Genomic DNA, 274,466 nt, shown 5'->3' on the forward strand with positions numbered 1-274,466 from the left:
AGCCCCGGTTACAGCGAGGATTTGGAGAGCCTGTCCCGGCAAGTGGGAAATCCTACGTGGTGTGTCCACCCATAGGTGAGGCTTCCAAAGTCGCTGTGAGCGGGTCCAGCCTTATATACCAAAAATCAGTAAGCCAGAATAGCTGGCACCTTTGTTTTGAGCGGAAATATCTGGTTTCAATCTCACATTAGATTCCCCCAGAGCCTGGCCAGGGCTTAAGGGAGAAGCTAAGGGAGTTCCTCTGCTTATCTAATTGGATTAGGCGCAAGATCTCTCATCAGGCCACAGTGCCAGACAACGGTCTCCACGACCCTGTTATTTTATCCACACACAAAGAAAGATAAAGATACATTCAAGATAGCTACATCTTCTATGCATATTTCACTAATGATTACATACTGAGTTAGCAGCTTCGGCTCAGGGCCTGTTGTTCAGGCTTCAATACTTCCACCTTTTACATCAGAATAGGTGGTTTGTTATAACTTAGTATAATACCTATTAGGACAATGGTTATCAGTTATAAAATATACAGGATTCATCTATAGGTCAACTCTGGCTTGGGCCGGTTGTCCAAGCCTTAGCACTTCACACTGGCACAGTTCATTCCTGAAGGACTGTATCCCATGGAAAGGACCCACAATGGAGCAGTTTGTGAAGAACTGCAGCCTGTGAGTGGGACCCCATGCTGGAGCAGGGGAAGAGCGTGAGGAGTATGCTGGGTTTGTGTGTGTGGTGGGGATTTTTGATAGTGGGGGAAGGGGCTACAGTGATGGCCCCCTGTGAGAGGCTTCTTGAAGCTCCCCCGGCTCCAAGTCAGACCCGCCTCTCTGCCAAGGCTGAGCCAATTAGCGATGGTGGCTGCACCTCTGAGATAACATATTTAAGAAGGGGAACCTGAGAGGAGGAGTTGGAGTTGTGAGGAGGAGCTGCAAGGAGGACATCTGTGTGAACACTTAGGTCAGTGGAAGAAAGGAGGAGGAAGTGGGGCAGCGGGCGCTGGTGCAGAGATCCTCCTGCACCCTGTGGTGGGATGGCAGGTTGCCATCCTGACACCCATGGAGGTTGCTGGTGGAGCAGATATCCGCCTGCAGCCTGTGGAGGACACCATGCCAGAGCAGGTGGCTATGCCCAAAAAAGGCCATGACTGTGGGAAGAAGCTCCCACTGTTGTAGTTTGGCACTGGGACGACTGCAACACATGGGAGGGACCCATGCTGGAGCAGCTCAGAAACAGCTGTGGCCCGTGGGAGGGACTCACATCAGAGAAAGTTCTTGGAGGACTGTCTCCCATGGGAAGGACACCATGCTGGAGCAGGGGAAGAATGCAAGGAGTCCTCCCCCTGAGGAGGAAGGAGCAGCGGGATTGACTGCAACCCCCCATCCCCTGCCCCCCTGTGTCGTTCAGGGGAAGGAGGTAGAGAAATTGGGAGCAAAGCTGAGCCTGTGAAGAAGGGAGGGGTGACGGGAAGGTGTTTTTAAGATGTGGTAATGCTTCTCACTGTCCTACTCTGTCTGTTAAGTGGTGGTGTTGTTAGTGTCTGAATTAAATTGATGTTCTTCTTCCCCTAATGACTCTGTCTTTTGTCCATGATGGTAACAGGTGAGTCAGCTCTCTCTGTCCTTATCTTCATTCCTGAGCCTTTTGCTTTATTTCCTCCTTCCCGTTCTTGAGGAGGAAGGGGTGAGTGAGCAGCTTCGTGGTGCTCAGTTGCCCTCTGGGCTCAAACCACAACAAGGAGGAAGGAGTGGCAGAGACGAAGTGTTATGGACTGACCGCAACCCCCATTACCTCAGTATCTGTGTGTCCTCTGGTGAGGCACTGAGCACCTGTAATATACCTTCACTATAATACCTTCACTAGCCTGCCCTCTAAGGAGAAAATACTTATATACTTTGGAAGGGTGTGGTGTCTGTGCACATGTTGGGCTGCGTGTGAGTATTTATGAAGGCCAGGATGCTTTGACTTACACCTTAAGATGTTTCTGTTGAGGAGCTGCATCTCTTGTCAGAAGACCTTAAAAACAATAAATTCCAATGGACCAAAACCCATGAGGTAAAATGAATATATTTGATAAACTCAATAAATTAGACACCTGCATGCATTTTTTAATGCAACATCATAAAAGAGGTCTTACAAAACAACAAAACCCTACTTTGAATATTTGCCAAGAGACAAAATAATTTTTATAAAGTTTATAAATAAATTTATAAAATGACTAAGCTGTCAGCCAATACAAAAACAAAATACCAGGAATATGTTTTACCAAGAGACATGACTAAAACAAATGAATTAATTATTAGAATAAAACACTTTTCTTCTGAACCCTGCAGTTCAACTGCAACATTGTCTTCACAAAAAGTTCATGATTATGTAAAATGGGGGACAAACAGAAGATGCTATTTTAAATAATAAAGATTGTTTAAGAAGTGACATACTATAAGATATATTTTTCATCTAAAAGGAGTGCATTACTTCACAATTATTGCTCAATAGTTAATGTGCTGCTCTGATAGCATGGCATTATAAAGAAGAACTAATTCAAAGGCAATCAGGAGTATTAGATGAAATTTTTGCTTTGGGGACTTTTATTACTTGGAAGTTATTTTTTATGATAATTTAAACCTGATAGCTTACACTTAAAGCTATGTGGTGTTTTGTTCCAGAAGGTGCTGGTCCATTATGATCCCAGTAAGAAAGACAGTCAAAGTCTGTAAGGTATCATGTAAAATTTATTATAGCTAACATGGTAAGGAGACAACAGTATAGATAATCTTATGTCCCTTTAGATGGTGGGAACCTCAGGTGGTGTAGCATCGAATGGGTCTCTGAACCACACACAGTACACTGGGCAGACCCTGTCCATAAAAGAGATTCTCCCATTTCAGTCTTTCATGCTATTATAGGATTTTCTCACAAGGGAACAGCTCTATTCATCATTTCTACAATCAAACAGAAAAGATACTCACGTGAGAACTTCTTGATGCACTGTTAGATAAAGGCAAGGACATGCAGGTGGTGTAATCACCCATACCAACTGGGAGCTGCCTTCAGGCTCCTCTGTTACAATGAGCTGGCTAAGTTTATACTGCAGCCAAGAAATTGGTGCAGCACAATACAGCCTGAAGGCCAGGCTGTGTGTGCAGCATAATGCAGTACAGCACAGGCTTGGGCCTACTCAGGTTACTTGTTATGGGGATCAGCCTGGACAGCTGATCCAAATTCAACAAAGGGATATTCTATACCATATGATGTCACACTCAGCATTAAAAACTGGGGGGGGGGGGGGGAGGTATTTGGGAGGAGAGGTAGCTATTGCCTGGAGATTGGCTGGGCATCAGTCTACTTGTGGGAGGTGATGAATGATTGGTTTTGCATCACTTTTCACTGTATTTTTCCCCCTTCTTTCCTTCACTTACTGAACTCTCTTTATCGTGACCCATGTGTTTTCTTGCTTTTGCTCTTCTTATTCTCTTCCTCATCCTGCCGGGGGGTGGGAGTGAGCGAGCAACTGGGTGATGCTAACCAGGGTTAACCCACCACAATATTGAATTTGGTAAAGCTTCATGTTCTCAAGACAGTTGGTCTTACAGCTCAGAACAGCCTCATGCATTCAAGGTATCCCAGGGGTGTGCAAACATTTTTAACCCTGCTAACTCCTCGCTATTGTAGCTAAGATATAAAGGAAGAATGCAGTGTCCCAGCTTTGTCTTGCACTTCAGTCCCAGGGAGAGGCAAAGGTTAAGAATGAGGAAAATGAGGCAAACAGCCCTTTGTGGCCCAGAGAAAGACATGCTATTCTATGGGGGCCATGTTCCCTTACATAAATGGGAGAAAGCCATATGAATGAGATCATTTTGACTTCCTTTGCTCACATGCTAATTTGGACTTTCTTTCATTTAGTTAAAGCAAGTCAGCCATGCAGCAAGGTTCAGCCCTGCATTGTGAAATATTTCTGACGCCCTGGTGGTGGGGGAAACAGATTTCTCAGGTCTGAAGTACATGAAGGGTTTTTTCTTGCTCCACAATAAGTGCATAATGGCCTGGTGTCTGCAGAGCCCACATTTGTGCTGCTGTTTATTTGGGGTGGGGTGGGGTGTGTTTACTCCTTGGATTACTTTGCTCTCAAATTCTTTTACAGTTTGCTCACTGAATTATGTTCACTACAAAGAACTGAATCCAGTTTCTTCTGTTCCCACACTAATTGTCAATTCAAACTAAAATGAAAGGGTCAAATTGAGAGGCAAAGTAAACAGTGGTGCAAATTTCTCATTAGCAAATCAATGCAAATGAGCGAAATTCAGTGTCACTGAAGCAAAGTCAGCCCTGCTTTAAGTGAGAACAACTGCCATTAATTTATGTGGGAATAGTGTCTTTTTACTCTGTATCCATTGATCCATTGAGCCAAATCACCCTTATACCCTTGACACCACTGTGAATTTAAATTAATTATTAATTATGACTGCATCTCTGGCACTGTGAATGTAAATCTGTAGAATTCACTTGTTGAGAGGGGAATGGAGCTGAAGTAGCAAAAGAAAAGAGTCAGAACAACAAAATAAATTGGCCACCTTAACATTTTTATCATCTTCTTGAACCTTGCTGTTGGTTCCAGCTTCTACCTTCTCAAAATGTATGCTGCATTAACAGATGCTTACACTCAATGGACTTGATCAACTGCAGACTAGGAGATGGGAGATGAAGTTCCTGAAGGGAGGTTGCCATGCATGCAAAGAAAATCCCATCCCTGCTCCTCCAAAGCCTGCCCTTGGCTGGCACTGCCCCCAGACTAAGTGATGCTGAAGGGAGGAGGAAAGTGGCAGGAGCTCTCTGGACTGTAGTCTAAATATATGTTGAAAGGCAGTAGGTTAACTTACACATATTAAAATCCTTTTAAATAAATGAGAAACTCTGATAAAATTAGGAGAATCCAACCCTCCCCCCAAACCTGTAAGATTTCTTTCAACCAACTAAAAAGTTGCACCACAATTCTCCATCAGCATATGCTGTCTGCTCTCCTTCCCAGGAGCTCACAGCCACCTCTGACACAAGGACGTGTAGTCTGTAACTCATTGCACTGATAAGAGTGGTGCGATTTATTTCTTCTGGCATAAGAAGGGAAATATGCCACAGATGTTGGCTGGCACTGGGGTGTACTCTGAACCAGTGCTCAACAGCAACTCGCCACTTCTACATCCACAGTCTTTGCATCTTTTAATGAGACTCCTTAATCCTCACTGGTTTATTTAAAAAATGGCCTTTAATCAGGCTTCTGCAATTATGGACAATTAACTAATTACTTTAATTGTGCCTTTTGAAAATCTAACATGAAATTTAGCTGTTTGTTATTATCTCTGAAATAGATAGAAGCAGCAGATGAAGAGGCAGATGAAATATTCTATAAGCATCTGGGAGAAGTCTCACAATTGCTAGTCCTTGTTCTCATGGGGGGGGACTTCAACTTACCAGATATCTGCTGGAAATACAATACAGCGGAGAGGAAACAGTCTAGGAGGTTCCTGGAGTATGTAGAAGATAACTTCCTGACACAGCTGGTGAGGGAGCCAACTGGGAAGGCACCCTGCTGGATCTGTTGTTTGTGAACAGAGAAGGACTTGTGGGTGATGTGATAGCTGGAGGCCACCTTGGGCATAGTGATCATGAAATGATGGAGTTCTCGATTCTCGGAGAAGTAAGGAGGGAGGTTAGCAGAACCGCTATCTTGGACTTCCAGAGGGCACACTTTGGCCTGCAGGAGACTGGTTGATAGAGTCCCTTGGGAGGCAGTTCTGAAGGGCAAAGGAGTCCGGGAAGGCTGGACATTCTTTAAGAAGGAAATCTTAAAGGCGCAGGAGCAGGCTGTCCCTATGTGCCGAAAGATGAGCTGGTGCAGAAGACTGGCCTGGCTGAACAAGAGAGCTTTGGCTGGAACTCAGGGAAAAAAAAAAATAGAGTTTATGACCTTTTGGGGAAGGGGCAGGCAATGCAGGAAGACTACAAAGTTGTTGTGAGGTTATGCAGGGAGAAAATTAGAAGGGCCAAAGCCCAACTAGAACTTAATCTGGCTACTGCCATAAAAGACAATAGAAAAAGTTTCTATAACTACATTAGCAACAAAAGGAGGGCTAAGGAGAATCTTCATCCTTTATTGGCTGCAGGGGGAAGCACAGTGACAAAGGATGAGGAAAAGGCTGAGGTACTTAATGCCTTCTTTGCCTCAGTCTTTAATAGTAAGACCAGTTGTTCTCGGGGTACCCAGCCCCCTGAGGTGGAAGACGGGGACAGGGAGCAGAATGAAGCCCCCATAATCCAAGGGGAAATGGTTAGCAACCTGCTACACCACTTAGACACATACAAGTCTATGGGGCCAGATGGGATCCACCCAAAGGTGCTGATGGAGCTGGGAGAAATGCTCACCAAGCCACTTTCCATCATTTTTCAGCAGTCCTGGCTAACTCAGGGGGTCCCAGTTGACTGGAGGTTAGCAAATGTGACACCCATCTACAAGAAGGGCCAGAAGGAGGATCCGAGGAACTACAGGCTTGTCAGCCTGACCTTGGTGGAAGGTTATGGAGCAGCTCATCTTGAGTGCCATCACATGGCATGTACAGGGCAACCAGGTGATCAGGCCCAGTCAGCATGGTTTTATGAAAGGCAGGTCCTGCTTGACAAACCTGATCTCCTTCTATGACAAGGTGACCCGCTTAGTGGATGAGGGAAAGACTGTGGGTGTTTTTTACCTGGACTTTAGTAAAGCCTTTGACACTGTTTCCCACAGCATTCTCCTGGAGAAACTGGCTGCTCATGGCTTGGATTGACGTATTCTTTGCTGGATAAAAAACTGGCTGGATGGCCGAGCCCAAAGAGTGGTGGTGAATGGAGTTAAATCCAGTTGGCAGCTGGTCACAAGTGGTGTTCCCCAGGGCTCAGTATTGGAGCCAGTTTTGTTTAATATCTTTATCAGTGATCTGGATGAGGGGATTTAGTGCACCCTCAGTAAGTTTGCAGATGACACCAAGTTGGGTGTGAGTGCTGATCTGCTTGAGGGCAGAAAGAGTCTACAGAGGGATCTGGACAGGCTGGATCGATGGGCCAAGGCCAATTGTATGAGATTCAACAAGGCTAAGTGCCGGGTCCTGCACTTGGGTCACAACAACCCCATGCAACGCTACAGGCTTGGGGAAGAGTTCAAAGCTGCGTCAGAGGAGGTTTAGACTGGATGTTAGGAAGCATTTCTTTACCAAGAGGGTGGTCAAACACTGGAACAGGCTTCCTAGGGAGGTGGTTGATGCCCCATGCCTTTCAGTGTTCAAGAGGCATTTGGACAATGCCCTTAATAAGATGCTTTAACTTTTAGTCAGCCCTGAATTGGTCAGGAAGTTGGACTAGATGACCGTTGTAGGTCCCTTCCAACTGAAAATATTCTATTCTATTCTATTCTATTCTATTCTATTCTATTCTATTCTATTCTATTCTATTCTATTCTATTCTATTCTATTCTAATTTCTCATTATGCTACTCTGATTTGATTGGCAATAAATTAAATTAATTTCCCCAAGTTGAGTCTGTTTTGCCCATGACGATAATAATTGCTGAGTGATCTCCCTGTCCTTATCTCAACCCATGAGCCTTTTGTCATATTTTTCACTCCCCTGTCCAGTTGAGGATGGGGAGTGATAGAGAGGCTTGGTGGGCACCTGTCGGGGGAGGCAGCGGGTCTGCCTCTAGTCTAACTGAAGAAGAATTTAACCTTGACGAGATTCCAGTGTATCCATGAGAGACCAGAAAGTCCCGAGAAGTGCCATGGAAACAAGATTAGAGAACTAAGATAAGAAGAACTGTCCTGACGATTCAGGAGAGAAACTATCACCCAATCGTGAACTGTTAGTTACTAAAGTAAACCAATCCTGTATGAACACCTACTTTGAAGAAGGTTATAAAAAGGCTTATTAGAACAATAAAGGGGCTTTTGCAGCCATTTTGGTCATTTTACACAATCTGATGTTTGTCGTGTCCGTCTCTACTGCGACAAATGGTGACCCCGACGTGATTAGACCGACGTGATTAGACCGACGTGATAAGAGCGACGTGATTAGAGCGACGTGATTAGAGTGAAGTGATTAGAGCGACGTGATTAGAGCGAAGTGATCATTTAAAGGAGAAGTATAACGGCGGCGGGAAGAGCCGCGGAGACGGAGCCCGGTGTAGCTGAGAGCAGAGGGAATCTGCTTGGTCTGGACCTGAACTTCGACACCTAAAAAGGTGAGCCACCGGGAACGGGACTGTAATTATGGGGCAGTCATTAACAAAGGAAGAGGAGACAATTTTGTCTACCTGGAAAGTCCTATTAAAAAGAAAGGGGGTTAAGACCTCAGAACAAAGCCTGAAAAAGATTTTGCTATGGAGTAAGATGCAAGGCTTTGAAGCCACAACAGTTACTGCATTCAGTGTGAGTGCATGGCAAGCAGTAGGATTGAAACTATTGGATGAGGTCTCTAAAGGACAAAAAGAGGCATGTGAGTTGGCAACCACATGGCGCTTATTGAGTGAAACCTTAAAGGAATGGAAGATAGAGCGTGAGGCCTCTGATGGGAAACTAACAGACATTCGACCTGAAGACAATGACGGGGAGGACTGTGGCAAAGGGACAAATGCAGGGGATACCTCAGCCTCAGGAATAGCAGGCAGGAAACCCCTCACGGGCAAAAGCAGATCGCGCCCTCGCCCACCTCCTCCTCCTCCATTAAATATTTTGCGGGGCGATGAGGGCGGTGCAGCGGCAGCCCCTAGCGGCGCAGCAGCAGAAGGGCTGATTCCATCAGCCCCCCCGCCCCCGAGGAGGAAAATAGGGCGGGTAACACAGAGCCAGAGAGCGAGAGCGAAAATGAAAGTGAGGGAGAAGAAGCTTTAACCACGGCTTTACAAACTCTACATATCACAGATAAACCCATGGTGAAGAAAGCCCAGCCATGGATGATAGGGGGAATATAAACCATTGTAGTCAGAGAACATAAGAAGAAAAGAACTTGCGCAAAGACAAGGGGTCTCCACATTGAGAAACACCAAGTGTCAATAAAGTTGCTAGGTTACTATCTCTCGGGTCTGAGCAGAGACTTCCTCTAGCCCTTGAAGAGACATAGGTAAGAGATAAATCCCCCCGAATTCTGGTACAAGCTGACCCAGGGGTTCAGATAAGGAGCAGAGAACAACTGAGACTGCGCAGAAGGACAAGGTGAAAAGTTCATTGGTGAGGAAGATGAGGTACTTCATCAACGAGACCCCCGCCCAGGAATTTACGACCACTGCCCAGGACCTGAGGAGCCCAGGACGCATGTGCAGGAGGGAGGAACCTAATTACCATACGAAGCGGGGATAGATCATAAATATGTATAGGCGCTTCATAAATAAACAATACTTTGTACCATATAAGCAGGTCAAAGGCTACGGGAGGGCACGCACGCCTGTGGTGGAGCGATCCCCCGTGCGCCCAGCGCTGAATAAACATACCTGCTTTACAACTACAAAGTTGTAGAGTTTTTTTTCCGCAAGTCAATGGACTCTCCCTCCATCCACAGTAACTGTAATTCCAAGGTCCCCTGATCGATTTTGGGAGGGAGTTAGAAAGTATGCTGCTGAGGCTGGCAACTGGGATCTGGTCGAACGCCTCAGCCCGTACTCTCCAACCCCAGCCTGTCCACAGTCTGTGGATGCAGCAAAGGAGGCTCATGGTGCATTCCCTGTTTATAAAGCTGTTGCAGGCACAAACGAGCACGATGAGCACAATCCGATCAGTTGGAAGGTGGTGCAGGATTTGCAGAATAAAACACAGAAATTTGGAATCAATTCTCCTGAGGTGATGCAACTTATTCGAATAATCAGCACAGATTTGCTGTGTCCATATGACGTTACACATCTCGCACAAGTGTTGTTTCAGCCGGTGCAATTACAAGTGTTTCAATCTACTTGGAGGCAGATGGCACGTGCAGCCGTGCAGAATAATTTACGACTACCACAGGATGACCCCAGACTAGACATTAGAGAGGATACTTTGCTTAGTGAAGGACCATTTAGTAATCCTCAACTACAAGCCATTTGACCCCCTATTATATTGGAACAGTCTCAACAGGTGGGACTCACCGCTTTGAGAAAGACAATGGAATTGCAAGGTCTAAGTGCCCTATTGGTTAGAAGATCTAGTAGCACTTTGAATGGATTAATTGTGCATGTAGGAATTATTGATGCTGATTTTACTGGACAAATTTGTGCTATGATTTCTACTCCTTATCCACCTGTAACAATCCCAAAAGACACTCGCATTGCTCAACTTGTACCTTTTTTGAGTTGTGTTCCAAAAGCAGAACAGTGCCTCCATGGGGATAACAGCTTTGGATCGACCGGGGCGCTGATGGCTTTTTAGTCACAACCCATTGAGACACATCGTCCGTCCATGAAGTGCATCATCTACAATCAAGACAGTTCTCCTCCTTCTACTTCAATCTGTGAACTTCTGGATACTGGAGCGGACGTAACTATTATGTATCATATTAATTGGCCAATTAATTGTCCCACGGTGGCGGCAGACACAGGGGTAGTGGGGCTGGGAGGATCCGCGCGAGCAAGGACGGCAGCCACAGCAATTCTGATCACCAATCCTGAGGGCCAACAAGCAGTCATTAAACCATATGTGACAGCAGCTCCCCTCAATCTATGGGGGAGAGATTGCTTGTTACAATGGGGGGTGAAGATTACTATGGATTTTTAACAGGGACCACTGTGCTGCAGGGTGTTAGACAACCCATGCTTGTGTTAACCTGGTTAACAAATAGCCCTGTGTGGGTGGATCAGTGGCCCCTACCAACGGAGAAATTAAAGGCCCTGCAGGAATTGGTGGCAGAACAGCTAGCTGCTGGACACATTGAACCCTCTCAGAGCCCATGGAATACTCCAGTGTTTGTGATAAAAAAGAAATCAGGAAAATGGTGATTTTTACATGACCTGCGGCAGATCAATGCTGTCATGGCCACGATGGGGGCTCTACAACCAGGCATGCCTTCACCAGCCATGATCCCTAAAGATTGGGAAATCATTGTCATGGATCTCAAGGATTGTTTTTTTACAATACCATTAGCCTCTCAAGACAGAGAAAAATTTGCATTCTCTGTGCCTTCTGTCAATCATGCAGAACCCGCAAAAAGATATCAATGGAGAGTTCTGTCGCAGGGCATGAAACATTCACCAACAATTTGTCAATGGTTTGTGGCACAAGCTTTGTCACCTGTAAGGGAAAGATTCCCTACCAGCTATTGTTACCATTACATGGATGACATCCTGTTAACATCAAACAACAAGGAGCAGTTGAATGACATGGAGAATTTAGCCAGAGATTCGTTACAACAATATGGATTAGTTATTGCCCCTGAAAAGGTGCAGAAAGTAGAACCCTGGAAATATCTAGGAATGACAGTTACAGGTAAGCAGGTGATGCCTCAACCTGTGAAACTTAACCTTGAAGTTAAAACTCTTAATGATGTACAGAAATTAATGGGATCCCTGAATTGGATTAGGCCCTATCTCGGACTGACCAATTCACAACTGCAACCTTTATTGGAATTATTAAAAAATTCCAATGATCCAACAGAACCCAGAATATTAACTGAGGAAGCATTAAAGGTAATTCACATGGTGGAACGATCTATACACGAGAAATTTGTTTCTCGAATAGATCTGTCTCAATTGGTGCAACTCTTTGTACTAATTGACAAAACTGTACCATTTGGTGCTTTGGTGCAGTGGAATTCTGAGTGGGATGACCCACTGCACATTCTAGAATGGATGTTTCTGTCATTCCGACCACGAAAAACTGCTCCTGGACTGTTTGAGCTTATTGCTGATGTAATCATAAAAGCCAGAAAACGATGTACAGAACTAACAGGATGTGACCCAGCTACGATTGTTTTACCTGTTCAAAACTGGTATTTTGAATGGTGCTTGGCAAATAATTATGAACTACAGACAGCCATGGCGAGTTTTCAGGGACAGGTGTCATATCACCTGCCGTCACACCCGCTACTGAAATTTGCTCGAGAAATACCATTTGGTCAAAAAAATTTAAGCCGCCCAGAACCAGTGAACGGCCTTACTGTTTTTACAGATGGCTCAGGAAAAACAGGTAAAGCAGCAGTAGTATGGTATGAAAACAACAATTGGAACAACAAAGTAGTATATCAAAATGGTTCTCCACAAGTAGTAGAACTACGTGCAATGGCTGTTGTTTTTTCTATTTTTTCCACTCCTGTAAATATTGTAACTGACTCAGCGTATGTAGCTAACTTAGTTTCTAGACTAGACAAAGTGGTTTTGACCATGTCAGACAATCAATTATTATTTGATGTACTTTTAGAACTCTGGAAAAGTATTCAACTACGGACAGAACCTTATTTTATCATGCACATCCGTAGTCATACTACTTTACCAGGATTTTATACAGAAGGTAATGCCAGAGCGGGTGCTCTTGTTTCTGCTATGACTCTGAATACTGTTCCTAACATAAAGCAACAAGCTGTATTATCACATCAATTTTTTCACCAAGGATATCGAGCTTTACGACGGCAGTTCAGCTTGTCTCATGCTGAAGCTCATTCCATTGTAGCTGCCTGCCCTGACTGCCAAGGAACTCACACACCAGTGTATTTTGGTACTAACCCCAGAGGTATGCAGGCTCTACAGATTTGGCAAACTGATGTTACTCACATAAATGGATTTGGCCGACAGAAGTATGTTCATGTTTCCATTGATACTTATTCTCATGCCTTAGTAGCAACAGCACATAATGGAGAAACAGGAAAAGATGTAATTCGACATTTCCAAAAGGCTTTTTCTATGCTTGGGGTGCCACGCCAAATAAAAACGGACAATGGCCCAGCATATGTTTCACAGAAAGTTCAAACATTTTTCAATTTGTGGGGTGTTACTCATGTTACAGGAATTCCCCATTCCCCAACAGGACAAGCAATTGTTGAGCGTACACATAGTACGTTGAAGCAGCAGCTTCAAAAACAAAAAGGGAGAATGATTGGGGAACCACCACAGGCATGTTTAGATAAAGCAGTTTATGTTCTTAACTTTCTCCATTATGGGGATAATTCTTCTCTACCTCCTCTTTTTCAGCATTTCTCTTCTCTTTTTTCAAAACAAGATTTGCAAAAAGACATCAAAGTGCATGTTAGAGATCTAATTACTGGCCAGTGGAGTGGACCATGTGAATTATTAACCTGGGGCAGGGGTTATGCTTGTGTCTCTACAGATGCCGGCCCTCGCTGGGTTCCTGCTCGGTGTGTTCGGCCTGTGCTGGAACCTGCATCAGGGTGAAGGATGGGTAGTTCCACAACCCAAGCAGAATGTCTGGGTAACTTTGGCAAATATGACACATCAAGAAGCCTTGTGCCTTTCTACTGCGAACCCGGAAAATCCATTCTCCACCTGTTTGGTGGGAGTGCCAGTAGACACATGGCCAATCCCACAAACCCTTCAGGTTTTCTCTCCTTGCAACTCTCCAAAAAATTGCACAGATAATTGGGATGGTGTATATAGTTACCTTCCACAGGTTACGCAAGAACCCCAAGAACTAGAGTTGCTAGGCTCTGTTATAATGGATGCTTGTGTGTTTTTTAATTACTCCTATAACACCACACGAAGAGGGCAAAATGTGAATGCAACTAATGCTGCTTATTATAATTCAACCGCTTGGTGCAATTATACTTCGACTAACATCTCACGATCTTTTGCTGTTCCTCTTGCATTACCTCCTGGTGTGTTTTTAATCTGTGGAGATCGTGCCTGGGGAGGCGATCCATCTAAACTGAATGGAGGCCTGTGTAGCCTCGGACGCCTCACGTTATTAACACCAAATGTGTCAATGATTCTGAATATGACTCGAAAACATAAGCGAGTCTCAAGGACTGTTCATCAGTTTGAAAGTTCTTGTCAAGATAATGTTGAATTCTGGAATCCAGGCCAGATCATAACGGCCTCCATATTGGCACCAGGAGTTGGTGTTGCAAATGCCTTAAGGACTTTGAATAAGTTGGGATGTTGGCTTAGCAAACAGACTAACGCTACTTCTTTAGCTTTGAGTGGCCTTTTAACTGATGTTGATAGTGTTAGACATGCTACTTTACAGAACAGGGCTGCAATTGACTTTTTGCTTTTAGCACAAGGACATGGATGTGAAGATTTTGATGGAATGTGTTGCATGAATTTGTCTGACCACTCAGAATCTATTTTCAAAAGCATACAGCAGCTAAAGGATGGTGTCAAGCGTTTAACAGAAGAGGATGGATTAGATTGGTTAACAAGGATGTTTAAAGGTTGGGGACTTTCTGGATGGTTGATATCTCTGGTCAAAACTGTGGGGGTCATGATCTTGGTAATTGTGACTGTGCCTTTAATGTTGCCTTGTCTTGTCAGTCTTCTGCAAAGGGCCCTGCAGAAGACTGCTTCTGCAATATTTCTAGCACAAATACAAAAAGGGGGGATTGTCGGGGGAGGCAGCGGGTCTGCCTCTAGTCTAACTGAAGAAGAATTTAACCTTGACGAGATTCCAGTGTATCCATGAGAGACCAGAAAGTCCCGAGAAGTGCCATGGAAACAAGATTAGAGAACTAAGATAAGAAGAACTGTCCTGACGATTCAGGAGAGAAACTATCACCCAATCGTGAACTGTTAGTTACTAAAGTAAACCAATCCTGTATGAACACCTACTTTGAAGAAGGTTATAAAAAGGCTTGTTAGAACAATAAAGGGGCTTTTGCAGCCATTTTGGTCATTTTACACAATCTGATGTTTGTCGTGTCCGTCTCTACTGCGACAGGCACCTGGCAGCCAGCCAAAGTCAACCCAGCACAAATTTATAGTATACAGAGCTCCTCTATAAAAGCATTAAAGATTTAAGAACCACTAATATCACAGAAGGTTATTAGGGGTCTTTTTGAGATTACCGAAGTCCATGGAAAGAACTCCAGTTCTATTTTCTGGCTTGGGTCCCACATCACCACCCAGGAGAGGACAGTATTGCAGGTCCAGTAGGGGAGTCATGGGATCTCTGTAGGTGCATGCTATTAACTGAGTACCAGGGAGCACTTCTGAGGATATGGACTAGTAGCTGTGTGGTACCTTCAGATTCTGTTATCTACATCTATGACACATCTCTCAAAGCGGGCCACAGGAAAGCAAGTTGAAACAGACCCCAAGAAAGTACAAAACCAACTTTTTACTTTATTCCGATTGCCAAATTATTTAAGGCAGGTATAAAGATGAAAGTATTCAATATACATTTTACATAAAATAAGCTAGATTATAGCATAAAAAAAGTAACCAGGCAGTTAAAAGTCTCTCTTCTAAGACTGTATAATTGTAAACATCAAAAAAAAAGACTGCAGGACTACTCAAATAAGAGAGCTTCGGATCTGCAGGCTATTGGGTTATTTACTATTCAAAATTATAAAAAAAGACATTTCATTATTCACAGATGTGTATTATTTCATTTTAAATTCATATATTATGTACAACACAGTTTTTGTGGTACTGGCAACCCCATGGCTTCCAAATGTATATCTTTCACAATATACAACTACAATAAAACAGTGAATACAGTAACATTTTACACTGATGCATCTTAATAGGAGCCACCAAATATATATCTACATTGTACCAAAGTGTCATCACAGTTAGCTTTTCTGAGAGCTTGTGGGAAATACCAGAAGGATATGCAAGGTTCAGGCACACTGCTACATAACATTATTTATTTACAATTAGAAAGCAAGAGAAAAAAAAATAAAAATAGAAGAACAGGAAGGAAACACAAAGCAGTCTTTCATGGTTGACACTTTCTAAACATGACAAATACATTTCTCCTTTACTGTGTGGTTCGCAACTTAGCAGCAGACCCTGTGTGTGAGCCTGGTTACCGATACAAAATAGTAAAGAATATATATATTATATATGTCTAAACAAACAGAAATCTAATTACAGCAACATTTGTTATTCTGTGATAAAATCTGAAATTTACAGAAGTGAAATGACTGGTTTTTACCTGCCATTAAGGCATTTCAAATTAGCACCATGGAACTGATGTCTGTAATAAAGCACTTCCTCATGTGATCCAGTCACATGACAATGTACATTTCCAAACTCATCATCTAACAATGCTAACAAATAACATGTTGGGATTTATCTTCTGAGTTCTGAAACTCTACCATGCATCAGGTCTTTCAGAGCTAGAGACCTTTTTCATTCAAATAATTCAAGCTAAGAGTCTTACAACGGTGACTTGTTTTCAGAGTCAACGTTCAGAAAGACACCAATAATCATGGAACTTTATAGTGCTATCTAATACATTAAACACTCTGAGACTTAACATGGACGTGATGAAAGACACCCTACTGTTAAGGGTGTTTTGTTATTTTTCACTTAAAATGGGATGATTATTATAAAGAAGAGTCTCTTTCCTGTTGGAAGTTGAAGAGTAATTTCAATTGAAAACCTAGTAAATAACTGAGAGGCAAATGCATGGGATTTGTATGTAACTTAAAAATAATGTAACCTCCCTAGCAAACCCTTCTGGAAATAAAATCAGCAGACCAGAAAGATTTTCAGATTGAATAAAAGCATACATTTACCTGGCAGTAGATAGATGAAACTGAATGTGAAGTTTAAATTACTTTTGAAAACAATTTGGTTCTTAATTATATTTCATAACCAATTGTTTTATCTTAATAATAACAATACCTAAAACATAGCCTATAGAAAAATCTCAGAAGACAGACTGTTTGTTCCCTCTTAATGATTTGTATTACAATTAAAGGACACAATTCAAGTACAAAATGTCATCTTAAAGAGAATAAAACTACAATTAACCCAAAGTCCAGCCAACCTATTTTCCTGCCTTAAAAACTGTGTCTTACAAGGTAATATATACCTTCAGGTTATAAAATCTATTATTTCCTTTCTCCTCTCTGTATTAACATGTATAATTCAAGTTTTACTGGATATTTACCTTCTTTGTGCAGGAAACATACCAGAGGCAGATGCCTGAGCAGCCACCTGCTGAGTGGCAACAAGGGCAGCAGTGGTCAGTCCTGAAGGAAAGAAGAAACAAAAGAATGTGGATATACTTCTGGTTTTAATGGATTTTTGTGTTCAGAGAAATGGTAGGAAGAATCTCTAATGCAAACAAATAAAAACCCCCTACCTTCAGAAAATGGCTTTTAATACTACACAAACAGCACGTTTCAGGCAATAGTATTAAGACAGTCTGCCCAGCATGACCAATATGACTTCATATAGTATACTGACTTCTCCTTGATAGGTATTTTACAAGAATATACAGAATTCCAACTTACTGTATTCCTTTCCAAGTGTTGCACTGCATGATGCTAAATGGTTTGTATAAATTTCTGAATAGGAAGCTCAGTAGAAATAATAAGTACCAGGAAATAACAAGAATCAACAACAGAAACATTGCATGCTAGCTGCTCAGAATACAGTACTTTGATAAAAAACTTATCATTTCTACAGTTTTCCTACTGAACAAGCATAATGCATTCCGTAAGTCATGTGGAATCACTGAATCAAACTGAGAAATTTCAAGACTTTCACACAGGAAAAATAACCATGAAGGGACTGAGTGAGCATAATGAATTTATGTCATTTTAGCTACCAATTGTGATAGCATGTACTTTTATGTATGGGAGAAAATCTTCTTTTAATTCATCTAGAATCCAGGGTTAGAGAAAAACAGTCAAAGACTGGTATAAAACCTAGGGTGAATTAATCATGTCTTACTGTGCTGCTTTTTCCCTGACTGCAACTTTGTGCACTGCATTTGCCAAAATACAAAAAGAATTCTCTTTCAGATGCTCCAACTGTAATGAACTCAAGCCCTTGTGACTGCAATGCCTTGTACATAAAATAAGTTCAGTATAAAAATCTTTTGTCTTTGCTACACTTCTTTCATTGCTTATACAACTCTAATTATATAAAAAAGGGGTGGTTTGGTTTGTTTTTTTGCCACCTTTCAGGCAGTTAATGTCAGTTTGCAGTAGGATTCAAAACATTCACATGAACAACAGCCTAACTGGTAAATCTTTAATAATGCTCTGACAACCAGTTTTGGAAATATAACAGGGAGGATCTCTATTCAAAACATTTCATGTACATATGACTTGCAATGTCAAGGTAACAACTTCACAAGGCAAGCTAATCTCACCATTGGAAACCTTCTGCTCACCTTGAAATGGGTCATATTGTCCAGGTATAAGCGGGTAACCCATTCCAACATGTGTGTGATGGTGTGTATGGAGATGCCTCTGGCTAAAAGGAGAATGATGGTCTCGTTCCCTCTCTGCTTCCCGTTCATGCTCAGCTGTGGTTTTTTCCACAGGCTGACAATAAAAAGGTGAAAGAAAACTGATGTGAGAATTTTAAAAGGGAGGAAAACACACCAAAAAAATCCACTTACTAATATTACCCTGCAACGAGCTTTCAAATTCAAATAATGAAGCTGATTTCTTCTGATGAAGAAATCTCTCCACTGGAGATTTGCACTTGATCTTAGCCTAAATGCTGGTGTATCTGGTTAATGGAAGATTTTCAAGGCAGAGAGATTTTGAGGTGACACACTGCAGCATGAAGCCATCATACTGACTACTAGTTTTGGGTTCTCTTCAGCCTGGCTGACTTTCAAATGACTGAACAACCTCTCTATCTGAGCTGTTAAGAGTTGATGTAAATTAGTTCTCAGCCTTCTTTAATACACTCTGGGGATCAAACTTGCCTGAGCAGCAAGGAAAAAAATTATTTTAAAAATAGAATAAAGTCAGTGACTTGCTCACAATTAAAACTAGAACCAACCTATCTGAAAGTAGAACAATAGCATTTGCTCCAACATGGAGATTTCAGAAATTTCCATGGAAATCTTCAGAAACAAATACTTTTCAGAAACAGAGATAATCTGCTTTTCAGAAGATATGGATGGCTTCATGGCAAATATACTGAGGGGATATTACCAAATCCCACAGCCCAACTTTTTATTTCATTATCTGTTTACAAACAGGAGCTTCCTGTTTAAGTGCAACAAACTCTGCACCAATGGGTATTTCTGAATATAGGTTTGTGATGGTTTAGCCCCTGCCGGGGTCTGAGACCACGCGGCCGCTGCCCCTCCCCCACAAAGTGAGTGAAATACAAAGCCCCGAGACTGAAATAAGGAAAGGTTTAATACAACAGTGCAATAGCAACACAACCAACAACAACAATAACAATAACAGTAATAGTGATAGCAATGAACAGAGCAAAATAGCTACCAAATACAGCAGTGAGAGGAGCAGATGTACAAAACCACGAGTGCACCGCGCTCCCGCGCCAGGAAATGTGACCTGCCAGGATGTGAGTCCGCATGGTATCTGAATAACCCGGCTAGAGCTCCCCCCCACTGCTGGGGAAACTTAACCCTATCCTGGTTAAACCAGGACAAGGTTTCTATATGAATCCATTCAAGTTAAGAAGACTGAGCACAGAACTCTGTTTTATGTGTCACTTCCAATTTATGCCAAGAAAGCATCCTGACTTCAAATTACTTTTATTTTAAGCAGCAGTATAAAGAAGCATCATGCATTCATAGCTTGATGCCAGACTATGTGTGCTTCTTAAAACTATGTTCTCTACCCCTCCCCAAATGTACTGCTCTTTGGTAACAACAGATGAAGCCTTACAATGGGGCACTTGCTGTGATATTGGTTGGCATGCTGCTGGAGCAAATCCAGTTCTTTGGACTCAGTGGTTGATTTCATATTGATGCTCGAACTGGTATTGACTTTCTCTGCCTCTTCTCTCCCTGACATCTTCCCATAAACAGGATAATGAAATCCTGCAGTGAGATAGGTCCCTGCAGGTAAACAATAGATGCCACATCAAGTTAATGTTTTTACAGTTTGGTTATATCAAGGTAGAAGGAGGGGATGTCAGGACAGAGGGCAACATCAAAAAAGGATCATGTGATTATCAAATTGTATCTATTCTTTTCACCTAATTTGCTCTGGTGAATGAAGGCTATAGAGGGCTGAGCTCATAGCCATTTCAGACATTTATGGGTTCTCTTTAAGTGAAAGGAATAATAGTTATAATGGTTGTGACAGTAAGTGCTTGGAATATAGAATAAACTATCTGTCAGTCTAACAGCAATAGCAGACTCTTAAGGGTCTGTAGCTGGGAACTCTGACAGTTTATAAAAGGAACATCCTGTATTAAATGAGTTTTGTCTACAGAACTTTTCCTAGCACAAGCACAAGCAAAACAAAGCTGATAACAGAAATACTAAAATGCAGGTTTATTGCACTTTGAGCATGTAAATCTTTACTACTGTGCAAGACAAGTTTCAGAATACATACCAGGATAGCTGTGCATTAGGACAGGAGATACTGCATGATAGGCTGGATGGTTGGGATCGTACATCTGTGGATAAGGATAAGCATGCAAGTACTGGATATATGACTGATGCTGACTCATTGGTGAGGAAACTGCCACTCTAGCACATCGAGAGTCCTTCCAATTTACAGGAGTCTTTTGATCATCATTTTTTATCTTGCTCTCATCCACTGATTGAGAATCAGAACACTTGACCTCTTTAGGCTCCTCTTTAATGCTTGCTAATGAGACAGGAAGGTTGGGCAGGGAATGTTCCTTGTTAGGTGTTTTTCTAGGGCTGTCTTTTAACTTTTTCTCATGATCAGGTTCTGATTTTTGCTGATCAAGGTATTTGGTCTGATAATGATGCCATGTTCGTGAATCTGGGTCCTAATATGGAGCAGAAAAAAAAAATTTCTCAACTTCAATGCTGAAGTAAGATTCTTATTGTTATTTCCAATATTTCAGTTAATGTACTTTTAATAGCCATTTTAATAACATATCTGCATTATATAGTGGAGAGGTTTGCTTGTTACACAGTGACTTGAGCTTCAAGTCAAACCAATATTCCCATGAAAGAGTAAGAGACTATTATGAATATTTAATTCAATTGCTTCATCTTATATCCTCCTTCATGCCTTTAACTAGCTTAATCATGAAATACATATGCATTGTATCAAAGTTCTGAGACCATACTATACTTAAAACATTTTAATTAAAACCCACAGAGAGATTTTCCCACTAGGGAGCAAAAAATATCTGTCAACCACAAAATTAAAGCTGCCTAATGATATGTCTGAGTACTTAGATTACCTGGAACAATGATCCTGAAAAGTTGATCTAGCTGGAAAGATGCTTATGCTGCCTCTGATATTACAAACACTCATGAATCGGTGGAAGTCAGACATTTAGGCAGACTCCTTCAGCTGACAGTCACTCTTATTTTAAGTTTGTAAAATTACACACAGAGAAGTATTTACAGGATCAGGACCACAAGGTTAAAAGGACATGTACAGGATATCACAAATACATTTTTCAATAATATATTATGTAGAGTTGTTTGTAAGTATGTTCTAGAAGTAAGTAGGTGAGTTCTTTGCAAGGCTACATCAAATCAGTACTGAACAATAACAGAAAACTTTTCTTTTAAATACAAGGTATGCAAGAGCTAACTATAAACATTGTGTCTAACAGGTATACATTCACAGCACATGCAACAGAAACATAAGCACAGACCTAGATTCTTGGATGGTCTGGTTCCAATACTCATTTGAATCAGCAGAAATCTTCTCCTTCTCATGCCCATACCATCTCATTTTCTTTACAGCTCCCTAAATCCTATTCACCTGATCCCACAGTATCTTGAAAGGCAACCCATTAGGGAGAAATCTGGGATGTACCATACACCAGAACATGAAAGCATTCAACACTGAGACTCTGGTTCAGAGCATAGAGACAGTAATATTGCCTCAAATTAAGGAAATCTGACATCTAGTAAGGTCAGCATGAGCCACTAGATGAAATTTTGGTTCTATTGAAGTCAAAGGCAAAACTATTACTGACTTCAATGGAGAGATGATTTCATCCATTGTATCAGTGTCCTGGTGTTTAACCAGTGTTTAGGTGTTTAACCCCAAACCATGACAATAGGTCTGTAGGGGTTTGGGGTTGGTTGAGGGGAACTTAACTATTTCAAAAACATCACCTTGAGTTAAGATAAAGAGCTGAGCTTCAAGACAACTCTTCAAAGAATCAGCTTTAGTAAATGCCAACTGTCATTTAACACACAAAAAACCGAAACACTCCAAACTGTGTTTCAAATCTACTTTGTCCTCTCACAAGGAAAGCTGCTTATTTTGCTCAAAATTTCTCATTTCTGAACTTCGCAAATTGCTTGGAATTTACATTTAAAAGAGAAATCTAATTATATTTTATTCTTGCATGCAATTTAAAATAGTCTATTCATATTTTAAGCCTGGATTCTGTCACCACCTTGCTAGTTTTTTTCTTTTCAAACAGCTCAACTGAAAGGCCTATTGGTCTATTCACAGATAACAATACTATCCAGCATGGAAAAAAGCATGGCAGAGATTGGCTGGCTGCAAAGGTAAAAGAACATGGCAAAATCAGAGACAAAATCTCACATGATTTAATTATAAGTCAAGACACATTTGTTCTCTTTCCTGTGATCTCACCTGTTTAAATCTTGTGGTCGGGTCTACTCCTGTTTGTTTCATGGAGTCCATGACAGTTTTCATCTCCACAGCCTCCTTTATGAACTGGTGGTTTTCCATTTGTTTGGCTTTGAAACTGTCAGACTGAAGCTGCTGCTGGTGATTGGAAAGGATCTGTGATTTACTCATCTCCTCACCTTTGTTAGCGACTGATGACCCTATTTTAGTGTTATTTTTGCTTGACTCTGGAGTTGAAGGGGCCTTCGAAATAATAGCAGATGGGTTATTTTCCTGCTTATTATCACAGTTGCCAATTTCCTTCATGGGGGGTTCATTTTTCCCTTCACAGTCTCTCCCAGATTGTGCCATATTCTGTTCTGCTAGTCCCTGGTCCTCATAGTATTTTTCATACTGCTGTCTGTAAGCAGAGTTAGAGACCGTTAAGGACTTCTGGTTCATATGGAGTCCATAAGCATACTGTGCATAAAAAAGTGACTGGGCAAGTGCAGGGTGTCTTTGTGTTATTACTGATTGATGTTGTAGCTGCAAATTAGTGGAATTGGTTTCATTTTTCTTGGAATCTGACAATTCTACCTTCTCTTTCTTTTCAGCCTCTTCCTCAGCCTCTTTTTTGATCTTCAGTCCCTGTGGGGTACTGCTGTTCCCAGCTGCTGGGGCACTGACCCATCCTGAGTGCATGTAACTTGGAGAATAATGAAGTCTGTAGCCATGGTAATAAGGAGAATGGGACTCTTTTGCTTGAGCCAATTGTGTTGTGGTTGAAGAATGTTCTTTTACAACACTGTCCTTATGACGGATAATATCCGAAGGAGAGCTGGCCTTTGAATTCATGCCCTCTGATCTGCTGTCAGAGCTACCATGATCAGCTGCATCAGAAATATCTGAGTAAGAAGGGCTGTTGGTTTTAGTGGCTGCAGTAGCTGCACCACTTTGTGTTAACACATGCAGTAGCACAACTGAAGATTGTCCATTCACCAAAGTGCTGCATTCCATCCTGGAGGCACTTCCTATAGAAGGGCTGGGTGCATTGTCTGTGAATGTGTAAACCTTATCAGCTTCAGCCTTAATATTTGCCATTCTGCTCTCTTGAGACTCTGACAGTCCATTAGTTAGCACTTCATTTTTATTGAGATGGTCCTTTAAAAAATGTCCAGAGAAATCTTTCCCAGACCCTTTTGAATCCTCCAGCTTTCCCAGCCTAGAATCCATTTTAGGGCTTCCAGTCTCTTTGCTTTCTTTGTCTTTTAGCTTTCTCTTCTCCTTTTTCTTTCTGTCTTTGAGTGATGTGAGAGCTGGGTTTACAGTGCTTGGCTTTCCCATAATTGTGGGCTTTGGTTGAATAGGTTTTAGCAGAGGGCTCTTTGGTGTAGCCTGAACAACAGTAGTTGCTAGAGAGGGAAGTCCCGTTATTATCCCTGTAGTGGTGGTTGTAAAGGCTGCAGTAGGTATAGCTATTAATTGGGGAGGAGTCTGTGATGGTGCTGGGGCAATGGGCCTGTCCATTTTCAGTTTGGAAAGTTTTTTATCCACTTTGCAATGATTAGCTTCTTTGCCTTTGTTTTTATCACCCAAAATTTTCTTGTCTGTCAACCCTTCAGCCTCCAATTTGGGCATTTCAGTTTGCAAATTGCCATCTGCTACCAAACAATTGTCCAGTGTGGATGCCATATTAGAAATTACCAGAAGGCTGGTCAATTCACTGTTCAGACCCTTCTTTTTGCCAGAATTCTTGCCACTTTTGGAACTGATAACTGAACTGGGGCCATTGCTGGTCAGCTCCATTTTTCCTTTGAGGGTCCCTGGGGTAGTGATGGAGGAAAGAGACGTTGTTGCTTTTAGTGGATCAAAGCTTGACAAATTTGTGCTTGGCTCACTGCATTCAAGTGCCACATTACTCAATGCTTCCTCAGAGTCTGAAATTTTGTCTTCACTGTCAGGCTCAAACTCCAGCTTGTTTTCTGGATCTAAATGTGCATGAGCCTGGTGATATCGGAGTCCATTAATGTGCTTGTACTTTTTGTTGCAGTTGGGGTGAGGACAATCAATCAACGCTGGAGAAGAGCAACCCTGGTTCAAAAAAGTAGCCTCGAATTTTCCCTGTGGGGTGGTGGGAGTGCTTATAGAGTTAGTATGAGCATGTTTACCAGTTTTATTGTCCTCTGAACTGGAGTTCAACTCTAACTCGATTGAAGGATTTTTTTTCCTCTTGTTTGTGGATGAGGGGTTGGCTTTGACATCCACAGCACAGTTTGTTGGTGTCCTGCACCCACTTGCATTAAGGCTGCCCCTCCTTCCCTTCCCATTGGCACCACCTCGATTCTTATTCTGAAGTCCTCTAAACTCTACAAAACTTGCATCATTACCAGGTACAGCTGCAGTGGACCTTGCCCGCTTTCCTCTGCCCTGGCCTCCTCGCATTTCCAGGTCACTTGCTGGTGATTCACAAAACCTATATAAACAATAGCAGATGTCATCAGCAGGAGCCATGAACTGAATAAATATCAAAACAACACTGCTTCCTGTAACATAACCTTCAGCCATGTTAAAGGAAGGTTGTCCTTCTTCCAAATGAGAATGGAATGTCATTAAAAAAAGACAAAAATGGAAAAGAAATGTCTAACTAGAACACAGAGAAAAAATTTCCAAACTTATAAAAATGTATTTTTAAATTAATTCCCCTTTGAATTAATTCCCCACATATTTCCCCTTTTCTCTCAAATAAAAATTTTCACCCTAATGTCCCCACTTTTCAGTGTGGAACAGAGAATTATTCATTCACTGGTGCATGTTTTCAATTATATCCAGTTGTTTTTTATTAATATCTGTATAGTCTCTTGACAGAGATTGGAGAGAAAATACAGCAGAGAAAAAACAGACCCAGAATGATTGCCTACCTGGGAGGGGCCCAATCATGCTTTGTGCAGTCCAGCAGTGTTCCCACATAACTCTTGTTCCTCCATGTAACATTTACTACTAGGACACCTGCCAGTAGGAGAAAAACAATTATTACAGTGTGTTGGGTTTGTGTGTGTGGTGGGGTTTTGGTAGTGGGGGAGGGAGCTACAGAAGCGGCTCCTGTGAGAAGCTTCTTGAAGCTCCCCAGCTCCAAGTCAGACCTGCCTCTGGCCAAGGCCGAGCTATTTAGCGACGGTGGCTGCACCTCTGTGATAACATATTTAAGAAGGGGAACCTGAGAGAAGGAGGAGTTGTGAGGGAGAGAAATACCTATGAAAACACTGTGGTCAGTGGAAGAAAGGAGGAGGAGGTAGGGAGGTGCACCCGAGCAGAGATTGCCCTGCAGCCCATGGTGAGAGGGCAGACTGTGCCCTTGCAGCCTGTGGAGGTCCACGTTGGAGCAGATGCCCACCTGCAGCCTGTGGAAGACCCCTCACTAGAGCAGGTGGCTGTGCTCGAAGAAGGCCATGACTCTGAGGGAAGCCCGAGCTGGAGCAGTTCGTCACTGGGAGGACTGCAACCCACAGGAGGGACACATGCTGGAGCAGTTCGGGAAGAGCTGCAGCCCATAGGAAGGACTCACGTTGGAGGAAGTTCTTGGAGGACTGTCTCCCATGAGAGGGACACTGTGCTGGAGCAGGAGAAGAATGTGAGGAGTCCTCCCCCTGAGGGGGAAGGAGCATCAGAAACAATGGGTGATGAACTGACCGCAACCCCCATCCCCTGACCCTCTGCACTGCTGAGGAGGAGGAGGTAGAGAAATTGGGAGCAAAGCTGAGACGGAGAAGAAGGGAGGGGTGGGGGGAAGGTGTTTTTAAGATGTAGTTATACTTCTCACTGTTCTACTCTGTCTGTGAAGTGTTGGTGGTGGTGGTGTTCAAATTAAATTGATGCTCTTTTTCTTCCCCAATGAAGTCTGTCTTTTGCCCATGACCATAATGGGTGAATCATCCCTCCCTGTCCTTGTCTTGAAAACACCGTGCCCCTCCCCCCCCAAGCCTTTTGTTTTATTTTCTCCTCCCCATCCCTGAGGGGGAAGGACTGAGTGAGTGACTGCATGGTGCTCAATTGCCCACTGGGCTTAAACCATGACACACAGTGAGAACAAGAACTGGGGTGGGTTTTTTTTGTCTTGTTCTTCTTTTTCGTTTGTTTTTCTTCACCACAGAGTGAGAACTTTATTCTCATTTCTTTTCAAAAGTTGTGGTCTATATTCTTCCTCTTTTCTGGTTTCAGTGACCTCGAGTTAAAACCTGCAGGAAAGAGAATGAACAAGAAAGAACAGGAGTGCATGTGGAAATGTGTGTGGGTGTAAGAGAGAATGTGTGCCTGTGTGACTGAGAGTGTGTGTAATCAAGATACAGCTGACGGAAGGAAATGGTATTTCATAGAATCATAGAACAGTTTGGGTTGGAAGGGACCTTTAAAGGTCATCTACTCCAACCCCCACTGCAATGAGCAGGGACATCTTCAACTAGATCAGATTGCTGAGACCCCCGTCCAACCTGACCTTGAATGTTTCCAGGGATGGGGCATCTACCACCTCTCTGGGTGACCTGTTCCAGTGTTTCACCACCCCCGTCGTAAATAATTTCTTCCTTATATCTAGTCTGACTCTACTCTCTTTTAGTTTAAAACCATTACCCCTTGTCCTATCACAACAGGCCATACTAAAAAGTCTGTCCCCATCTTTCTTATAAGCCCCCTTTAAGTATTGATATGCTGCAATAAGGTCTCCCTGGAGCCTTCTCTTCTCCAGGTTGAACAACCCCAACTCTCTCAGCCTTTCCTCAGAGAAGAGGTGTTCCAGCCTTCTGATCATTTTTGTGGCCCTCCTCTGGACCCACTCCAACAGTTCTGTGTCTTTCTTGTACTGAGGACTCCAGAGCTAGATGCAGACCTCCAAGTGGAGTCTCACAAGAGCATAGTAGAGGGGCAGAAACACCTCCCTCAACCTTCTGCCACACTTCTTTTGAAGTCTAAATTTCTTAATTTAATTTGGTTTATCATTCCATTTGAAAATTACAGAACTATTCACAATTACAATATTTCTGAAATTAGTAATATACTCCACAGTCCTCAGTGTCAAATATCTATAAATAAAGCATCAAGAATAAGAAATCATCTTCTGTATAGTTTAGAAGTTACTACCCATGCTACTCCTTATTATGAAGGAGTAGACACAGTAACTGGTGAACATATGCTCAGGGATTGCCAAACATAATCTAATACAAGAAAACAGGGTCATGTTACCTAGAAGTTTTATAATTCAATCCACCTACACTAGTCAGTAACTTTTCTGACGAAATCCATTATTAGCCAAGACAGGATTATACACAAAAGCTGCCTTATAAGGCAAGATGCACACAGGATATTACCCAGTGCCCACCACTGTCTGTGGAAATCACTCCTTTAACATCAAGGGGAGTTACATCAGCCTGTTAAGAGCAAGAAAAGATTCTGTATTTGGGTATTTCACGCTGTATGTACCATTATGAGCTTTTTTCTTTACTCATCACATTCATAACCATAATGCAGAGAAGCTAGATGCGTGGCAAAAAGTAACCCAACAATAGTTAGGAAAAACTAACTCATGCCTAGATGAGCATAAAAACATTTTACATGAATAGCCCTGATAGACAGATGTAATGTAATAAACTTGTATGGTTGGTTAACCTTGGCTGGCTGCCAGGTACCCACCCAGCTGCTCTCTTGCTCCCCTTCCTCAGCAGAACAGGGTGAGAAAATAAGAGAAAAAAGCTTGTGGGTCAAGATAAAGACAGGGAGATCATTTACCAATTACCATCACCAGCAGAACAGGCTCCACTTGAGGAAGAAGATTAATTTATTGCCAATTAATAACAGAGTAGCATGGTGAGAAACAAAGACAAAATAAAAAATACCTTCCCCCCCACCCCCTACTCTTCTTCCCAGACTCAACTTCACTTCTTCATTTCCAACTCTACCTCCACCACTGAACAGCACAACAGGATGGGGAATGGGGGTTACAGTCAGTTCACAACACTTCATCTCTGCCACTCCTTCTTCCTCACACTTTTTCCCCTGCTCCAGCATAGGGTCCCTCCCATGGGATAAAGTTCTTCATAAACTGCTCCAGCATGGGTCCTTTTCCATGAGATACAGTCCATCAGGAGCGGACTGCTCCATCACGGGTCCTCCACAAGCTGTAGTTCCTTCCAGAGAACTTGCTCCTGTGTGGGCCCCTCTCCACAGGCCGCAGCTTCTTTCAGGTCATATCCACCTGCTCCATTTTGGTGTCCTCCATGGGCTGCAGTGTGGATATCTGCTCCACCGTGGTCCTCCATGGGCTGCAGGAGGACAACCTACTTCACCATGGGGTCCTCCATGGGCTACAGGGGAATCTCTGCTCTGGTGCCTGGAGCACCTCCTCTCCCTCCTTCTTCACTGACCTTGGTGTCTGCAGAGTTGTTTCATATATTCTTACTCCTCTCTCCCAGCTGCTGTTGCGCAACAGTTTTCCCCCCTTCTTAAATATGTTATCACAGAGGTGCTACCAACATTGCTGATTGGCTCAGCTTTGGCCAGCGGTGGGCCTGTTTCAGAACTGGCTGGAACTGGCTGTGTCTGGCATGGGGTCAGGTCTCTTCTCACAGAGGCCACCCTTGCAGCCCTCCCCTCACCCCCAAACCTTGCCATGGAAACCCAATACAAAACTGTACCAAATAAGTGTGACAATTTGTACTTGGATTTTATTATGGGGTGAAAGGGTCATGTCACAAAAGTGATTTGTAATAAAATCACATTCAGAAATCTCACAGAAAGAAGCATTTTGTGGATGTATCTACTTTCTCTCCTCCGCCTTCCTTCTTTTCAGTGACTGAATAACAAAGAACAGCACTAAAATGTAATTAGCTATTTACTATTAATTAAATTTAGAGAATAAGGTATGTCATCAAAATTTGGCAAGGAAGATATCTAAATTATTTCCTAATTGCTTTGAAGACAAAAATAAAGCTAATTTACAGTGCTTCTGTATAAGTTAACATTAAGTTCCTTCTTAATTGCATCTATGCTGCAAACAATATAAGACACTGGTTATGACATTAACAAGACTGAAATTATAAATACCCTGTCTAATGTCCATCCTTGGGCCCTCAACTGTATAATATCGTTCTTCTGTAGGTCTCATACCTCGAAGTGCAGAGTAACACTGAGAAAGTTCACAAGACTTGTATTCACTACTTAAAAAAAAAAAAAAGCCATGTTCTTTTAACATTGAATAACACATGCAGATGTGCTATTTTGATGTAAAAACACTGCAGTGACAAGGCATCTTTAGCACCATGCCACCAGAATACTGTGCATACTACACACTCTTGCAGATATTCTTTCATGTAAATAAGAAAAGACCAAAGGAATTAGTCTCATTTGAAAAATAAGGACATGTGTTTAGGAATCAAGTTATCACATTAGTAGCTTAATGGCAGGCCCCAATTTTTGAAAATGTTGGCTTCAGAAAAAAAAAGATGTTCAAAGTCTAATATAAGTAGACATTACTCAATTACTTAGACTGGAAAGCCTGACAATGTTTATAGCATAGGCTGCTTTGGTGTTCAGATCACAGCAACTGCTACAAAAATCTATTTTAGTTCAAGGTGATTATTTTCTCAGAGAACTCAAAAGACCACTTAGCTGAGAAAATGTGTATGGCTTCATTTTTGTAAAAGGAGCTGTTCTCTCTATTCTTAGCAGATAATCTGGCCCGGACTATCTGCAAAATTCTGGTGAAAGCAGGTATGCACAAAGTCTTTCCTAACATTTCTCTAACTGATTTGTGAAAGATTATCCAGATGATTTTCCAACACAAGGAATCATTTTATTGTTTTTCAGTTATTAAAAACTACTATTTAAATATAAGTGTAGTCCTACTTGCTCAAAATTCCCATTTGGATAATAGTTGTCCCTACTACCTTTATTATGCTGAGTATTATTTTAGATAACTTCTGCTGATGCTAAAGGAAGACCTACCAAATTATACTGTGTTTTGTAGTAATTTTTAAAGATTACTTTAAAAAAGTTTAATATGAAAAATTCTTGTAGCAATACTCCTGTGGTACAGCAAGTCTTCAAAGTTCAGATGCAATTCTCAATATTGAGAAGACATCCTATGATGTAACTTGACGTAACTATTGGGTGTACGTGGAAAGGTTTTGAAGGGGGGGGGGGTACTGCAGGGATAGCCTCTGTGAGAAGAGGTGCATTGGGTCTGGCTGGTATGGAGTTAATTTTCTTCATAGCAGCCTGTATAGTGCCGTGTTTTAGTTTTGTGGCTAAAACAGTGTTGATAACACACCAGTGTTTTGACTATTGCTGAGCAGTGCTTTCATAGCATGAAGGCTTTGTCTTTTTCCTATTCTGCCCCCTGCAGCAAGTAGGTTGGGGATGGGCAAGAATCCAGGAGGGAACACAGCCAGGACTGCTGACCTCAACTGACCAAAGGGATATTCCATACCATATGATGTCATGCTCAGCAATAGAAGCTGAAGGGAGGGTTATTTTGGAGGAAGGTAGCTATTGCTCGGAGACTGGCTGAGCATCAGTCTACTTGTGGTAGATGGTGAGTTGCCTTTGCATCACTTGTTTTGTTGGGTATTTTTCTTTCTTCTTCCTCTTTCCTTCACTTATTAAACTATCCTTATCTTGAGCCATGATTTTTCTTGCTTTTGCTCTTCCTATTCTTTTCTCTGTCCCACTGCAGGGAGCAGGGGGGGAGTGAGTTAGTGGCTGTGTGGTGCTTACCTGTCAGCCAGGGTTAACCCACAACGGTTCCAGACAGCTTGGCAACAGATGCACTGCAGGCCAAAGTTTAACCAATCAGTGAAGTTGGTGGAACCTCCGTGAAAACATATTTAAGAAAGGACAAAACTCTGCACAAGCAGAGGAGTAAGGAATTCCCCTGTAGCCCATGGAAGAGTCCATGCTGGAATGGATTTTCCTGACAGGAATTGCAGCCTGTGCTGGAGAAGGTTTATCCTGAAGGACTGCAGTCCATGGAGAGGACTGATGCTGGAGCAGGGGAAAAGTGTGAGGAGGAAGGAGCAACAGAGAAAAACTATTATGTAACCCTCCATCTTTCATTCGCGCTGTGCCACTTGGGGAGGTGTGTAGAAGAGTCAGGAGTTAAGGAGTGAAGTTGAGCCTGGGAAGGTGTTGTTTTAATCTTTTTGTCATTGTTTCTCACTAGTCAAATCTATTTTAATTGTCAATAAATTAAATTAATTTTCCCTAAGTAGAGCCTGTTTTGGCCATGACAGTAACTGATAAGCAATGTCCCTGTCTTTATCTCAACCCATGAGCTTTTTCATCCTATTTTCTCCCCCTTTCCTGTTGAGGAGGGGGAGTGAGCTGTTGGATGGGCATTTGGCTGATAGCCAAGGTTAACCCACCACAATAACATTACAGTAAAATCAATTCTTCACATCTTTATGATTGATGAATCCACAAATTCAATTGGAAACCAACCTCAATTTGTCTTTTGTTCCAGTCTTAGTAAGTACAAACAATACAAGCATGCCTAAGAAAACCCAAATCATGTCATATCCTTCATCTGTGAATACAGGATGAAAATCCATCTGAAGCTCTTTTATTGCCATCAGTTTAGTAAGAGCAGAATAACTCACTTGCCTCACAACATGCACCATATGGTTGTCAATCCCAGATCCACATATACATCTGGAATCCATCCATTTTGTTTTAAAGCCCTACTGCTGGACTGAATGTTTGAAGAGTTGGTTTAACCTCACCCTGAAGTCAAACCATCTAGAGCACAGATTTACAATTAATTATCCTGGACACTGAACTTTATCTGAACAAATACCTTACAGCAATGAAGCTGAGAAGACTAGACAGTGTTAAGGAAAAGAAGCATAATGAAATACTGTTTCTACAGTCATAAACCTTTGAGACACTGAGTTGTGGTGTTAATATACTACTTTATGAAAGCACAGTAAGCTTAAAGGTTACAGGGCTGAAAGACTAAAAACTGCTAGTTTAGGTACAGTTGCCCTGCTGGTGGCTAAAGCAGGTTGGCATTACTCAAGCCACATAAATTGTAGCCTCTTCAATAGCATAATAACAAAATTCATATCCATGTGATTTTGAGAGAATTTTGAGTAACACAAACCTAAATTAGATGAGTACTTTATCCAGAAGTCATGCCCTTTCTTTCCCCTTTAATTATGAAATCATCTGTACAAGATATTTAAAGTATCAACCACCACCTTAGCTTGAAAAAGCTGTGTTACATCTTTAATAAGATGCAAGCATAACATACATTCCCTGGACTCACATTACATACTTTCATTTACATTCAGAAAATAAACAGCAATTGCATAGTCTTGAAGCCATGGAGTTGGGCCATCAAGAAGACAACCTTTCATCCATAATAATAATAAAAATAATTCTTAATCTAAAGGTTTCTTCCACAGCATATAGAAGAATAAGCATTGAAATAACTGAAGAAGACTTTTTTCCCCATGACTCCATGTGCTTAATACACAAAAGAACACACAGCCACTTCCATCATTGTCACATCCCCCACAGCATTTGTTCTGAAGCCTGATGAGCTGTATTGACTTGGGAAAATCATTGAGCCTCTTGGAAAACCAGACTCTAGCTTATTCACCGCCATCTATTTCTTTCTTATTGTTCTGGTTTGAGTGAGTGGTGGGGTTTTTTTTTTGGTAGCAGGGGAGGGGGCTACATCAGTGGCCCCCTGTGAGAAGCTTCTCAAAGATCTCCCAGCTCCAAGTTGGACCTGCCTTTTCACCAAGGCTGGGCCAATTAGCTGCACCTCTGTGATAACGTATTTAAGAAGGGGAACCTGGGAGGAGTTGTGGGAGTTGTGAGAAGTTGTGAGGAGAACATCTGTGTGAGCACTGAGGTCAGTGGAAAAAAGGAGGAGAAAGAGGGGAGGTGCGCCGGAACAGAGACTCCCCTGCATCCCATGGTGAGACAGCAGGGCTGCCCCCCTCTGCCACCCATGGAGGTCTACAGTGGAACAGATACAGATTTTGTGGCCTGTTGGGGTCCTGTGCTGAACCAGGCAACTGTGCCTGAAGAAGGCCAGGACCCTATGGGAAGAAGGTCCCCCTGTTGTAGTTTGGTGCTGGGAGGATTGTAACATGCGGGGGTGACCCACGTGCCCGTGGGAGTGACTCATGTTGGAGAGAGTTTGTGAAGGACTGTCTCCTGTGAGAAGGGAACCGCGCTGGAACAGGGAAAGAATGCCAGAAGTTGTGCCCCCCCCCCCTCAAGGTGGAAGAAGCAGCAGGACTGACCGCACCCCCCATTCCCTACCCCCTATGCTACTGTGGTGGAGGAGGTAGAGATATTTGGAGCAAAGCTGAGCCCGGAAAGAAGGGAGGGATGGGAGAAAGTGTTTTCAAGATGTGATAATGCTTCTCACGGTCCTACTCTGTCTGTTAAGTAGTGTTGTTGTTAGTGTCTGTATTAAATTTATGGGTTTTTTTCTTCCCCTAACGAGTCTGTCTTTTGCCTGTGCCGTAATGGATGAGGGCATCCCTCCCTGTCCTTATCTCAATTTCCTGGGCCTTTTGTTTTATTTCCTCCTTCCCAGCAGTGGGGGGGAAGGGGGGAGTGAGCAGCTGCGTGGTGCTCAGTTACCCTCTGAGCTCAAATCACAACACTCATGTAGACAGTTGGTCAATATTCAGTTGACTGGTCAGATAAAAGCAGCTCTGGTTTCTTTTCTTTCTCCTACCTCCCTAGTAACATTATCCTTTTCCAGCTTTAGTATAAAATAAAACACCACATTAGGAAGTCTTGTTGCTAGGGGTGATATGAAATGGTAATGCTTCTTGACAAAGCAATGACCTAAATTATGAAGTTAGGTTAGCTCTGGAAGATGAGGCAGCATCTATCAAAGAGCTTATGTCCCTTATCAGTTACAATAATAATGGCACTATAATGTTTCCAGTGTATATTACTTTTAAAGATAATTTTTAGTCTGCCTAAAAATAAGCAGTAAGCAAAATCTAAATGCAAATGGAAAGCTGAAAAAAACCCTTCATAAATGGTCCTAATTAAATACAAGGATAAGTTCTAAACTCATTAAAAGAGCAATCAAAAACTCACAGAAAACTGGGCAATGCCCCCGGAAACTACACAGGATTGGGTCCCACGTGGCTTGTAGGTTTATCCACAACTGAATAGTTCTACTAAAATATGAGCTACTTAGAATGGTGATTTCCAAAACTATGAAGCCACAGTGACCAACAGTTTTCTCCTGTCAGATTTATATCAAGATTATTAGAGCTTGGCAGGACAAGGAATTTTTTTTGATAAATTGCTGTTATCCCTCTTGAATGTCAGACCACATTTGCAATGTTTATAGGAAAAAATGCAATTAATGTTACTGTAAACTAACCACGTTTCTAACCTCCAGAGTAAAACTAAAGTTTTATTTTTATACAAAGCTTAGCTTTTCTTGGGCCACAGTAACTGAACCACTCCATTGTTCTACTAATGCTTGAGGATAAAACTATAGTCTTACTCTATTTCAGCTGACACTAAAAAATGTAAGTTGAAAATCATTTAACATCTGTGTGTTCTGAAGAAAACCAAAACTGTTTCAGAAATAAAATATTTTGTTTCTAGCAGATTTTTTTCTCTTTAACTTAATCATAACTGCGATTCATATACCCTGACACTAAAAAATGTCACAGAGCCTCAATTTTAGAAGAAAAAAATGCTCTTCTGTAATCCCCTAAATTTCCCACTCACATCTCAAGTATTATTTTAGTCCCTACATTGCTGCTTAGTGGAATACATGGCCACTCTTCTGCCTTCTACTAGAATGAAAGAAAAAACCCACAACCCACTGCTTTTTTCTTGTACTCCTAGGACCATATGTCACTTGAGATAAGCAACAGAACACAGGGCTTTTCAGATCATTTGTCAGACTTGCTTCCTGAAGTTTATATTAATTACAGGATCTCTTCAGCTAGTTATTTCTTTCCCAAACTCTTTCATCCTTAAAAAACAAGTAAACAGAAAAGCAAAACAAGACTGGAGAGTAAAAAAAGCACTATTGTTTAAATATAAGAAGTAAGACCAAAAAGGGAAAACCAAAACCATTTTTTCTCACTCTGACAAGCATTCAGGAGTTCATTTAATAATTATCTCCCTCCTTCCTATTCTTCATCTCAGACACCAGACCATAGTACTGTTTTCATCAGCAGACTTGAGAAACAGCTGCAGAAATAGGGAAGCTGGTATATATTTGTTTGTGTGTGTGTGCATACGTGTGCGAGTGTATATATCTAAAAAAAAAAAACCCTTAAAGAGCTTATACTTTTTTGTTTTTCTTCTTAAGGTCAATATTAGCACATCTCAATAGAAACTTGTATCCCAGCTCTGTACTCTGCTACTGTAGGAACAATTCACTGGGAGAGTAAAAAACAAACAACAGATGACAAAAGAAACCCCTATAAACTTTCAAGCATCTTTGGTGATTAGCCCTCCAGTGCTCTACATCATGATAAAGAGCTGCCAGGTGCAAACAGAGGCACAATTATTTATTGAACAGTAGAGCAGCTAATGAAACATAAAGGAATGGGAGAAGGAAGAAATTAAATTTGTGGAAAAGAAAGCAGCATAGATAAAGAAAAAAATCCCAAGCCAAACCATGAAAATGCTTCTAAATCTGTAGACTGCAGATATTGGAATGCCTTAGAGCCAGGCAGACAATTCTGCTAAATCTCAAAAAGCTGCTGCTGATCCATGTACCTCATTGAGACCGAGAAGCAGAGCTTTTTATAAATTAGGATGCTTTCTTTAAAATTAAAGCATTTATTTGCTTTTGTGCAAGAAAATATCAGTACTAAGATAGTAAAGGGCATTTTCAATTACACAGTTTCATCTACATATTTGTACATACTTCACAATTGGACTGGAACTGGTGAGAGATTCAGGGAGCTTTCTGGAAAGGTGATGGTTGAGGGAACAGCAGTTTCTTTCTGCTAAATCCCCTGATACATCAGCTTTCCCTCTCAGCTGTCATTCAGTCCAACATGGCTTTTCATACAAAACCAGAGATAAAGTGCAGACTAAAAGCTTGTTTCAAATGAAAGATTTCCCTTCCTCCCTGGTTTTCAGCTTACAATATTTGGACCCTGAAGAATGAAAAGAACTCATAATTTGTAGCCCATCAAATAATGCGTTTTCAGATCAAGTTCCTCTTATTTAGATGGACACCTGAATAAATAGAGTAGTAAGAGAGGCACTATGAAGCACTTCTGAATAGCATAATAAAAATTAAAATATAGCAGGTCTTTCAATTTATTTATGCAGCTACAGTGGATGAAACAGAGTACTTAATAACACAAGTTTTTACCCTTATGAATAGCCTATTATTTCCTTCCTTAAAAATAATAGCAATTCATGCAACATCATATTTCTTGTCCCTACAGGCTAAAATCAATCATCTTAGATTTTAGTGGGGTTAAGTAGAGAATGAACATCATAACAGGTGGCTGAGAAAAACTGGCAAAGCAGTGTGAGAAGGTATGCAATGCACTGCAGCACTCTGAACTATACTTGCAGTGTAGGTAAAAAGAGGATTCCTGCTTACAGCACTGTCAATTAACTGTCACTCACAGGCATTGCGTTCAGGTTCAGGGGTTTTTTTAAGCAAAATAAAATAAAATCAAGATGGAATGCTATTCTTCTCAACTTTCAAAGCTGAGAAATAATGCTGCTATATTTAACCTAAATGCTTTATTTCATGGGTGTTCTGTAGAATGAATATTTGATGAAGGAATATCTGATTTACAAAAAATGAGAGTGATTTTGCTGAGCTTTCCAAAATCAACACACATTTTATTTGAACAAAACAAGAGGCTGCTGAAGCACATTTGTCTCTCCGCTGAGGTATATGCGCTAAATACAGCCCATAATCTACAGGAGCTACAGTTAGACTCACCCACAGTTCCTTGCAATTTAATGAACAGTAATATCCAAAAAATCTCTTACCAGTTGCCTGACAGCAGCTATTCTTAGACTCTGGGCCCCAAATCAAAATTTGTCATTGCTTAAGTAAACTTTTGTACAGGTTTTGGCTGGGATAGAGTTAATCTTCATAGCTTACATGGTGCTATGTTTTGGATTTGTGATGAAAAATTGTTGATAACACAGGGATGTTTTAGTTACTGCTGAGCAGTGCTTACACAGCATCAAGGCTTTTTCTGCTTCTCACTCTGCCCCACCAGCAAGTAGGCTGGAGGTGCACAAGAAGTTGGGAGGGGACACAGCTGAGACAGCTGAACCCAACTGACCAAAAGAATATCCCATACAATATGTCATTGTGCTCGGCAATAGAAGCTGGGGGGAGAAGAAGGATGGGGGGGAATATTCGGAGTTATGGCATTTTGTCTTCCCAAGTAACCGTTACATGTGATGGAGCCCTGCTTTCCTGGAGATGGCTGAACATCTACCTGCTGATGGGAAGTCGTGAATGAATTCTTTATTTTGCTTTGCTTGTGGACGTGGCTTTTGCTTTCCCTATTAAACTGTCTTTATATCAACCTAAAAGTTTTCTTACTTTTACCCTTATGATTCTCTCCCCCATCCCAATGTGTGGGGCGTGAGAGAGTGGCTGTGTGGTGCTTAGCTGCCTACAAGGGTTAAACCACAACAGTCCTTTTTGGTGCCCAATGTGGGGATTGAAGGGTTCGAGATTGGAGTTTGATAGACTGATATTATAGCTGTTATAGCTGTTTATCTATTAATTTTCAGGCTCCTATGCTTGCTGTGGGGCTTGCTTGCCTTAGTGTATATTAGAGTCTAGTGCTCATCAGTAGCTGCTTTTTGCTTTTCTGCTTGCTGTACTGCTTATCATCTTACTGTGCTCTGCCTGGGAATGTTTTGCTAACAGCAATGGCGATGCGCCTGGGCTGGCAGATGGCCAGGGCATCACTGTTGTTCCTGTGCTGCTGTACTGGACAGGCTGGAACTCCGGTGTGAAGTTGAATCAAAGGGACTGTGACCTGTGAATAAGTCCACGCCAGAGCAGTAACACCTCGAAGGGTCTGTGGCCATGGATAAGTCCACAACACAGCAGTACACCCTTGAAGGGACTGTGGCCATTGGTAAGTCCACACTGGAGCAGGTACACCCCTGAAAGGATTGTGGCCCATGGAGAGGGCCACTCTGAAACAGGCACACCTCAAAGCAACTGTGGTTGTGGATAAGTCCGTGCTGCAGTAGGTATACCCCTGAAGAGACTGTGGTTCATAGATAAGGCTCCACACTGGAGCAGGTACATCCCTGAAGGGATGGTGACCCAAGTCCACTCTGGAGCAGGGGCAAAGGAAGGAGTTCATTGCAATGTTAAACCCTATGGCCAAAAGGGACCAGAGGTGGAGACTGTAATGGATATACCTTTAAATTTTTGTAACTCATGATGTAATAGATAAAGGCAATAAAGAAAACAGGACTTTTATAACACAAAGATTTCAGTATATTTTGTAGCACTCTGATAAATCAGAAATCCCATGCAACATCAACTATCTCCAAGTAAGTAAATTTGATATTAAACATTACAATCTCCACATGTAGAATATCTAAAAGAACCTGGTTTGAGTATTGGACTCTGAGAATGACAAAAGGCAAATCTCCAAAAGTACTGATAAGCTTGTAAAACTGGGATGTGGAAGTAAAACATCCCTAAACCAAAAGATTGCAGGTGATTCTGTCTGTAGCTAGCCCTCAAGTGTCCAGAAATGTTTCCATGCAAAATGACAGCTGAATTTGCCTCAAATACTTTAAAGTCTCACAGATCAATACACACTGTTTTAGAAATCTTAAAGCAGAATCCTTTTTGTCTTTGATATGTCTTTTTTTAGGGGTTAGATATATCTGTAGCAGGTGCACCCGCCCAATGAAAATAGGGCTTCTTGGTTGCTGAAATGTAGCAGATATTGACTTTGTTCTCAGGGCTTCATGGTAGTTGGGGCCTTTGGCCAATAGGAGCCGCTATTGACTACAGATTAGATTTGGCCTGGGTATAAATGGAGTCCCCTGGGGGAGCCATTCTGAGCTTGTCCCTTGGAGCAGCACGCTGCGGTTGAGGACTCTCCCCTTGGGTTGGGATGCCACCCAAGGAAACTCCTTGAGGTTGCTTGGATCGGGAAGCTGCCCTCAGAAGTTTCTCGAGGTTGAGAGCCCTCACTTGTTAGTTGAGTGATAGAGCATTTTGGGTTGTCATTAAACCCTAGGAAGTTGTTCTGTTCTTCTCTCACGAACATTTGAACCTGTAATTGAATAGTTGTGGAGGGCTAGATAATTGTGTTGACAATAAATCTTTAATTTTTGGTGGTTGTTTGTTTATTTTGAGAGCCTCCGTAACAATATCCAACTCAAGTACATTAGGGAATTGCCTAAAAAGAACACTTTTGTCTACAGACATCCACAAATAAGAGGGTCTACCTGACAGGCCACTGTCAGAATTTTGACATCTAGGTGATTCCACAGAGTCTTTCAAGCTATTGCAACAGGATCCCAAACAAGAATAGTTTAGGATTCTGCAACAGAAAAAGAAAATGTTGTTCTCAAAAGCATCTCTGAAGATTGCCAGACACTAACAAACATTCAGGAAATCTTTACTGTCTGAATGAGAATCATTCTTAGTAGTAATTAGGACATCTAACTGGATAAATTTAGGGGCCCTGGAAGTCACTACAGAATGCTTCCAAAGAGACCTGAGCCAATTTTCCCCAAGGGGGAAGGGGGCAAAACACCAGCCCATCTGAAGTGCATGTATACCAATGCACACAGCATGGGTAACAAACAGGAGGAGCTTGAAGCCATGATGAAACAGGAAAATTATGACGTAGTGGCTATAACAGAAACATGGTGGGATGTCTCCCATGACTGGAATGCACCAATTGATGGCTACAAGCTCTTTAGGAGGGATAGACAAGGAAGGAGAAGTGGTGGCATGGCACTGTATGTCAGGGACTGTTATGACTGCTTTGAGTACAAGTATAGTGAAGACAGGGTGGAGTGTCTTTGCGTTAGAATCAGGAGGAAGGCCAACAGGGCAGAAGTTGTAGTGGGAGTCTACTATAGGCCACCCAACCAGGACAGAGAGGTGGATGAAATATTCTATAGGCATTTAGGTGAAATCTCACGATCGCTTTCCCTTGTTCTTGTGGGAGACTTGAACTTCCCAGACATCTGCTGGAAATACAGCACATCAGAGCGGGACCAGTCCCAGAGATTCCTGGAATGTGTGGGAGATAACTTCCTGACACAGCTGGTGAGTGAACCAACCAGAGAAGGTGCCCTGCTGGATCTCCTCTTTGTGAACAGAGAAGGACTGGTGGATGATGTGGCGGTTGGAGGCCAACTAGGGTACAGCGATCATGAAATAATAGTTCTCTATTCTTACAGAGGCCAGGAGAGGGGGCAGCAGAACTGCCATCCTAGACTTCAAAAGGGCTGACTTTGTCTTGTTTGGGCACTTGCTTGACAGGATCCCTTGGGAGACAGTCTTGAAGGGTATAGGGGTTCAGGAAGGCTGGGCACTCTTTAAGAAGGAAGTCTTAATGGCTCAGGAGTGTTATAAATTGAGACCACAATGGACTATAATTCAATCTTTATTAATTATAGCAAGTAGAATATGAGCAAAGACAGCGCTGGACGGCAGGGGAGTCTGCGCTCCGCCAACTGCCGTGCTGAGTAGTTCAAATAGTCCCCTTTTTATACATCTTTACTTCCGTGCTCGTGAGGTAGTGGAGGTACTCCGCGCATGCTTCAGTTGTTGTTAGGGGGGTCGTTTCCTGCCTCCTGGTATTTGTTGAGGCTGAAGTAAGAAGTCTTCCCTCTTTGTCTCATAGTTGATCTTTTACTCATATATCCTTATATGGGCCGTCTTGTCCTGTTTCTTGTCGCTTCCTGGAAATCTGGTAGTTATCTTGCATGAGCAGTATCGGGTTAAGTTTGTGTGAGTGATTACAGTTATCTTATCTCACACAGGCGGCGTCCAGTGGTTGTTTGCATGAGTGGTTTCTGTCGTCTAATTTTACATTGAGCTTAACATAAATCTTAATAAACAATACCTTAGTCCACAGTTTCTCACAATCCTCCCTTTTTCTTTTTATCCTATTGTTTATTAGGAGCTACTTTCATCTTCATTCTTGTAAACAATTTCTTTTTCACAATTTCGACATTTATTATAGCACTCACAATAATGATTTTCGCGTGGCATAATACATTCACAATAATTTTCATCTTCATTATTAGATACACTTTCATATTCTACTCTCGAGGTTAAAATAAGCAATTTAGCTGTGTCAAACCGTTCTTTAATAAAATGAAAAATATAGCGTAATATACAAGGCCCAAATATAAGTCCCAGGATCAACATAATAAGCGGTCCTGCTAAAGCCGACAACAAAGTGGTTAGCCAAGGTGAAACATTAAACCAGTTTTCATACCATGACCTGCCCGCTTCACGATCCTTTCTACGTTGGTCTAACCTTTTCCGAAGTTCGGACATGGAGTCTTGGACGACTCCCGTATGGTCAGCAAAAGAACCACATTCTTCACTGAGAGCTACACATAACCCTCCTTCCTTCAAAAATAATAGGTCTAATCCTCTTCTATTTTGTAGTACTACTTCTGATAAAAACTTTACTGAAGTGGCTAAATTTTGGATAGATTGTTCTATTTTCGCTAAATCCTCATCTACAGCCATTTGCAAACCTTGTAATTCCTGACCTTGTACTAGAGAGGCTTGCATTAGATTCCATAAAGGGTCTTTGGATTCTAACAACTTTAAATCCCTAGATAAGGAGAATTCAGTCATGGTACCATTAGCTGTTTTCAAAAAGGAGTCTGGGGAAGGGGTTGCGATGTTCACGGGGACAACCTTTTTTTTTTTTTTTTTTTTTTTTTTTTTTTTTTTTTTTTTAGAGAAAGTGGGTGGATTCAGGACCGGATTTGGTCCTACTGGTAAAGGATCGTGGGGTATCCTTTCTTTTATTATTTTGAAAAAGCTTCCTCTATCTGCTCCAGGTTCCCAATATCTAATTCCCCAGGTACGGCCAATTAACCATGTGTCATCTTCTGGTTGTTTAACTTCAATTTCTATTCTGTCGCATTCTGATGGAGATGATTTCACCCCCCTTACGGATCCCCAGACCCCGGAGCCGTCAGATCCATGTTGTGGTGGAATGCAACCTGGAGGTCCCCAAGTGATACTTATATATTTGTCTCCTTTTGTTGGCCAGTCTGAGGCTATTGTCTCGCAACCCCAATAACCGCAATAAAAATGGCCTGGATAGTTGCAATAACTCTTTCCAGGATTGGAAGCTGGACACACATAGAAGGCTTTGGAGTTGGCTTCCGTCGCCTCCCAGCCTCTCTGGATATCGACCGGAATCATTGAGACTAATTGGACAGTAAAATTCCAATTTCCCGGAGAGGTCTGGTTTTGTATTAGTCTAGATTCCTGTAAGTTATATAGTTTCCAGAGCATTGGTTCATGGGGGTTTCCATTTGCTTGGGTTATTATCAATAACAAAACTAGCGGTACACCAGAAAAAAAAGGTGTCTGTCAATTTTGCCAATTTAAGTATATTTTTATCATCCCTGGGGAAGTTTGGCCATTGTTGCTTTTGTGTCCCATTGTTCTGATTCTTTTCTCCACAGTTTGTTCCTCCTCTGCCTCGCCCGTCGACTCGGTTGCTTCGAGCCACGGGGTGTACCATCTTCTCGGCAGCAAGGGAATTCTTCAGGAGAACAGCTGTTTTGGGCTTTCTGCCTGTTTATATATAGGCTTCCCACTTTACAGCTTTAACTAATGGGATGAGGCAAGGCACAGTTGGTACTTCCCTTCTTACACTTTATAGCCAAGATTTCAGTTACAAAGGGGATTGGTTCATTGGAATAGTAACAATAATATTGAGGGTTTATTCCTTTGGTAAAAATTTCCCACCACTCATGGGATTCTTAAATAATTTCTTGTTTAGACTCTAATTGCTTTGATTTTCACTCAGTGAGAGTTCTTTGGATTTTCCAACACTGTGTGCAAACCCCTATTGAAGGGTATCCACATTCACAGTGAGTCCACCATTTGTCCTGGCATACCATACACTTGGAACAAGCAAACAGATAACAATTGCGGTTCAAATTATTACACTTAATTCGTATATCTAGAGTGTTTATATCAACATATTTTCTATATTCAATATTGTGTGGTTGCATGAGTTTAACAATTTCCTTTAGTACATTTTGTATGCTTCCATATATAATATACGAAGAGAGAAATAATTATTGCAAATATAAACAACAATACACACTTTATACCAAAAGGTAATGCGACAAAATGATCAAGCAAAGTTTTTATCATTACTTTATCTTTTCAGGGTTATCTTGGTGTCACCTGGAGTACTGATTACTTTCCAGTGGGGTCTTGTCACTGGGCCTTTAACGCGACTGGCATGAGTCCATCCACGCTCAGCAGTCCGGACAGCTGTTTCTGTTGTAAGCAAAACAAGATAAGGTCCCTCCCAATTGGGTTTTAGGGTTTCTTCTTTCCATGTTTTAACTAATATCCAGTCCCCCGGTTTGAAAGTGTGAATTTTTAAGTCCAATGGAGGTCGTTGCACAATCAGCCCATGTTCCCAAAGTTTGTTACGATGCTCTGCTAATTGTGAAACATATTCATTAATTACACGATCTCGAATTAAAACATTTGTTTGTGGACTTTCAATTCTATAGGACATTCCATATACCATCTCAAACGCTGATATTCCTATATCTGCTCGGGGTCTGGTTCTGAGTATTAATAGTGCCATGGGTAGGCACTTGATCCATGATAGCTTGGTTTCTATCATTAATTTAGTCAAAATAGTTTTGATTTCTCCATTCATCCTTTCAACTTTTCCCGAACTTTGTGGATGCCATGGCGTATGGTATTCCCACTTAATTCCCAAGTTTTCTGCTAGATCTCTAACAATTTTTGACACAAAATGTGTTCCTCTGTCTGAGTCGATTACATCAGGTACTCCATATCTAGGTATAATGTGTTCAAGTAATACCTTAGTAACCTGGTTAGCAGTTGCCTTGGAGGTAGGAAAAGCCTCAACATAATGTGTTAAATGATCCACCATTACTAATAAATGTTTGTAACGCCCTACTCTGGGTAGTTCAGTAAAATCCACTTGTATGTGTGAGAAAGGTCTGTATGCTGGGGAACGTCCTCCAAGAGGTTTTTGTCTCGTGTTGTTTCGATTAACCTTTTGACAGGTCTCGCAGGCTGCTGTGACTGTCTTTGCTATATTATATACGCCTATACAGGCAAACTGTTGATTGAAATGATCAACTAATGCCTGGGTTCCCCAGTGGGTTTTACTGTGTATTTTTGAAAATATTTCGAGTGCTATGCCCTTCGGCAAGACTTCTCTCCCATCTGGTAATACGTACTTACTATCCCGTTCCTTAGCTCCCATTTGTTCTAGTTTTTCCTTTTCTGCAGACTCAAAACTCAAATTTTTACTAACAGGTACTGGTTGTATAGTCAAAATCGTATTATAATTGCCTGCCACTCGTTTTGCTTCTATATCAGCTGCGTTATTTCCCCTGACTTGATAATTTGTACCTCGCTGGTGTCCCTTTATATGTACAACTGCTATTTTATTCGGCACTTTCAATGCCCCCAGAACTTGCCGAATTAATTCCGGGTGTATCAATTCTTTTCCTTGTGAGTTAATAAATCCGCTTTCCTCCCATATTTTTCCAAAGGTATGTACCATTCCAAACGCATAGCGTGAGTCTGTATATATAGTTCCATCCTTTCCCTTCAGTGACACTAATGCTTTCCACAATGCATACAGCTCACAGGCTTGAGCTGACCAGCTGGCACTCAGGGGGCCTGATTCTATTGTCTTAAATTCTCCTTTTTCCAACTTAACGATGTCATATCCGGACAATCGTTTACCTTCCACTATCCGTGATGACCCATCTATAAATAATACTTCTCCACATTGTAGTTCAACAATTAAATCCCGTCCCAACAGATTAAATTCTGCTTCAGGGACGAGCAAGAGTTCACCCATTCCAAATTTATTTTCAGTTTCGAATATCACATTTTTGATTTTGCTTACTTTAAAGGGTTCTCCTTTTGCCCCTATTACTTGTACTTTTTCAGAGGAAGTTTTACATCCCTCAGGTATTTGCCTAATAGTCGATTTCTCAGCCCCTGTGTCTACTAAAAAGGTGAACTCTTGTTTATGGGGACCTATTTTTAACTTTATCAAGGGCTCATGATGACTCCGGTCCCCTAAAATATAGAGCCCCTGACTCTCCTATTCTGCTTTCAATATTTCCTCATCTCTGATCCTTTCTCTGCAATTCTTCTTTATGTGTCCCTTCTTTCCACAGTAAAAACAACATCTCTGTTCCTTCTTTGCTACTGCGTTCTCTTGTTTTATTCCAGCAGATCTGTGTTCACCAGTCCGCCCGTTGCGATCCTCTCTGACAGCTGCTACCATCATTTTTACTTGTCGCTTGCTGCTCTCTTCTTCCCGCCTTACGTAGACTTTCTGAGCTTCCCTCAATAATTCATCCAACCCTCTATTTTGCCAGTCTTCTAGCTTTTCAATCTTTTTTTTTTTTTTTTTTTTTTTTTTTTTTTTCCTGATATCTTCCCATGATTTTGCTACAAACTGAGTTTTTAGGAGCGCTTGCCCTAAAGGGTCGTCTGGATTTACCCCAGAGTACAGTTGAAGGACTTTCCTCAGTCGTTCCAGCCACTCAGTAGGGCTCTCATCTTTCTTTTGCATTTCATTAAATGCTTTATTGATATTCTGGCCACGGGGTACTGCTTCTCTAATCCCCTGAATTACTATAGTTCTCAGATCTTGCATATGAGTTCTATGCACTGGATCCTGATTATCCCAGTTAGGTCTTTGGAGTGGCCATTTGATATCTGCTTGGGGTCCCTGGGCATGCTGAACATCCCACAGTCTCATTCCTGCTCGTCTAATCATATCTCTTTCCTCGGTAGTAAATAATTGACCAAGGATAGATTGCATCTCATCCCAAGTATAAAGGTTTGGTCCCAAAAATTGATCTAATCTTTCTGCCACTCCAAGTGGGTCCTCAATCAAGTTTTCCCATCTCGGTTCTTTTAAAATCTCGTAGGTCAGCCGAGTTTAGGGGTACAGAAATATATCCAATCATAGGCTGAGGTCCCCCCATGGGCATTTCCCTTAGAGGATACATCTGAGCTGCCCCTTTTTGACTTCTAGTCATGCGTCTAGGAGGAGGGGAAGACCCTTGTTCCGACTCCAGTGGGGGAGTGGGAGCTCTGGGGACCTCGGGAGGGGCTACGGGAGCAGGAGGAGGAATGTAAGGAGGGGGGGTTAGAAGGGTTTCGTCTAACTCTTCCTGCTTTTTCTTTTGTTTAGTTTTTACTTCATTCAGTGGGTAAAGTTTAGCTCCCGGTCTTTTTATCCATACTTCCGCATACTGACTCTCCTCTGGGTTAAGGGTTTTTTTTTTTTTTTTATTATTGACCCAGAGGTTTAATTGCTGTCTTACCCAATCTTCTTCTGACCCATAGACTGGCCAAAAGGTATTTTTAGAAATCTTCTTCCCTCCCCATATCTTAGTACAGTATTCTATCATTTTCTGCTTATCTTTCCCTAGGGTTCCAGGGAAATACCTCCAATTGTCTAAGACATATGCCAAAGGGGTATTCTTAGGTACAGTGTGTACCCTTCCCATGGGAGTCGAAGGCTTGCTGCCCTTCGCCCCCATCTTCTGGAATATCCACAAACATACACTCACTCACTCCCCTTGTTCCTGGCCCAATCCCTCGCGGGAGATGGGAAACGCAGTACTTAAGAGTCCACACTCGCTTGGTTCAGTATATCGAACCTCTCATTCGTTATATTCCAGGAAACCCAGTCCCGCCCGAACGGCAAACCTGCGAGCAAATTCGCAATATACTTACGCGTCCTGCGTCTTCGTCCGGACTCCCGTGCACAGAATTTTTATGGGATCTTACCGGTTTTCTCCTTTGCTCACTATTCTAGAATTTAGGTTCGTCGGTAAGGTTGAGGTAGGCTGTCAGTCGCGGGGCCGCGGATTGCCGCGGGGCGCCTCCCCGGAGGACAGAAGCCCACCGTTCCTTATCCGAGTCACGGCACCAGGAATTGTTATAAATTGAGACCACAATGGACTATAATTCAATCTTTATTAATTATAGCAAGTAGAATATGAGCAAAGACAGCGCTGGACGGCAGGGGAGTCTGCGCTCCGCCAACTGCCGTGCTGAGTAGTTCAAATAGTCCCCTTTTTATACATCTTTACTTCCGTGCTCATGAGGTAGTGGAGGTACTCCGCGCATGCTTCAGTTGTTGTTAGGGGGGTCGTTTCCTGCCTCCTGGTATTTGTTGAGGCTGAAGTAAGAAGTCTTCCCTCTTTGTCTCATAGTTGATCTTTTACTCATATATCCTTATATGGGCCGTCTTGTCCTGTTTCTTGTCGCTTCCTGGAAATCTGGTAGTTATCTTGCATGAGCAGTATCGGGTTAAGTTTGTGTGAGTGATTACAGTTATCTTATCTCACACAGGCGGCGTCCAGTGGTTGTTTGCATGAGTGGTTTCTGTCGTCTAATTTTACATTGAGCTTAACATAAATCTTAATAAACAATACCTTAGTCCACAGTTTCTCACAGGAGCAGGCAGTCCCCAGGTGCTGTAAGAGAAGCTGGCAACAGAGAAGACCACCCTGGCTAAACAGGGAGCTTTGGCTGCAACTCAGGGAGAAAAGGAGAGTTTACCGCTTTTGGAAGAAGGGGCTAGCCACTCAATGAGTACAAAGATGCTGTGAGGCTATGCAGGGTGGAAATCAGGAGGCCTAAAGCCCATCTGGAAATTAATCTGGCTTCAACAATCAAGGACAACAAGAAATGTTTCTATAAGTATGTCAATAGCAAAAGAAAGACCAGAGAGAGCCTCCATCCCCTGCTAGACGCAGGAGGAAGCATGGTAACAAGTGATGAGGAGAAGGCTGAGGTGCTTAATGCCTTCTTTGCCTCAGTCTTTAATAACAAGACTAGTTGTACTGAGGGAATCCAGCCTCCTCAGCCAGAAGACAGAGACTGGGAGAACGACCCCCCCACAATCCAGGAGGAGATAGTCAGTGACCTACTGCATCACATAGACACACACAAGTCTATGGGACCGGATGGGATACATCTGAGGGTGCTGAAGGAGCTGGCTGGGGTGCTCGCCAAGCTGCTTTCCATCATTTACCAGCAGTCCTGGCTGACCGGGGAGGTCCCGACAGATTGGAAATTGGCCAATGTGACGCCCATCTATAAGAAGGGTCGGAAGGATGATCCAGGAAATTACAGGCCTGTCAGCTTGACTTCGGTACCCGGGAAGCTGATGGAGCAGCTCATCCAGAGTACCATCTTACAACACATGCAGGACAACCAGGGGATCAAGCCCAGTCAGCATGGGTTTATGAAAGGCAGGTCATGCTTGACAAACCTGATCTCCTTCTACGACATGGCGACCTGCTTATTGGATGAGGGAAAGGCTGTGGATGTAGTTTACCTTGACTTCAGTAAGGCCTTTGACACTGTTTCCCACAGCATTCTCCTGGCAAAACTGGCTGCTCGAGGCTTAGATGATCGCATGCTTTGCTGGGTAAAAAACTGGCTGGATGGCCGGGCCCAAAGAGTTGTGGTGAACGGAGTTAAATCCAGCTGGCGGCCGGTCACGAGTGGTGTCCCCCAGGGCTCGGTTTTGGGGCCACTCCTGTTTAACATCTTTATTGATGATCTAGACCAGGGGATCGAGTGCACCCTCAGTAAGTTTACAGACGACACCAAGTTGGGTGGGAGTGTTGATCTGCTCGAGGGTAGGGAGGCTCTGCAGAGAGACCTGGACAGGCTGGAGCGATGGGCTAAGGCCAACTGTAGGAGTTTCAATAAGGCCAAATGCTGGGTGCTGCACTTTGGCCACAACAACCCCCAGCAGCGCTACAGGCTTGGGGAGGAGTGGCTGGAGAGCTGCCAGTCAGAGAGAGACCTGGGGGTGTTGATTGACAGCCGGCTGAACATGAGCCAGCAGAAATAGCGTGGCCAGCAGGGACAGGGAAGTGATCTTACCCCTGTACTCAGCACTGGTGAGGTCGCACCTCGATTGCTGCGTTCAGTTTTGGGCCCCTCACTACAAAAAGGACATTGAATTACTCGAGCGTGTCCAGAGAAGGGCAACGAAGCTGTTGAAGGGTCTGGAGCACATGTCGTACGAGGAGCGGCTGAGGGAACTGGGGTTGTTTAGTCTGGAGAAGAGGAGGCTGAGGGGAGACCTCATCGCCCTCTACAACTACCTGAAAGGAGGTTGCAGAGAACTGGGGATGAGCCTCTTTAACCAAGTAACAAGCGATAGGACAAGAGGTAATGGCCTCAAGTTGCGCCAGGGAAGGTTTAGACTAGATATTAGGAAGCATTTCTTTACAGAACGGGTTGTTAGGTGTTGGAATGGGCTGCCCAGGGAGGTGGTGGAGTCCCCATCCCTGGAGGTGTTTAAGAGTCAGGTTGACATGGTGCTTGGGGATATGGTGTAGTTGGGATCTGTCAGTGTTAGGTTAATGGTTGGACTAGATGATCTTCAAGGTCTTTTCCAACCTAGATGATTCTGTGATTCTGTGAATTTTGGTCTATTTTAAAATATTTCAGATATTCACTATAGCTGTGGCAGACATAAGGGATGAATTTACATATAGGAAAAACTGCCTTAAACATATTTTTATGACTATACCACCTCATCAGTCTTGTCTATATGATGACACAACCATAAGTTAGGTTGTTATTAGCTGAAGATCTATTTTCTTCAAGGGCTTCTCAATGGGAAATTAATAAATTATCTACATAAAATACTGTGCTTGGTTAGCCCCACAGTATTTGGGAAGACAAATACTATACCCATGAATATCCTCACTTCCTCCTCCTTTCCCTTAACTTTTATTGCCAAGCACAATGTCATACGGTATGGAATATCCCTTTGGTCAGTTGCAGTCAGCTGTTCTGGCTGTGTCCCCTCCCAGCTTCTTGCCCACCCACAGCCTAATGGCGTTTGAGTGGTGGGGCAGGTTGGAAAGACAACCTTGATGCTGTACAAGCACTGTTCAGCAATAGCTAAAACACTGGTGTGTTATCAACACTGTTTTAGTCACAAATGCAAAGAAAGCACAGCACCATATGGGCTGCTATGAAGAAAATTAACTCCATCCCAGCCAGAGCCAGTACACATGGTCACAAAGCACAAACCAATTTGTGAACCTCAGATCTCATCTGGCTTGATAAAAAAAAAAAAAATTCATCATGTAAATCTAAATCAATTAATGTACTTTCACTGCATTATTCAGTAGTGGGCATTGTGCAAAAGAGATTGTTAAAACACAGATTATGCAACTTTTCAGTATTATGGTATCTTTTCTAACCTATGCTGTCATTGAACTTCTTCAGAAAAGATTTGAGTCTAAACAGAGCTGAGGACAAAATGGAAACTAATTCAATCCTGTGTCTAGGAACATAATGCTATTTACTAGTATATTTTCACCAAAGTGTATTTTTTGCATAAATGCATTGTGGCCAATCTGGACTTTCTGTCATAAACACCTTAGATCAGCAGTTAATTATTACTCATCTTTCTTTTTTTTTTTTTCAAGGAAAGGGGTTTGGAAATTTGCAGAGGAGTTAAATATAAAGGACCAAAGAAGAAAAAGTGTTGCACTGCTTTATTTGCACTGCTTAGAACAGAAACGTCTTGTGAGATCTTCTAAAATAAAAGTTCAGTAAAAAGTGAGTGCTGAAGCCATTGAGTAAGCCTTTTTTCAAAAAGGCAGCTTTCAATGAATCAGTTTTAAATGTGCGGCCTCTGCACACACACACACACACACACCCCCCTCGATTTAGTCTTCTGTAAAAACTTTCCCTGCCAATCCTTTCTCTTAGGAAATTTGGTAACCATAGTTTCTGTATATTGCTGAGCCTTGATATGTAGAGCTGTACTCTACCTGCTATTAATCTGCTGATAGCAGTTTTTCTGTTGCAATTTATGAGAAATGCCACTTGAATGCAGAAATTATCGTACACACATTTTCCCAGCTGGATACATCCATGAACAGAAAGCAAAGACATGAATGCACGTGCACCATAGGTTTAGGGGAGGAAAGAGACTGCAGGAAAAAAGGATGAATGTTAGATGTGCTGTTGGGTAGTCTAAAGTCAGTAGAAAATGAATACATGAATGTGAAGATCCCTCTAACATTATGTACTGGGTCTGGCTGAGCCGGAATTGGTTTTCCCCTGTCGCAGCCCTCATGGTGCTGTGTTTTATGTTGGGAGCTGGCAGGGTGTTGATAGCACACTGGTGGTGTGGCTACTGCTGAGTAGTGCTTACACAGCACCAAGGCTCTTTCTGACATTTCCCCCCCACAGTGGGACGGGGTGGGCAAGATCTTGGGAGGGGACACAACCAGGACAGCTGACCCGAACTGACCAAAGGGATATTCCAGACCATATGACGTCTGCTCAGTATAAAGCTGGGAGAAAGGAGGAAGGGGGTGGGGTCACCCTTGGTCCTCCGAGGCAACCACTACGCGTGTTGGAGCCCTGCTTCCTGAGAAGGCCCGACATCGCCTGTTCATGGGAAGTAGAGAATAAATCTGTTTTCTTTTTTTTTGCTTCTGCGTGCGGACCTTTGCTTCGCTTTGCTTATATTAAAACTGCTGTTGTTTTACCCACAAAGGTTGGGTTTTTTTCCTATCTTATTTTCTTTCCCCTCTTTGCCCTGTTGAGAAAAAAAGGGGAAGGGGGGGGGAAGTGATAGAGCAACTTGGTGGGTACCTGGCATTTAGCCAAGGTCAAACCACCACACATTATTAGAAACCAGTGGAGATTATTAATGCATTTATTTTCCAATAGGAAGATCCCTCTGTAGATTCCTCAGATGCCTCTTTCCCTTCCACACAGAAATTGAATTGTTGCCTTTTGAGAATCATAACATTCTTCTGTTTGTTTCTCTGACTCAGTCCTGCAGGCTTTTGCTTAAAGTTTAGCACAAAGACATTTTAATCCTGAATACAGCTTAGCCATTTTTCATGGTAGTTATATCTGAGGGTCTTTAGCTTTGTTTCTTTTGTTTTTCAGTAGAATGAGAACCAAGTCACCAAACACAGGAAATGTAATCACATCTCAACTTGCTCTTCAAAGCTCTTCAAGATCAGATTGCTTATTTCAACAATAGCAATATACTTGCTGACAAAAGTATTTCAGCCTTTCCTGGATAACAAGGAGAGCAGTTTTCATGTTTCGTCATCACACAGGCAGATGAAGATAATGGACCTTACAAGAGAGAGTAACTGAAGTCCAATTCAGCAAGGAGTGAATGGGAATTAAAGCAAAAAGTCTGCTCTGTCTTCTAAAAACACCATGGAACCATAACTTTTTCTATACCAGAAAACATTTAGAATTACAGTAGAAAGTATTCATCAAAGATTACTATTTAAACACTGACTCCCTAGAGGAGATCAGAGTTTTGTGGCCTTTTCTCTCCACAGTACTGTATTGAACCAAAACTTTTAAGGCAAATCATTTAACAAGTTCCATAGTTTATACCTACTTCACAGACCACGCTATATGGAAATGAAACAAAGAGCTTCACTCAACAGTCAGAATTGAGTATAACCATTAAGCAGGTATTCTTTTTCACAGTGCTGGGCAGCACTGGGGATCGCTCCACCAGGAGTGCCAGTGCCTCACCTACTAACAAAACACTCTGACTAATATACACAAAAAGCATACATATGCATTAGATTTCTTAGAAAAGGCAGTCTTATGCTAATTGGTTCTCAGAATTCATTTACATAGTCTGAGCATGCCTAGTAAAAATAGAGTGAGGGTCTTCTCCCCTCCTTAGGGGTCCACACAGCCTTTCTCACACTGTCCGTTAGTGAACTTTAGGTTTCTCATGTCCATATATGGTCATAGAGTTACCTCATCCGTCCTTCAGCTCCTGTTTGTTCCAGCTTTCAGTCACTTATCTTGTGCTGGCGTCTTCTTAGACACTTGTTTTTTAGGTTCCTGCTATTAGGGATGTGCTCAGGGAGTTTTTCAGACTGTCCAAGGTCTGTCTTATCTTTACTAGGCAAGGAGTTAAAGGTTTCAAAACATCTTACAAGTGGGTAATGACTACAGAGGGTAGTTAGGAAAAACTATAAATGAAATTATATACATTGCAGTAAAATACAGGAAAAATACAGGAAAAAATAAAAGCTAGTGAAACATAAGTGATGTCTAACGTTAAAACTAAATGTCTTATTTTACAGGTACATTAGCAATTTCAAGTATACTTGTAGCAGCTTCCCTTCATTTCCCCCCTTTTCTTTTCTCTAAGCAAATTCTTTTGCTAACAGAATTTTAATCACTTCTTGAGCTTTATTAGTTCGACAGGGAAATGCTTCAGGTCAACTGGAATAGGTATCTGTTAATACTAACAGATATCTATACCCCCCTTTTCTAGGCAATTCTGAGAAGTCTATTTGCCAGCTTTGACGTGGAACACATCCTTTGCTAATATTTCCAAACTTTACTCGGTGCTCTACTTTTGGGTTATTTTTCAAACATGTCTCACATCTGTTAACCACATTTCTCACAGTTTGAAACAAGCTTCAGGCTATTATTTGCTTAGAGAGAGAATTATACAGAGCTTCTGTTCCCCAATGAGTTTTGTCATGTTCAGTTTTTACCAATGTCCACAATATTCTAAAGGGAACTATTACTCGATTGTCTTCTACTGTTGCCCAATTTGATGAATCAATCTTAGCTTTTAAGTCCTTGATTAGCTTTTTATCTTTTTCATCATATTTTACTGTTTCAGGTAACGATAAAGATTTTTCAGGAATCAAACTTAATACCTCACCTTGTTCTGCTGCTTGCCTCGCCTCATAATCAGCCAATTTGTTACCCACCTCCTTGTCAGTGTTACCTTTCTGATGTCCTCTACAATGCATGATGGCCACAGCTGTTGGAAGTCAGATTGCTTCCAAAAATCGCAATATCATATCTGCATGTTTAATACTTTTTCCTTGTGTAGTTAAAAGTCCTCATTCTTTCCAGATCGCTCCATGAGCATGCACTACACCAAAGGCATACTTTGAATCTGTATATATATGTACACGTAGTCCTTTAGCAAGCTCTAGTGCTCTCGTTAAGGCCTCTGTGCTAATGTACCTTTTGGGAGGGGGTTTTGCTTCTATTACCTGATCTGTTGTTGTCACCGCATACCCAGCCCTTCGGACTCCATTTTTCACAAAACTGCTTCCATCCGTATACCAGGTATGGTTGGCTTCTTCCAACGGTTCTTCGTTCAGGTCAGGTCTACTCATGTAGATGTTTTCAATTGTTTCTATGCAGTCATGTATAATGGGGTCTGTTTCCTGTTTATCACTTAGAAAAGAGGCAGGGTTAACTATTGTAGATGTAATAATTTCCACATCGTCCTGCTCCATTAGGACTGCCTGATATTTTAAAAATCTAGATGGTGATAACCAATGTCCACCTTTTTTTTCCAAAACAGAAGTTACTGCATGGGAAGTGTGAACAATCATCTTCTGCCCCAAGGTAAACTTGAGAGCCTCTTGAATGATTATGACAACAGCCGCCACTGCCCGGAGGCATCCTGGCCATCCTTTGCTGACTTCATCCAATTGTTTGGAAAAATATGCTACTGCTCACTTGTAGGGTCCCAATCTTTGGGCTAAATTTCCCAGGGCCACTTCTTGTTTTTCATAGGCAAACAAACAAAAAACTTTACTCACATCTGGCAAGCCCAAAGCAGGGGCTCTCATCAGTTCTAATTTTAACTCTTTAAATGCTCTTTTGGCCTCGTCAGTCCAGATTAATTGCTTCTGATTACCTTTTAGTAGTTCATATAAAGGTTTTACTACCAGTCCATAATTATAAATCCATAGACGGCACCAACCTGTCATTCCTAGAAAAGTTCGAAGTCCCTTTACCGTAGTTGGCTCTGGAGTCCTACAGATGGCCTCTTTCCTTTCATTTCCAAGCTGTTGTTGTCCTTTGGAGGTCAGGAATCCCAAATAGACCACTTCTTTTTCAGGATTTGAGCTTTCTGTAATGACACTCGATAACCACTTAGTCCAAGAAAGTTCAGTAAGCTCACAGTCCATTCTTTACATTCTTCTCTCATCTCTGTAGCTATCAAGATATCATCTATATATTGCAAAAGGATGCCATTACCTGGAGGTCTTTCTTAAAGTTCTACTTCTCTTGCCAATTGGTTTCCAAAAATTGTAGGGCTATTTTTAAATCCCTGGGGTAACACTGTCCAAGTGAGCTGAGTTTTACGCCCCGAATTGGGGTTTTCCCATTCAAAGGCAAACAGATAGTGGCTTTCAGGGACCAAGGTGAGGCAAAAGAATGCATCTTTTAAATCCAATATTGTAAACCATTCATATATTTCTTTTAGGCTAGTTAATAAGGTGTATGGATTTGCTACTACCGGGTATAGATCTTCCACAATTCTGTTAACTGCCCTTAAGTCTTGTACTATTCTATATTTCCCATCCGGCTTCTTTATTGGTAAAATTGGGGTATTAAATTCTGATTCACATTCTATCAGTAACCCAAATTTTAAGAATCTTTCAATTATTTTTTTTTTTTTTTTATACCTCTCCGATCTTCCAATCTTAAAGGATTGTGGAGGTTTGAACTCAGCCGGTAGCCAGACGTCACGTGGCTGGCCGTTCACCTCCCCCTCCCCCCTCTGGTAAAATAGGGGAGGGACAAAAAGAGAATTTGTGGGTTGAATAAAAAGAAAGAATTTACTAAATATAACAAGAGAACAACAGTAACAATAGTGAGTTCAAAAAGAAAACAGGTAAAATGCAGCAGTGGCTTACTGAGTGCGACGACCACCCCCCCACAGCAACAACACGGCCCGATGAGCAGACGGCGTGCATGCAAACCCCCAGCGAAAAGCCAAGAGAGAGAGAGAGAGCCCGTCCACGTGGGCATGACATCACATGGTATGAAATACTCCAATGAAAGTTAACTCCATCCTGGTCGAAACCAGGACAGTCTCCACCCCTTATTCCATAACATTGACGATATGCTCAGGTTCCAAATACATCTTAAGGAATCACCACCCCCTTTTTTTTTTCAGGTCTCACAGATATCATTCCCTTAGTCTATGGGCCATCCTTCCACAATGTTTGCTGAGTTCATTTAGTCCATAACTTCGGGTTCCATCTGTTATGACAGTCTATAAGGCTGAGGAATGAGGCAGATTTGGCTCAGTCGGTGGAGCAGGAGGCTTTGGATGTGGCACGGGGATGTAGCAAGGCACTAATTGCAATAAGAGGGTTATTTGACAGTTTGGTTCATTGGCTATTCTCACCTAAAATCAAATCTCCCTGAGGCACACATCGGACCTCTCCATCCTTCTGTATTACCCACCAAGGGCACCCAGGTCCTTGGGCAAAAGTAATCCCACGCATGGGTTTACCTTTACCCAATGCAGGAGTAACCCAGACGGCCTTCCCCAACATATACCTAATGCGCACTACGGGGGCTATATCGCCATCCACGTTATGTAGGAGATATTGACTAACCAGGTGGCCTTTGCTAAATGCACGTCCCAGTGTTTGAAAGTTCCACCTCCCATTGCTCTCAGTGCAGTTTTCAGCAATCCATTGTATCGCTCAATTTTTCCAGAGGCTGGTGCATGGTAAGGAATGTGATATATCCATTCAATGCCATGTTCTTTGGCCCAGGCGTCTATGAGGTTGTTTCGGAAATGTGTCCCATTATCTGACTCAATCCTTTCTGGCGTGCCATGCCGCCATAAGACTTTCTCCTCAAAGCCTAAAATGGTGTTCCACGCAGTGGCATGGGGCACGGCATGAGTTTCCAACCAACCAGTGGCTGCTTCCACCATTGTAAGCACATAGTGTTTGTCTTGCCGAGTTTGTGGGAGCGTGATATAATCAATCTGCCAGGCCTCCCCGTATTTATATTTTGACCATCGTCCTCCATACCAAATGGGCTTTAACAGTTTGGCTTGCTTGATCATAGCACATGTCTCACATTCATGGATTACCTGTGCAATAACATCCATGGTGAAGTCCACCGCTCAGTCACGAGCCCATCTATATGTTGCATCTCTTCCCTAATGGCCTGAGGAGTCATGGGCCCAGCGAGCCATAAATTGTTCACCCTTATGTTGCCAGTCCAGATCTACTTGAGTCACCTTAATCTTAGCAGCCTGATCCACCTGTTGGTTGTTCTGATGTTCTTCAGTGGCCCAGCTCTTGGGTACATGAGCATCTACATGACGTACTTTCACAACCAGATTCTCTGCCCGAGCAGCAATATCTTGCCATAATTCAGCAGCCCAGATGGGTTTGCCTCTGCGCTGCCAGTTGCTCCGTTTCCACTGCTGTAACCACCCCCACAGCGCATTTGCCACCATCCATGAGTCAGTATAGAGGTAGAGCACTGGCCACTTTTCTCGCTCAGCGATATCCAAGGCCAGCTGGATGGCTTTCACCTCTGCGAACTGACTCGATTCACCTTCTCCTTCAGCAGCTTCAGTAACCCGTCATGTGGGGCTCCATACAGCTGCTTTCCACCTTTGATGCTTTCCCACAATGTGACAGGACCTGTCGGTAAACAGGGCGTATCGATTCTCATTATCCAGTAGTTTATTATATGGTGGGGCCTCTTTAGCACATGCTACCTCTTCCTCTGGCGCCGTTCCAAAATCTCTGCCTTCTGGCCAATTTGTGATCACTTTCAATATTCCCGTATGGCTGGGGCTCCCTATTCGAGCCCATTGTGTGATTTTTGCGACCCATTTACTCCACGTGGCATCAGTTGCATGGTGTGTAGAAGGGACACTCCCTTTGAACATCCAGCCCAGCACTGGCAGTCGGGGAGCCAGGAGGAGCTGTGCTTCAGTCCCAATCACCTCTGAAGCAGCTCAGACCCCTTCATATGCTGCCAGTATCTCCTTTTCAGTTGGAGTATAGCGGTCCTCGGATCCTCTGTATCCTCAACTCCAAAACCCCAGAGGTCGACCCCAACTCTCCCCTGATGCTCTCTGACAAAGACTCCAGGTAGGGCCATTCTTCCCAGCTGCAGTGTAGAGCACATTTTTAACATCTTGCCCTGTCCGAACTGGCCCGAGGACTACTGCATGAACTATTTCCTGTTTAATTTGTTCAAAAGCCTGTCGCTGCTCCGGGCCCCATACAAAATCATTCTTTTTCTGAGTCACTTGAAAGAGAGGGCTGACAATCTGACTGTAATTTGGAATGTGCAGTCTCCAGAAACCCACAACACCCAAGAAAGCTTGTGTTTCCTTTCTGTTAGTTGGTGGGGACATAGCTGTTATTTTATTAATCACCTCCATTGGAATCTGACGACGTCCATCTTGCCATTTTACTCCTAAAAACTGGATCTCTTGTGCAGGTCCCTTGACTTTACTATGCTTTATGGCAAAACCGGCTCTCAGAAGGATTTGGATTATTTTCTCCCCTTTCTCAAAAACTTCTTCTGCTGTATTAACCCATATAATGATGTCATCAACGTATTGTAACTGTTCTGGGGCTTCACCCTGTTCCAGTGCAGTCTGGATCAGTCCATGGCAAATGGTGGGGCCGTGTTTCCACCCCTGGGGCAGTCGATTCCAGGTGTATTGGACACCCCTCCAGGTAAAAGCAAACTGCGGCCTGCATTCTGTTGCCAGAGGGATGGAGAAAAATGCATTGGCAATATCAGTCATGGCGTACCACTTGGCTGCCTTTGACTCTAGCTCATATTGCAGTTCCAACATGTCTGGCACGGCAGCACTCAGCGGTGGCATGACTTCATTCAGTCCACAATAGTCTACTGTCAATCTCCACTCTCCATTAGACTTTTGCGCTGGCCATATGGGGCTGTTAAAGGGTGGGTGAGTCTTGCTGATGACTCCTTGGATCTCTAGCTGACAAATCAGTTTATGGATAGGGATTACAGCATCTCGATTGGTGCGGTATTGCTGTCGGTGCACTGTTGTAGTGGCAGTTGGCACCCGTTGTTCTTCAACCCTCAGCAATCCAACAACAGAAGGATCCTCTGAGAGACCAGACAACACAGACAGCTGTTTAATTCCTTCTGTTTTCAAGGCAGCTATACCAAAAGCCCACCAATACCCTCTTGGGTCCTTAAAATACCCTCTTCTGAGATAATCTATACCAAGAATACATGGAGCGTCTGGGCCAGTCACAATGGGGTGTTTTTCCCACTCTTTTCCACTTAGGCTCACCTCGGCCTCCAACAGAGTCAACTGTTGAGACCCCCCTGTCACTCCTGAAATACAAATGGGTTCTGCTCCTTTAAAATTTGATGGCATTAGGGTGCATTGAGCAGCAGTGTCCACTAAGGCCTTATACTGCTGGGGGTCAGATGTGCCAGGCCATCAAATCCACACAGTCCAGTAAACTCGGTTGTCCCTGTCCTCCGCCTGGCTAGAAGCAGGACCCCTCTAATATTGATCATAATACTCGCTAACAACAAATGGGTTAGTGTGGTGTGCACGGGTTTCAGCCTCATCTTGATCACTCACTTCTTGTGAATACAAGTCAGGAGTTCTTCTCATAGGATCATGAGCAAAGTCGACCTTTCTGCTCCATTTGGGCACTTGATTACTGGAAACCGGAGCAGCATTTCTTCTGAAAGGACCACGTTCTGTACTTGTTCTTCCTTCCAGCTCACATACCAGCTTTTCTAGGAGGTAGGTAGGTTTTCCATCCCATTTCTTCATGTCTTCTCCATAGTCACGCAGGCAATGCCACAGCTTCCCCCGTGGTGTGTACCGGTTCTCTCGAGTAGAGAAACGATCGCTCCTAATAGCCTAGATTCTGGTCCGTGCAGGTGGGGAGTAGGACATGTTCTCCTTAAGTTGCTGGACATCTTGAGATAATTTGTTCACAGCCGCGATGATGGGGGAAGAGACACTTTCTTCATATTGTCATAGTCGGCGAACCAGTTCATCCACTGTTGGTCCCTCTTCGTCTGTCCAGTCCATTAGTGCTAATGCACTGGCATATGATGAGGGTGTGCTCCGTACAAAAGTCCTCCACATGGGCCGGGTGCATTGGACTTCATCTGGATCTGTGGGTAGCTGTGCATTATCTGGGTCATAGTAAACTGTCTCCCGCATGGCTAGCTCCCTCAGGTATTGAATGCCTCTCTCCATGGTGGTCCACTTACTTGGTCGACATGTCAAGTCATCCTTGAAGGGATACCTCTCCCTCACACTTGACAGAAGTCGCTTCCAGAGACGAAGATTTTGTGTCTCCTTTCCAATGGCTTTGTCAATGCCCCCTTCCCTAGACAGGGATCCCAGCTGCCTCACCTCCCTGCCCTCTAGTTCCACGCTACTGGCCCCACTATCCCAGCACTGCAGCAGCCAGGTAACAAGTTGCTCAGCTGGATGGCGGCTGTAATCTTTTCTTATGTCTCGCAACTCACTTAAGGACAATGATTGGGTGACTATCACTGGCTCTGCCTCCTCCTGTTCTCATGATGGGCCTGGTTCATCATCACCCTGTACACTGCGAGGGGATTTTCTTGTGTATTTCTTCTTCTGTATGGGAGCAACTGACACTGTCGTGAGTTGGTTCTCTGGTTCACCTGCAGCGCCTGTCCTCGGGGTTGTAGTGGCTGCAGTTTCTGTTACTTGGTTAATCTTAAATAGTAGCTTAACCATAAACAAAACCTGAACCACATTCAGGAACACACTAGCTCCTAACAGCACGGTAACCATGTTTATGTTAACATTCCAAAGATATTTGAACTCCCCAAATTTCTCAAACACAACTGTAAATAGCCCCAGGACCGATGACTGCACGCTATCATAGATGAGCATCGCATAGTACAACAGAAACAAAACCTTAACCCACCTCTCATGGAAGGTGAGCAACAGCATGGGAAACACGTATTGCACATGAGGTGATAAGATCTTAAGGAGCCAAGCAATCCACATTTTACCCGTTTTGTTGTTATCTCAAACAAAAAGAAAAGCCTCGGTGCCCCACGTTGGGCGCCAAAAACTGTGGAGGTTTGAACTCAGTTGGCAGCCAGGCACCACACCACGTGGCCGGCCATTCACCTCCCCCTCCCCCCTCTGGTAAAATAGGGGAGGGACAAAAAGAAGAGAATTCGTGGGTTGAATAAAAAGAAAGAATTTACTAAATATAACAAGAGAACAACAGTAACAATAGTGAGTTCAAAAAGAAAACAGGTAAAATGCAGCAGTGGCTTACCGAGCGCGACAACCGCCCCCCCACAGCAACAACACAGCCTGACAACTTAAAATTTCAATTAGTCGATCATCTTTTACTCTGAGTTTTATTTTACCCTTTTCATATATTATCTGTGCCTCTAATTGCTCTAATAAGTCCTGTCCCAATAAGGATTTCAGAGATTTTGGTAAATAAAGGAATTTGTGAATTCCCATTTGTTTTCCAATTTTAAATTCAATTGGCTATAAAAAGAAAGCCTTCTTTTGCTGGCCGGTAGCTCCTATTACAGTTACAAAATCGTGACCTACAGGTATTAGTTCCTGATTTAATACAGAATATGAGGCACCCGTATCTATAAGAAATTCTCTCTCTTCATTCTGATTCCCTAGCTTCAACGTAACCAGTGGATCCACTAGGGTAGATTCCCCAGGTCCCCGTAATTCGATTTCAGCAATCACTTCAGGCTTTACTTTTCTCAGTTTCAGACATTCCTTTTTCCAATACCCGCCTCCTCCACAATAAGCACACTGATCTGGTCTCAGTGTTGTTTGGAAACTTCGAGTTCCCACAGGAGGTCCTCCTTTACCTCTGCCTCCAGGGAGTCTCTGAGGTCCCGCACTTCGTTCTAATGCTGCAATTGTTGCCGTGGATATTGTTCTATTTAATTTTCTCCTATCACTGTTTTCCCTATTTCTGTATACCCTCCAGGCTTCTTCAATGAACTTCTCCAAATCCCGCACTTCAGGCTCTTTTAGTCTCTGGAGTTTTCTCCTAATATCTTCCGATGATTGGCCCAAAACCAACGATACCAATTGTTGCTGCCCTACATCACATGAGGGGTCTAAGGTGGCATATTTACGCATTGCCAATCGTAATTTGTCTAAGAATTCCGTGGGGGTTTCAGTTTGCCCCTGCTTCACAGTATAAAGTGCTGACCAATTTATAGCCTTTGGGATTGCATTCTCCAATCCAAATTTTATCCAATCTTGATATCGCTTTAATATGCGATACTCCATATTATCATTTGGATCCCAATTCGGGTCAGTCAGGGGAACATGCTGATCAACTCCCCCTGCCAGCGTTCCAGCTGTAATCTGAGCCTGCACATGTGTTCAGGCAGTTTTTAAAACCAGCTGTTTCTCAGTTTCAGTCATTGCATCTAAACAACATCGCTTCAACTTTCCCTGTTCCCTCTTTTTATCCTTTTCTAATGCCAAAACAAGGGGATCCTGAGGGGTCAAATTTATACCACACTCTTTTTGCCACACAGGATGATTTCTTAAGGTGAAAAACATATCAGCATATACCACCTCATCCCATTTATCATTTCTTCTGAGGAACAGCATCAATTGCAATGAAGTATTATAATTTAAAGTTCCATTACTGGGCCATTTTTCCTCATTATCCAATTTATATAACGGCCACCACTGGTTAAAATACTTGATTAAAGTTTTCTTATTTACATTCCCTCCCGGTGGACTACCAATATCTTTCCAGTATTCTAGGACACATCCTCACGGGCTCTTTTTCAGAACTCCCCCACTCTGCTGACCGCCCATTATACCACACAGCTGGGGTTATTTTATAATGGTGAGAACTATCACAAATTTTTTATACTAACAATAATATTATTTAAAATCACGATTCACTCCTCTCCTCTCACTTTGTCCTTCTCCGGCTGTTTTCCTCGCGGAATAACAGAACCACGGATCCAGACTCCGCACTCGCTTCGTGCGTAATTGCACGTCTCACTCACTCATTCATACATACATACAGATTTTCAACAATATCTCATCATTTATATTACCAATATTGCAAGATCCAGAAGCACAAAACCAAAATTGCGAGATCCAAGAGTACAATGTCCAATGACGGAACCAGAAAACACTCAAATGAACATCAAAATGTTCCCAAATGAACACCAAAGTGTTCCCAAATGTACACCGAAGCATACCCAAATGTATACCAGGTATACGCTGTTCCACGTAAGATCTCGTCTTACAATTTATGAACAGCTTCCTAATGGCCAGGCCCCAAACAAAATTTAAAGAATACCCTTATTCAGATGGTCCTTGTCTGTTCCCACACTGATCCAATTGAGACGAGGAGTCCCTCCGGGAAAATCCTGGGGGTGCCCAAGGGAATCCTGTTCTCAATGGGTCCTGCAGCCGAGCAGAGAGGGTCCCATCTGGGGTGCCAACTGAAACAAAGAGCTTCACTCAACAGTCAGAATTGAGTATAACTGTTAAGCAGGTATTCTTTTTCGCAGTGCTGGGCAGCACTGGGGATCGCTCCACCACAAGTGCTGCACTTACTAACAAAACTCTCTGACTAATATACACAAAAAGCATACATATGCATTAGATTTCTTAGAAAAGGCAGTCTTATGCTAATGGGTTCTTAGAATTCATTTACATAGTCAGCATGCGTAGTAAAAACAGATTTTTCTTTAGGTTCCTGCTATTAGGGATGTGCTCAGGGAGTTTTTCAGACTGTCCAAGGTCTGTCTTATCTTCACTAGGCAAGGAGTTAAAGGTTTGAAAACATCTTACAAGTGGGTAATGGCTACAGAGGGTAGTTAGGAAAAAGTATAAATGAAATTATATACATTACAGTAAAATACAGGAAAAATACAGGAAAAAATAAAAGCTAGTAAAATATAAGTGATGTCTAACGTTAAAACTAAATGTCTTATTTTACAGGTACATTAGCAATTTCAAGTATACTTGTAGCAGCTTCCCTTCAGAAACATTCAGCTGTCAGTGAGGAACTACTGTAGATGTAAAAGTCACCAGAAAAGAAGGGTCAAATTATTACAACAGTAAAATAATTTCTTATGGAATGCATTGCTCAAATAGCATATGTGCCTTCTCAAAAGTTATCAATTCTTGACACACGTAACTGGCTTCGAAATTTGCAGTTAATTTTTGTCATTCCTCAAATCACCTCTTCCATTAGAAACACAGAATTGAAAATAACAAGGATAGAGGCAATCACTAAATAACAACATGCGATTCTTTGAAGGAAAGACCTTTTGATCTCCAAGATTCAAATGCTCAACAATGAAAAATTGAGTTCTTTCAATTTCCAGGTGTAAGGGAAAGAATGTTGTTTTCGCATAATAAGCCTGATGGGAAGGGCAGGAGCGATTCACCAAAGCAATCAACAAGAGCAATTCACAACCATTGAAATCCCTGGCCTAGGGCTAGAAGGCAAGTGGTCTTTTTGTCAACTGTGATGACCCAGTACTTGGAACTGGCTTTAGATGGATGCAGATACCGAAAGACTTGGGGAACCTGAATTTCGAACTTTTCCATCTTAGTAGGCTTGCGTGATGAGCTCATGCATATTAACTTCTCCGCCCTGGAGAAAGCCAAGGTTCATTTCCATGAACATGCGACGTATGAACACATACATGAAGGGGCGTATCGGTAGGCGGTTCGGGAAGTCTGTACACCCTGTAGTACTCAGCCAATGAGGAATCAGGGGAGGGAACTGGCGGTTGGGAGAAAGGGATATAAACCATTGCATGATGGCTGGTAGGCGCGTCCACTTGATGGGGGCGCCCGGTCTTGCAAGAACGTAATAAAGAGTGCTTCACACCGCATCCTGTCTGAGCTATGGGTAACTGGCAACTGAGCATTTCTCACAATTTGGGGGCTCGTCCGGGATCGAAGTCGTCGCCTGGGAGTCTCCGCTGTTGAGGGCGAGGAGGCGCGCCCTGTTGATTTCAACGGTCTCGCGAATCATCGACGGTGACTCCACGGGGACCGACTGAGATCCTGAGACTGATAATATAGACGGGCCTTGTGAACCACCGGGGGAAAAAGGAAAAAAAAAAAATAAGAGGAACTTTGGAAAGCGCTGTTAGACCAGGCAACTCTGTGCACAGACCAAGGTAAGAAAATTGGACTGTTAAGTACTGCCTTGGTGGTCTGGGAGATTCTGGTGGGTGGGAGCGAGTGAGCCGTACGTCAGTACGGGCTGAGGGCGGAGTCCGAAGTGGCGGCTCTGCTGTGCCGCGATGAAAACGACCAGAAGTCTCGGGAAAAAAAAAAAATGGGGAACAAAAAGACTAAGCTTAGCGGGAATTCAGGGAAGGTCCCTGAAAACATTCCCCCGTACAGTCCATTGGGGAGAATGTTGTTATGATGAAGGAACGTTCCGAATACAAGGGGAAGGACAAAAAGAAAATGACACATTATTGTGTTTTTGTGTGGACAAAGGAGCCCATTCTGGGACGTAAGGCTTTTTGGCCAAAATATGGGTCAACTAAGAACTGGTTATGTCAAGAGTTCAAAGACCCCTTTTTCACAAGAGGAGTCTGACTACACCTCCTGTTGGGTCCAACAAAGGACTGAACACCTTTTTACCTTAAAGGTAGAACAGGAGGAACGGGAAGAAACTGGGGATGAAAAGCCTCCAGAAGCTATCGTTGTGGGAGGCTGGGGCATTTTGAGAGAGAATGCCCAGAGTTAAAGTAATTCCAATCATGAACTTTGAAGACAGAATAGAGGAGTCAGGGGTTCTTTAGCTATAAATCCCACCAAGAGCCCTTGATAAATTGGAGGGTGGGACCCCGGGAGTGATACCGGGGCAAGCAAGACTTCTTTAATTATATTCCCTTGGGGTTGGAGCTATCGGACCAATGGGCGTCGGTGGCCGGCATAAAAGGGGAAGGGTTTACGGCTTCCGTATTTAAAAAAAAAAAAAAAAAAAAAAAAAAAAAGGGGACAGTTGTGTGACAACTTGTTATATGTCCCAAAGGCAGGCAGTAATCTGCTGGGCCGGGATTTGGTGATACGACTAGGATTACAAATCCACACTTATAAGGAATGTGTATGACTATTACTATGAATACTCTGACAGAGAAAGATGAGGTAGATATAAACCCCATCGTGTGAGTCGAAGAGGGTAATAGGGGAGGACTAAAAAGCCCCCCTTAAAAAAAAAAAAAAAAAAAAAAAATTATTTATTTGCCTTTGAATGGGAAGACGCCCAGACAGGGCGCAAACAACAGTTGAGGTGGACTGTTCTACCTCAAGGATTTACAGAATCCCCTAATTTATTTGGGCAGATATTGGAACAAACTGTGGAACAATTTAAGCCACCTGAAGGGGTCATGTTACTACAGTATGTGGATGACATTTTACTCTCAGGGGAGGAGCGGTCTGAGGTAAAAATAGCCACTGATGGACTCCTTAATTTTCTGGGAAAACAAGGGTTAAGGGTCTCAAAGACCAAACTCCAGTATATAGAAAATGAAGTTAAGTATTTGGGCCATTTAATTACAGAAGGGAGATAAAAAAATAAATCCCGAAGGGATTCAAGGGATAATTACCGCTCCCTGGAACTACGAAAGAATTAAGAAAGTTTTGGGGATTGACTGGGTATTGCCGCCTATGGATTGAGGCCTATGCACAGAAAACAAAGGGGTTGTATCTTAAACTCCTGGATGAGGAACCAAAACCTAGTGGTCCTTCCCCTCCACCAGCAGCCGAACCCGTAATCGAGAAAAGCAGAAACAATTAGAAAATAGTGGGGCAGAGGTTTGGGAAGGCGTTGGCGGCGGCGGGCGGCCCCTAGGACCGTGGCACGACCCCACGTCAGGACGCGGCCCCCCCGCGGTGCCGCAGGGAGGGGGCCCGGCCGCGGCTGCGCCCCCGCGGGGGCTGCGCCGAGCGCTGCGGTCTGAGCGCGCTGCTGGAGGAGCCCGGCCGGGGAATAAAGCGGCCAGCGAGAAAAGGAAAAAAAAAAAAAAAAAAAAAAATTACAAATGTATTCGGGAGTAGACCCTGCATGCATCCCCGGTGGGGGAGGCTTTATTAAAAACTTAATTCGTGACCAAATTATGCGGAGATATTAGAAAGAAGTTAGAAAAATTCGATGATTGGCAAGAGCAGGGTCTACGGGAATTGTTAAGAGAAGCGCAGGAGGTGCGTGTTAGAAGAGATGAAAATAGGTTTCAGAAACTAAAAGAAACACTGGCTGAGCCTCCAGTGTTAAGTTTGTTGGATGTTAAAAAGCCTTTTCAATTATTTATAACTACCTCAAATCAAACTGCTTATGGGGTTCTGCCCCAAGATTGGGCTGGAAGTAAGAGACCAGTTGGATATTTTTCAAAATTATTAGATCCCTTAAGCAGGGGCTGGCCAACATACTTACAGTCTTTAGTGGCAGCAGCCTTACTGATTGAAGAGGCACGAAAGGTGACTTTTGGAGCGATTATCACAGTGTTTTCCCCTCATGATGTGCGTGGGGTACTGCAGCAAAAGGCTGAGAAATGGCTCACTGATAGTCGACTATTGAAATATGAAATATCTTAATGGAAGCACCAGAATTAGAACTGAGAGTAACCGGTGCTCAAAACCCTGTTCAGTTTTTATATGGAGATCCTAGGGGTGAATTAAGTCACAATTGCATTGAAGTAATAGAATTACAAACAAAGATAAGACCTGATCTAGAACAAACTGAATTGAATTCAAAGGTTGTTTATATGTAATGAAACAAGAAGTAGATTATGGGAAAAAGATATATAACCCTCAGGAGTTAACCGAAATTCAAAAATTGGGGACCACTGTGGTGAATGGGAAGTGGATCCTTCTAGACAATAGGGATACAAGGAGAATTGCAGAGGACTCTGCAAACCAGACCAGAATTGAAACAAAACTTTTGGGTGATGGGTACAGTGTAAAAGAGATTAATGAAAACCAGTTAAGTATTTGAGCCACAAACAATAAGAAAGATCTTGATAGCTGTTCAGTGCATACCATTAATGGCACATCATGGATAAAAAGCAGGCACTCTGATCTTTTACCTGGTGACACAAATGTTAATGAATATGACCCTAAAATCAATATGTTTGAGAAAACTGAACGTATGTCATGTATTTCTACCAGCAAAACAATTTCTGCAATGAATGAAAGGATCCAAATAGATTTCACAGAACTACCGAAAGTTAGGAGATGCAAATATTTACTGGTAATAGTAGATCAATTAACTCACTGGATAGAAGCTTTTCCTACCACCAGAGCGACTGCCCAGTCAGTAGCTAAAATAATATTGGAACAAATTATACCATGATTTGGAATTGTAAAAGTATTTGATTCGGATCAGGGTACTCATTTTACATCAAAAATTATAAAGTTAAATACAGAAGATCTGGGCATCACTTGGGAATATCACACTCCATGGCATCCACAAAGTTATAGACGGGTAGAGCGAATGAATCAAACCTTGAAACAAGTTACCTAAATTAATGATAGAAACCAAATTCTCATGGATTAAATGCTCACCCTTAGCCTTACTTCATATTAGGACTATGCCAAATTCAGAGACAGGCCCCTCACCTTTTGAAATGTTATATGGGATGCCATATTCCCAAGGTATGCCTTTAGGGCATCCATTAATAGAAGACATGAGGATTCAACAATATATTAAAACTATTGAGAAAAACCTAAAAAAATTAAGAATAAAAAGAATGTTAGCCCAGACAACTCCTTTAGGATTTGCAGTACACAAAATACAACCTGGAGATAAAGTAATGATCAAAACTTGGAAGGAGGAAAGCTTATCTCCTAGATGGGAAGGACCATTCCTGGTATTATTGACTATGGAGACAGCTGTAAGAACTGCTGAAAAAGGATGGACTCATATTTCCAGGGTAAAAGGACCAGTTACAGGTGAACCCAATTAGAAGATCGAGTCAGCACCTGGAGATCTGAAGCTTCGAATACGATGGAGCTAAAATAAGACTGGACTTATTAAAACAGACCGAGTGACACCAATAGTAGTGAGATCCTGAATCGTCTGCATGAACCCTGTGTGTATGTACATATGTTAAAAAGTTGTAATACCTATGATTTTTGGTTTTAGACTGTTTTGCATAAAAACATAAATCAGGTGAACAAAGGAATTAGGAAAAAAAAAAGTAAAAGGGAGCGAGGGAAAAGCTGAGGATAAGTCCAAGTGAGGGCAAGACCGGGTTGGCCTCCATTTTTGCTGTTAAGAAGACACGAACCCGACCATTGGCAGCAACCCAATGGGCCCAGGGGTAAACAGAAAAATGTGCCATACCGGACCTCACTATGGTAGCTGGCTTTTTCTCCTCACTGTGTATGTTAGCCTCATGATAGCTAAAAGGAGTCAAAATGCTACCAACTCATATGACCCCTTTGAAAATAATGAGTTTGCTTTATTAACAAAGACTATAAGTAAAACCTTCAATTTAAGTCACTGCTGGGTTTGTGGGGGACCTTTGGGATTATCAAGCTGGCCGTGGGTCTCTATACCACCTCCCCATCACAGATAGCAAACGTGGAATGGTTGGAATGGCAATTTATGGTCCTGGTTACCTGGAACACCGTGGGTAAAACAGCTTTTATTTTATCTGTTGTGTACATTTGCTACCCTAATGTTTATACCATGTATGATTCCATGTTTTATTAAATTGATTCATTTAGTCATTCAAGGGATAAACGCAAACACGAATCAATTTAATAAAATGCGAGGGATTGTGAAGAATGTGGTGATTCATGTTAAAAATATAGTAACTTTAATGTGAGGAGCAGGTATGCTGCTGGTATTTTGCCATGTACATAAGTTAAAGGAGATTTACTGTGGTTTTGTTTTTAAAATGGTTCGGAGTTCTTTTTCTGTAAACACAGACTCCTATGGACTGCTATTGCGCAATGGAAAAGTACTGGAGGGACCCCTGTCAGAAGCCCCCAGCAACACCAGAAAGCCCAGGAAAGTTCGAGAGACTCTACTGCGCACGTGCGGACTGGGGAAGAACAAGGATGTCAAGATACCACCTACTTTCTCCACTGTCTCTGTAGGATGCTACATAATCCCTTGTGTCCGAGGATTGGTCCAGTGAAACCGCCTTGTCAAACAGATGCCTCTGGAACCACCCCCCCCCTATCTTGGCAAGATGCTGTTACTAGAGGACGAGGGAGATGAGGATGCAAGAGATGACTTGTCATCAGAGAAAAGATGTAAAATCATGTTGTCAACACTCAAAATGTTCATAGAACAATACTCTTAAGAATATGCGAAAAGCAACAAGAGTATAAATAAAAACGGGGGAATTGTAAGGGAAAGAATGTTGTTTTCGCATAATAAGCCTGATGGGAAGGGCAGGAGCGATTCACCAAAGCAATCAACAAGAGCAATTCACAACCATTGAAATCCCTGGCCTAGGGCTAGAAGGCAAGTGGTCTTTTTGTCAACTGTGATGACCCAGTACTTGGAACTGGCTTTAGATGGATGCAGATACCGAAAGACTTGGGGCACCTGAATTTCGAACTTTTCCATCTTAGTAGGCTTGCGTGATGAGCTCATGCATATTAACTTCTCCGCCCTGGAGAAAGCCAAGGTTCATTTCCATGAACATGCGACGTATGAACACATACATGAAGGGGCGTATCGGTAGGCGGTTCGGGAAGTCTGTACACCCTGTAGTACTCAGCCAATGAGGAATCAGGGGAGGGAACTGGCGGTTGGGAGAAAGGGATATAAACCATTGCATGATGGCTGGTAGGCGCGTCCACTTGATGGGGGCGCCCGGTCTTGCAAGAACGTAATAAAGAGTGCTTCACACCGCATCCTGTCTGAGCTATGGGTAACTGGCAACTGAGCGTTTCTCACACAGGGAAAAAGCTGCAAAAAAAGAACTATGACCCAGTCTATCAGTTGTGCTTAAATCCCTATCATTTTTTACTGTTGTTTAACAGTAGCTCTCTTGGTGAGTAATTAGTGGTAATGTCATTATCAATACCATGGTTATTAAATGCTTAAATAACTCTTCCTACAATTCATTCTGGTTGAATGAGTAGAAAAGAATGAATGAGAGAAACACCAAGGGTGAAATAAAAGTTGTATTTTTTGCCTTTCTCCTGGTGAAATGTCAAATTTCAGATCTCCAAATTCTGATCAAATCATGCTTAGTTGTTAATACAGTTTTTGTAAATTTGAATGCCTCATTTTATTTGAAAGTCTAATAGTGTGATGTCAAATGGCATTAAAAATCTCATTTGTGGCAGAATTACAGACATTGTTCGTTTTGAGGGGCAGAGTCAAACAATAAAACTGTACTGAGCTGCATTTCCAACTTCTGTCATTTTTTAATCCTTTCTCAGGAAAGCTGTGAAGGAATGATGCTTTTGAAAATTGCTTTAACCTTTGATAGCCTATGGAGTTTGCCGATTCCTAATTGACACAACATAGGGTCTGCTAAAACATTTGTTTTACAAGTGCACATTTCACAGGAATCCCGATGATTAATTTCCTCAAGACTTACAGGCATACACTTCCAAAAAGGGAAAAATAAAATGTATATAAAAATCAAAATTCACAGAATGATGGCAGCCAGACAGCAACAGGGCTGCTCTCCCATCTGTTTGGCCTGTTAACTATCAGAAAATAAAAGCAACTAGCTTTTTCTGCAACTAATTCTCAGGAGAACTCCTTAAAAAACAAATTCTATGATACAACTTTAATAATGCAGAATGCCTTATGATGATCAGTAAACCTCCTAACATGGCACAATGTAGACAAAACAGCTCAGCAATGGTTATCAAGAAAAGGACAGTTCCTTCCCCCAGTGTTAAAAAGGTGCTGTGCCAAGATGCTATTGCTGATCAGGAAACACATCCCTCTTGATATGCAAACTTCTAGCAAACTGAGTCCTCAGCCAAATCTTGATGCAGTGTGTGATGCTATCTCCTCCTGTATGTCTGCCCCAACCCTCTGCTTGAGGTTAAAGCCCTTAGAGCAGGGATGGTAGAAACAAATGTGTGCCAGATCCTTAGTCACCTCCATTCACAACATTAATGTAACATGAAACTGTTGTTGGCTTATGCTGGTTTATGAACTTACTGTCACTGGCATACACCATCTTTGCTGTTGCCTCTGATATAGTGGGAGGTAACCTATATAGATCAACAGGATGAGCAGCTGGGGTTGAGAACACCTTATGGTGGGTTAACCTTGCCCAGCTGCCAGACACCCACCCAGCTGCTCTCTCATTCCCCCTCCTCAACAGGAGAGGGGGAGAAAATAAGAGGAAAAAGCTAATGGGTCAAGATAAAGACAGGGAGATTGCTTACCAGTTATTGTCCTGTCCAAAATAGAATCAATGTGGGAAAAATTAATGTAATTTATTGCCAATTAAAATAGATTTGGAAGGTGAGAAACAAAGACAAACTAAAACAACAACTTCCCCACACTCCTAGTGGGAACACCACTAGTGACTGGCTGACAGCCAGATGTTACCCCATTTACTACAACTCTTTGAGCCCGACCCTTCAGCCAATTGTTCACCCAATGTATTATGGACTTGTCTAGCTGTGTGCTGGACATTTTATCCAGAAGGATACTGTGAGACACAGTATCAAAAGCTTAAAGATAACAGGAACAAGGATGGGACAAATTAAAACAAACCAGCTCAAGACACAACACAGCTGCACAACACCTCCTAAACAGACCTTTGTGAGCATGTGTGAGCACTGAGGTCAACCAGCAGACACGGTGAGGAAGACTGTCAACGACCCCCAGGGACCCCTCAAGACCACCACCCAGCAAGAAAGCACATGCGTAATTAGAATGCAGATATTGTAATTAGTTCCAGGAAACCTAATGCATATGTAACTCACTTCTCAGAAAAGTTATGAATATGTATGATTTCACTGTATATTAGCTGCTGCTTATAGATCTTGGGCGCGCTCACTTTTTGTGAAGATACTCGTGTGTGCGCCCAGTGCTGCAATAAAGAATGCCTGCTTTCTAAAACTCCAAAACAAGTCTTAGAGATTTCCTCTGCCAGCTTTTATGCTAACAGAATATGTTATCACAGAGGTGCTACCATCACTAATTGGCTCAGCTTTGGCCAGTGGCATGTTTATCTTGAAGCAAGTCCATCTTGGAGCCGGCTGGAACTGGCTCCATTTGACATGGGGGCAGCTTCTGGTGTCTTCTCACAGAAGCCACCCTTGCAGCCAATCCCACTACCAAATGTGGTGGTGCAATTTCCCCCTCCCCCCCCCCCCCACTCCTAGGCCACAGACCAACCTGAGGAGATAAGTATTGCTGATGGCAGTAAACAAAGCGTTAAGACGCCCCTTTGACAAGCCTGGCTGGGCCCTCCTTATCACTTAGGAATGGTTATAACAGCCCATCACCTCCTAATGACTTGGGACAACAATAACAGAATTGCACACCCATCAAGTTCTTTCACAACTGGTGGAAGACACCAGAACACCTCATTGTCCCAGCCAGGCCAGAGTGATAAGTATCTTACAGAAATCTGGGAGCCTATAAACAGCGGCCCCAAGTGAGACCCTTTGAGCTCTCCTGGACCACAGCGGGCCTGTGACCAGCATCTCCCCTGAGTTGGGACCCCTCTCAGGCATTAACTCCTTGAGGTACTGTCCGCTGATAGAGCTGATGGAAGGCCAGGGCGAGTTGAGGAATGCCAATGCATTGTGAGTATTTACTCTAAACTCAAGAAGAGGGAAATTTTAACTTTGAGCTAGCTTCTCTTTCATCCACTCTCTCTCTGCTTACCGATGTGTTTAGGTATACACAGTTATTTTCATGAGTGTGGGGACATATATATTTTACTGGATACAAATACTTTTGTCTGTCTGTGTGTTGGTACATTTTGTATTTGTGAATGTGCATGTATATGTGTGTAAGGGAAAGAATGTTGTTTTCGCATAATAAGCCTGATGGGAAGGGCAGGAGCGATTCACCAAAGCAATCAACAAGAGCAATTCACAACCATTGAAATCCCTGGCCTAGGGCTAGAAGGCAAGTGGTCTTTTTGTCAACTGTGATGACCCAGTACTTGGAACTGGCTTTAGATGGATGCAGATACCGAAAGACTTGGGGCACCTGAATTTCGAACTTTTCCATCTTAGTAGGCTTGCGTGATGAGCTCATGCATATTAACTTCTCCGCCCTGGAGAAAGCCAAGGTTCATTTCCATGAACATGCGACGTATGAACACATACATGAAGGGGCGTATCGGTAGGCGGTTCGGGAAGTCTGTACACCCTGTAGTACTCAGCCAATGAGGAATCAGGGGAGGGAACTGGCGGTTGGGAGAAAGGGATATAAACCATTGCATGATGGCTGGTAGGCGCGTCCACTTGATGGGGGCGCCCGGTCTTGCAAGAACGTAATAAAGAGTGCTTCACACCGCATCCTGTCTGAGCTATGGATAATTGGCAACTGAGCGTTTCTCACATGTGTATAGATTTAAGGTACCATATAGTAAGTTAGTGTGAATCTTGTCATCTTCAAATCTGTAGTTAAGTCAGTATTTCAATCATAACATATTTTACTGAATTATTTTGTAAATCTTTAAATTGGTTAATGATTAAGTGCTTCTAGTCATTAATAAATCTTGATTTGCTGCTGAATCATTACCATGTTAATACTTTCGTCTGTGACACCAAAACTTTGCCATGTAAACCCAATACACCATAAAATATATCAAGATGAAACTACTGCCATACTGGCTCGGACCAAGCAGTCCACCTAGTCCAGTGCAAGAAACACTGTAAGAGACAGTTACACGACAATGTCAAAATTTATATCCCTAAACAAGCACATACACTGATCAGATAAGGTAAGGCATATTGGTGAGGTGAACAAAAAGGCCCCTTGCACCCAACAAACTTCATTGTACCTACTACCGAGTTTCTCCTGTAGTCTGAATCCCGTAACACTAATATCAAACTTTTCTCAGATACTCTGTGTACATCCAAAAATACAATCTCCCAAACTCCTTTTGTAAAGTACGTAGAGTCTCCATAAGACCACAACACAGGTTTTTATGCAAGCCCGTGACTTCCTATTGTGAGATATAATCCTTTTCTCTTTTGGAACAAGTTTCTATGTGACAAGTACTAGATGTCAGATTCTAAAGGCCTTAGATAATACGAGACAGTTGAGGTCTATAAAGAATTCCCTACCTCAGGCTTCCTTAAGTCCATTAATTTGCTGGATCCGCTATCACAGGCAGTAGAAAGAATAATGCTTAACATTTCAAAAAATAAAAAATGCATGTGCCTAGGCTTTTTCCGAACAGACTATATTTTGCTACTATCTGATGTTCATACAGGTCAGCAGATGACTTGTATGACAGTAGAACAAAGCTGAATTTCAGGTGTTCTCTTAATGCAGCTGGCCAAAAAAGCTATCTCCTCCATGAACCACTTCTCTCTAACATGGACGTAAGGAAGATTCAGTTTTGAACAATGAACTTCAGTGCTTTTCTCCCATAAAAATATCCACTGTCTTTACAGTACCATGCTGAATATGGGTAAGAATATCAGACCACTGCTTCCTGTATTCAGCAAGTTAACATTCTACATCACTCATAAAGGAGGGAATCTAAATGCACCAAGTCTGAAAACTTATCTGGATATTACCTCTCTCTATAAACCTTGCCTGAACTTAAGATGACAGCATTTGTTCAAATTTCTATGTATTAATGTATGGTTCTGTATTGGGTCTATGTGGCAAGGTTTTGGTAGCAAGAGGGGGCTGCAGGGCTGGCCTTTGTGAGAAGAGACCAGGAGCTGCCCCATGCTGGACACAGCCACTTCCAGCAGGCTCCAAAACAGAAGCACTGCAGGTCAAAGCAACGTGACAGGCAGAGGAGGAGCAGGGGGGAAAAGAGCGAGAAATAGCAGTGTGAAAACCGAGGTCAGAGAAGGAGGTGGCGGAGGAGGTGCTCCAGGCACCAGAGCAGGTATTCCCCTGCAGCCTGTGGAAGAGACCACGGTGGAGCAGATATTCACCTGCAGCTCATGGAGGACCCCATGCCAGAACAATTGAACATTTCTTGAAGGTATTGTGGCCTGTGGAGAGTCCACACTGGAGCAGATTTTTTTCCTGAAGGACTGCAGTCCGTGGGAAGGACCTATGCTGGAGCAGGGAAAAAGTGCGAGGAGGAAGGAGTGGCAGAGAAGAACTGTTATGAACTGACCATAACCCCCCATTCCCCATCCCCACCAGTGCTGCTCAGGTAGGGGGATAGAGGAGTTGGTAATGAAGGAGTGAAGTTGAGCCTGGAAAAAGAGGGGTGGGAGAAGGTTTTGTTTTAATTTTTGTCTTTGTTTCTCACTGCCAAAATCTATTTTAATTGGCAATAAATGAAATTAATTTTCCCCAAGTCAAGTCTGTTTTGCCTGTAATGGTAACTGGTAAGTAATCTCCCTGTCTTTACCTTAACCCACGAACTCTTCCATCTTATTTTCTCTCCTTGTCCTGTTGAGGGGGAGTGAGTGAGCAACTGGGTGAGCATTTGGATGCTGGCCATGACTAATCCACCACAGATTCTTTGAGAAAACATATTAGGGAAGCAAAAACATTTTTCTCTAATGTCAGCAATTGTTTACTTATGCGTTTGACAGTGCTTTTACATTACAACTTTCATTGTTTCATCATGCCTTTGTATTTGTGAAAGTAGGAAAATGTGGTTGTCAAACCACAAGTCAAACTACTTCCGATTCTTCTAATTCTACACACACATATACACCCTTATACACATATGTACAAACACATATATAACTAAAGAGATTTAAACCAGATTGCATTCTTTTAAAATATTTTTTGCAAAACTAACACCACATAGTAAGGCAGGGAGGAATCAACCTCAGCTCTGTGCAATAGGTATGTTTTCAAAACAATGTCTATGCATATTAAATGCAAATCTGGCAGGTGGGGAATCCTATCTATAACAAGTATCATCATGCCTCTGTAAATTACGTTTTTTCCTTCCTATTTGAAATTTCTGCAGTGTCACAACTGATGATAGTATGCATTTGGAAGACCCTAGTGCTGATCCCATCAGATTTCTGAGACATAATATAAAAAAATTACAGCAAAATTCAAATTCCTAGTTCTTACATTTGACAACCAGTCTCAAGTTTTAAAATCAACAAGCTAATGTTGACAAGAGAAATCTTAAAAAAATACAATTAATTTCTGTATTATTTATTACCAAATGACAACAGTAAGTTGTACCCAAACTGCACAAAGAGGAAGAATGTCAGTGCAGCAATGTGAGAACCTGAAGGCTGCGAGATGACAGCTTGTTCTGTACACAAAGACAGCAAAGTGACAGATGGCTGTCTCCTACAAAGTTTTCAAGCAAACAAGACATCATCAGAACAAGTGCTTCTCACAACTAAAGGCTGACTCTAGTAGTAGATGCAGTACCAAAACCAGGACATGACCCAGGAAAGCCATGTGTGAGAAACAAACCAAAAAAACTAAGTTTTAAGCAATTTAGAAATTTGGTTGGTGGTTCTGATATAGGTATATTAAGAAAGTTAAGCATAACTGTAAAATAGTTAGCTATAGTAAACTTAAATTGTACTTTAAACTAAAATTCCTTTAAGCTGTAAAAGCAAGGCATCTCTGAGCTGTAAAAGCAAGGCATTTCTGAATTGTAAAACAAGGACAAAGGACTGGGGCCTCTGACACCTGGAGATGGAGGAGATCTGCATACCCGGAGATGGAGGACACCTGCACCCCTGCAGACAAGGGGCACCTGTGATTTGCAACCCAAAGGATGACTCCCCATTCAAGGATATGCATCACACATCAAACCGAGAACCAAGGAAGATGGCACCGCTCAAGGATGCGCATCATATCACCTTTCGATAAGATGGAGGAAAGCATGACAATGTTGATACATTTATGGCCTACGGAAGAGACTGTTGATACAGAAATTCCAGGACTAATTACACATCATTATGAATACGTATGTTTGTATTGTAAGACCTTGTGAATATGTATGAGCTACCTGCATTTAAGTCGGGGTTTCACTGGCTTAAGGTGTGCATGTTTGGTGGAGAGATCCCCCATGCACCCAGCGCTGAAATAAAGAATGCCTGCTTTCTAACACTCTGACTTCTGAGTTTTAGAGAGTTCTTCTCCGACCGACTTTTACGGTATCAGTTCCCCCTATTTCTAGGTCATTTTTATTTCCTCCAGGCAGTAAGAAACAATTACTTCTCTCTTCAGAACTGTTTTCCTAGAAGATACTTAGACCATTTAGCAAGTACCCAATTCTAGATTAACATTATTTCTCAATATAGAAATACAGACTTTTAGCAGTTGTTTCCCAAAGAAAACACAGAGTTTCAGAAGAAACAACCAACCAAAAAACCCCACTCCAATAACACTACCAAGCTGCTTTATGTGATGGGCTTTTACTGTGACTGAATGGTATCAACACACATTAGCTGCCAACTTTCAGGTTGACTTGTCCATAACTATTTCTCATTCTACTACTACAAAGTAGCCTCAATTAATTCCTAAAATATTATTTTTTTCTACAGCCATTAACATTATTTTGGACACACACCAAGTCATAGTCAAATAAGGATGTTATGCAGAAGACAATGCTTACAGCATACATATGTAGAAATTAAACACTACACAACTGAGTAGGGCAACTGAGAAATGCCCACGTGATAACCAGCATTCACAAGTATATTAGTAAAATCACAGACATGGTTAGTTACAAAGCCCTGTGAAAAAATGTGACAGACTTCAGATGTCAGCTCTACACATCTTAAGATTGAAACACTTTGAGAAAAATGGTGATTTATTAAATCTGATAATCAAATCAACTGAATAGATTGGAGTGGGATAAATCAAAAGAGCTGTAGTAACAATGCTCTCTGATTAGTCATAATTTTCTCTGAAAACCTATGCTTTTCTTCCCCTTTGGAGTGATTATCTTAAAAACATGAATAATAAAACCAAACATCATCCTTCTTGTGACCTTGAAAAACAAATCACAGAATCACAGAATCATCTAGGTTGGAAAGGACCTTGAAGATCATCTAGTCCAACCATTAACCTAGCACTGACAGTTCTCAACTACACCATATCCCCAAGCACCATGTCAACCTGCCTCTTGAACACCTCCAGGGATGGGGACTCCACCACCTCCCTGGGCAGCCCATTCCAACGCCTAACAACCCGTTCTGTAAAGAAATGCTTCCTAATATCTAGTCTAAACCTTCCCTGGCGCAACTTGAGGCCATTACCTCTTGTCCTATCGCTTGTTACTTGGTTAAAGAGGCTCATCCCCAGTTCTCTGCAACCTCCTTTCAGACAGCTGTAGAGGGCGATGAGGTCTCCCCTCAGCCTCCTCTTCTCCAGACTAAAAAACCCCAGCTCCCTCAGCCAATCCTCGTACGACATGTCCTCCAGACCCTTCACCAGCTTCGTTGCCCTTTTCTGGACACGCTCGAGTAATTCAATGTCCTTTTTGTAGTGAGGGGCCCAAAACTGAACACAGGAATCGAGGTGCGACCTCACCAGTGCCGAGTACAGGGGTAAGATCCCTTCCCTGTCCCTGCTGGCCACGCTATTTCTGATGCAAGCCAGGATGCCATTGGCCTTCTTGGCCACCTGGGCACACTGCTGGCTCATGTTCAGCCGGCTGTCAATCAACACCCCCAGGTCCCTCTCTGACTGGCAGCTCTCCAGCCACTCCTCCCCAAGCCTGTAGCGCTGCTGGGGGTTGTTGTGGCCCAAGTGCAGCACCCGCCATTTGCCCTTATTGAAACTCCTACAGTTGGCCTTAGCCCATCGCTCCAGCCTGTCCAGGTCTCTCTGCAGAGCCTCCCTACCCTCGAGCAGATCAACACTCCCACCCAACTTGGTGTCGTCTGTAAACTTACTGAGGGTGCACTCGATCCCCTGGTCTAGATCATCAATAAAGATGTTAAACAGGAGTGGCCCCAAAACCGAGCCCTGGGGGACACCACTCGTGACCGGCCACCAGCTGGATTTAACTCCGTTCACCACAACTCTTTGGGCCCGGCCATCCAGCCAGTTTTTTACCCAGCAAAGCGTGTGCCCATCCAAGCCACGAGCAGCCAGTTTTGCCAGGAGAATGCTGTGGGAAACGGTGTCAAAGGCCTTGCTGAAGTCAAGGTAAACAACATCCACAGCCTTTCCCTCATCCAATAAGCAGGTCGCCCTGTCGTAGAAGGAGATCAGATTTGTCAAGCAGGACCTGCCTTTCATAAACCCATGCTGACTGAAATGCAACAGAATGTGAATTATTTAAAATTCCTAAAACAAAACCAGATATTTCAGCTACTGAAAACCTTCAAAACATGAATTCCCAAATATACACCTTCTCTTCTAGAACATGTATTAGATTGAATAACAAGTTCTAAATAAAATATCTGATTTCATCTTCCTCTACTCAGTGTAGTCTTCTCATTATAACTGTGATCATCACATCCTTCCTGTATTTGCATTCACATTGCTAGTTACTGCAGCATATGAAGACTGCTTAGCATACACATTTGGTTCATAGATCCTATATGCATAGGGTGTGCAGACATCCTACAAGCTTGTTCTAATCACCTCACAGCTCCTCTCACAGAATTGATAAATCAGGTCATACAAAATAATTCAAATGTCTCAAAACATGAGCCAAGGCCAGAAATTTTCAAACCTTAGCTTAGAATTGTTTTACCTTAAAAAGACATCACATATATAGACAGCTAGACAGCTTGATGTCAGTTTGCATGTGTGCTTTATTAGGCTTTAGAAAGCAGTGAAGGGGTTGGATATGAATGAAACATACAGGTATCATGAAAGAAACTCATTTCAGTTGGACATTATGAACAACAGGATGATTTTAAATCTCACCAATTACAATTATTTCTGAGTATTCTGGATGTACACCAATTTAGCAAAGGTCATGTTCTGGCCTAATTAAAGTCAAAATCACAACTGGAGAAAATGAATATCTGATAATGATGCTGCTGTTAAAGATAAATAAAAGACCCATCTGCACCCTGCTTTCTAAAATTTGGCAGACGTGTCACAAACTGTTCACAAACAAGAAACCGTTTGTAAAGAGGATGCCTCAAACAACTCGAGTGGGATGCCCTGTGGGGGAGAAGTGGAGTGAGCTCTACGGAGGTGGGGCAGTGGGCCGTTTCTCTTCCCCTCCCTCCTGTTGTTGCCCAGAGACAGAACTTGCCGAACTGTGCAGGTACAAGCCAGAGAAACTGAGAACCTTCAGGAACAACCTATTGTGCATGCGTAAGAAAGACTATATAAAGGCAACACCCCACGTGTGTCCTATGGACCAAGCTTGCTATTCTACGACAATGTGGGATCCAAGAGTGGTGATTCCCCTTTTCCTATCCCCTCCTCCTCTCTTTTCTCTTTCCTCTTTTTGCTCTCTCTCTCTTATATATATTCATGCGTATAAGTTTTGTATGAATTGCGATCAGTTGATCGTTAATGGGTTATTAGGAAAATACTCTCATTGCCCAAGTGCCTTTATTCGTTCCCTGGACAGTTATCAGTTGATTGTTGCCAAATTGTCTCCATACACTCACTAAAGTGGTCAATTAATAAAGTTACTGTAAGCCAAAACATCTTGCTAACATTTTTTTTTTGTCTTGCTTTTTCATCTTGCTAACATTTTTTTTCTGAGAATAAAGTAGGTCAGTGTCAATATAGGTTCTGGAATGTGCAGACACAGCTGAAGGTTGGTGCTTTCATGGAAAAGAAAGGGGTTTGAAAATAAGACAGTAATAAATAAGACAGTCGGGGCCTATTCTTGAAGATAACAAGAACAAGGATGGGACAAATTAAAACAAACCAGTTCCTCAAGATACACTGAAGTGTCTCTATACCAATGCACTGTGGTGGTGCAATTCTTACCCCTCCCCCCCCCGCCCCTCTTTGTTGGGCTGCTTGGTGCTAGGTGCGATTCCACCCACATCCCCCGAGCTATACACCAGTCTGTGGAGATAAGGACTGACAATGTTAAGGAGCCTGGCTCCTGCCCCTCCCGATTGCTCGGAAATGGTTAAAATGGCCCATCAACTCCTAAGGGCCTGGCACACCTGTGCCTGGGATGTGGTCAAATGGGAACAATAACAGAGTCGCACATTAATCAAATTCTTTTGTAACTGCTGGAAGGCACCAGAAGGTATTTGACAAAAGTCAATTATCTTGGACCCTATAAATGGCGACCACAAGGGAGACCCTTTGAGCTCTCCTGGATCGCAGCGGGCCTGTGACCAGCACCTCCCCTGAGCTGGGACGCCTCTCAGGTACCAAACCCTTAAGGTGTCGTCTGCTCCAGACGGAAGGCCAGGGTGAAGTCCCCCGCTCGAGTCTCAATTATCGCCCGTTGAGGAATGCCAAGGCATTGGGAGTATTTGCTCTAAACTCGAGAGGGAAATTTTCTTTGAGCTAGCTTCTCTTTACTGGGGTGTGTGTGTGTGTGTGTGTGTGGGTAGGTACATACCCTTGTTTCTGTGTGTGTATGTCTGTTCTGTGTTCATTCTACTGAATCCAAACACCTTTGTTTCTGTATGTTTGTCCATTTTGTTATGTGCATGCATGTGTATATATGTATATATATAGGTACCGTTAAGTAAGTTAGTGTGAATCTTGTCATTCTAGAATCTGAATAAGTCGCTTTTCTTTCTTTTAGTATCTCTGAATTATTTTATAATAATAAATTGCTATTAGTTATTAATAAACCTAGATTTCTTACTAAATACTACCGTGTCAATACTTTCATCTGCGACAAATTGGCGTAGTCGGCAGGATGACAAGCAAAATCACCAAATACTTACAAAAACACGGTATCCAACCAAATCCCACCTTCCCAGAGGATTGGGCTTATAATAATTGGCACAACTGAGAAGAGGTAGAAAAACAGTTAACTATTGCTAGAGGTGCAACTAAATTTGGAAAAAATAAAGGTATGATTTGTAAAATGTTGGGAGTGTGCCTGGAAGCTGCCTGTCATGAACGAGAGAAAGTTCATTGTAAAATACAAAATTTACAAGATGAGATTACAGGGCACAAATCCACCAATCTGCTGTTATCGATTAAAATAGAGCAGCTGCAACAGCAACTTAAGGAATCCCAATTGAAACAACAAAAACTGGGGGAACGTGTTGAAATGATGCTAATGCAGTCTCCGAACCCCCCTGATATTGTTCAAATCAGAAAATTAATTGTGTCCCCTGAAGACTGGGATGGTAACATTTGGAGTGATACACATAATGACGACTCAGACGAAAATAATTATTTGCAGCCGCCTGAGTCTCCCCCTCTTGCAGTCAGACCAATTATTAAAACAGAGGAAACAACAGGACCTCGGGGTGGTGTGAGAAGTCGCATCAGCAAAACAACCCCTTTTGATCCAATTCAAATAGCCCATTTACAAGATCGTTACGGCCGTAAGCCTGGAGAGACTGAAACTGAATACCTATGGAGAGTGTCTCTAAACGGGGGAGATAGAATTTTACTAGATGGCAATGAAGCCGGTGGATATTGGGGTCCTGGTGTCTTTTTGGATGCTGGTCCCAACCCCCCGAATGACCCCCACTCACTAACAAGCAGAGTGGCATATTGGGCTGGTGGCATTGATGCCTTAGAGAGAGGAGAACCTCTGTTAATACCTATCAAATCTCTAAATGACCTCAAAGCTGCCTGTATTCAAGCCATGCATCAGCGTAAACCTACTGATGTTCCTCTTTCGGCACCTGTAGCTCCTGCTATACTTAAAGTACTGATAAAAGGAGCCCCTGCCATGCTCAAACCTTTTCTCATTGCAAAACGGGATGAGATCCAGAGAGACTTAAATTATAATGAATTGGTAAATCTAACACAAACTGTTGGAAATAGTGGGGAAGAAGAATTAGAACCAAGAGTATTACCCACTTGGGCAACTTTAGTACATGAAACTGTAAATCATGCCCGAGAAATGGGATGGGATGAAATTCCCAATGAAACAAAAAATATAGGTCGCACTGTTAGGCAAATTAAACAATTGCATCAAAATAATTCTCAGGAACAAAAACCCTCTGACCGACAATCTAGGGGTCAGGAGTGGAGAAATGAACTGTGGAAGCAAGCATTGTCACTAGGAATTCCTAGAGCCGCGATTCAGAGACAGCCTACCGGCGTCATTCTGAGTCTGATTCAGGCATCTCAAAAGGGTATCGCTTCAAATGCTCCGACCCCCCCCCTCCCCCCTTCGCCAGCTCCCAGAGAAAAAAAAGATAACCCTTTCCTCCCTCAAGAGGATCAATTGCAAAGCACAGGATCAAAAAACTGATAAGGTCTGGACGGCAACTGGGCCTGCCAGTCCGGCAAGTAGAAGCTTATCAGTGGATAAATGAGAACGGCCCTTACATTTTAATTCCAGTTGGTCCTCAACAACAATTAATAAAATTTTTGATTGATACTGGTGCACAAATTTCAATAATTACACAGCGAGATGCCAATAAGCTAGGCATACGACCTGGCCGGCAAAAGGTTAAAATTACCGGAGTCACAGGAATTAGCACTGTGTGCCAGACAGCAAAAGTTAATTTACTGCTCCCTGGCAAAAACGTGTAACATCTCTTCGCTTTGCGATCAAGGAGCATTATGAAAATATCCTGGGTTTTGACGCATTGAACGGCCGGACCTGGCGTTTGCCAGATGGCAGTCTGTGGTCTTTTGGTTCAATTGCCAACCCCAGCCCTAATAAAAATCAACAAACTGCCACAGTGCGTGTACTCCGTGCAGCTCCAGCACTTCCCGAATCAAAAATTACTGATGTCCCACAGTATCCAATTTCTGCTACAGCACGAACTGGAATTTCTGAAGTAATTGCGGACTTAGAAAAACAACAGATTATTTCCCGAACTCACTCCCCATACAATTCTCCTGTCTGGCCAGTCCGCAAACCAGACGGGAGGTGGCGTTTAACAGTCGATTATCGGCGTTTAAATGCCAGTACAGCCCCATTGACAGCGGCAGTCCCCAACATTGCAGCTTTAACTGCTACACTGCAAGCCGCTGCACATCCTTGGATGGCAGTGCTAGATGTAAAAGACATGTTTTTCATGGTCCCTTTAAGGGAAAAAGATAAAGAAAAATTCGCATTTACATGGGAAGGTATCCAATATACCTTTAACAGACTCCCACAGGGATATAAACACTCACCCACAATTGCCCATGCTGCACTTGCTGAACTTTTACAGACAGTTTCACTCCCTGCAGAAGTAAAACTGTATCAGTATATAGATGATATTCTAATTGGAGGACCCTCTCCTGACAAGGTGGGAGAAGTGGCAGCAACAGTTTGGCAAACATTGCATGAAGCAAAAATTGAAATTCCACCTGAAAAATGTCAGGGACCAAGTAAAGAAGTGAAATTCCTGGGCACTTGGTGGATTGCTGGAAGTGCAGTGTAATAAAACATATATGGTATTTGTTATTCAAATCTCAAGGGGAAAAAGAAGTTGTAGTCAGGATGTTGTGGCCGAGCAGTTTTGTAATTCTCTTATGTAAATAAGAAATAAGATATATGTATATAGTTTCTATTGTTAAAATCAGTTGTTAGAAGGGAGCTAAAATGGCCCCCATCTTCAAGCCACTACAAAAACACTTGTGCTGAGTCATCCCCCCTTCTGTGACGGAAACCTGAGACAAGCCCGCCGAAACCTGAGAAAAGCCCGCGAAAACCTGAGAAAAGCCCGGGAAAACTTGTTTACAACTTTGCAGACCCCTCAGGGTACGCCCATCATGAATATGGATGAAGCCTACACTAGAAAGGGACTCGGTTCTGCCGGGTCAGGTGTGTGTCCTGGTAGAGCAGAGACTCCCGGCACACCCAGCGCTGTTTTGCTCACTCGCCGCTTGCTAATAAAATTTTATTCATCACTAAAAATTGAGAAGTGGTTATTTCCCACTAAATTACAATTAATCAATAACATGCAGCAATCCCACCAGATACTCTAAATAAAATAGAACAATCAGAAATGCCCCAATCTAGAAAAGAATTACAACAGCTAATGGGCACTTTAGGATATTGGAGAAAACATGTACCTGGATTCTCCATCATTGCCCGCCCACTTTATTCACTTTTACGAAAAGGAAAATCGTGGAGATGGGATTCAGAACATGAAGAAGCAATTAAAACTCCAATACTGGAATTAAAAACCTATCAATCCCTAGGACCTGTTCATCCTCGTGACCCTATTATAGCAGAATGGGGTTTTGCAGAACATGGTACTTATTGCAACTTATTTCAAATCGGCCCTGATGGGCCAAAGAGACCTTTACTGTTTAGCTCAACTGCATTTAAAGAGACTGAACAAAGATACTCAGAGTGGGAAAAGGGTCTCTTGTCTCTAGTCCGTGCAGTTAAACAAGTTGAGAAAATACGTCAAGAACAAGCTGTTCAGACCAGAGGTCCCTTTAATTTATTAGACACAATCCTAAAAGGGACTGCTCCCCCAGAGGGAATTGCACAAAAACCTACAATTAGGAAATGGTATGCCTATCTAGTGGGTGTGGCGGATGAAATGCAATTAAGTGAAGGACACACAAAAGTTTCTAAATTACAAATGCCTATCAATACTGACCCCCTAGCATTACAACAACCATTCAAACCTTCACCAATTTTAGATGCACCTCCCTTCACTGAAGATTCACCAACCGAGGGTGTCTGGTTTTCTGATGCCTCGGCAAAAAGAGTGGATGGTAAATGGCAATATAAAGCTGTTGCATTAGAAATCAAAACAGGCAAACAAGTTATTGAAGAGGGTGAAGGCAGTGCTCAAGTAGGAGAGTTAAGAGCAGTTGTTTTGGCAGCACAAAATGAAGCAAAAGCCATTTATGTAGACTCTTATGCTGTCTGGGCAGGTGCCACACAGTGGCTTTGTCAATGGGAAGCCCTAAACTGGGAGATAAATAAATCACCAATCTGGAGAACTGAAGACTGGCAATTACTATTAACCATGGCCAGAAAAACTCCATTCCAAATAGGATGGGTAAAAGCTCATGCTAATGACCATAAACCAGCTACAAATTGGAACCAAAGGGTGGATGAATTGACAAAAATTAGGAAAATAGACATTGAAGATTCCTCAGACCCCACATGGTATCGACTAGGAGAATGGTTACATCAAAAATTAGGCCACACAGGTCGAGAAGCACTTTACTTCTCAGCCCAAAGCCGGGGATGGCCCCTCAGTAGGAAAACATGTGAAACCATCCTCACTGAGTGCCCCCAGTGTAAATTAAAATTGCAGATGGACCATCCTGCCAAAGCACCACCTTTACACATTAAAGAGGGGAAAACTTTGTGGTCTACTTGGCAAATTGATTACATTGGTCCTTTAAAATCCTCTGCTGGGTACAAATATATTTTAACAGGTGTAGAAATAATATCTGGACTCCTTACAGCTACCAAGTGCCAAAAGGCTAATGCACAGAATACTATCCGAGGCCTTTCCTCATGGCTCTCAATTTTACCTGTCCCTGATTCTATCCCGAGTGACAATGGCTCACACTTTACTAGTAAAGAAGTACAGGAATGGGCAAAGCAAAAAGAAATAAAGTGGGTATTTCACACACCTTATTACCCACAATCTAATGGTATAGTTGAACGAGCCAATGGACTGCTGAAAAAATATCTTAAACCACATGAAGGACAATGGGACAGACGTCTTTCTGAAATTTTACAGCAGTTAAATAATCAGTATGGTCCCTATGGAAGTCCAATTACTCGAGCCTTCTTAACACTTTCTTCAGAAACAAACCTAAATAATGAGCACACCTGGTCCTCAATGAAAGCAGGACAGCCTGTGATGGCAAAAATACCATCTGTAGGAACAATACCAGTAATCCTGGTCAAGCCACGAGGATTTCTAGCATGGGATGCTATTGATAATAATGGAATAAAACATAAAATCAGTACTAGATGGATTTATCCAGCATCCTAAGGGGTAACCTGTTCAGCGTCCCCCCCCCCCCCCCCCCCCCGAGACCGTTCTCTTTTCTTTCTTTTTCAGAAATAACCGACTCCACCAACGACACTGTGGAAGCAGACACCATACCCAGCAAGTGCACCAGTAGCACTGTGGGAACAACCCTCATCTTCAATATGAGACTCTCTGCAGCATTATGCCTACCCTTTCTCTCCCTCACCATCATACCTCGATTGCTACAACGGTGTCTATACGCCTCTTCTTCTCTCTTTCCTCTCATGAGACTAAAGGCACTTACAATGGCTCACACATCAAATCCTTGGGATCTTGCATTACTGAGATACACTGGAAGCATCAAAAGACTACAAGAAAAGGCAGGTCTAATTGGTCAACTTTCCTCACTACACAGAAGGTGATAGGATTATTGCATTTGTCCTCACCATACGCAATGCCTCAGTGTACAACATATACCCAATCCTTGCATTAGGACTAAATCACAATGGAAACATACTCTGTCCCTCAGAACATAAAGTATGGGCCCACCAGAAGGAGGGGAAATGGCAAACAATTGATGTAAATGCATGTACTGTGCGAGAACAACGAGGCTTCATTTGTGAAGGAAATACTCTTGAGGCTCAAGACATTTGTCTTGATACTGAACAAAACATTTGTCACTTTGAGATCCACCCAAACGAAACCCCTGAAAGCGTAGTCATATATGTTGGAAAAGGATGTGTTTGCATGCGAACATGATGTGATTCCTTATTAATAGATGGTACTGTCCATACGACTCCTCCAACATCCTGACTTAATCGACCTCCTGCAACAAGCACAGAAAACTGGACAAAAGACTCTTATCACGGTCCAACATGATATAGAAGAAATACATCAAGTGTTAACAAGAGTCAAAAGGGATGGAGAGCATCGATGGTGGGAAAGCTTATCTGGATGGTCACCAACTGCAACAGGACTGTTCAATTCCATGTTCCACCCGGTCATGATTTTCTTAATTCTAATTTTAATATGTTTACTGCTCATAATTGTATTGTATATTAAGGTTTGGAGGATGGTTAAACAGATTACTCAGTTACAGAAGTATCCCTGTGTGTACACTATCCCAAAACAGGGATTAGTGTGTACACTATCCCAAAACTTTTTTTTTTTTTTTGAAGCTAATCAAACACAAAATTTCCTTCAACTGTAATTGGATTATGGCATCCTCTGTTTATAGGCATAGAGGCAAGAGGCAACCACACTGCCACTCTATGGACAAGATAAATTGACTTTAGTCACAGGGTGGATTGTGGTGGTGCAATTCTTACCCCTCCCCCCCCCGCCCCTCTTTGTTGGGCTGCTTGGTGCTAGGTGCGATTCCACCCACATCCCCCGAGCTATACACCAGTCTGTGGAGATAAGGACTGACAATGTTAAGGAGCCTGGCTCCTGCCCCTCCCGATTGCTCGGAAATGGTTAAAATGGCCCATCAACTCCTAAGGGCCTGGCACACCTGTGCCTGGGATGTGGTCAAATGGGAACAATAACAGAGTCGCACATTAATCAAATTCTTGTGTAACTGCTGGAAGGCACCAGAAGGCATTTGACAAAAGTCAATTATCTTGGACCCTATAAATGGCGACCACAAGGGAGACCCTTTGAGCTCTCCTGGATCGCAGCGGGCCTGTGACCAGCATCTCCCCTGAGCTGGGACGCCTCTCAGGTACCAAACCCTTCAGGTGTCGTCTGCTCCAGACGGAAGGCCAGGGCAAAGTCCACCTGCTCGAGTCTCAATTATCGCCCGTTGAGGAATGCCAAGGCATTGGGAGTATTTGCTCTAAACTCGAGAGGGAAATTTTCTTTGAGCTAGCTTCTCTTTACTGGGGTGTGTGTGTGTGTGTGCGGGGGTACGTACCCTTGTTTCTGTGTGTGTATGTCCGTTCTGTGTTCATTCTACTGAATCCAAACACCTTTGTTTCTGTATGTTTGTCTGTTTTGTTATGTGCATGCATGTATATATATAGGTACCGTTAAGTAAGTTAGTGTGAATCTTGTCATTTTAGAATCTGAATAAGTCGCTTTTCTTTCTTTTAGTATCTCTGAATTATTTTATAATAATAAATGGCTGTTAGTTATTAATAAACCTAGATTTCTTACTAAATACTACCATGTCAATACTTTCATCCGCGACATGCACGCAGAATGGGAAACAAACAGGAAGAGCTGGTAGCTACTGCCCAGATGGAAACTATGACCTGATTTCTATCATTTGGTGGAATGAATCACAGGATTGGAGTGCTGTGATTGACAGCTATAAACTATTCAGAAGGGACAGGCAAGGAAGGAGAGGTGGGGGAGTTGTTTTCTGTGACAAAACCAGGATTGATTGCCCAGAGCTATCTTTGAAAAACAGTGGTGTGCTGTGGAATCGCTGGAAAACAACGGACATATTATGAGCGATCCAGACCAAGGGGCCTCACTGTAATAACAGGCTGCAGCTGTGTTCAAGGACATATGCAAGGCCGAGATAGATTTAGAAACTACATTCCTGGACAAAAGATAAAGAAGTTGGACTGTCGAAAACAGGATGCCTACCTGGGGGAAGAGCAGCGCATGGACACCACACCGGGACCAATCATAGAGGGCAAAGGGGCGTGTGAACAAGTAGCTTTAGCCTATTAGCAATAAGATAGCGGCGCGTGAAGTTTGAGATAGAGTATAAATTGCTGTGTAGCCTTTAATAAAGTGGCATCAACTTGATCACATTGGTCGTATAAGTTGAGTCCGGAACTTCCGCGTTGGCAACTGGCGCCCGACCTGCAAGAGCCTCATCGAAGATACGCGGGACTCAAGCCCTGGGGAATCGGGACCCTCCCGTCGGTGCTCGCCCGAGCAAGAGAAGACGGCCCAGAGGGGACAGTATCAGCCGTAGCAGGCGCTGCCCCGGCGCCTGGGAAGACGCGCGCGCAATCGTCGGGAATCTCGCCCTGATCAGGTGAGCGGCTGGGGAGGAGATGGGGTCCGCGCTGGGTAAAGAAGAAGCGGCAGTGGTTAAGCTCCTCCAACACATACTCTCTGAGAGAGGATTATCTTATCAGGGGAACCTGAGGAGGGTGCTGTTGTGGGCTCGGCAGCACGGACTAATCCCCTCAGTGAGCGCAGCCTTTGAAGCAGCTACTTGGGAAAAGATCGGCGCGGCACTGTGGGACGACATTAGCTCAGGCTCTAAAGACAGTGGGAAACTCTCCACCGTGTGGAGATTGGTCCTAGACACTCTGACAGAACTGAAAGCAGAACGGCAGACCCCCGCCTCCGCTTTCGCTGCCTGGTCAGCAGAGGCCGAACGCGCTGGCGCTCAGGATTCCGCCACTGCTGGGACGTTCGCGGGATCCCTGTTCCCCAAGGCGGCTCCTAAAAGGAGGGACGGGGACGCTGCACGCGCAGCACCCGTGCGGCAGGGAAGGCAAGAGCAAAAGTCAACAGGTTTACTACAGCTCGACTCCCCCCCCTCAAGCTCAAAGGACCAATCCCCGGAGCGCCCCGCCCCGCCCCGCTCCCGCCGCCCCCCGCCCGACCCCGCCGCCCCCCGCCGCCGCCTCGCCAGAGGAAGGCGCCGACCCAGCCCTGCCCCCGTCCTCGCCCCCGACACCCCGACCGGTGCAGGAACAATCTCGTGATGGTTTACAAGATCAGCACCTGCAAGACCTAACGAGAAAACTAGAGCAACTTGAAATCCGAATGAAGGAAGCGGCTCGGCCTATTCCTCCGGCACCGCCGCCGCCCCCTCTTCCGATTAACCCCTTTTTCCCCGACACTGGGGGGGGCGGTCAGGGGGAACAGTGGCAATCGGGCCGCGGCCATCGTCGGCTCAAAGGGAGGGGGGCACTGGGAGGCGCGGGTGGTAATGGTAATCCGGCACATCGATGGCGGGGAGTTACTCGGGATGCGATAATTGAGGGGCAGTTTAACGAGCTGGGACCAATGGCGTTCCCGGTAACAGTAACCCCACAAGGCAAGGAGTGGGAGGCCTGAGACTGGAAAATGATTAAGGAGGCAAAATTAGCAGTAACACAATATGGGTTAAAATCACCATATACTAATTCAGTAATTCAGCAGATTCTTACAGCACATTTATTAACTCCGTATGACGTGCGCATGATTATACAAACCTTAGTAACAGCTTCCCAACAATTGCAATTTTTCCAACGTTGGCAAGTGGCCTGCGAGGCTGCGGCAGCCACACCCCGTCAGCAAGGGGATCCTCTATATGGGGTGCAAGCTCAGATGCTGATGGGCGCAGGCCCTTTTGCCAACCCACATTGGCAAGCAGGGTTTCAACCAGAAGTGTAATGCTTAACCCAAGAATTAGCCCTAAAACCAGTTTTAGCTGTACACGATGAGAAAGCGGCACCAGCATTTACAGGAATAACACAGGGGCCCAAGGAGCCCTATCCAAAATTTATTCATAGACTACATGCTGCTAGCAATGGTAATCCTGACTGAAATGATGAAATGAAAGTTAAATCTCTTGCTATGCTTGCTTATGATAATGCTAATGTGAAAACTAAGAAAGCCTTAAGTCTCTTACCTGCCTGCGGCCAAGCCCGGCACCGTGCTCTCGGCGCCCCCCCCCAAAAGCGGCAGTTTTTACAGAAGCTGCTGACACTGGGATGCGGCGCCCCTTGTCTGCCAACACCACATAATCAACAAGCAATGGCTTTCTATATTCTTAATGGTGGTTTGATGTTTGTAGTGTTTGTCATTTTATGTTGTGTGAGTAATAAGTGTAAGAGGCCTCTTTGTCTGATTGTTCTGCGGGTGTGAGACGCAGCCCAGCGGCAGCTGCGGAGTGTGGAGTTCTCTGACAGAGCGCCCAAGTGCCCGCTGGGTCATCGATGCTGCCTGTTTGTTCGGGCTCAGTGTTTGAAGTGTCATAGGTGAAATATCTCCTCTTGCGGGAGGCAGTAATTCTGTGTTAATTGTTGTCTTGAATTTAGGTGCATACTCTGTGGGGAGAGGGCACCTTTGTACCATCTATCTGAGAAGTATATTGTCATAAAAATCATCTACAACCTTACAGGGGTTGTTCGTTTTACCAGAGGTCATAGATGCCGATTATGAAGGGGAAATCAGAATTATGACCTGGACCCCTGGACCCCCGTGTTCAGTAACAAAAGGGTCAAAAATTTCTCAGCTTGTTTATTTTACTGCGGCTCCCCCTAATAGTATGCCGAGAAGCCGGGGTGACTCAGGATTTGGATCAGCAGGTACTCCTCAAATATTTTGGGATCAGACAGTGACACAAGGTCGACCTCTGGTAAAATGTGCCCTCACTAAAGCAGAAAAATCTGTTGAACTAACAGCCATTTTAGATACTGGCATGGATGTGACCGTAATATCTGCGAGCAGATTGGCTGTTAGCTCGGGTAACTCGAGTGCTTTTCAGCAAAGATCTCATTCATGTAAGGGGCCCAGAAAACTGGGTAGCAAATATTCATCCATTTATATTGGAAACCCCTATTACATCATGGGGTCGTGACTGTATGGCTTGATGGGGAACTCAAATTGGATCAAATTTGTCTTAAGGGCCACTGCAGCACAACCCACCCCTAAACCCACCCTGAAACTAACCTGGAAAACAGAATCACCTGTGTGGGTGGGTCAGTGGCCCTTGCCAATGGAAAAGTTGTGCCACCTTAAGGATTTAATTCAGGAACAGTTAAGTGCAGGACATCTCGTACCTACCACCAGTCCTTGGAACTCCCTGGTGTTTGTTATTTTAAAGAAAAGTGGTAAATGGTGACTTTTACATGATCTCCGACACATTAATGATGCCATGGAGGATATGGGTACGTTACAGCCAGGAATGCCCTCCCCAACAATGATTCCCCGAAACTGGCATCTTGTAATAATTGATCTAAAGGATGGATTTTTTTTTTCCATTCCCTTGCATCCGGATGATGCACCTAAATTTGCCTTTTCTGTTCCCAGTATTAATGTTAGTGAACCTGCAAGACGGTACCACTGGGCTGTTTTGCCAGAATGCATGAAAAATAGTCCCACAATGTGTCAGTGGTTTGTTGCAAAGGCTTTGAGCCCTGTTAGAATGCAGGTCCCCCAGGCTGTTATATATCATTATATGGATGACATCCTCATAGCAGCAGAAACACAGGAGATCATGGAAAAGCCTCTTGCTTTAACCAAAGACTCAGTATCTCAAATGGGGTGACAAATAGCACCTGAAAAGGTACAGAGATCATCACCGTGGCAGTACCTGGGGTGGAGAATTTGTGAACAGACCATTGTCCCGCAACAGGTTAAACTTAAAACTGATGTTAAGACTTTAAATGATTTACAGAAACTGTTGGAAGCCATAAATTGGATACGGCCATTGTTGGGCCTAACTAATGATGATCTGCATAGCTTGTTTGATGTTTTTCAAGGAGATCCTTCACTGACATCACCCAGAGTACTTACAGAGAAAGCGAAACAAGATCTCCACCGTGTAGCTAATGCCATCTCAGAAACACAGCAAGCACGGCTTTCACATGCAATTTTCCCACCAAAACGCCAGGGCAATACAAAAACAGTTTTCTTTACCAAGGCCTCAGGTTAAAGACATCATTGCCACTTGCCCTGAATGCCAGAAGGATTCCCTCTCTTCAACAGCTAGTGGTGTCAACCCTCGGGGACTCACCTCCTCAGAATTATGGCAATCTGATGTCACTCACTTCGCTGCATTTGGATCGTTAAAATAGGTGCCACCAATATTGCATCACTTCTCATCACAGATACCAGATCAACAAGAAGTCCAGGGCAAGGCTCAAGTGTTAGCAAAAAACCTGGAAAGTGGTAACTGGGAAGGACCATATCCTTTAATAACCTGGGGAAGAGGTTATGCTTGTGTCTCCACAGGTCACGGTCCCCGGTGGTTACCGGCAAGGTGTGTGCGACCATACCTGAGGTGTGAGAGGCAGCTTTTGGTGGACACTCAGGAGCCGGCTGTGGGTGCTGTGGGTGCCCCTGTGCCGACAGTTTGCAGTCTCTTCGACTGATCATTTAAGCAGAATGTATGGGCAATGCTTGCTGCTGCAATAGGACAAAATACACTATCTCTGTCCTTAATCACACTACAGTTGCCAACTCTTTTAAGAGAAAATGCTGACAGTAATTGCAACTCCTTGATGGCATATACTAGTAAAGGATGTAGCTTAGACAAAATGTAATTATTAATAAGGATGAAATGCTATAAGAATGTGTGTATTCAACTTTCTTTGTTTAGCAATATTAAGAATTAAGAACTCAAGTGTTTAACCTTATTAGAAACTCCCTTGGTTTTCCCCCTTGAGTGGTGGCCAGGCTCTGGGTGGAACCCAACAGGAGGATGAGATCAGATGTTTCCACTCAAAGAAAATTGCCAGTTATTTTGGCCTGCTGATTTAGAGGCTGGACCTGCTTGCAGCGATGTTGGATGCCTCACCTACGGATGGACGCATCGCGTAGGATTTCCGGTTTGCGAGGAAGGGCACTCTAAATTCTCGCTGCATCCAGGGTTCCCCAGCAATTGCGGATCTGAATGTTAGTACCCCATTAAGTAAGTGTGCTATTCTGTATTTTCCTTACTGTTTATTTTTGTAGTATTTAGTCATACCCCTTAGTTATGGGTACTGAAATTAGCCTACTCTTTTTTACCTAGTAACTGTAACTGCTATATTGTTTCTAGCCTCCTGTGAAACTTTTTTAAGTATGCTGTGTTTTTTGAAGTTTGCCTAACCCTTAATTGATAAAGTGTCGAAATAAGTCTTGCAGGTGCAGCTGCAAAACAAAGAAAGGGGAGATGTGGGAGGCATTGGCCTGTCAGCCTTACACAGCCTCTGAGCAATAGCTAGGCTTTGATGAAGAACAGGCCTTGGAAGATAGATAAGGAACTGCTGAGTTGTGCCAAGGGGGCAGGGAAAAACAGCGGACAGCTGCAACACTGAACTGTGGAAAAGCACTAAGCTGTGAGAAGTTACCATCGTGGTAGGGCGGAATGGGCCAGGGACTATGGGGAATTAGTTCAATTGACCCGTGAAACTGATAATGGACCAGCCTATACCTCTCAAAAATTTACTCTTTTTTGTCAACTCTGGGGTATACGTCACATCACAGCTATACCACATTCCCCCACGGGGCAAGCCATAGTGGAGAGAGCACATCAAAACTTTAAAAGCGCTTTTGCAAAAACAAAAAGGGGGAGAGGTCTTGGCTGCTGCAGAACCACTTGCAAAAGCGGTGTATGTGTTAAATTACTTACGGCTCACAGGTGATAGGGAGGAACCACCAGTAGTAATACATAGTATGGGTCTGAAATCCGGTATAAGCCGGTGTGGAGATAGTGCCTTTGCTCAGTACAAAGATGTTGCTACAGGAGAGTGGAAAGGACCTGTGGAACTAACAATGACGGGTCGAGGCTATGCCTGCGTTATTACCGACACCGGCACTAGATGGGTTTCGAGTCGATGGGTGCGACCCTGGAAAAGGGAAGTTAAGAAAGATGAAACAGAAACCGAATGAGATATTAACTTGGAGCAGGGGTTATGTTTGTGTCTTCACAGATGCCGGTTCTCGCTGGGTTCCTGCTCGGTGTGTTCGGCCTGTATTGGAACCTGCCTCAGGGTGAAGGATGGGCGGTCTCACAACCAAACGCCACCGCAAGCCCTGAAAATCCGTTCTCTACATGCTTGGTAGAAATACCTGTGGATACATGGCCGAACCCACTGCAGTTTTGGCTTAGCAAACAATCTAATGCTACTTCTTTGGCTTTAAGTGGTCTTTTAACTGATGCTGATAGTGTTAGACATGCTACGTTACAAAATAGAGCTGCGATTGATTTTTGCTTCTAGCGCAAGGACATGGCTGTGCTGAATTTGGAGGAATGTGTTGTATGAATCTATCCGATCATTCAGAATCTATCTTTAAAAGCATTCAGCAACTGAAGGATGGAGTCAAACGCTTAACAGAAGATGATGGCTTGGACTGGCTGACAAGGATGTTTAAAGGTTGGGGATTATCTGGTTGGTTGATAACATTAGTCAAAACTGTCAGAGTAGTCCCTTTGATTGTAGTGACTGTGCTCATAACATTGCCTTGCCTTATCGGCCTTCTACAAAGGGCCCTGCAGAGGACTGTCGGTGCAATGTTTTTAGCACAGGAACACAGGGGGGTCTGGATCGCTCAAAAACAAAAAGGGGGATTTGTGGCATCGCTGGAGAACAACGGACATGTTGTGAGTGATCCAGACCAAGGGGCCTCACTGTAACAACAGACTGCAGCTGTGTTCAAGGACATAAACAAGGCCGAGACGGCCTGAGAAACTACATTCCTGCCCAAGAGATAAAGATGTTGGAATGTCGAAAACAGGGGGCCTACCTGGGGGGAGAGCAGCGCGTGGACACCACACTGGGACCAATCATAGGGGGCAAAAGGGCATGTGAACAAGTAGCTTTAGCCTATTAGCAATAAGATAGTGGCGCATGAAGCTTTGTGATAGTGTATAAATTGCTGTGTAGCCTTTAATAAAGTGGCATCAACTTGATCAAATTGCTCGTCTAAGTTGTGTCCGAGACTTCCGCGTCAGCAGTAAATAGCTCTTTTTTAAACTGGCAACATGTCACAAGTAGGGTCCCCCAGGGATCGACATTGGGCCTAACACTGTTTAATATCTTCATAAGTGATCCGGGCTCAGGTGTACCCTGATGAAGTTTGCTGATGATACCAAACTGCGTGGGGAAGTGGACACCTCAGAAGGGAAAGCCACCCTGCAGGAAGACCTGGATAGGCTGGAAGAGTGGGCTAACAAGAACCTTATGTAAAAGATGACTTGTAACTCCCAGAAACAAAGACTGAGAGAAGCAGCCTGAGGGAAGCATAAACAATGGCGAGAGAGACTTGGTAAAGATAAGGGATGGGGGGAGGCCCTCTGGGCCGAGGAATGTCTCAAACACTCGCAAGTAATGAAACTATAGTCACGGGGTGGATAATGTGGAGGCTGGAGCTGATAAGGTTGCCTGGATAGCACAGGATGCGGCTGGAGGAGGGAGCTCTGGTGCATCTTGTAAAGTTTCAAGGACCATCTGTCTGGTGAATGACCTTTGCTTCATTATCCGTGAAATGCATATTAAAGTTGACACCCCAGCATATGCTAATGAAGATTAACAAGATCATACTAGTTACATCATCCCATGAAGCGCCTTACCCCTCCCCATACACACGATACAGCGATATGTAGGTTGACCTAGGGAAGGGACCCAAGGAAAGTGTGTATAAATTGAGGAGGGGTAAGGATAACAGTAGTGAATAAGAGAAGTGAAGTGAATCACAGAATCAACTAGGTTGGAAAGGACCTTGAAGATCATCCAGTCCAACCATTAACCTAACACTGCCAGTTCCCATCTACACCATATCTCTCAGCGCTATATCGACCCTACTCTTAAACACCTCCAGGGATGGGGACTCCACCACCTCCCTGGGCAATCCATTCCACTGCCTAACAACCCGTTCTGTAAAGAAATACTTCCTGACATCTAGTCTAAACTTTCCCTGGCACAACTTGAGGCCATTACCTCTTGTCCTATCGCTTGTTACTTGGTTAAAGAGGCTCATCCCCAGTTCTCTGCAACCTCCTTTCAGACAGCTGTAGAGGGCGATGAGGTCTCCCCTCAGCCTCCTCTTCTCCAGACTAAAAAACCCCAGCTCCCTCAGCCGCTCCTCGTACGACATGTCCTCCAGACCCTTCACCAGCTTCGTTGCCCTTTTCTGGACACGCTCGAGTAATTCAATGTCCTTTTTGTAGTGAGGGGCCCAAAACTGAACACAGGAATCGAGGTGCGGCCTCACCAGTGCCGAGTACAGGGGTAAGATCCCTTCCCTGTCCCTGCTGGCCACGCTATTTCTGATGCAAGCCAGGATGCCATTGGCCTTCTTGGCCACCTGGGCACACTGCTGGCTCATGTTCAGCCGGCTGTCAATCAACACCCCCAGGTCTCTCTCTGACTGGCAGCTCTCCAGCCACTCCTCCCCAAGCCTGTAGCACTGCTGGGGGTTGTTGTGGCCAAAGTGCAGCACCCGGCATTTGGCCTTATTGAACCTCATACAGTTGGCCTTAGCCCATCACTCCAGCCTGTCCAGGTCTCTCTGCAGAGCCTCCCTACCCTCGAGCAGATCAACACTCCCACCCAACTTGGTGTCGTCTGCAAACTTACTGAGGGTGCACTCGATCCCCTGGTCTAGATCATCAATAAAGATGTTAAACAGGAGTGGCCCCAAAACCGAGCCCTGGGGGACACCACTTGTGACTGGCCTTTGGGCCTGGCCATCCAGCCAGTTTTTTACCCAGCAAAGCGTGTGCCCATCCAAGCCTCGAGCAGCCAGTTTTGCCAGGAGAATGCTGTGGGAAACGGTGTCAAAGGCCTTGCTAAAGTCAAGGTAAACTACATCCACAGCCTTTCCGTCATCCAATAAGCAGGTCGCCATGTCGTAGAAGGAGATCAGGTTTGTCAAGCATGACCTGCCTTTCATAAACCCATGCTGACTGGGCCTGATCCCCTGGTTGTCCTGCATGTGTTGTGTGATGGTACTCAGGATGAGCTGCTCCATCAGCTTCCCGGGTACCGAAGTCAAGCTGACAGGCCTGTAATTTCCTGGATCATCCTTCCGACCCTTCTTATAGATGGGCGTCACATTGGCCAATTTCCAATCTGTCGGGACCTCCCCGGTCAGCCAGGACTGCTGGTAAAAGTGAAGTGAAGTGAAGTGAAGTGAAGTGAAGTGAAGAAAATGGATGCACCCTTGAACCCTTGTTCATGGGACCGACACAGGAACCTGGACCAGTGATCTCTATTTCTATCCCCATCTCTCTCTGTCTCTGTTCTTCTCTTTTCCCCCCTTTCCTTGTTATCATTAAGTAATGCAAGGCATATCATATTGCTTGCCATAATTTGTTATATACTTAGTCAATTATCGTGTATCTAATTAACACACTGTAGGAAATTAATAAATGTTTATGTATGGACTTTGAGACTTGTCTCACTGTTGTCCACTCCATTGGGGATTTACGAATCTAAGTCACTTGTCTCCCTCGTCTGAGCACGATGTGACACCTTATGAAGTTCAACAAGGAGAAGTGTAAGGTCTTGCACCTGGGAAGACATAATCCAGGAGTGCAGCACAGGCTGGGTTATACCTGGCTGAAGAGCAGCTCTGTGGAAAGGGACCTGGGGGTCCTGGTAGACAACAAGCTCAATATGAGTGAACAGTGTGCTGCTCCTCAAAGAAAGCCAAAGGGATGCTGTGTTGCATCAACAAGGGCATCACTAGCAGAGATAAAGAAGTCATTATCCCACTCTACTCAACACTTGTCAGGTCACACCTGGAATACTGTGTTCAGTTTTGGTCCCTGCTATGCAAAAAAGATGTGGACAGGCTGGAGAGGGTCCAGAGAAGGGCCACAAAGATGATCAAAGGACTGGGAAGCCTGCCATGTGAGGAAAGGCCGAGAGAATTTGGTTTGTTCAGCCTTGAGAAAAGAAGGCTTAGGGGAGACCTTATCACCATCTAGTATTTAAAGGATGGCTACAAAGAAGATGGAGACTCCCTTTTTACAAGGAGTCACATGGAAAAGATGAGGGATAATGGGTACAAGTTACGCCTGGGAGATTCTGATTGAAAACAAGAGGAAAATTTTTCACAATGAGAACAATCAGCCATTGGCATAATATCCCCAGGGAAGTGGTGGATTCCACAACATTGGACACTTTTAAGACAGGGTGCTGAGCCATCTTGTCTAGATCATGCTTTTGCCAAGAAAGGTTGGACCAGATGATCCTTGAGGTCCCTTCCAACCTGGTATTCTATGATTAAGGAACCTGAATGTGCAGAAGTCCATGGGACCTGATGAGATGCATCTGAGGGAACTGGCAGATGAAGTTGCTAAGCCACTATCCGTCATATTTGAAAAGTCGTGGCAGACTGGTGAAGTTCCCAGTGACTGGAAAAGGGGAAACATCACACCCATTAAAAAAAAATGTAAAAAGAACAACCCTGGGAACTACAGACCAGTCAGCCTCACTTCTGTGCCTGATAAGACCCTCCTGGAAACTAGCTAAGGCAAATGGAAAACAGAGAGGTGATTGGTGACAGCCAACATGTCTTCACTAAGAGAAAATTGTGCCTGACAAATTGGTGGCCTTTTACGACAGAGTTACAGAACTGGTGGATAAGGGAAGAGTGACTGATGTCATCTACCTGGACTTGTGCAAAGGATTTGATAGTCCCACACAATATCCTTGTCTCTAAAATGGAGAGACATGGATTTGATGAGTGGACCACTCGGTGGATAAGGAATTGGCTGGATGGTCGCACTCAAAGAGTTGCGGTCAACGGCTCAATGTCCGGGTGGAGACCGGTGACGAGTGGCATTCCTCAGGGGTCTGCATTGGGACAAGTATTATTTAACATCTCTGTCAGGGATATTGACAGTGGGACTGAGTGCACCCTCAGCAAGTTTGCAGGTGACACCAAGCTGAATGCTGTGGTTGATTCTCTAGAGGAAAGGAATGACATCCAGAGGGACCTTGAGAGGCTAGAGAGATGGGGCTGTGCAAACCGCATGAAGTTCAACAAGGCCAAGTGCAAGGTCCTGACCCTGGGTAGGGTTGATCCCAAACATGGATACAGGCTGGACGATGAGTGAATTGAGTTCAGCCCTGTGGAGAAGAACTTGGGGATACTGGTGGATCAAAAACTGAATATGAGCCAGCAATGTGCGCTCACAGCCCAGAAAGCCAATTGTATCCTGGGCTGCATCAAAAGAAGCATGGCCAGCAGGTTGAGGGAGGTGATTCTCCCCCTCTACTCCGCTCTCATGAGACCCCACCTGGAGTCCAGTTCTGGGGTCCCTAGTACAAGACATGGACCTGTTAGAGCGGATCCAGAGGAGGGCCATGAAAATGATCAGAGGGCTGGAACACCTCCTCCATGACAACAGGCTGAGAGTTGGGGTTGTTCACCCTGGGGAAGAGAAGGTTCGAGAGAGACCTTATTGCGGCCTATCAATACTTAAAGGGGGCTTCTAAGAAAGATGGAGAGACACTTTTTTACCGGGGCCTGTAGTAACAGGACAAGGGGCAATGTTTTTAAACTGAAAGAGGGTAGGTTTAGATTGGACATAAAGAAGAAATTCTTTACTGTGAGGGTGATGAGACAGTGGAACAGGTTGCCCAGTGAAGTTGTGGATGCCCCCTCCCTGGAAGTGTTCAAGGCCAGGTTGGATGGGGTTTTGAGCCACCTGATCTAGTGGAAGGTATCCCTGCCTATGGCAGTGGGGTTGGACAAGCTAATCTTTAAGGTCTTTTCCAACCCAAACCATTATATGATTCTATGGTTTGTTATTGTAGCCACTCACACCTGTAGTGTTGCCACACAGTATTTGTAAACCTGTGAAAACAGGCACATTCAGGACCATTTCACTCGAATATGTCTTCATTGCCTACTCAGTTGTTTGAGAAAATTGTTTTAGAGAAACTAAAAAAAGGTTAAGTGAGCTAATTTCTATTAAATGACAAAAGCTTTTAAACCAGCAGACTGATAAGAAACTGGTAAATGGAATGTTATTGTGGCCAGAATGCACTTTTTAAAATACTTAATTCCGGTTACAAAACTGTTGCAGTTAGCTCTGCCTCTTTGAACCTGCCTCTCCACGTGTCAGTGGCGCTCAGGTTGCAGAGACTAATACTGCAGCACCACAATTAGCCTGCCTCATTAAACCTGCCAATCCACATGTCAGTGGCGCTCAGATCGCAGACTAATGCTGCAGGAGGTTAAGACCTTCTCGGGGACATCAGTACAAACACCAATATGATGGATACAAAATGTCCGTTTATTAAACTGTGTATCTTACCTATATACGTTCACCAAGTACCTCCTTCGTGGGTGTGCCCTTAACATTACAAACCTATCCATCACCTTACCTCGTAACAAGGGAGGGCTACAGCTATTCCTTCCGTACATCGCGAGATCTTCCGAACGCCACTCCCTACACAAAACCTTTAACAAAGCAGGCTTCTTAAATTCAGTGGGGGTCAAAAGTTTAGTTCATTCAGCAAGAATAACACTATTAAGGGCTACGGCTATTTCACGTCATCACAATTAACACCCACACATTATAACATTGGTTAATACAGACCAGTCAAAGAAGATGGGAGCTATGAAGTCACTTCTACAGGGATATTTTGAAACATAATTTATACTGTGCTATAAAAACAATCTAAAAGGAACAATCTACCTTATGAATCTGCTGTAGACATACCTGGAGAGAAAGATGGATGGATGACAGAAAATATAAAAGCAAGTAAATCTGACTATATTGATTTTTTGAGAGGATAGTGTAGAGCACTGTGGTGAGGTCTAATATATCACTACAAAGGAAAAAAATGCCATTGTGTCTATGTCTGAAGGATGTCAGGATTTATCATGAAGCCATGCACTACTTATGTAGTTATGTTCTTTTGTAAATAATCTTGTTTTCACTGCTGAGGAAGGTGGACAAATAAAAATTAAACACTCCAAAAAACAAACATGAGAGAGTAATAACATGAAGACTCTACAGGTCCTGTAACTGGAGAAATCATAGAATCATAGAATGGTTTGGTTTGGAAGGGACCATTAAAAATCATCTAGTCCAACCCTCCTGACATGGGCAGGGACATCTTTCCCTATATCAGGTTGCTCAAAGCCCCGTCCAACCCAACTTTGAACACTTTCAATTGATACAGTATAGTTCATATTTACTAGTAGCCATGGTTAATGATTATGCTAGTAGTTATAGTTATGGCACACCTGGGGATAATCATAAGATTGGTCAGGTGAGACATTGAAATTTATAAACAATAGGCTTTGTTCTCCATACCTTAGAAAATAACTAGAACATCCTGGATCATAAAGACAGTGTATAGAATTGTGTTGAGAGTGAGTTATTTGACAACCTGACAAAGTGATTAATCAATCAGTTAACTTGGCAATGAAACTAACTTTTGAGTGTCCTGAAAAGGAACTACCTTCATTATAATACTAAAAAAACACACCCACAGGTCAAAGAGACCCCTGCTCAGGTTAAGACCCTTCCCCTGAGCATGCATAGTAGTAGACGCATTAGGGAAGCCATATTATAATTGTATGTTAATCACTAATCAATCAATATCTAATAGGTGTGTTATGGAAAAGTACTAACTTGTGATTTTTGTGTATAAAAGGAGCACGAAAACCTGCTGTTGGGGTGCTTGGTTTGTGGAAAAGTCCACTGAGCACCCAGGCCTGAATAAATACAATATCTCTCCTGAGTGTGTTAAGATCGGTTTATTGCACGTTGGGCATGAATCCGCTTTTTGGATAACACAGTCATGGGGCAACCACAACTTCTCTGGACAACCTCTTCCAGTGTCTCACCACCCTCAGCATAAAAAAAAAATTCTTCCTTATGTCCAATCTAAATCTATATCCTCTTTCATTTTAAAACCATAGCCCCTTGTCCTGTCACTATAGGCCCTGGTAAAATGTCTTTCTTGGTCTTTCTTATAAGCCCCCATTTATATATTGAAAGGCCACAATAAGGTTTCCCCAGAGCTTTCACTTCTCCAGGCTGAACAACCCCTTCTTCAGAGGAAAGGTGTTTGTCCTGGTTTAGCCAGGATAGGGTTAAGTTTCCCCAGCAGTGGGGGAGGAAGCTCTAGCTGGGTTATTCATATGCCATGCTGACGTCATGTCCAGGCGTCAGAGCGCGGGAAGAATCGGTGATCGCGTGGGGTTGGCGCAGCTGGTTCTCTCACTGCTGTATCGGTATATACCTTGCTCTGTTCATTGCTATCACTATTACTGTTATTGTTATTGTTGTTGTTTGTTGTGTTGCTATTGCACTGTTGTATTAAACCTTTCCTTATCTCAGTCTCGGGGCTTTGTATTTCACTCCCTTTGTGGGGGAGGGGCAGCGGCCGCGTGGTCTCAGACCCCGGCAGGGATTAAACCATCACAGTGTTCCAGCCCTCTGAAAATTTTCGTGGCCCTCCTCTGGACCCACTACAAAAGGTCCATGACTGTCTTGTGCTGGGGACCCCAGAGCTGCATGCAGTACTCCAGACAGGGTCTCACAAAAGCTGCTGGCCATGCTTCTTCTGATGCAGCCTCGGATACGATTGGCCTTCTGGGCTGCAAGCACACATTGCCAGCTCATGTACATTTTTTCCTCTACCTGTATCCCCAAGTCCTTCTCTGCATGTCTGCTCTCAAGCCATTCCTGCTCCAGTCTGTACTGATATTGGGGATTGCCCTGACCCAGGGGCAGGACCTTGTACTTGGCCTTGTTGAACTTCATGAGGTTTGCATGGGCCCACTCCTCAAGCGTGTCCAGGTCCCTCTTGATGGCATCCCTTCCCTCAAGAAAATCAAATACACCACTCAGCTTGGTGTCACCCACAAACTTGTTGAGCATGTACTCAATGCCGCTGTGTCACTGAAGAAGATATTAAATAGTTGTTGGAGTATGGACCCTAGAGGTACTCCACTCATTAAGGGTTTCCACTTGGACATAGAACCATTGACTGTAACTCTTTGGATGAGTCTATCCAGCCATTTCCTTATCCATCTAACAGTCCATTCATCAAACCCACCTCTCTCCAGTTTAGTGGCCAGAATGTTTTGTGGGACCATATGAAAAGCCTTACAGAAGTCCAGTAGATGACATCTGCAGCTCTTCCCTTGTCCACTGATGCAGACACTTCATCATAGTAGGTCACTAGGTTAGTCAGGCACGATTTTCTGTTGGTGAAGCCTTTCTTGGCTGTCTCTAATTACCTCCCTGTACTTCATATGTTTCGACATAACTTCCAGGAGGTTCTGTTTGATGATCTTACCAGGCACAGAGGTGAGGCTGACTATTCAGTAGATCCCAGGGTCCTCCTTATTACATTTTTTTTAAATGGGTGTGATGTTTCCCTTTTTCCAGTCACTGGGGCCTTCATCTGACTGCCATGACTTTTGAAATACGATGGAGAGTGGCTTGGCAACTACGGCAGCCAATTCCCACAGGACCCTGGGATGCATCTCATCGGGTCCCATGGAGTTGTGTATGTTCAGGTTCCTCAGGTGGTCTCAAACCTGATCTCCTATAATGGGAGGACCTTCATTCATCCAGTCCCTGCCTTGAGATTCAGGGGCTTGAGAGAATTGAGAACAGTGAGTGGTAGTGAAAACAGAGGCAAAAAAAATTGTTGAGTAACTCAGGCTTCTCCATGTTGGTTGTCAACAGTTCTCCTGTATCATTTATTGCGGAGGGGGTACATTTTCTTTAATCTTCCTGTTCTGGCCAACGTACGTATTAGAAGCCCTTCTTATTCTTCACATCCCTTGCCAAATTCAGCTCCAACTGTTCCTTAACTTTTTGGATCTCATCCCTATACATCTGGGCACCATCCCTATATTCTTCCCAGTAAACATGTCCCTGCTTCCACTGCCTGTGCATTTCCTTCCTACACTTTAGTTTGCCCAGGTGGTCCTTACTCAGCCATTCCTGTCTCCTTCCTTCTTTTTCTGATTTCTTATACATGAGAATCAAGATCTCTGTTCAGCTCCTTTGTCCCTGAGGCAGTTTCCCAGGGGTTCCCATCCACTAATTCCTTAAAAAACTGAATGTTTGCTCTCCTAAAATTCAGGGTCCTGACTCTGGTCTTCCTCTGGCCCATATCCCTCAACATTGTAAATTTGAGCAGCTCATGATCACTGCATCCCAGGCTGCCCCCAATCTTGAAATCTCTAAATAGTTCATCCGTGTGGGTAAGCACCAGGTCTAGTAATGCTTCTCCTCTGTTCGAGCTGTCTTTCACCTGGATTAAGAAATTATCCTTGATACACTCCAAAAGTCTCCTGGACCACTTAGAGCTTGCTGTGCCGCTTTTCCAGCAGATGTCAGGGTGACTGAAATCCCCCAGCAGGATCAGAGCTTGCTAATGCAATGCTTCCTGTAGTTGAAGAAGAACCCTTCGTCAACATGCTCTTCTTGATCGCGTGCCTTTAGGAAACGCCAAACATGAGGTTTCCTTTTTTGGCTTGGTCTCTATTTTTCACCTATAAGCTCTCAACCTGTTCATCATTGCTTTTTAATGACAGCTCTGTGCACTTAATCCATTCTTTTACATGGAGGGCAATCCCAACGCCTCTCCTTCCTTGCCTGTTCCTCCTGAACTTTTATAGCCATTAATTGCTGCATTTAGTCGTGTGATTCATCCTGCCATGTTTCAGTTATAGCAATTAGATCACAGTTTTCTGGATGCACAGTGGCTTCCAGCTCTTCCTGTTTGTTACCCATGCTGCGTGCATTGAGATAGAGGCACTTCAGCTGGGCTGTCAACTGTCACCTTTTTAGAGGAACAAAGTCATAAGCCTGAATCCCATCAGCTCCCAACAGACCCAGCTTCTTAAAGCTAGATGCATGATCACAGAAGCCAAAACTGTGAGTACAGCACCAGCCATGCAGCCAGGCATTCACCTGTTCAATCCGTCTCCTCCTTCCTGAACCCCTTCCTCTAACCTATGCTCCTGATCATTTGGTCCAAGGGACATATAGTCTCTTTTGATGGTTCTAGGTTGCCTCGTTGCAGTATCATTGGACCCTACATGGAATAGTAGGAACGGATGATAATCTGTAGGGTTCACCAGGCTCGGCAGCCTTTCAGTGATGTCTATGGGAGACCTCGGCTGGTCTGAGGGATCAGAATGTAAGTTTGATGTTGACCTTGAGCAGATAACCGTGTACCCTTAAGAGGCTTGAAAGTCCCGAGAAGAGCTGAGTAAACAAGAGTAAGGAACTACCAGACCGGAACTGCCTGACCACAAGGAGAGGAAGGTTATCGAGGTTGCGACAGAGAAGAGGTCATCCAATCATGAACTATTAGTCTCTAATTAAACCAATCATATATGGACACATACTCTTAATAAAGTTATAAAAAGGCTTGTTAGAACAATAAAGGAGCCATTTTGCACAATTTGGTGTTTGTCGTGACCGTCTCAACAGCAACAAATGGTGACCCTGACGTGATCCCAACACTGAGAAAATAAATAAGAGCCGCAGAGACGGAGCCCAGTCAAGCGTAGCAGCGGGGAGAGCTGCATAGTCCGGACAACCTTTTGAAATTTGACACCATGCAGGTGAGCGGCTGGGAACAAAACGATGGGTGCTAGCCTCTCCAAGGAGGAGGGTATGATTATGACAATGTGGAAGTTGCTGCTTCAGCGCAGGGGAGTCAAATTGGATGACGTAGTGCTCCCAAAAATGTTGTGGAGCAAAGCGCAAGGATATGAAGCTAGCACTGTTACTGCATTTAGTGTGAGCAAATGGGAAGAATTGGGACAGAAATTGCTTGAGTGTGCCTCGCAGGGTAATAAGAATGCGACTGACCTCCTTACAACCTGGAGGTTGTTAAAAGAGAGTTTAAAGGACTTTAAGGTGGAGAAAGAAAGCTCAGGGGAAACCCCTTATAATCCAGGGGTGTCCATGGACCGGGTCTCGGCAGGGAGAGGTCAAGATATGGACCTAGCGGGGGGAGCCCATCCTAAACGTAGACCGCGGTTAAGGGCAAGGAGATTGTATGAGGACTCTGATGAGGAAGCACAAGATGAGTTGTTTCCTCCACGAAGACCGAAAGCCCCTCAGGCAGCCCCCGCTTTGCCTCCCGTCGTGGAGCCCCCTGCTCCACCCCTCCCTCAGAACGCACCACCTCCCTCTGATGAAGAAAATGAAAAAAACCCCTGTGGTGTCTACCAACCCCTTTTTGTATCCCACACCATTGAAGAGACTGGAGACGTCAGTCACATTGGGAAGGACTTCATTTTTCTGTTATTAAAGAACTACAGAAAAGCGTTAATGAGGACGGACTTAAAAACTCACTCACAGCAGGTATACTGGAGGCAATTGCTCATGGCTGTACTCAGCATTCGCACCCCCCCACCTGCAAGCGCGGAGTTGGCGGCGGTGGCCCCGGGCCTCCCTGAGCCCCCCCCCACCGCGGAGCGACCACCTGCGGCCGAGTCTGGCACCGTGCCCTCGGCGTGTGTCCATCTGTCCCGCCCCCCCGAACACCAAAAGTGGCAGTTTTTACAGAAGGTGCTGACACTGGGATGCGGCGTCCCTTGTTCATTCTAAAAAGACACTTTAAACCTTTCTGATGGTCAGTGCACTAAAAGCCTTGATTTTAAAACAAAGAAGGGGCAATTCTCTGGACACACCACATAATCAACTGGCAATGGCTTTATATACTCTTAATGGTGTTTTGATGTTTGTAGTATTTGTCATTTTATGTTGTGTGAGTAATAAGTGTAGGGGGCCCCTTTGTGTGGTTGTTTTGCGTGTGTGAGACACAGCCCAGCTGCAGCTGTGGAGTGTGGAGTTCCCTATAATTTAGTCGATATTGATCAGGTGTGGATCTGTGATAATTTCATTGATATCAATCAGGTGTGGATCTGTGGGAAATGATAAATGGCAAACAGCTCATGGTATATGATTTATGCTTTTGGCTTTGATTTATGACTTTTATGATTTAGCAATTGTTGTAATTTTCTTAAACAGAACTCATTTTGCTTTGATTAGTAAAATCTGTATTGTGTAATCAACTTTCCTTGTTTAGCAATATTAAGAATTAAGAACCCAAGTGTTTAACCTTATTAGAAACTCCCTTGGTTTTCCCCCTTGAGTGGTGGCCAGGCTCTGGGTGGAACCCAACAGGAGGATGAGATCAGATGTTTCCGCTCAAAGAAAATTGCCAGTTATTTTGGCCTGCTGATTTAGATATATGAGGCTGGACCTGCTTGCAGCGATGTTGGATGCCTCACCTACGGATGGACGCATCGCGTAGGATTTCCGGTTTGCGAGGAAAGGTACTCCAAACCCTCGCTGGAACCAGGGTTCCCCAGCAACTGCAGATCTGAATGTTAGTACCCCATTAAGTAAGTGTGCTATTCTGTATCTTCCTTGTTTTGTAATACTTAGTCATATGCTTTAATTATTAGCAGTGGAACCAGACAAGGGCCAAAAGAACCATTTCTGCATTTGTGGAGAAATTACAAGCAGCCATAGAGAAACAGGTCTATGATGCCAATTTAAGATTGACATTAACAATACAGTTAGCTAGGGATAATGCTAATGAAGATTCTAGAAAGATAATTGAGGCATTGCCAGGGGATCCAACCCTGGAAGCCATGGTTACTGCTTGTGCTAAGTTTGGGTCAGCAGAACATTAGATGGCAGCCTTAGCCAGTGCTATGGCACCTGTCCGAGTAAAAGAACAAAAATGTTATCACTGCGGTCACACAGGACATTTAAAAGCCAATTGTCCTGAGAAGAAAGGGATAAAAACATCTGGTCCCGTAGTAACACCTTGTCACCGATGCGGAAAAGTGGGACATTTCATGAAACAGTGTAAACCTAAATGCCATATTAATGGACAACTATTGTTGGGAAACGGGAAGTCGAGCACGAAGGGACGCGTGCCGACACAAGTATTCCCTTCAGTGCCCCAGCAATTTCCATCAAACCTATCCTCTGCGAACAACTCGCAGGACAAACCACGGGGGCAGCAGGAATGGATGTATCCACCGCCAAGCAAGTAACTATATCATTGTATTCTGTGCAAAAGGTGCCCCTTGCGGCGCATGGACCAATTGGCAGAGGCCTGAGTGCATTGTTAATAGGACGTTCAAGTGCTGCCTTACAAGGTATCAATGTACATGTTGGTGTTATTGATGCTGATTATACTGGACAGATAAGTGCCATGGTTTCTACTCCAACACCACCCTTGACAATTCCAAAAGGTACTCGTATTGCTCAGCTTGTCCCTTTTAAGAGTTGTGTTCCCAGGTCACATCCAACAGAGCATGGAGATGGTGGATTTGGATCTACTGGTGTCCCTCAAGTCATGTGGACACAAAACATCTCAGACAAACGGCCTCAAATGACTTGCATCCTCGCGATGGATGGCGCCACCCCCTCACAGGTGAAAGTATCTGGGCTATTAGACACAGGGGCTGATGTTACCATAGTCTCCCAACTCCATTGGCCTCAGAGTTGGCCCATTGTTACAATGGTCACCGGGGTATTGGGGCTGGGAGGCGTGACCCAAAGCTTAATGGTGGCTAAACCTGTAACAATTCGGAATCCTGAAGGACAGGAAAAAGGGGGAATGGAAGGGGAGCCCCCAGAGGCCTGGTTGGCAAAGGCCATTTATGTATTAAACTTTTTAACCATGCCCGAGCAAGGGTTGGTCTCTCCCATTGAGAGACATTTTGCCTCTTTTTCTTCAACTCAGGAGGTACGGGGAACTGCCTTGGTGCGCGTTAAGGATTTACAGACGGGACAATGGTCTCAGCCTTATAACCTAATCACCTGGGACATGGGTATGCTTGTGTCTCCACAGAACATGGGCCGCGTTGGTACCCTGCCTGTTGTATTTGGCCTGTTATGGCTGTTGACTGATGTTGATAGTGTTAGGCATGCTACATTACAAAATAGAGCCACAATAGATTTTTTTTGTTATTAGCCCAAGGACATGGTTGTGAAGACTTTGAGGGAATGTGTTGTATGAATTTGTCAGATCACTCGGAATCAATACATAAAAGTATCCAGCTTCTGAAAGAAGGAGTGAAGAAGTTACAGGCAAATGATGGATGGGATTGGTTGAATAACTTGTTTAAAGGATGGGGACTGTCAGGGTGGTTGTTATCTTTGATAAAAACTGGATTGTTGGTTTTGTTCATCATTGTAGTTGTGTTATTAATGTTGCCATGTCTTGTGTCTCTGTTGCAAAGGGCCCTGCAGCGGACGGCACAGGCTATTTTTGTAGCACAAATACAAAAAGGGGGAATTATGGGAGACCTCGGCTGGTCCGAGGGATCAGAATGTAAGTTTGATGTTGACCTTGAGCAGATAACCGTGTACCTTTAAGAGGCTTGAAAGTCCCGAGAAGAGCTGAGTAAACAAGAGTAAGGAACTACCAGACCGGAACTGCCTGACCGCAAGGAGAGGAAGGTTATCAAGGTTGCGACAGAGAAGAGGTCATCCAATCATGAACTGTTAGTCTCTAATTAAACCAATCATATATGGACACATACTCTTAATAAAGTTATAAAAAGGCTTGTTAGAACAATAAAGTAGCCATTTTGCACAATTCGGTGTTTGTCGTGTCCGTCTCAACGGCGGCAATGTCACCTATGCGAACTCCTGGTAGGCAGCAATCTTCTCTAGAGAAATTGTCTGGATGGCAAATGGGTGCTTTGGTACCTCTCAGTAAGGAATCTCCGCTTATGTGCTTTTCTGGTGGCACTGGTTCTAATGCGGCTGGGCAGTTGGATCAACTCTGCGTGGTTGGCTTCTCCTGGATCCTGTTCTTTACTCTCGTGCTCTTCATTCTCCAACCCTCAGAGCATCATATATGCTACATAGGGGCGCTTTAGGGGAGGGGAAGGGGGAAGGTTCTTCCTACTGCCCTGAGCAGAGACAAGGGTCCCATCTCCTTCATCTCATGAGTTATTTGTGTCTGCCAGCTCGAGGTCGAATCCAGGCTTAGAATCCTCTTGCACAGTCATGTATCAATCTCCTGCTCACATTCCTGGTTGCTGAGCTGCCTGTTGAGCTCCTCTTGTAACATAGCTACTTGTTTGAAGAGTTCTTCTAGCTGGGCATGCTTGTAGCTATGACATCCACTGCTGCCTTCAGGTGCTAGGGGGACTTCCAGGTGCTGGAGCTCCATGCAGCCTTGGGTCTGGACAGCTTTCAGTCCTTGGGAGGTCTGTTTGGGTTGAGACTTCAGCATAGGTAGACTAAGGTGCTTATGTCTGGGTTTCAGCCTCAGCCTTGCTGTTGTGGTGAGTGGACACCATTTTCTTTCAGCAGGTTAGTCTCCTTATAGTTCTCAGAAAAAACAGCCCACTTATAAAATGGGAATTCTTTTGAAAGATGTCACCCTTGTAATTCTAATTCCCTGGAGACCTCAAGCTTCCAGGTAGGCTTGCACAGCCACCAGCTAGCTGGGTTGACCATCAGGGCTGTAGTCTAACCCTGTGGGTGAGCAGAGCAGGCAGCAGCCTAACAACTGGCAGAGTATGCTGCTTTTCTTGTGTGAACTGCTGTGCAAACTGTCCCTAGCGTCTGGTTATATGCAGCTTCCCACAGTTTGAACTAGCCATGGGGACTGCTGCCACCACCCAACTCTTGACTGCCTCTCTCGCAAGACCTGTCGCATGCCAGCTGGTCCCTCCACATACACAGCCCAAGGGTGTCAGGGGCCTAGAAGCCTCTTCAGACACCTCCCAGGGACCTTACAAGCCTCACACTCCTCAGCATGCTGCAACAACTGCTGTTGCTGCTGTTGCCACTGCTAGCATTAGCTTCCACTACTATTAAACCAAAAATTGCATTAGCTTAAAGTACACATGCAGTATTTTTAACATTAACAAGAGAAAGCTGGCATTTTAATAATTAACTTTTGAAAACCAAAATGGAAAAATCTACATATCACAGCTCTTTCTACTTACTTTGTTCTAAATCACAGATAATCAACATCTAGTATTCCCCAAAGCTCTACAGCACCTCTACTTGACCAAATGCCTTTAAAGGATATTAAAAAAATCAGTCTGGTTTAGCTAGCACTTGTTCACCAGATAGAACAAGAATGTTTTCCTCTTAAAGCATGTTTCAAACAAACAAAATGCAGACAATAATCATGACATCAAACACATTGGGGGGGGGGGTCATCTCTGGGGCCTCTTTTATTATGTAATGGTGACATTTTTTATCATAGTATCTGAGTTCCAAAATTATTCAGCTTTGTAGTTTTTATCCTAAACTATTCATATATCCAGTCCTATCACATATAGTCCCCTCATGATGTGCATTTACATAAAATCTTTCTGTTCAGCACATTTATGCTATTCTGATAGCTATTTTATCACAGGCTTTTCTCAATACAGCTATAGAAAACAATTCAGTTGCTAATTGGAGTTACATGGAAGGTCATTTGGAAAATACGATTGCTTAAATAATAAAAAAAATCCACTGTTTGTTTAGAAAAGAAACTCAGTAGTTTAGCTAGAAAGCTGTGACTGCCATTGTACATAAAGGTGGACCAACAGACTAGCGAGCCTCCAGTTAGCATCCAGACAGATAGAGAACTGTCCTCATTAAGATAACTAGCAGACAAGCCTAATGGAAAAAACAGTTTACCTTCTTCAGTTTCATGCCACACAATTCCTTCCAAGTTCACGCTGGTCCCAGGCTCACAGGGTCCAAGGCATTCTGATTCTGTTATTACTCCAACCTCACAGGTATTTACACCCAGTGAACGAGTCTGTACCAAAAGCTGCTCGACTGGTGCTACAATATTAGATGAAGATGGGGAAAAGTAGGAAGGCAGAATCTGAAGTGTGATACTGCTGGAAATCGGAGGTGGAGGTTCAGGCACTGTAAACAGGGGATCAACCTGAAAACAACAGACAAACTTACTACAATGGTGCTTTGAGATTATTTTTTAAAAGTTTGTTTAGATTGTATATATGTATGCAGGGATTCAGTGTATCATGGCTAATTTCAGTTTTATGAGCTTGTTAACTTTTTTAATATCAGCACAAATGCTGCACATAAAAAATTAAGTACGAAAAAATTTATCATGCAAAACAAGGCAAATTGTTATGCTTCTACAAGTCTATTCCCTGTTGTCATAGACTGATAGCATGAAACAATAATAAAGATTTTAAAAAGGATGAAAGCCATTTTTTCTTGGCACTGACAGAGACTGTTTGTGGATGAAAATTAGTTTTGCAAACTGGGAGCTGCATTTTCTATTTAAAGAAAAAACATTATAGAGACGGTTCAAAGACACATGAATGCAATTTCTTTCCCAGTGCATCACAGAGAAATTAACACTTGGAACATTTCTAATATTCATATGCCATCAAATACAATCTCTTATCACCCAGTCATTTAAAATACATTAGGATCACCCACCTAACAACTTACAAATAACATTTATATCTGTCCATTTGAAACAACAGATGAAGACTTTTACAAGAATCTATCCAAACAATCTAATTTCTAAGGATTTCCAAAATGCATATATGGAAGGATACAACTCACCAGACAATCAGTCTGTACACAGAGAACTCACATAGAGAAAATATCTATATATAAATTGAAAAAGTTACTGTTCTTGCACAACTTCCATTTTCCCCATTAACAGATTTTCTGTATGCAGGTTTGGTCCTGAAGGTGCATGCTGCTTTACTGTGGACATAAGGTCCTTTGTCATATAAAAGATAGTTAAATGAGGAGACCAGTGCCCCCACTGAAATAGCTAAAACAATCATCTGTACCACCTAAAATTCATGTTTATTTGTGTCCTGGTTTCAGCCAGGATAGAGTTAACTTTCCTTGGGCTGAGAGGGAGCATAGCTGGAGGGCCGGGCCCAGATCGGTCACTGGAGTATTCCATATCATGTGACATCATGCTCAGTATATAAGGGGGATGGTGCTCTCTCATTGCCGTTTTCCAGTTGGCACGGTGGGATTTTTGGTGCAGTTGGGATCGCTGCTGGGGGCGTGCTGTGTGCCAGTCAGTGAGCAACTGCATTGTATATTACCCATTTGGACTTACTATTGTTACTGTTGTTTGGTTACTATTACTATTTTTTTTTATTCAACCTACAAATTTATTTTTTTTGTCCCTCCCCTATTTCACCGGGGAGGAGGGGGAAGTAAATGACTGGTCATGTGGTGATTGGCTACTGGCCAAGTTCAAACCACAACAATTTGGCCCACTGGATCATAGATATCACACCAAGAAATTTTTCTTCAAACCAAGGGTTTAAAAAGTGGCACTACCTGCTTTCAAATAGATGAAGTCTATATGTTGTTTATCATTCTGGACCCCTGTAAAAAGGTCCAACAGAAAAGACATGCTGACTCACTGCACATGGACATCTAGGTTTCATTTAAATGGATCATAATATAGATCAAAGTTTATTTTACTTTCTTTTAAAGCCAAGTTGGCAAATAGGGAGACAAAGATAGGAAAGGACTGAAGAGTATATCCTTGTATCATATACTCTTTCTATCACAGCTCAGATCACTTCATCATCTGGCCAGTTTTCATAATGAGAAAATGAAATGGAAATCTAAGGATAATAACATAGGAAAAATGTGCCTATGGGGATGTTTTGAGCACATGCCAACAGTGGTGTGTTGAATGCAGTTTTTAGAGCCAAAAGAGCAAACTTCCCATGACAGTTTGAAATAATAGATTGGTCTTTAGTTGCCAGTTAAGTTTCTATCAGGCAGCTTGATTATGTTTTTTAGCATGTGGCAATGAAATATAAACAGTATATATTTATATTTTGCCCTCAGAAATGGGCTTTTTTTTTTTTTTTATGTTTCAAAAGATGGCTAAGCTCCAATTATCACACTTTTCTAAACTCCTAGAAGTTACTTCCTTTCATCCTTCTGATGAAAGAAAGTGCCCAAGTTTAGGCTCAGTTTCCCAGGAAATATTGAGGTACATCTGGCCTCTAATGTGCACACCAGACAGTTTGATTTTGCATGCTTCTAGTCTTTTGCATTAGCTATTGACTTAATTCAGAGGTTTTGCTAAGTCTTCCCTCCCCCCAACATAAATTTACTCTACTCAAATGCCTCCTTCATTGATGAATTTTAGTGATACAGTGGTGAACTATGATAGAAACATGTCTCTGTCAAGGGACTAGTACCATAGGTGTTACATAAGCTTCGATTTTATAGTTTTCACTGCTGTTGTGGAGGCTGCCAAATAAGCACACAACAGCCAAAAAATAAAAAAAATGTATTTCCAACACAACCAACTAGCACTCTGCAAACACACAATGGCACATTTGAATGTCCGTAAGAGGATGTTACCTGAAATAAAGACTCTCGAAACCAGAAATTAGTTTAGAGAGGAAATATTGCTTTATTCTGCGCAGGGTGCTAGGTGGAAAGCATCCACAGATCAAGCACATCACACCAAAGAACTTCAAAGTATTTATACACTCCAAACTATGTGATTACATATTTTCTATAATGATTATTGGTTAGTTGCTTATCGCTTCTATCCCTTATTGGTTAGTAACATACAGTGGGTTTTTTTAACTTTCTGCACAAGCTCAAAGGGTAAGGGTCTATATTCAGGCAGGGGCCTTAAGCTGATTTACGTAAAAAAATTTTACCAAGCTTCCATGTCCCAGAATGTTTCTCTTCTTCAAGGATGGTAGCTCCTGATTAGAAGTTCCTTACTAATTATTGTTGATGGTTTGAAGAACAGGCTGACCTATCTGTTGTGTCCAATTTGTCCTTGTATTTGATGAGAAATACTTGTATGGATAACAATACGTACTATGTGGCCTTGGGTGCGATGAGAAGCATTTGTGGGGCCTGCAATGTGCGATGAGAAATGGTTTTGCGGCCTACAATTCCCGGTAAACAATACATTCTTTCCCATGGGTAGCAAGCACATAAAGTTTAAGCAACTCTGAACAAGGCTTGTTCAGAGTAACAAGAAGAACAAAACTATCCTACAAACTTCCTAAGGTTTAACGACAACCCAAAACACTCTGTCACTCACCTAAAAAAAATGAGGGCTCTCAACCTCAAGGAACTTCTTAGGGCAGCATCCCAACCCACAGGAACCTCAAGGAATTTCCTTGGGCGGTGTTCCGACCCAAGGGGAGAGTCCTTGACCGCAGCACACTGCTCCGGGGGGAGGGGACTAGCTCAAAATGGCTTCCCCAAGGGACTCCATTTATACTCAACCGAATCTGATCTGTGGTCAATATCGGCTCCCATTGGCTGAGGGCCCCAAGTACTGTAAAGCCCTGAGAACAAGGGCACGGAAAAAGGAAATCAATAGCCACTACACTTCAGCAACCAAGAAGCCCTATTTTCATTGGGTGGGTGCACCTGCCATAACTGCTTCCTTTAACTCAACCATCAAGAAAAGTCAAAAGCAACTTGCAATCTTCATTCTCATAGTGCATAGGGACAGGCCAAAATATTTTTTGACTTCCTGTCACCTCCCTGGCTGATTTCTGCAGATGGCTCATTTTAAATGCAACAATAATGCAATTATTAAGAATTGCAAGGGATGGGGCTTTGAGTTTTCATTCTTCATGGAGGAATGTTTATTTGTGTGTGGTTCACCATAGTACATAGATAATACTATCAAATCTGTACTTTATTATAGGCTTATAACAGTGGAGTAATGGCAGTAGTTGTATGTTTCTGGGTTTCATGTTTTTCCCAACCCTTCCTTTTCAAAGGAGGGAAATGAAGATAGATCTGTCTTTCTCCAACAAAAGGTAACAGTTAGAATCAAATACAATTAGAAATAATTTAATATTATAATAATAGTAAAATATTATAATTTATTAGAAATACTATCTAGAACTTTTAGAAATAGTTTAAGGCCTTTGATACTGTTTTCCATAAGATCCTCATACACGTGCTGTTGATATATAAGCTGGATGAGGAGACAGTGAGGTGAACTGAAAACTGTCTGAACATCTGGGTCCAGAGGGTGGTGATTAGCAGCACTAAGTCTATTTGGAGGCCAGAAACTAGCAGTGTACCCCAGGGGTCAATACTTGATCCAATCTTGTTCAAGGTATTCATTAATCTACCCTCTTTCAGTTTAAAACCATTACCCCTCGTCTTATCACTGCACTCCCGGATAGAGTCCCTCCCCATCTTTCCTGTAAGCCCCCTTTAAGTACTGGAAGGTCGCAATAAGGTCTCCCCAGAGCCTTCTCTTCTCTGGGCTGAACAACCCCAACTCTCTCAGCCTTTCTTCAGAGGAGAGGTGTTCCAGCCCTCTGATCATTTTTGTTGCCCTCCTCTGGACCCTCTCTAACACATCCATGTCTTTCTTGTGCTGGGGGCCCCAGAGCTGGATGCAGTACCCCAGGTGGGGTCTCACAAAAGCGGAGTAGAAGAAGAGAATCACCTTCCTCGATCTGCTGGCCACGCTTCTTTTGATACAGCCCTGGATACGATTGGCCTTCTGGGCTGCAAGCACACATTGCCAGTTCATGTCTAATTTTTCTTCCACCAGTATCCTCAAGTCCTTCTCTGCATGGCTGCTCTCAAGCCATTCATCCTCCAGTCTGTATTGATACTGGGGATTGCCCCGACCAAGGGGCAGGACCTTGCACTTGGTCTTGTTAGGCTTCATGAGGTTTTCACATGGGCCCATTCCTCAAGCCTGTCCAGGTCCCTCTGGATGTCATCCCTTCCCTCAATAGTATCAGCTTCACCACTCAGCTTGGTGTCATCTTCAAACTTGTTGAGGGTGTTGTAAAAGAGTAAAAGAGCAATAATTAAGCAAACGACAAAAAAGTTTCTCATACGATCTGCAGTTCAGAATCTAAGTTTTGTTTTGTAACCAGGGTTACACTGTAGAACCAAATGATTAGTTACTAGAATAATGGTAGAAACAAATGATTAACCTTGAAACAATCTGTTATTGTATATGCATGACAAAAAGCAGGAACCTAGGTAAGATTAATGGGAAGTAGAGACAATAAACTGCGACAAACTGCCTATGTATGCCAAATTAGGAGACTAGGTAGAAGGTAATTCCTGCAGGGGGAGACTACGACCACCGACTCATTGACCACCAACTCTAATTACACCCCAGACTCAGAAGAAGGCAGCGGAGAGGGCAAACTAGGCATGCGTGCTAATTTACATGATAAGTGAAGAGATTATGACCAATCACTTAGTAGATATGTATCAGTGTATTGAACATGTAAAATTGTGTGTATAAATAATCGTAGTCCTTGGGACCACAGTGTGCTGTCTTGGGACAGGCATCCATGCATGTGCATTCACATAATAAATAATACAAATATCTCAACTCTGTGTTAGTTGGCTCATTGCACACCGGGTGAAGAACCCTGTTTTTGGGACAACAAGGGTGCACTCAATCCTACTTTCTATGTCATTGATGAAGATATTAAATAGTATTTGTCTGAGTATGGACCCTTGAGGGACACCACTTGTTACTGGTTTCCACTTGGACGTTGATCCATTGACTGTAACTTTGGACATGATCATCCAGCCAATTCCTTATCCATCAAACCCACGTCTCTAATTTAGCGGCAAGAATGTTGTGGGGGACCGTATCAAAGGCCTCACAGAAGTCCAGGTAGATGACATCTGCAGCTCTTCCCTTGTCCGCTGATGCAGCCACTCCATTGTAGTAGGCCACAGGTGAACAAGTACAGTAATGCCAAAAGAACTTTCAGACTGTTTTGCTTTTTGAGTAAGCTAATGAAAGTTGTAGAGTTGTACCAATAAGTCACAGATATGTGCTGCTCAGAGACCTATATTTGCTTCCCTCTTACGTGCACTTCATAGAAGTGTGCATGATTGGAGAAAATATGTTGCTGCGATGTGTGTGTGGCTGTAAATCTTACACAATTAGGAAGTAAAGGGTATATTTGGCTTTCTCACAGAATCTGTGACTAATTTAGTGGATATTAACATTTATCTATATGCTTGCCTTTGACTATGAAAATGTCTCAATTACAGTGAAATTATATTTATTCCCAAGATGTTAACTTTCTGAAAAGTCACTGTTAATTAGTTGTTTTTATAGGATCAGCATGTTATTAAAGAAACAAATTCCTGACATGAATTAACATGTGAGTATGATAACCTTAAAATAGTTATCTTACCGATTTAATGAAATACAGCTTATGTGCTATAAATGACTGGTTTCGGCTAGGATAGAGCTAATTTTTCTTCATAGTAGCTAGAATAGTGCTGTGTTTTGGATTCACTATGGGATTTGGTATGAGAAGAATGTTGATAATATACTGATGTTTTTAGTTGTTGCTAAGAAATCAAGGACTTTCCAACTTCCCATGTCCTGCTAGTGTGCAGGTGTACAAGAAGCTGGGAGGGAGCATAGCCAGAGCAATGGACCCAAATTGGCCAAGGAAACATTCCATATCATATGATGTCATGCTCAGTATATAGATGAGGGTGGGCCAGGAAGTTTGCTCTGTCTTCTGGGATTGTGGTTTCAGGATTTTTTCTCTTCTGGGATCTCTAGCTGGGAATGGGCTTGGCATCAGTCAGTGGGTGGTGAGCAAGTGGCTGCGTGGTGTTTGGCTGCCAGCCAGGTTTAAATCATGACAGTCCTACTCTGTGCCTGTGTTATATTTAATTAGAAATCAAAATTTAATAATGGAAATGTTTATTCTCTAACAAACCTAAATATAGAGAACCCTAAACTATTTGTCGCTGCTGTTATAATGAGCAATTGTCTGTATAAAAATTTGAACACTTCCTCCCTAATCATCTTTGTTAAATAAACTTGTCATTGATCGGGAACTTTACTTCACAGATTAGTGGTTCTTTTACTGCCCAGATTGCTCTTTAAAGCACAAGGATAGCCTAAAATGTAGACAGATTACTACGTATAGCTGCTCTTGTGAAACTGCAGCTGTGAATCTAAAAGAGGAGGTAACCATGCAGAACCACTCTTTTAGATGGTTATTAGCACTGCATAAGTACAAGCCTCTCTTTCACATAGCATTTTTTCTTCTAATAGTATTTGATGGACAAGTCATTTGCCAAGCACTGAATAATAATGAATGTTATCTTGAAGTACAGTATTCTGAACCAGTGATTTTTAAGTGGTTAGTTTTCATTTGACTGCTCCTTTTCATGCAAATTTGAGTGTAGCAGAAAAAGACAATACAAAGACAATACTTCTTTCTTTCTTTCTTTCTTTCTTTCTTTCTTTCTTTCTTTCTTTCTTTCTTTCTTTCTTTCTCTTTCTTTCTTTCTTTCTTCTTTCTTTCTTTCTTTCTTTCTTTCTTTCTTTCTTTCTTTCTTTCTTTCTTTCTTTCTTTCTTTCTTTCTTTCTTTCTTTCTGCCTTTCTGCCTTTCTGCCTTTCTGCCTTTCTGCCTTTCTGCCTTTCTGCCTTTCTGCCTTTCTGCCTTTCTGCCTTTCGTTCTGTCTTTTAGAACAAACACATCAAAAAAAACCCACAAGGCTTCCTGTGTGATACTGAGGAAGAAGGAAGCCAAGAAAATCTCTTCCTTGCCCCCAAACAAATGAAAGACCTAATTCCAGATTCATTTTCTGTGAATGAAAAAAAGGACTTTAGGTCTAAATATTTCATTGATTAGTTGTTTTCTTCTTCTTCCAAGGATCTCAAAAGTGCTTAGAGGTGTTAGAATAAAATAGAATATTTCAGTTGGAAGGACCCTATAATGATCATCTAGTCCAACTGCCTGACCACTTCAGGGCAGACCAAAAGTTAAAGCACTGTCCAAATACCTCTTAAACACTGACGGGCCTGGGGCATCAACCACCTCTCTAGGAAGCCTGTTCCAGTGTTTGACCACCCTCTCAGTAAAGAAATGCTTCCTAATGTCCAGTCTAAACCTCTCCTGGTGCATCTTTGAACCATTCCCACGTGTCCTATCACTGGATCCCAGGGAGAAGAGATCAGCACCTCCTTCTCCACTTTCCCTCCTCAGGAAGCTGTAGAGAGCAATGAGGTTGCCCCTCGGCCTCCTTCTCTCCAAGCTATACAAGCCCAAAGTCCTTAGCTGCTCCTCATAGGCCATGCCTTCCAGACCTTTCACCATCTGTGTTGCCCTCCTCTGGATGCATTCAAGGACCTTAACATCCTTTTTAAACTGCGGGGCCCAGAGCTGCACACAGTACTCAAGGTGAGGCCGCACCAATGGTGAATACAACAGGATAGTCACCTCTTTTGACCGGCTGGTTATGCTGTGTTTAACACACCCTAGAATGCATTTTGCCCTCTTGGCTGCCAGGGCACACTGCTGACTCATATTGAGGTTGCTGTCACCAGCACCCCCACATCCCTTTCTGCAGAGCTGCTCTCCAGCCACTCCTCTCCCAATTTATACTTGTGCCCAGTGTTATTCTGTCCTAGGTGCAGAATCCAGCATTTGTTTTTGTTAAATTTCATCCCATTAATCATTGCCCAATGATTCAATCTATCTACATCCCTCTGCAAGGCATCTTGTCCCTCGAGTGTCAACAGCACCTCCCAGTTTAGTATCATCATCAAACTTCTTAATGGTGCATTCAACTCCTGCATCCAGATCAACAATAAATACATTGAACAGAACTGGCCCTAGAATTGAGCCCTGAGGAACACCACTGGTGACCAGTCGCCAGCCAGATGTAGCCCCCTTCACTACAACCCTTTGAGCCCTGTCCTTCAGCCAGTTCTTCACCCAGTGCATCATGAACCTTCTCATCTCACAGCTGGACAACTTGTCCAGAAGGATGCTGTGAGGGACAGTATCAAAAGCCTTACTAAAATTCAGAAAAACTACCTCCACTGCCTTCCTTTCATCCACTGGGAGGGTGACCTTATCGAAGAAGGATAGCAAGTTGGATAAATATGTCTTTCCCTTTGTGAACCCGTATTGGCTGTGCCTGATGATTGCATTGTCCCTTAGATGCCTTTCAATAGCACCCAGTATGATCTTCTCCATAATTTTTCCAGGTACTGAGGTTAGACTAACAGGTCTGTAGTTTCCTGGGTCTTCCCTCGTGCCCTTCTTGTAAATTGGAATAACACTGTCTAGCTTCCAGTCAGCAGGGACCTCCCCAGAGTTACAAGTTCATTTTTTGAAAACCAGATTTTTATGTGGTTAACACCTACAACTTTGGCAATATTTTCAACAGTCTAGCACATACTTTTGCCATAATGAGAGTCTGAAGGAAAGACCTTTTCCCAGTGTGCTTTTTTCTTCTGATTAACTGGTGTTGTCTTTTGATTGATCTGGCAACACTTCTGTGTTTTAAGTTATAATTAATTATTAATAATTAATTAATTATAATTACCAAGAGTGGGGAAAAAAGGCTATCCACATCTAATAGATGGTGAATCTGAGATGGAGAGATCATGGGATTATTGAAAATTGTCAGTACATTTTCATACTGAATAGCTTGCTCAGAAGTGGCTTTTAGAGCCTAAATTCAGACCAAAAGAAATATGTCTGTGATACTAACATTTCTAAGTTTTAGAACCACAAAGCAAATTAATTGCACTTTATTCTGCAAATTCGTCATAGTGTGCCATAAACATTGGCTTTATCTATTCCAACATTATCATCAGTTTCTTTAACACAGGTTGGAAATATGAGTTAATATTCACTTGTTTTTGAATGGTACAGCAAATACTACATTGTTTCTATGGAGCAGTAAACAAGTACTCTGCAGAATTTAAAGGCCATGACACTAATTGTAATAAAATACACAGTTATTTAATTATCAATGATTTTGAAAGTAAGTGGTAAATCTTCAGTCTTCAACTCAGGCTAATCCAGTGTAGGGGAGGTTAAATATTTTCTTTGCTGTGTAAGAATGAAGAATTTTCCTTATGTCATGCATATCACAATCCAAGAGGTTTGTGTTTATCTGAGTCTTTTAGCCTTTTTTTTCTCTATAGAAAAGATATGTTACAGTGTAAGAATGTATATGTGAAGTTCTTTGCTTATATAATATCACAGAATCTGTGATTCTGTGATATTCAGAGATCCACCAACTCCACCACTCTCAGATGTCTGTTTAGGCTTTTTCCAAAGTTATTTTGGGTGTGCCTTATCTTCTTTCTCTAACCTCAACACACAAACAGTGCATCTTCGGGAATCTTTCATTCAGTGTTTTCTGCTTGGCCGTTATAAATAATGATATTCCAGTGATAAAGGAAGCTTTATTCTCAATGAGTTTTTAACAGCACGGTATCAGGACCTGTCACATAAACACTGTTGACATCAAAGAGTCTTTGCAAAAATAAAAACTGAGTTATATTTTCACCTTTCATATTTCAAATACAAAAGGGAAGACTTACTAGGCTGCTTTTAGTACCCATAAGGAGTGAAATTCCAGAAGTAAATAAAAGCGATGACGAGCAAATCTAACTTCTTCCATTTTCAGTTACCTACAATGCTATAATTAATATAGGCAATGTAGTTTCATCTTCAGGAGCTCTGTATTAAGGCCGTCATCCAATTGTCATTAGACTTACATACACTCCCTGTTTTATAGCACTCATAGCTATATAATTTCGAGACTTCCTTGAAAATTCTGCCATGTAGAACCTGCAGAAGATTTGTACAGGATTGCCACCAATAAAGAGTAAATTGATTTAAGCCCTGTCCTCCGCTTACTTTATGAAAGGCTTTGTTGTCACTGTTTTATCCTGCATTTATTGATAGTCTGAGTTAGGAGATGTATTAAGGGCCAATCTAAAAGTGATTTGAGTCATTTAAAGTCTTCCCACTTTTCTAATAGGATCCCATAATCCAGGTCATATATTAATTGTTCATGCCCTTAAACCAAATCTTTCAATAATAGAATCATAGAATCATAGAATGGTTTGGGTTGGAAGGGACCTTAAAGATCATCTAGTTCCAACCTCCCCTCCCATGGGCAGGGACACCTTCCACTAGATCAGGTTGCTCAAAGCTCCATCCAACCTGGCCTTGAACACTGCCAGGGAGGGGGCATCCACAACTACTCTGGGAAACCTGTTCCAGTGTCTCACCACCCTCGCAGTAAAGAATTTCTTCCTTATATCTAATCTAAATCAACTCTCTTTCAATTTAAAACCATTACCCCTCGTCTTATCACTACACTCCCTGATAGAGTCCCTCCCCATCTTTCCTGTAGACCCCCTTGAAGTACTGGAAGGCTGCTATAAGGTCTCCCCAGAGCCTTCTCTTCTCTAGGCTGAACAACCCCAACTTTCTCAGCCTGTCCTCATAAGGGAGGTGCTCCAGCCCCCTGATAATCTTCGTGGCCCTCCTCTGGACCCACTCGAGCAGGTCCATGTCCTTCTTATGTTGGTGGCCCCAGAGCTGGACACAGTACTCCAGGTGGGGTCTCACAAGAGCCGAACAGAGGTGCAGAATACCCTCCCTCAACCTTCTGGCCACACTTCTCTTGATGGAGCCCAGGATGCAACTGGCTTTCTGGGCTGCGAGTGCACATTGCTGGCTCATATTCAGTTTTCCATCCAATACTAATCCCAAGTCCTTCTCCGCAGGGCTGCTCTCAATCCACTCATCGCCCAGCCTGTATTTGTGCTTGGGATTGCCCCAACCCATGTGCAGGACCTTGCACTTGGCTTTATTGAATTTCATGAGGTTTGCACAGGCCCACCTCTCAAGCCTGTCAAGGTCCCTCTGGATGGCATCCCTTCCCTCCAGCGTATCGACCACACCACACAGCTTGGTGTCACTGGCAAACTTGCTGAGGGTGCACTCAATCCCACTGTCCATGTCCCCAACAAAGATGTTAAACAGCACCGGCCCCAACACCAACCCCTTTATGATTTGAGATCCCCAAATGCCTTTTTTGAGTCATCTCAGAAGTCTTAGATTTTTGTCTACATACTGTTTACCAGTTTCTGAAAATGATGTCTTGAGCTGGAAATTTTGAAAAATTTGACTCTGTTTTGAAAACAGTCAAAAATAGGTAAACAGTCTCTCTTTATAATTTGCTAGATACTGGAACACCACTCCCATCAAACTTAATTTGTCCCTGGACACATTAAGTTCAGCACTTGGCATTAGTTTGTATTAGTTCATTAAATTTGAAAACAATGTTGGAGAACATTTGGACAAATTTCCTGTCTCAGCCAGTTGAACAAAAACATGACCTCTAAATATATTTACCTTATTTTCATTCTGATTTTTTTTTTTTTGCTGCTATCAGCTGTACAATGTTTGACTCACTTTCTTATTTTATGGTGCAGTTACTGATAAGTTACTATGATAAGTTACTGATTTAGAAGACATGTCTCTGGGAAATATGGTTTCTCAAATTAGCTTTTAAGCAGTTGAATGTCAAAATCAGTAGTTCTCAGAGAGAAAGAAAGAAAGAATATACTGAAATAAAAAACTTAAGGTTTTTGAAGGTGGCCTCTCACAGCAAGGTGTCCTTATTGGACATGTAAAAGACATATCCTTTTTGGATATATGTATCAGAGACAATCTTTTCTTTGAAAATACTGAATATATTCCCAAGCCACGTCTTGAATAAGATAAAAGGTATTTCTAAAATTATGTCAGCTCTTAAGTGGTAAGTAATAGATCTTTAAGGACCAGGTCTGTACTGCAGGCTGTACTTTTAGGTGTTGCTTTCTCTATGGGGAAAACCAAAAAGTATTAACCCAAGTTAGCAAAGGACTCTGACACGCAATATTCAGTTATCAAACATCATTGTTAGTATAAGATGTTACAGGGCTCTGCAAGCAGTTGCCATCTCTATGGCTATGCCAGCAGAATGGATTGTGTGAGGGTCCCCCGTCCCCTTCAGCGTAAAGTGTATACTTAGTGTGTGTTGCCACCTCTGCAGAAATCAGTCTCGAACTGAGTTGTTATTGGCCCACTTTCCCATGGGCCTTGGATCACTAGCTGGCATGCCAAGATGAATCCCACCAAAAGTGAAAAAAAATAATGAGGTTTTTTTGACAGATCTGATTTGCCCACAAGTTCAGTTGTATGAACAGAAGGGCTGATACAAAACTGTACCCTTAGTTAAAATTGCTGTTATAGATGTTCCTGAAGCAGTTAAAACTGTGGTGGCTAACACTTCCATGATTACCTGAACAAATAACCTGGGACTGACAGCTCTTTGCTCCAGCTGTTTACTGAAGAGGCAATTCTACAATATGAATCTGCTGCTTGAAAAGCTTCCTACCTGTGTGTCCTTCCATATGTGATTATGACCCTGTTAGCAGTGTCAATTAGACTAATATGTCATCATCCAGCAGGATAGGTGTGTTTAATAGTCCAGTTAAAAACAACTGAAACATATGGGAATAAGTACCTGGAAGATAACAGCAGAGTGCGAACCTTTTAAACTGCCTCATCTGACACAGAATATGGATTTTGGAGCTGTGCCTAAAGGTACAAGTTTCACATTACTGCATCTGGGGCAGAAGAGCCAGCCTAAAAGCATCCTGCTTCTTTTCCACTCTCTGCTCAAAGGTTAATTTCTGGAAGCACCTGAGCTAGCTCGTATAAAGGTAGCTCTGGAAAGTCCCCACTAACCAAATTCCCTCTTTCGCATTGCATGCCCTAAAATATGCCAATTAATACTGCTGTATTTAAAATGATAGGAACAAGCTGTTTGAAGTCCATCTCAATGGGCATGTTTATATTTGTATGGAGGAATAACTGCTCCCTTTGGAGGTATGTTCTTGTCTTGTTTCCATTCATTTATATGTAAGAAGAGTAAATCTCTCCTGCATAGGAGTAAAGAAAATAGGAAAGGCACAATTGGGGGATGTTTTTCCCACATGTTTGAAGACTAAAATGAACCTGAAGATGAGCTGGTAGCATTTCTACTTTAGTTTTTCTAAGATATTAATGAGATAAAGTAAATTGATGCCTTGAAGGTTGGCTAATTTCTTTATAATAGTAAATGGCTCTGGTTCTGAGGGAGAGAAAAGCCATCAAACACTTATGTGCATGGCTGTTTATTTCCAAATATATGAATAGTGTTTGAGGTTGTATAGTTGTATAATTGATGTATTCAGGAAAGGAATGCATGCAAGTTGTTGCCTCTATCCACCAAATAGAACTTTATATACTTCCTATATGTTAGTGAAAAACATTTTCTGAAAAATTAGCAGCTTCATGCTTTGTAGCTGATGCCAGGTTTTTCCATGGACCAGTTCAAGGCAGAGCAAAAAATGTCTTGTTCTAGTGCCTGAATTACTCAGACAAGCTTTTACATTGCACCTCGTCTTATTAATATTCTTTTTGATGTGAGATTGTAAAACAGAGGATTGGCTGTTAATATGTTAATCTCTGGGATCTTGAGGGCTTTTGGCAGTGACCCATACTAGAGGAATACTTATGATTAGACAGCAGTGTTATCTCCTAACTAAATGAGTGTTGCTTATAAATCACACTTGATAAACTGCAGTTTCATTTCTTCAAAGTGTCTGTACATGTCTATATGCTTTGATAGAACTGCCAGAAGCATTTCATGATTTCATGACAGTTTAGATTAGGTTTATTTTTTTATTTCAGTAGGGCAAAATATGTGAATTTCTACCAAGTGTAGAAAATGTATTTTTGTTGGTTTTGTTATAAACTCATAATGCAGTGATTAGAATAGAAAGGATATGAATGATTAGGGCAGAGCAGAGAATAGAAGATACAAGTAACTGTAGGATATCACACATGAAATGTGGAATACTTGGACTAATGATTTATTTTGCTTTCTTGTTTGAACAGAAGGGAACCTTCATTTGCAACAAGTGTTGATCACTTTGTTAGGCTATAAGAATAGTCAATGAGACAATGTAAGAAAGAAGGAAGTTTAAGGTTAGATTGATGTACTGAAACACAAGGTGTTTCAATTTGGATTTTCTGAGTGAAATCATATCCTCTCCATGCCTCTATTATTTCTCAGCAAAACAGGAATGATAAGCCCTAACTGAAACTCTGCAAACATAAATTTTCATCTGTGTTTGGGTGCTTAGAGAGAATGCTAATGAGGATCCTTAGGTAATAAAGCAAAAACAAAAGGAAAAATGTCTTTGAGGTAGGGATATGAGAACAGGGATCTGGAAGTCACCTGTTTCTAAGACATGGAAAGGACAAGATTTGGCTGATAGTATAGCTTCTTTTCTGAAAGAGAATTAAAAGAACTTGAAACCTAGGTTTCTCCTCTCTGCCAAAACTGAATTGCCTCAAAACTGAGGCAAGTAGGCAAGTAAATTCAGGATGGTCTTCCTTACTGACTCTAATTCTTGATTTTGTCTTTATACTGTTAAATTTAATCTTTCAGTCTCACTCTTAAGGACTATCTAACACTGCATAAATTTAGAAAGGGGGGAAAAACATTTGGGGGGGGAATAAAAATTAGCAGTTTCTTCTACACATGGATTATTTTCTTCTTAAAAATCTTCACTGTACTTGGATTATTTTTGGATTTTTTTTAAGCCTCTTGAAAATTTATTTGAAATGCTCACTTTCTTTCTCCCTGGTAAAACAAGCACCGCAATCCAAATTCATCCCAGTTATACTTCAGTGGAACTACTATGGATTTACACCAGAATAAAGGTGTACATCAGTTGAGACAAAAATGTGACTGTTATAATAAATTGGTATTTTATAAGATATATTTTGGCTTCTGAGATCATGGATCTACCTTTGAGAAGCTGGGTCTATTAGGAGCTGATAGGATTCACCTAACCAAGTGAGGCAAGAGGGTTGAAACAAAGAAATTAACTCAACAGCCAGAATCCAATGTAACTGTTAAGCAGGTATTCTTTTATTGGCAGTGCTGGGGTCACCCTGGGGATTCTCCACCATAAGGGCTCCCAAGAATTAGCAAGGGACATCAGTTTACATACACACAAATCATACATATTCATTAGATTTCCTGGAAAGGGCTGTCTTATGATAATGAGTTCCCGGAATTCATTTACATAGCCCGAGCATGCATAGTGAAAATAGGGTGAGGGTCTTCGGTGGTCAAGGGCGGAAGTAAGTAGTCTTCTTCACAGTGTTCGCTAGTTGACCTTCTTTCCAGAGCATGCGCTGTGAAGTAAAGTCCAGGTGTCTCCTTCCTAAATCAGCAAAATCAGTTTCCCTATAATAGTGTCTCTGTGTCTCTTTGTTAGAGCCCCCCTTATCTCATTCTAGGAGTTGCCCAAGTGTCCATTGAAGGCCTTGAGTCTACTATCAGTGATTTACGTAGGGAGCCTAACGAGCGTTTTAATCTTACCTAAACAGACAAAGAGACCTAAGGAAACAGTTGAGGAGTCAGGAGTCCTTGAGAAACAAATGAAGCAAAACACAAGCAAAGCTTTGAAACAAATGAAGCAAAGCACAAGCAAAGCTTTCATACATCACATCACAGTTTAGTCTTAATAATTGTCAGAAATTCATTTGTTTGAGCCCTTTCATTCCCTTTCAGGGTCTTTGCTAACAAGCTAGCCAGGCTTATAAGGACAGCTTTAAACTAGACTTAGTAGGGGAAGGAGTTTTGAGCAACAGAGAAGAGCCAGAGGCTGCTGATGTATTAGGAACCAACAGGTAACCACCTGTGAAATGCCTCAAAGGAATTAGGTCGTGTTCCTCTAAAAAGGTTGCAAGGTCTACAGTCTAGCTGAAGTGCCTCTGTGCATGCAGCATGGGTAACAAACAAAAGGAGCTGGAAGCCACTGTGCAGCTACAAAGCTATGATCTAATTGCTATCACTGAAATGTGGTGGGGTAAATCACATGACTGGAGCGCTATAATTGATGGCTATAAACTGCTCAGGAGGAACAGGCAAGGAAGGAAGGGCAGGGGCTTGCCCTCTCTGTAAAAGAATGGATTGACTGCACAGAGCTGACTTTGAAAAACAGCGATGAACAGGTTGAGAGCTTATGGGTGAAAAATAGAGACCAAGCCAACAAAGGAAACCTCATGTTTGGTATTTACTACAGGCCATCTGACCAAGGGCAGCCTGCTGATGAAGGGTTCTTACTTCAACTACAGGAAGCATCACGTTAGCAAGCTCTGATCCTGCTGGGGGATTTCAGTCACATTGAGATCTGTTGGAAAAGCGGCACAGCAAGCTCTAAGTGGTCCAGGAGACTCTTGGAGTGCGTTGAGGATAATTTCTTAATCCAGGTGATAGACAGCCTGACCAGAGGAGAAGCATTACTTGACCTGGTACTTACCAACACAGAGGAACTAATTAGATATGTCAACATTGGTGGTAGTCTGGGCTGCAGTGACCATGTCCTGCTGGAATTCATGATCTTGAGGGATATGGGCCAGATGAAGACCAGAGTCGGGACCCTGAATTTTAGGAGAGCAAGCTTTCAGTTAAGGAATCAGTGGATGGGAACCCCTGGGAAACTGTCCTCAGGGATAAAGGAGCAGAACAGAGATGGTAATTTCTTTGCCTCAGTTTTCACTGGATATCTCTTCCCAGATCTCTCCAGCTCTTGAACCTTAAGGCAGGGACTGGAGGAATGAAGTCCCTCCCATCATAAGAGAAGATCTAGTTTGAGACCACCTGAGGAACCTGAACATACACAACTCCATGGGACCTGATGAGATGTATCCCAGGGTCCTGTGGGAATTGGCTGCCATAGTTGCCAAGCCACTCCTATCATATTTCAAAAGTCATGGCAGTCAGGTGAAGTCCCCAGTGACTGGAAAAAGGGGAAACATCACACCCACTTTTAAAAAGGGTAATAAGGAGGACCCTGGGATCTACTGACCAGTCAGCCTCACCTCTGCGTAAGATCATCAAACAGAACCTCCTGGAAGCTATGTCAAACAACTGAAAGACAGGGAGGTAAGTAGAGATAGCCAAGAAGGCTTCACCAATGGCAAATTGTGCCTGACTAACCTAGTGGCCTTCTACGATGAAGTGTCTGCATCAGTGGACAAGAGAAGAGCTGCAGATATCATTGTCATGGTTTGAACTTGGCTGGCAGCCAAACACCACGCAGCCAGTCACTCACCCTCCCCCTGTCCAGGGAATGGGTGAGGAAACTGGAGGGAGAAAGGGAGACTCATAGGTTGATGTTGTGGTTTGAACTCAGCTGGTAGCCAATCATTACGCAGCCGGTCGCTCACCTTCCCCTCCCTCCCCCCCCCCCCCCCCCAGTAAAATAGGGGATAGATAGAAAGGAAGAACTCATAGGTTGAATAAAAAAACAGTTTAGTAATGGTAAGAAAACAACAGTAACAATAGGAAATCCAAACGGGTAATACACAGTGCGGTTGCTCACCAGCTGGCAACAGATACGCAGCCCGCCCCCAGCAGCAATCCCAACAGAACAAAGATCCCACCACACTAACCAGAAGCAGAAATGAGAGAGAACCTGCCTCCTTTATATACCGAGCATAATGTCACATGATATGGAATACTCCAATGGCCAATCCGAGCATGGCCCTCCAGCTGTGCTCCCTTCTAGCTCAAAGAAAGTTAACTCTATCCTGGCCAAAATCCGGGTTGGGCACTCTGGCTATGCTCTCTCCCAGCTCAAGAAAATTAACTTTATCCCAGCTGAAAACAGGACAGTTGAGATAAAAAACAATTTAGTAATTGTAAGAAAACAAAACAATAACAATAACAGAAAGTACAAATGCACAATGCGATTACTCACTACCCACCAATCAATACTCAGCCTGCTCCCAGCCAGCAATCACAAAAGAACCAAGATCCTGCTCTCACAATCCCAGAATCGAGAAAGAACCCGCCTCCTTCCCAGCCACCCTTTCTTTATATACTGAGCATGGCATCACATGATATGGAATACTCCATTGGCCAATCTGGGTCCAGCACTCTGGCTGTGCCAATCAGTACCAATCACTTCCGAAGCAGCTCAAACTCCTTCATATGCTGCCAATATCTCTTTTTCAGTTGGAGTATAGCGATCCTCGGATCCTCTGTATCCTCAACTCCAAAACCCCAGGGGTCGACCCCAACTCTCCCCTGGTGCTCTCTGACAAAGACTCCAGGTAGGGCCATTCTCCCCACCTGCAGTGTAGAGCACATTTTTAACATCTTGTCCTGTCTGAACTGGCCCAAGAGCTACTGCATGAACTATTTCCTGTTTAATTTGTTCAAAGGCTTGTTGTTGCTCTGGACCTCATATAAAATCATTCTTTTTCCGAGACACTTGATAGAGAGGGCTGACAATCTGACTTTAATTTGGAATGTGTAGTCTCCAGAAACCCACAACACCTAAGAAAGCTTCTGTCTCCTTTCTGTTAGTTGGTGAGGACATAGCTGTTATTTTATTAATCACCTCCATTGGAATCTGATGACGTCCATCTTGCCATTTTATTCCTAAAAATGAATCTTTTGTGCAGGTCCCTTGACCTTACTGCACTTTATGGCGAAACTGGCTCTCAGAAGGATTTGGATTATTTTCTCCCCTTTCTCAAAAACTTCTTCTGCTGTATTACCCCATATGATGATGTCATCAATGTATTGCAGGTGTTCTGGGGCTTCACCCTGTTCCAGTGCAGTCTGGATCAGTCCATGGCAAATGGTGGGGCCGTGTTTCCACCCCTGGGGCAGTCGATTTCAGGTGTATTGGACACCCCTCCAGCTAAAACCAAACTGTGGCCTGCACTCTGCTGCCAAAGGGATTCTGCACCTGTTCAGGAGTGAAGTTCCAATACACCAGAGATGCCCACTGTTCTAGGTACTTGCCCTTTGTACAGCAAAGAAAAAATCTTAATCCAACTCCCACGGGTGGTAAGCAGCAGCATGGGGACTATATACAGCAAATGAGGTGATGAAATTGTTAGGAGCCAAGTGATCAACATTATGACCAGCAACTGATAAGCCAATACAATGAATTCTTATAACAAATTCATTATGACACACTGATCAGATCTGTCGTTATCTCAACCCTTCGTGTCCCACATTGGGTGCCAAAAAGGACTGTCATGGTTTGAACTCGGCCAGCAGCCAAACACCACTCAGCTGGTTGCTCACCCTCCCCCCACCTAGGGAATGGATGAGAGAACATGGAGGACAAAGGGAGACTCATAGGTTGAGATAAAATAACAGTTTAGTGAATATAAGAAAACAAAACAATAAAAATAATAGAAAGTACAAGCGGGTAATGCACAATGAAATTGCTCACCACCCGGCGACTGATACCCAGCCCACTCCCAGCCAGCAATCATGAAAGAACCAATATCCCTCCATTGCAATCCCGGAAGCGAGAGAAAACCCACCTCCTTCCTGGATGCCCCTCCTTTATATAATGAGCATGTCATCACATGATATGGAATACTCCATTGGCCAATCTATGTCCATTGGAGCCCCCTACCAGCTCAAGAAAAATTAACTCTATCCCAGCTGAAACCAGGACAGTCATCTACATGGACTTCTATAAGGCCTTTGATACAGGTCTTCCACAACATTCTGGCCACTAAATTGGAGAGATATGGGTTTGATGGATGGACTGTTAGATGGACAAGGAATGGGCTGGATGGCCTCATCCAAAGAGTTACAGTTGATGGCTCAATGTCCAAGTGGAAACACTTAATGAGTGGAGTCACTCTAGGGTCCATACTCCGACAACTATTTAATATCTTCTTCAGTGACACAAAAAGTGGCATTGAGTGCATGCTCAACAAGTTTGTGGATGATACCAAGCTGAGTGGTGCAGTTGACAGGCTTGAGGAATGGGCCCATGTGAAAACCTCATGAAGTCTAACAAGGCCAAGTGCAACGTCCTGCCCCTTGGTCGGGGCAATCCCCAGTATCAATACAGACTGAAGGATGAATGGCTTGAGAGCAGCCATGCAGAGAAGGACTTGGGGATACCAGTGGATGAAAAAATGGACATGAGCTGGCAATGTGCGCTTGCAGCCCAGAAGGCCAATCGTATCCAGGGCTGCATCAAAAGAAGCATGGCCAGCAGGTTGAGGGTGGTGATTCTCTTCCTCTACTCCGCTTTTGTGAGACCCCACCTGGAGTACTGCATCCAGCTCTGAGGCCCCCAGCACAAGAAAGACATGGACCTGTTGGAGTGGGTCCAGAGGAGGGCCACGAAAATGATCAGAGGGCTGAATCACCTCTCCTCTGAAGAAAAGCTGAGAGTTGGGGTTGTTCACCCTGGAGAAGAGAAGGTTTGAGGGAGACCTTATTGTGGCCTTTCAATACTTAAAGGGGGCTTATAAGAAAGACAGAGAAAGACTTTTTATCAGGGCCTCTAGTGACGGGACAAGGGGAAATGGTTTTAAACTGAAAGAGGTAGATTTAGATTGGACATTGTCCTGGTTTTGGCTGGAATGGAGATAATTTTTCTTCTTAATATCTAGAATAGTTATGTGTTTTGGATTCACTATGGGATTTGGTATGAGAAGAATGTTGATAATACACTAATGTTTTCAGTTCTTGCTAAGAGATCAAGATCTTTTCAACTTCCCATGTCCTGCTAGTGTGCAGGTGTGCAAGAAGCTGGGAGGGAGCAGAGCCAAAGCAACAGACCCAAACTGGCCAATGAAATATTTCCTATCATATAAAATCATGCTCAGTATATAGAGGTGGGTCAGCCGGGAAGGAGGGGGCTCTCGCTTTTGGGATTGCGGTTTCAGTATCTTCTCTTCTCTGGGATCATGTGCTGGGTTTGTGTGTGTGGCGGGGGTTTTTGGTAGCGGAGGAGGGGGCTACAGTGGTGGTCCCCTTTGAGAAGCTTCTGGAAGCTCCCCTGGCATCAAGTTGGACCCACCTCTGTGCCAAGGCCAAGCCAAGTAGCAATGGTGGCTGCACCTCTGCGATAACATATTTAAGAAGGGGAACCTGGGAGGACGAACTGGAGTTGTGAGGAGAAGTTGCGAGGAGAACATCTATACAAACACTGAGGTCAGTCAGTGGAAGAAAGGAGGAGGAAGTGGGGGAGGTGCGCCAGTGCAGACTCCCTTGCAGCCTGTGGTGAGATGGCAGGGCCGGCCCCCTGCCACCCATGGAGGTCCACAGTGGATCAGATGGCCACCTGCATCCCCTGGAGGACCCCACACCGGAGAGATGGCTGCACCTGAAGAAGACCGGGACTCTGTGGGAAGAAGCCCCTGCTGTTGTAGTTTGGCACTGGGAGGATTGCAACGTGCGGCAGGGATCAATGACGGAGCAGCTCAGGAAGTGCTGTGGCCCATGGGAAGGACTCATGCTGGAGAAAGTTCATGGAGGACTGTTTCCCGTGGGAGAGACACCACGGTGGAGCAGGGGAAGAATACGAGGAGTTCCCTCGGCCCTTTAAGGAGGAAGAAACAGTGGGACTGACTGCACCCCCCCATTCCCTGCCCTCTGCACTGCTGTGGGGAGGAGGTAGAGAAATCGGGAGCAAAGCTGAGCCCAGGAAGAAGGGATGGGTGGGGGGAAGGTGCTGCTTATCACCCGTGGGAGGTGGATTAAGATTTTCACTTTGCTGTACTATGTAACACTGGTTTATGGCACGATAAAGTTATCGGTCATGGGACTAGTCCGGTATCTGTACTTAGCATTGTTGTCACCTCTGTACTTTGGGAGCCATCTAGTGGAAAATATTAATAATTACACCCTTTACCTTTTCTCCTCGGAGAGCCAATCCATGGGGGAGACACCTTTCTTCACCTTCCCCTTCTCCCACAGGTTACTTACAATAGCGTTTGAGAATTTCGAAAATTTTGAATATCCTTGGAATGTTGACACTAACATGGTCGTCTTATTGCTAGGAGTCAGCATGTCCCTGAATGTGGTTCAGATTTTGTTCAGGGTTAAGCAACTATTTAAGAGTATCACCCAGAGATCTACCCCAAGGCTGGAGAGTTATGAGTGGCTGGGGGTGTGGGATAGCATGGGCAAGTACCTAGGACAGTGGGCACTTCCAGTGTTTTGGAACTTTACCCCTGAACAAGTGCAGAATCCCGAAAAACTAGTAAAATATTTGGAAAAAGTATGCTGTCACCCTGGCAATTCACTGCAACATGCTGGGGCTTGGCCCATGCCTACCAAGCACTGTTCAACACTATTCAGCACACTGAGAGTGCAGTGGATGAGCCTCGCCCTTGGAAAACCACCTGCCTGATCATGGTGTCTCCCCTGCCAGGTAAGTAGGAAGAAATTTTTTTTACACTGAGGGTGGTGAGACACTGGAACAGGTTGTCCAGAGAAGTTGGGGATGCCCCATCATTGGAAGTGATCAAAGTCGGATTGGACAGGGCTTTGAGCAACCTGATCTAGTGAAAGATGTCCCTGCCCATGGCAGGAGGGTTGGACTAGATGATTTTAAAGGTCCCTTCCCCTAGTTCAGTATATTCTGTCACCAAAATGTTCTTGAACTGAGGAAGCAAGAGTCTGAACCATAATTTATGTGACTTCAAAGTCACAAAGTACAGTAGACAACAAGTAGGTAGAAAGCAACAAAAATCTAGTGGTAGGACATTGACGTACAGGAGGGTTAAGAGATGCAAAGAAGCCAGACTAAAAGATATCATAGAATGGTTTGGGTTTGAAGGGACCTTAAAGATCATCTAGTTCCAACCTCCCTGCCATTGGCAGGGACACCTTCCACTAGATCAGGTTGCTCAAAGCCCCATCCAGCCTGGCTATATTCTAGCTCTTTTCTGAGTCTTGCTTTAGTATGGAATATACAGAGTACATTCCTGGAAAACTTGCAAAATTATAGTGATTCTTTATATCCCTGCTCTCCAGAATGGCTGAAGGTGCAGCTATTCCACCAGACTGCAGTCATGTCATTGACTAACTGAAACTGTATGCTGATAATGGAGGGATTCTGCTGCAGGGTCATAGGGATGTGGCATGATTTGCCTGGACATTGAGAATGAAAACTTGGAAGTAGTTGAATGCATTTCAGTCATGGTGAAATTAAATCATCCATTCTCTTCCTATATACAATTAAGGGCTGAAAAAGTTTGCTTGATAAATTGCTATCTTGATATGTCATACATCAAGTATAGCTTCATTCCTAGTCAGTCTCAGACCTGTTAGAACTGACCATTGGCAACTTCAAGGTATTAGTTATTAATAATGCTGTGGGATTTCCATAAGTGAATACCTTATCTTTTTGTCTAGGTACATAACACTGAAGGGTCGAATCTAGAAGAAATGTGTGATTGCCTTCTTTAAAATGAAAATCTTCATTGTTCTAGGTTTCCTTTTCTGAACTAGATAAAGCAGCATCTAATCCATTACCAGGACATGGCTATGCCTTAATTTTTACCATATTCAGATGCATGAGACCATCTAGTACAGGAGATCATCTTATCCACACTGTGTCTAAACCCAAAAAGTTCTGAGAAATTTCTTTCTTCAGTGTAGCATACCATGAATCTGTCTAGACAGGAGAGGGATCTTGAGGGAAGTACAGTGCTTATTTATTCTGTACTAAAGCCTAGTAAAGGGGTCAGGCAATGACTGAAAGAAAAAGGTTGGAAGTACAGATTGAGGAATTGTCCAGTAGAAATCAAGTTTCAATGGAGAAAGGGTCTCTACAGACCTTCAGGCAAAGTTATCTCAATCAATATGATTTTCTTGGACTGAGAGAGGAAAAATGTCTTTACTAGAAATTTGCAGGTTGTGATCTGGGCATCCTCCCAGGCCTTTGTCAAATGTTAGAGTTGACATACAGGTTTTCACAGATGTAGCTTTTGGCAGAAGGATATTGCTGGCAGCTGTCAAATGCTAACATGTCATTGGCTCTGGGAAATCCCAAGCATCTGATCTAGAATAGAAGATATAAGGGAGAACAAGGTATTTTCCTTGTCTGTTGTTTTTCTTGGTTTTCATTGACCTCCCTTGAAAGTTCATGTTCTGAGTAATTTAGCACCATTATTTCTGCATTAGACCCTACTGAAAAAATTGAGATCTAGTCATGGTCATCCCTGTATATTAGTGCTGTCCTAAAAAATCGTTATCATTATACTGTCTGTGGAACTGCTGCTGATAGTCCCACAATGTCTGAGGAGGTTTGGAAGTCTGCATGAAGAAAGAGTATGTAATTATCAGAAGATCATGTGTTTGCGAAACTGTGTTTGCCAGTTCCACAACTGATTGCACTGGCATAGAAAATCTTGAATACAAGTGGGAAATTTTCCCCTTTTCCTTGTAGTAGATTACTAGTACGGTAAGAGTTTTAAGAGGGTTATTTTGCTTAATAACAAATAGGAAATACTTGGAATCTCCAAGTAGGTGCTACTTGTATTAAATCTCTGGTTTCTCATCCATACTACAGTATTTGGAAAGCACTTTTTTTTTTAAATTAGTCTCAGACATAGGATCTTAAGGCTAAAATTTGGATGAAATTTAGGCAGTATGAATGCTTCCTTTACATTCAAAATCTTGTGATTCTCAATTAAAATGACCATAAGTAAACAACCTCCTTAGTACCTCTGACATTCTGTATGTTGAATGTAAAGCTTGTAATAGATCTGTCTTTTGATTAAAATTCTTTTCTCCATCCAGATCTTGTAATCTTTCTTACCTATTTTCCAAGTATGTCTTTCATGGCACTGATCTCTTTCTTCCCCATTTATTTGATGTACAATGTTTGTTCATCTAAAATGTCTTTATTAGTTAATATATATATGCTTTAATAAATAAAAGGTCTTTAGGTAATGGTCAAGTATTTTAAAGATATAATTAAACCCTTCTCATCTCAAAGTTGATACTAGTTTATTTAAAAACCAAACATCTGTTCTGTTAAGTACAATGGCAAAATACTTCTGAGTGGCTTCTTGAGTGAGTTTAGATGCAAAAAATCATGAATTGAGACTGAGATTAAATTGAGGTTTTCCAGATGAAGCAGAGACTCTTTGTAGGGGGCCATTTCTGTTACATGGTAGAATATGGTGGGATGGGTTTAGTTCTTAGATGTTTAAGTTTTTGTGGGGAAAGTTTTCCTGAGAAAAGAGGTATAGAGTTTTTCGATTCTTGCAGAAGAGGGGGGTCAGCAGAACCTTGGACTTCTGGAGGGCAGACTTTGGCCTGTTTAGGAGCCTGGATGACAGAGTCCCTTGGGAGGCAGTTCTGAAGGGCAAAGGAGACCAGGAAGGCTGGACATTCTTCAAGAAGGAAATTTTAAAGGTGCAGGAGCAGACCGCCCCCATATGCTGAAAGATGAGCTGGCGGGGAAGAAGACCAGCCTGGCTGAACAGAGAGCTTTGACTGGAACTCAGGAAAAAGAGTTTATGACCTTTGGGGGAAGGGGCAGGTAACTCAGGAGAACTACAAAGTTGTTGTGAGGTTATGCAGGGAGAAAATTAGAAGGGCCAAAGCCCAATTAGAACTTAATAGGGCTACTGTCTTAAAAGACAATAAAAATGTTTCTATAAATACATTAGCAACAGAAGGAGGGCTAAGGAGACTCCCCATCCTTTATTGGATGCAAGGGAAAATATAGTGTGTTTGGTTTGTGTGTGTGGCAGGGTTTTGGTAGCGGGGGAGGGGGCTACAGCGGTGGCCCCTGTGAGAAGCTTCTCGATGCTCCCCCAGCTCTGAGTTGGACCTGCCTCTAGCCAAGGCCAAGCTAATTGGCGATGGTCGCTGCGCCTCTGCGATAACAAATTTAAGAAGGGGAAATTGAGAGGAGGAGGAGTTGTGAGGGAGATACCTATGCAAACACTGTGGTCAGTGGAAGAAAGGAGGGGGGGGGGGGGCGGGAGGCGTACTGGAGCAGAGACTCCCCTGCAGCCCATGGTGAGAGGGCAGGCTGTCCCCCTGCAGCCCATGGAGGTCCACGGTGGAGCAGATGCCTACCTGCAGCCTGTGGAGGACCCCATGCTAGAGCAGGTGGCTGCACCCGAAGATGGCCTTGAGTCTGAGGGAAGCCCCCACTGTTGTAGTTTGTCACTGGGAGGACAGCAATGCATGGGAGGGACCCACGCTGAAGTAGTTCATGAAGAGCTGCAGCCCATGGGAAGGACTCATGTCAGAGGAAGTTCTTGAAGGACTGTCTCCCGTGAGAGGGACCCCACTGGAGCAGGAGAGGAGTGTGAGGAGTCCTGCCCCTGAGGAGGAAGGAGCACTGGAAACAATGGGTGACTGCAACCCCCATCCCCTGCCCCCCTGCGCAGCTGAGGGGGAGAAGGTAGAGAAATCGTGAGCAAAGCTGAGCCCGGAAAGAAGAGAGGGGTGGGGGGAAAGTGTTTTTAAGATGTGATTGTATTTTTCACTGTCCTACTCTGTTTGACTGGAAAATTAAGTGGTGGCGGTGGTGGTGTTTAAATTAAATTGATGCTCTTTTTCTTCCCCTAATGAGTCTGTCTTTTCCCGTGACCATAATGGGCGAGTCATCCCTTCCTGTCCTTATCTCAATTACTGAACCTTTTGTTTTATTTTCTCCTCCCCATTCCTGGGGAGTTGGTGGCTGATCACAAGTGGTGTTCCCTAGCGATCAGTATTGGGGCTAGTTTTTTTAATATCTTTATCAATGATCTGGATGAGGGGACTGAGTGCACCCTCAGTAAGTTTGCAGATGACACCAAGTTGGGTGGGAGTATTGATCTTCTTGAGGGTAGAAAGGGTCTACAGAGGGATTTGGACAGGCTGGATTGGTGGGCCAAGGCCACTTGTATGAGATTCAACAAGGCCAAGTGCCGGGTCCTGCACTTGGGTCACAACAACCCCATGCAACGCTACAGGCTTGGGGAAGAGTGGCTGGAAATTACCTGGTGGAAAAGGACCTGGGGGTGTTGGTTGACAGCCAGCTGAATATGAGCCAGCAGTGTGCCCAGGTTGCCAAGAAGGCCAATAGCATCCTGGCTTGTATCAGAAATAGTGTGGCCAGCAGGACTAGGGAAGTGATCTTACCCCCTGTACTCAGCACTGGTGAGGCTGCACATCGAATACTGTGTTCAGGTTTGGGCCCCTCACTAAAAGAAAGGCATTGAGATGCTGGAGTGCATTAAAGAAGGGCAATGAAGATGGCAAAGGTTCAAGAGAACAAGTCTTATGAGGAGCAGCTGAGAGAACTGGGGTTGTTTAGTCTGGAGAAAAGGAGGCTGAGAGGAGACCTTATTGCTCTCTACAACTACCTGAAAGGAGGTTGTAGCAAGGTGGGTGTCAGTCTCTTTCCCCAAGTAACAAGTGAGAGGACAAGAGGAAATGGCCTCAAGTTGCGCCACGGCAGGTTTAGATTGGATATTAGGAAAAATTTCTTCATCGAAAGGTTTGTCAAGCATTGGAACAGGCTGCCCAGAGAAATGGTTGAGTCACCATCCCTGGAGGTATTTAAAAGACGTGTAGATGTGGCGCTTAGGGACATGGTTTAGTGGTGGACTTGGCAATGCTAGGTTAACAGTTGGACTTGATGACCTTAAGGGTCTTCTTCAACTTAAACAATTCTACAATTCTATGATCTTGTATTGGATCAATAATGTCTGGAAAAGCAGACACAGTTCTTAGCACACAAACTTTTTTTGCATGGCACACACAATCTCCCATATTTGTTTTCTTCCAATGTAGTTTCATTGATTTCATTAGAATTACTTCTCATTTATGGTGCTATGAATGAGATTAGAATGAGGTGTTCTAGGGTCATTTTTACTTTATAACTCCATGAAGACAGGGCAGGAATGCTGTATATAAAACCAAGTTAATCTCCCTTTTACCCTAAAATCTCCAGAAATAAATTTGGATAAAAGCAAAACTTCCATACAGGATGGAATTCCTTGATTTCCTGCTTTTCATTTCAGATGTAGTGATTCTGTGAAGTATCACTTTGTAACTCTAAATAAATAGTCAATGCCAGTTTCAAGGTTGAAGTTTTCTCATTCCTTTTAGTCTTACATTAGAGTCTTTTTCAAGGTAGGGTTTAGTTTTTCAAAGGGTCAGGCATTAGTTTTTAGCTTTATCCCATAACAGGTTTGGGGTATTCTTCTGCATTCTTTCTACTGCTGCAGACATTCCCAGTGGGAATTCTTACAGTAGATTTTTCTCAATTTAAAAAGTAGCGCTTCCTTGGAAGGGTCTATCCTGAGCTTTGAACCTGCTTCTCCAACTTTGTGCCAGCTATATGGTGGTGCATGGATTAAATGGATTTTGGAATGTGCATTTCAAAAGCACATAGTGGGTGACACTGCAGTAGTGTCCTAAGACCCTGTTGGGTCTTAGTCTGATAGCCTATGTTTGTTGTCATTCAGAGTCCATTGCCAAAAGCATATCTTCATTAATAAGATGGAACTACATATATTGTCAGTTATACATGTGCTTGCACACTTCAGTGGTTCATATCATGTTGCCCAACTGTTTGAGAGCTATAACCATCAGTTATTTAGTTTGCATTATGTGTTTTACGACAAAAATATTTCACACTTCACATTTCCCTTTCTGAAGGTTTTCAAACTTGAAATGAATGAAATACCTAGATACAGAATGCATCCACTTGATAATATGATCGCAAGTCTTCTGTTTAAGTCTCTGGGAAAAGCAAGATTATTTTGAGCAAAACTGTAAATGCTTGGTCAGATTAGTACCATGGCAAATAGGGTCATGGGTGTTCCTGGGATTTCACTCTTTCATTCAGATGGGTTTTCCACAGGAGTATGTGAAAGAATCTGCCCCATGAGGATTTAAAATACTTCTACCCCTGCATGAATACAATATGGCTTCTGTGAGCTCAGCATTATACACTGGAATCCTTCCTGATTGTCAGGAAATTGCTTAGAAAAGACAAAAAATGCTAATTTTCAAACATGATTTTAGAAGCTTACATTGTATCAGAAAGACGAGCTTTGATAAGTAGAACTTAATTTCAGTGCGTAAAATAAAGTGCCTGAGTAACTGAAGGAAGTGAGTAACTGAACGAGCAGGAAGTCAGGCAAAAATTCCAGGAGGCCTTCATGGATGAACAAGGAGCTTCTGGCCAAACTGAAACACAAAAGGAAAGCGTACAGAGGGTAAAAGCAAGGATGGGCAACCTGGGAGGAATACAGAAACATTGTCCAAGCATGCAGGGATGAGGTTAGGAAAGCCAAAGCCCAACTGGAACTGAATCTGTCCAGGGATGTCAAAGAGAACAAGAAGGACTTCTATAAGTACATAGGTGACAAGAGGAAGGCTAGGGAAAATGTGGGCCTGCTGCTCAATGAGGCAGGGGACCTGGCGATGCAGGACATGGAAAAGGCTGAGGTACTGCATGCCTTCTTTGACTCAGTCTTTATGAGCAAGACTGACCTTCAGGAATCCCAGGTCCCAGAGACCAGGGGGAAAGGCTGGAGCAAGGAAGATGTACTCTTGGTGGAAGAGGATCAGGTCAGGGGGTACTTAAGCAAACTAGACATACATAAGTCCATGGGCCCTGATGGGATACACCCACAAGTGCTGAGGGAGCTGGCATCTGCCATTGCAAGGCCACTCTAGATACTCTTTCATCAGTTATGTCTACTTAGAGAAGTGCCTGAAGACTGAAAGAAAGTAAATGTTGCTCCTATCTTCAAGAAGGGCAAGAAGAGAATTACAGGCCAGTCAGCCTCATCCTGATCCCTGGGAAGGTGATGGAGTAGCTAATCCTGGGAACCATTTCCAGGCACATGAAGGATGAGAAAATCATCAGGAGTAGTCAGCATAGCTTCACCAAGGGGAAGTCATGCTTGACCAACTTAATCACCTTCTATGATGAAATGACTGGCCTGTTAGATGAGGGGAGAGCAGTGGATATAGTCTACCTTGACTTCAGTAAGGCCATTGACACTGTCTCCCATAAGATCGTTATGGAGAAGCTGTTGATGCATGGGCTGGATGAGCAGACAGTGAGGTGGATTGAAAACTGGCTGAACAGCTGAGCCCAGAGGGTGGTGATTAGTGGCACAAAGTCTAATTGGAGGCCAGAAACTAGCAGTGTACCCCAGGGGTCAATCCTGGATCCAGTCCTGCTTAACATCTTCATTAATGATCTGGATGATGTGGCAGAGTGTACCCTCAGCAAGTCTGATGATGACACAAAAGTGGAAGGAGTGGCTGATACACCAGAGGGTGGTACTGCCATCCAGAGGGACCTCAGCAGGCTGGAGTCCTGTGTCCAGTTTTAGGCACTCCAGTACAGGAGAGACATAGACATACTGGAGACAGTCCAGCGAAGGACCCCAAAGATGATGAAGGGACTGAAGCACCTTACACAAGAGGAAAGGCTGAGAGAGCTGGGACTGTTTAGCCCAGAGAAGAGAAGGCTCAGGGAGGATCTTATCAATGTATATAAATACCTGAAGGGAGGTTACAAAGAAGATGGAGCCAGGCTCTTTTCAATGGTGCCCAGCGACAGGACAAGAGGCAATGGGCACAAACTGAAACACAGGAGGTTCTGTGTGATCATCAGAACATACTTTTTCACTGCGAAGTTGACTGAGCACTGGAACAGGTTGCCCAGAGAGCTTGTGGAGTCTCCATTCTTGGAGATATTCAAAAGCCATCTGGACAGGGTCCTGGGCAACCATCTCTAGGTGGCCTTGCTTGAGCAGGGACATTGGACCAGATGACCTCCAGAGGTCCCAACCTCAACCATTCTGGGATTCTGTGAAATCCCTGTTTATTTGAGAGACTTGACTATTTCGAGTTGGGATGACATTTCTTCTCTCTTCCATACCCTCTCCCACATGTAGACTAACATCATGCAGCCACCAAAATGTCTTTTTGTCATGTTCAGATAGAGGAATGCTCCATGGAGCACTTACTACATTGGTTGTCAGGCATTCTTCATTTTCTGTGAGCTTTCTACTACTGAGAACTATAGCTGCCTGAAACAACACTTGGCAGTGGAAAGCTGCCATGAATAACACTCCAGCTTTGTAGCCTTCATTGATAATCAGCTCTCAAAAGCCCTTGAAATGAGGTGAATGAAGATAATATTACTTGAATAATAATGTAATATTTGGAGCCTTTTGATTATGCACATTAAGAGAGTATCTGTGTAAATAATTTTCCTCAGGCTTAGCTTTTTGTTTGCATATTGAACTCTTGTGTGATAAATAGCAAGCTTAGCATGTACCAATACCTGGGAATAGTCATTGTGGTGGTTTAGTCCCTGCCGGGGTCTGAGACCACGTGGCTGCTGCCCCTCCCCCACAAAGGGAGTGAAATACAAAGCCCCGAGACTGAGATAAGGACAGGTTTAATACAGCAGTGCAACAGCAACACAACAAACAACAACAATAACAATAAGAATAACAGTGATAACAATGAACAGAGCAAGATATCTACCAATACAGCAGTGAGAACCGAGCGATGGCATAACACATATGTTAACCGACCCGACCCGTCTCCCTTCGGCGCCAGGATGTGATATCAGTATGGTATCTGAATAACCCAGCTAGAGCTTTCCCCCCCCACTGCTGGGGAAACTTAACCCTATCCTGGCTAAACCAGAACAGTCATCCAAAAAATAACAGTGAGAAACTGCACAGTATCTGTTCTTGTAATTAACTTTCCTCAGTTTACAGACTGCTACTGCCAGATGTTCGACTTAAGTGCCTTTTTCGACTTGAGATGGCAGCCTTCCATTTTCCCTCTTTGCCTCTAATAGCTTACATCAGTGCCCTGTGGAGAATTAATGAAAACAGTTGTGTCACCACAATGATCACGAAGAATTACAATTTGGCTGTGCTGATGTTAGGATTATCAAACAAGATGAGATGATTTTAAAGCATGGGAAACTGGAACAATATTTAAGCTCTGCGTATTTTTTTGTGGGTGAGTTTGTACAGGGTTTGACTGGAATAGAGTTAATTTTCTTCGTAGCAACTTGTATGGTGCTATGTTTTGGATTTGTGATTAAAACAGTGTTGATAACACAGGGATGTTTTAGTTACTGCTGAGCAGTGCTTACACAGCATCAAGGCTTTTTCTGCTTCTCACACTGCCCCTCCAGCAAGTAGGCTGGAGGTGCACAAGAAGTTGGGAGGGGACACAGCTAGGACAGTGAAGTGCTAAGGCTTGGACAATAAGCCCAAGCCAGAGTTGACCTATAGATGAATCCTGTATATTTTATAACTGATAACCATTGTGTTAATAGGCAATATACTAAGTTATAGCAAACCAACTATTCTGATGTAAAAGGTGGAAATACTGAAGGCTGAGCAACAGGCCCTGAACTGAAACTGCTAACTCCGTATGCAGTCATTAGTGAAATATGCATAGAAGATATAGCTTAAACATCATAAAACATGTCTATCTTGAATGTATCCTTGTATTTCTTTATGTGTGAGCAAGATAACAAGGCCACAGAAACAGTTGTCTGGCCTTGTGACCTTGCTCATAAATTAACTAGATAAGCAGGGAAACTCCCTTAGCTTCTCCCTTAAGCCCTGGCCAGGCTCTGGGGGGAACCTAATGTGAGATGAAAACCAGATATTTCCACTTAAAGCAAAGGTGCCAGCTATTCTGGCTTACTGATTTTTAGGTATATAAGGCTGGACCCGCTCACAGCAACTTTGGAAGCCTCACCTACGGGTGGACGCACCGCGTAGGATTTCCCACTTGCCGGGACAGGCTCTCCAAATCCTCGCTGTAACCGGGGCTGCCCAGCGACTGCGGATCTGGATGATGGTAACGTATGCAAGTGGTGAGGGATCTTTCTTAATCACTATTCTCTCTCTCAGGTAGTAATGATGTGATGCATTACCCTGTATTTTCCTATTTGTTTAAGTGCACTATTCTGTCTTTTCTTACTGTATGTTTTCTGTATTATTCTGTTATATTATTTAGTTATTTCTAGTAAAATACGCCTGCTCTTTTCACTCTGGTGTCTGAGTGTAATTGGTATCCCTAATCAGCAAAACAGACAGCTGAACCCAACTGACCAAAGGGATATTCCATAAAATATGACATCATGCTCAGCAAGAAAACTGGGGGGTGGAGGTTGGTGAGGACTGCTCTTGCTTGGGGACTGGCTGGGCATCAGTTGGTTGGTGGTAAGCAATTGTTTTCTTTTGCATCACTTGTTTTTCTTGGTGGCTGTTTTTATTTGTTCTCTGTCTCTGTTGGTTTTTTTCCTTCCATTTTTAAAAATTATTAAACTGTCTTTATCTCAACCCACAAGTTTTCTCATTTTACCCTTCCAATTCTCCCCCCCCCCATCCTGCTGGGGGGGAGTGAGTAAGAGGCTCTGTGGTATTTATCTGCCTACTGGGGTTAAACCATGACAAGACCATACTTGAACAATTAACATGACTTCAGGGACAGTAAATGTCCACTTACTTCTCGGCCAGAGGCCTAGTTCTCTTGATTCAAGGAGGAACAGCCACTTTTACTGCAATAACCACTTTTTTCTTTTGTCCTGTCTGAGTGTTTTCAGTAGAAAACATGAATATTTATTAACAGGTCAAATATTTGTAACAAAGAACTTTGTAGAGGACATTGTCATATCTGTGATTTATTTAAAATTCCCCCTCATTGATTATAATACTTGGAAAATGAAAGACATATGCCAATTTAGTCAACATTTATTTAAAACAATTGGTGTTTAAGTATGATAATAGCAAACATTTTGTTTGTTTGCTCTGGCTCTGATGACTATGTTTAATGGAAGAATGATGTCTCGTGTACTGGGAGTTTTTACACAGGTTTAGCAAGTAGCATGTAAACTATATAAAGAAGGCCATTCATCATCATTCCTCAGTTTTATAAAGTTAGAATAATAGAATCATAGAATGGTTTGGGTTGGAAGGGACCTTTAAAGATCATCTAGTCCAACCCTCCTGCCATGGGCAGGGACATCTTTCCCTAGATCAGTTTGCTCAAAGCCCCGTCCAATCCAACTTTGATCACTTCCAATGATGGGGCAACCACAACTTCTCTGGACAACCTGTTCCAGCGTCTCACCACCCCCAGCGTAAAAAAAAATTTCTTCCTTATGTCCAATCTAAATTTACCCTCTTTCAGTTTAAAAATATTGCCCCTGGTAAAATGTCTTTCTCAGTCTTTCTTATAAATCCCCTGCAAGTATTGAAAGGCCGCAATAAGGTCTCCCCAGAGCCTTCGCTTCTCCAGGGTGAACAACCCCAACTCTCTCAGCTTTTCTTCAGAGGAGAGGTGTTCCAGCCCTCTGATCATTTTCATTGCCCTCCTCTGTACCCACTCCAACAGGTCCATGTCTTTCTTGTGCTGGGGGCCCCAGAGATGGATGCAGTACTTCAGGTGGGGTCTCACCAGAGCGAAGGAAGAAAATCACCTCCCTCAACCTACTGGCCACGCTTGTTTTGATGCAGCCCCAGATCCAATTGGCCTTCTTGGCTGCAAGCACATTGCCAGCTCATGTCTAATTTTTCATCCAGTGGTATCCCCAAGTCCTCCGCTGCATGGCTGCTCTCAAGCCATTCATCCTTCAGTCTGTATTGATACTGGGGATTGCCCTGACCCAGGGGCAGGACCTTGCACTTGGCTTTGTTGAAAGTCATGAGGTTTGCATGGGCCCATTCCTCAAGCCTGTCCAGGTCCCTCTGGATGGCATCCCTTCCCTCTAGCGCATCAACTGTACCACTTAGCTTGGTGTCATCCACAAACTTGCTGAGGGTGCACTCAATGACACTATCTATATCAGTGATGAAGATATTAAATAGTAATGGTTCCAATATGGACCCTTGAGGGACACCACTAATTCCTAGTTTCCACTTGGACATTGAGCCATTGACTGTAACTCTTTGGATGAGGCCATCCAGCCAATTCCTTATCCATCTAACAGTCCATCCATCAAACCCGCCTCTCTCCAATTTAGCAGCCAGAATGTTGTGGAGGACCCGTATCATAGGAGATAGGAAAACTGTTCTCACCCTCTTGAATTTTATTTCAGCTTTCTTCTTCAAAAAAGGGGAAAAAAATTACAAAGAACTTGCTTGTCAGTCCAGTCATTCTGAATAGTTTTACCACCTTTCAATCAATATAAAGAATTTGTTCCAATTGCCAAGACCATATAGTCAGAATTAAAAGAGAAAATGCAACAGAGAGAGCTTAGTGAAACTTCAGATACAACACAATGAAAAGTTAATAGTCTGATCTTCATATTTGCCCAAATGGATACTCATAGCCTGCAATAAATTGTGGTTTTATTTCGTGAAAAATTCCTGTGATTTAAAATCTCATTTTATGGAAAATCCCTCAAGTCTTGCTATGAAAACCGGTAATTTTCTTTATTCAAATTATCTTATTTCAAACATATTTTTAAGCAAATTAAAAAATGATAGCTTGTATTATTATTCACTTTGGTTAAACACTGTACCACAGAAGATCTCCATTGGGCAGAAACATTCTAGTGTGAAAAGGGGAAAAACAAGTAAAGTTTGTCAAATTTAAAAAAGAATGAAGAAATATAAATAATAATTTCTAAATTTGAGAAGGGTATTTACATTTTGTAATTACGTCATCATCATAAATTTTCAAGGACTGCCATTTTGCTATCTTTCACCTAACAGGGAATCATAGAATCACAGAATCATTCAGGTTGGAAAAGACCCTTGGGATCATCGAGTCCAACCATCAGCCCTACTCTACAGAGTTCTCCCTTACACCATATCCCCCAACATCACATCTAAACGACCCTTAAACACATCCAGGGATGGTGACTCCACCACCTCCCTGGGCAGCCTATTCCACTGTCTGACCACTCTTTCTGTGAAAATTTTTTTCCTAATGTCCAGTCTGAACCTCCCCTGTTGCAGTTTAAAGCCATTCCCCCTTGTTCTGTCACTAATTGCCTGTGAGAAGAGACCAGCACCAACCTCTCTACAATGTCCTTTCAGGTAGTTGTAGAGAGTGATGAGGTCTCCCCTCAGCCTTCTCTTCCTCAAACTGAACAGTCCCAGCTCCTTCAATCTCTCTTCATAGGATTTATTCTCCAGGCCCTTCACCAGTTTCGTTGCCCTCCTCTGCACTCGCTCCAGCACCTCGATATCTCTCTGGTGTTGAAGTGCCCAGAACTGGACACAATACTCCAGGTGTGGCCTCACCAGTGCAGAGCACAGGGGGACTATCACCTCCCTACTTCTGCTGGTCACACTATTTCTAATACAAGCCAGGATGCCGTTGGCTTTCTTGGCCACCTGGGCACACTGCTGGCTCATGTTCAGTTGCTTGTCAATTAGAACCCCCAGATCCTTCTCTTCCAGACAGCTCTCCAGCCACACCTCCCCAAGCCTGTAGCGATGCAATGTACAGACCAAAATAAAAAAGCATGATCAATATAATTCCTCTGATTATTATTAAGAAATAAACAATTACTTGACATGTAAACTTACTAAAACAAACACAAGATTTTAGCAAAACTATGGCCTACTTAAACTGAAGTCACTGCATCCACAGATCCACAAGCATGACACTATCAAAGGATTCATGAGAGCATTTCTATTATAAGAAATAAAGCACAATTAAGAAGCCAGATAATCTTTCGAACCTTTTGTGGAAATGCAGTGATATACCAGTGTATGCTATAACATTATGTAAATACAATGTAAAGCTGGTATAGTGCTAAGCATATTAAATAAAGAATAACATGGTTGTTGGATCATCTGTCCCACAGGAAGTATCTTAGCTCAGAGCAAGGTTGACTTTAAAACTCTTGATTATATTCAGCAATCCCAATTGTATACCATGGAACAAATCTGGAATATACAGCTGAGATGCAATTCAAACTATGTGAGCAGTATAACTGAGAAATACAGAAGATTCAGCAAAGTCAATATACACATCTGCCTAGACGTGGAAGTGATCTAACTTTTTTGCAAGGGTGGGTGATGGAAATCCAAACTATATAACTAGATGTCTTTATCCAAATGATACAGAGAAATGATTACTTGTTTTAAGACTTATTTACTTATTTACTTATAGAAAACTGCTTAGCAACTTATTTACTTACTTCTAGCAACTTATAGTATTACTTATAGTATTTTTGAATATTGCTAAGAATCCTGCTTGCCCAGACTGTTCTGTGGAATTTTACCAAGGACTGCTGTGTCCATCAAAACAAAGCAGTTTACTGTGAAAATCTACCAAGAACTGCAGTGTTCAGCAAAATAGCATGTTTTTGTCCTTGAGGAACAGGTGTGCTCTAACTAGTTGGGCCTCGGTAATGAGTAAAGATAGCCATATACGGATGGTAGAAGTTTCATTGGTTCCCTTAAATAAGATAGGATGAGTAAACCAGCTGAAAAATATTTTTTGTTGTTCAAGAAATTGGCCAAGAGAATCTGCACATGCTCCAAAGGAAAAACAAGGTGAGAAAGACTATGAGCCTTCCTCCCCAAGACGCCCCCCAGGAGGCAATGCGCAGGTGCAAAGAGAACATAAACTGCTGACACCAGCCTTTTGAACTAACCCAGCCTCAGTCATGCATATGTATGTTTGTGTTATGTAATCCAATGAATATGTATATTATAAGTTTTTAGTAAAATGTGCTGTTGGTGTGCAAGCTTTGTGGAGAAATCCCCTTGCACCCCGGCGCCGGAGTAAACATACCTGCTTTATAACTCTATTTCAAGTTGTAGAGTCTGTTTTCCGCAAATCACAAACTAGAAGTAAATGTGGCATTCCTATTTGCAGAAATGTTAGCAATTCTGAGACCTTATTCCTGATAATACTTGTAACATGTGCCCAGATACCACAGGTACCAGTAACACCAAGACTTGGAGAAACACAGCCCATAAGTAAAAAGAATGTGTCAACAAGACCATTAAAACAAATACTATGGTTCAAATGGTAAACAAAATTGCATGGTCTGTTAAGACACTGCTGACACACTGGGAATTTTGAAGGGAACTCTGATTCTAAGTACATTTGGTCTGTGTTTCCCATCTCCATTTCTACATGCCCTCTTCAGGCTAGTCTTATGAACTAATATTTTATAGGCCACGTTCTGTGGCCTTTAATCCCATGTGTGTTTCCTGGACACAAGTAATCTTAGTGGCTTCAGAGGAGAAGATGATGACAGGATAAAATTTTATTTTGCTTAATATTAACCTCACAGGTGACACCATTTCAAGGATGTCTCAGATCACCTGCTCTCCTACCTCTCTGCTTGGATTTTAACAAGTGGATGCATACAAATGCCCTCCAGTCTAGCTCTTAACTGGATCAAGGTCTTGAAATAACCTGAATAGCAAATTAAGTCAGCAGGACATACACAAGTGTTCTGAGGTCCAGTAGCTCCCCAAATCGACCACAGCAAATATAAACATGTCCCTGGGACCAGCCAACTCTCAGGCCTGCTGGCAAAGAACATGCCAATGGATTTTCTGGACATGGTTGAAACAAAGAGCTTCACTCAACAGTCAGTATTCAGTATAACTGTTAAGCAGGTATTCTTTATTTGCAGAGCTGGGCAGCACTGGGGATCGCTCCACCACAAGTGCTGCACTTACTAACAAAACGCTCTGACTAATATACACAAAAAGCATACATATGCATCAGATTTCCTAGAAAAGACAGTCTTATGCTAATGGGTTCTCAGAATTCATTTACATAGTCTGCGCATGCCTAGTAAAAATAGAGTGAGGGTCTTCTCCCCTCCTTAGGGGTCCACATAGCCTTTCTCACACTGTCCGTTAGTGAACTTTAGGTTTCTCGTGTCCATATATGGTCATAGAGTTACCTTATCCGTCCTTCAGCTCCTGTTTGTTCCAAGGGGGTTAGTTCAGACCAGCTTCCAGTCACTTATCTTGACACTGGTGTTGATCTGAGGAAAGCGAAAAAGGAAAAAAAAAAAAAAAAGGAAGCAAAGAAATATAGACAAAGTTGTGAGGCCCCTTAAACAATGCTAGCCCTTAGGCAATGTTAGCTAGATAACATTCTTACAGAAAACAGGATAGATAGTAAACTAATCCCTGTCTTTGAGATAAAGGGGGAGCCGTACCAGCTAAAGGATGACCAATTCCTGATAACACCAAGGATTTACTTCCTGGAACATCTTGATAGACACAAAAGTTCCAATTAACAAAACAAACAGGTAAAACTAACTCTACAACCTGAAGAGGAGCCAAAGGTCCGGAGAGCACGAGCAGGAAGCAAAGTCAAAAAAATTCATGAAAAGGAAGGAGTCTTACTTCATCCTGAAGACCCTTGAAGATCCCCGCCCACCCTCACCAGGAGGCACTGCACAGGCGCAAAGAAGAAGGACTTGGGGGGGGGCAAGAGGGGAATTTCTCGGAACTAATTGTAATATTCCCTCCTTATCTTCGGAATCCTAATGCATATGTAACATTTCAAACAATAAAAGGAGCTGGTTTTTTGGCTCCGGGCACGCACGTTTGTGGCGGAGCGATCCCCCGTGTGCCCGACGTCGTAATAAACATACTACTTTATAACTCTTAGTGAGTTGTAGAGTTTGATTCCGCGCCACAGTGTCTTCTTAGACACTTGTTTTTTAGGTTCCTGCTATTAGGGATGTACTCAGGGAGTTTTTCAGACTGTCCAAGGTCTGTCTTATCTTTACTAGGCAAGGAGTTAAAGGTTTCAAAACATCTTACAAGTGGGTAATGACTACAGAGGGTAGTTAGGAAAAACTATAAATGAAATTATATACATTGCAGTAAAATATGGGAAAAATAAAAGCTAGTAAAACACAAGTGATGGCTAATGTTAAAACTAAATGTCTTATTTTACAGGTCCCTGTACATTAGCAATCTCAAGTATACTTGTAGCAACTTCCCTTCATGGTCAGCAAAGTACTACTAGTGTAGCTCTGTACCATGTCAGGTTTTCAGTTTATAATGGATACCATTACACTCTGCCCTCCCACTGTACCCTCAACAGTATTTTATCTAAGGAAATGTAATTTTCACTGCTGTGGGTTTGCTTGCTGGTTTGTTGTGGTTTGTTTTTTTTTTTAATCCAACTGTTTTACAAAGCAAGCACAGGACAAATTCTGCTCTCACTGAAGCAAACAGCATTTAGTCTACTTATACAAATGCAAATCACACACATAACAAAGACAAAATAGAGGAGAACACTGCATTAAACATCCAAAGAATGTGTTCAAATTAACAGAAAACAGGCCACAGACTCTCCCATAAATGTCAGTATTAGAGAGCCTAGAATGAACACCTTTAAAACTAGATCACACATTTCTTATGAAAAAACACACAAGTTTTAGCATGCAAGAAAAACTTTGCATTTCAGATTTATGATTTAAGTTGTTGTTGATGAAATAATAGCTTTCCAATTACCAAGGACTTCATAGGAGAAGCAGGAATGCATTATGTGTTAATGATCACAGCCAGGGGGTCCAAGCTTTATTCTCTCGCCAGAAGTATAGCAGATCCTCCCTGCAGCTTCACCATGCCTGTTTCCTGTCAGACCACTCAGAGATAATGTCATTAATCTCAGGGTGGCACAAGACCTGTCATTAGATTTAATGAAAGACCTCAAAAAAAGGCTGGATGCAGTTTTATCCAGAGCTCATAGGCTGCAGTCATGCAAGTTACGTTTAAAAGAATAATTTTTCAGCTAACAATTCTAAAACACTTCTCTGAAGAGCAAAAAATTCTCTGCATGGAAAATATTAGCCAGTGGATTTATTATATACAGTTAGGTGACTGATCAGAGCTTGCTAAAGTTATCCTTTGGAAGTCTTTTTTTTTCTTCTTCTTCTTTTTATCTCTTAGGGAAAAATTGACAGAACTGTCAGAATAATTCAGGTTCTAGCTAAACAGTAAGATCTTTGAAGAACTGACCCTTATTGTGTTTGCGTGCAGGAGGTGATTTACTATTATAAAATCTTCAATGACTGAGCTTCTTACTGTTAGAGACCCATAGTTACCAGTGTTTTTAACAGCCAAATCTTATGTAGCTTTCAAAACAGTTTGCAGTCAAATAACAATAGACTTTGTTCTTTAATTACAGCAAGTGACCTCCTTGTCCTTTTATTTCACAGTGAATAAACCAGAGCCAAGACCAGCTAGAAAAGTACATGAAAAGCATATCTCCATAACATCATTAATCAAAGTACGTACTCAAATGATTTACATCGGTAGGTAAAATACACACAGAATTTCCTGAAGTGGAAAACACCCTCAATTCTGCTATAAGAAGAATAAAATAAATAATACCAGCCAACATGTTAATTTGCTTGACAACTTTCAGATGTGAAATGCAGTCTTAATGAAAAGCAATACATGAAAAATAAATTCTAATCTGAATATTACTACTGATTCATTTAAAAAAGGCAACTTTTTGGTTGGTTGGGTTTTTACAGCTCTGACGATACATTCAGACCTTCTGTATTATTTTCATTTAAGCGCACAGATTTGCATGCACCAAATATAACTTTCCCATCTTGGAGTAAAATGTGCCTGCTTGAATACCCAACCTCTCCCTGCAGCACATACAAAGCAAAACTTTCTAGATAATCTGAACACTTTTCAATGTAACAGCTGCTAAAATTTCAAAAGCATATGTCACCAAACAGGATAAAAGAACTTATCGACACCAATGTGATGTAGATAAGCAGACACTCCTTTATTAACGGCCGGGTGCGTAGGGGAGTCGTCTCACCAACGACACACACCTAACTCGTGTAGCATGCTGATTATATAGGATATAATGATGCATAGTAAATAGATTCTCATACATAAACATGATAATTCCCGTAACTCATGTTCTTATTCCCACCTCTTTCTGGTCATGTGCACTTGAGTTCTGAAATGAGTCGGGGGCTGCTTTTATGACCACCACGGACTACTGACTCAAAAGACCCTCCAGTGTCCTTGTCTCAAGGACTTTGGCTCACATTGTGGTTTTAACATGCTTCGAGACCCTTGCACAATGTATCTTTTACAACACCTGGTCTACAGGGCAATAAATCGTCCTTACTGAACAGCCTAACAATAGTACCTCCTCATGAGTCTTATTCTTTGTATAGAAATCTGGTTAATGATTATCACTAGTCTACATGGCCTCAGCCTGGGACTTTACAAAGGACTTTGTAGCATCATGACTGGTTGTATGGTTACTCTAAATCATTCCTTATTTAAATCAAAATCACCAAAAATCATTAAAATCAGCTCAAATTAATAACAAATCAGTAACACATAGGTAAAGCAAATGAAGAGTTCATGCTGACAAACAGCCAGTAACTGTGCTAAAAAAGTGTGGATGAGGAATGGAGACAGGTTGTAACACCAAAAATCTTTAGTAGTTAGGCTACCTGTCAAAGCTACTTATTCCAGACATGTCACTGGTGGCTTAACCACAAAATGGGCTACACTAATATAGTTCAAATATCTTAGAATTACAGAATACTTTGACTTTATCCACATATTAGGGGAGTAGTAATTTTTTAACATACATGCAGTTTCTGCATAAAAGAGCCAGCAGAACAGTCATTGATTTAATTAGGTTTCATAAGATCCAATGTATCACATTTTACATTACTTTCTGCAGCATGGAAACAGAATAAATAGACCAAAACCTGAAGCATGCTGTAAAAATTAAACAGTGACTACAATTCTTGGGAATTCGCTCCAAGCTCTTCAGAAACAGTAAACAAATGCAATATTCCACATCACATACAAAAACCTTCAGATTTTGAATCTGCATTAATTCATTTGTATCTAGGAAGAAAGTATCCAAATTCATGAGACATGTCTTTCATGAACATTAAGACAACTGGAAATTGATTTTAACATGCAGGCTTGAAAATTATATATTTATCTACAAATACAAAGTGTTTTGTGCAAGTATAGTGTATATATTCCAGTGTGTAAATAGTCAAAACAAGATCACAACAAATCTAAAATCCTTTAAAAGAAATCTTTCCAATTATTATTAAACATTTGGAAAAAAATCCAAAACAGCAAACAAAACACTGAAGTTTCACTAATAATACCACAGGCTAGGTTTAAAGTTGCAACCGTTGTCAGCAACGAGTGCTGAAAGGAGCATTCTTTAGGAATAGAAACACAAAGGAATGTTATTAAGACAGCAAGCAAGCACACCATTATGCCAGAAAATGGCCAACACTGCATGACTCTAATGTGCGAAGCCTATATTAAAGCAGGGCAGTGGCTGTTACTGAACATGCAAGCTCTAAATCTCCTATAAGAGCAGCAACTACAACACAAAGTGTACTACTGTCTCTAAACCACTCCATATATGTTTGTTCCTAATTTACATATGATCCAATTTACATTACATGAAAGACTACTTACTTCATACAATTTCCTCTGTGACTACAGAGTGAAAAGAACATTAAACTGGAGAAACCACACCACACTCTAACCTCTGTTGCCTTGACAACAGCTTTTGAGATACTGAAATGTTCAGACTGCCAGCTAAAAAAAAAAAATTGTTGAATGTGAACATTTAGCTGAAAGATTAAAATGCTAAAGAGGTTGCAAAATGGCAGTACCTCCCACATTCCAGGCAGCCACTGAATCCAGTCAGATAGCTGACTCTGTGAAGACCAGATTAAGTCAATTTATCTAGACAGTTAAAGCAGATTATAGAACTGCAATTTGAAAAGCATTGGCAACAAAAGTAAATGTCTACTGTACTAAATTAATAAAGAGGCGATAGGATTTTAGGACACCTTTTCACAGGGAACAGAACTTTCATAAATCAAAGTATAAATATAAGCCTATGAATTAAAGCAATCTGGTTTTCTTTCCATTGTGTTTAGAAAAGGTCACAAGGCTCATTCAAATTCATCTGTAGCTATGATATCTTAAAAAGCAATAATATGCATACAATATGAAATTTTCTCCTTGTCTCAAACACAAGGTCTTGAAATTATCTTCAAGTCGTCTTAACAAATATTTGATGTGACAAACCCAAATCTAATCCTCAGAAGTCTACTTAAATATTACACAGCCTTCAACATCACTGAAAAATAAAAAAAACAAAAACAGGTCATAAAAAGGTATAACTTCCCCGAGATCTTCAGTCCTCCCAGGTACTTGCAAACCATGCCATACAGTTAACACCAACCCAAAAGTTTTCCCATCACTGAATGTTTGCTCAGGGAAGTTGTAAAAGCAGACAATCAAGTCATGAACACCCTAAAATTGTGCATGTGAGGGGTGTGTGGTTCTGCTTTACTTTTCAGGTAGACTTTGTTTAACAACCTGTAGAATCTGACTTGCGATCCTGGGCCAATGCTAGCCTCCCCCCAGATCCTCAAGAAGCCCTTTGAACAGAACAAATCCTTCTGGTACCAGAACGTGCCTAAATGAGCACTAACAAAAGCCAAGTTCTCCCTCCACCCTTCCCTAAGAATACATGACCGTTTATTCTTACAGAGAGCATCCTTCATACATTAATAGAAAGGAAGAAAACCACACACTCTCATTTGATTTCTTTTATACATTTCAACCCCTCAATAAACAAGTAGTTCACAATCAAGAAACCATGGAGCTCAGATTAAGAAAGCTCCCTCAGACAAGAGACAAACTGTTTCCCTCTGTTCCGAAAGCTGTTTTGCACACATATCTCAGTACAAGGTGCATCCCCCTCCTCCTTTCAGGACCACAGGCACCGCCTGTCTGCTGGCTCATTCCTCCCCATTCTCCACATCAGTTTCTGAGGCTTTTGGCCTGCTGTACCACCACAAGAGCCCCCAGTAAAATAAACATCCTGCATCTCTGCAAAGGGGAGTGACAGAGCTCATGTCTGTGTTGATGCCTCTCTTCTCCCAAATGCAATCTTAACTCCAGAGAGGGGGTCAAAGGAGAAAGTGTCCCTTTAGACTTTGGGAGAGGAATGACCACAAATACCCGCCAGTGTTGTAGCAAAGGGACAGCACATACAACTCCAAGACCTACTGCTAGTGGAGCCTGAGATACACACCACCACCACCACCCCAGGCAAACACACAAACCTTCAGCCTGCAAACACATGCCATCCCACTGGTACCAACACTGCTGCTCTCTGATAAAATCAGGAACAGCTCAGTCAGGGTCATCTCAGGGTTTGTCCTTTTGGGTGAATGCAATCAGAAGGAGCAGACAGTACAAAATAGAAATGTTCTCCAGGTCTGGAGACGGGAAGGGGAAATCAAAAGGAAAAGAAGCACGCTCAAAATGCAGTGTCTCCTGTATAGGGAACAGGTTTGGGTTTTGGGTTTTTTTAGAGGAAGAACAGATGCATGTCACAAATACACAACTACAATAACAACAGGAGCAAGCACACAGTTGTGGGAAGTTTATCATAAGCACAGGGAGACACAGAAGAGAAGGGATGGAGAGAAGCTTGTCCTACCTTTTCTATTTTCAGTCTCTTGATTTGCCTGTGGCTCTCCTCCTCCTCTTCCTTCTTTACCAAAACAGAGTTCCCCAATAACCCCGAATCCAGGGTACTTTTGCTCATCTCCCCCACGGTGGAGGAGGCATAGTGGAAGGGGCTGCTGCTCCTACCACTGCCTCCCTTGGCACCATAGCCATACAGGTGCCCAGAGGGAGCTTGGCTGCTGCCACCCCCACTGCCATTGGGGTGGCCCTGCTGCAGGTCATGCTGCTTGTCCTTCCTGGATTTCCCCACATCCTTATCCTGCTTGGAGCCTCTGCTGCCCTGGTTTTTACCTGGTTTCTCCTCTTTGCTTTTCCCACAAGAGGCACTAGTGCTGTTGCTGGTGGTGTTATTATTGCCGTTTGGGTTACTGCTCACATTCTGACCCAGTGCTGAATTCATGACAGTTGTCTCTCCAGGGCATCCTTGGACTTCCTGCCTCTTGCCAGCACTGTTGATCTCAGGAATGCCATACAAGGCAGCAGAAGGCAGAGATTTATTAGCATCCTCAGAAGTTCTGCTCCTTTTCACTTTTGATTTGCTAGTCTCTTTGTGAGAGGAACTCCTCTGGGAAGCAGAGGGCTGAACAGAAGCAAATTTTAGGCCATCAGCTAAGGCTGAGGTAGCATCAGCCCCACTAGAAGCCAGACCCCCACAATCCTTGGAGTTGGTGTTGCTGCTGCTGGTGGTGATATTAGTGGAATTTTTCATCTCAAATTTCTGTCTGTCCTTCTCCAAATCAGCATCCAAATTGATTATTAAATTCCCAACCCTGATTTCCCAATCATCGCCACTGTCATAAGCATCAACTGCAGTTGGATCCACACCTTTTCCTGCAGTGGAAGTGTTCACTGACATCCTGAAGATGAGATCTCTAGAATAAAAACCTGATGAACTTTCCTTTGGAGATGTGGGGACATTCATTTATCTCTGTTGGGCTTTTTAAAATTTAACTCTTCTTATCTTCCTCCCCCACGTATGTCTAGGTTTATACCCTGCAGTCCACGTCCACCTTTTCCTGTGAGAAAGGGAAAAGTCAAATGTTTCTTGTCTGGGTGTTACCAGAATAATGACTAAAAAAGGGGGACAAGGTAGAGGGAGCAAAATAATTCAGTATTTTCACAGTTTTCTTTTTAAGTTTGTTAAACTGGAGGCAATGGATGTGATGATTTTATAGTGAGCATCTTGAATCTAGTTGTATTTCAACATCCAAGATCACTCTTAAAACGTCATGTCGGGGGGGGGGGAGAGAGAAAGGGAGAGAGGGAAAGGAAGAGAGGGAAAGAGAGGGAGGGAAAGAGAGGGAGGGAAAGAGAGGGAGGGAAAGAGAGGGAGGGAAAGAGAGAGAAAGAGAGAGAAAGAGAGAGAAAGAGAGAGAAAGAGAGAGAAAGAGAGAGAAAGAGAGAGAAAGAGAGAGAAAGAGAGAGAGAAAGAGAGAGAGAGAGAAAGAGAGAGAGAAAGAGAGAGAGAGAGAGAGAGAGAAAGAGAGAGAAAGAGAGAGAAAGAGAGAGAAAGAGAGAGAAAGAGAGAGAAAGAGAGAGAGAAAGAAAGCAAGCACAAAAAATTAACTATGTGATTTAAATCCACAAATCTCAGGAAATACAGATTTAGGACTGGTGCCTCACTGTTAGAGCACAAGTTGTAATCTAACCCCCTGGACCACCACCTAGGCACAAAAGGGAAAAAAGAAAGTACAGATTCACTCTTCAGTGCATTCCATGTTTTTTGTGGCCTTAAACCAGACCCTTGAAGTTTTGTGACTTTACTATATTATCTATTACCCCTTCTACTTAATCGGGGGGGGGCAGTGCTAAGGAAAGCAGGAAACCTAATTTTCCTTGACAGAATACAGCATCTATTAAAAATCAACAACCTATAAATACAAATGTTTACTGGAAAATATTAAACCCCATAGGTTTAAAAAAAAAAATCAAAAGGTCTTATTACTTTTAAAAATATGATTAAGATAATAGTTATAACAGCAGTTCTAATGTACTCCTAGTTCACACAATTGTTAGATCTGTTAAATATAGTATTATTTACTCTAAAGGAAACTGATTTAAGACATACATTTAAGTAAGTGATCTGCACTAAAGTGGCCTCTGACTTTGAATGCATGTTTGACAAAACTTAATTAAAATGATTTTTAAAGGGATCTCTCCCTTTTATAGACGACTGTTGAAATATTTATACATATATAGGTATATTGCTTACCTGTAATCCTTTTTTATTTTAATTAAACCAGCAAATCAAAATGTTGTTTCCACTCAGCAACAATTCTGTGCCTCATTTTAATTAGAGAGCAAGTGATCAAGAAGTAGAAAGCAAGTAACATCTCAGCCAGTATAAATCAGTTGATAACATATCTCCCCCTACTTTGGGGCACAGATCAGAAGTCCTTTTTTCTTTCAGCTTTTCCTCCTTGCTTAAAAAAATATAAATTAAAAACTTCATAACTTTACAAGCTGGTAGGTAATACTTCACATTCTGAACTGAAGCATCAAGGACCAGATTTTTGTTTGTTTGCTATCTTGAATGAGCAAAAAGATGCACTAATAATCACAGTAAGTTTAAAAAAATTTCCCCAACTTCACACTCCATCTTCAGTGCTGGACCTCAGAGTCATCCTGATCAGCAAGTAATGATCCATGGAACAAACCTAGTCTGGGTGTTAAGACAATATGTGCTAACATAGAGATAAATTGGTGAAAGGGAGGAAGGGAAAAAAAAAAAAAAAAAAGAAGGACTGAAAATCTGGGCTGGATTCTGCCTGTTGGGAAGGGGCATTTTTTTTCATCCGTCCTGACAGATTTGATTTTTTTGAACTAACTTGAGGGGAAACAGAGGGAAAGGGGGTGGGGGTGAGGAGGCTGAGGAAGAGGAGGAGGAGGAGGGGAAATCACTGATCAGATATGTAATAAAACATATATGGTATTTGTTATTCAAATCTCAAGGGGAAAAAGAAGTTGTAGTCAGGACATCCACCTCCCCCCCCCCCAACTCCCCGGGGCTGGGGAGCTCCCCCCCCACCCCCGGGGCACCGTTGCCTTGGGGGAGGGGGCAGCTGAACTCCTCCCGCTGCTGGCTCCAGCTGGGACAGGGCTTGTTCCCGGGGCGCCACCGCCCGACCCGAGCAGCGTGCCCAAGCCGAGCCCTGGAGCAGTGTCGCGGAGCCTGGCCCAGCGTGGGGGAGGGGGGGGCAGAGCTGCCCCCTCCCCAGCCGGGAGGGCCCGTCCCGAGCACCCAGCTGCCCCGGGGGGGTTGGGGCTGGGGCAGGGGGCACCGAGCGGCCCTAGTGAGCCTCCGAGCGGCCCTAGTGAGGCTCAGTAATGCCAAATTAGCGTTTAGGTTTCTGCTCAGAGACAGGATGCAGTAAACTGTCTCGAGGGGGCTCTGTGTTGAGCCCCCCCCTTCTAACCCGCTCATACTTGTAACCACGTTCTGTTAATACCAAATTGCGTTGTACCTAAACTATGTTGTGGCCGAACAGTTTTGTAATTCTCTTATGTAAATAAGAAATAAGATATATGTATATAGTTTCTATTGTTAAAATCAGTTGTTAGAAGGGAGCTAAAATGGCCCCCATCTTCAAGCCACTACAAAAACACTTGTGCTGAGTCATCCCCCCTTCTGTGACGGAAACCTGAGACAAGCCCGCCGAAACCTGAGAAAAGCCCGCGAAAACCTGAGAAAAGCCCGGGAAACTTGTTTACACCTTTGCAGACCCCTCAGGGTACGCCCATCATGAATATGGATGAAGCCTACACTAGAAAGGGACTCGGTTCTGCCGGGTCAGGTGTGTGTCCTGGTAGAGCAGAGACTCCCGGCACACCCAGCGCTGTTTTGCTCACTCGCTGCTTGCTAATAAAATTTTGTTGATCACTAAAAATTGAGAAGTGGTTATTTCCCACTAAATTACAATTAATCAATAACAATGTCTAGGATATGTAGTGCAGTAGAGGTACAAATAAAAAACATCATCATCACTGTTTGATAATTCTTCTTATTAGAAAACAAATATATGATTATAGCTAAACTGAGTGTATTACTTATTTCTCTGTTTTAAAACAGTGGCATGCACTCAAGCTACTGCTATTCATGTTGGACATAAGGACCAGCTGATCTGTTTAGAAAGTTGGTGAGCCTCTGCACAATCTGGACTTTGAAACCTGTGTTTCTTCTCATCTCACTGCTTCTGCTTCCTCATCTGTAATGTGATGTAACAGTGATTACATCTTACAGGGTGCCTTGAGAACTGTCACTCCTTCACAGGGCTGCTGTTTACTCTCTCCTTCCCCTGTCACAGATCACTGAATCACAGAATCATTCAGGTTGGAAAGACCCTTGGGATCATCGAGTCCAACCATCAGCCCTACTCTACAGAGTTCTTCCCCTACACCACATCCCCCAACATCACATCTAAACGACCCTTAAACACATCCAGGGATGGTGACTCCACCACCTCCCTGGGCAGCCTATTCCACTGTCTGACCACTCTTTCTGTGAAAAATTTTTTCCTAATGTCCACTCTAAACCTCCCCTGTTGCAGTTTAAAGCCATTACCTCTTGTTCTATCACTAATTACCTGTGAGAAGAGACCAGCACCAACCTCTCTACAATGTCCTTTCAGGTAGTTGTAGAGAGTGATGAGGTCTCCCCTCAGCCTTCTCTTCCTCAAATTGAACAGTCCCAGCTCCCTCAATCTCTCCTCATAGGATTTATTCTCCAGGCCCTTCACCAGATTCATTGCCCTCCTCTGCACTCGCTCCAGCACCTCGATATCTCTCTCGTATTGAGGTGCCCAAAACTGGACACAATACTCAAGGTGTGGCCTCACCAGTGCAGAGCACAGGGGGACTATCACCTCCCTACTTCTGCTGGTCACACTATTTCTAATACAAGCCAGGATGCTGTTGGCTTTCTTGGCCACCCGGGCACACTGCCGGCTCATGCTCAGCTGTTTGTCAATTAGAACCCCCAGATCCTTCTCTTCCAGACAGCTCTCCAGCCACACCTCCCCAAGCCTGTAGCGATGCATGGGGTTGTTGTGGCCCAAGTGCAGGACCCGGCACTTGGCCTTGTTGAAGCTCATCCCGTTAATGTTGGCCCACTGATCCAATCTATCCAAGTCCCTCTGTAGAGCCTCCCTATCCTCATGGAGATCGACACTCCCGCTTAACTTGGTGTCATCTGCGAACTTACTGATGATACACTCTATGTCCTTATCAAGATCATCAATAAAGATGTTGAACAGAAAAGGTCCCAACACCGAGCCCTGAGGAACACCACTTGTGACTGGCTGCCAGCTGGATTTCACTCCATTGACTACCACTCTCTGGGACTGTCCAGCCAGCCAGTGCTTGATCCAGCAGACCGTTTGCTCATCCAGGCCACGGGCAGCCAGTTTTTCTATGAGAATTCTATGGGGAACTGTGTCGAATGCTTTTTGAAAATCCAGGTAGACAATATCCACAGCGTTTCCTTCGTCCAATAGTCGGGTCATTTTGTCATAGAAGGAGATCAGGTTTGTCAGGCAGGACCTGCCTTTCATAAACCCATGCTGACTAGGCCTGATCCCCTGGTTGTCCATTATATGACTTTTAATGGCACTCGAGATGACCTGCTCCATGACCTTCCCTGGTACCAAGGTCAGACTGACAGGTCTATAGTTTCCCGGATCCTCCTTTCTGCTTCTCTTGTAGATGGGTGTTACATTTGCCATCCTCCAGTCCAATGGGACCTTCCCAGTTAGCCATGATTTCAGGTAAATCATGGAAAGCGGCTTGGTGAGTACATCTGCCAACTCTTTCAGCACCCTTGGGTGTAACCCATCCGGTCCCACAGACTTGTGTGCATCCAAGTGGTGTAGCAGGTGTCTGACCACTTCCTCTTTAATCGTGATGACCTCATTCTGCTTCCCCTCCCCATCTCCTAGCTCATGAAGCTGTCATTCTTAATTTAAAGACCTTCTTACCAGGTCAGCTGTCCCGTTGGCAAAAATATTTTTCCCCACTTAGTGAGGTGGATCCCATCTCTCCCAAGCAGATGCTGATATGCAAACAGGGTCCATGGTCATAGAACCAAAAACCCTGTCACCAACACTAGTTCCGCAGCCAATTATTGACTGGTCCTATTAGTGCCCTTGTCCTCACACCCTTTCCCCTCACCGGCAGAATTGAGGAAAACACCCCCTTGCCCTTGACAACTGCCCCCAGAGCTCTGTATTCACTTTTGATCCTGTCCAGGTTTCCCCTGGCAGTAGCATTTGTGCCCACATGGAATAACAGCAAGGGTTAGTAGTATCAGTCTGTTATAATGGTGGAACTTTAACTGTGGCAATAATATCAACTCAACATAATATTATGGCATCATGTAAAGCCAATGGAACAGTTACTGGTGCAATTTAGTCTCAGATAAAGTCAGTGATAAATTTTCCTTTCAAGAGTGTGGTTGATTGACCCCAGCTGGTATGTAAGCCTCCCCAACACAGTTTTGGTCACAAATCTAAAGCACAGCACTATATGGGCTGCTATGAAGAAAATTAACTCCATCCCAGCCAAGCCCAGTACACAGAAGCACTGTTGTACATGCATTCTGATATACTGTCAGTCAACTTTAAATTTGTATTAATGAAGGTTTTTGAATCAAATGTTCTCAAAGACAGAAAATAGGAGCCAAAACTTTTTAAAATGTTTCTTTAAACTTTTATTTTCCACAAATAGTAAAAGAACGAGAGAGTATGGTTTCTTTCTCAAGCAGGTGTTTATGATATACTATTTCAGAGTATGTGGCAGAACCCTAAATATGACAGAAATATCTAATAGACAGATTAGTGGATAGACAGGTAATATGAAAGGGTGCAACTTCAAGTGTCATCCAGGAAGTCTGTGGTAGAACCAGGAGCACAGTCTAAATCATTGGACTCCTTGCCATTTTGCAAGAGAACATAAGAGTATAGGTCTGGAAAGGGTACTTTGTTCAACAAGTCCAAACCCCTGCCATTGCCAAAAACCACGCAATAATTATAATAGGAAATGTACAGAATATGTATTCTACATACTACTGAAACATCATAGGCCACAGAATTCATTCCAAAGTTCTAAAGCAAACACAAGACCTATATCAAAACAACAAAAGCCACAACTATAGTATGTCCCATCAAGACAGTAGGCATTTTTCCAGTGTTGTAAGGCTCTGCAACAGAAGGGAATTTATTAGAGAAACCTCCTAGATGACCACTGGGAAAAGACTATGCATAATTCTACAGAAGAACACCAAGAGTACATGCCAATCAGAGCTGAATAAAAATTGTTTCCAGATCTCAATTTGGTATAGTTGCATGAAAACTACATACAAACCAGATGCCTGAGAAATTTCACTGCTACCAGAAGCATCTCCTGCTTTCAGTTGTGACCATTGCTACTGATGATCCATAAGAGGAATGTTTATTTCTAAGTGCAGGGAAGCATTAGACCTTCTCACTGCTTTCTGCACTTGTCAACTACAAAGACCCCACTCTTGCTCAGAGAAGGTTCATTGGGAAGGAGAGTAAAAACTTAATAGTGTCTGAATCCTGGAGAAATACTATCATTCTCCTAAAGTTTGTAGATTTTGGTAGTAGAGATTCTTTTCAGGATGAGAGTCTTCACCAAGATGAGATGCAACTTAGCCATTCTACAGGAAACAGACTTTCCTGTTTGTTGTGGTTTAAACCTGGCCGGCAGCCAAACACCACACAGCCATTCACTCACCCTGCCCCCACCCGGGGATGGGGAATGTATTTGGAGAAGTAAAGGGAGACTTGTAGGTTGAGATAAAAACAGTTTAATAATTGAAATAGACTAAAACAATAGCAATAATAGAAAGTGCAAATGGGTAATGCACAGTGTGATTGCTCACCACCTCCTAACCAATACCCAGCCTGTTCCTGTCTAGTGATCCCAAAATACCAAGATCCCGCAATTGCAATCCCAGAAGCTAGAGAGAACCCCCCTTTTCCTGGCCATCCCTCCTTTATATACTGAGCATGACGTTACACGTTATGACATATTTCACTGGCCAATTTGGGTCCCGTGCTCTGGCTATGCTCCCTCTCAGCTTCTTGTACACCTGCACACTAGCAGGACATGGGAAGTTGAAAAGTTCCTGATTTCTTAGCAACAACTGAAAACATCAGTGTATTATCAACATTCTTATATCAAATCCCATACTGAATTCAAAGCACAGCACTATTCTAGCTACTAAGAAGAAAAATTAACTCTATCTCAGCTGAAACCAGGACACTGTTGAGGACCCCAAGATGGTGATATCATTCCTATAGTTCAGCATGTTTAGTTTCCCTTCCTATTGATGAATTTCCTAATTTTTTAAAAACATGAATGTAATGTTTTTGACACTGTGATATATTCTTAAAGACACAGAAAATTGACTGTAAACCTCACATCACTATAGGCTTTTCTCCTTGGGGTTTTCAGTGGGAATTATTTGTGCTTAGATTACCATTTTATGACAGTATAACACACTAAAAAATAAACAAAAGTTTAATGTAATCTTACAAGAATGGACAGAGGAATTGTTGCAGTCTACCATGTAGAACATCAAGGCCTAGTTTAAAATGCATATTTTATACTTGCAGCATGCAATCACTTTAAATGATTTCAATGTGAAATATGAAACTTGAACTGGGGTATGTTTTATTTGGGATCCTGAATGAACATAGACATGCTGTATTCTGTTACAGAGCTTTGCTCAATTGAAAATCTACCATGATTTCAAAGAGTAATGTTTCAGATGCAGTAAACAACATTAGAGGAATCAAGGATCTTGTTAAAGAAAATGTTCTTTCAGACTATTGTCCCAATGATCATAAAAGTTATATGATGCAGTTAACAAAATGAACCACAGGCAAGACAGGTCTATTAGATGACTAACCACTGATTGAGTTTTCCAGCATTCCTGAGCATTCTGTGAGAAAAAAATAATAAAAGACCCCTATAAAATATAAGGTGGTTGTTTCTTTTTTTATTTTTATAGTGAGATCCAACAACTGTATGAATTCCCCCTATTAGTTGTTTGTGGTTTTGAATTTTTTATGATATGGGAAGACAGGCAAACATTTGTTGTGATTGTCAAATGTCTTAAATCAAGTATAGAAAATGCAATACAACACAGTTTCTGTGGCAACACATTGTAACCTAGTACCTCTGGATTATGAGCCAGCTCACATCTATGATCATTATATGTTGACAGAGCATAAATTGTGCCTAGAAGCATTCATTTGAGAGATAAAACTAGAATGTTGAGCTAAGTTATATAGGTGTTTAAATATTTCCAAGGTAATGGCAGCAAATCAATGATAGTTATGTTGCCATTTATGTAAAGTTAATAAATAAATGGAAACATTTTTACTTTCAAGCCTTTCAGGAAAGATGGTGTAACAAACGTGCACACCTCCAAACCTGCAAATAGTAATTGACATGTATTCCATGATGATAAAGGAAATACAGTAGAACTAGTTATATAGCATGATATACAAGACATTTTAATGAAATAATGCGATTTTGATTTGCAGTTGTTTGACAAAAGTCTGGAATGAAGAACAAATATTGAAACACCCATTTAATAAGACCATCTCCCTCTTCAGTACACTATCTGCACATTGGACTTTTTGTATGACAGCTATGGAGCACTAAAAGAAGAAAGAGGAAATTAACTTTGTTAGCAGAATTTATGTATGCCTATCATCACCACATATATTTCAAAACCGAAAAGGTGATTGCTTTGTCTGGTTTTCACAACTGAATAATAATTGACCAAAACAATCAACAGCTATAGTCAATTTAAGTGCTTCTCGCTATTACTACTAGTATTCAGTTCTATATCAGAACAGAAGCCCTTGCAGCTCTAGGTCCCAGTTCACAGAGGGCCTGATGGCCGGTGTGGAAAGCCAAATGCCAGGCACATTGGACCTATTGCACATTCCCTACAAAGCTGCTCTGAAAGGCTGCAGATGTCCCCTGTGCTGCCTGGATGATGTGGTAAAATACCTTCACAAAGTGATGGAAAATTGTGCTTGTACATGTGCTGGAAGTCTGATCCTTCCATCTTGCTGTGCATGCACAGAAACCATGTCCCATGCCTTTTGATTATTTGAAATCATCCTGCTTCCAGAGAGGGCTCAGTTTTTTAGTCTGTGGATTTTCTCTATGAAAATTAATATCTGTGAACTTGTTTGGAAATCTAGTGGATTATCAGCAAACATGAATGGCTATTCATCTTACCTCTGTCTGAATCAAAATCCCTGCCATTCAAATGCTTTGGTGTAACCTTCTTTAAGTCCACATGTCTTGAATATTGCCTTTACATTGCTGCCAGATTTTAAAGAAGAGACTTGGCAGGATAGCTCCTAAACATAGATTTGTATTCCCTGGAACTCTGGACCATACAGCTCAGGGGGATACTTAAAGAAAATTGATTGTTATCCTTTTAGTTTGTCCTGGTTTCGGCCAGGATAGAGTTAACTTTCCTTGATCTGGGAGGGAGCACAGCTGGAGGGCCGGGCCCGGATTGGCCATTGGAGTATTCCATATCATGTGACATTATACTCAGTATATAAAGGAGGCGGGTTCTCTCTCATTTCCACTACTGGTTGGCATGGAGGGATCTTTCATTCTGTCCGGATTGCTGCTGGGGGCGGGCTGCGTACTGGTTGCCGGGTGGTGAGCAACCACATTGTGTATTACCTGTTTGGACTTCCTATTGTTACTGTTGTTTTGTTACCATCACTAAACTGTTGGGGTTTTTTTAATTCAACCTATGAATTCTCTCTTTTTGTCCCTCCCCTATTTTACCGGGCAGGGAGAAGGTAAGCTACCGGCCGAGTTCAAACCACAACATAGTTGCAAAAAATCAGATTTGACCATCTGTATCTAATGCAGAGGGCCAATTCAATAAACATGCAGCAACTTTGGGAACAATAGAAGCATATGCACAGCCATTTAAAACTTTGGAGTCTAGTTTGTGAATGAATAAATACTTCTTAAAATGCAGATTTCTTTTTTCTTTGCTGGATAGCAACAACTTTGTAGGAATTCTTATAACATTTTGTAAAAAGGTCTTGCCAATTGCAGAAACAAGTGACTTAAAGAGGTTTGCCTGGCAGAACACGTCTACTCCTTCACAATGATTATTATATAAATATCCATTTGAAGATCTTTGAAAATACAAGCTTCTTGGACTTTTTTTATGAAGGTCTATTGCTGTGACATCTTAATGTCTATAAATAGTGCAACAAGTGCTCTAATTCTGACTGTCACTACGCTTTACACATTTTGACATTTTCTGTGGTTTAGGTAAAAATACAGAATTGGCTTTCATTCAAATATAGTAAAGATGGAATTCACTGTTTTGAAGAGCACACACATTCCATGGGTACCTGAAGGGCAATATCAATTCCTTAAGGGACTGGGGGAAAGTTTAAGTGAGCCAGCTAGTTACAACTATTTTTGGAAACTTGTGTGCAGGCCAAAGATACAAGAAGTTCAATAATTTGCTGAACCCTATATTATACTTGAAAAGAATCTTCAGTACAGAAGGAACAAAATGGTATTTAAACATTAGAGGCATGTAGTTCTTTTAATTTTACCAGTTGTCTACCATAAATATCCTCGAAGAGAGGATGAAGAATTAGCAATTAATCATTGTAACTCTAATATGGGCACAGTTAGACCATGCCTTTTTTTCTGTAAGGTACAATGGCAAAAGTAGAAGACAATGGAAAAATAGAATCTCTGTGTAGCAGACTATCATTAAAAGAAAGCACTTTTCTGCGGGAGATATGGACATTGCAGACTATCAGTGTGATTAAGCAATGCCAATTTTATTGTGGTGAAGCAAGCCTTTTATAATGCAGGTGAGAATCGCATGACATAATCACATGATATAATTCTTTCTGATTGGACAGTTAGCTTTGCACATGCTCCTTAAGCTCTTTCTTCTGATTGGATGAAAACTGCCACATCGACATTGTACAAACTTCCTTCTCCGCCCAAACCCACACCCTGAAGTTGTTTAACTTCCTGTGTTCTTCTTCATTCTTTCCGGGTTATGTCCTTGCCGATGCTGAGGCTTTACCAGTCTTGCTCATATGCAGGATTGCTCACATGTCCATTTTCTCGCAGGGACTCCTTCCGAATCCCCACACTTTCCTCCTGATATTTCCAGGATCCAAACACACTGTCTGTTCATTGACTCTCTCTGCTTTAGAGAGAATAACCATCCTACTTGGATTGTTCTCCTGTATGAGCATCTATCTTGGGTGCTATATGGCCTTTACCTTGACATCTTTCATCATATGACTGAGATGTGCTTCGCTTTCAACAGCAGAAGTCCTTTTCCTCTGTGGTCTACTGTTATATTGGATCTCCATAGTTGCACTTGTGTTGCATCTTCTCTGCATTTTGCTAATTATAAGGTGACTTTTGAGGTAATCGGAGCTAGAATTTCTGGCTAGAATCTGAATCGGTTTGAAGGTGAATTTTAAAGCATATTCTTGTCGAAACCAGGAATCCCATAATCCCAGATGAAGATAGATACCATTATAGTTCTCAAGACAGTACTAAGTGTTCAAACACTATAGTGATGGAAAAAATATAAAACCTATGCAGATTAGATAGCCATATAATCTTCAATTATGTTACTAAGAAAAGAGAGGTTAGAAGAAAGAGAGCTATAAAGCTTGAATTTATTAGTATCAAGCATAGGCTTTCTTCAGTATAGATGTAATGGGTTTTCATGGTGAAGTGGGGGGGCACTGTAGGGGTGGCCTCTGTGAGAAAAGGCCGGGGGCTGCCCTGTGCTGGACACAGCCAGTTCCAGCCAGATCCACAATGGACCCACTGCTGGCCAAAGCTGAGCCAGTCAGTGAAGCTGGTGGCACCTCTGTGAGAACATATTTAAGAAATGGCAAAATGCTGCACAGTCAGTGAAGAGTGAGGGAAAAAAAAGGTGTGAGAAACAGCAGTGCAAACTCCAAGGTCAGAGAAGGATGGGGGGGAGGTGCTTCAGGCACCAGAGCAGATATTCCCCTGCAGTTCATGGAGAGGACTACCCTGGAGCAGATAGCCCATGGAGTACCCCATGCTGCAGCAGGTGGTGGACATGCCCTGAAGGAACTGCAGCCCAGGGAGACTGAATGCTGCAACAGGTTCTCCTGACAGGAACTGGGGCCTAGTGGAGGACCCATGCTGGAGCAGGTTTATCCCGAAGGACTGCAGCCTATGGAGAGGATCCACACTGGAGCAGGGGAAAAGTGTGAGGAGAAAAGAGTGGCAGAGAGGAACTGTTATGAACTGACCACAACCCCCTCATTCCCCATTCCCCCTGGCTGCTTGGGGCTGAAAGAGGAGTGGTAATGAATTGGGAATGAAGAAGTGGAGTTGAGCCTGGGAGAAGAAGGGGTGAGGGGAAGGTATTTTAGTTTTTGTCTTTGTTTCTCACCATCCAAATCTATTTTAATTGGCAATAATTTGCATTAATTTTCCCCAAGTCGAGTCTGTTTTGCCTATGATGGTAATTGGTAAGAGATCTCCCTGTCTTTATCTTGACCAACAGGCTTTTTCCTCTTATTTTGACCCCACTGTCCTATTGAGGAATGGGAGTTAGAGAGCAGGTGGCTGGGCATCTGGCAGCTGGCCAATGTTAATCTACCACAACAGGCTAGGTTGTTGTAAATTTTAGGGCGATTCCTGTACTGTATTACTTTATAAGTAGACTTGTGATTTCAATGATAGGATCAAGTATTCTTTAATGCTCTTGAGCGGTGTTAGCAGTCACACATTTTAGTTTCAGTGACAGTGGTTGAAACATTCACAGAATCATAGAATAGTTTGGGTTGGAAGGGACCTTAAAGATCATCTAGTTCCAACCCCCCTGCCATGGACAGGGAAACCTTCCACTAGATCAGGTTGCTCAAAGCCTCAACCAACCTTGTCGCGGATGAAAGTATTAACACGGTAATGATTTAACAGGAAATTTAGATTTATTAATAAGTAACAGCAATTGATCATTTACAAAATAATTTAGAAGATGTTATAAAAAAAAGCGACTTATTTACAGATTCTAAAATGACAAGATTCACACTAGCTTACTTTAGAGTACCTTAATTTATACATATGTACATGCGCATACACAAACACAAAACGTACAAACACACACAGAGAAACAAAAGTATTCGGATCCAGTAGAATGAAGTATGTACCCACACACCAGTAAGCAGAGAAAGAGCAAGTGAAAGAGAAGCTAGCTCAAAGTAAAATTTCCCTCTTCTCGAGTTTCGAGTAAATACTCACAATGCCTTGGCATTCCTCAACGGGCGATAATTGAGACTCGAGCGAGTGGACTTCGCCCTGGCCTTCCTTCAGCTCTGGTAGCAGACGACACCTTAAGGGTTTTGGTACCTGAGAGGCGTCCCAGCTCAGGGGAGATGCTGGTCACAGGCCCACTGCGATCCAGGAGAGCTCAAAGGGTCTCCCTTGTGGTCGCAATTTATAGGGTCCAAGATAATTGACTTTTGTCAGATACCTTTTGCTCACACCCAGCTCGAACAACGAAGTATTCTGGTGCCTTCCAGCAGCTGCACAAGAACTTGATTAATGTGCAACTCTGTTATTGTTCCCATTTGACCGCATCCCAGGCACAGGTGTGCCAGGCTCTTAGGAGATGATAGGCTGTTATAACTGTTTCCGAGCAATCGGGAGAGCAGGAACCAGGCTTGTTAAGGGGGCGCCTTAACGTCCTTATTTCCACAGATTGGTGTATAGCTCAGGGGAGGTGTGTGGAATCACACCTTGCACCAAGCTGCCCAACAAGGAGGAGTGGGGAGGGGTAAGAATTGCACCACCACAAACCTGGTCTTGAACACTTCCAGGGAGGGGGCATCCACAACTACTCTGGGAAACCTGTTCCAGTGTCTCACCACCCTCGCAGTAAAGAATTTCTTCCTTATATCTAATCTAAATCAACCCTCTTTAAGTTTAAAACCGTTACCCCTTGTCCTATCACTCCACTCCCTGATAAAGAGTCTCTCCCCATCTTTCCTGTAGGCCCCCTTGAAATACTGGAAGGCCGCTATAAGGTCTCCCCAGAGCCTTCTCTTCTCTAGTCTGAATAACCCCAACTTTCTCAGCCTGTCCTCATAAGGGAGGTGCTCCAGCCCCCTGATCATCTTCGTGGCTTCCTCTGGATCTGCTCAAGCAGGTCTATGTCCTTCTTATGTTGGGGGCCCCAGAGCTGGACACAGTACTCCAGGTGGGGTCTCACAAGAGCAGAGTAGAGGGGGAGAATCACCTCCCTCGACCTGCTGGCCACACTTCTCTTGATGCAGCCCAGGATACATTTGACTTTCTGGGCTGCAAGCACACACTGCTGGCTCATATTCAGTTTTTTGTCCACTACTAATCCCAAGTCCTTCTCTGCAGGGCTGCTCTCAATCCACTCATCGCCCAGCCTGTATTTGTGCTTGGGATTGCCCCAACCCATGTGCAGGACCTTGCACTTGGCCTTGTTGAACTTCATGAGGTTTGCACGGGCCCACCTCTCAAGCCTGTCAAGGTCCTTCTGGATGGCATCCCTTCCCTCCAGTGTGTTGACACACAGCTTGGTGTCATTGGCAAACTCAATCCCACTGTCCATGACCCCAACAAAGGTGTTAAACAGCACTGGTCCTGTTTTGCCAATTGAAAAGGTAAACAGAAAGGATGCAGACACCAAGTTAAAAAGATAAGCTTATTTTACTTCAGTTTAAAGTAGCAGAAAGAATAAGCAAGGTAATGCACCTGATAAAGAATAAGCAAGGTAATGCACCTGATCATTACTACATAAAGTTAGCTATAGTGATTAAGAAAGATACATCACCAGTTGCCCTAATACTTTACCATCATCCAGATCCATGCTTCAGCTGGGGAGCCCCGTCACAGCGAAGGATCAGAGAACCGCTCCCAGCAATTGGGAAGTCCTACACAGTGCGTCCACTCGTAGGTGAGGTCTCCATCTTCGCTGTGAGAGGGTCCTGCTTTTATACAGTTTAACAAGCAAATCATATTTAAAAAGGGGCATGGAAACATCTGGTAGATTGGCTTCACTTCACTCGGGCACATCCTGGATCTGGCCAGGATCCCAGACACATCTGAGGAGTTCCTGTCTTCTAGGAAACAGCTGGCTTAGGGTCCAAAAATATATATTCTTTATCTATAGTTTTCTGAGGATATTACCATGGTCATATTTCATGTTGATGTGATGCTGGTCAGGAGATTCACTCAAAAGTCAACTCTGGTTTGAGGCCTATGGTTCAGGCCCTTTCACGTCAGGTCCCAACACCCACCCCTGAGGAACGCCACTCGTCACTGGTCTCCACTTGGACATCAAGCCCTTGACTGCAACTCTTTGAATGCGACCATCCAGCCAATTCCTTATCCACCGAGTGGTCCACCCATCAAAACCATGTGTCTCCATTTTAGAAACAAGGATGTTCTGCTGAATAGTATCACATGATTCGTGGAAACAGACTCTAAAACTCAGAGAGAGTTATAAAGCAGGTATGTTTACTCTGATGCCGGGGTGCAAGGGGATTTCTCCACAAAGCTTGCACACCCACAGCACATTTTACCAGAAACTTATAGAGTGTGGATATACATATTCATTGGATTACATAACACAAATATACAAATGCATAAGTAAAGCTGGGTTAGTTCAAAAGGCTGGTGTCAGAAGTTTATGTTACCTTTGCACCTGTGCATTGCCTCCTGGTGGTCGTCTTCGGGGGTCTTTTGGAGGAAGGCTCATAGTCTTTCTCACCTTGTACTTTTCCTAGGAGTATGCACAGATTCTCTTAGCCAATTTCTTGAACAACAAGAGTGGTTCTAGCTGGTTTACCACCTCTATCTTATCTAAAAGCACCAGTATATTAATTTCTACCGCCCATATATGGCTATCTATTCACTATAAAGACTAAACTAGTTAGAGCACATTTGCTTTCCAAGGACATGTCTCTTACTTTTTCCGAACATGGTAGTTCTTGGTAAGTTTCCACAGAAAACTGCTTTGTTTTGATGAACACAGTAGCCCTTGGTAAATTTCCACAGAACAGTCAGGGCAAGCAGGACTATTAAGCAATATTCAGAAATCATTATAAGTTGCTATAAGTAAATAAGTTGCAAATCAGGTAATCATTTCCTTGTATCAATTCCCCCCTTTTCTTTTCCCTAAGCAAATTCTTTTGCTATATCAAAGCAGGGATTTGAATACATATCTAACAATTGATCTTACCTAGAATTAGGGAGATATTCTGTGTTAATGTATAATGTGTGTTAGAGTCCCATGTACTTACAATCCCTCCCCATAGTACAATCATGATGATAATTAATATCCATCCTTTTGTTGGATTTGGAGCCTCAGAGGTCCAATCAATTTTGATTCCCGCTGCTGTTTCGGAGCTCCTTTAACTTGAGTGTGATGTATCCATGATGATCGTTCTTTAATCTTGATGGCTGTATGTGAAGTTAGCAGCACCTGAAATGGACTTTCTCATTTTGGTTCCAGAGGTGAATCTGAAAAAGATCTGATATATACATAATCACCTGATTTAATGTTGTGTACAAGCCTGTCCAGACCTCGAGCCCTGGTCCCTAGGACCAATTTCTCTGTTTCTCGCAGATTATTTTGTAGACTTATAACATAATCTGTTAGTATTTCATCTCCAACCTGGGTTGATGTTCCTGCCTGTATCATATATGGTCTCCCATATACTATTTCAAAAGGACTTAATCCCTCCTTAGTTCTGGGTTTAGTTCTGATCCTTAGAAGGGCTAAGGGTAATGCTTGGGGCCAGGACAAGCCAGCCTCCTGGCCTAGTTTTACTATTTGTAGTTTAATTAAATGATTTATTTTTCTACTTGACCACTGGCTTGTGGATTATATGGGGTATGTAATTGCCAGTCTATTCGTAAATATTTACTGCTGGACAATTTCTGCCACAAAATGTGATCCCCGATCTGATGACATTGTTGCTGGAACTCCAAACCTTGGTATTATTTCTTGTAAAAATACCTTAGTTACTTCTCTGGCTTTATTAGTTCAGCAAGGGAATGCTTCTGGCCACCCAGAAAAGGTATCTGTCAAGATCAAAAGGTACCCAAACCCCCCTTTTCTTGGGAGTTCAGAAAAATCAATCTGCCATTGTTGCCCTGGGTAATTTCCTTTCCTATCCGCCCGGGTTGGGTCTTCAATCCTGTTTTAGGATTATTTTGTAAACAGATTTCACATTGCTGTGTAACCTGCTTGATGGTGGTATAGAGATTTTGGGCAGGCAACTATACGTTGATTTAGATAGTTATATAAGGCCTCTACACCCCAATGGGATTTCCTATGTTCTGTCATCACTGTAGCCCATAATAATGCAGATGGTACTGTTATTTTGCCTTGAGGAGTCTTTGCCCACCTGTCCTCTTCTCTGCTTCCCCCTAGATCTTCAATAAGTTTTTGATCTTCCCTAGAATATTGAGGCTTACAATCAATTTGTATTTTACCATCTGGGACCAAAGACTGCATTTCTACTTCACCTTCCTCGGCCACTCTTTTGACCTCATGATCTGCCATACCGTTGCCAAGTTCATGGGTGGAACTTCCTCTTTGGTGAGCCTTACAATGCATTATAGCCACCTTTTCAGGTAGTTGCACTGCTTCCAGGAGTCTGAGGATTTCTTTGGCATGCTTTATATGTTTTCCCTGTGCAGACGATAGTCCTCTTTCTTTCCACACTGCCCCATGAGCATGGACCACTCCGAAAGCGTATTTAGAGTCCGTCTATATATTAATTTTAATACCCTTGGCCATTTCCAGTGCCCGAGTTAAAGCTATTATTTCTGCCTTTTGTGCCGAGGTATTTGAAGGAAGGGCTTTAGATTCTGTTACCTGATCTTCTGTGGTTATCGCGTATCCTGCCTTGCGGATACCTTGTCGGACAAAACTGCTTCCATCTGTATACCAGGATTCATCATCGTCCTCTAATGGCTCCTCCTTGAGGTCTGGCCGGCTGGAATAAACTGCTTCAGTCGTTTCCAGGCAGTCGTGTGTCACTGGTTTTCCTGTGCTTCCACAGAGAAAAGAAGCTGGGTTGACAATATTAGTAACCTGTATTTTTATATCATCCTGTTCCACTAGGAGGGCTTGGTATTTCAGGTACCTTTGGGGTGAAAGCCAGTGTCCTCCTTTCATGTTGAGTACTGCAGACACCATGTGGGATACTAGTACTGTGATTTTCTGGCCCAATGTGAATTTTCGTGCTTCCTGGATATTTAGAACTACTGCTGCTACTGCCCTCAGGCAACTAGGCCATCCCTTGCATACTTCATCAAGTTGTTTAGAGAAGTATGCCACTGCCCTTCTATCTGGTCCCAAATTTTGGGCTAGGACCCCTAGGGCTATTTCCTGTTTCTCATGGGAGAACAGCCAGAAAGGTTTAGTGATGTCAGGTAAACCCAAAGCAGGGGCATCCATCAGCTTCTTTTCAGCTGATGGAATGCTCTGTCCGCCTCCCCATTCCAAGTGAGGGTTTTCGGATTTGATTTTAATAGTTCATAAAGGGGTTTTACCATGAGTCTGTAGTTATATATCCACAGGTGACACCATTCGGTCATTCCTAGGAATGTACGGAGCTCTTTAGCTGTCTGTGGCCGAGGGGTCTGACAGATGGCCTCCTTCCTTGCAGTTCCTAGGGTCCATTGATCAGCCGTGACCTCGTATCCAAGGTAAGTTAACTCTCTGCTGAGCTACTTGAGCTTTCTCTGGAGAGACTCGATAACCATGAAGTCCCCCCCCCAAATTAATAAACTAATAGTCCACATTATGCACAGTCTCTGTGGCTATTAATAAATCATCTACATACTGCAGGACTTCCCCAATTCCATGCGGCCGCTCCCATTGCTCCAGATCTTTAGCTAGTTGGTTTCCAAAAAGAGTGGGGCTATTCTTAAATCCCTGGGGTAGCACAGTCCATGTTAATTGCATCTTCCTTCCGGATTCCGGGTTTTCCCATTCAAATGCAAACAATAACTGACTTTCTGGGCTCAAAGGCAAGCAAAAGAAGGCATCTTTTAGGTCTAGCACGGTAAACCAAGCTAATTCAGGTACTAATTTGGTCAATAGTGTATATGGGTTTGCTACAACAGGATGCAGATCTCCTCCTCCCTACTGCTATATACTCTCCATGCTACGTCCAACAAGGTCTCCAAATTCCTACTCTCTGGCAGTTTCAGCTTCTGGAACTTCTTTTGAATGTTATGTGCTGATTGCCCTATAAATAATGACACTAACAGTTGTATTCCCACCTATGATCCTGGATCTAAGGGTGTGTGCTGCCTCATGGTATCCCACAGCTTCTCCAGGAATTCTGATGGAGTATCTTTGGGTCCCTGCCGAATGGCGTATAGGGTCGACCAATTATTTGCTTTTGATATAGCCAGTTCCATGCCTCTTACAATCCAATTCCTATATGCATTTAGCAATCTTACATGGGCTCCTTTGTTGGGGTCCCAATATGGGTCCTGCAAGGGCAAGTGATCTTTTATATCTTCCCCTGTACCTTTGAGGTGATCAACAGCCAGATCCTGGGCTGGTTTTAATATCAATTGTTTTTCCGTTTCTGTCGTGTGATCCAATAATAATTGTATATCACCCCGATCCGGATCATGTTTTATTAGAAACTGAAAATGCTTGGTCACCCCAACAGGGTCATTTTGATACCCTTTTGCTACACTTTTCCAAGTTTTGAGATCAAAGGAAGTGAACGGGACTTTTATTCTGGCAGGGCCACCATCTGGCCCTACAGCCTCTCTCAAAGGAGCCGGCACCACTGCTCATTTCTCCCATCTCCGAGTGTGAGAGGATATGGGGATATGAGGCAGGGAGCCTGGCTCCTCCGAACTTTCACTCTCCTCCTTCCGCTTCCTACCGGTGGTTTATAGTACTCTGGTAAATCCTTTATTTCAGCCCCTTTCTCTTTCCCCAGTTTTGTGCATCTCTGTCCTATACTGCATGATGAACAACATCTTTTCAACTTCCCTTTCTGTGGGAGGCATTGGCCTGCCAGCCTTGCACAGCCTGTGAGAAAGTGCTAGGCTTTGATGAAAAACAGGCCTTGGAAGAAAGATAAGAGGCTGTTGAGCTATGCCAAGGTGGCAGGGAAAAACAACGGACAGCTGCAACACTGAACTGGGGAAAAGTACTGAACTGTGAGAAGTTACCGCCGCGTGAACAGCGCGTGAACGAGAGGGTGATTGGTCTGCACAGCGCGTGTGAGAGTGGTCTTATGCTGATAGGAGAAAAGGTTGAGAGCTGTCTAATTGCTGATTTGTTAACTATGAAGTAAGAGCTTTACCGACAGCATCTGAGAGCATAAGTATGTACCGTTGTAACAATAAACTCTCTCTTTCTTTCTGGATTTCATCGGGAGTCCGTGCCTCAGTTGCCACAAATGGTGCCCCGTGTGTGTGGGAAATAAGCGTGACCAACTTGGATCACTCCGGTGGCAAACCCCACAGAACTTAAGTAGCTGCTGAAAGGAAGCAGAACCCGGCATCAATCACCGTTGCAGGGTGAGCAAGGTGAGCTGTGGGGAAGCGATGGGTAGGTCAATACACTCGGAAGAAAAGTCAGTGCTTGCACTGATGGAAAGACTGTTAGCTAAATATAAGGTGCATATTAATCTGTGTGATAAGAGACATATGGTATTTGTCGATCAGATAAAGGGTGGGAGCCTGGGTATGTGCATGTCTGTTTGATGTGATTTATGATTGCAATAAGAGGCAAATGGCATTTGTTGGTCAGATAGTTTACAAAGGGTGAAGGCCTGAGTGTGGGCATGTCTGTCTGATGTGATTTACGCCAAGTCTGCAATTAGCGATATCCTGTAAAGTAGGCATAGAGATGAGCTATGCCATATAAGGGCAAAACCCGAGAGGGTCAGCAGAAGATAACGCAGAGGAAGACTACGACCCCCCTAGCAACAAAAGGCGCAGCCGCAGGTGAAACCAAAAAGACCACGTCAGCCCAGAACCTGAAGATTATAAAAAGAGACTGCCAAAGAGGAGGGGCGCGCGCCGTTGGTGGAGCAGTGACTCCCCGGCCGCCCAGCGCTGCTTTACTTGCTCAACCGCTTGCTGAATTAATAAATTTTATAAGTCACTTGATTTGGCTTCTGAAAGTTATTTTCCCCAATTTATAACAATCTGCATGCCTTTAAGAGAATTTTAAAGTGGGTAGCAGCCGCGGTTACTATATTCACTGTTCCCATATGGGATAAAGCAGCAGTAAGACTGTGGGACTGTGCAACCCGAGGGAATGAGGTTGCGGCAGAACTCTTACCAACATGGAGAACTCTTTTTGAGGTAATAAAAAGACAAGATAAGGAACATGGCCAGGCTGTTAAGACAGAGGATGAGGACACACAGGGCGAGAACACATGTCCTGAACCCCTGCAGCAAGCTTTATATGCTGGGTCTTTTGACTGTGATAATCTTTTAGACCCTGACACTGTAAATCCCAAAAGAGAACCTGGCCTGTGTCCTCCCTTAGCTGGGGATGATCTTGGGTAAAAGTGAGGCAAGAAGCCTTGGCGCAAGGGGATATGGACACGGCCAGAAAGATTGTTGCTCCTGTAATCTATGAGCCAGGACGTCAGCCACGTTGGGAAGGACTGCATTTTTCTGTTATTAAAGAACGACAGAAAAGCGTTAATGAGGACGGGCTTCAAAACTCCTTTACAACAGGTATACTGGAGGCAATCGCTCATGGCTATCAATTGGTCCCATGGGATTGGCTGGCACTTTTAAAAACGGTACTAACGCCGGCACAGTATTCTATCTGGAAACCGAGTGTGTGGATCTCTGTACTCAGCATTCGCGCCCCCCCACCAGCCAGTGCGGAGTTGGCAGCGGCGGCCCCGGGCCTCCCCGAGCCCCCCCCACCGCGGAGCAACCGCCTACGGCCGAGCCCGGCACCGCGCCCTCGGCCCGCCCCGCCCCAACGCCAGAAGCGGCAGTTTTTACAGAAGCTGCTGACACTGGGATGCGGCGTCCCTTGTCTGCCAACACCACATAATCAATAAGCAATGGCTTTATATATTCTTAACGGTGGTTTGATGTTTGTAGTCTTTGTCATTTGATGTTGTGTGAGTAATAAGTGTAAGGGCCCCTTTGTGTGGGTGTGTGACTGTTCTGCGGGTGTGAGACGCAGCCCAGCTGCAGCTGCGGAGTGCGGAGTTCTCTGACAGAGCACCTTAGTGCCCGCCCGCTGGGTCACTGGTGCTGCCTGTTTGTTCAGGTTCAGTGTTTTAAGTGTCACAGGTGAAATATCTCCTATAGCAGGAGGCAGTAATTCTGTGTTAATTGTTGTCTTGAATTGCTGTAACATTTCAAAGCAAAGATCTCATTCATGTAAGGGGCCCAGTAAACTGGGTAGCAACTATTCGTCCATTTATATTAGAAACTCCTATTACATTCTGGGGTCGTGACTGTATGGCTCGATGGGGAACTCAAATTGGATCAAATTTGTCTTAATCACCACTGCAGCACAACCCACCCCTAAACCCACCCTGAAACTAACCTGGAAAACAGAATCACCTGTGTGGGTGGGTCAGTGGCCCTTGCCAATGGAAAAGTTGTGAGGATATGGGTACGTTACAGCCAGGAATGCCCTCCCCAACAATGATTCCCCGAAACGGGCATCTTGTAATAATGGATCTAAAGGATTGGTTTTTTACCATTCCTTTGCATCCAGATGATGCACCTAAATTTGCCTTTTCTGTTCCCAGTATTAATGTTAGTGAACCTGCAAGACAGTACCACTGGGTTGTTTTACCACAAGGCATAAAAAACAGCCCCACGATGTGTCAGTGGTTTGTTGCAAAGGCTTTGAGCCCTGTTAGAATGCAGGTCCCCCAGGCTGTTATATATCATTATATGGATGACATCCTCATAGCAGCAGAAACACAGGAGATCATGGAAAAGCCTCTTGCTTTAACCAAAGACTCAGTATCTCAAATGGGGTGACAAATAGCACCTGAAAAGGTACAGCAATCATCACCGTGGCAGTACCTGGGGTGGAGAATTTGTGAACAGACCATTGTCCCGCAACAGGTTAAACTTAAAACTGATGTTAAGACTTTAAATGATTGACAGAAACTGTTGGGAGCCATAAATTGGATATGGCCATTGTTGGGCCTAACTAATGATGATCTGCATAGCTTGTTTGATATTTTGAGAGGAGATCCTTCACTGACATCACCCAGAGTACTTACAGAGAAAGCGAAACAAGATCTCCACCGGGTAGCTAACGCCATCTCAGAAACACAAGCATCACGATGTGCACCTGGCCATCCGTATCAACTGATATTATTTAACCCTCCAGGGCAGCCCTATGCTCTGCTGTTTCAGTGGGATGAAACAGTTAGTGACTCTCTTGTTATTACTGAATGGATTTTTTTGTCACACCAAATGCACAAGACAGTCACTACTCATCCAGAAATGTTTGCCAAACTGATCATGAAAGGTAGGCAGCACCTACTATTACTTGCTGGTCAGGAACCTGTGTGTAGCATTGTTCCAGTTACTCTGCACATGTTACATGACTAATACAAATGTCTTTAGAATTCCAGACAGCGATCTGTGACTACCCTGGACAGCTTTTAGTACACAGCCCGTCACATAAATTATTACAGCAAAATTTTTTATTATATGCCATGCCAAAGTGCAGCGACGTACCGTTGCAAGCCTTGACTGTGTTTACTGATGGATCTGGAAAAACGGGGAAGTCAGTCATAGTATGGCAAGACCCGCATACTCAAATTTGGCAATCAGACATTACTCGATCCCCGGGATTGCCACAGATCATTGAGCTAGCGGCAGTAGTCCGTGTATTTCAACGCTGGAACACCGCAATTAACATTGTTACTGATTCTGATTATGTTGCCAATCTTGTACAGAGTATAGAGAATTCATGTCTGAAGGACGTTAATAATCCACTGTTATATTCATTAATGCACACCCTTTTACGATTATTAAATAACCGCAAGACTTCTTATTTTATTGTACATATTCGAGCGCACACTGCACTACCTGGACCTTTGGTTGAAGGGAATCGACGAGCAGATGCGTTGACTCTGGCGGCTCAGGTGGTACCTGATGTCCTTGAGCAAGCTCGGCTTTCACATGCATTTTTCCACCAAAATGCCAGGGCAATACAAAACCAGTTTTCCTTATCAAGGTGTCAGGCTAAAGACATCATTGCCACTTGCCCTGAATGCCAGAAGGACTCCCTCTCTTCAACAGCTGGTGGTGTCAACCCTCGGGGACTCACCTCCTCAGAATTATGGCAATCTGACGTCACTCACTTTGCTGCATTTGGAACGTTAAAATATGTACATGTGTCTGTTGATACCTTTTCTGGAGCAGTGTTTGCATCCTGCCATACAGTGGGGAGTCAAGCATCTGACCGGCATTCCCCACTCACCGACCGGACAGGCCATTGTGGAGCGTACGCATGGCACGCTAAAGCATCTATTGCAACAACAAAAACGGGGAGATGGAGGGTATCTATCTACACCTCACGAAGGGCTAAATAAGGCATTATATGCCATGAACTTTTTAAACATTTCCCCTGTCTCACAGGTGCCACCAATATTGCATCACTTCTCGTCGCAGATACCAGATCAACAAGAAGTCCAGGGCAAGGCTCAAGTGTTAGCAAAAACCTGGAAAGTGGTAACTGGGAAGGACCATATCCTTTAATAACCTGGGGAAGAGGTTATGCTTGTGTCTCCACAGGTCACGGTCCCCACAGGTGGTTACCAGCAAGCTGTGTGCAACCACACCTGAGGCGTGAGAGGCAGCTTTTGGTGGACACTCAGGAGCCGGCTGTGGGTGCTGTGGGTGCCCCTGTGCCGACAGTTTGCGGTCTCTTCGACTGATCATTAAGCAGAATGTATGGGTAATGCTTGCTGCTGCAATAGGACAAAATACACTACGGTTGCCAACTCTTTTAAGAGAAAATGTTAACAGTAATTGCAACTCCTTAATGAAATATATAGGCTTATTAGTCACTAGTGAAAGATGTAGCTTAGACAAAATGTAGTTATTAATAAGGATGAAATGCTGTAAGAATGTGTGTATTCAACTTTCTTTGTTTAGCAATATTAAGAATTAGGAACTCAAGTGTTTAACCTTATTAGAAACTCCCTTGGTTTTCCCCCTTGAATTGTGGCCAGGCTCTGGGTGGAACCCAACAGGAGGATGAGATCAGATGTTTCCGCTCAAAGAAAGTTGCCAGTTATTTTGGCCTGCTGATTTAGAGGCTGGACCTGCTTGCAGCGATGTTGGATGCCTCACCTATGGATGGACGCATCGCGTAGGATTTCCGGTTTGCGAGGAAGGGCACTCTAAATTCTCGCTGCATCCAGGGTTCTCCAGCAATTGCGGATCTGAATGTTAGTACCCCATTAAGTAAGTGTGCTATTCTGTATCTTCCTTACTGTTTATTTTTGTAGTATTTAGTCATATCCCCTAATTATGGGTACTGAAATTAGCCTACTCTTTTTAACTAGTAACTGTAACTGCTGTATTGCTTCTAGCATTCTGTGGAACTATTTTAAGTATGCTGTGTTTTTTGAAGTTTGCCTAACCCTTAATTGATAAAGTCTCGAAATAAGTCTTGCAGGTGCAGCTGCAAAACAAAGAAAGGGGACATGTGGGAAGCATTGGCCTGTCAGCCTTGCACAGCCTGTGAGAAAGTGCTAGGCTTTGATGAAGAACAGGCCTTGGAAGAAAGATAAGAGGCTGTTGAGCTATGCCAAGGTGGCAGGGAAAAACAACAGACAGCTGCAACACTGAACTGTGGAAAAGTACTGAATTGTGAGAAGTTGCTACCGCGAGACAGCGCATGAACGAGAGGGTGATTGGTCTGCACAGCGCGTGTGAGAGTGGTCTGATGCTGATAGGAGAAAAGGTAGATAGCTGTCTAATTGCTGATTTGTTAATTATGAAGTAAGAGCTTTACTGACAGCATCTGAGAGCATAAGTATGTACCGTTGTAACAATAAACTCTCTCTTTCTTTCTGGATTTCATCGGGAGTCCGTGCCTTAGTTGCCACACCTTTCCCTTCCTTCTTATTTTCTTTCTCCAGTGCCAGCACTAGTGGATCCCGTGGGGGTGCCAGGACGCAGTCTGATATTCAGGATGGTCTCGGAGAGTGAAAAACATGTCTGCATAGGAGACTTCATCCCACTTCCCTTCCCTACTTAAAACCAGCATCAGTTGTAGCAGGGTGTTATAATTCAAGGACACATTAAGGGGCCATTTTCCTCCCTCATCCAATTTATATAGGGGACACCACTGACTGCAATATTTGATTAGTGTCTTTTTATTCACACTTGCGCCTGGAGGTCCCCCTATATTCTTCCAGCATTTCAAAATACAGCCGAGGGGACACTTTTTGACTATTCCCCCACTCTGGCCGCTTCCCATCTCGTCTACTTTACCTTAAAACGCTACCTGATTAAGCTGACAATATCCCCCTCAGGCAGATGGTACAAGGGTGCCCTCTCCCCACAGAGTATGCACCTAAATTCAAGACAACAATTAACATAGAATTACTGCCTACCACTAGAAGAGAGATATTGAGATATTTTACTTATAACACTTAAAACACTTAGCACGAACAAACAGGCAGCACCGATGACACAGCGGGGGGGAAGTAGGGCGCGCTCTGTACTAAGGAATGTTAACTGGTCCTGCGCATACAATCCTAGCCCAATTAAAGGATTTTTACTGATTCTTTACACTCTCTGAATTTCCACAGATTGCCTGTATGAGCTCTCCCGAGCGTTCTATTCTGTCCCAATCTGACCAGGTCTTACAATTTTCACACCAAAAATCGCCTCTAAACTCAAACCAAACATAATTTGTACAAATAAAACACTCAATAACAAAAATTGGGTTACATGAAAAATCCCCACTCCCGTGTATAGGACACCAGAAGTTGACAATTGCTTCATTTAACACTGTTACAGTCTGCCATGAACTTTGTTCTTCTCCGACTGCTTCCCTCGTGGGATAATGGAACTGTGGATCAGAGAACTCCGTGCTCACTTCGCAGCTGGGCTGTGCCACACACATGCAGACAATCACACAACCACACAAAGGGGTCCCTTACACTTATTACTCACAAAATATAAAATGACAAATACTACAAAGATCAAAACTCCAATTACAACAATTGCTAAAGTTGTGTTTTCCATGAATCATAAACCGTGAGCCGTTTGCCATTTATCATTCACTGCACATCCACAGCTGATCGATATCGATTGGATTATTATAAACGGTACCAGATTTTACATTTGATGGTAGCAACAGCAATGCCACACCACTCCCGTACCCCCGTACTAGGAGTACCCACGTCGACCTAGGGTTCCAATGTGGTCAGAGTGTCGAAACCACCCTGCCACCCACAGGCCCACTACCACTTGGGGACTCGAAGCCCAACCCCAGGGGCGAGCACAAAGGCTCTTTACCTTGCGTAGGACGTCTCCTCATGACTTACAGGTCTCCCCTTTCTCCAACATACCTGATCCATGAATAGATGGTCCTTGTCTGCCCCTGCCGAGATCAGGAGAGCGAGGGAGGTTCTCCGAGAAAGAAACCTCGGGGTGCGCCTAGAACGTCCCCCTCTCAGCCAGTCCTGCAGCCGGACAGAGAGGGTCCCATCTGGGGTGCCAAATTGATTCGCGGAAACAGACTCTAAAACTCAGAGAGAGTTATAAAGCAGGTATGTTTACTCTGACACCGGGGTGCAAAGGGATTTCTCCACAAAACTTGCACACCGACAGCACATTTTACCAGAAACTTATAGAGTGTGGATATACATATTCATTGGATTACATAACACAAACATACATATGCATGAGTAAGGCTGGGTTAGTTCAAAAGGCTGGTGTCAGCAGTTTATGTTCTCTTTGCACCTGCGCATTGCCTCCTGGGGGGCGTCTTCGGGGGTCTTTTGGAGGAAGGCTCGTAGTCTTTCTCACCTTGTACTTTTCCTCGGAGCATGCGCAGATTCTCTTAGTCAATTTCTTGAACAACAAGAGTGGTTTCAGCTGGTTTACCACCTCTATCTTATCTAAAAGTACCAGTGTATCAATTTCTACTGTCCATATATGGCTATCTATTCATTACAAAGACTAAACTAGTTAGAGCACATCTGCTTTCCAAGGACAAGAAACATATTTTTACTGAACACTCTAATTATTGGTAAGTTTCCACAGAAAACTGCTTTGTTTTGATGAACACAGTAGCCCTTGGTAAGTTTCCACAGAACAGTCAGGGCAAGCAGGATTATTAAGCAATATTCAGAAATCATTATAAGTTACTATAAGTAAATAAGCTGCAAAGCAGGTGATCATTTCCTTGTATCACACATGCTTTTCACAAGTCCAGGTAGATGACGTCTGTTGATCTTCCCTTATCCACCAGCGCTATAACCCCCTTGTAGAAAGCCACCAAATTTGTCAGTCACCATTTGCCCTTAGTGAAGCCATATTGGCTGTCACCAATCACCTCCTTATTTTCCATGTGCCCTGACATAGTTTCCAGAAGGATCTGCTACATGATCTTGCCATGCACAGTGGTGAGACTGACTGGTCTGTAGTTCCCTGGGTATTCCTTTTTTCCCTTTTTAAGAATGGGGGTTATCTTTCCCCTTTTCCAGTCAGGAGGAACTTCACTGGACTGCCACGACTTCTGAAATATGATGGATAGTGGCTTAGCCACTTCATCCACCAGTTCCCTCAGGACCCACGGATGCATCTCATCAGGTCCCATGGACTTGTCCACCTTCAGGTTCCTTAGATTGTCTTGAACCTGATCTTCTCCTACAGTGGGTGGTTCTTCATTGTTCCAGTCCACCTTTGCCTTCTGCATCTTGGGCAGTGTGGCTGGAGCCCTTGCTGGTGAAGACTGAGGCAAAAAAGTCATTGAGTACCTCAGCCTTCTCCATATCCCGGGTAACCTGGTCTCCCGTTTCCTTCTGGAAAGGGCCCACATTTTCCCTAGTCTTCCTTTTATCACTGACGTACCTATAGAAGCTTTTCTTGTTGCCCTTGACATCCCCGGCCAGATTTAATTCTACCAGGGCTTCGGCCTTCCTAACCTGATCCCTGGCTACCTGGACAGTTTCTCTGTATTCCTCCCAGGCTACCTGTCCTTGATTCCACCCTCTGTAGGCTTCCTTTTTGTGTCTGAGCTTGTCCAGGAGCTCCTTGTTCATCCATGTAGGCTTCCTGGTGGTCTTACCTGACTTCCTCTTTGTCGGGATATATTGCTCCTGAGCTTGGAGGAGGTGATCCTTGAATATTAACCAGCTTTCTTGGGCCCCTTTTCCCTCCAGGGCTTTATCCCATGCTACTCTGCCAAGCAGATCTCTGAAGAGGCCAAAGTCTGCTCCCCTGAAGTCCAGGGTAGCAAGCTTGCTGTGTGCCCTCCTGGCTGCCCTAAGGATCTTGAACTCCACCATTACATGGTCACTGCAGCCAAGGCTGCCCTTGACCTTCACATTCCCACCAGCCCCTTTTTGTTGGTGAGAACAAGGTCCAGCATAGCCCCTCTCCTCATTGGCTCCTCTGTCACTTGGAGAAGGATGTTATCATCAACACATTCCAGGAACCTCCTGGATTATGTGCTGCTGTGTTCTCCCTCCAACAGATATCAGGGTGGTTGAAGTCCCCCATGAGGACGAGGGCTTGTGAATGTGAGGCTGCTCCTATCTGTCTGTAGAGGGCCTCATCTGCTCAGTCTTCCTGGTCGGATGGCCTGTAGCAGACCCCCACTATAACATCTCCTGTCCCTGCCTTCCCTTTAATCCTGACCCATAAGCTCTTGGTCGGCTTCCCATCCATCTCCAGACAGAGCTCCATGCACTCCAGCTGGTCATTGACATAGAAGACGACACCCCCTCCTGTCTCCCCTGTCTGTCCTTCCATTCCAATACTCTAGTCATAGGAGTCATCCCATCACGTCTTGGTGATGCCAATAAGATTGTAGCCCTGCAGGCATGTGCATGCCTCTAGCTCCTCTTGTTTATTCCCCATGCTACGTGCATTTGCATAGAGGCATTTAATTTGGGCCCCCAATGAAGCTGACTTACTGGTTGGAATTCCTTTGTGCTGCTCTTCAGGTGCTCTCCTGATGAGCTGTGATCCCTCTCCAGGCTCTGGGCATCTATTGCTGGCACTGGCATCAAGTTGGTAGGAGTGGGGTGGATTGAGGTTCTGCTCCCCCAGCAACTTTAGTTTAAAGCCCTCTTCCCCAGCTTGGCAAGCCTATAGCTGAAGATGGTCTTCCCCTTCTCTGACAGATGGACTCCATCAGCCCCCAGTAGACCAGGTTTCTCAAAGTGAGTCCCATAGTCTAAGTGGCACCAGTCCCGTAACCATTTGTTGATTCACCAAATTTGACTGGCCCTTTCAGATCCCTTGATGAAAAAAACTACCTGCACTCCAAAGTCCCTTACCACTGCTCCCAGGGCTCTGTAATCCTTCTTGATACTCCTCAAACTGCTCCTGGCTGTATCACTGGTGCCCACGTGAAACAACAGCAGCCAATAATAGTCAGTGGACTGTACGAGGCTCGGCAGTCTCTCGGTAACATCCTTGATAAAAGTCCCCGGTAGGCAGCACACCTCTCTAGAGAGTGTGTGAGGTTGGCATATGGGTGCCTCTGTACCTCTCAGAAGAGAGTCGCCTACTACTATCACCCATCACCTTTTCTGAATTGTGCTGGTTGTTACATGGGGAGCAGATTTGGCTGCCTTACTCAGCTCCAGCATCTCTCCTGATGTGACGGGTCTTTCCCCTTCAGTCTACAGAGCTGTGAAGCAGTTCTACAAGGGCACCTCAGGCTTTGGGAGAAGTCTCTTCCTCCTGCAGGTCCTTGCCTTTGCAAGGTTCCATTCTTCTGCATTATTGGCCCCCCTCCCTTCCATGTGTGCCAGTGGGGGAGTTATTGGCTGTTTGGCCAGGGGCTGTCGGTCCACTGCAGACTGCACTTGGAATTAGCTAACTCCTTCTCAGCCTCCCTGATGCTATGCAGCCTTCTCACCGCCTCCTGCAGCTCAGCCACCTGCTGCAGGAGATCCTCCACCTGGGCACACCTTTTGCAGGCAGGTCTGCTGCCTGTCCCTGCCCCAAGGAGAAAGGTCTGGGCACTTCCTGCAGTCTGAGATCTGCACTGCAGCCTCTCCCTTCAGCAGCTCCATCTGGGTGGAGGCATTGTCCACCACTGGGGTAGAAGGTGCAGACTGCCCAGCCAGAGCTGCAGCCTTTGCTCTCAGACAAGTACCCTCCATCCTGCCTTGAGGGTCATGTAGGATGAGTGCCCTTGGCCTGTGCAGATGGTCACTTAATGGTGCCCCATTGCTGGGTTATGTGGACTTCAAGCCTCTTTACTCAGCCAGTGGAATGCCCCTCCTTTGAAGAGACACTCTCCCTGCTTGCCCGCTCTGTTTGCAACACTCTTGCTTGCTGGTGTTCCCTAGGGCTGCCTTTTGTGTCAGTGGGTGGTAGCCACCGTTACTCCTGGCCCCAACCACGCCTTGTTAGCTGCTCTCTCTGGTGAGTGCTGCCAGCTCCTGGCAGGTCTCCAAGCTCTCCTGGGGTTTCCCTGGCTCAGGAAACCCCCCTTCACTTCGGAACGAACCTGCACTGGAGCTGATTGCCTTGGCGAGTGACCTCAAGGATCTAGGTTTTTTTGGGAGACTGTTTCAACTGGCATCTGCTTTTCTATATAAACTATCTATCTTGTTAAAAGGGTTTAGTTCATTGAATTCAGAAAGAATTTTCTGAGACAAAACCAAATGGGACATGGTTTATTGGTGGACTTGGCAGTGTTAGGTTTATGGTTGGACTCAGTGATCTTAAAGGTCTTTTCCAACCTAAATGATTTCATGATTCTATGAAATCAGAAGCTGAGTGAAATCAAATGAAATGACATTATACAGAAGTTTAAAAATGGGCATCCTGCATCTTGGTCATTAACACCCATCTTTCTGATTCAAAAGTAGCTTCATCTACACGACTAATTATTTCAGCTAAAAGGGATAATCTTTGTTGAGTTACAGAACCTTAGAAAGAATACTGTAACATAAAACTCCAGGGACTTTGCACTACTGATTTATCTGAGACACTAGAAGGGACCAGTTAGCTGGTACACTTATTTTTGGTGTGATGTTTTAAAATGCTGTGGCTTCATGTTAGCAGGTTTTTGAGCATCATTGTGCCCTTTACCTAATGTTAAAGAAAAACCCACAAGTACATCATTAAACAGTCTGAAGCATTGTCCCTAGTTGCAACATGAACTCCTTAAGTGCAACTATAACCTCTAGGGTGAAGTCAAGGCCCCACCTCTCAAATACCAACAAGTCTGGCAGAGTAGAGTGGGCACTGCTGCTTACAACCTACTTTCTGAACCCTGAAGGCAAAATACCATGTGACAAAGCTATTTGGAAGGCCTCTGTTGTGGTTTGAACTGGGCTGGTAGCCAATCACCACGTGGCAAGTTGTTTACTTTCCCCCCCACCCCCACCCCGCAGTGAAAGAGGGGAGGGACAAAAAAAAAAGAAATTTGTAGATTGAATTAAAAAAAATTAGTAAAATTAGTAATAGTAACAAACCAACAGTAACAATAGTAAGTCCAAACGGGTAATATACAGGAGTTGCTCCCTGACCAGCGACCGGCACGCAGCCTGCCCCCAGCAGCAATCCCAACTGCACTAGAAATGCTGCCACGTCAACCGCCAACCGGGAAACCGAAACGAGAGAGCACCCGTCCCCTTATATACTGAGCATGGCATCACATGATATGGAATACTTCAGTGATCTATCCAGGCCCAGCCCTCTATCTGTGCTCCCTCTCAGCCCAAGGAAAGTTAACTCTATCCTGGCCAAAACCAGGACAGCATCTGACTCATTGAAATATTGCCATTGAAATATTACTATCCTTTTAGAATTGATTCTTTGCTCTAACACTTAGATTTGGAGTTTCTGTGATGGTTTTTAATCCTGATGCTTGTAGTGCAGTATTCCTTATCCAAAACAAACATTATATTTAGTTGGAGTCCAGGGACACAATGCTGAGTAAAGACAGTATGACTGGCTAGAATGCCCACTATTGATTCAATTTATGGAGATTCTGAAGTACATTTGATTGGAGCATTTGTGGGGTTCCTTTCTATTTATTATTTGATGAGTTTAGGTCTTACAATCCCAAATATAGTGCCTTCCCAGTCTCAGAATGCATTTTTTCTTTAACACTGCCCTAATTTACTGATAATAATTTTGGGCTATGTAATGGGAGAAATGCAGACTATTAATATGTTGATGCAATATCACAGGCACCATTCTAGAGTTTCATTCATCCCACTTTATAAAAACAAAACAATTAGTAAACAAAAAGATGAGTGTGTCAGTAAAAATTTTATATTTATGTACTGTTACAGATGCATTAGTATTTTCTATTTCATTTTAAAATTCACACCATAGATAAAATCCCTTTATTTCTTGAATAGTTAATGAAAGAAAAAGACCCCTCAACATGGTGATTTGACTCTTGTTGTGCATTGTAGAGGGAACCTAGATACCTGTCTAGTTTGCTATTTAGGTGAGATGAATCCCTGTGACATTTTATGTCTAACAGAGAAAGGAAGTAGTAATCTATCCGGTGCTCAGGCGACATCTAATGGTCGTAGGGGAATAACGTACTGCCAAGATGAATCTTCTGTAAATAGAAGACTGGAATGTTTTTAAGGAGTAAAGTACTGCTTTTTTTGCCTGTTTTCCTCTTCTGTTTTGGCTCTTCATTGGCTAAGGTGCAATAAGTAGTTGAAAAATAGTATTCTTCTGGTTAATTTTTGGTATTTGTTGTGAATTGTTATGATGCAAGACTCTTCACACCATAGGAAGGAATAGAATGTGATTGCTGCTCAAGCAACTGTTGAATCAAAGACTGAAAGACTGAGACTGAAATACTGTTTAGGATTCTCAAAAGCATTTCCAGAACAGAAATTACACATTCTTTCCTAATGTGATGTTTTTTATCTTAAAAGAAAACAACAGAACTGTATTAATTCTCATTGCAAAATCATAACAAACAATTGAATGATATAGTCCAATAATTATGAACTTTTAATCAATATTTCTGGCTATAAATCTTATGGATTTTCTTCACTGGGAAAATCTACATATAAAAGGAATGTGTATTTTATGCCTACTGTATTAAACATGGAGGAATTCAAGTTCTGTTATGAAAATAGTGTTTGGGCTTTTTGTTTTAAAGCCAGTGCTAATAATGAAGAGTAGACTTTATAAGTACCTGTATGCCACAGCATTTATTCCTTCACACATGATTTTGTATAGGCTGTTGATTCTTCTAATTCATTTAATTAAAAAAGCTATGCTTTGATAATGCATTGAGTCTGTTATTATCAGATTGGGAAACCAGATGTGAGTACAGCTGCAAGATGATTCTTCCTTTAGCTGATTGGGGCTGAGACTGTCACAGAAAAATATGAAAGCTTCTAGTAGGGGGATAAGATGAGAACAGCATTAACTGGTATGTTGATAAAGAGTATCAGAACCAGTTTGCCTGGAGGGAACACTGTGTGGAGGTTATTGGGGAAGTACACAACAGCATTATTTTGTTAAGCCTAAGAGAAGGATGAACCTAGTAACATAATGTTGCCAATCTTTTTTCTTTTAGAAATGTGTTAAGAGGTAGATACCAAAGAAGTTACTTTCAAAAGATAACCCTGGGAACTAAAATATCTAACTCTATTTAGCCTATCATATTTAATATTCAGTAATCAATACTGAAAAGACTACTGGTGTGGTCTGACTTTCCACATGGCTTACCTCCAGGAAGTCTTTCTCTACCATGGAATAGAATAATTTATTTTTTACTTCTTTTTTTTCTTCTTTTCCTTCTCTCTCTCCCACCTGTATCTTCATCACTGTTCCACTTATGAAATAGAGAAATGTTAGCATTAACCATTTCCCCCTCATATTATTTCATTGATTAACATAATTAAGTTTATGCTCAGAAAAAGGGTTTATTTCACTCTAAATATAGGTTGTTTACTGTTTCTAGTTCAGACTGGAAAAGAAGTCTTGTGTCTGTGTGGTTGTATTGGGTTTGCATGGCAAGGTTTTGGTAGCAGGGGGACTACAGAGGTGGCTTCTGTGAGAAGCTGCTAGAAGCCTCCCCTATGTCCAATAGAGCCAGTGCCAGTTGGCTCCAAGATGGACCCACTGCTGGCCAAGGATGAGCCAAGCAGCGACAGTGGTACTGCCTCTGTGATAACATATTTAAGCAGAAAAAACTGCTGTGCAACAGCAGCCAGAAGAGAGGAGTGAGAATATGTGAAAGAAACAAGTATGCAGACACCAAGGTCAGTGAAGGAGGGGAGGAGGTGCTCCAGGTTCTGGAGCAGAGATTCCCCTGCAGCCCGTGGTGAAGACCGTGATGAAGCGGGTTGTCTCCCTGAATCCCATGGAGGTTAACGGTGGAGCAGATATCCACCTGCAGCTCGTGGAGGACCCCACACCAGAGCAGGTGGATGCACCCAAAGGAGGCTGTGATCCCATGGAAAGCCCACGCTGGAGCAGGCTTCTGGCAGGACCTGTGGACCGGTGGAGAGAGGACCCCATGCTGGAGCAGGTTTGATGGCAGGACTTGTGACCCTGTGGGGGACTCATGTTGGAGCATTCTGTTCCTGAAGGACTGCACCTCGTGGAAGGGACCCACACTGGAGCAGTTTGTGAAGAACTGTAACCTGTGGGAAGGACTGACTTTGAAGAAGTTCGTGGAGGATTATCTCCTGCTGGAGCAGGAGAAGAGTGTGAGGAGTCCTTCCCCTGAGGAGGAAGGAGTGGCAGAGACAATGTGTGATAAACTGACTGCAACCCCCCTTCCCCGTTCCCCTGCACCACTTGAGGGGACGAGATAGAGAAATCAGGAGTGAAGTTGAGCCTTGGAAGAAGATAGGGGTGGGGGGAAGGTGATTTAAGAATTGTTTTTATTTCTCATTCTCCTACTCTGATTTGATTTGTTATAAATTAAATTAATTTCCCCAAGTCGTGTCTGTTTTGCCTGTGACAGTAATTGTTGAGTGATCTCCCTGTCCTCATCTCGACCCACGAGACCTTTGTATTTTTCTCCCCCTTTCCAGTTCAGGAGGGGGAGTGATAGAGTGGTCCACCAAGACACTCTCACTCCTCCTCCTCAGCAGGACAAGGAGGGAGAAAGTAAGATGAAAAACTTATGGATCGAGATAAAGAGAGTTTAGTGAAGAAAAAAAGCAAAGGCTGTGCACAGAAGCAAAGCAAACCAAGAAGATTTATTCTCTACTTCCCATCAGCAGGCGATGTCCAGCCACTTCCTGGGAAGTAGGGACGCAGTGCTTCAGAAGACAAACGCTTTAATAACGAATGCCCCCTCATATTATTGAATTCCAAAAGTAAGTTCTGAACACCATTCAAGTACTATTGACAACTTCCTGTTCTGAACCAAAGGCTGTAATTTCAGCTGGCCTTGAGATAGACATTGAGAACTTATGGAGTTTTGTGGGGTTTTTGGGTTTGATTTTTTTTTTTTTGGTTGTGTTGCTTTTTTAATGGAAAGGCAGCACTTAAATCTTGTGTTCTTTCAACAACTTATTTAAATGTTGAATGGGAGGGTTTGTGGATAATACTTATTACTGAGTCTTTAATATACTACATCAGAGATAAAATCCAACATGTTCTGTGTCTCAGTACTGTCTCTACAAAGTTATAATACATCATACCTCCTTCACCTGCCTTTAGGAACACTATCACATAGAACTGGAAGACCATAGTTTTCTAAAGGAAATGAAAGAGATCGATTATAATGGGGAAATTGCCATTACCCTTGTGTTTTTGTAGCATACTGTGATGTCCTACTCGGATATCAGTGTGACTAGTATAAAGTGCAAAATTTTTGAGGTAAATGTCCTTCTTTGTGTCAGAATCTGTGCTGTTGGGTCACATTTTTGTGGTGTAAATGGCAACAGAATATGATCCTCTGTCCTGGGCTCTGACTGGAGGTTGATTATGTAGAGGACTACTTTGATCTTGAATGTGCAGCTTTGTTTATGTGAGATTCTCTCCTGGTTTTTGAGCTAAATCAGAAAGAGAACATGAGGTGACAATTACCTCAATGAAAGGGAACTATGAGACTACCAGTCTTTTAGTGCCAAGTGTCTGATTATTTGAAAATTGGTGCTTCTGAGTTTAAATACAAGTTTGCTTCTTGGATCTTTGAAACATCATTCTGCAGACTTCCCTACTTTTAGAGAATCACTGAAGTGTTGAGTTCTAAATCTTGAATTTCCACTCATCAGACAAAATGATGGGAGGCCAGAGAGTCGTAAAGGTTCTGTGATCCCCTTGGATTAAATTAAGGTGAAACGACACCAAATGACCGGTTAAAAAGTTTTACTTGCAGTAGAAACGACTTAAACTTGGAAAAGGATAATAAGCAATGTGGTCTCTGTCACGTCCCGCTCAGATGAGGGAGACAAGTGACTCAGATTCGCAAATCCCCAATGGAGTGGACAACAAGTCTCCAAGTCCAAACATTTATTAACTACTCACAATGTACTAATTGAACACACGATAATTGGCTAAGTATATAGCAAGTTGTGGCAAGCAATACAATATGCCTTGCATTTCTTAATGGGAAAGGGAAAAGAGGGAGATAGAGGGAATGGGGAAATACAGATCACCGGTCTGGGTTTCTGCGCTGATCTCGCCGGTGAGGGTTCCAGGAGGCACAGGAGGCAGCCGTCTTTTTCGCTTGCATCCGTCTTCTTCACTTCACTGCACTCTCCCGGGCCCCCCCCTTTCTTCCCCCCCCTTGATTTATACCCACTTTCCTTGGGTCCATCCCCTAGGTCGAACCACATACCTACGTATCCCATGTACGGGGAGGGGTAAGGTGTTTCATGGGATGATGTAATTAGCATGATCATGTTAGCCCTCGTTAGCATATTGAGGGGTGTTAACTTTAATATGCATTTCGTGGATAATGAAGCAAAGGTCATTCACCGGACAGATGGCCCTTGAAATTTGTCCAGGTGCCCCAGAGCAGAGCCGTCCTATCTCCACAGGGCTCCCTCCTCCAGCCCCATCTTGTGTTATTCGGGCAGCCTTATCAGCTTCAACCTCCACAGAATGCACCCTGTGACTCATAGTTTTGTCTTGCGAGTGTTTGAGGCATTTCTTCGATCAGCCTTAACTTTTGCTTTCTCAGGCTGTTTTTCTTAGTTTCTCACAGGCCTGGTTTCTCGTCTCTCACAGTCTCTTATAAATCTATAAGAAAGAAAAGAAAGGAAAGAAAAGAAAAGTAAAAGAAAGGAAAGAGAGTATAAGAAATCCAGTCACCACCTCTGGATCCAGTGTTGTCTCAGGTCCGGTAATCTTGGGTGGTGGGTGCACACACAGCAAAGTTTTCTGTCACCTTTTAAATTCATCTTATCAGCTGATTACCATACTAGTCCAAGAGAGGCAGGTATTCCATGAACTCATTTCCGTGAGAGACAAGGAAAAGGTGGAGCATGGGTTCTGTGCATGCGTTGAGGGGGAATGAGGTACATTAACCCTTTTGTCCAATTGAGTCGGTGGTTGCGATCTCCCCATACCACCTTTACCTTTTCCTCAGTTTTTGTTTTCTTGGGCAATTATCAAGCCATTAGCTCCATCTGGTGTTGGTTATTTATCTCTCTTATCAATCTTTTAGCTCTTCTTCGAGGGTATAGTAATAAATTAAGGTGTAGGTATTAACCTGAACATATGGTTTTACTCAGTCTACATCTCCCCCCCTCAAGGCTTATCTAAGGAATTTGGCTATACAACTGCAACAGAGCAGAGCTGTGCACCCTTCGATACACTTTGCACTTCCCTAGGCAGATAATTCATTCCTTAGATTAATCACAAAGGCCACAATTTGTCCTTGAGGTTTTCTGTGTCACTGAATGTTTGAGGCATCAATTCCTTCAGTTCCTTACAGACAGGAATTCTAACTATCAGATGGGTCAACGTCCTGGACTTCTCTCCTCCCCAAGCAGGGATGCCTCTTTGGTAAGATTCACGCCTCCAACTATGTTGGATGTTACCTGGGAAAATATTGTTAACTAAAGTGCTGAACTATTAACTCAAGCTCGATTCTTGTAGTAAGTGTATTTATCAACAGCAATTCTGGATTTGTTATATCTGTCATCGTAATAAATCACCTATCTTTTCAACTTTACGAAACTGTCTCAGTGAAAGTCTTTTAGAGGGCTCTGACAGGCAAACATTGACTCTGATAAGTGGTTGCACACATAATCCTTTAGACATGAACCACTGACCAATTCTGGGACTAAGACTGGACCTAGCCGCACCTCAACTCCTCTCCGAGGAGTCTAGAAAGCAAGGAGGTCCTTTCTGAACCTTGTGACTCAACGGGAGGGCTTCCCTCAGCCACGTCAGACTCATACTCAATGCGACAGTTGTTCCAGTGATACTTACTAATAATGGAATTGCATTGGTGCAGAACTGGAAGTTCGCAGGAAATGTCATTTTTTTTGTTTCAATTGAAAGCATATCTATTAAACTAGAAAAGCCATCATTCTGCCCTTAATTTTGCATATTTACTTCCCTGTCTGAGGTGTAATGTTACCTTCTGCATTGCTATTCAATTTATTTCTGTGTAGCGATTGCTTGCTCATCTTATTTTCACTGGAACTTTTTAGTAAAATCTTACTCCTAAATTGTCACTGCTTATGTGTATGATTACTGTTGGTTTAATGATTAATTAAAATGAGTCTCTCTGTCACAGGGAGTAGCATACATTTATATATACTCCAGAAAACAGTATAAAAGAATTCAGCCTATTCTGGTCTTGGCAAACTGTCTGAAATAAGTCTATGTATGTGAATTAAAGTTACATAGGAGAAGTTATTTTTGGATTACTTGATTGTGCATAAAATGTTCTAATGGACTCCTAATTATTTTTAATATAGAATTTTACTTGGCTTTTCTTTTTCTTCATCAAAGTTTCTGACATTTGTTATGTCTCTCTTATTTAGCAGAAGAAATCAGGAAGTTCTAGTGTCAGTCAGTCTCCCAAACCACAGATAGGTGAAGCACCTTCTATTATTAAGGTAATGCAGAATTAAGGAAATGGTTTCGTTTAAAAGTGAAGAATGTATGATGTGACTTCATCCCCTGGAATGGGATAGAAACCAGCTGGTGTTTATAAGTATTCAGCAATGCTAAGAGATGTTCTTCATGTCTTGCTAGAAACTGTAGTGAATTGAAATAAAAGAGGAATGCAAGTAGGCAGAATCCCAGTATTGACTTATTGGGGAAACAGACTTTTGATAACATTTCCCCCTTCCTTGTGTTCTTTGGTAGTCTCCTCATTATTTTAAAAATTCCTAGTCCCATCCATATTGGTGTGTGACAGGTACACCTGCCCTGATAGACACTGAAACTTCTCGGCTGTTGAAAAGAGAAAAAGACTAGAAGCCACGTTTTGGGGGTTGAGCCACCCCACCTGCACAGTGGGATCAAGTTATGACTGCCACGTACACACTTCAGTCAAGAATAAGGCCAATGAGGACTAACATGACCTTATTTGACCACAGATCAGATTCGACTAGGGTATATATGGAGCCCTACTGGAGGGCAAATTGAGTCAGTCCTCCTTGGAGCAGCGGGTCTGCAGTTGGGGACTCTCCCCTTGGGTTGGGACACTGCCCAAGGTAACTCTTCAAGGTTGAGAGCCCTCATCTTATACGTGAGTGATTGCACATTTTGAGTCATCATTCTGAAGCTTAAAGGATCCCTAAGTCAGCTGTGTAGTAACTAAATTCCACTTAACATTCTGAACCTGCAATTGATTAAATGTTGACAGAGTAATTAGTGTTAACTTTTGTTTAATGTTTGAATCTGTATTTTATTGAACACTGAACAGTTTGATTAAATCTTATTTTGAGTTTAGCACTTGCTTAATCTGATTTTTGTGTGAGCCTCCGCAACATGGTGGCTAACTTCATTTGACTTACAGGGTTATGGTTTTTTTTTCACCCTTGGGTTTGGAACCTGTTTATTCAGTGGGACCCACCGAGGTCAAAGCACTGATAACTTTCTTTGCTTTCATAGTGTCCTGGTTTAACCAGGATAGGGTTAAGTTTCCCCAGCAGTGGGGGGGGAGCTCTAGCCGGGTTATTCAGATACCATGCGGACGTCACATCCTGGCAGGTCACATTTTTCCTGGCGCGGGAGCGCGGTGCACTCGTGGTTTTGTACATCGTGCTTCAAACTGCTGTATTTGGTAGCTATTTTGCTCTGTTTATTGCTATCACTATTACTGTTATTGTTATTGTTGTTGTTTGTTGTGTTGCTATTGCACTGTTGTATTAAACCTTTCCTTATTTCAGTCTTGGGGCTTTGTATTTCACTCCCTTTGTGGGGGAGGGGCAGCGGCCGCGTGGTCTCAGACCCCGGCAGGGGCTAAACCACCACAGCTTTGGCGCCCAACGTGGGGCTGGAGAAGACTGAAATAAGGACAAAAGGAGAAGTGTGTTAGAGCAATCTGTTAGGTGTAATTTTTTTCTGGTTTTATTTGTATTGTTTGATAAGAAATGTTTGCAATGCTGGGCAATTTGCTTGTGTGGTGGGGCTGGATTAATCCTCATATCCACTCTGTGCTTCTAGTACTGGCATTTATTGTCAGTGGAAAATGTGTCAAGGGCTGTATTTTGCTCTACTGGTTACTGTCTGCTTATAATGGGCTCGAGTGTGTGCTTATAATGCACTCGAGAGTGCACCGCGCTCCCGCGCCAGGAAGAATGTGACCTGCCAGGATGTGACGTCCGCATGGTATCTGAATAACCCGGCTAGAGCTCCCCCCCCACTGCTGGGGAAACTTAACCCTATCCTGGTTAAACCAGGACACATAGCCCCTGGACTGGTTCAGTCATTCAGGAAGTTAGTGTAAGAGACGTTATAAAATTACTTGCATATTGTAGTGCAGTTGATATTCCATGAAGAGAAGCAGGGATTAGAGCTTTTAAGCAGGCTCAAGTCTTGCAAAGTATTTAACCAAGGAGTGTGTCATGGTTTAACCTTGGTCAGCAACTAAGCCCCACACAGCTGCTCGCTGACTCCCCCCCGGTGGGATGGGGGAGAGAGAATTGGAAGGGTAGAAGTGAGAAAACTCGTGGGTTGAGATAAAGACAGTTTAATAAGTAAAGCAAAAGCTGCATGCACAAGCAGAGCAAAATAAGGAATTCATTCACTACTTCCCATTGGCAGGCAGGTGTTCAGCCATCTCCAGGAAAACAGGGCTCCATCATGCATAACGGTTACTTGGGAAGACAAATGACATAACTCCAAACTACTTCCTCCTCCTTCCCCCCAGCTTTTTATTGCTGAGCATGATGTCATATGGTATGGAATATCCCTTTGGTCAGTTGGGGTCAGCTGTCCTGGCTGTGATCCCTCCCAACTTCTTATGCACCCCCAGCCTACTCGCTGGCGGGGCAGTGTGAGAAGCAGAAAAGGCCTTGATGCTGTGTAAGCACTATTCAGCAATTACTAAAGCATCGCTGTATTATCAACACTGTTTTCATCACAAATCCAAACGTAGCATCATATGAGCCACTATGAAGAAAATTATCTCAGCCAAAACCAGTACAGATTTGAAAATACATTTTCTTATGGTGGCCATGCATAAACTGATAGGTGTAGTTGATGGTCGCTGTTCTGTGCATATTCTGTACTTGAAGATATCCCATCATTTGAAAGATCTTATCAGCAAGAGGTGTTTCTGCTTTTGAATGGTATTTTTTACTTTCTTAATCAAATATTTTATAAAATAATACTCCTATAGACACTTTTATGCTACCCAAGTAATTGTTTTTCTTTCTACTTGATGAAGAAGGACACAGGGATATAAATTATGTTGTCCCTTTCAATGTTTTTGTCTATCACTAAAAACATCCAAAGATTTTTGTTGCTTTTCTTGGTTTCCTTCAGTTTGTCAGTGTGTTTCTGATGCTAGTTAAGCTGAATGCAGTAGTCCATATGTAGTTCCATGATAGCTGCACAGAGAGGGACTCTCAAGTATAACGTTTCTGCATTTTAGTCTCCTGCTGCATAATGCCATGGAAGCTCACATCTAATTTGCTAACTAATATATATGTCTTTAAATATTATTTTTTCTTATGTTTTCTTTGTATTATAAGCATATCTTTCATATTAAATGCCCAAAATAAGATTTTCAATGATGTGATTACAGATGAGAATTGGAGGGTAGTGTCATGGGAAAAAAACATGTGAAGTAATGTGATTGCTAGGAATTGCTTTATATTAGATCATGACAATTTCAGCTACTTTAGTTACTAGTGCTAAGCTACTAATGCTAAACAAGACTATTCAGAGAGAAGAATACAGTTAATCAAACTCCTATAACAGTCCTCCCTTTGTTTTTTTTGGGCATCCCTGCCCATCTATAGTTTGTCTTGTATGAGGATTCTTCAATACCCTTGTATAGATTTCCCAAGCATATTCTATAAATAATTCTGAATACAAGTAAAAACACAGCAGGCTATCAGAAGCATAATAACCACAAGTAAAAGACTTTTTATCAGTGAACTAAATAAACTACTAAACCATGGTGATAATCCACATGCAGAGAACAAGTTTTGTAAGCAGCAACTTTCAGGGGGGTTGTATGCACTTTGGACTCCTTTGCAGGCATGTATTTCTGCCTCAATCACTTTTTGATATATCACATGGGAACCGTCATTTAGATACAACATTGAGATCCAATTAATGCACACACAACTCCTTGAGATGTCAGGAGATAATCTAAGGCTAACCTTATTTGGAGGGAAAAGATTCTTACTTGCTGCATCTCCTTTCTGAGGGATTCAATGGCTGTTCCTAGATCACTGATAGAGTCTTCAAGTTCTAAAGCAACCTTTTCTGAGACCATTTGTAGTCTGATGGCATATCGGCCTACATAAGCAATGGCAGGGTGTTTTGCCAATTGATGGGGTCAACAGAAAGGACACAGACACCAACTTAAAAAGATAAGCTTATTTTACTTTAGTTTAAAGCAGCAGAAAGAATAAGCAAGGTAATGCACCTGATAAAGAATAAGCAAGGTAATATACCTGATCATTACTACATAAAGTTAGCTATAGTGATTAAGAAAGATACATCACCAGTTGCCCTAATACTTTACCATCATCCAGATCCGTGCTTCAGCTGGGGAGCCCCGTCACAGCGAAGGATCGGAGAACCGCTCTCAGCAATTGGGAAGTCCTACGCAGTGCGTCCACTCGTAGGTGAGGTCTCCATCTTCGCTGTGAGAGGGTCCTGCTTTTATACAGTTTAACAAGCAAATCATATAAAAAAAGGGGCATGGAAACATCTGGTAGATTGGCTTCACTTCACTCGGGCACATCCTGGATCTGGCCAGAATCCCAGACACATCTGAGGAGTTCCTGTCTTCTAGGAAACAGCTGGCTTAGGGTCCAAAAATATATATTCTTTATCTATAGTTTTCTGAGGATATTACCATGGTCATATTTCATGCTGAAATGATGCTGGTCAGGAGGTTCACTCAGAAGTCAACTCTGGTTCGAGGCCTATGGTTCAGGCTTTGCTTCGAGGCCTATGGTTTAGGCCTTTTTATGTCACGGGGTCAGTCAGTAATGGAATTATTCCTGAAATGGAACATCCTATGAGTTCCCTCTGTTAATGGATTTCTCCATGTGCTATCTAGTGCTGCCTCTTGTCTTGGAAGGGTTTGTTCTTGAGTTTCAATGAGGGAAATTTCTCTGATGTTCCTAATTACTCCCTGATGTAATTTAGAAGTAATGTGTAAATATGGCACCCCACGGGCTACATAACAACTGCCTGTCCAATTGGCCAGTAGTATTTTATAAGCTTTTTGGCCACAAACAAAATAATGGCCTTGTAGGGCTCAAAATGGGGAGTAATCTCTGCTTGTTAGTACACTGGTATGTAAGATTAAAATCCCATATTTTCCCAACAGAAGGTCAAAACCATCTTCGTCTTCAGATACCCAAGTTCCGTTTAAACTACATTGTCCTTTACCTTTCCACCACTCGTAGATCGTTTGGTGTCATACGTTGAGAAGTTACTGCAATTGTTCCTATGTGGCCTGAAGCTCCTGGTTTCAAAACAGTGGGGTTGGACCTTTACAGAAAGTGTGAGTGTTTTTAAACCAGTAACCATCTCTCCACTGAGTTATGAGGCATGAGCTGTTTCTTACTGGGTAGGCATATTGGTCAGACTGGTTATAAGTAAAACAGAAAGTTCCTTGTTAGCACTGTGGTTCTATATTCCCAATCCTGATATTTGGTCTGAGTTAAAAGAGTCTTATTCCAGAAATGTGAATTGGAGTGGTATATAAGAGAACTATATAAGTATAGTTCTCTGTTGCTTCCAATTCAACTAAGGTCAAAGGAATCATAAGGGATATACCTGTTCTGGGAGTTAATGGGGTATGGGTACATGCCCAGCAATCTGTTTGGTTAGTTAGGTTGGCCAAGTGCGTTGGCCAAGCCAATGACACAAAGGAATTGTGTTCCTTATAACTAAGACCAGGGGGTATTAGTAAAAGCAGTAAACAAAGCTATTATACTAACAGTTTTGAGAATAAGTCTCACAGAATGGGGTTGTTGATGCACGATTGATCCCATTTTGGTGATGGTGTGCCTGCTGTTTTTGACCAACTGTATAAAAGAAAAAAAACCAAACCACCTATACAAAGAAGGGTTAATACCAGAACTAGGGTAATCCACTCCTATTTTAAGAAGGTATAGAAGATAATCTTAATCCAATAATAAAGCATTGAGTCTCATGGCTAACTCTTCTTCACTGGGTGGTTGGTGCCACCTGCATGCACAGCACCAGTTTATGTATCTGACTGCTCCTTTTCTGGTTATATTTCCCCAGCCCCAACCTCGATGATGGTTTTCCCAACAACCTTTAAAACAGTTATTAATACACTATGCAGGATGACATGGGCCACAATTATTGCAGGATAACCAAAGCCAACCATGCTGATTCCATCTCAAACCTCTCTTGGAACTGAATCTGGAGTGATTGCCACTCTATAAAGATGGTGAATACACCAAATAGGACACTGTCCTTGATTTATGGTCTCTTGATAGTCCACTTGGCCAAGCAGTGGGTGGCTCCCTAGTCCAGGTGGATCTGGAAAGAAAACAAAAACTACATGGTTCTGGGATTCCTTCAGCCTTTGTAAACTTTGTAAACAATCCCGGTTTCAATCTCCAAGGTAGGATTGACAGAGTCCTGCGGGGTCGACGGTGGTCCATCTAACTGATGTTTGGGCAGTCATTTAACATGAGAGTGGTGAATCCATTTATCCCTTTCTGCAAACTTTACAGGAAAGTAAGAAGTTAATAACACAGTATACGGACCCTCCCATTTAGGGTCCAACTTTGTTTTGCAAGAGGGGTCTTTTATCATTACTACATCTCCAGACCGGATATGATGTACTTGCATTCCAGCTGGTACCGGTTGAAACCATCTAGCTTGTGCCCTATTTTCTTGTAGATGTTTCTGTATACACAATACAGATTTGGTAACTTTTTCATCTCCAAGACGCTGGTCCTAGCAGGGACAAAGGTCCCAGGTACAGCTAAGTGCCTGCCAAACACTATTTCTGCTGGTGAACAACCCTAGAGGTTGGCAAGGGGTATTTCTAATATCCCATAGCACTATTCATAAAACTTCAGGTCATTTCAAACCTACCTGACTACAAGTTCGAGCAATTTTATTTTTAAGAGTCCTATTCATTCTTTCCACCTGTCCTGAGGACTGCAGATGATATGGAACATGTAGCTGTTGCTGTATTCCTAATCTTTTATAGATATTGTTTAGTATTCCCACTGAAAAATTAGAGCGCCTATCAGATTCTATGGTTTCAGGTATTCTGTATCTGGGAATGATTTCCCACAAGAGTGCTTTGACCACTCCTGCAGTATCAGCTTTCTTGGTGGAAAAAGCTTCTACCCATTCTGAGAGTTGATCCATGATTACCAGCAGGTGCTTAAGTCTGCTCATGGGAGGCATGTCAGCATAATCAATTTTCAGTCTGTGGAATGGGAAGTATGCCCATGGTAGCCCTCCAACCTCCTGTTTGGGTTTTGCATCAGAAAACTTCCAACATGTGGGACAAGAACTCACAATCCTTTTTACTACCATATGTATTTTGTGGGCTGTCCACATTTTCTCAATCTGGTTAACAACTACTGTCATCCCTCCATGTGTTTTATCATGAAACCACATAGCCAAAGTCATTAAATATTTTCTTGGTAAAATGGCTTTTCCCCCAATAGTCCAAATTCCAGTTTCATCTTTCACAGCCCCTCAACTTTCCCATCGAGCCTATTCTTTCTCTAACCTCTGCATATATTTGGGCTGGATTATTGATATCTGGCCAATCATCAGCAGAGGGAGTTGTTATGGCAGTATAGGTTGGCGAGCAGCAGCTTTAGCTGCTTTATCTTCTGATTCATTATTTCTTTCAATTTCACTGGATCCTTTGGTATAAGCTGGACAGTGTACTACAGCAATTTCCCTTGTAAGCTTAATAGCTTCCAACAGCATTCAGATTTCAGTTCCATTAGAAATATTTTTACCCAATGAAGTAAGGAACCCTTATTCTTTCCATAGCATACCCGTTGCATGACACACTCCAAAAGCATATTTAGAATCAGTATAAATAGTTACCTGCTGATTGCATCCCCACCAGGCTGCTCTTGCTAATGCAGTGAATTCAGCCCCTTGGGCACTCACCAAGGGTTGTAGAGGTTTTGATTCAAGTACCTCTAAATTTCTCACCACTGCATAGCCTGTGTGTCATTTTCCATTCACATAATATGAAGATTCATTGGTGAAAAGCGTTAGATATGAGTTCTCTAGAGGCTGATCCCACAGATCTTCCTGTAGGTGGCTGGAGCGAAACACTACTTTAGCAAAATCATGATGCATCTCACCATCGGAGGGATCAGGCAAAAAAGTTGCTGCATTCAAAATATTACATCTTTTTAAAGTAATATTATCTACATTTAAAATCATTGATTCATAGCGATGAGCTCTTTGTGGGGACAATGCTTATGTAGCACGTTGCTTAAAAATCCGTTCTACTTCATGCGGGCCATACACGGTTGTTGGGTGACCCAGGCCTAATGGTCTGCTGCTTTCTATGATAGTCGCTGTTGCTGATATCGCTTTAACACAGGAAATTCCCTGCCACTACAGGTTGATGAACCTAGATTTTGAGTAAGGACTCAAGTGGCTACTCCTTTGTTCTCATGCACAAATAGATCAAAGGGCTTGGAGTAATCCAGCAATCCCAATGCCAGAGCAGAAGTTAAAGTTCCTTTTATAGCTTGGAAAGCCTTTTCTTTCTCTGGACCCCAACGTATAGGTTCTACTTCCTCTGCCTTGGTAGCTTCTGTCAATGGCTTACTTAACTTCCCTAGCCCCAGTATCCAGGGTCTGCGGTATCCTACTGGGCCTAAAAGTCCTTGCCATTGTTTTCTTTGTTGCAGTCGAGGAAAGTTTATTAAAACTGGTATTCATAAATGTATCCTTGAAAACACATTCTATAAAGATATGCCAGCAAGCCCTCCTCTTCTGTAATCATGCAAATAAAGATTCACTGTCTTACAAACTCTTCATTGTAATAATTATTACCATTTTTATCTAGTTATACCTAGTAATAGCAGCTCTATCTATGATCGCATTATGTGAAGTAGTATTGACTTGCAGAAAACAGACTCTACAACTCAGAGAGAGTTATAAAGCAGGTATGTTTACTCCGGCGCTGGGGTGCAAGGGGATTTCTCCACAAAGCTTGCACACCCATCACACATTTTATCAAAACCTTATAGAGCGTGACTATACATATTCATTGGATTACATAACACAAACATACATATGCATGAGTGAGGCTGGGTTAGTTCTAGAGGCTGGTGTCAGCAGTTTATGTTCTCTTTGCACCTGCGCATTGCCTCCTGGGGGGCGTCTTTTGGAGGAAGGCTCGTAGTCTTTCTCACCTTGTACTTTTCCCCGGAGCATGTGCAGAGTATCTTGGCCAATTTCTTGAATAACAAGAGTGTTTTTCAGCCGGTTTACTCATTCTATCTTATCTAAGAGAACCAATGGAACTTCTACCATCCGTATATGGCTATCTTTACTCATTACCAAGACCCAACTAGTTAGAGCACATCTGTTTCCCAAGGACAAAAACATAATATTTTGCTGAACACTGCAGTTCTTAGCAGATTTTCACAGTAAAATGCTTTGTTTTGATGAACACAGTAGTCCTTGGTAAAATTCCACGGAACAGTCTGGGCAAGCAGGATTCTTAGCAATATTCAAAAATACTATAAGCAATACTATAAGTAAGTAAATAAGTTGCTAAGCAGTTTGCTATAAGTAAGTAAATAAGTCTCAAAACAAGTAATCATTTCTCTGTATCAGTATACAAATACAGAAAAAGAGTCATTGCCAAAAGAGCTCTTAATCTAGTCACTCTCTACATCTCCTCTACTGCCTACAATGAAGATGCTACTATTTATCAGAGTATACATCATTACTGGAATGCTAGCATTACAGAAGAAAGGGGAGGGAGAAAGCATTAGCAGCCTTTTGGTATCATTCTTAGGTAAAAGCTTACAACTATGTACCAAGAGATAGACTAATAAATTTTAGAGAAAAGAGTCTGTGGGAGAAGATGACCATCCATTCCCTTTTGTCAGATTGCTCACCATCTGTCTCTAAAAGCACTTCCACCAAAATATTTTGGGGATGCTGCACTTTATCTCAAGCCTCTTCAAAGGGCAGCTGCCCTTCAGGAGGTAAGCTTGCTCTTTTTACTCTGCCAAAGCACAGATGGGAACATGCCTACACCCTTGAATGAGGCACAAAATACAACAAGGTATGGCAGCTGTAAGACAATGGAAGGCATATGTGTCTTCTCTAGCTGCTAATTTACAATGAGGATGTTCACCTGAGAAGGGGAAGACTTGTTTAAAATCCTCTCTCCCTGACTAAAGCCCCCTAATTACTCAGAAGCACAGCTTACCTATAACAAACCAAGGTGAGATACAAAACCATTCCCTTATTTTGAAGCTGTGGTTTCCAAGGGTAGAAGTAACCTTTTGCTCTCCTCATTGCTCCTTGGGTTACATGTTGAGGTTACCCAGGAAGTGATCTCCTTTTTATAGTTCCCTGATGTTCCACTGTGTTAAAAAAGTAGCTTGTATTAACCTCATAGTATTCTTGAAGGTCCCTGGCTCTTATAGGATTAAATACTCTCCAAAATAGGATCTAGAATCAGCTCTTTAGGATTAAGTAAAATGTGTGGCTACTTCTTTATTCTGGCATTTTTTTCTTTAGTTATGTTGGGGTTTGCTCTTGAAGAAGAGTATGGCCAGCCACTTTGCAGTGAATTAATAAGCAACAATTAAAATAGAAGGTTCTCTTCCAGTTTGGAGCAATGCTGCTGCGTTTCTGCATTTATGATTTCATGGAACATGTAGATACTATACATAGATTTATGTTAAATAAAAAGGAAAAACCCTAAGAAATTTATATTTTAAGGGCTACCTGTTGTCTCTAAGACCCTATGTAGTGGGGGTGTGCCCCAATGATGCTAGGGCAAACATGGTGTGTGGTGGTTTAGGCCCTGCCGGAGTCCGAGACCACGCTGCCGCTGCCCCTCCCCCACTGTCCGACCGGACGGGCCAGAAATTGAAATACAAAACCCTGGGGCTGAGATAAAGAGAGGTTTAATACAACAGTGTAACAGCAACAAACCGAACAACAGCAAGAACAGTAACAATAGCAATAACAGTAATAACAATAAACAGAACAAAGAATGTACCGATACAGCAGTGAGGAGAGCGACCGCACACCACGCGTGTTCACCGATTCTGCCGCGCTTGGGTGCCTGGACGTGACGTCAGCATGGTATTGAATACCCCGGCTAGAGCTTCCTCCCCACTGCTGGGGAAACTTAACCCTATCCTAGCTGAACCAGGACATGGTGCCAGAAGTCTAAGCCTTGAAGGAAGAAATCTCTGGTAAATATGGTTAGGATTACAGAGGCAATCCTTCTGCAGCTTGGAAGAATGGAGGGCCTCCTAGCTATGCAACTTTGGCAGAACCCCATAATGGATGTGACACTCCTATATACCCTTGCAATCTCCTGGTTTCTAGGCCAGAAGAACAGATCTTCTGAAGGCCTGAGACTTGCATGGAAATACAGCCTTTCTCAGGCAGCCTATATGTGAAAATTAACGCGTATGAGAAGAGCACATTGAAGTATGATCATAGCAGGGAATTCTGCCCATTTCCCATTCCTCTCAGACTCCTGATCTTGGGGGAGGGAGGGGAGTAACATTTGTCTGTTGACATACCTCCTGAAAATCACTGTTCTTTGAGATTTAGTTTGGAAAGGGGAAAAGCCAGAGAAGTTAATGTTTTTCCGTTGAAACTGTTCTGCATCTGTCCTCTACCCTGCCATAGTAAGAGAGGTGGAAATTACAGTCCAGGGATACTAGTAGATTAAACTTTATTTTTACAATTAGACTTTGTGGTGGGTTAACCTTGGCTGTCTGCCACATGCCCACCAAGCTGCTCTCTCACTCACCCTCTTCAGCAGGACAGGGGGAAAAAATAAGATGAAAAAGCTCGTGGGTCAAGATAAGGATGGGAACATCACTCAGCAATTACCGTCACAGGGAAAACAGACTCAACTTGGGAAAGACCCACAAAAAAGTCCTTTTCTCTAAAATGGAGAGACATGGATTTGATGGCTCAATGTGCACAAAGAGTTGCGGTCAACGGCTCAATGTCCAAGTGGAGAGCAGTGATGAGTAGGGTCCCTTAGGGGTCTGTATTTGGTCCAGTATTATTTCACATCTTTGTCAGGGACTTGGACAGTGGGATTGAGTACACCCTCAGCAAGCTTGCCAAAGACACCAAGCTGAGTGGTGTGGTTGATACTCTGGAGGGAAAGGATACCATCCAGAGGGATCTTGACAGGCTTGAGAGGTGGGCCCATGAGAGCCTCATGGAGTTCAACAAGGCCAAATTCAAGGTCCTGCACATGGGTCGAGGCAATCCCATGCACAAATACAGGCTGGGCAACGAGTGGATTGAGAGCAGCCCTGTGGAGAAGAACTTGGGGGTATTGGTGGATGAAAAACTGACTATGAGCCAGCAATGTGTGCTCACAGCCCAGAAATCAAATTGCATCCTGGTCCACATCAAGAGAAGTGTGGCCAGCAGGTCAGTGGAGGTGATTCTCCCCCTCTACTCTGCTCTCATGAGAGCCCACCTGGAGTACTGTGTCCAGCTCTGGGGCCACCAACATAAGAAGGACATGGACCTGCTCGAGCGGGTCCAAAGGAGGGCCACGAAGATGATCAGGGGGCTGGAGCACCTCCCCTATGAGGACTGGCTGAGAGAGTTGGGGTTGTTCAGCCTAGAGAAGAGAAGGCTCCAGGGAGACCTTATAGCGGCCTTCCAGTACTTAAAGGGAGCCTACAGGAAAGGTGGGGAAGGACTCTTTATCAAGGAGTGTAGTGATAGGACAAGGGGTCACGGTTTTAAACTGAAAGGGGGTAGATTTAGATTAGATATGAGGAAGAAATTCTTTACTGTGAGGGTGGTGAGACACTGGAACAGGTTACCCAGAGAAGTGGTGGCTGCCCCTCCCTGGAAGTGTTCAAGGCCAGGTTGGATGAGGCTTTGAACAATGTGATGTAGTGGAAGGTGTCCCTGCCCATTGCAGGAGCATTGGAACTGGATGATCTTTAAGGTCCCTTGTGGGAGACAGGCAAGTTGACATCGGTCTGTCAGCTCCGCGCAGCCCCTGAGAAGCAGCAAGGCTTTGATGAGAAACAGGCCTTGGGAGTAAGATAAGAAACTGCCGAGTTGTGCCAAGGTGGCAGGGAAAAACAACGGACAGCTGCAACACTGAACTGTGAAAAGTTACCGCTGAGTGAACAGCGCGTGAACAAGAAGTTGATTGGTCTGCACAGCGCGTGTGAGAGTGGTCTTATGCTGATAGGAGAAAAGGTTGAGAGCTGTCTAATTGCTGATTTGCTAATTATGAAGTAAGAACTTTAACCATAGAATAAATATGTACTATTGTAATAATAAAGGGTCTTTCCTTCTGCACTTCATGGAGAGTCCGTGCCTCAATTGCCACAGTCCCTTCCAACCCAAATCATTCTATGATTCTATTATAAGAAACAAAACCAATAGTAAAACCACCTTTCCCCCCTGCCCCCTTCTTCCCAGGCTGAACTTCATTCCCAACTCTTCTATGTCCTCCCTCCACTCCAAGCGGCACAGGGAGGATGGATAATAGGGGTTGCGGTCAGTTCATAATGCTTCCTCTCTGACGCTCCTTCCTCCTCACACTCTTCCCCTGCTCCAGCGTGGGGTTCCTCCCATGGGATACAGTCCTTCATGAACTTCTCCAATCTGAGTCCTTCTCATGGGCTGCAGTCCTTCGTGAACTGCTCCGGCATGGGTTCTCTCCATGGGGTACAGTCCTTCAGGAACAGAGTGCTCCTGCGTGGGCCCCCCACAGGGTCACAGGTCCTGCCAGAAAACCTGCTCCAGCGTGGGCTCTTCTCCACAGGCTGCAGCTTCCTTCAGGGAATATCCACCTGCTGCGGCATGGAGTCCTCCATGGGCTGTAGGGTGGCTATCTGCTCCACTGTGGTCCTCCATGGACTGCTGGGGGACAACCTGCATCTCCATGATCTTCTCCACAGGCTGCAGGGGAATCTCTGCTCCTGTGCCTGGAGCACCTCATCCCCCTCCTTTTTCACTAACCTTGGTGTCTGCATAGTTGCTTCTCTCACATTTTTCTCACTCTCCTCTCTCACAGCTGCCGTACCATGATTTTTACCGTTTCTTACATATGTTATCACAGAGGCACTCCCAAAATTGCTGATTGTCTCAGCTTTGGTCAGCAGCTGATCTGCTTTGGAGCCAGCTGAAACTGTCTCTGTCCACATAGGAGAAGCCCCTGGTCTCTTCTCACAGAGGCCACCCCTGCAGCCCCAACTGCTACCAAAACCTTGCTACATAAACCCAATACAGACTGATAATCAGTTTTGGTTTTTATCTCAAAATCTCTCCAAAAGGAAAATAATACCCATCTCAACTTCTTTTTCCAGTTTTTCCCCTCAAACTGATAAAGTTACCCAAATTAAATATTTTGAGAGCTCAGCTCTTGATTTCTGTTCTATATCAGAAATCATGAAGTTCCGTTTGAATATTTTATTGTAGTAGTTGAAACCATTGTGTACTACCAAGCTTGAAGCAAGCACAAACATTTCAGATGATATGGGGGTTATTCCAAACCCTTGTTACAGAGTGGTTGCTATTCCATAGCATGTAAAACAGCAGCAGCCTTTTGTAGTAAGCAGAGTGCCAGTACTATAGGTTCAACTGATACACAAGATAAGAAGTGAATGGTGCCCTGCCCCCCTCCCAGCCATTTGCCCTAGAAGTCCCTCCCCTTTTCCAGTCATGTGGTCTGTTCTGATTGGCTGGCAGGACTAGCCTCCCCCTAACAGTTTACCCAGAAGTACATCAGACCCAGAAAACCCTTCCCCTATGTACACAAGGCCCCATCTTTTTATGGAAGGGAGCTGCCATTTTGTTAAACGTCATAACCCACATGTTTTCATACTGCTCTGTGATTGGCTGATGGCCATTTCTTGACACTGTCATACCCACATGTTCTCAGGAAGCTCTGTGATTGACTGACAGGACAGGCCACCCCTTCCTGTTTACCCCAGAATGATGTCAGAGCAGAAAAACCCCTCCCCCTAATTACACAGGGCCAATTTGTTTCAGCCAACATTTTGTGGCTGATAGCCACCGTTTTTGACAGTGTCATTCTCCATGTGTTTTCATACTGCCCTGTAATCGGCTGGCAGGACTAGCCTCCCTGACCAGTGTACCCAGAAGCACATCAGAAAAGGAAGCCCCCTATCATTACATACAGGGAGGCTCCCACTTTTGACAGTGTTATTTCCCATGTGTTTTCATACTGCATTGTGATTGGCTGACAGCTATTTCTTGATACCATCATACCCATGTTTTCTCAGGCTGCCCTGTGATTGGCTGCCCACTTCCTTTGGATCAGGAAGTGCTCAGATATAAAAATATACATATTTATATACAATATATTCGTACATCGAACTATATATATAAAGGGGTGCACAAATATGTATTTTTTTAATTTACAGATAGATACACTATTTGATATATACACTTCTGTATATTTATATTAAAAATATAGGTATAAAATGAATAAAACATTCTTTATTAAAAGCTAATGGAATGAATAAATAAAGATGAAATGGGAATAGAAAGTAATTAAGCAAAAGTAAAAGGCAGGGTTGGGGTCCCCCACTTTACCAGGCTGTAGAACAAGACTGATTTCACAATGGCTGATTTCATAGAATCATTCAGGTTGGAAAAGACCCTTGGGATCATCGAGTCCAACCATCAGCCCTACTCTACAAAGTTCTCCCCTACACCATATACCCCAACATCTCATCTAAACGACCCTTAAACACATCCAGGGATGGGGACTCCACCACCTCCCTGGGCAGCCTATTTCACTGTCTAACCACTTTTTCTGTGAAAAAAAAGACCTAACGTGTGTGTGTGGGGGGGGGAACTTCAAGAAGGTGAAGGGGTGCCAAAGGTGGGGGGAGGGCAAAGACCCCTCACAGGAGGCCCACCAAGGGGCCCCCTGCTCAAACACTGTCACAGGCAAAGAAGAGACCAGTCCTGTGAACTGGACTGAGAGGCCCCTGCATCCAGGCCCAGCTCAACAGCATGGCCATGCAGGATTACTGGGGCAGACTTTGGGCTTTGCACGGTGCTGCAAGATACAGGCAGCACTGTGTGCAAAAATGGAAAACCAGAACCTGATGCCGACTTTGGAAGAACATGTGTGTGGGGAAAATAAGAAAAAGACCATAAGGGGTTCCCAAAAAAGACCATGCAAACCAGAAAAAACGGCCAATGGGCCTGTGAATCTCAAACTGGATTTTGAGGTAAGTGCCACACAGATAGGGCGGGTGGTGGTGGTGAGCTCCCTTTGCCCATGATTGTGGTGGATCTTACAGCTTCCCATAAGACCATTATGGGGTGCAGGCTGGTGCTATATGTGTTTCCTGATCCTTAGGGCAATGCTGAAAAGAAGAGGCAGGAGACTGAGCATGCAATCAAGACAGTCCTGTTAGACAATGATTACTGCAAAAGCAGCAAGATCCAGGCTTTGGGACACAGACCACAGCCTGTGTTCTTAGAGATCACAGCTAGCGCAGAAAGAGCAAGCAGATCAGTATGAGCAATGGGGTGTGGCAGAGCTGAAAGACCATAATCATTTTCAGGCACAAAGAAGTAGCAGGCCAGATGGTGATGATAAAAAGGCTGATGATAAAAGGTCTGTTAGTTTTGAGGCCTTGGCTTACAGGCTAGCAAAACAGAAAAAGCTGTTAAAACAAAGACTGCTAATTAGGAAAGCTAAATGAATTTTGCATTGCCACATATGTCTTGTTGGCAAGGGGTTACAGGGATGACAAGGGCCCTTAAATGCAAACTGTTTTTCTCAGCGTGGTGGGCCAGTGAACATGTCTCCCAGTAGGATAGAAGATAACACCCTGGAAGGGTCTTCCTGGTTACTGCATCCCCCTGCAGAGCAAGAGGGTCTTGAACACAACGAGGATGTTTCCCAGGGGGGACACCTGCTGCACTCCCAATACCTGAAAGGGCATTGGAAAGACCAGCTTTACCCCCCACCCTCAGATGTAGCAGAGGTAGTAGAGGAGGCAGCAGACCACCCTGTGGCTTCCATGGAGCATGTTTGGCAGTGGCACTGGCCGATCCAGAGGTTCAGAGCTAGGTGGCATGTAGAAGAGTACAGATTTGTTAATTTAGATCAGGTACCACTGCATGAAGCTTATGAAGATTTTTTTGGGGTGTAGAGCAAATATCTGACCATTTCCGTCAGCTGTTTGAACCTGGTGATTAGGCTCAGCTCTGCCTTGAAACTGTCAGCATGCATGACTCTCTATATTCTCCCGCCATTAATTTAAACAATAAGAATGCTGCAAAATGTTTAGACTGGGTCAGTACCCTCCTGTAAAGTGAGAGAGAGTTGTGTTTTGATCAGACTGGCTATCATTATTGTAAAAGCCATTGGGGGTGGGCTGTGCAGAACCCTTCAGCTTATATTCCCCATTCCAAAACTATAGACAAAAAGCATCACTGTTTAATTGATCTAAATAACAGCAACAATAATCTCTGTTTTGCTGGGAGTCTCACAGCACATACAGCAGTGAAGCATCTGACAAATGTGAAACTGTTAAGCAGAGCAAAATAGCTACACGACAAACTAGGGTGGTCTGCACACAGGAAGGTCATGCTGAGTGACATCCCCTTGTTTGAGGATCTGCTGCATGTTAATATACACATCATCCTCCTGTCTGAGGGGCAAAAGACTTGGGGGATCTTTAAGCCAAACGACAGTCTTAGATATCCCAAGACCTGTTTCCTCCATTTACATTATGAACATTATTATGGGGTTAAGGATGTGAGGAAGGTATTTGAGGCAAGAAACTTTTGTGAGCTTTGTCAAACATTGTATAACCATGGCCATAGCTGTAAATATTACTGTCAGCTCTGCTTGTCTTATGTCTGTGCTGTTAACTTGGGGACAAGGATAAGGTGTCCCATCTGAAGGCTGTTGTGCAGGTCTGGGGAATGTTTACAGAGGCACAAGGCCCAGGCTATTAAAAAAACAAATTATTTGTTTGGCTGAGAATTGTAAGGTCTATGTAGAAAAACATCATGAATGTAAAGGCTGGAAGTGTGGAATGTGCTATAGAAAGGTCTTGTAAAGTAAGCCAGCACCAGTGTTTCATGCCCGTGATCAAAAATGCAGAAGCAGGGCAGGGCTCTATTATCTGTGACATAGAATGTATGCAGGAAACCAGGACACATATCCAGAACTACATTTTTGCCATGGAGTTAGTTCCAGATGCCCCTTGGGATGAAGAATATTTCTATTTCTTATATCATTTAGTATATGATACACTGTAACACTTGGCAGATGAGGAATGTCTGCTAAAATTTTCACCAAGGCATTGTGAGCAATGGTGGGGGAATGTTTGTACCCCTGAGGTAACCTGTTAAAGGTATACTGTATTCCTTTCCAAGTAAATGCAAACTGATCCTTATCCTGTTCCCGGAGTGGAATCATGAAAAACATATCTTTAGTATCTAGGGTCGCCATCCAGGAATGAGATGCTCCCTGTATCTGAGTCACTAGTTCTGCTATATTTGGCACAGCGGCTGTCAGCGGAGCAGTGTTAGCGTTCAGTCATCTGTAATCGACTGTAAGTCGCCACTGTCCATTTGGTTTTCTCACTGGCCACACTGGAGAGTTGTAGGGAGAATGTGTGCGAGTAATAATATCTCTTTTTTCTAGGTCTGCAACCACCCCATCAATATTGGAGAGTGTAGCTGACGACAGGGGGTATTGTTTAACATTAGTGATTTTTGATGGGGGCAAAGGTATAGCTATTTCTAACAAATTGATACTTTTAGGTTCACCTCGCCCAGCAAAAATCCATACTGTTCCATCAGGGAATTTCCACACTCTGTCATATAATAGGTCGAATCCCAAAATGTTACTGCTAGCAGCTCCTACCAGAACTTCAGCTCGGGTCAGTCTTTTTTCCCCGGGAAGCCACAGAGTAATTTTTGCAGTGGGACATTTCTTTATGATGCCATCAATTTCTGTAACAGCTACTTTGCGATGGCAAGGTTTCACATTTAAATATTCTGCAGTTTCTTTATTAATTACTGACACTTGTGCACCTGTGTCAATAAGAAAATCTACACAAATTTTCCTTGGGCCAATTAGGATGCTAATAATTGGGTCATGACATTTGTTCGAGAGCCACTGTAAAGCTAAAACCTGCCGGGTAGGGTGGCTCACTGCCCTTCCCGGGAATGCATGTTTTTTGCTGGGGAATCTTTTAAATCAAACAAGTCGTGCTGCAGGGATGAAGGTGCAGCTCTGGCAGGCGCAGACCTGCCTTCAGTCTGATGGTTAGGTTTATTTGGTTCTGATTTTTGTTCTAATACTCGAACCAGAGCTCGGAGGTCAGCTGTAGTCATGCCCTTTAAAAGGTAGCGCAGTGCTCCTAAGGCTAGAGCTTGTCGCCATAAAGCATTTCGATCTGGATCAAATCGCTTTTTAAATTCTGGCCTGTGTGTGTCAGCTGGAGTTGCCGAGGACCCTTGGGTGGTTTCCCAGAGGTCGGTCCAATCCACCCCATGCGGTGCCCATAATTCACCAATTCCTGAATGAATTCACTCCAGGTAGGTATGTGAATTTGCTCTCTAGGTGGCTGGGCTGCTGCTGCAGCAGCATTCATGGCAAAATGCGCATGAATACGATCTTGGACATTTGATACATATATTTTCAGACTGTCTGGAAGGCCACAAATGAGAGGGGTCAATCTGGCCGGATCGATAGGAGCCAGCATTGGGGATCGACGTAATACATTCCTCTCATATATTGCTTGTATACATGCTGCCTTTTACACAGAGGCTGTCAGATCTGAAAATCCTGAAGTTGTAATCTTGAGAGGATCTCCTCTCTCCTGCGGGTCTGTGCCTCCAGCCCAATAAGCAGCTCAAGCAGTTATTGAGTAATTGTGGTCACATGGAGTGGTAGTTAGGAAAACTCCAGGTCCCCAATAACCTTCTGCCTCTTCCTCACTTAACAAGACCCGATCTCCGCCCGTGAGGGAAACTCGCCATACATACTCTGTTTCCATTTCATCTGGGCATCTAGAATATTTTTCTTGTAATTTAGCTAATTCAGCGGGGGACCAAGGTATGGTACGTGTGGTAGTCTGTGCCTCCCCATCTCCATCATTAATTAACTCAGTCTTAATTACTGGCCGAACCTTTATGGGATCTGAAATAAAGTCAGTGTCTTCTCCTAAATCACTATCATCACACCAATTGTCCCAAGTCTCAGTATCATCACAGCGGGCTACTTTGCGAATCTGTTGGACTGAACTGAAATTGGAATATGTTTGATCAAGTAATTTATCAAACCTTTCCTGCAGCCGGTCCTTTTGTATCCCAGCTGTGGCCAATAGCTTTTCCAGCAGTTCTGTTTTACTTAAAAGTTCATCTATTCATTTTTCCCATGTCTCTCTCTCAAAAGCCAGTGATGCTTTAAGTACCTTATTTTCTGATTCCATAGACTCATATTCTACATTTGTAATCTGTCTGGGGGGGTGTGACTTTTTGATTTCCTGTTGCGCACATGATAAACAAGCCCCCAAGATGGCACAAATAATTCCTTTACCTTTTCCTAGTTTCATTTTTCGCTGACTCTTACACTGCAGTATTCGTTCTACTACTTTATCCTTATCTTTCCAAAATTTCTGGGCCCATTCCACCCCTGTTGGGGATGGAGCACACTTATGATCCTTCAGAACTTTATCCATGGCAATCCTGTCCGTGACGCCAATTTAATGTTGCGTTTAAGGTGAGGCTAAATTTGGTAAGAGATGAATCCCCTTGTGTTCTAGCCGATCCTCAGATATTAGAGGGGCTAGGGGCAGCTGGACTTATCTCTTAATAGGTATGCCAATTGGGGCCATGACTATAGGCCTGACACCAGATGCACAAACAGCCTGTATGCGTAGGTCTGGTTGCATTCAAGAGAAGCAGTCAGGTTCACGAATAGTACGGTTTATTTTTTATGCAACATTTATAGATTCTATAAGATTGCCTGCGATAAATGCACGAGCTGCAGGTTGGTTATATAGCACTACACACAAAAAGGAAAACAATTGCAATCACACACACATTTAGTTCCTGGGTAATCACTCGGCATAGCTGAGGGAATCTTACCAAAAGGCACCCCTTCTGGGGGGGGGGGTGTGGTGCGAGAGCACAAACCCATCGATCTGTTCCTCCGATTTGGTATTGGATTATTGTCCTCCCCAGTTAGGTACAAACTTGGGGTAGTATTTATCACAGCATGTATGTGTGAGTGGGTGGGACTGTGGTCAAGCCATTATCTCTTGAATAACAACACAACACATTCCATGGTGCGAGGGGTGCACTGTTTTTTGTGGGAGAAGAGGAAGGGTGAGAGACAAGGTGGCAGACTACTGCAAAACAGTCCTTGAGAGGAGATAAGTGAAAGAATGGGACCGCACGGCCTCCACCTCGCTTCGCATTCCTCCTTGGTGCCACAGCAAACACAAATCACAGGATCTTCATCCCATCCTGTGTTTGTTCTGGGCACCATGTGTCAAGGAAATGTGTGTTCTGATGGTGACTCAGAAGGACCTTGTTTAATTTCATATAATATTGACCAATTTATTGCTTTGGGAATAGCCCTCTCCATTCCTTTTACAATCCACTCCTGGTATGCCTGCAATCTTTCCATATGTGCAGACCTGTTTGCTTCCCATTTTGGATCTTGGAGGGGGAGATATTCTTTAACGTCTCCTCCCGTAGTTTTATAATAATCCTCTGCCAAATTCCCTGCAGTTTTTAAAACTAGTTGCTTTTCCGTCTCAGTCAAATGATCTAACAATAGCTGTATATCATTCCAGTCAGGATTATGTTGTTTTACAATAAACTGAAAGTATCTGGTCACGCTTGTCGGATCTTTACGGTAATCCCTGGCAACCTTTTCCATGCCTCTAAATCAGTAGTAGAGAAAGGTACCTTAATTAACATTGTCCCTCCGTTAGGTCCTACTGCCTCTCGGAGAGGTGCCTGCAAGACCATTGGAGCAGACTTTTTCCTGGTGTGGGAGGATACTGGACTACCCGGGGGAGTGGAGGGTCCATCCGAGTTCTCATCCTGTTCCTGTGGTCGAGGGGGAGGCTTAAACAAATCGGTTAGATCCTGCTCTGGTGCCTGATGAATCTTATCTGCTCTAGTGCATCTTTGCCCAATACTGCACGCTGAACAACACCGTTTCAGTTTGCCTTTAAATTCCTTTTTATTATCTTGTTCAAGGGCAAGTACCAAAGGGTCCTGTGGAGGTACAATCCCGCGGTCCCTTTGCCACTCTGGATGATTTTGGAGAGTGAAAAACATGTCTGCATATGATACCTCATCCCACTTCCCTTCTCTCCTCAAAAACAACATTAGTTGTAAAAGGGTGTTATAATCGAGAGTCCCATTAAACGGCCACTTGGCTTCATTCTCTAATGTATATAGTGGCCACCATTGATTACAATATTTAACAAAATTTCTTTTGCTTTCTGTGTTTCCTGTCCCAGCAATATCTTTCCAGTGGGCCAATATGCATCCCAGAGGGCTGCTCTTTATAACTCCCCCTTGTGTGTTTCGTATTTTAAAATTATTTTCTTTTTAATTTCCACTTAAAGCGTTTCTTACACTGTATCTTAACTCTGTCCCAGTTCTTTTCCCATACGTCCCAAAGCTCTAGAATTAAGCTGCTCTTACCACATACAAATTTTATTATTGTTGACTCCTGTCTAGCCCTTTCCCAATTATAAAGATTCGGAAGTGCCGTTTCGGGTAAGCATTTAGGGCATTCAGGCCTTCGCCTATCAGATGCACAATACCACCTTTGTTTACAGAGCTTACACTCCAGCAATACCCAGGCTTGATGGTAACCCCCTCTATTATAAAAGTTATAAGGTATTAATCCACAAACAAAACAAGGAATTCTGTCTTCAATTGGGAGAAGAGCGATTTCAGAGGGTTGTTCCCAATCTAATGCTACAAGTCTCCCTTGAGGGGTTACATATAATCCCTCCAATCGATATAGACCGTTTTCCCTTCTTATCCACTCACTCTCATCGTTCAAATAATCACTGGGTTCCAGCCCAAACCACCGGAGGAGAGACTCACTATTCCTTCTCCTCCTACTCATTCATTCATTCCTGCATGCTTCAAAGGCATTCAACACAAAGATCGGATTGCAAGAAAAACCTCGGGTTGGTGTATGGGGGCACCAGAAATTAATCACAGGCTCAAATAACACTTTTTACAATCTGACATACACTTCGTTCGCTTCGTTCGTCTCCGGCCGCTCTCCTCGCGGAGAACACGGAACCGCGGATCAGAACTCCACACTCGCTTCGCAGCTGTGCTGCGTCTCATACACACACACAGATACTCATTCACTCATCTAAAGCTAGCTTAATATAATGTTGTTTATAACTGATCTGAGTTGTTTATTCTTGGATCCACAATTTGCTGATGTTATATCTCAGTACCGGGCACACCATACAAACGTTTTTAGGTGGTAATACGATTTCCTAAACATACATAAAATTCCTAGGCATTTTACAAATTATATGCACAATTACTACATTCCAATTGATATCATTCCAACATCTGTTAATTTTTTTACCAAAACCACTCAAGAGGTTCCGCTTACCCTTCTCCTACTTCTTACACAGTCATTAGCAGGTCCTTCCTGGCTCCCAAAACTGGGATGCAGCGGTGACGTTGGATTCACTTGATCTACTCCCAAGATCGCTAGCGGCCGCTCTATCAGTCAGCGAATCCCCTTTACCAACATACAGGGTACCCTCCTCCCATACGGGGACTGTGCTGTATGCCAGACGTCTCTGCGCGATTTATCAGCAGCCCCAGTCAAGCGTATGACTTATTGGCTTCCCTCGTTAAACATACCATTTGTCCGCAGCTGTAGATGGTCGTTGTTTGCCCCCGCAGTGAGTGGCTGGGAGCGGAGTTCCTCTGAGAAAAGGACTCAGGGCGTGCCTAGGATGTCCGCTCCTCAGTCTATCCTGCAGCCGAGCAAAGCACGTCCCATCTGGGTCACCAAAATGACTTGCGGAAACACGACTCCACAACCTATAAGGTTATAAAGTAGGTATGTTTATTCAGCACTGATACGCATGGGGAATTGCTCCACCACAAACGTGCGCACCTCTCGTGGCACCTGGTCTTGGCTTTATGCTACAAAGCATCACATATTCATAATACGCCTATACATATGCATGACCCATCCCTGCTTCATATTATAATGAGCCTGTGTACTGGGTCTGGCTGAGCCGGAATTGGTTTTCCCCTATAGCAGCCCTCATGGTGCTGTGTTTTATGTTGGGAGCTGGCAGGGTGTTGATAGCACACTGGTGTTGTGGCTACTGCTGAGTAGTGCTTACACAGCACCAAGGCTCTTTCCGACATTTCCCCCCCACAGTGGGACGGGGTGGGCAAGATCTTGGGAGGGGACACAACCAGGACAGCTGACCCGAACTGACCAAAGGGATATTCCAGACCATATGACGTCTGCTCAGTATAAAGCTGGGAGAAAGGAGGAAGGGGGTGGGGTCACCCTTGGTCCTCTGAGGCAACCACTACGCGTATTGGAGCCCTGCTTCCTGAGAAGGCCCGACATCGCCTGTTCATGGGAAGTAGAGAATAAATCTGTTTTTTTTTTTTTTTTGCTTCCGCGCGTGGACCTTTGCTTCGCTTTGCTTATATTAAAACTGCTTTTGTTTTACCCACAAGGGTTGGTTTTTTTTCCTATCTTATTTTTCTTTCCCCTCTTTGCCCTGTTGAGAAAAAAGGGGAAGGGGGGGGGGAAGGGATAGAGTGACTTGGTGGGTACCTGGCATTTAGCCAAGGTCAAACCACCACAGTCTTTTTTGGCGCCCAACGTGGGACTAGACAACGGCAGTTTTATATTAATTGTGCTATAGCTATAGCAGTTAGTAAGCGACAAGCTATTGTGCTGGTCACGGGTTTGTTTATTGCTCTGCTTATCTTTATTTTGCTAAGCTCGGGAACATGCTGGAAGAAATTGGGAACATCATGAGTGGTTTTATTCTGCAAGCTCCCGAAGTACTTATTCATCCTTATGTTAGCTCTTTGATACTGTTCATTAATGCTGTTCGCCTATTGTGGGCTGTGTGGAGCTCGGTAGGTTTTTGGTGTAAGAGAAGGCAAATTTGGGGTGAGAGAATACCAAAATGTGCCCTGAGGCGGCCTGTCCCTGGGTGGCAGGGGGAGTGGAAGGATTTGGGCAGATTCCTAGGACGGTTATCACCTCCTGTAGCCTGGGATCTTACCCCTGAACAGGCAAGCAACCCCGCAAAATTGACACAACACCTGATAGAAGGGTGCCTTGTCTATCCCGATGAAAATCAGCAACTCCTAGCGCTGTACTGGGGCCTGGCCTGTGCTTATCGAGCTGCAGTTCAGTGCTCTCAAAGGACTGTGGTGGAAACGGGAACTCAAACAATAACAACAACAGCAGAGATTGCCCCAGTAGTAAAAAAGAAACAGTGGACAAGGAGAACAACAGGTCCATACCCTCGATTAATAAGGGAGGAGAAAGAAGAGGAAGAAGCGGGTCCTTCAGCAAAGGGGTCAGAAGAGGGAATAACAGAACTCAAACAGGAGGCAGAAACTACCCGGTCCCTGACGTCATCAGAACTGTGAGATCTGCGGAAAGACTGTAGCCGCCAGCCGGGTGAGCGGATTGCTGCCTGGCTGCTTCGATGCTGGGATAATGGGGCTGATGCTCAACAGCTGGAAGGTAAGGAAGCCCAACAGCTGGGTTCCCTTGCTAGAAATCGAGGAATTGAAAGGGGAATTGGAAAAGAAACAGGAATTTGCAGTCTGTGGAGACGGCTCCTTTCAAGTGTTAAAGCAAGATATCCTTTCAAGGAAGATCTTACGGACAACTCCCCAGGGAAGTGGGCTACTGCGGATGAAGGTGTCCAGTACCTGAGAGAATTAGCAGTGCTGGAAGTCATCTATGGTGATCCAGATAATGATGAAGCCCCTAAAAATCCAGAGGATGTCCTGTGCACACGGGCCATGTGGAGGAAGGTGATTAAAGGTGCACCATCCTCGTATTCTGCCGGCTTGGCTGCAATGTACTACCCAGAAATGGATGTGGGAGAAGGACTAAGATGTACACCAACTGTGGAGGCAGTCTCTTCCTGGCTTCAGAACTTTGAAGAGAGTCTTGGTACCTCCTCACCTCTATGGGCGAGTGCCTTAGATGTCAGGAGCACCCCAAGAAATCAGTTCTCTTCCACCCCAGTCAGAGGGAAAGGGAAACCCAGGCGCATGACACGTGGCGAACTTTGGTTCTTCCTGCGTGACCAGGGGGAGGACATGAGGAAGTGGGATGGTCAACCCACCTTCAAGTTGGAAGCTCGTGTACATGAATTGCGAGGCAAGACCCCTGCCAAGAAGAAGACATCCAAGAAGGTTGTTAATGTAGCTGGTGTGAAACCACAAGAAAGTAATCAGCGATCTCCCAGATACAGGAAGACTGACATCACCTCCCTTGGCCCTGATGAAGGAGTCTCCGGCCTGGCACGGCAAGGGTCAGAAAGTGAATACTCTGACCAAGAACAGGAATAGAGGGCCCCTGCCTCCAGCCAGGAGGAGGAAAGGGATGATCAGGTGTGTTGGACAGTGTGGATTTGATGGCGTGGCACATCAAATCCACAGAAGTACCAGGCTTTAATCGACACTGGGGCACAGTGTACATTAATGCCATCAAGTTATAGAGGGGCAGAACCTATCTGGATCTCAGGAGTGACAGGGGGATGTCAAGAACTGTCAGTACTGGAGGCCGAGGTTAGCTTGACCGGGGACAAGTGGGAAAAACATCCCATTGTAACCGGCCCAGAAGCCCCTTGTATCTTGGACATTGACTACCTCAAGAGGGGGTACTTCAAAGACCCAAAAGGATACCGATGTGCTTTTGGTGTGGCCAATGTGAACACAGAGAAGGTCAAACAGTTGTCTAATCTGCCTGGCCTCTCAGAAGATCCTTTTGTTGTAGGACTGTTGCGAGTTGAAGGACAGGTGCCAATTGCTATGAGGACCGTGCACCGACGGCAGTATCGCACGAACCGAGACTCTCTGGCTCCCATCCAAGAACTGATCCGTCAACTGGAGATGCAAGGTGTCATCAGTAAGACACATTCGCCTTTTAATAGCCCAATATGGCCAGTGCAAAAGTCTGACAGAGGGTGGAGGTTGACAGTAGACTATCGTGGCCTGAATGAAGTGACGCCACTACTGAGTGCTGCTGTACCAGATATGTTAGAGCTCCAATATGAACTGGAGTCAAAGGCAGCCAAGTGGTATGCCACAATCGACATTGCCAATGCATTCTTTTCAATTCCTTTGGCAGAAGAGTGCAGGCCACAGTTTGCTTTCACGTGGAGGCGTGTCCAGTATACCTGGAATCGACTGCCCCAGGGGTGGAAGCACAGCCCCACTATTTGTCATGGACTAATTCAAACTGCACTGGAAAAGGGTGATGCCCCTGAACATCTACAATACATCGATGACATCATTGTGTGGGCCAACAAGGCAGAAGAAGTGTTCAAGAAGGGACAAAAAGTAATTGAGATTCTTCTGAGAGCTGGGTTTGCCATAAAGAAAAGCAAGGTCAAGGGACCAGCACAGGAGATTCAGTTCTTGGGAATAAAATGGCAAGATGGACACCGCCATGTGCCTATGGAGGTTGTCAACAAGATAGCAACTATGTCTCCACCGACCAACAAGAAGGAAACGCAAGCTTTCTTAGGACTTGTGGGATTTTGGAGGATGCACATTCCAGGTTATAGTCAGCTGGTGAGCCCTCTCTCTCAAGTAACCCGAAAGAAGAACCATTTTGAGTGGGGTCTTGAGCAACAACAAGCCTTTGAGCACATCAAACAGGAGATAGCTCGGGCGGTAGCTCTTGGGCCTGTTCGGACAGGACCAGCTGTGCAAAATGTACTTTACACATCAACTGGGGAGCATGGCCTCACATGGAGCCTCTGGCAGAAGATACCAGGTGAAACTCGAGGTCGACCATTAGGATTTTGGAGCCAGGGATATTGAGGATCAGAAACCCACTACACTCCAACTGAAAAGGAGATACTGGCAGCATATGAGGGGATTCGAGCCGCTTCCGAAGTTGTTGGTACAGAAGCACAGCTCCTCTTGGCACCGCGATTGCCTGTATTACATTGGATGTTCAAAGGAAACATCCCTTCTACGCACCATGCAACCAGTGCTACCTGGAGTAAATGGGTAGCGTTAATCACGCAACGAGCTCGACTGGGAAAACCCAACCGTCCAGGGATCCTGGAAGAGATCATGGACTGGCCAGAAGGTAGAGATTTTGGAGCACTGCCTGAGGAGGTGGCTCGTGCCCAAGAGGCACCACCATATAACGAGTTACCAGAAGATGAAAGGCAGTATGCTCTGTTTACTGATGGATCCTGTCGTGTGGTAGGAAACCATCGGAAGTGGAAAGCTGCTGTGTGGAGTCCCACAAGACAAGTCGTTGAGGCCACTGAAGGAGAGGGCGAGTCAAGTCAGTTTGCAGAAGTAAAAGCGATCCAACTAGCCCTAAAGATTGCTGAACGAGAAAAGTGGCCAGTACTGTATCTCTACACTGACTCCTGGATGGTGGCTAACGCCCTGTGGGGGTGGCTACAGGAGTGGAAGAAGACCAATTGGCAGCGCAGAGGTAAACCCATCTGGGCTGCTGCATTGTGGCAGGACATCGCTGCCTGAGTGGAAAACGTGGCTCTGAAGGTACGTCACGTAGATGCTCACATGCCCAAAAGCCGTGCCACCGAAGAACATCAGAACAATGAGCAAGTAGACAAGGCTGCCAAAATTGAAGTAGCTCAGCTGGACCTGGACTGGGAGCGCAAGGGTGAGCTCTTTGTAGCTCGATGGGCCCATGAAACATCCGGGCACCTTGGGAGAGATGCAACGTACAGATGGGCTCGTGATCGAGGGGTGGACCTGACCATGGAGGCCATCTCACAGGTCACTCATGAATGTGAAACATGTGCTGCAATCAAGCGAGCCACACGAGTAAAGTCTCCCTGGAACAGAGGGCGATGGCTGAGTTTTCAATATGGTGAGGCCTGGCAAATTGACTATATTGGACCATTGCCACGAACACGCCAAGGCAAGCGCTACATACTCACCATGGTGGAAGCAACTACTGGTTGGCTCGAAACGTACCCTGTAAATCATGCCACTGCCCGAAATACCATCTTAGGTCTTGAAAGGCAAATTTTATGGCGACATGGTACTCCTGAAAGAATCGAATCAGACAACAGGACCCATTTTCGAAATAATCTGATAAACTCCTGGGCAAAGAAACACGGCATTGAGTGGGTGTATCACATCCCTTATTACCCACAAGCGTCTGGAAAGATTGAAAGATACAATGGACTGTTGAAGACTATGTTGAGAGCATTGGACAATGGGGGATGGAAGCACTGGGATATAAATTTAGCAGAAGCCACTTGGCTAATTAGCACCAGAGGATCTGTTAACCATCCTGGTCCTGCCCAAACAAATCCCCTTCATACTATGGGAGGAGATAAGGTCCCTGTAGTACACACAGGGAAATGGCTGGGGAAGGCAGTGTGGATTGCTCCTCCCTTGGGAAAAGGCAAGCCTACTCGTGGGATTGTTTTTGCTCAGGGACCTGGATGTACTTGGTGGGTAATGCAGGAGAATGGGGCTACTCAGTGTGTGCCTCAAGGAGATTTAACCTTGGGGGGAAAATAATCTGTGGGGTGAGTTGTATGTTGCAGGAAGTGATGGAGGAAGTAGGAACGACGAAGAGTGAACCAGATACGTGCGATGATGACCCAAACCTAGCCGGTGCTGGAGTCCAACAGTCAAACATACTGCTCCTATCCTGAACATCCATCTTGACAGATGGGAGCCAAGTCACTGAATATCTGGAGGAGTGAAGAAAGCTTACGGAATGGATAAATGAGTGTTATGTGGGACCTGGGCATGACGTAAATGGTATGGAATAAGGGGTGGAGACTGTACTGGGTCTGGCTGAGCCGGAATTGGTTTTCCCCTGTCGCAGCCCTCATGGTGCTGTGTTTTATGTTGGGAGCTGGCAGGGTGTTGATAGCACACTGGTGGTGTGGCTACTGCTGAGTAGTGCTTACACAGCACCAAGGCTCTTTCTGACATTTCCCCCCCACAGTGGGACGGGGTGGGCAAGATCTTGGGAGGGGACACAACCAGGACAGCTGACCCGAACTGACCAAAGGGATATTCCAGACCATATGACGTCTGCTCAGTATAAAGCTGGGAGAAAGGAGGAAGGGGGTGGGGTCACCCTTGGTCCTCTGAGGCAACCGCTACGCGTATTGGAGCCCTGCTTCCTGAGAAGGCCCGACATCGCCTGTTCATGGGAAGTAGAGAATAAATCTGTTTTTTTTTTTTTTTTTGCTTCCGCATGCGGACCTTTGCTTCGCTTTGCTTATATTAAAACTGCTTTTGTTTTACCCACAAGGGTTGTTTTTTTTTCCTATCTTACTTTTCTTTCCCCTCTTTGCCCTGTTGAGAAAAAAGGGGAAGGGGGGGGGGAAGGGATAGAGTGACTTGGTGGGTACCTGGCATTTAGCCAAGGTCAAACCACCACAGCCTGAAAGTCTTTTTCATATGTTCCGCCCCCGTCTCCTCCTAGTTGCGTCTGCGCAGTGTGTCCCGGTGGTCATGGGCTGGGGTCGCAGAGTTGAAGTAGCTCCTCTGGGCTCAAACCAGGACAGCTGCCTTTGACCTTCACATCTCCAATGACCCCTTCCTTGTATGGGTGTATGAGTTCCAATGGAGCACCTCTCCTCATTGACTACTCTATGACTTGGTTCAGGTAGTTGCCATTGATGCTCTCCAGGAACCTCCTGGATTGCTTATGCCCTGCTGTGTTTTCCCTCCAGCAGATATTGGGGTGGTTGAAGTCCCTCATGAGGACCAGGGCCTGTGACCGTGAGGCTACTTCTAGCTGTCTGTAGAAGGCTTCATCCTCTTGTTCTTCCTTGTCAGGCAGCCTATAGCAGACACCCACGACAGTGTCACCCATACTGGTCTGCTCTTTAATCCTTACCCATAAGCTCTCAGTTGGCTCCTCATCCATCCCCAGGCAAAGCTCCATACATTCCAGCTGTTGTCTCACATAAAGGGCAACTCCTCCTCCTCGTCTTCCCAGCCTCTCCTGATTTTGTGATCCCTTCCTGTCACATCATGTGCATAGAAGTACGCAGCCTGAGTATACATCATAGACCCTTTAAAGTTTTTACCCATGAAGCTAGGCTCCTGCCTTCCCCAAGCTTTGGGTATTGAGGCCTGCAAAGGTTATTTTAGAGTTGCTGAAAATCAAAGTTATGTGTGATACATAGAAATGACCACTTTCCTTGCAAATTATTTACTTATAGCAACATATGATGATTTCTGAACGTTGCCTAAGAATCCTGCTTACCCAGACTGTTTTGTGAATTCAGTGTAGCTTACCAGATAGTTTGGGGATTGGCTATGATAAGAAAGTAGCAGGTAGCCCTGGGGTATGAATTAAAAAGACAACTCACTGATAGCAGGCTCAAAGCCCTCAATGGGCACTTACTCAAAGCCCTCAATGGGCACTTAGACAAACTTAAACTTGAACAAGAGGACTCAGAGATGTTATCTAGGGAGGATGATCTCGCAGATTTAGGAAGAAGACACCTGGACTTTGCTTCACAGCGCATGCCCTGGAAAGATCGGACACCATGAAGAGGACCACGTACTTCTTCCCTTGACCACCAAAGACCCTCACCCTATTTCTACTACGCATGCTCAGACTATGCAAATGAGTTCCGAGAAATAATTATAATAATCACGCCTATTCCCCAAACTAATTGTAATAACCCGGCCTTTCCTAATGAATGTGTATGCTTTGGTGTAATAAATATTTGGCTACTTGCCACAGACGGTGTGCAAGCTTTGTGGAGAAATCCCCTTGCACCCTGGCCGGAATAAACATACCCACTTTATAACTCTATCCGAGTTGTAGAGTTTGTTTCCGTATGTCATGTGGGCCCTCTTCTACCACCAGAATATTATGGGGTGGTGAACATTTCAAAAAGCTGCAGCTGACTGACTGAGGTGGAGAAGTCAGAAGTGTGCAGTGACTTGTCTGCATTCTTGTCTGGGCCTGCAGCAGCTAAAGAAAGGAGAACAGAAATAGAAGTGACAGTAGCGTTCAAGGAAAAAAAAAGGAAAAAGCCTGGAGAAGGCTGACTGGCAACCAACTCTCCTCGTGCCTTTTTAATAAAGTTTCTCTGTACTTGAGTTAAAAAGATTGTCCAGTGTTTCATTTCATAGATGTGTGAAGTAGCAGTGTCGGTAGACATGGCTGTGCCACTGCTTCTGTTAAAAGAGATTTACTATGCTCCTGGGGAGGTGGGAAGCTTTGGGGTACTGACAGAGCAGCCATAAAGGCGACCTGGTAAATGTTATAAGTAGATTTCTCAAATTGATGTGAGTCAGAGTCAATCAAAATTTCAATTGTTTATTTAGCAAGCGGCAATAAGCAAAACAGCGCTGGGCGGCCGGGGAGTCCCTGCTCCACCAACGGCGCGCACCCACTTCCCGAGGGTCCGTCTTTTTTATATCCTCCGCCTTCCGTTATCGGGTCTCTCTGAGAGGTGTACCCTGCGTCTGCGCACTTTGCAGCTAGGGGGTTGCTCCATCCGGGTCTTCCTCACGTCACCAGCTCCTCGTATTTCCTGCTTTCCTGAGAGTGGCTCACAAAGCTTTTGTTTATACCTTACAGAATATAGACACTACCCCTTTTTTTTTTTTTTTTTTTCTTCTTCTTCTCCCCTTTGTCTTTCTCCCCTTTGTTCTTCTTCCCTTTGTCCCTCTTTTCAGTCTTTTGCCTAGTAGGAGTCCTTGCTTCAGCATTTCAACTTAGATAAGCACTTGCAGTCAGTTAGTCGTTACACAGTGTAATAGTTAAGATTAAGCTTAGGCCTACATAGTTTATGGAATAACATGTCACGAGCTCCCAGTATCTTTAATGGAATTTGATGAACAAACAGTTTACTGTCTATCACAATCCCCCCTTTTTCTTTTTATCATTTTGTTCATCAAATCGTTGTCATTCTTGTTGATTTAATAGGAGAGGTTTGTTTTTTTTTTTAATTTAAAGTCATTATTTAATCGGTTGTTTTTGGTTTTAATGAGTATTGGATGGGTGACAGATATCAGATATGTTACCCATTGTATCATTCTCCAAGTTATGACATATAATATTATTGACAAAGTCAAACTGATTAAGATTAATATCAAGAGAACCACAATGGGGTGACACAACTTGTTTAAGATGTCTGTAGCAGTAGGTGACTATCCAAAAAGGGTGTCCCACCAATTATGTTCTGTATTCTTTTTTTTGTTTTTTCCAAGACTCGGTGTATTTCTTCTACATTGTGATGAACAGTTATTAGAGTTTTCTGTCCGTTTTATCTAACTTTCTTTAAAATTCTAACTAAGTCTTTGTGTTGAAGTAACTGTCTAACCAAAGTGAGGTTCATTCCAATGGGTGTAGGTTGTAGATTATGTATTAATGTATAATTGGATTGTAGGAGTTGGTAAGACATGACTGGGGTTAAATAGGAAAAGTCACATCTGATTATCTTTGTGAAATTGTAAACACAGAGATTTGAATAATTTTTTTTTTCTCTACTATGACCTTGTTTACGGTTAAGAATTCACAAACCATCCTTAAACATACACAACTTTTGTCAATATATAAGTATTGTTTTAGGATTGTCATTGGGATGGACTTCAAAGTGACAAATATTTTGTTTGGTATCTAAACAAATATCTTGTGTCTCAATTGCATTGTCTTCACAAATGAATCCTTGTTGTTCTCGTACAATGTAAGATTCTAGATTGACAGTTTGCCATTTTTCGTTTACCTTTCGGGCCCATACTCTATGCTCAGAAGGATAGAGTATGGTCCCGTTGTGATTCAGCTCTAATGTAATGACAGGATAAATTTGGTATATGGTGGCATTGTAAGTAGTGAGTATAAAGGTAGTAGTTGTGTTTGTGATGGGGTCATAGGTAAAGTTTACTAGGTTCCACCAGGATTGGAGTTTCTTTTCAAAATTAGTAGCACTGTCCCAAATTATTCTTCGAATTTCAGTAGGAAGAATACCTTCTTCACCTTCTCTTATAATTGAGGTAGCTATCGACTGCATCCATATTTGAGTCTAGATGCAGCTGAGAGTTAAAGAGAGGTTATTTTGGAGTACACTGAGTGTATCTGTAATCAATTCATGATCTTTTATATTTACTTTTTCCCTTTTTGGTAATATATTTGACAATAGTCATTGGTTAGTTCCCAAAGTCCATAAGGAAGATTGCAAAGGTCTTTGTATATTATTTAAATCACTAATTGAGGTAGTCAATTTGTTCATTATCACCTCCGAATCAACACTATTTAAAACTCCCAATCCTGTTCCCAAAGTACCGGTTAAGTCTCTCTGCGTTCTTTTTGTGTGAGGAGTTTGTTTTTGCAGCCAGGTTGTTCATCCCTCGTAAGAAGTCTTTAGGAAAGGTGAACAGGTTGTCTGAATATTTGAAACATTATTTTGCATCAGCAATTCAACTTGTTTGAGAGACCACGCCGGGTTAAACAGCATTTGTTGTTGACCTGTATTTCTAATTGCATATGGTCTAATTTCAAAAATTTTTGGGTTAAGCACGACTGTTGGTTGTGTTGGAACAGTATGAGTAGTCTGAGTAGTCTCTTTGGGAGTGTGGGTTGTGGTTGTTGTAGTTTCTTCCTGTATGTTCAATGGAGATCAGAAAGATATAGTTTGATCTCCTGACTTGGTTCCTCTCAAACAAACTATGGACACTGGTTGGGTTGCAGTAAATGCATACCAACAGGCCTCTGACTCACAATGGGTTTGAGTTAATTTAGATTCTGTTTTGTCTCTGATAATGATTTGAGTAAAAGGGGGTTGACGGACGGTTTGAATTAAAGGGTGTCGACTTATTATCACATTTACATTGAATACTCTGCAGTCTATCTGTATCTCATCTCCTTTTTTAGCTGTTTAGGTATGGGATGAATTCTCCCATTTATATGTTTGGAGTGTTAGGTTATTGCTTAGTATGGTAGTTGCTAACTCTGTCCCATACAAATCTGCATCCATACTTCCTGTATGTCCATAATAAGCATCTGTCTAAGGTGATATAATTTGGTTAGTTAGGGTATGTTCAAAAGGTTGGTGGGATTGGTTAGTCGTTCTAGTCCATTCTGGTAGTGTGTTTATTGTAGTTAATACACTTAGCCAGACTATCCAATAGCTCCAATAGAAGGCTGGCGGGATTCTATAGATTTGTATTTTATTTTTTTTTTTTTAGTCTCTTTTGTATCGGGGTGTCTGACACTCTCGTCTGGTCCTTCTCCCTTAGAGGTCCTTTTTTCTTCAGAGTAGGGTAGTAAAGTTTTCCCCACTTTGGTACGTCTCTGCCTCCTCTGCCTACTCTGTTGCTTAGAGCAGCAGGGTGTTCCATCTTCTCGGCAGCAGCCGTATTCTTCAGGGGTACGTTTGCCTCTACTCCAGGACACATAGGTCTCCCAGTTTTATCTTTGACCTCGGGTTCACGACAGGGGACCCAGGGGATGTGTTTTCTACAGATCACCCTTAGGATCTGAGGGTGTTATTCAGTAGGTCAATTAGAGTGAGTGCACTCTCTTTCAGGATTTATCCCTTTAGTAAATATTTTCCACCAAGTTTTAGAATCTTCAATTATTTTCTTGTTTTTACTCCAATTTTAGGGCCTGATTAGTTAATCTTCATTCTTGTTAATAATACTGATTACAACTAGATCGGAGATTTATTCCATGTGCATTATGAATCCCCCAGCCTTCTTTACATACATTACACTTTATGTATATAAAAGGAAAACAAATACAAGTTTCAATTGGACAAAATATTAGGGTCTCACTCATCGAGTCCTTCGTAGGTTCTTATCTCACAATGTGTAGAGAGTTCTTTCAGGTTTTCCGAAGGGTGACTCGTAGATCCCCAGGAGGGCTGGTCACTTTCCAGGCCGGATCCTGTATAGGTCCCTTTACTCGGCTTGTGTGTGTCCACCCCTTCTCAGCAGTCCGAACAGCAGTTTCTGTAGTGATAAGAGCAACATAGGGTCCTTCCCAACGGGGGGTCAAAGAAGATTCTTTCCATGATTTGGTTAGTATTTTATCTCCTGGTTGGATTTGATGCATGGTCACATCCAATGGAGGCCTTTGTACTACCATCCCCTGGGCCTGTAGTTGTTTTCTCCTTGTCATTAGTTGTATCAGGTAGGATTTTATCTTTAATTCTTTAAGTTGGGGGTGATCTGGTGGTATTTCTAAATCATAGGGCATCCCATATAACATTTCGAAGGGAGAAATATTTACATTGGTTAGGGGTTGAGTTTTGATATTTAACAATGTTAAAGGGAGACACTTTATCCATGACATTTTGGTTTCTAACATCAATTTGGTAAGTTTGTGGGTGTGTGTTTTTTTTTGTTTTTTTTTTTCCATTCATGCGTTCAACTTTTCCTGAGTTCTGCGAGTGCCACGGGGTATGGTATTGTCACTGTGTACCCAGGGCAGTCAAAGTCTCTTTGGTTACTCTGGATACAAAGTGTGGACCCCTATCTGAGTCTATTGTTTCTATTGTTTCATACCGAGGTATAATTTCTTGAAGTAATATTCTTGTTACTGTGTGAGCTGTGGCTCAGGTTGTGGGAAAGGCTTCTACAAATTGGGTTAAATGATTTATAATTATTAATAGGTATTTATACCTCCCCACCTTTGGTAATTCAGCAAAGTCTATTTGTATTTTTGCAAAAGGTTTATGAGTCAATTCTCGCCCCCCATATACTTGTTTTCTTATTTGATGTTTATTTATTTTTTGACAAACAAGACATTCTCCTATCACTCGTTTGGCTATATCATATATCCCAATGCACATGTATTTAGTTGTAAATTGATTCACTAATGCCTGAGTTCCCCAATGAGTGTTTTTATGGAATTGCTGTATTATCTTGGTAGTTATGGGTTTTGGGAGAACTTCTCGGTCGTCCGGGAGTTCTCATTTTCCATTAGCTTTCTGTTTAATCCTCATTTGATTTAATTTTGTTTGTTCTTGAATAGTAAAGTTTAAAGTTTCATAGGATTTTCCATGGAAAAAGCACTACTTAAACCCTGGTCTTTCACATACACATTCTATGCCGTCTACTCCGTATTCTTTCCAGCAACCATAACAGGGGAGGTAATTATCTCCACAATTAACACACCGCTTTCTGGTCTCTATCGGATCATCCAAGTCCAGTGCTAATAGCGCTGCTCTCTTTACCTCTTGATCAGCAAGGTTATTTCCCCGTACTAAAGGATTGAGTCCCCTCTAGTGTCCCTTTAAGTGTACTACCGTAATTTCGCTGGGTCCTCGTATAGCTTGTAAAATTTGTGATATTAACTCCTGATGTACTAGGTCCTTCCCCCGAGAATTGATTAAGTCTCTCTTTTCCCATATTTTTCAAAGGTATGTACTACTCCGAAGGCATATCTAGAATCGGTATATATAGTTCCCACTTTTTCTTTTAGTAATTGTAAAGCCTTTAATACTGCATATCATTCGTATGCCTGTGCATATTCACTTTCTTTCAAACTAAAGGGTTCCTTTGAATTGACATAAATGTTTAAGGCTTGACAGACCCACTCTTCAAAGGACCCAAAAAAAAAAAAAACCCAGGCCAATAGAGATGGTCGCCCCTGATTTGTTTCCCTTCCCGAACCTCCATATAATAATAAATCATTTCTACTTTGTCCTTACCCCGCCTAAAGGGGTAATTTTCCCAATGGTTCAACATCAAGCCTAAAGGGCTATCTGGTGGTATTTGGGGGTACCTCACCTCGGGTCCCAAATCACCCATGGGATCAGAAGGCTTGCTTTTCTTCTGTCCCATCTTCCGGAGCGCCTTCACACACTCACACAATTCGCTTCCCCCTTTTCGTGACCCAGTCCCTCGCGGGATATGGGAACTGCACTACCGAGGGGTCCGCACTCGCTTCGCCCTGCTGGGCGTCTCACACACCACGCTCCGGGAAACCCAACCCCAACCGAACGGTAACCGGCCTATACTCACGCAACCCTGCGTCTTCGTCCGGGGCTTCGTGCACAAAGATTACGGGGTTACCGGTATTCTTTTGCTTGTTGCCGAGTTTTGGAGTTCGTCGGTAGAGGGCATGATGTGATAGCACTCAGCCGGGGCCGCTGAACTCAGCGGGGCGCGCCTCCTTGTATGGGGCTTCCCACCAGATTGCCTCTATCCGAGTCACGGCACCAATTTTGTTATAAGTAGATTTCTCAAATTGATGTGAGTCAGAGTCAATCAAAATTTCAATTGTTTATTTAGCAAGCGGCAATAAGCAAAACAGCGCTGGGCGGCCGGGGAGTCCCTGCTCCACCAACGGCGCGCACTCACTTCCCGAGGGTCCGTCTTTTTTATATCCTCCGCCTTCCGTTATCGGGTCTCTCTGAGAGGTGTATCCTGCGTCTGCGCACTTTGCAGTTAGGGGGTCGTTCCATCCGGGTCTTCCTCACGTCACCAACTCCTCGTATTTCCTGCTTTCCTGAGAGTGGCTCACAAAGCTTTTGTTTATATCTTACAGAATATAGACACTACCCCTTTTTTTTTTTTTTTTTTTCCTTCTTCTTCTCCCCTTTGTCTTTCTCCCCTTTGTTCTTCTTCCCTTTGTCCCTCTTTTCAGTCTTTTGCCTAGTAGGAGTCCTTGCTTCAGCATTTCAACTTAGATAAGCACTTGCAGTCAGTTAGTCGTTACACAGTGTAATAGTTAAGATTAAGCTTAGGCCTACATAGTTTATGGAATAACATGTCACGAGCTCCCAGTATCTTTAATGGAATTTGATGAACAAACAGTTTACTGTCTATCACAGTAAACATACTGACAGAGGATATCTCCTTAAATGGGAAAACCTCCTTGATGGGGAGTAGTTGGTAGGACAAAGAAACCTTGATGGGTGCAGGACAAAGAAACCCTGGATTTATTAAAATTAAAATTCCAAACCATTAGGCACTTGAGTGCCAAACCCTTGGATGCAAAACTCCACAGTCTTTATAGATAAAATACCAACTGAGGGGTCTAGCACCTTTTTATTACAGGCCGCACATAAATTACCTAAAAGTGCCTTGACTCATGTACAACAATATCATATTAGCTCCAAAGCCTCGCTAGTCAAAACTACTCTTATTCAGGATTAAGAACGACAAGGTATTATTCAGAAAACTAATTGCCTGTATAACTACCCTGTGCGGCCTGTCCAGAAGCCTAACGGCACCTGGCATTTGACAGTAGATTATCGTAAACTGAGTGAAAATACTGGACCCTTACACCCTGCCGTCCCATGTATCACAGATCCTGTTTTCACTACAGAGCAAGCAGTCCATCCTTGGATGGTGGTCCTGGATGTAAAGGATATGCTTTTCATGGTCCCATTACAACCTGAGGACCTAGAGAGATTCGCTTTCACTCGGGGTGGAACACAGTACACGTTTACTACATTACCCCAAGGATTCAAACATAGCCCTACATTGTCACATCAGGCTTTAGCTCAGGAAATAGAACAAGTCCCACAGGAACCAGGGGTGATAGTATATCAATATATAGATGACATTTTAATTGGAGGGGATTCCCTCAATAAGGTCCAAATAATGCGTGATCGCATCCTGGTCCATCTGGAAAATAAGGGAATTACTATCCCTGAAGCTAAATGACAGGAACCTAGCCAAACAGTTCGATTTTTAGGTATAACTTGGTAAAGTGTCAGGCAGTATATTCCCTCTGACACCTTGCAACAAACATCTGAGTTGAGCTCACTTTCCAATAAGAAGTTGCTCCAACAAGTCCTGGGAACTTTAGGATTCTGGCGAGCCCATATTACAAGGTTTAGTGTAATTGCTCAACCCTTATACGATCTGTTGAAGAACCATGCTACCTGGGAATGGACAGTTACTCGTCAAGAGGCGCTTCGTTTATTAATACGCAATTGTTTTAGAAAATCAGGCTGCGGGCCCAGTAATACCAGGGGCCCCCTGTAGCCTATATATAGGACTCACAGACAAAGGATATCTGTGGGGATGAAATCCTGTGCAGGCCACAGGAGACAAGACCACAGACAATCAATAGGATTGGAAGTCAAGCTCAAAGCTTTATTAGCAAGCAAGCCCTTATATACTCTTGTGCCTTCTAAAAATAGCAGCAAGCCCTTATATACTGTTGTGCATTCTAAAAATAGCTCCCCTCGGTACTTTCCACAAACATTGCTACCTGCACACAGCCAGTAGATAAGTTCCTGCTTTTGCAATTCCAAAAGGTCCCTTCTTTATCAGTTTCTTCCTTAACGAGCACATTCTTTTCTTCTGGCCTTCTTGTAACTATTTCTTGTTTTCAGACGTCGTTAATCTTCTGACCCGAGTGCTGGTTGTACTTTTCCATTGTCAGTGTGGGCGGAAAGTTCAGCAAGCCAGCATGTGCACCCACATCTCCCCCCTTTCTTTTTATTAAAGCCTCCCTGCTATTTTGCACACAAGACAGACAACATCTCATTAAAACAGGAAGACAACATATCAATAATCCCACTATTATTATTGGTCCTGCTAACATTCTCAAAAGCTCTGTAATCCACTTTGGCTACCCTAGACTTCCTAAAAACTCATGCAAAGGAGAAGAAACTTGCTGAATCTTATGCATATTATCTTGCAGTTGCTGAAGCTGATTAGATATCGACTGAGAGTGATCAGAAAGGTTCATACAACACATGCCCTCAAATTCTTCACATCCATGTCCTTGTGCCAGTAACAAAAATCTATAGCCGCTCTATTCTGCAAAACAGCATGCCTTACACTATCTACATCCATCAACAAATTACTTATTATAGTAGATGTTAAATTAAATTGTTTTACACTCCAACAAGCCATTTTATTCAAGGTGGATAGGGCTTTTGCAACCCCTACTCCTGGGGCCAAGAGAGAGGCAGCAATAATCTCTCCAGGCCCCCATAATTCCACTTGGTCTCGGCAATCTGGGGTGAGTTCATGATGTGTTATGGCCCATTTTGATCTTTGATGTTTTTTAAGGTTTCTTATACTAGGGGCAAATAAAGTCAGCCTTCCCAGGTAGCACGGACCTCCAACTACTTTGGCAGGAATCCCTCCCCACGCTCAATCCCCACATATTAAAAAATACCCAGGTGGTAACCTTTTAGCTGAACCATTATTCCATATTCCTCCTTCTTCAAGATGTAGGCCCATTTTAGAAGCGTGCTGACCATCACAAAACCAAGTTTTATTTATGCGTATTGCGACAGGAGTCACATTCTGCCAGCCTTCCCATTTCGATCAATTTTCCCAACCCCAGCGAGCCCACAGTGTATCCCTCCCCCCAACTCGTATACATCCCCAGGGCTGATTCTGTGTGTTATTTCCACTTACTGGGGGAAGAGAGCCTCTCAGCTCTAACTCTTGTAACGGAAGAGGAGCTGTCTGATTAAGATAATTCACAATATGTCCCTGTAGCATAGGAAAGCCTGCTTGTGGGCAACTTTTTGTTGCCTGTACTGTGTTGTTATACAATGCCCAACACGTCCCGTTAACGTCTTCAGTTCCCTTATTTATTCTTGCCATATTTTTAACAAACCCTTTAAAGTCCTGAGCGCTAAAATATGGCATACTAAACAAACAGGTCCGAAATGGGTCGGTAGCAGTTGCTAAACCTAGGCAAAATGCCTCCTGTCCTGATTGATTTGCCCAGGTTACCCAGAAATTCTTCCACGGGTCAATTGAACTAATTCCCCATAGTCCCTGGCCCATTCCGCCATACAGCGGCAGCAACTTCTCACAGCTTAGTACTTTTCCACAGTTCAGTGTTGCAGCTGTCCACTGTTTTTCTCTGCCACCTTGGCACAACTCAGCAGTTTCTTATCTATCTTCCAAGGCCTGTTCTTCATCAAAGCCTAGCTATTGCTCAGAGGCTGTGTAAGGCTGACAGGCCGATGCCTCCCAATCCCCTTTCTTTGTTTTGCAGCTGCACCTGCAAGAGTAGTTTCAAGACTTTATCAATTAAGGGTTAGGCAAACTTAAATAAACAGTAAGGAAAATACGGAATAGCACACTTACTTAATGGGGTACTAACATTCAGATCCACAATTGCTGGAGAACCCTGGATGCAGCGAGAATTTAGAGTGCCCTTCCTCGCAAACCGGAAATCCTACGCGATGTGTCCATCCGTAGGTGAGGCATCCAACATCGCTGCAAGCAGGTCCAGCCTCTAAATCAACAGGCCAAAATAACTGGCAATTTTCTTTGAGCGGAAACATCTGATCTCATCCTCCTGTTGGGTTCCACCCAGAGCCTGGCCACAATTCAAGGGGGAAAACCAAGGGAGTTTCTAATAAGGTTAAACACTTGAGTTCCTAATTCTTAATATTGCTAAACAAAGAAAGTTGAATACACACATTCTTATAGCATTTCATCCTTATTAATAACTACATTTTGTCTAAGCTACATCTTTCACTAGTGACTATATATTTCATTAAGGAGTTGCAATTACTGTTAACATTTTCTCTTAAAAGAGTTGGCAACTGTAGTGTGATTAAGGACCGAGATAGCGTATTTGGTCCTATTGCAGTAGCAAGCATTGCCCATACATTCTGCTTAAATGATCAGTCGAAGAGACCGCAAGCTGTCGGCACAGGGGCATCCACAGCACCCACAGCCGGCTCCTGAGTGTCCACCAAAAGCTGCCTCTCACGCCTCAGGTATGGTCGCACAGAACTTGCCGGTAACCACCGGGGACCGTGACCTGTGGAGACACAAGCATAACCTCTTCCCCAGGTTATTAAAGGATATGGTCCTTCCCAGTTACCACTTTCCAGGTTTTTTGCTAACACTTGAGCCTTGCCCTGGACTTCTTGTTGATCTGGTATCTGTGACGAGAAGTAACGCAATATTGGTGGCACCTGTGAGACAGGGGAAATGTTTAAAAAGTTCATGACATATAATGCCTCATTTGGCCTTTCATGAGGTGTAGATTGATACCCTCCATCTCCCCCTTTTTGTTGTTGCAATAGATGCTTTAGCGTGCCATGCGTAAGCTCCACAATGGCCTGTCCGGTCGGTGAGTGGGGAATGCCGGTCAGATGCTTGACTCCCCACTGTATGGCAGGACGCAAACACTGGTCCAGAAAAGGTATCAACAGACACATGTACATATTTTAACATTCCAAATGCAGCAAAGTGAGTGACATCAGATTGCCATAATTCTAAAGAGGCGAGTCCTCGAGGGTTGACACCACTAGCTGTTGAAGAGAGGGAGTCCTTCTGGCATTCAGGGCAAGTCGCGATGATGTCTTTAGCCTGACGCCTTGATAAAGAAAACTGGTTTTGTATTGCTCTGGCATTTTGGTGGAAAAAATGCATGTGAAACCGAGCTTGCTCAAAGACATTTGTATTAGCCACTGTAACATGTGCATAGTAACCGGAACAATGATACACACAGGTTCCTGACCAGCAAGTAATAGTAGGCGCTGCCTACCTTTCATGATCAGTTTGGCAAACATTTCTGGATGAGTAGTGACTGTCTTGTGCATTTGGTGTGATAGAACAAAAATCCATTCAATAATAGCAAGAGGGTTAATAAGTGTTTTATCCTACTGAAACAGCAGAGCATATGTCTGCCCTGGAGGATTAAATAATATCAGTTGATATGGATGGCCGGGCACACATCAAGATGCTTGTCTTTCTGAGATGGCATTAGCTACAAGGTGGAGATCTTGTTTCGCTTTCTCTGTAAGTACTCTGGGTGATGTCAGTGAAGGATCTCCTCGCAAAATATCAAACAAGCTATGCAGATCATCATTAGTTAGGCCCAACAACGGCCGTATCCAATTTATGGCTCCCAACAGTTTCTGTCAATCATTTAAAGTCTTAACATCAGTTTTAAGTTCAACCTGTTGCGGGACAATGGTCTGTTCACAAATTCTCCACCCCAGGTACTGCCACGGTGATGATCGCTGTACCTTTTCAGGTGCTATTTGTCACCCCATTTGAGATACTGAGTCTTTGGTTAAAGCAAGAGGCTTTTCCATGATCTCCTGTGTTTCTGCTGCTCTAAGGATGTCATCCATATAATGATATATAACAGCCTGGGGGACCTGCATTCTAACAGGGCTCAAAGCCTTTGCAACTGACACATCGTGGGACTATTTTTCATGCATTCTGGCAAAACAACCCAGTGGTACCGTCTTGCAGGTTCACTGACATTAATACTGGGAATAGAAAAGGCAAATTTGGGTGCATCATCCGGATGCAAGGGAATGGTAAAAAAAAATTTAGATCAATTATTACAAGATGCCCGTTTCGGGGAATCACTGTTGGGGAGGGCATTCCTGGCTGTAACGTACCCATATCCTCCATGGCATCATTAATATGTTTGAGATCATGTAAAAGTCACCATTTACCACTTTTCTTTAAAATAACAAACACCAGGGAGTTCCAAGGACTGGTGGTAGGTACGATATGTCTTGCACTTAACTGTTCCTGAACTAAATCATTAAGGTGGCACAACTTTTCCATTGGTAAAGGGCATTGATCCACCCACACAGGTGATTCTGTTTTCCAGGTTAGTTTCAGGGTGGGTTTAGGGGTGGGTTGTGCTGCAGTGGCCCTTAAGACAAATTTGATCCAATTTGAGTTCCCCACCGAGCCATACAGTCACGACCCCATGATGTAATAGGGGTTTCCAATATAAATGGATGAATATTTGCTACCCAGTTTACTGGGCCCCTTACATGAATGAGATCTTTGTTTTGAAATGTTACAGCATGACCACCAACCCCGAAAAGCACTTGAGTTACCCGAGCTAACAGCCAATCTGCTCACAGATATTACGGTCACATCCATGCCAGTATCTAAAATGCCTGTCAGTTCAACAGATTCTTCTGCTTTAGTGAGGGCACATTTTAACAGAGGTCGACCTTGTGTCACTGTCTGAGCCCAAAATATTTGAGGAGTACCTGCTGATCCAAATCCTGAGTCACCCCGGCTTCTCGGCATACTATTAGGGGGAGCCGCAGTAAAATAAACAAGCTGAGCAATTTTTGACCCTTTTGTTACTGAACACGGGGGTCCAGGGGTCCAGGCCATAATTCTGATTTCCCCTTCATAATCGGCATCTATGACCTCTGGTAAAACGAACAACCCCTGTAAGGTTGTAGATGATCTTCTGACAATATCCCCCTCAGGCAGATGGTACAAAGGTGCCCTCTCCCCACAGAGTATGCACCTAAATTCAAGACAACAATTAACACATAATTACTGCCTCCTGCTAGAGGAGATATTTCACCTATGACACTTCAAACACTGAGCCCGAACAAACAGGCAGCACCGATGACCCAGCGGGCGGGCACTAGGGCGCTCTGTACTAAGGAATGTTCCCTCGTCCTGCACTACCCCCCTACTGGTACAGAGTCTGCCCTGCGCTTCGTTCCTCTGCGGCCGCTTCCCTCGCGGGATAACGGAACTGCGGGTCAGAGAACTCCGCACTCCGCAGCTGCAGCTGGGCTGCGTCTCACACCCGCAGAACAGTCACACACCCACACAAAGGGGCCCTTACACTTATTACTCACACAACATCAAATGACAAATACTACAAACATCAAAACACCATTAAGAATATATAAAGCCATTGCTTGTTGATTATGTGGTGCGTCCAGAAAATTCCCCCTTCTTTGTTTTTAAATCAAGCCTTTAGTGCACTGACCATCAGAAAGGTTTAAAGTTAGTCCTTTCAGAATTGACAAGGGACTCCGCATCACAGTGTCAGCACCTTCTGTAAAAACTGCCACTTTTGGTGTTTGGGGGAGGCGGGACGGACGATTGCGCGGTGCCAGATGGCCGCAGGCAGTCGCTCCGCAGCGGGGGGGCTTGGGGCCGCCCGGGGCCGCCACCACCAACTCCGCACTTTAAGAGTGTCCGAAACCAACTTCTAAGTGGTCGCTAGCTCACTGGCATGCTGATCCCCCTTGGAAATGGCATCCCACAACTGTTCACCTATTTCAGCCCATTTTGCTGGTTCAAAGGCTGTGAGGGTATCGGCAGGATAGCCGTGGTTTCTGCACCATTTAAGTAACCTTCGTACAGAAGTTTCCTTATAAGTTATCCCTCTCTTAGAGTATAAGTTATCCCTCTCTTAGAGAGTATATGCAGCAGGAGTCTGACAGTGGCCGTCTCCTCTGCAGACTTGTTCTGCCCCATGCTGCCCCCGATTGATCACCTCTCCCGGGTGATTTTCCGTCGATCGACTCTTCTCCTACCTCCCTGTCACACCCCGCTGCAGACAGTACCTCCAATCGGGGATCCTCCCGCGGCGTCTTCTGCGCTCTGTCCTGGGACATCGGGGTCACCATTTGTTGCGGGAGGATATCGGACCTGCACAACTCTATGAGAGTTATAACAAGCAAAGCCGTTTATTCTTCCAATAGTACATACTTATGCTCTCGCCAAAGCTCTTACTTCATAATAAGCAAATCAGCAATTAGACAGCTCTCAACCTTTTCTCCTATCAGCATAAGACCACTCTCACACGCACTGTGCAGATCAATCACCTTCTTGTTCACGCGCTGTTCACGCGGCGGTAACTTCTCACAGTTCAGTACTTTTCCACAGTTCAGTGTTGCAGCTGTCCGTTGTTTTCCCCTGCCACCTTGGCACAACTCAGCAGTTTCTTATCTTTCTCCCAAGGCCTGTTTCTCATCAAAGCCTAGCTGTTGATTCAGAGGCTGTGCAGGGCTGACAGGCCGATGCCTCCCACATTGTATGTCATTCCCATTTCTCTACTCTTTACAATAGTGTACTCTGGTTAGCGTTATATTTACATTGTTACACTGTGAAATGGATTGTGCACTGAGCCATTTGACTTTGATAATGCCTCTGGGAGACCAGGTCAAAATAGGTTTAAACAGGATTGGATTAAACTAGGTTTTCCTTAGTTGTATTTGAAGTACCATGGGGTTTATGAGGGGAAAGTAGATTTATGACCTTGGAAAAAACTTGATCCTTTTCAATCAGTTTTAGAGAGACTGAATTGGTTCCCCTGATTGCTATATTGGACTCATCTGATAGACAATATCCATATTGATTCATGTACTTCTGCTAGCAGTTCACTTTCTGACCATGTAAGACCAAGAACCTGGATGTTTTTCTGCCAGTTCAGTCACAGCAACAGCTCATGGAGATTTGTGGTGGTTTAGGCCCTGCCAGGACTTGAGACCACGCTGCCGCTGCCCCTCCCCCACCCTCGTACCAGACGGGGCAGGGAGTGAAATACAAACTCCGGGGTTGAGATAAGGAAAGGTTTAATAAAACAGTGTAACAACAATAAACCGAACAACAACTGTTACCGAAAATCCGGAATAAAGAACTTATCAACACCAATTTGATGCAGATAAGCAGACACTTCTTTATTGATGGCCAGGCATGCAGGGGAGTATTCTCACCAACAACGCGCGCCAAGCACTAAAATCACTCATCTTATATAGAACTTTTCATATACAATTTCCAAGGACACAGTTTCATACACGAACACAATTCCCAAGGACACAGTTTCATACACAAGCACAGTTTCCTTGGCAAGTACTTGTAAGCTGTTATGGTTGTTTCCCCAAGTTTCTATTAATCCTAGACTTTGACAACTACTTGTATTCTCCTGGTCCTATCTATATATTATAAATCAACTTACAGATCAGTTTGTATTTGGTTACCTAGGTTCCAAACGTTTCTACTAAATGATTATGACCAATCTCTTCGGCCTTGGTATGGGACTGTATAGGTGATTCTAAAGCAGCAATCGGTTGCCAACACAAACCACAACAAACAAATTTTCCTAAATATTTCTTATGATTTTATATTTCTATTAAATCAAACACAATTTCTTCTACTAATTGGTACATCGATAACACAACAATAACAATAATGAACAGAACAAGAGGTATACCACAAGGATACAGCAGTGAGGGGACTGAACCGCACAAAAGCTGTCCCTGCTCTTTCCCTGCTCACTCCTGCGCTTGGGCGCCCGGACCTGACATCAGCATAGTATCGAATAACCCGGGTAGAGCTCCCTCCCCCACTGCTGGGGAAACTTAACCCTATCCTAGCTGAACCAGGACATAATCCACCCCTTTATTCTATATCATCTGCGTCATGCCCAGCTGCCAGTTAGCTATTAACAATAACCAAAAAACAATTAACAAAAGCACAATATAATTCACGGCATGTTCTCACCCAAAATCAAGTCCCCTTGGTGCACGCATCGGACCTCTCCATCCTCCTGCATCACCCACCAGGTGCACCCAGGTCCTTAAGCAAAAGCAATCCTGTGGATGGGTTTGCCTTTGCCCGGCGCAGGACTAACCCAGACCATTTTTCCCAGCAGATCCCTCATGCGCACCACAGGGACTCTATCCCCGTCTACAGAACGTGGAAGTTTTAACTGAGCCGGGCCAGCTCGATTGGCAGATCCTCTTGTATTCACTAACCAAGTGGCCTTTGTCAGATGTGTGTCCCAGTGTTTGAAGGTTCCACCCCCCATTGCTCTCAATGTAGTTTTTAACAGTCCATTGTAGCACTCGATCTTCCCGGAGGCTGGTGCGTGGTAGGGGATGTGGTAGACCCACTCGATGCCGTGTTCTTCTGCCCAGGCATCTATGAGGTTGTTTTGGAAGTGAGTCCCATTGTCTGACTCAATTCTCTCTGGAGTGCCGTGTCGCCACAGGACTCGGTTTTCAAGGCCCAGGATGGTGTTCCGGGCGGTGGCGTGGGACACTGGATAAGTTTCCAGCCACCCAGTGGTTACTTCCACCATTGTGAACACGTGGCGCTTGCCTCGGCGGGTCTGTGGCAGTGTGATGTAGTTGATCTGCTAGGCCTCTCCATATTTATATTTCATCCATCGATCTCCATTCCCCTGGGGCTTCACCCATTTGGCTTGTTTGATTGCAGCACACTTCTCACATCCGTGGATGATCTCTGCGATGGTGTCAATGGTGAGGTCCACCCCTCGATCTCGAGCCCACCTGTATGTTGCATCTCTGCCTTGGTGGCCCGAGGTCTCATGGGCCCACCGGGCTATGAACAGTTCACCTTTACGCTGCCAGTCCAAGTCCACCTGAGCCACTCCGATCTTCGCAGCCTGGTTCACCTGCTGGTTGTGTTGATGTTCATCAGTGGCCCGACTCTTGGGTATATGGGCGTCCACATGGCGCACCTTCACAACGAGGTTCTCCACCCGGGCTGCAATATCCTGCCATACTTCAGCGGCCCAGACGGGTCTACCCTTGCGTTGCCAGTTGCTCTGTTTCCATTTCTGCAACCACTTCCACAGGGCACTTGCCACCACCCACGAGTCAGTGTAGAGATAGAGCCTCAGCCACTTTTCTCTCTCAGCAATTTCCAAAGCCAGTTGGGTGGCTTTCACCTCTGCGAACTGGCTCGATTCACCTTGTCCCTCAGCAGCTTCAGTGACTCGTCATGTGGGATGCCACACTGCAGCCTTCCATTGTCGATGTTTTCCCACAATGCGACAAGACCCATCAGTGAACAGGGCATATTGTTTTTCTTCCTCTGGCAGCTTGTTATATGGTGGGGCCTCCTCAGCACGTTTCACCTCTTGTTCTGTTGACATCCCAGAATCTTTGCTCTCTGGCCAGTTTGTGATCACCTCCAATATTCCTGGGCGGTTGGGGTTCCGTATTCGATCCCGTTGTGTTATCAACACAACCCATTTACTCCACGTGGCATCTGTTGTGTGATGTGTAGAGGAAGCCTTTCCTTTGAACATCCATCCCAGCACCGGCAGTCGGGGTGCCAGGAGGAGCTGTGTCTCAGTGCCGACCACTTCTGAGGCAGCCCGAACTCCTTCGTACGCTGCCAGTATCTCCTTCTCAGTTAGGGTATAGTTAGCTTCAGAGCCTTTGTATCCCCAGCTCCAAAAGCCTAGAGATCGGCCTCAGGATTCCCCATCTGCTCTCTGCCAAAGGCTCCAGGAAGGGCCACTCTCCCCGGCTGCGGTGTAGAGAATGTTCTTAACCTCCTGTCCTGTCCAGACTGGCTCGAGGGCTACTGCCTGGGTAATTTCCTGCTTAATTTGTTCAAAGGCTTGTTGTTGCTCTGGGCACCATTTAAAATCGTTCTTCTTGCAGGTTACATGGTAGAGAGGGCTCACAATCAGGCTGTGGTTTGGGATGTGCATCCTCCAGAACCCCACAGCGCCCAGGAAGGACTGAGTCTCCTTTTTAGTGGTTGGTGGGGCCATGGCTGTTATCTTGTTTATCACCTTCATTGGGATGTGGCGACGCCCATCTTGCCATTATATTCCTAAGAATTGAATCTCCCTTCCAGGCCCCTTAACTTTCTGTTGCTTGATGGCAAAACCAGCCTTCAGGAGGATTTCAGTTATCTTCTTTCCTTTCTCAAAGACTTCCTCAGCTGTGTCCCCCCATACAATGATATCATCAATGAACTGCAGGTGTTCTGGAGCCCCACCTTTCTCCAGTGCAGTATGGACCAGTCTATGGCAAATGGTGGAGCTGTGTTTCCACCCCTGGGGCAATCGATTCCAGGTGTACTGGATACCCCTCCAAGTGAACGCAAACTGTGGCCTGCACTCTGGTGCTATTGGAATGGAGAAGAACGCGTTAGCGATGTCAATTGTGGCGCACCACTTGGCTGCCTTCGACTCCAGCTCATATTGGAGCTCTAGCATGTCTGGCACTGCAGCACTCATCGCTGGCGTAACTTCATTCAGGCCACAGTAGTCCACGGTCAGTCTCCATTCGCCATTAGGTTTTCTCACTGGCCATATAGGGCTGTTGAAAGGTGAATGACTCTTGCTGATCACCTTCTGGCTTTCTAGTCGATGGATCAGCTGATGGATGGGGACCAGGGAATCTTGGTTAGTACGGTACTGCCGCCGGTGCACCGTCTTGGTAGCAGTTGGCACTCGCTGCTCTTCAACCTTAAGCAACCCCACCACTGAAGGATCCTCTGAGAGGCCAGTTAAGGTGGACAATTGTTCAACCTCCTCCAGGGCAGCTATACCAAAGGCCCACCGGTACCCTTTTGGGTCTTTAAAGTACCCTCTCCTGAGGTAGTCTATACCTAGGATGCACGGGGCATCTGGGCCAGTCACAATGGGGTGCTTATGCCAGTCCTTCCCAGTTAAGCTTATTTCAGCCTCTAATAGGGTCAGCTGTTGGGATCCCCCTGTCATTCCGGAGATGCAGATGGTTTCAACGCCACTGTGGCTTGATGGCATCAGGGTGCACTGTGCGCCAGTATCTACCAAGGCCTTATATTCTTGTGGGTCTGATGTGCCAGACCATCGGATCCACACCTTCCAGTAAATCCGATTATCCCTTTCCTCCACCTGGCTGGAGGCAGGGCCCCTCTAATCCTGCTCAGCATCATTCATTTGTTGTAAGAATGACTCCTGCGAGAATGACTTCCTGGTCCCCTCAAGAGGGTCAGGAATAACGTTGGCCATTCTATTCTGTCTGGGGGATTTCCGACTGGACACTGGAGCTGTGTCTCTCTTGGAAGACTCCCCTTTCATGGTGGTCTTCCCTTTCAGCTACTGTACTCGTGCAGCTAGGGCGGGAGTGGGCTGTCCATCCCACCTTCTCATGTCTTCTCCATGGTCGCGGAGGAAGAACCACAGGGTGCCCCATGGTGTGTACCTTCTACTGCCCTTCTCTTGGGTGGGGAAACGCCTGCTTCTAATGGCTGAGACATTGGCCCATGCAGGTGGAACGTAGGACATGTCCTGTTCCACTTTCTGGAGCCTCTGAGACAGTTCCTCTACAGCTGAAACCAAAGCATGTTGGGAGGAAGGGAGATTTCCCTCATATTGACGGAGCTGGCCAGCCACTTCATCCACTGTTTTAGTCTGGGTGTCTCGCCACCAGGACGCTACTGCTAATGCTTTGGAATGTGCTTCTGGTCCACTTTGCAGGAACTTCCGTCACATCAACTGTGTGCAAGGGGCCTGAGCTGGATCCGTTGGTGACCGCTCGTCATTCAGATCACCATAAACCATATCAAACACAGCCAATTCCCTGAGGTTCTGAATGCCTTTCTCCATGTCGGTCCACTTGCGTAACCGACATAGAACATCATCCTTCTAGGGGTACCTCTCCCTTACACTGAGCAGGAGTTGCCTCCAAAGGCTGAGGGTTTGAGCCTGTTTCCCTATTGCCTTGTCAAAACCAGCCTCCGTGGACAAAGATCCCAGCTGCTTGGCCTCTCTCCCCTCCAATTCCAAACCAGCAGCTCCACTATCCCAGCATCGGAGCAGCCAGGTGAAAATTTGCTCGCCTGGAAGGCGGCTGAAATCCTTCCGCATATCTCGCAATTCACTCGGGGATAGAGATTGGATGATTACCTCTGGCTCTTCCTCCTGTTCTCGTGATGGGCCTGGTTCATCTGTATCCCCTACTATGCGAGCTGACTTTTTGGTATATTTGGTTTTCTGTTTTGGGGCGACTGATATTGGTACTGCTTGTCCCTCTGGCCCAGCTGCTGTGCTGGTGGAGGCAACTGATACTGGCACTGCCTGTGCCCCTGGCCCAGTTGCTGTACCAGTAGGTTCACTTTCAGATCCTGCAGCCCTTTCTCCCCCTTGAGGGCAGTGAACAGTGTTAAGGGCGATGCAGTAAGCATGGGCAATCCCCCAGCACATCGCAGCGAGTTGTGTCTCCCAGGGTTTGTCAGATTGGCAACACACCTTTTTCAAACACTCCACCAGTTTATCAGGACTCTGCATTTGTTCAGGAGTGAAATTCCAAAACGTTGGGGGTGACCACTGACTCAGGCACTTGCCCATCTTTTCCCACACACCTTGCCACTCCTAACTATCTGCCCTCGGGGCAGGTTTCCGGGTGGTGCTATTGTTGGAGAAGTACCACATGGCCCAAAACAAGATCTGGCAGACATTTAGAAAGCACTGTGCTGCAAGCACACTGGCCTGGGTGCTCCAGGGATAGCTGAAACTCTCAAAAACCGAGAGAATCTCTTCCCCTGGCTCACCCATAGAGGGGGTGAGACCCCTAACAAAAGCCCAGGCAGCAAACAGGTACCGGTTCACCCCCACAAGCAGTGATACAAGCCCATTATAAGCAGTCAGTAGCCAGTACAGCAAAACAAGACCCTTGATACATTTTCCACTGCCAACAAACACCAGCACTGGGAACACACAGTGGATATAAGGATTAATCCAGCCCCACCACGCAAGCAAGTTGGCCAGCACTGCAAATGTTCCTTATCAAACAATACAAATAAAAGCAGAAAAATTGCACCTAACAGATTGCTCTAACACACCTTCTCCTTTTGTCCTTATCTCAACCCTCTCATGCCCCATGTTGGGCACCAAAAAGGCTGTGGTGGTTTAGGCCTTGCTGGGACTCGAGACCACGCTGCCGTTGCCCCTCCCCCACCCTTGTACCGGATGGGGCAGGGAGTGAAATACAAACCCCGGGGTTGAGATAAGGGAAGTTTTAATACAACAGTGTAACAATAACAAACCGAACAACAACAACAACAACAACAGTAACAATAACAACAACAATAGCAATAACAATAACAGTAACAATAACAATAATGAACAGAACAAGAGGTATACCACAAGGATACAGCAGTGAGGGGACTGAACCGCACAAAAGCTGTCCCTGCTCTTTCCCGCGCTTGGGCGCCCGGACCTGATGTCAGCATGGTATTGAATAACCCGGGTAGAGCTCCCTCCCCACTTCTGGGGAAACTTAACCCTATCCTAGCTGAACCAGGACAAGATTTCAGTGAGTACTGGATATAGTTCAAGGAGGAGGCAGAGACAGGGAGGAGAGATGAGGCCATCACACACAGATTAGCATGGGCTGCTGTGGAATTGCAGCTTCAGTCTTGGTCCTGAGATGAATTGGCTGGTAGCTTCATGCACATAGCAGTGATGCAAAGGTTGACATTTGCCATCATGGCTTCAAGGTTTGCTATCTAGGTCTGAGCCCCTGACCTGCAGGCTGGTGAGAACAGCAGTAATGGGTTTGTTTTTGATTTAAGATGGGGTTCTAGCTGACATTAGTAACTCAGTCTCCTACATGTAGGCACCTGGCAATAAATAATCAGCAGTGGGAATAGTTCACTGATCCCTTGGCAATATTTTCTAAGCTAGAGTTTCGAAATTATGTTATGTTAGGAAATGGCCTCAAGGTACATGTTAATTAACTCAGAATTAGAAACTTAACATAAGAAAAGGTGGCTGTGTTTAACAGTTTATCATTTGGTGGGAGTGAATCATATGTCAGCACAGAGTCATCTCTCAGTGTGGACCAACCTTCAGTAAATAGAGGCATTTAACTTTCATATACAAATTATTGCTGGAGGACAAAGGTTATACCAGTGAATAACAACATTAGAACTTTTACAGCCCTCTTCCTTTTTATTTCCCGGAGCCCTTTATGAATGTGTTGCTGTCCCTGTTTGTGGTGGCTTAGTCCCTGCTGGGGTCTGAGACCACGCGGCCGCTGCCCCTCTGCCACAAAGGGAGTGAAATACAAAGCCCCGGGGCTGAGATAAGGAGAGGTTTAATACAACAGTGCGACAGCAACACAACAAACAACAACAATAACAATAATAGTAACAGTAATAACAATGAACAGAGCAAGATATCTACCAATACAGCAGTGGGAACAGAGTGATGGCATAACACACGTGTTAACCGACTGTCTCGCCCTGGTGCCAGGATGTGACGTCAGCATGATATATGAATAACCCGGCTAGAGCTCCCCCCCCACTGCTGGGGAAACTTAACCCTATCCTGGCTAAACCAGGACACTGTTGAACAGAGATAAGACTGGAGCACAGAAAGGGTGAGGACACAGTTGTGCTGTCCTGACTCTGGCTGAGCTGTATTATTAGGTTACTGCACTGTCCTGGTTTTGGCTGGGATAGAGTTAATTTTTCTTGAGCTGGGAGGGGGCACAGCCAGAAGGCCGGACCCAGACTGGCCAATGAAACATTCCATATCATGTTATGCCATGCTCAGTATATAAAGGAGGGGCAGCCGGGAAGGAGGTGGTCTCTCTCTGGTTTCCAGGATTGCTACGGCAGGATCGGGTCTGGGTATGGGTTGGTGGGTGGTGAGCAATCGCATTGTGCATTACCTGTTTGTACTTTCTGTTATTGTTTTGTTTTATTGCATACACTAAACTGTTTTTTTATCTCAACCTACAAGTCTCGCTTTGTCCCTCTAGTTCCCACACCCATTCCCCGGGCTGGGGGGGAGATTGAGCGACTGGCTGCATGGTGGTTGGCTGCTGGCTGAGTTCAAATCACAAAATCACAACAGTGGATAAGGCAAGAGCAACTGATGTCATCTACCTGGACTTGTGCAATGTGGGAGTGTCAGCTCTGCACAGCTCTGGGAGATTCAATATGTTAAGAGTCAAATCATGTGTTACTGGCAAGTGATTAAGAGGCAAGTCGGCATTGACCTGTCAGCCCTGCACAGCTGTGGGAGATTCAATACTTAAGAGCCAAATTGACATCAGTAAAGGAGTTCTGTTCAGGGAGCTCTGCTGAGGTGGAGAGTTCTGTTTAGGGAAGCTCTGCTTGGTGGGGTCTGCTTGGGCAAGTTCTGTCCTGTGCTGGCTTGGGGAAGTGCCATCTCTGTGTAGGCCTGGAGAAGCAGCAAGGCTTGGAGGAGAAGTAGGCCTTGGAAGAAAGATAAATCAGCTTGGAGAAAGTATGGAACTGTTTCTGGGAGAGAGGGTTGATGACTGTCTAGTTGCTGATTTGTTTATCATGAAGTAAGAGCTAAGGTAGTGAGAGCATAAGTATGTACCACTGTAATAATAAAGTGTCTCTCCTGCACTTCATGGAGAGTCTGTGCCTCAATTGCCACAAATGGTGCCCTATGTGAGGCAGTGATAAGTATGATCAGCTTGGATCACTCCAGTGGCAAACCCCACAGAACTTAAGAGCTGCTGAAAGGAAGCAGGAGCCAGCATCAATCACCATTGCAGGGTGAGTAAGGTGAGCTGTGGGGAAGCGATGGGTAGGTCTATACCCTCGGAAGAAAAATATAAGCTGCATATTAACTCACATGCCTTGAAGAGAATTCTAATGTGGGTAGCAGTTGTGGTTACTATATTCACTGTTCTGATATGGAATAAAGTACGAATAAGATTATGGGACTGTACAATGCGAGGGAATCAGGTTGCAGCAGAACTCTTACTGACATAGAGAACTCTTTTTGAGGTAATAAAAAGACAAGATAAGGAACGTGGCCAGGCTGTTAAGACAGAGGATGAGGACACACAGGGCGAGGACACATGTTCTGAACCCCTGCAGCAAGCTTTATATGCTGGGTCTTTTGACTGTGATAATCTTTTAGACCCTGACCCTGTAAATCCTAAAAGAGAACCTGGCCTGTGTCCTCCCTTAGCTGGGGATGATCGTGGGTAAAAGTGAGGCAAGAAGCCTTGGCGCAAGGGGATATGGACATGGCCAGAAAGATTGTTGCTCCTGTAATCTATGAGCCGGGACGTCAGCCACGTTGGGAAGGACTGCATTTTTCTGTTATTAAAGAACGACAGAAGACCATTAATGAGAACAGACTTAAACTCACAACAGGTATACTGGAGGCAATCGCTCATGGCTGTATTCAGCATTCACATCCCCCCACCTGCAAGTGCGGTGGTAGGGTGGCCCACAGCCTCCCCGAGCTGCGCCACCCCCGCCCCTGCGGAGCAACTGCCTGCAGCCAAGTCTTCCCGGCTTCCCTTGAACACCAAAAGACAATTTTTTACAGAAGGTGTTGACACTGTGATGTGGGGTCCCTTGTCTATTCTAAAAGGACTTAAAAACAAAGAAGGGGGAATTCTCTGGATACATCATGTGGTCAGCAAGCAATGGGTTTATGTAAATGCAGGTTGTATTATTTGTTAAGTTAAAAATAATGTAGGCTGTAGTATTTGGTGAGAGGAAATAATGTAGACTGTAGTATTTGTTAAGCTTAAGGTTTGTGTGACTGGATGAAGTGTGTAATCAGCAGAGAGACTGCTTGTATGACTGGAGTAATGAGCCCCTCAAGGAGTTATCTTCCTTATTTTGTAATTATTCTATGTATATTGTGTTTTCTGAAGTTTGTCTAAACCTTAATTGATAAAGCCTTTGCAGGTGCAGTTGTAAAACAAAGAAGGGGGAGATGTGGGAGTGTCAGCTCTGTGCAGCTGTGGGAGATTCAATATGTTAAGAGTCAAATCATGTGTTACTGGCAAGTGATTAAGAGGCAAGTCGGCATTGGCCTGTCAGCCCTGCACAGCTGTGGGAGATTCAATACTTAAGAACCAAATCAACATCAGCAAAGGAGCTCTGTTCAGGGAGCTCTGCTAAGGTGGAGAGCTGTGTTCAGGGAAGCTCTGCTTGGTGGGGTTGTTATCGATTTACCAATAAGTAGGCGTAATTGTGTTTGATTTAAATATAAAATCATAAGAAATATTTAGTAAAATTTTTATTTGTTGTGGTTTGTACCAGCAACCAATTGCTGCTTTAGAATCCCCTATACAACCCCATACCAAGGCCAAAGAAATTGGTCATAATCATCTAGTAGAAATGCTTGGAACCTAGGTAACCAAACACAAACTGATTTGAAAATTGATTTATAATATATATACAGGACCAGGAGAATGCAAGTAGTTGTCAGAGTTTAGGATTAATGGGAACTGGGGGAAACAACCGTAACAGTTTATAAGTACCTGCCAAGGAAACTGTGTCCTTGGAAATTATATGTTTGTGTATGAAACTGTGTGTTTATTGTATGAACAAGTTCTATATAAGATGCATGATTTTAGTGCTTGGTACGTGCTGTTGGGAACACTCCCCTGCGCGTCCGGCCGTCAATAAAGAAGTGTCTGCTTATCTGCATCAAATTGGTGTTGATAAGTTCTTTATTCCGAGTTTTTCAGTAATGGTTTCTGGCGACCCAGATGGGACCTCGCTGCGAGAGACTGGAGGAATCGGGGACCTGATCGGTTCCAGCCAGCACCAAGGATTTCTCAGGGACACCCATCGATCCCCGATTCGTAAGGCTCTTCGCGATGTTCCCTGGATTTTGGTAAGACACTTCTTTTTTTTTTTTTTTTTTTTTTTTTTTTTTTTTTTGTACTAGGAGTGGGTCAGGGTCGTCCGGGTCGTCCGTCCCGCCCTGCAAAGTGTGGGTCAGGGTCCCACTGTATAAGCCTGCCTGTCAGACGCGGCGAAAGCTGCGCAGGGTTGGGCTAAAGGATCCTCGTGTATTGGAAGCCTAGGCGTCTGCCCGTAAAACATAAGCAAAAGCTATTGCAGGGTTGGACAATTGTGGATTGGGAAACAAGAGAACCTATATGCTATAGCGTTCTCAAAGGAAGTGCCTCTGACAAGAAGTTAGAAGTTTTACATGTGTTATATTGTAAAATTGTTTTTTTTTTTTTTGAGAGTATTGTATAAGAATTTAAGAATTGTATAATATTGTGTTATATACCTTTGTATATAGTAACAGTTGTGGAAAGGTGTGAGTGTGTTTGTAAGTGTGAGATGTGCAATTGAGCACGAAGCGAGTGTGGAGTTCAGATCCGCAGTTCTGTTATCCCGCGAGGGGTGCAGCCGGAGAAGAACGAAGCGACAGATTCGAGTGATTGATTGTATATTGTACTGCAAAGTGATTTATTATGGCATCTAAGCTGACTCATTTGTTCAAAAGTAAAAGTATGGGTAATCTGGCTGCAAATGACAAAGTTCCGAAAACTTCTCCGTTAGGATGTTTGTTAGCACATTGGGGAGATTTGCATGATGATTTGCGAAAGAGTCAGATGATTGAATATTGTAATCATTGGTGGCCTCTGTATATTTTGGATGATCAGGAAAAATGGCCTATGAATGGGACTGTCCTGGTTTAGCCAGGATAGGGTTAAGTTTCCCCAGCAGTGGGGGAGGAAGCTCTAGCCGGGTTATTCATATGCCATGCTGACGTCAAGTCCAGGCTCCAGAGCGCGAAGAATCGGTGATCGCGTGGGGGTCGCGCCGCCGGGTTTTCTCTCACGGCTGTGTTGGTAGCTATTTTGCTCTGTTCATTGTTACTACTGTTGTTGTTGTTGTTTGTTGTGTTGCTGTTGCACTGTTGTATTAAACCTTTCCTTATCTCAGCCCCAGGGTTTGTATTTCACTCCCTTTGTGGGGGAGGGGCAGCGGCCGTGTGTCTCAGACCCCGGCAGGGGCTAAACCATCACAACTTTGGCACTCCAACGTGGGGCTGGAGAAGACTGAAATAAGGACAGAAGGAGAAGTGTGTTAGAGCAATCTGTTAGGTGTAACTTTTTTTTTCTGTTTTTACTTGTATTGTTTGATAAGAAATGTTTGCAATGCTGGGCAATTTGCTTGCGTGGTGGGGCTGGATTAATCCTCATATCCACTCTGTGCTCCTAGTACTGGCATTTATTGTCGGTGGAAAACATGTCAAGGGTTTTATTTTGCTCTATTGGTTACTGTCTGCTTATAATGGGCTCGTTTCGCTGCTTGTGGGGGTGCACCGGTACCTGTTTGCTGCCTGGTCTTTTGTTTGGGGTCTCACGCCCTCTGTGGGTGAGCCAGGGGAAGAGATTCTCTCGGTTTTTGAGAGTTTCAGCTATCCCTGGAGCCTCCTGGCCACTGTGTTCACGGTACAATGCTTTCTAAATGCCTGCCAGATCTTGTTTTGGGCCATGCGGTATTTCTCCAACAATAGCACCACCCGGAAACCTGCCCCGGGGGCAGATAGTTATAAATGGCTAGGTATGTGGGAGAAGATGGGCAAGTACCTGAGTGAGTGGTCACCCCCAACGTTCTGGGATTTCACTCCCGAACAAGTGCAGAGTCCTGATAAACTGGTGGAGTGTTTGGAAAAGGTGTGCTGCCAATCTGACAAACCCCGGGAGATGCAGCTCGCTGCGATGTGCTGGGGGCTTGCCCATACTTACTGCATCGCCCTTAACACTGATCACTGCCCTCAAGGGGGAGAAAGGGCTGCAGGGTCTGAAAGTGAGCCTGCTGGTACAGCAGCTGGGCCAGGGGGACAGGCAGTACCAGTACCGGTTGCGTCCACCAGCGCAGCAGCTGAGCCAGAGGAACAAGCAGTACCAATATCAGTTGCCCTGATACGGAAAACCAAATATACCAAAAAATCCCCTCCTAGTGCACAGGGCGATAATGAACCAGGCCCATCACGAGAGCAGGAGAAAGAGCCGGAGGTAACCATCCGATCTCTATCCCTCAGTGAGTCGCGAGATATGCGGAAGGATTTCAGCCGCATTGCAGGTGAGCAAATTTGCACCTGGCTGCTCCGGTGCTGGGATAGTGGAGCTGCTGGTTTGGAATTGGAGGGGAGAGAGGCCAAGCAGGTGGGACCTTTAGCCAAGCAGGCTGGTATTGACAAGGCAATAGGGAAACAGACTCAAACCCTCAGCCTTTGGAGGCGACTCCTGCTCGGTGTGAGGGAGAGGTACCCCTAGAAGGATGATGGTCTATGTCGGTTAGGCAAGTGGACCGACATGGAGAAGGGCATTCAAAACCTCAGGGAAATGGCTGTGTTTGACATGGTCTATGGTGATCTGAATGATGAGCAGTCACCAACGGATCCAGATCAGGCCCCTTGCACATAGCTGATGTGGCAGAAGTTCCTGCAAAGTGGACCAGAAGCACATTCCAAAGCATTAGCAGTAGCATCCTGGTGGCGAGACACCCAGACTCAGACAGTGGACGAAGTGATTATTCAGATCCAGCAATATGAGGGAAGTCTCCCTTCCTCCCAACATGCTTTGGTTTCAGCTGTAGAGGAACTGTCTCAGAGGCTCCAGAAAGTGGAACAGGACATGTCCTATGTTCCACCTGCACGGGCTGATGTCTCAGCTATTAGAAGCAGGTGCTTCCCCACCCAAGAGAAGGGCAGTGGAAGGCACACACCACGGGGCACCCTGTGGTTCTTCCTCCGCGACCATGGGGAAAACATGAGAAGGTGGCATGGACAGCCCACTTCCGCCCTAGCTGCACGAGTACAGCAACTGAAAGGGAAGACCACCATGAAAGGGGAGTCTTCCAAGAGAGATGCAGCTCCAGTGTCTAGTCAGAAATCCCCCAGACAGAATAGAATGGCCAACAGTATGCTTGACCCTCTTGAGGGGAGCAGGAAGTCATTCTTGCAGGAGTCACTCTTAGATCAAGTGAGTGATGGTGAGCAGGATTAGAGGGGCCCTGCCTCCAGCCAGGTGGAGGAAAGGGATAATCGGATTTACTGGAAGGTGTGGATCCGATGGCCTGGCACATCAGAACCACAAGAATATAAGGCCTTGGTAGATAATGGCGCACAGTGCACCCTGATGCCATCAAGCCACAGTGGGGTTGAATCCATCTGCATCTCCGGAGTGACGGGGGGTCCCAACAGCTGACCCTATTAGAGGCTGAAATAAGCTTAACTGGGAAGGACTGGCATAAGCACCCCATTGTGACTGGCCCAGATGCCCCGTGCATCCTAGGTATAGACTACCTCAGGAGAGGGTACTTTAAAGACCCAAAAGGGTACCGGTGGGCCTTTGGTATAGCTGCCCTGGAGGAGGTTGAACAATTGTCCACCTTACCCGGCCTCTCAGAGGATCCTTCAGTGGTGGGGTTGCTTAAGGTTGAAGAGCAGTGAGTGCCAATTGCCACCAAGACGGTGCACCAGCGGCAGTACCGTACTAACCAAGATTCCCTGGTCCCCATCCATCAGCTGATCCATCGACTAGAAAGCCAGAAGGTGATCAGCAAGACTCACTCACCTTTCAACAGCCCTATATGGCCAGTGAGAAAGTTCAATGGCGAATGGAGGCTAACTGTGGACTACTGTGGCCTGAATGAAGTTACGCCAGCAATGAGTGCTGCAGTGCCGGACATGCTAGAGCTCCAATATGAGCTGGAGTCGAAGGCAGCCAAGTGGTACGCCACGATTGACATCGCTAACGCGTTTTTCTCCATTCCAATAGCACCAGAGTGCAGGCCACAGTTTGCATTCACTTGGAGGGGTATCCAGTACACCTGGAATCGATTGCCCCAGGGGTGGAAACACAGCTCCACCATTTGCCATAGACTGGTCCATACTGCACTGGAGAAAGGTGGGGCTCCAGAACACCTGCAGTTCATTGATGATATCATTGTATGGGGGGACACAGCTGAGGAAGTCTTTGAGAAAGGAAAGAAGATAATTGAAATCTTCCCGAAGGCTGGTTTTGCCATCAAGCGACAGAAAGTTAAGGGGCCTGGAAGGGAGATTCAGTTCCTAGGAATATAATGGCAAGATGGGCGTCGCCACATCCCAATGGAGGTGATAAACAAGATAACAGCCATGGCCCCACCAACCACCAAAAAAGAGACTCAATCTTTCCTGGGCGCTGTGGGGTTCTGGAGGATGCACATCCCAAACTACAGCCTGATTGTGAGCCCTCTCTACCATGTAACCTGCAAGAAGAACGATTTTAAATGGGGCCCAGAGCAACAACAAGCCTTTGAACAAATTAAGCAGGAAATTACCCAGGCAGTAGCCCTCGAGCCAGTCCGGACAGGGCAGGAGATTAAGAACGTGCTCTACACCGCAGCCGGGGAGAATGGCCCTTCCTGGAGCCTTTGGCAGAGAGCAGATGAGGAATCCTGAGGCCGACCTCTAGGCTTTTGGAGCTGGGGATACAAAGGCTCTGAAGCTAACTATACCCTGACTGAGAAGGAGATACTGGCAGCGTATGAAGGAATTCGAGCTGCCTCAGAAGTGGTCAGTACTGAGACACAGTTCCTCCTGGCACCCCGACTGCTGGTGCTGGGATGGATGTTCAAAGGAAAGGCTCCCTCCACACATCATGCAACAGATGCCACGTGGAGTAAATGGGTTGCGTTGATAACACAACGGGCTCGAATAGGGAACCTCAACCCCCCAGGATTAGTGGAAATGATCATGAACTGGCCAGAGAGCAAAGATGCTGGGATGTCACCAGAACAAGAGGTGAAACGTGCTGAGGAGGCCCCACCATATAACAAGCTGCCAGAGGAAGAAAAACAATATGCCCTGTTCACTGATGGGTCTTGCCGCATTGTGGGAAAACATCGATGATGGAAGGCTGCAGTGTGGCGTCCCACACGAGAAACCACTGAAATTGTTGAGGGACAAGGTGAATCGAGCCAGTTCGCAGAAGTGAAAGCCATCCAATTGGCTTTGGAGAATGCTGAGCGAGAAAAGTGGCCGAGGCTCTATATCTACACTGACTCGTGGGTGGTGGCAAGTGCCCTGTGGATGTGGTTGCAGCAATGGAAACAGAACAACTGGCAATGCAAGGGCAGACCCATCTGGGCCGCTGAAGTATGGCAGGACATTGCAGCCCGGGTGGAGAACCTCGTTGTGAAGGTGCGCCATGTGGACGCCCATATACCCAAGAGTCGGGCCACTGATGAACATCAACACAACCAGCAGGCGGACCAAGCTGCTAAGATCGAAGTGGCTCAGGTGGACTTGGACTGGCAGCGTAAAGGTGAACTGTTCATAGCCCGGTGGGCCCATGAGACCTCGGGCCACCAAGGCAGAGATGCAACATACAGGTGGGCTCGAGATCGAGGGGTGGACCTCACCATTGACACCATTGCGGAGATCATCCATGGATGTGAGACATGTGCTGCAATCAAACAAGCCAAACGGGTGAAGCCCCAGCGGAATGGAGATCGATGGATGAAATATAAATATGGAGAGGCCTGGCAGATCGACTACATCACACTGCCACAGACCCAACAAGGCAAGCGCCACGTGTTCACAATGGTGGAAGCAACCACTGGGTGGCTCGAAACTTATCCAGTGTCCCACACCACCGCCTGGAACACCATCCTGCGCCTTGAAGACCGAGTCCTGTGGCGACACGGCACCCCAGAGAGAATTGAGTCAGACAATGGGACTCACTTCCGAAACAACCTCATAGATGCCTGGGCAGAAGAACACGGCATCGAGTGGGTCTACCACATCCCCTACCACGCACCAGCCTCTGGGAAGATCGAGCGCTACAATGGACTGTTAAAAACTACATTGAGAGCAATGGGGGGTGGAACCTTCAAACACTGGGACACACATCTGACAAAGGCCACTTGGTTAGTCAACACAAGAGGATCTGCCAATCGAGCTGGCCCGGCTCAGTCAAAACTTCCACATGTTGTGGACGGGGACAAAGTCCCTGTGGTGCGCATGAGGGACCTGCTGGGAAAAATGGTCTGGGTTAGTCCTGCGCCAGGCAAAGGCAAACCCATCCACGGGATTGTTTTTGCTCAAGGACCTGGGTGCACCTGGTGGGTGATGCAGAAGGATGGAGAGGTCCGATGCGTACCACAAGGGGACTTGATTGTGGGTGAAAACACACCGTGAGTTATACTGTTTTTTTGTCAATTTTCCTTTGTCAATGCTAATTGCTAAGTGGCAGCTGGATGTGACGCACGTGGTATAGAATAAAGGGGTGGATTATGTCCTGGTTTAGCCAGGATAGGGTTAAGTTTACCCAGCAGTGGGGGAAGAAGCTCTAGCCGGGTTATTCATATGCCATGCTGACGTCATGTCCAGGCGCCAGAGCGTGGGAAGAATCGGTGATCACGTGGGGTTGGCGCAGCCGGGTTTTCTCTCACTGCTGTGTTGGTAGATATTTTGCTCTGTTCATTGTTATTACTGTTATTCTTATTGTTTGTTGTGTTGCTATTGCACTGCTGTATTAAACCTGTCCTTATCTCAGTCTGGGGCTTTTTATTTCACTCCCTTTGTGGGGGAGGGGCAGCGGCCGCGTGGTTTCAGACCCCGGCAGGGGCTAAACCATCATAGGGACACTGAATTATAACACCATTCTGCAGTTAATGCTGTTCTGTAGAAGGGAAGGGAAATGGAGTGAAGTGCCATATGTTGATTTATTTTTCTATTTAAGACAGAGGAAAGATTGGCAGAAAGAATGTAAGTTGATTAGTAGGGATAATTTAATAATGGCTATAAATTCTGACCATAAAAAAAGTGAAAAAGCGTTGTTCAACATGTGAGCTTGGAAAAGATTGTTTAAAGAAAAGAATTGCTTCTGCTGAAAAGGATGAAGGGCCAGAATTAGATATATCCCCTGCACGGAGAGAAAGGCATCGGGGGCGAGAATATAGGGAACAGGTGGAGGAACCAGAGAGTAGTGGAATAGAGGATGTGGAGGAAGGGCTGTCTGAGATTGTAATTCATACTCCTGTCTCCCGAAGAACTCGGCGGCAGCAGGTGCAAACAATAGCTCCTCTACAGCAGGGCGTTGGTAATGATGGGCCAGTGTATGTGAAAGTGCCTTTTTCAGTTACGGATTTGACGGCTTGGAAGCAGGCAGCAGGTATATAGAGAGAAGATCCTGAAAGAGTAGGCAGAGTGGTAGATACTATAATCAGAACACAGAATCCGGATTGGAGTGATTTACAGGTGATCTTGGATAATTTACTGGATGATACAGAAAAGCAGATGGTATTTGGCAAAGCACAGGTAGAAGTGGCTGTATTGAGTGGGACAACAGGTGGAACAGTAGAACAGAATTTTCCATCTGGGGATCCGCAGTGGGATCCAAATAACGTGGAGCACAGAGAAAGACTGAGTCGGTATCAGAAATGGACTTTGTATGGAGTTAAACATGCCATGCCTAAGTCTCTGAATTGGTCTAAATTATATGAGGTGAGACAAGATAAGAATGAATCTCCCTCAGCGTTTCTGGAGAGATTGAAGGAAGCTGCCCGAAAATATACTGACTTAAGAGTAGAAACGGAGGCGGCTCAGATACAATTGGCTTTGATTTTTATGGGACAATCGGCACCAGATATAAGAAAGAAACTCCAGAAACTTGAAGGAGAGGATTCAAGGAGTCTGAATAAAATGCTAGAAGCAGCATGGAAAGTATATAACCACAGGGAAAAAGAGGAAAGGAAGACCAGAGAAAGTAGATTGTCCCTGTCATTACAGCCAACAGCAGGCAGAGGAAGGGGCAGAGGAAGAGGATGAGGAATTGGTGGAAGGGGAGGATTTATGAACTATGGTAATCAAAACTTTAATACCCCCTTAGGAGTGAATCAGTGTGCCTTTTGTAAACAAGAAGGACATTGGAAGAGAGACTGCCCAAGAAATGGGAATGCTCAGCAAGAAATAGCCAAATTGATGGTTTTAGATGACTGAAGGGGACCGGAGGGGAACCCAGCTGAGCCTCTGGTTGTAATTAAGCTGGGAGATAAAGAAGTTAAATTTTTAGTGGATACAGGAGCAACATTTTTGGTATTGAATACTTGTAAAGGAAAAATTGGAACAAAACCAGCAAACATAATAGGAGCAACAGGGAAGGAGGAAAATAGGCCATTCCTGCAACCCCTGGATTTAAAATTTGGAAATAAAATAATTATATATGAATTTTTGTATGTACCAGAATGTCCGATACCCTTGTTAGGAAGGGATTTGTTATCCAAATTAAATGCACAGATTGTTTTTGAAGAAGGAGAACTTTTCTTGAAAATACCTGAATCAAAAACAGGAGAAATCCTGATGATACAGGAAAAAGTGAAAGAGCAGGAAATTCCACCAGAGGTGGATTCTGCAGTGATTCCTACAGTATGGGAAACAGATATTCCTGGCAAATCAAAATTGGCAGAGCCTGTGAAAATAGATTTAAAAGAAGGTGCAGGGACAGTAAAAATTAAGCAATATCCAATCAAACCAGAAGTCAGACAGGAGCTGAAGAAATTAATTGATAAATTTTTGGAGTACGAAATTTTAGAAGAATGTGAATCTGAGTATAATACTCCTATTCTACCAGTTAGAAAACCCTCAGGTGAATATAGATTGGTGCGAGACTTGAGAGCAGTAAATCAAATAGTCAAGGACATATATCCTGTGGTGGCAAATCCTTATACCTTGTTAACAGCGTTAAAGGAGACTCATCAGTGGTTTACAGTGCTTGATTTAAAAGATGCTTTCTTTTGTATATCTTTGGAAAAGGAAAGCAGAAAATTGTTTGCTTTTGAGTGGGAAAATCCACAAACTGGACGAAAGATGCAGTTGACATGGACAAGACTACACCAAGGATTTAAAAATAGCCCAACGAGTTTTGGAAATCAGCTGGCAAAAGAGCTTGAAATTTGGAAACAGGACAAACCAAGGCCTGGACATTTACTTTTACAATATGTGGATGACATACTGATTGCCACAGAAGAAAGACTTACCTGCATACAGGTAACAATAGACCTTTTAAATTTTCTGGGGCTGAATGGGTACAAGGTATCTCGGAAGAAAGCCCAAATAGCCTGCCAGACTGTGATTTATCTGGGCTTTGAAATTTCAAAAGGGCAGCGACAATTAGGAAAAGATCGCAAAGAAACTATTTGTAGTATACCTGAGCCGAAAAATATTCATGAACTCAGAGCGTTCTTGGGAATGGCAGGGTGGTGTCGCCTTTGGATCATGAACTACGGTCTAATAGCTAAACCATTGTATGAGGCCCAGAAAAACTTTCCTTTCGTATGGGGCCCACAACAGCAAAAGGCTTTTATGGAATTAAAACGGGCCTTAATGTCTGCACCTGCTTTAGGACTTCCGGATTTAACCAAAGATTTTCAGTTGTTTGTCCATGAGAAACAACATCTGGCGTTGGGTGTGCTGACTCAGCGAATAGGAAGCTGGAAACGACCGGTCGGATACTTCTCCAAACAACTGGACACAGTGAGTAAAGGGTGGCCAAACTGCCTTCGAGCAGTGGCTGCAACAGTGATGCTCATACAAGAAGCTCGGAAATTGACTTTGGGAAGAACAATAACAGTCTATGTCCCACACGTGGTGATAACTGTTTTAGAACAAAAGGGGGGACATTGGCTGTCTCCGAGCCGAATGATGAAGTACCAGGTAATACTGACTGAACAAGATGATGTGATTCTAAAAACAACTAACCTGGTAAATCCTGCAGTGTTTTTAAGTTCCACACAGGAAGAAGGACAACTGGAACATGACTGCTTGGCTACTATCGAGTATGTTTATTCCAGTCGAGACGATTTGAAGGACGTACCATTGGAACAACCAGACTGGGAATTGTTTACAGATGGTAGCAGCTTTATGGAGCAAGGGGTCCGATACGCTGGATATGCGGTAACAACAGACACCACAGTTATAGAAGCAAAGGTATTGACAGGTACCACATCAGCTCAGAAAGCAGAACTTATTGCTTTAATTCGAGCCTTAGAACTAAGTGAAAAGAAGAAAGTAAATATTTGGACAGACTCAAAGTATGCTTTTGGGGTAGTACATGTCCATGGAGCTTTGTGGAAAGAAAGAGGATTATTGTCCTCCCAGGGATCAAATATTAAGCATCAAAATGAAATTTTACAATTATTACAAGCAGTTCAAAAACCAGATCAAGTAGCAATCATGCACTGTAAAGCACATCAAATTGGGAACACAAAAGATATTGTTGGAAATAATTTGGCCGACCGAACAGCAAGGAAAATAGCAAAGGAACGAGCATTCCAAATGGCACTAATTCCCTCCAAGACAGTAACCCTTCCTAGAGAAAAGCCAAAATATTCGGTGGAAGATGAGAAATTAGGTCAATTTTTGAATGCCAAGAAAGATTTAGCTGGATGGTGGATAACTCCTCATGGACGAGTGGTAGTTCCGCCTTCATTAATGAGAGAAATAATGCGAACCAAACATCAAGAATGTCATTGGGGAGCAGAAGCTCTAGTAACATCTTTACAAAAACAAGTTATATCAGTGAAGATGATGGACATGGCTAAATTAATAACTGCAAAATGTGAAGTATGTTTGAAAAATAATCCGGTGATCAAGAAAATAGTTCAAATGGGTAGGTTAAAATCTGGTACGGAACCTGGAGATTATTGGCAAGTAGATTTTTCAGATTTACCTAGGCAAAATGAGTATCGATACATCCTGGTGGGGGTTGATACTTTTACAGGATGGCCAGAAGCTTTTCCCTGTCACACCACACAAGAAAAAGAGGTAGTAAAGTGGTTACTATGAGAAATAATTCCAAGGTTTGGAGTTCCTATTGGAATTTCTTCTGACAGAGGTCCACACTTTGTTGCAGAAGTAGTCCAAAATGTTAGCAAAATTTTGGGTATCACTTGGGACTTACATACTTCATGGAGGCCACAATCCAGTGGGAAAGTAGAAAGAATGAATTAAACCTTAAAGAGACAAATAAGTAAAATCTGTCAAGAAACTAATTTAAAATGGCCTCAAGCGCTTCCATTGGCATTGTTACGAATTAGGGTACAACCAAAGAGTGGAACCTCAGTCAGTCCTTATGAATTATTGTATGGGAAACCTTATGAATCCCCAGAACCAAATCCAAACATGCATGTGAAAGGGAAACAAGATGTGTATAACTATTTGCTTTCTTTAGGAAAAACTTTGACTGCAATTCAGAGTGCAGTAGTGTGGAACAGACCATTATCCCTTGAAAATCCTGTGCATGACTTTCAACCAGGAGATTATGTCTATGTGAAGACGTGGACTTCCGAACCCTTGCAAGAACGCTGGAAAGGACCTTTCCAGATACTGTTAAACACCTTTACGGCTATTAAGATTGCAGAATCAGATGCTTGGATACACTATACCCGGGTGAAGAAGGCGCCCACTACATGGAAGATTATTAGCCGTGACCCAAAGACTTTAAAACTGACTTTGAAACATGTCTAATTTTTCATATCAGTTTGTGATTATTCTCTTTGTGTTAGCTAGGCAGGTGACACTGGTGTGGACTGATTTGGTGGTGAGAAACAAAAGACAACAAGACACAGAACAATTGATTAACATTCCCAAAGAAATGTCTGAGGAAAACTTGATGTTAGGATTGATTAAGGAATTTGCCAATTTGCAGAATGTTACACAGATTACTGCTTGTTTACCAATACCAAGAGCAGTAGGTGAATCTATTCCTTGGGGAATTTTAACTATGAATCTGACCAACCTGGAACATAAGAACTCCCTGGCGTTTTACTTGGGATGGTACTTGGATTAAAGGTGTACTCGCAATTCTTCCTTCGGTAGTAGATAAAGGTACTACACGAATAGAAAAGGAACATGTAGTACCGTGGTGGAAGTGTGAAGAGGCATATGATTGCAGCAACGCAGACTCAATAATTCAAAGAATTCCTCCCTTAGCAGCTGCTCTGAAGTTTGGTTGTTACTGTCGAGGTTTTCATAATAACCTCACTTTGACAAGTATATTCACGCCCAGGAGAGGATACTTTTTCAGTTGTAAGAAATCTACCATTCAGAGTCCAGGACATTTAGTTTGGGCATTAAGTGATGGAACCTGGACAACTCACTTGCCAGTAGACGGTAAGGTGAAACAAGTTACTTTAGGCCTGCCAACATTGTGTCCAATTTGGAAGAAATTGCCATTCAAAGGACCCTTAGAAAATTTAAAATTAAAACGAACCAAGAGATCTGAGACAGATGATGACACATGGAATGAACCATCAACAGGAGTGAAAATTGGCTGGGCTTTAGAGTCCCTTTTGAACCCAATAGCTTCATATAGAAACAGGGAATGGCTCTATCAGTTAACAGGACAAGTAGAAAAGTTAGCCAACGTCACAAGGAAAGGATTTAAAGAATTAAACATTCAATTACAGGCAACTTCCCGAATGACACTTCAGAATAGGATGGCATTAGACATGCTTCTGCTAAAGCAGCATGGAGTGTGTGCATATCTCAAGGATAGCTTAGATCATTGCTGCATTCATATTCCTAATGTCACTCAGGATGTAGAGCATGATCTAGATCTCTTAGGCAAAATTGAAAAAGAAACAAACAATTCGAGAAGATATATCGGAAGATTGGCTGGGAAAGATTTTTAGTGGATTAGGATGGAACCTGAGCTCTTGGCTGAAATCCCTAATCAAGACCTTGTTTTTGCTGTTAATTGTCTTTGTGATGATCATGTTAATTTATGCCTGTCTTAAAAGACAGTTTATTAATAGACTTGCAGCACATCGAAGGATTATGAGAGAAGTACCACATGTGCCACCTGAATACAGTCCACCACCAAAATATGGTGAAACAAATACTAACTTTGAAAATGAATAAAATGTGAAAGTATTGAAATAATTTTCAACACTTTCAAAGGGGGGAAATGTTATTGATTTACCAATAAGTAGAAGTAATTGTGTTTGATTTAAATATAAAATCATAAGAAATATTTAGTAAAATTTTTATTTGTTGTGGTTTGTACCAGCAACCAATTGCTGCTTTAGAATCCCCTATACAACCCCATACCAAGGCCAAAGAAATTGGTCATAATCATCTAGTAGAAACGTTTGGAACCTAGGTAACCAAACACAAACTGATTTGAAAATTGATTTATAATATATACAGGACCAGGAGAATGCAAGTAGTTGTCAAAGTTTAGGATTAATGGGAACTGGGGGAAACAACTGTAACAGTTTATAAGTACCTGCCAAGGAAACTGT

At 43.5% G+C, this 274,466-nt stretch overlaps 2 protein-coding genes and 1 long non-coding RNA gene across 5 annotated transcripts; 1 reads left to right on the forward strand and 2 right to left on the reverse strand.

Moving 5' to 3' along the window:
• Positions 1–8,119: 8,119 nt before the first annotated feature.
• Positions 8,120–14,631, forward strand: LOC141917752 (syncytin-2-like). 3 transcript variants are annotated; one of them, XR_012621430.1, is made up of 2 exons: positions 8,120–8,259; positions 10,356–11,009. XR_012621430.1 is itself a non-coding variant. In XM_074811176.1 (2 exons), the coding sequence occupies exon 2, from the start codon at positions 13,301–13,303 to the stop codon at positions 14,609–14,611; it is 1,311 nt and encodes a 436-aa protein (XP_074667277.1). In that variant the 5' UTR covers positions 8,120–8,259; the 3' UTR covers positions 14,612–14,631. The 3 variants fall into 3 exon arrangements, 1 of the variants encoding a protein (XP_074667277.1); XR_012621431.1 differs by lacking the exon at positions 10,356–11,009 and adding an exon at positions 9,121–9,472; XM_074811176.1 differs by lacking the exon at positions 10,356–11,009 and adding an exon at positions 13,301–14,631.
• A 2,415-nt stretch (positions 14,632–17,046) lies between these two features.
• On the reverse strand, positions 17,047–162,486 carry LOC141917747 (zinc finger protein 608-like). Its single transcript, XM_074811164.1, has 8 exons — positions 161,602–162,486; positions 115,098–115,353; positions 25,547–25,634; positions 22,653–25,101; positions 20,442–20,847; positions 19,767–19,939; positions 18,284–18,437; positions 17,047–17,132 (listed from the first exon to the last, which is right to left on the reverse strand). Exons 1-8 carry the CDS (start codon positions 162,484–162,486, stop codon positions 17,047–17,049), a joined length of 4,497 nt encoding a protein of 1,498 aa, XP_074667265.1.
• On the reverse strand, positions 43,851–48,203 carry LOC141917699 (uncharacterized). Its single transcript, XR_012621412.1, has 2 exons — positions 47,635–48,203; positions 43,851–44,154 (listed from the first exon to the last, which is right to left on the reverse strand). It is a non-coding gene; the product is annotated as an uncharacterized LOC141917699 (long non-coding RNA).
• Positions 162,487–274,466: the final 111,980 nt, after the last annotated feature.

This window comes from Strix aluco, chromosome W (genome assembly GCF_031877795.1).
Source record: "Strix aluco isolate bStrAlu1 chromosome W, bStrAlu1.hap1, whole genome shotgun sequence".
NCBI lineage: Eukaryota > Metazoa > Chordata > Aves > Strigiformes > Strigidae > Strix > Strix aluco.

Coding starts and splice junctions, on each gene's coding strand:
- LOC141917752 (XM_074811176.1), top strand. CDS start 13,301: ATGCCGGCCCTCGCTGGGTTCCTGCTCGGTGTGTTCGGCCTGTGCTGG.
- LOC141917747 (XM_074811164.1), bottom strand. CDS start 162,486: ATGTCAGTGAACACTTCCACTGCAGGAAAAGGTGTGGATCCAACTGCA. Junction 25,635..115,097: donor GTGGCATGAAACTGAAGAAG/GTAAACTGTTTT, acceptor TCCTACTGGCAG/GTGTCCTAGTAGTAAATGTT. Junction 18,438..19,766: donor ATCACAGCAAGTGCCCCATT/GTAAGGCTTCAT, acceptor TTTTATTGTCAG/CCTGTGGAAAAAACCACAGC.